Here is a 288,358-nt window from a genome sequence, read left to right as displayed (position 1 = left end):
TATGCATGGATAGTTCTTCATGTGGAGGGTGGTGGATGCCTGGAATGCATTGCTAGCGGAGGTGGGAGGGGTGGGCACCATAGTGTCATTTAAGATACATTAATGGGTAGGGAGCAGAAGAACACAGATGCTAGGAAAATAGGTAACAGGTTTAGATAGAGGATCTGGATTGGCATAGACTTAGAGGGCCAAAGGACCTGTTCCTATGCTGTAATTTTCTTTGTTCTAGGAACAGAAATCAGCCGCTCAAGCCTGCTCCCCCAGTCAATAGGACATAGGAACTTCCTCAAGGCCACTTTGCTGCCCTTTCCTTGTAATCCTTGATTCCTCTCCTACCTATCTCAGCCCTAAATAAATTAAATGTATACACACACACAAAGATTCTGCCCCTACAGCTCTCTGTGGCAAGGAATTCCAAAAAATCTCAAAACCCTCTAAGAAAAGAAATTCTTCCTCTTCTCAGGCTTCAATTGGTGGCCCTTTATTCCATGACTATGCCCTCTGGTCCTCAGATCCCCCATGAGGGAAAACCTTCTCTCAACATTTACTCTGTGAAACCAGTGAGGCTTCAGTGAGGTCATCTCTCATTCTTCTAAATTCCAATGAGTAGAGTCCCAAACTATTTAACCTTTGCTCATAAGACAAGCCCTCCTTGCCATGGATCATCTTAATGAACTTACTCGGAGCTGTATCCAATGAAAGAATATCTTTCCTTAAATAAGAGAATCAAACTGCTCACGAAACTGTACTCCAGATGTTGTCTCACAAGCATCTTGTACAGTTGCTGTAAGATTTCCCTACTCATATACTCCAACTCCCTTGAAATAAAGGCCGATGTTATATTGGCCTTCCTGAGTACCTGCTGCTAGCTTTTTGCGTTTCGACACAATTATGCCCAAGGCCCTTTGTGTTGCAGTTTTCCCACATTATATTCCATTTGCTAACTTTTTGCCCAATTGTCCCTATCAAGGTCTCTCATTAAACTGTTTGGAACCTTCTCACAGCCTGCCTTTCCATCTGCTTTATATCATCTGCATATTTGACTACAGGACATTTACTTCCTTTCAAAGTATCTTGGTCAATGATATTTGTTGCTCAGTAAAGTGGAAATTAATCCTGTGTCTGTTCTGTGAATTCTGGGCTTCATATTGTCAACCTTTTGCTGTTTACCTTTGTGTGAGAAAGTTTTGTACTGTATTTAACCTATTATGTAAAGTGTCAATGGAATTTTAGTCAGTATTTGATACCAAGCTGTGCCTCTCCTTTGAGTGAAAAGGAGAACGGTATGGAGAAAACATTACTCTCAATCTAACACTTGTCCTGCTCTGGGGAATGTATAATGGAACAATGTAAGGAGCTTTTTTGAATCTGTTGCCCAAGCTGTCATTAGAGAGTTTGATGTGAATAAAATGAAAGGAGGTCTATCTCACTGAAGAATGCTTCAAAAGCAGACACTGGTTGCGTCATCTGCCCCATTTCCAGCACTCGCATCAATCACCTCATTGAGAATAATATTAATACAGAGAGTAAAGAAATCATCAGTTTCTGTCCAGGGTAGTATTCTGGAGGAACAGAAAATGTCCTAAACATTTCTCTACTGCATTCTCAATGTTTCACACTCTGTCTTAGTCTTTTGATGATGATTCAAATTTGATGTTATTTAGTTGCTCACTGATGAAAATAGTTTATCCTCATTTATCTGAAATTTGAAGCCCTTCTCTCAGATCTCAGCTGAGATTTTTGCTTTGATGAAAAAATCCACAATTTCCCTAATCGCCGTCGGTAACTGAAGCCTTTCTTCACCGGGATCCTCTCAGTGAATCTCTGCTGCATCTCTCCATGGCCTTAATATCCTTCCAGTGAAAGATCACCACAACCTGGCCCAGGATTCCAACTGCAGCCTAACTGATGGTGAGGAGGCTTACTTAACCTCTGTCCTTTTGTAGTCTATACCGTGAATTATGAAACCTCAGATTACATTGCTTTTGTAATCATTTTATCAACTTTTTCCCCCTCCTATTAAAAGTTTTCGTGTGTGAGCTTCTTGTAGGTTTTGGAGATATTAACAGAATATGACTGAGAGATGTTGAGGTAAAATGTCTAATCTACTATGTATTATGGGAAAAAGAAGTTTAATCTGATTTAGAAGCTCAAACAGGTACTTCAGTGCAGACATGTTGACATGGCAACACTGAGAGGCCATTCCATTGTACAGAATTGTCTCCTTGGAAACTCAAATCAGATCAGAAAAAAGGATAATGTTTACATGTTATTGAACACAATGTAAACTTAAACACAAGTCAGTGAAAGAATAAATTCTACTTTTGTGATATTTTTTAAGTTTAATTGAGAGACTGTCAGAAATAACAGAATTAACAGGAGAGTTTTTGGGTTAATGAAGCAAGTGACTGAAGAAAGTAACTGCTGGAAACCAAGAAATATGTTGTTGTAGTCACAGATGAGATAAATTCCAGCTGTCTTTTCCTTAATTCTTAACAACACCCAGCAGACAAGATAAGGAAAGGCTAGGGTTAGAGTTGGATCACTCTGAGGGGACACTGAAGTAAGGGGTCAGTTGGAGATCAAACTCATGTTGCCCGAATTTGCATCCAGCAGCGTACCTTGTGTGAGTAAATGTGTATACATGGGACTTATATATTTACTCTGATTCAGTAAAAGATACATTAGGCGAGGGCTATTTTGAATGGAGCATTAGAGGATGTGGGGTGACCCATCGAGGTTTACAAAATCATAAGGGACGTGGCTGGGTGGATACCCAAGATCTTTCTTTTTCCCCAGAGTGGGGAGTTCAAAATTAGAGGGTATGTGTTGAAGATGAGAGGGAAAAGTTTAAAAGGGGCCTGGGGGTAACACTTTCACACAGAGGGTGGCGCATATATGGAATGTGCTGTCAGAGGAAGTAGTGTAGACTGATACAATTACAACATTGAAGAGGCATCTTGATGGATGTGTTTAGAGGGAATAAGGGCTAAATGCTGGCAAATGGGACCAAATTAATTTAGAGTACCTGGTTGGCATGGACGTGTTGGATTGAAGGATCTGTTTTCGTGCTGTGTAACTCTATGACTACACCCCTGGTCAAAGGCTTCGAGTTACAAGACACTTCATTACCTTTTCCTACAGAATAGACTGACCTTCTCATCCAAAATCCACACTGATTTAAAATGCTTGCGTTTCCAGATTTGATTCCATTAAATATCCGGTCCAAAATGACATTGGAGTAGGCCTCCTGTGCCAGAGCTCACCTGCTCTGACCACTTTTCTTTCCCTCATGTACCTTGTCCTGAGCTTGGATGGCATTAGCAGGAGCTTGGGTGAACCCAGGAACCTCAAGCCAGGCCCAGGGTACAGACCTTGGCGAGTAGGCCCAGGATGTGGGGATCCAGTGCGGAAGAGAGTGGGCTCTGCAGTCTGAATGAGCCCCTACTTCCTTTCCCAGAGCAAGCACAGGACTTGTTACATTAGCAGAGGTGATGTCGGCCCAGCGGCAAACAATGGTGCCTGAGGATCAGCAACTTCACTTTTGGTTGGGTCTGGTGCTGCCAATGGTGAAGCAATGGCAGAAGGGGGGTTCAACAGCATTGATATGGTGGACCCAGCAAGAGAGATAAGACTGGTTGGTCTGGCACAGGTATTTGGGGAGGCAGTGGCAGAGTCATGTCAGCTCAGTGGCAAAAGTGGAACCTGAGAATTGATGACTTTGATGTTGGTTGGGTATGGTGTAGTTGGCAGCGAAACAATGGCAGCGCTCACAGCACTCGTGCTGATGAGCTGGCTCAGGACTGATGGACTCTTTTCAAACTATATAACTTTTTGGCTTATTCTTAAATTATTCAAAACGGAGCCTTATCATGGTGACAAATGAAAGCTGTTCGCTGTATTTTATTGTATTCTTCCTGTAAAATACACCTGACAATAAAATCAAAATCAAACAAACTTGAAGGCAAAACTTGTCAGAGGCAGGATCTGAAATGAAGCAGTAAACAAAAACTGGAAATATTCAATACATTAATGGAATGAGGAATGCATCAGACTGCAAGAAAACATTCAGCAACAGGTGCTGAATAATACAAAGAAAATTTACAGACAAGGAACAGTCCCTTCGGCCCTCCAAGCCTGAGTTGATCCAAATATACTGTCTAAACCTGTTGGTCAATTCCTAAGCATCTGTATCCCTCTGTTCCCCACCTACTAACGCATTTATCTAGATGCATCTTAAATGAATCTGCCGTGCCTGCCTCTACCACCTCTGCTGGCAACACCTTCCAAACACCCACCACCCTCTGTGTGAAGAACTTGCCACATGTAACTCCCTTAAACTTTCCACCTTTCACCTTGAAAGCGTGACCTTTTATTATTGAAACCTTCACCCTGGGAAAAAGCTTGTCTCAATCCACCCTGTCTATACCCTTCATGATTTTATAAACCTCAATCAGGTTTATAACCCTCAACCTCCTTTTTTTCTAATGAAAATAAACCTAACCTTCTCAACCTTTCTTCATAGCTAGCACCTTCCACACCACGCAACATCCTCGTAAACCTTCACTGCTCCCTCTCCAAAGCGTCCACATCCTTTGGGTAATAGAACATAGAACATAGAAAAATACAGAGCAGTACAGGCCCTTCGGCCCTCGATGTTGCGCTGACCAAAGCCTACCTAACCTACACTAGCCCAATAACCTCCATATGCTTATCCAATGCCCGCTTAAATGACCATAAAGAGGGAGAGTCCACCACTGCTACTGGCAGGGCATTCCATGAACTCATAACCCGCTGAGTAAAGAATCTACCCCTAACATCTGTCCTATACCTACCACCCCTTAATTTAAAGCTGTGTCCCGTAGTAACAGCTGACTCCATTAGCGGAAAAAGGTTCTCACTGTCAACCCTATCTAAACCCCTAATCATCTTGTATATGTGGCGACCAGAACTGTACACCGTATTCTAAATGCGGCCGAACCAATGACTTACCAGCTCTTATACTCAATACTCCGTCCAATGAAGATAAGCATACCATATGCCTTCTTGACCACTATCCACCTTCAGGGTACAATGGACCTGCACTCCCAATTCTCTCTGCCCACCAACTTTTCCCAAGGCTCTTCTGTTCATTGTATAATTCGCTCTAGAATGAGTCTTACCTAAATGCATCACCTCACATTTGTCTGGACTGAAAACCAACTGCCACTTTTCCACCCAACTCTCCAGTCTATCTATATCCTTTTGTATTCTCTGACAGTCCCTTATGCTTTCTGCTACTCCATCAATCTTCATGTCATCTGCAAACTTGCTGATCATACCAACAGTGCCCTCTTCCAGATCATTTATGTATATTACAAACAGCAGTGGCCCCAATACTGACCCCTGTGGAACACCACTGGTCACCTTTCTCCATCTTGAGAAACTCCCTTCAACTCCTACTCTCTGCCTCCTGTTGCTTAATCAATTCTTTATCCACCGAGCTAGAACACCCTGCACACCATGTGACTTCACTTTTTCCATTAGTTTACCATAGGGAACCTTATCAAACACCTTACTAAAGTCCATGTATATGACATCAACCTTCATCTATCAATTTGGTCACTTCCTCAAAGAACTCTATAAAGTTGGTAAGGCACGATCTCCCCCACACAAAACCATGTTGCCTATCACTGATATCTTTTCTAAATATAAATAGATCCTATCCCTCAGTACCTTCTCCAGCAACTTTCCCACCATTACATCAGGCTCACTGGTCTGTAGTTACCCGGAATATCCCTACTACCCTTCTTGTATAGGGGGACAACATGAGCAACCCTCCAGTTCTCCGACACCTCACCTGTGTTTAAGGATGCCACAAAGATATCTGTCAGGGCCCCAGCTATTTCCTCTCTCTCCTCCCTCAGCAACCTGGGATAGATCCCATCCAGTCCTGGGGATTTGTCCACCATAATAACCTCTAGCCTACCCAAAATATCTTTCCTACTTACGTCAACGTGATCCAGATGAATCAAACTTCTATCTCTCATCTCAAGATTCATCATGTGTAACACTGATGCAAAGTAATCATTCAGAATCTCACCTATTCTCTCAGGTTCGACACACAGCCTTCCTTCGTTATTCTTTAGTGGACCAATCCTTTCTCTAGTTACCTGCTTGCTTTTTATATAAGAATAAAATGTTTTGGGATTCTCCTTAATTCTGCTCGCTAAAGCTATTTCATGACCTCTTTTAGCCCACTTGATTTCTTGTTTAAGACTTATCCTACTCTTCCGATATTCTTCCAGGGCCCGTTTTGTTCTTAGCTGCCTAGACTTTATGTATGCTTTCCTTTTCCTCTTGGCTAATCATAGAATTTCTCCTGTCATCTATGGTTCACGAATCTTGCCCTTCCTATCCTTTGCCTTCAACGGGACATGCCTATCCTGCACTATATTTAACCTATCTTTGAAAGCCTCCCACATCTCAAATGTGGACTTCCCTTCAAATAGCTTTGTCCAATCCACATTTCCCAGCTCCTGCCTAATTTTGATATAATTGGCCTTGGCCCAGTTTAGTACTCTTCCCTTAGGACCACTCTCTTCTTTATCTGTGAGTATTCTAAAACTTACAGAATTGTGGTTACTGTTGCCAAAGAAATCCCCCACCACAACTTCTAGTTGGAGGACATAATTTGTCCAGTTCTGTATGCCCCAGCAACTGTTCAAGTTTTTATCATCAGGTCGCTCGTTACAGAAGTTACTACAGTGGAAGTGTAGAAGGAGGTCGCTTGGCCTATCATGGCTGCACCATTCCTCCGAGTCTTTGAATTTAGTGTCAATATCGCGCCTTTTCCCACTTTACCTCTGTAGGTTGCTTTCAGTTAAATAAGGTTTAGAGGAATATGGACCAAATGCTGGCAAGTGGGACTAGATTAATTTAGGATATCTGGTCGGCATGGACGGGTTGGACTGAAGGGTCTGTTTCCATGCTGTATAGCTCTATGACTCTCTGACTCTTGAATGCTTCCATTCAAACTGCCTCCATCATACTGCCATTCCACAAGAATTCATTGAGTGAAAAGCTTTTCTCACCTCACATTTTCCTTTTTATAAACTTAAGACTCTGTACAGTGGTTCTCAATCTGTTTCTGAGAGAGAACAATTACCCTCTCTCCACTCTTCCTAGCCCATCATGATTTTAAAAACTGCTGTCAAACCTCCGTTTCACCTTTTCCAATCTTTCCTCAAACTGAAGTAAATTTGAAGGTTGATAGTAATAATTTGCAGATGACATCAATTGGGTGGATACTGCTAAAAATGTTGAGAACTGCAGCAAATTACAGGTACAAACAGTTTAACCCAGAAAAATGTGGGTGATGCATTTTGGAAGGTCAAGAGCAGTTAGAAATTATACAGTGAATGGCAGAACCGTTAGGAGTATTGCTATGCAAAAGGATCTGGATGTACAGGTCTAAAGATCCCTGATAGTGAAAACACAAGTAGGTTAGGAAGCAAAAAAGACTTATAGCATGCTTGCCTTCATTGGAAGAGGCACTGAGTATAAGGATAGACAAGTTATTCTGCAACTTTATAGAAGTTTAGTTTGGCCACACTTGGAATATTGCGTACAGTTCTGGTCAACGCACTACCAGAAGGATGTAGATGCTTTGGAGCAGGTACAGAAAAGGTTTACCGAAATGTGGCTTGGTATGGGGGATTGTGGCTATGAAGAAAGGTTAAATTGACTGGGTTTGTTTTCACTGGAATGCAGGAGGTCGAGGGGCAACCTGATAGAGGTTTATAAGATTGTGAATAGCAAGGGTAGAATTGGAAGTATGAGGCTTTTTTCCCAGAGTGGAAGGGTCAATTACTAGGGGACACAGGTTCAAGGTGCAAGGGGGGAATGTTTGAAAGAGATGTGTGAAGCAAGTTTCTCACATAAAGGGTGGTGAGTGCTTGGATCACTGCTGCCAGAGGAGATGGTGGAAACAAACATAATTAACATACAAGAAGCACTTGGTCAAATACATGAATAGGAAAACGTTTTATTTATTTACATTTTTGCCTTTATACTCTCCGCTTTGATTTATTTTTAAGATGGTGCCAGAGAGGGGTGATACATATTTCACTCCATTTTGTAACAAAACACACAAGACTCAGTTTCTCTCACCAGATGCTACCAGACCTGCTGAGTTTTGCAGCCCATTCTGTAGTTCTCCAGCTGTGTTCTAACTGGGGCTTGTGGTTCCCTGTGCTTTTTCAGTCCCCCTCATAAGTGAATTAGATTAGATTAGACTTACAGTGTGGAAACAGGCCCTTCGGCCCAACAAGTCCACACTGACCCGCCGAAGCGCAACCCACCCATACCCCTACATTTACCCCTTACCTAACACTACGGGCAATTTAGCATGGCAAATTCACCTGACCCGCACATCTTTGGACAGTGGGAGGAAACCGGAGCACCCGGAGGAAACCCACGCAGACACGGGGAGAACGTGCAAACTCCACACAGTCAGTCGCCTGAGTCGAGAATTGAACCCGGGTCTCAGGCGCTGTGAGGCAGCAGTGCTAACCACTGTGCCACCGTGCCGCCCACTGAAAATGTGTTGCTGTTATGAAGACGAAGGCATGTCCTGTGCTTTAAGAGAGGGCTTACAAGCAGCTGTCGCATGACAGTCTCAGAGTGTACTGGAAAGTTGAAAAAATGTAAGATTTGGCTGTGAAAAAGACACTTTGAGTTTTGTTTGCTATTTTGACAACAATTCAAATTTAACCAATCTGTTTAAATTATGCCCCAGGATATTAAACTCCAATTGATTTTGAATTTATTGTTTTGCCAACGTTGAACCAATGAGATGGTCTGATGTTTGGGGAATAAAAGAGGCAGACAGTTTGAAATTTAGAGAGTAAACTGCCATTGAGAGACTGCCATTCAAAACACTCTCTATCAAAGGTACATTTTTCAAATGAAACACCTTTTCTTAGCCAAAGGTAGACAAGCACCTTCAACGATAGCCGCTGTGTGGTTTTGAAATTAATTGATGTAATTTTAATTTGGGCTTTTATTGGAACAGCATGTTGTTGTAGGGTTGGAGGTAGATATCAAGCACTGAAGAAAAAGGAGGCTTAGAGTTATAAATAGCTGTTGTTTAATGTTCATTTTTTAAAATAGCGGAATTTAGGAGTTCTCTGTCACTCATATTTTAACAGATTATGAAGAAAGATAAGATTTTCTGGGTGTTTGGTTTAATTAACAGAAGGGTTCACCGCCGTGTCATAACATTTGTCCACTAACAGAATAACTCTCAATCCTTCCACACTCAGATGTTACTGACATTCAGATCCTGACAGATTATGTCATTTTGCTAGATCGTGAAGTTTGGTTTGAATTTTTCATCTGTCTATCTTCCTTGTGCAGAACCCTATAAATACAAAATCCACCACTGTCAGACTAGGATATTAATTCAGGAAAGACCAAGTTTTCTCTCGGTTCGTGTGTAAATCTGCCCCTTTTAACACCCTCTGAAAGAGTTTTTAAAATTCCTCACTGCCAGTCAACGATAGAATTTGATAACATTCAATGCTGCTGGTTCAGGATGACCGTGCATGCACCCAGATCCTGGTTGCTCCTGCAAAGCTGGCACTGAAAATAAAATGAAGAAATTAGGATTCTGGAAATGCAAAGTAAAAACATAAATAGCTGGAGAATCTCAGCAGATCTGGCATCATCTATCAAGAGAAAACAGCGTTAATGTTTCGAGTTCAGCAACCATTCTTCAAAACAGACCCGTTGAGTTTCTCTTCTCATTGCTGACACCGGACCTGTGAGGCGAATGCTTCTGTGCATGAGAATCAGACTTGACTGTGTGAAGACTGGGAATTGGACAGTTCTGTTAATGGGCTAAATAGTCTCCCACAGGCAGTCAATCCTTATAACACTTTGTAAATTTCTACTTTGCAAATAGAACAAATCTGACTCAAGATTGGGATACAGACAGACTTTAACGTCACACCTTTAATGCATTGTCTGAGCTGAGATGTCACCTTTTCTTTCATAAAACCTTAAATTATCTCGAGAGTGTGACTTAAAAGAAATTCTGGGATTGAGATATTAATGAACTGAAACCTGCAACCTATTCTAAAATATGAAAGGCTTAACAGCAATCTGGGTTTGTTCAATATATAATTTTAATAACATGACATGATGATCTTTTGCTGTAAATTCTGTATCTTATCATCCTGCCCCACTAGTTACCTGTTGAAGGAGCAGCGCTCTGAAAGCTAGTGCTTCCACATAAACCTGTTGGACTATAACCTGGTGTTGCGTGATTTTTTTTAACCTTGCAGAAGAAAGGTTGTTAAGGATGATGACACAATGCCCAGTGGGAAGGTCTATCTCCATCAACGGGAAACCACCCCACTCATTTCACTGTTCTTCAGTTTCATTCTTAATCTCACTGTGCTGTGGGCCAGACTGTTTGAACAAAGAACAAAGAACAATACAGCACAGAAACAGGCCCTTCATCCCTCCAAGCCTGCGTCTACCAATTTTTCCCTTCAATATTAAAATTGCCTTCACTTACAAGATTTGTGGCCCTCCTACTGGATTGAAACTCACTTCCACCGCTGCCTCCTTGATTCTATGCTGTACACAGACACTGCCAGGAAGCCAAACTCAGCTCCACCACAGCAGCCATGAGTCAGTGCCTGGACTATCTCATCTTTGCAGAAGCCACTTGGGACCCAAGCCTGCCTCCAATGCTGCCATTAGTCCACACTGAGCCCACTCAAGTCCGTGCCAGGCCAACTCAAGTATGTGCTGGACTGAGACACAGACAGACTCAAAACAAGGCCTAATACCTAAAATGCATTGTTTGACCTGAGATGTCACTTTTAGACTGATAAAACCTTAAGTTATCTTGGGGCAGTGACTTGAAAGAAATTCTGAGATTTACATATTAATCAATTGAAACCTACACTTGCACTCTAACTGATTAATAGCCATCTAAGTTTGTTCAATACATTTGTATCAGTGTTTGACCCTTAGATCTTTTATTTGTAAATTCTATGTCCGAAGAAGGTGAGAGACTCCGGAAGCTTGAAGTTTCAAATAAACCTGTTGAAATATAACCCAGTGTCATATGATTTTTGACTGTTTACTCTGTCATAAATCTAATAGCCCAGCATCTCCCCTCAAGCTCCCTTACTGGAATCAACTGGTAAATGACAATCGCATCACTTCTGAAGTGACCAGAAGTGGACACAGTACTCAAGTTGTGACTGATCCAGAGCTTTATAAATGTTCATTAAAACTTTCCTTTCGTACTTAAGAACAGTTATTCATGAAGTGCAAGATCCAATTTGCTTTGTGAACTGCTCACTTAACATATACTGACACCCTTAAAATTCTTTGCATAAGAAGGTGGGGTCCCTCTGTCCCTGCACAATCACTTGCTTTTATCATTAATTATATATTGCCTCTTCTTGTCCTTCAACTAAGATAAATCCACTCACTGTGAGATCTGGGTGTTCAGGAACAATGAAGGTGGCAATGCAGGTCAGTAGAGCGGTCAAGAAGGCATACGGCATGCTTTCTTTCATTGGATGGCATATTGAGTACAAGAGTTGGCAGATCATGTTACAGTTGTATAGGACTTTGTTTCGGCCACGTGTAATATTGTGTACAGTTATGGTTGTCACATCACTAAAAGGATGTGGATGCTTTGGAGAGGGTGCAGAGGAGGTTCGCTCACCATGCTGAATATCTTTCATTAGTCTGTTCCATGAATTCTTCCCTATCACTGATATTAGACTCACAGGCCTGTAGGTTTCTGGTTTATGCTTTTTGACTAATGGTACCATATTTGCTCTCCTTGAGTCATCTGCTGCCCCTCCTCTGACCATGGAGATTAGAAAATTAATGTCAGAGCATCTGGAATCTCCTTCCGCACCTCCCCTAGCAGTCTAGGTACCTCTTATCTGGATCTGGAGATTTGGCCAATTTTAACCCAGTAAGGTAAATTGCTCTACCTCCTCCATCTGAACTGTAATTTGTTCCAGTATGTTTCAGTCCACTTTCCTGATTCCTGACATTATTCTTATCCATCATGAATACAGATGTAAACGACTCATTTAAAGCCTTTGCCTATGTCTAGACTCCATCCTCAAATTGTCGCTGAGGTTCCTAATGAACCTCAATCTTTTCCTTGTTGTCTTTTTGTCTCTAATGGGCTTATAAATTACCTTTGGATTTACCCACCAGCTTTTTTTAAAATGACCTTTGTTTGCTTTTTCCTATTTTTTTTAAAGAAACCTCCTGCACTTTCTACACTTATCTAGGGTTTATGGTGTTCATAGATCTAAAGGTCTGTATCCCTTTGCTCCTTGCCTATTCGTCTATCTGTCTAGATACATCCTGAATGACACTATCGTGCCCGCCTCTATCATCTCCGCTGGTAACTCATTCCAGGCACCCACCACCCTCTGAATAAAGAACTTTGCATGCATATCTCCCTTAAGCTTTTCCTCTCTCATGACCCCTAGTAACTGAGTCTCCCAAAGTTTCTTGCTATCCACTCTGTCTATACCTCTCATGAGTTTGTAGACCTCAATCAGGTCCCACCTCAACCTCCATCTTTCTAATGAAAATAATTCTAATCTACTCAATCTCTCTTCATAGCTAGCACCCTCCATACCAGGCAACATAGAACAATACAGCACAGAACAGGCCCTTCGGCCCTTGATGTTGCGCCAACCTGTGAACTATTCTCAGCTCGTTCCCCTCCACTATCCCAAAATCATCCACATGTTTATGTAAGGATTGTTTAAATCTCCCTAATGTGGCTGAGCAGGTATGGCATTCCATGCCCTTACCACTCTCTGCATAAAGAACCTGCCTCTGACATCTGACTTAAATCTATCACCCAGCCAGGGAATTCCTAGAGGCATGGCACTCATCCACAGATTCTATCAACAAACACATTGACCTGGACCCAATATATCGGCCACTGCAGCGGACAGCTGGAACTGAAAACTAGAAGTGGCAGAGACAAACCACTACAAATGCCGGAGGAAAGATCACAGAAGCGCTTCACAGGAGGCTCCCAAGCACTGAGGATGTCACCTTGACAGGGGACGAAATGTCTGCAACACAAATTCCCAGCTCGGCGAACAGAACCACAACAACGAGCACCCGAGCTACAAATCTTCTCACAAACTTTGAAATTCAAACTCAATTGGGCATAATTTAAAATAATTGATTAAATTTGAATTGTTGTCAAAACAGCAATCAAAGCTGAAGGTCCCCATTTCTCAGCCAGTTTGGAACAGTCCGTCTCTTCGCTGTTCTGTGCTGCTGTGGCTGCACTTTAAACTTATTTTAAAAATTAAGAAAACACTTTCTACCTTAAAGTGAACATACACTCTTTCGACTTCGTAACACTTCTCCCCTGAAGAAAAAATGAGCCATCATAATGAAAAGATGGCTTCATTTTTTTCCTCCAATTCTTACTATTAAATACATGTCGTTGATGTAAGTTATGCCTTTCATATTAATTCTGTACACATATATAACATTGGAATCAATACAGTCCAGCCTTATCTATAACTTTTCTTTTAAATCCACAATATCTGCAATCATATTTTTATGACCCAAAGCATATACAATTTGTAAATTAACAGTCTGTAACATAAGACTCCAATGAACTAGTCCTTAAATCTTTCCAAAAAGTGAGAGGGCTGTGGTCCATGTACACAATTGTCTCCAATACATTGCTCGTCATATCAACATTAAAATGTTGGAAGGCCAAGACCAAACTCAATCATTCTTTTTCGATAGTGGAGTATTTTCGTTGGTGGGTATTGAATTTCTTTGAAAACTAACCAATTGGCCATTCACTTCTGTCATAATCTTCCTGCATCAATACAGCTCCAGTCCCTATACCATTAGCATCAATTGCAACTTTGAAGGGTTTCAGAAAGATTTGGTGTAGCTAAAAACTTGTGCAATGGTTAATACAGCTTTTAAATTCTCAAATGCCTCCTGGCATTGTTCTGTCCACCGTAATTTCATGTTCTTCTTTGGTAACCAATCGAAGCACCTCTTTCTTCAAGGATGGTCGTGGAAATTCCTCGATGACCTTTGTTCCTTGAGGTCATCATTTCATGTCCAATGTACTGTCCCAAAAACATCCCCTCTGCCTTCACGAATTCTGTTTTCTTTAAGTTTATCAACCAATTTTGCTTTTCGCAATTGTTCAAAGATCTGTGCCAACTACACCATGTGCTGTTTCCATGAATAGCTAAAGACCAGTCCATCATCTGGATAAACTTCATAATTTGTTAATCCAGCCACAACTTTGTTCATGTGTCTTTGGAATGTGGTTGGTGCATTCTTCATTCCAAATAGCATCACTTTGAATTGATATAGCCCATTTGGGGTTACAAATGCAGAAATTTGTTTCACTTTCTCTGATAAAGGTACCTGCCAATAACCACATGCAAGTTCAACTTTGTGATGTAAATGGCTTGTCCAACTTTCCTTATTCAGTCCTTCAACCTTGGTACTGGATATGAATCTGATTTTGTTGTGATAGTCCAATAGACCACACTATCATTGAGTCACGTCTACTCACTCTGACTTGGTTCAATGATGTCTTGTTGAGCATCGCATCTATCTCCTCCTGGACCTGAGTGGTTTTTGAGAGGATTAAGCTTGTAGGGGTGTTTTTTTTTTACCAGAATTGCATTCCCTACTTAATGCACAATAGTTTTGGTCCTCCCCATTCTATTCCTGCCTATGTCCTCATACTGCTGCAACAAACTTCAGGAAGGTGTTTGATAAGGTTATACACGGTAGGCTTTTGGAGAAAATGAGGTAACCAGGGGTCCAATGTGTACTAACTCGATGGATAGAGAACTGGTTGGGCAGCAGAAGACAGGGAGTAATAGTGGAAGGGAGTCTCTCAAAATAGACAACTGTGACCAGTGATGTTCCACAGGGATCCGTGCTGGGACCAGTGTTATTTGTGATATACATAAATGATCTTGAGGAAGGTATGGGTAGTCTGATCAGCAAGTTAGCAGATGACACTAAGATTGATGGAGTAGATAGTGAAGGGGACTGTCAGAGAATGCAGCAGAATACATACATTGGAGAACTGGGCAGAGAAATGGCAGATGCAAGGTGATACATTTTGGAAGATTCAATTCAAGAGTGATCTATACAGTAAATGGAAAAGCCCTGGGGAAAATGGATGTACAGAGAGTTCTGAGTGTTCAGGTCCATTGTACCCTGAGGTGGCAACACAGGTCAGTAGAGTGGTCAAGAAGGCATATGGCATGCTTTCCTTCATCGGGCAGGGTATTGAGTTCAAGGGTTGGCAGGTCACGTTACAGTTGTATAGGACTTTGATTTGGTCACATTTGGAATACTGCGAATAATTCTGGTTGCCACATGATTCCTGAAGAAAGGCTTAAGCCCAAAACGTCGATTCTCCTGCTCCTTGGATGCTGCCTGACCGGCTATGCTTTTCCAGCACCACACTCTCAACTCTGATCTCTAGCATCTGCAGTCTAACTTTCCCCTGGTTGCCACATTATCAAAAGGATGTGGATGCTTTGGAAAGGGGGGCAAAGGAGGTTCACCACAATGTTGCCTGGTATGGAGAGTGCTAGCTATGATTTTCATTAGAAAGTTGGAGGTTGACAAGGGACCTGATTGAGAGATATAGACTGGGTGGATAGCAAGAAGCTTTTTCACCAGAGTAGGGGACTCAATTATTAGGGGTCACGAGTTAAAAGTGAGAGGAGAAAAGTTTAAGGGAGAGATGCATGGAAAGTAGGAACTGGCAATTCATGTGCTACCCATAATACTTCCTGCCTGTACGCCACAAGCAACACTATCTGAAGCACTTCTGCCCATTTTTCCTCTGCACTAACCTGCTGTGGTTCCCATTTTCATCTTCAGATTCCATCCTTAAGATAATAACCCATGGGAATACATTGATTCCTTTTCTGGGTATGCACCATAATATGTATATTTTATTGCCTCAGCTTTCTATTGTAAGTCCATTAGCCTTTCAGGATTAAACACCCCTGTCTGACCCTCTATCGGTTCAGGTTTCTTCTGTACCATTACATCAAACATGGAGAGAGTGAGGACTGCAGATGCTGGACATCAGAGTCGAAAAGTGGAGCGCTGGAAAAGCACAGCAGCTCAGGCAGCATCTGAGGAGCAGGAGAGTCAACGTTTTGGACATAAGCCCTTCACCAGGAATTGTTTCATTACATCAAACAAGTTGTCAGCTAACTGAAGCTCAACTCTTTCATCTTTCTCTTTAGTTTTTGCTTCTTACCTCTGCTACCCTTTCAGCCAGTGATTTCAAGATACTCACTTAAATCCACACTCATCCTCTTGCCTCTTACTGTCAAAATATTGTTTTGGTTATTGACCCCTCTATTAACAGAGCAAGTTTCAAAGCTACCAATTGTGGAGAAATTTAAATCAAAGAGACTGAACAGGTCAGAATAAGAGGAGTGCAGGTGTCTGAGGTTGTTCGACAAGCAGATACAGAGACAAGGAAAGACCAGGCCACTGATTAATTTGAAACAATAATGCAAATTTTAAAACTGAGGCATTGTTTAAAGAGGAAGCAATATAAGCTGGTGAGATGGGATGCTAGGTAAATAAGACTTGATGAGAAAGCACTTGAGCAGCAGTTATGGATGGTCCCATGTTTCCAGAGGGATGTGGAGTGAGTGAGAGAGGAATGTATCAGAATCATCAAGCCTGAGGGTTTCAGCAGCAAATAAAGTGTGGCAGTGTTTCAGGCAGGTGAGTTCTGGAGATTACAACATTTGCTACTGGGGATGGTGTGGAACATAACATTGGGGTCAAATATGACCCTAAGATTGTGTGAAGTTTGATTTAGCCTCAGACCGTTAGAATCATAGAATCCTTACAGTGGGGGATGGATGGACTCAATAGCGAGGGAACATAATTTATAGTTGCAACATAAAATAATAGATTTGGTCTTCTTATTTTATTTGTAGGAAATTTTCATTCATCCAGTACTGAATGTGGGATAGGCAGTTTGATAATGTCTTAATAATGAAGGAATGCAGATAGATGGTAGTGAGGCAGAGCTGGGCATTGTCAATGTTCAAATGCTTTTGAATTCAGTCACTGAGTAGCAGCATGCAGATGAGAAATAGATCCCACCTTATGTTACTACCAAATAAAACAAAGAAAAATCACACAACATCAGTTTCTAGTCCAACAGGCTTATTTAGAAGTAACTGGTGTTGTGCAATTTTTTTTTTACTTTGTCCACTCCAGTCCAACACCAGCACCTCCTCATCATGATTACCAAAAAAGTCATACTGCAGATTGAAGTCTGACTTGACGCATCATATTTTGCTTTTCTTGGGTTTAACAAGCTGGTCCACAATGTAACACAATCAGTGTGGAGTTTGTCTAACAATAAAACAGACCGTGCAAAAGAAATGAAGATAAAATAAAATAAACCAAATTGTTTATTTATAACACACATTTAAAGGTTATTGAACTTAAACTCCACACAAGCCCAAATTTTCCTAGTTTCAAATAACATCTTCAGAGTTTTAACTAAAAATATCTGGTCTGGAACTTTAAAAAAATTGCATTCACAAAGGTAACCTACAATTCTAATTTTGAACAATTCTAAACTATCTTCTTCCTTTCTCAAGAGCAACGGATTTACACCTCCATCTTCAGACAAAAACCCTGCAGCTAAGGCTCAGGCTCCCGACTCAGGCGACTGACTGTGTGGAGTTTGCACGTTCTCCCCGTGTCTGTGTGGGTTTTCTCCGGGTGCTCCGGTTTCCTCCCACAGTCACAAAGATGTGCAGGTCAGGTGAATTGGCCATGCTAAATTGCCCGTAGTGTTAGGTAAGAGGTAAATGCAGGGGTATGGGTGGGTTGCACTTCGGCGGGTCGGTGTGGACTTGTTTCCACACTGTAAGTAATAGAACATAGAACAATACAGCACAGAACAGGCCCTACGGCCCACGATGTTGTGCCGAACATCTATCCTAGATTAAGCACCCATCCATGTACCTATCCAATTGCCGCTTAAAGGTCGCCAATGATTCTGACTCTACCACTCCCACGGGCAGCGCATTCCATGCCCCCACCACTCTCTGGGTAAAGAACCCACCCCTGACATCTCCCCTATACCTTCCACCCGTCACCTTAAATTTATGTCCCCTTGTAACACTCTGTTGTACCCGGGGAAAAAGTTTCTGACTGTCTACTCTATCTATTCCTCTGATCATCTTATAAACCTCTATGGAGTCACCCCTCATCCTTCGCCGTTCCAACGAGAAAAGGCCGAGAACTCTCAACCTATCCTCGTACGACCTATTCTCCATTCCAGGCAACATCCTGGTAAATCTTCTCTGCACCCACTCCAAAGCTTCCATATCTTTCCTAAAGTGAGGCGACCAGAACTGCATACAGTACTCCAAATGTGGCCTAACCAAAGTCCTGTACAGCTGCAACATCACTTCATGACTCTTGTATTCAATCCCTCTGCTAATGAACGCTAATACACCATAGGCCTTCTTACAAGCTCTATCCACCTGAGTGGCAACTTTCAAAGATCTATGTACATAGACCCCAAGATCCCTCTGTTCCTCCACCTGACTAAGAACCCTACCGTTAACCCTGTATTCCGCATTCTTATTTGTTCTTCCAAAATGGACAACCTCACACTTGGCAGGGTTGAACTCCATCTGCCACTCCTCAGCCCAGCTCTGCGTCATATCTAAGTCCCTTTGCAGCCGACAACAGCCCTCCTCACTGTCCACAACTCCACCAATCTTCGTATCATCTGCAAATTTACTGACCCACCCTTCGACTCCCTCATCCAAGTCATTAATAAAAATTACAAACAGCAGAGGACCCAGAACTGATCCCTGCGGAACTCCACTTGTAACTGGGCTCCAGGCTGAATATTTACCATCTACCACCACTCTCTGACTTCGACCGGTTAGCCAGTTTTCTATCCAATTGGCCAAATTTCCCTCTATCCCATGCCTCCTGACTTTCCGCATAAGCCTACCATGGGGAACCTTATCAAATGCCTTACTAAAATCCATGTACACTACATCCACTGCTCTACACTCATCCACATGCTTGGTCACCTCCTCAAAGAATTCAATAAGACTTGTAAGGCAAGACCTACCCCCCCCACAAATCCGTGCTGGCTGTCCCTAATCAAGCAGTGTCTTTCCAGATACTCATAAATCCTATCCTTCAGTACCCTTTCCATTACTTTGCCTACCACAGAAGTAAGACTAACTGGCCTGGAATTCCCGGGGTTATCCCTATTCCCTTTTTGAACAGGGGCACAACATTCGCTACTCTCCAGTCCCCTGTACCTGTGACAGTGAAGACGAAAAGATCATTGCCAACGGTACTGCAATTTCCTCTCTTGCTTCCCACATAATCCTAGGATATATCCCGTCAGGCCCGGGGGACTTGTCTATCCTCAAGTTGTTCAAAATGTCCAATACATCTTCCTTCCTAACAAGTATCTCTTCTAGCTTACCAGTCCGTTTCACACTCTCCTCTTCAACAATACGGTCCCTCTCGTTCATAAATACTGAAGAAAAGTACTCATTCAAGACCTCTCCTATCTCTTCCGACTCAATACACAATCTCCCACTACTGTCCTTGATCGGACCTACCCTCGTTCTCGTCATTCTCATGTTTCTCACATACGCATAAAATGCCTTGGGGTTATCCTTGATCCTATCCGCCAAGGATTTTTCCTGCCCTCTCTTAGCTCTCCTAATCCCTTTCTTCAGGTCCCTTCTGGCTATCCTGTATCCCTCCACTGCTCTGTGTGAACCCTGTTTCCTCAACCTTATGTCAGCCTCCTTCTTCCTCTTTACTAGACATTCAACCTCCCTCGTCAACCAAGGCTCCCTCTCACGACCATTTCTTCCTGCCTGATAGGTACATACATATCAAGGACACGTCGTATCTGCTCCTTGAAAAAGTTCCACATTTCCACCACATCCTTCCCTGACAGCCTATGCTCCCAACTTATTCTCCTCAAATCCTGTCTTACAGCATCGTAATTTCCCTTCGCCCAATTGTAAAATCTACCCTGTTGTACGCACCTATCTCTCTCCATAACCAAGGTGAAAGTCACAGAATTGTGGTCACCATCACCAAAATGTTCACCCACTAACAAGCCCATCACTTGTCCCGGTTCATTACCGAGTACCAAATCCAATATGGCCTCCCCTCTGGTTGGACAATCTACAGACTGAGTTAGAAAAGCTTCCTGGACACACTGCACAAACACCGCCCCATCCAATCTACTTGATCTAAAGAGCTTCCAATCAATATTTGGGAAGTTGAAGTCGCCCATGACTACGACCCTGTGGCTTCTGCACCTTTCCAAAATCTGTTTCCCAATCTGTTTCTCCACATCTCTGCTGCTATTGGGGGGCCTATAGTAAACACCCAACAAGGTGACTGCACATTTCCTATTTCTGACTTCAGCCCATACTACCTCCAAAGGCAGATCCCCCTCAAACTTCCTTTCTGCAGCCGTTATACCATTTCTAATTAGCAATGCCACCCCCCTCCTTTTTTACCACCCTTAATCTAATCTAATCTAATCTAACTGTAATTAAACAAAAACCACAAGAAATGGGTGTTTTCCCGAATCGAAAGAAGAAGTAAACCATGGACTTTCCACACTTCCCAAGCTGAATATACCCTTGTTTAGTTTGTTTGCTTGTAAGCAAAAACAATATTCTCCGAAATCTTTCACAAAAACAGAAATTGCAGGTCACCACCTGCAATACGTCACTCTTGCAAAGACAGTTTCTATTTTGGCTAGCATGGGAAACTCTCCTGAAGAGTCAACAGACTTGAATTGTTAACTTCACCTTCTCCACGTAAATGCTGCCAAATCTACTGAGTTTCACCAGCAATTTCTGTTTTAGTTTCAGATCTCAAATATTTGAAGTTCTTTATTTTATTTTTGACTTTCTCTTACAATCTGTTTTAAAAGAAATCACAATGGCTCAGATAAATAAATGAAATATTTCAGATAACAAAACTATATTCAAATTCAAAAGTCAAAACTCAAAAATAAATGACATTTTGATATGTATAAATCACACATCTTACATTACATAAGAGATCTTTGAGGACTTGGAGAGGAAAGGGAGTTTAGAGAGAGGATGGTAATTTGTAAAGACTTGAATCAGGATTTTTTTAGGATGGGTGATGACAGTGAGAAAATGAAGAGATTAGTTCTTAAACTAATCATAACTTTAAGGATATCAGTAAATAGAGATAAAATACTGGAAAAAATCAGCAGGTCTGAAAAAAAGAGAACCAAGTCCAATTCGACTTCAGAACAGTCATACTGAACTCAAAATGATAACATTGATTCTTTCCCCACAATGCTGCCAAACCTTTTGTGTTTCTCCATCATTTTTAGTTTTTTATTTCAGATTTCCACATCTTCATTACTATGTTTTTGCAAAGACAGCTTTAGTCACTGTGGCTGGACAGTGATAAATTTATGATGAATTTGAAAAAGTGGACAAGGACTAAAGCATGCTGGGAAATGAAGCTAGCCTTAACTAAAGTGATTGTGTCAACCAACATGCTGCAGAATCCAGACAGGCTGCAGCTCCCCACAGAGAATTTGCAAGGAAACTGGTAGCTGCAGACCCTATAATCCACACCTGAATTTGGCTTTGAATGGGACAATGGAATGTCGTCTTGGGGACAATCGGAAACATTAAGGTGTGTATCAGATTCGGAGGCACCTCGCACCCTGATTTGGAGGGGGCTACATGCACCTAGCACTGCCAGGAATGGATACTTAAGGACCACCCTGCCATCAGTGTGCCAATACATGAGTGATTGAACCTGATCGATCCATTGGAAGATAGTCAAGACTCTCCCAAAAGGCCATGAAAACTGGAGTAAAGGAATCACTGCAAAATCACCCTCAGTAGCAGGAACTCGAGCAGTAACTGGAGAATGGTAACTTGAGAATAACCACCGAAAGAAAAGACACCTCCAAGACCATCGCAAGAAGAAATCACCATGTGGAGCCTGGCCAAGCTCTCGCAGGACAGGATATGATTTAATTTCTTCTTTTTTATACTATATTGTTCTAATATTAGTTATGTTCAATAAACAAATAATATTGTCTATAAGAGTCAACGCACGGTTCTTTTGCTGAATATGAGAATTTAAATACACTGTGTGGCAGGTACAAATCTGGCATGAGAAATTTAGATAGTCAGCAGTTAATTGTGAATAGTCGACACATGACTGGAAACAGAAGAGATACTGGAGAAAGATGAGAGCTTAGGGCTTAGGAAAGGAGGAATTTCAGAGTTTGGCCTGTTGGGCAAGAGAAGGAGAAACAGCAAAGGCAACTAATCAGATCATTTCAATCTTGGTGACAAAGGAGCTTCATGAGCTTCTCATATTCAACACTGCCTACACAGACTTACAAGGGTTCACATGGTAGACTGCTTAGTAAAGATAGTTTCAAGAAGAGCTTGCCAATTGGATACAAAATTACATTGGCAGTAAGATACAGAAGGTGGTAGTAGTAGATTGTTTTTCAGACTGGAGGCCTGTGAGCAGGGTGTTCCACAGGCATCCATGCTGGGTCCACTGTTGTTTGTAATTTATATGAATGATTTGCAGGAGATTTAGGATGACATGGTGGCTCAGTGGTTACCACTGCTGCCTCACAGCACTATGAACCTGGGTTCGATTCCAGCCTCGGGTAACTGTGTAGAGTTTGTACATTCTTCCTGTGTCTGCGTGGGTTTTCTCCAGGTGTTCTGATTTCCTCCAACAATCCAAAAATGTGCAGGTTAGGTGAATGGCCATGCTAAATTGCCCATGGTGTTCAGGGATGTGTAGATTGGGTGCGTTAGTCAGGGGTAAATATAGAATATTAGGGTAGGGGAGTTGTTCTGGGTTACTCTTCAGTGGGTTGGTGTGGACTTGTTGGGTTGAAGGACCGGTTTTCACACTGTTGGGATTCTATGATTTCACAGAATATAGGAAACATGGTTAGTAAGTTTGCAGATGACACCAAAACTGATGGTATAATAGAGTGAGGAAGGCTACCTAAGATTACAAATCAAATTACACCTAGTTATAGTCCAAAAGGTTGTGGAAAAGCCGATGAAATGGCAGCGCTCCGCAAACTAGTGCTTCCAAGTAACCATGTCGGATTATAACCTGGCATTGTGTGACTTTTAATTCTGTACACCCCAGTCCAATACCGGTGTCTCCAAATTGAGATTACAAAGCAATCTTGATCAATTGGGCCAAGAAGTGGCAGAGAGTTTAATTTAGGCAAAAATAAGATGTTCCATTTTTGTAACACCGACAAGGGCAGGATTTATACAGTTAATGGGAGGACCTTTGTTGAACTTAGGAGTTCATGTATGTAGTTCATTAAAAGTTGCATCATACATAGACAAGGGTGGTTTGGAAGGTGTTTGGCACACTTGCCTTCATTGCTCAGACCATTGCATATAGGAGTTGGGATGTCATGTTGAGGTTCTACAGGATGTTGGTGAGGCCACTTTTGGAGTACTATGCACAGTTCTGGTCACTCTGCCTTGGAATGATATTATTAAATTGGAAAGGATACAAAAAAAACATTTAGAATGATGTTACAGAGACTGGTGTGTTTGAGTTATACAGAGAGGCTGCACAAGCTGGGACTTTTTTTCACTGTTGTGTAGGAATTGAGGTGTTACCTTATAGAGCTTTATGAAATTCACGATTTTTGAGAAATCATGAGCAGCAGACGTAAGGTGAGTAGCAAAGTTCATTTTCCTATAGTAGGCGAGTGCAGAATTGGAGGGCATAATTTTAATAGAGAAGAAAGATTTAAAAGGGATTGGAGTGGCAAAGTCTTCATGCAGAGGGTGGTTCGAATGTGGAATGAACTGCCAGTGGAAGTGGTAAATGCAGGATTAGTTACAATATTTAAAAGACATTTGGACAGGTACATGAATAGAAACGATTTAGATGGATATGGTCAAATGCAGGCAAATGGGATTAGTTTGGTTTGGGAAACTTAGTCGGCATGTACAAGTTGGACCAAAGAGCTTGTTTCCTTGTTGTTGTTGTAGCTGTGGATGATGGAGGCTAGGGAGCGAGAGACCCTTAAGAATGAAACTAATAAAGATTCCAACCAGCCTTGATACCTTACTTAATGCTAATTTCTTTCACTAAAGTCTTCCTCTAACTGTCTGCTCTTTATTAATTTCAGCAGAAACAGGTAACAATGAATATTCTGACACATGTAAGAATGGAATGACAGTCTTGAAGAGTAGTTCATCGAACTCATCCATGATAACGTTCTTGAACAGCATGTTACCAAACATACAAGGGAGCGTGCAATCTTAGAGCTGGTTGTAGGTGTGATCTATGTGGACTTCAGTAAAGCATTCGACAAGGTTCCCCATGGGAGACTGATTAGCAAGTTTAGATCTCATGGAATACAGGGAGAACTAGTCATTTGGATACAGAACTGGCTCAAAGGTAGAAGACAGAGGATGATGGTGGAGTCTTTCAGACTAGAGGTCTGTGACCAGTGGAGTGCCACAAGGGTCGGTGCTGAGCCCTTTACTTTTTGTAATTTACATAAATAATTTGGATGCGAGCATAAGAGGTACAGTTAGTAAGTTTGCAGATGATTCCAAAATTGGAGGTGTAGTGGACAGCAAAGAGGGTTACCTCAGATTAAAACAAGATCTGGACCAGATGGGCAAATGGGCTGAGAAGTGGCAGATGGAGTTTAATTCATCTGAATGTCACGTGCTGCATTTTGGGAAAGCAAATCTTAGCAGGACTTATACGCTTAATGGGAGTGTTGCTGAACAAAGAGACCTTGGAGTGCAGGTTCATAGCTCCTTGAAAGTGGAGTCGCAGCAAGATAGGATAGTGAAGGTAATTGGTATGCTTTCCTTTATTGTTCAGAGTATTGAGTACAGGTGTTGGGAGGTCATGTTGCGGCTGTACAGGACATTGGTTAGGCCAATGTTGGAATATTGTGTGAATTCTGGTCTCCTTCCTATCGGAAAGATGTTGTGAAACTAGAAAGGGCTCAGAAAAGATTTACAAGGATGTTGCCAGGGTTGGAGGATTTCAGCTATAGGGAGAGGCTGAACAGGCTGGGGCTGTTTTCCCTGGAGCATCGGAGACTGAGGGGTGACCTTATAGAAGTTTACAAAATTATGAGGGGCCTGGATAGGGTAAATAGGCAAAGTCTTTTCCGTGGGGTCGTGAAGTCCAGAAATAGAGGGCATAGGTTTAGAGTGAAAGGGGAAAGATATAAAAGAGACCCAAGGGGCAACTTTTTCACACAGAGGGTGGTACGGGTATGGAATGAGCTGCCAGAGGACGTGGTACAATTTAAGAGGCATTTGGATGGGTATATGAATAGGAAGGGTTTGAAGGGACATGGGCCGGATGCTGGCAGGTGGGACTAGATTGGGTTGGGATAACCAGTTGGCATGGATGGGTTGGACTGAAGGGTCTGTTTTCATGCTGTACATCTCTATGACTCTATGGTCCTGTGTAATGAGACAGGTAAAATTAATGATCTCATAGTTAAGGATCATTTCAGAAACAGTGATTAAACTTTGATACAAATGGAGAGTGAAATAGTATCATCCAAATGCAAGGTTTGTGAAGGTTTGTAGCTCAGGTTGAGGTTTGATCGCTGAGCTGTAGGTTTCATTACCTGGCTAGGTAACATCATCAGTGGCGACCTCTAAGTGAAGCGAAGTTATTGTCTCCTGCTTTCTATTTATATGTTTGTCCTGGATGGGGTTACTGGGGTTTGTGGTGATGTCATTTCCTGTTCGTTTTCTGAGGGGTTGATAGATGGCATCTAGATCTATGTGTTTGTTTATGGCATTGTGGTTCGAGTGCCAGACCACTAGGAATTCTCTGGCATATCTTTGCTTAGCCTGTCCCAGGATAGATGTGCTGTCCCAGTCAAAATGGTGGTTTCTTTCCTCCATGTGTAGGACTACGAGGGAGAGAGGGTCGTGTCTTTTTGTGGCTAGCTGGTGTTCGTGTATCCTGGTGGCTAACTTTCTTCCTGTTTGTCCTATGTAGTGTTTGTGGCAGTCCTTTCATGGAATTTTGTAGGTGATGTTGGTTTTGTCCATGGGTTGGACTGGGTCTTTTAAGTTTGTTAGTTTTGTTTGAGAGTGTTGGTGGGTTTGTGAGCTACTCGGATTCCGAGGGGTCTTAGTAGTCTGGCTGTCATTTCTGAAACCTCTTTGATGTATGGTAAGGTGGTTAGGGTTTCTGGCTGTGTTTGGTCTGCTTGTTGTGGTTTGTTCTTGAGGAATCTGCAGACTGTATTTTTTGAGTATCTGTTCTTCTTGAATACTTTGTATAGTTGGTTCTCCTCTACTTTCCGAAGTTCGTCTGTGCTGCAGTGTGAGGTAGCTCATTGGAATAGTGTTCTGATACAGCTTTGTTAGTGTGTGTTGGGATGGTTGCTGTTGTAGTTAAGTATTTGGTCAGTGTTTGTCGGTTTTCTGTATACGCAGGTTTGTTGTTCTCCGTTGTCCGTTCTTTTGACTGTGACGTCCAGGAATGCGAGTTTGTTGCCGGTTTCTTCCTCCTTGGTGAACTTTATGCCTGTGAGGGTGTCGTTGATGATGTTAAATGTCTCTTCTATCTTGTTTCATTTTGTGATGACAAAGGTGTCATCCACATTGCGGACCCAGATTTTTGGTTTGATGGTTGGTAGGACTGTTTGTTCTAGTCTTTGCATTACCGCTTCTGCTATGAATCCTGAGAGCGATCCCATCGGTGTGCGGTTGGTTAGTTTGTAGATTATGTTGTTGAAGGTAAAGTGGGTGGTGAGGCACAGGTCCACTAGCTTCATGATGTTTTCGTTGGTAATGTGATTAATGGTGGTTGGGGTGTGTGTAAAAGTGTGGTAAGCATTTTCTTTGCCAGGTCGATGTTGATGGAGGTGAACAGTGCTGTTATGTTGAATGAGATCATTGTTTTGTCTTCCTCTATTTTGGTGTTTTTGACGATTTTTAGGAATCCCTGGGTGGAGTGGATGGAGTGCTGTGACTCTTCTACTAGGTATTTCAGTCTTGCACGTAGTTGTTTGGCCAGTCTGTAAGTTGGTGTCCCCGGTAGTGAGACTATGGGTCTGAGGGGGGGCTCCTGGTTTATGAATTTTTGGTGATCCGTAGAATCGTGGGGTGTTGGTCCCGGCTGGTTTCATTTTTTGGAATTCCGTTTTGTTTAATTGTCCGGAATTGTGTAATTTTCTTAGGAGATATGTAATTTTGTTTCCTAGTTGTGGGGTCTGGTCTAACGCCACCTGTTGGTAGGAGTTGGTGTCTGCGAGTAGTGCATTGGCTTTCTCGATGTAGTCCCTTCTGTTCAGGATGACTCTTTGTTTCCTTCCCTGTTTCGGCTCAGAGTAGGTGCAACTGTCTGTCTGATCATTTGTTGTGTTTCCTCTGTGAGTTTGTTGCCCTTCAATGTGGTTTCTAATACCACTAGGAAATCCTTCTTGTCAACGTCTCGGGAATTGAAATTTAGTCCTTTTACTAGTACCACTTTTTCTGTGTTTGATAGGGTTCGGTCTGATAAGTTCTTTATCCATGCCCCTGCGTTATCGGTCTTTCTTAGTTTGTGAGTTTGTCAAGTTTTTTCTTCAGGTCCCGATTTTTCTTTTTTTGTGTTTGTCGTTGTTTGGCGTTTATAGCTCATTCTACCGCGTCTGTCCATTCTTGATTTGTTGCTTGATGAATAACAGCTTTTGGTGCACAATTTCCCGGTTGTATTTTCAGAGCCTGTGGTGGGCGTCATTGATTAGTTCTCGGAGCGTTCTGCGGCTGTTTCATTCTGTTAAACTTCTGGCTTGAGGTGTTTTTATTGGCGGTTTGTATTGAAGACATTTTGGCAGTATCTGTTTTCTCAAATATTCATGCAGGAAGTACAGTTGTTTGCGGGTGTAACCCTCTCGGATGGCATTCCTTTCCCATCTTCGGGCAAGTTGTAGCGCGTTGCACCATAGGTTTTTGCAAGGTTTGTAGCTCAGGTTGAGGTTTAGGATACTCAAAAGATACAGTCCGCAGATTCCTCAAGAACAAACCACGACAAGCAGGCCAAATACAGCCAGAAACCCTAACCACCTTACCATACATCAAAGAGGTTTCAGAAATGACAGCCAGACTACTAAGACCCCTCAGAATCCTAGTAGCACACAAACCCACCCACACTCTCAAACAAAACTAACAAACTTAAAAGACCCAGTCCAACCCATGGACAAAACCAACGTCGTCTACAAAATTCCATGCAAGGACTGCCACAAACACTACGTAGGACAAACAGGAAGAAAGTTAGCCACCAGGATACACGAACACCAGCTAGCCACAAAAAGGCATGACCCTCTCTCCCTCATAGCCCTACACAAGGAGGAAAAAGAACACCATTTCGACTGGGACAACACATCTATCCTGGGACAGGCTAAGCAAAGACATGCCAGAGAATTCCTAGAGGCTTGGCACTCCAACCATAGCACCATAAACAAACACATAGATCTAGATGCCATCTATCAACCCCTCAGAAAACGAACAGGAAATGACATCACCACAAACCCCAGTAACCCCATCCAGGACAAACATATAAATAGAAAGCAGGAGACAACAACTTCGCTTCACTTAGAGGTCGCCACTGATGATGTTACCTAGCCAGGTAATGAAACATCTGGATATCAAACCTACAGCTCAGCGAGCAAACCTTCACACTATCATCCAAATCCAGCGTGTTATGCTTAAACAATGGAGACTAAAATGGAATGAGGAAGGAGTTGGCTAAATTAAGACTGGCAACACAAGTTATATGTTGGAACAGTTGAGGAACAGTGGAAGACTTTCAGAGATTTTTCACAGTGTTCAATGAAAGTATATTCTGGTCAAAAACAAGGTTAGCAAGGGTAGGAACAGCCAGCCTTGGATAACCAAGGAAATAAAGAAAGGCATCCAATTAAAAGCTCAGGTTTACAAAGTAGTGAAGAGAAATGGGAAACAGGAAGATTGGAAAAACTTTAAAAAGCAACAAAGAACCTCGAAGCGCGGAATGAAGAAAGGAAAGGTAGGTGATGAATACAAACCAGCACAGAATATAAAAACAGGGAGGAAAAGGTTTTAAAAATGTATAAAACAGAAAAGGGTGGCTCAACTGAACATAGGACCCTTGCAAGATGTCAAAGGGGAATCAATACTGGATAATGCTGTAACAGCCAAAGGCTTGAGTCTTCACAGTGGCAAATGTGCCAAACATGCCAAAGAATGATGTTAAGAATACGATGGGAAGTGATAACCAAAATTCAATTGTTATCTTTAAAAGGGAAGTGATGAGCAAACTTGAGAGTTGAAAAGTGGATAAGTCGCTAGGTCCTGGTGGAATGCATCCCAGGTTGCTGAAAGAAATGGCGATGGTTATAGTTGATGCGCTAGTGGTAATTTACCAAAATTCACAGGACTCCAGGCAGATCCTGTGAGACTGAAAAACAATAAATGTCACGTCGGTATTTAAAAAGGGATGTAGGCAAAGGGCAAGTGACTAAAGGCCAGTTTAGTTTAACATCTGTAGTTGGGAAATGCTGGAGGCAATCATTAAAGAAGAAATAGTGAGACATCTGGATGGAAAGGGTTCCATTAGGCAAACACAACATGGATTCAGGAAGTGAAGGTCATGTTTCACAAACTTACTAGAGTTCTTTGAAGATGTAACAAGGATCGTGGATGGGGGTGGGGGGGGGAAACAGGTGATGTTGTATACTTGGATTTCCAGAAGACATTCGATAAGGTGCTGCATAAAAGGTTAGCCTATAAGATAAGAATGCATTGAGTTGCAGGGAATGCACTAGCATGGATAGGGGACTAGTTAACTAATAGAAAGTGGAGGGTTGGGATAAATTGGTGTTTCCCTGGTTGGACAACAGTGGTGAGTGGGGTAATGCAGAGGTCAGTGTTGGGCCCACAACTGTTCATGATATGCATCAATGATTTTGAAGAGGAAATCGAGTGTAACATATCCAAGTTTGCTGTTAATTCTAAATTTAGTGGAAACACAAACTGTGCAGAGGATGTGCAGGGTCTGCAGAGATATTTAGATAAGTTAAGTGAGTGGCAAGGGTCTGGCAGATGGAGTACAGTGTTGGCATACATGAGGTTATGGCTGAAAATGTGTTGCTGGAAAAGTTCAGCAGGTCAGGCAGCATCCAAGGAACAGGAGATTCAACATTGCGGGCATAAGCCCTTCTTCAGGAATTTCCTGAAGAAGGGCTTATGCCCAAAACGTCGAATCTCCTGTTCCTTGGATGCTGCCTGACCTGCTGCGCTTTTCCAGCAACACATTTTCAGCTCTGATCTCCAGCATCTGCAGACCTCACTTTCTCCTCAAACATGAGGTTATCCACTTTGGAAGTAAAAATAGTAGGTCACAGTATTATTTAAATGGTGAAAGATTGCAGCATGCTGTTATGCAGAGGGACTTAGTACGCATACATGAATCACTAAAAATTGTTTTGCAGGTGCAACAGGTAATCAGGAAAGCAAATAGCATATTGGCTTTCATTGCTGGAGGGATTGCATTTACATGCAGAGAGATTCTGCTGAAATTCTACAAGGTGTTGCTGAGGCTGCACCTGAGTATTGTGTGCACTTCTGGTCTTCTTACTTGAGGAAGGATATACTGGCTTTGGAGATGGTGCAAAGGAGGTTAACAAGGTTGATCCGTGAGATGAGGGGGTCATGCTACGAGGAGAGTTTGAGACATCTGAACTATACTCGCTAGAATTTAGGAGAATGAGAAGGGGATCTTTAGAAACATATAAAATTATGAAAGGGATAGATAAGATAGAAGCAGACAAGTTGTTTCCACTGATGGGTGAGACTAGGACTAAGGCGACATGGCCTCAAGATTAGGGGGAGTAGACTTAGGACAGAGATGAAAAGGAACTGCTTTTCCCAGAGAGTAGTGAACTGCTTTTCCCAGAGAGTAGTGAATCTATGGAACTCTATGCCCAAGGAAGCAGTTGAGATAGCTTCATCAAATAGAAAAAGGCACAGTTCGATGGGTTTTTGCATGGAAGGAGAATTAAGGGTTTGGGGTAATGCAGGTAGGAGGAGCTGAGACAATAGATAGATCAACCATGATCCTCATGAATGGCAGAGCAGGCCCAATGGGCCAAATGGCCTACTCCTGCTTCTATTACTATGATTTAGTCCCAAATGTAATTCGCAATAAAACCCCATCAATGTCATTATTTGTGAACTCGCTGGTGCCTCAACAGGTGCGATGATCGAATGAATCCCTTCCCACAGGTGCAGCAAGTGAATGGCCTCTCCCCAGTGTGAACGTGCTGATGTATCAACAGATTAGATGAATTAATGAATCCCTTCCCACAGACTGAACAGATGAACGGTCTCTCCCCAGTGTGAACTCGCTGGTGACTCTGCAAGTTGGATACCTGAATGAATCCTTTCCCACACTCAGAGCAGGTGAATGGCCTCTCTCCAGTGTGAATGCGCTGGTGTACAGTGAGTTGAGATGATCGTCTGAACCCAGTTCCACAGTGAGAACACCTGAATGATTTCTTGTCAGTATGAATGCCTTGATGGGACATCAATTCCTTGAAACTTTTATAATGTTTCCCACAGTCAGAGCATTTAAAAGGTCTCTCATCAGTATGAACCCGTTGATGTGTAAGCAGGTGAGATGACTGAATGAATCCCTTCCCACATTTAGAGCAGATAAATGGTCTCTCCCCAGTGTGACTTCGTCGATGAGCTTCCAGCTCAGATGGGTAACTGAATCCCTTCCCACAGTCCTGACATTTCCATAGTTTTGCCTCAATGTGAGAGACTTTGTGTCTTGACAGGCCAGATGATCGGATGAATCTTCGACCACACACAGAACATGTGTATGTTTTCTCCTCACTGTGAACAGTGCTCTTGCTTTCCATAATCTAAATCCAATGACATTCCGGTCCTGACGTATTGGGCGCTTCAGTCTGAACTTCTAACATGAAAATCTTCCCTATTCAATTCCCTGTAAAACAAATTTAACAAAAGGAAAATAACCTTGAAAACAGCTGGATTATCATAAAAACTCAACTAGTTCATTCATGTCCATCATGCTACCATCCAGTCTGGAATTGCAACGGACTTGGACCTTCATGGAGAGAAAGTATGAGCAAGAGATGAGGAGAAAAGATGACAGATTTTTCCAATTGCAACTCCATCAAGTATTGGTCAGGACCACCTAAACCGTCCACATAGAAAGTCAAGAGCAGCAAGTGCCTGGAGAACCCATCACATCCAAGACACAGGACAAATGCCAAAATACTGTGGATGCTGTAAATCTGAAACAAACACAGAATGCTGGAGAAACTCAACAGGTCTGTTAGCATCTGACTCTGACTCTATCTCTATCTGTGGATGGAGAAACAGCTATTCCTGGGATAAAGGACAGAGTCTGATATGACATTTCTTTAGAAGCCCAGGAATAGCTGTTTCTGTCTCCATAGATTCTGGTAGATCTGCTGAGTTTCTCCAACATTGTGCATGTATTACAGCCAAGACACAGCACACTGGAGACAGACCAATCACAGTTCAAGAGTGCTCAAAAGTATTTATTCAAACATCCAACCTTAGTGGACAGCAACAAATTTATCATTGAGGATTGAAGTTGGATTTTGCCGTAACTGACATCCAGGAATAAATTGTGCTGACTCAAATGGTTGCAGTTTATTTCTGCTGATATTTTTAAAAAGTCAGCAACTGGGGCAGAATTGCATATCCTAGTAATTTATCTTACATTGTTAGCATTTATTTTTTATATAATATAGGCTTTTTCAGATTGTTCAAGATTTGGAAAGTTGAAATTGAAGTGATTTATTTGTATTTTGTGCAGTCCAGTTACATTTTCAATGGTCACAAAGTGGATTTCTCTATATTGTGAGCAGCAATCACAGATTAAATGGTCATTTAATTGAAAAACCATGGCTCAGATTGAAAATCCTGAGATACCAGTCACTTGTCATTTTAATTCTCTGCTCCAGTCCAACTCTGACCTCTCTATCCTTAGGCTCCTAAACTGTTTGAGTGAATGGGAGCCCAAGGAACAGCAGCTCACCTTTCAGTTTATAAACTTCCAGATTCAATGTGGAGCTCGCTAACTTCTTTAGCAACAGAGAGTTGAGAGGATCTGGGACGTTTGACCAGAAAAAGGTGCAGAAAACAATCTATAACTAATTTTGAAAAAAAAGAGTTGACAGGTATTTAAGAATGAGGAATGTATACGGTTAAAAAAAGAAAATGGGCGTGTGGGGCTAAACATTGCTGTCTTCCAAAGACAGCACAACATAAAAGGGTTGAATTCTTCTCTCCATCTTGTAAGTTTCTAAGATTCTGGGAGTTAGCCAGTTAGCTACTTGAACCTCTCCCACCAGAGCTGATGTGTGACACTTGCCTCTTGACCCTTTCTGTTGAAAAAATCTATCAATGTTAAATTTAAACTTAACACTGGCCCCATATGAACTCCCATTTCATGAATAGAGTTTCAAACTTGTACTGGCTTAACGTAGACAAATTGTTTCCTCTTTTGCTTCTTAAATGCTCGGCTCTTATTTTCAGACCATGGCCTTCTCCAAACAATGGAAATAGTTTCTCTCTGTTGATCCTACCAGCTTAAATTAATAGCAAGCAAACATTGATCAAATTGCCTCTCAATCTTTTAAATTTCAGAAATATATTCCTCACATGAAATTAAAACACTAAGTGCTTGAAAAAATCTCACTGAAGTTTGACAGAATCTGTGGAAAGAGAAACACAGATTTGTTTGATTATAACTCTTATTTGGAATACACAGATGTGCATTTTTGAAAGGCACAATAGGGGAGAGTGAATAAATACCAAATGGCACAGATTGAAAGAGCATGAAAGGTCAGAGATACTTGGGGGCTAATGTGCACAAATCTTTAAGGGTGCCAGGTCATACTAAGAAAGCAATGCGCAAATGTTATGGGATCATGAGATTCAGAAATAGAAGTAATGAGACAAACTCAGGGAAAAGATAGATACCCTTCATAAAGCTCTAATTAGGACACAACCCAAATATTACATCCAGTTCCAGTCACTACACTTCAGGAAGATGTGAGGGTTCACGAGAGGATATTTACCAGAGTTGTTTCTGGAAAAGGGGAACAATTCCAAGGATGGTTTGGCAAACTGGCTTGGTTCTGCTTGAAGGAAAGGAGTTTAGGAGATATCTGATAGAGATTACAAGATATCAACAATGTTAGGGAAGGTAGACAAAGAAAAATCTGTTTCTAATAGATGGTAACACGAAGATTAGAGGATGCACATTTAGTGTTTTGGGAAAAAGATATAGTGGCATGATTTCTTTTTTACAGCGACACAACAGACAAACCTTTTTTCCGTCCAAATAAGCCAATGATGTAAGTCAGATGCTAATAAATCAAGTGACCGTCAGATCTTGACGCGCTGTTTGGTTTGAATTTCCTGTCTGCAAATCCTTCACATTCAATGTCCTAGGAGATCATTTTACAAGAAAGAATCCTTCACTATATTCCAGGAAAGATAAAGAATTCACCGGTTCTCTCCTCCCTGTTAGCCCCACACAAATGAGGGCTGCCGCTGCCGCCTACCCCCTGCCCACTACTCCCCTGCCCGCTGCCCCCTACCCTCTGCCCACTACTCCGCTGCCCCCTGCCCCCTATAAAGATGGCGAGCTCGGATACATCCAGCGCAACATTGCTCCCAATAAAAATGGTGGCTGTTCCAGGGCTGAAGCCCACGGCCGCTTTCCTGTTTGCTGCGAAGGCAGGACCGGAATATTCTAGTTCGGGCCTGGAGGCCTATACTGGATCCCTATGAAACCTCCCACATGACGCGGCCGCCATTTACATCCCACTCTTCATTCTCAAGCAACTCCCTCTCTCTCACTCACACTCAAACGCACACCGCTGCGCCTGCGCAGACGCTCGTCGGAATGGCTACGTCACCAAATAGCCCCGCCCCTCTTCACCTCGATTGGTTGGAGAAGCAGCTGACGGCACGTTCATGTGGCCCCTCCCACATTCCTGGTATTGAGCCTGGAGTAGCTGTCAATCAGCTGGGTCTGTTTGGGACTTGGCGAGTGACTCAATCACCGCAGATGCTGCAATGCAAGTGAGAGACAAAAGCAAAACTGCAGTGTCCTGAAACGTTGATTTCTCCACCTCCTGATGCTGCCTGACTTGCTGTGTTCTACCAGCCCCTGCTTATCTATCTCCGTTGGAATTTGTAGGTTTCGCAGTGCCTCTCCTGGTTTCATGAATGTGAATTCAGTGAAGGGACTGAAAAAATACAGGTCCCCTAAAAGATTGATTCTTCGTTAATGGGTGTTTGAATCTATGGAAGGCAAGAAGATTCTGTAAACTGATAGTGCAGAATGAATAAGAACAAAGTCTACGTCGCAGCAATTCTATTCTGCGCTGTTGGAGCCGCAAACCAATCTTGCCAATGAATCTGTTTGAAGTAGTTTGTTTATTTAGTAGTTGTAAGATCCACATACATTATCGAGACATAAAAATCTTAATGTCTACAAAAGTGAATGTTATCTTATATTGCAGGTTCAGCTAGGCAAAGACAACTGATAAGGGCTTAAAGAACAATACATAATCTGTGAAGCAGAGCTGTGTCTAAGGGGCCAAAGGAGCAGAGTCAGCCTGCAGCTGCAAGGTCATGTTATCAAAACAAGATTCCTCAGCCAGGGCACAAACAGCAATTTGCAGACTACGTTTACTGCAAAGATTCTTTATGAAATGTGTCAATTCTGGTCAAATTTTCTTCCACAATCCTTCCTTTTTTTTTCAAAAGAACAGATTGGAGGTGTCAGCAAAAGGCTGGAATATACCCAGAGCCAGGGGATTGTCAGAGGTGAGGGTGGGAGATTGGACAGATAGTCCAAAAGGGGCAGAAGGCTCCAGGGACTGGGAATCTCCATCAGGGGTTTCATCAGGAAAGGGAATCTACGCATCTGTGAGATCGCTGGAGAGGAGGGCCACAACAATGAACTGAACCAAGTACAGGATTGTCTGCAGGGTTACTTAATTTCTAGTTGGGCAGTTCCAAAGGCAGGGGAAAAGAAAGCTGCAAGTCACTCAAATTCTGTAAAGGCTCATTTGATGTGAGTTTGGGACAGATGTAGATATGGACACATACCCAGCAGCTACAGTGGTTGACCTTCTGTGCATAAAGAAAAGTATTAAAATGTAATTCCTATTTACTGGAAGTTATCAAGCTATCTATAGTGCCCCAAGCAAACATTATGAAAGAAAGATAAGAAAGAGAGTAGTGAAAAGGCAGAACGATCAGGCTGAGCCATTGATGGACAGATGCTGAACAGGTGTCTCTGACAGGGTCTTCTGGTGTTCCTCCGGGGGTGGACCTCTTTTCATCACATCCCGTGCATCCATGCAGCCTCCCCTTGACCTTGACTGCTGAACAGGTGACCAGCAGGACTAGGAATAGGCCTTTCCACCTAGACTTCAATTTGCCCCGGTCCTAATTCTTAGGCTTGGTATACCTGTGAATGTAAACTTTAAAGAGTTTTGATTAACTGATATAGATATTTTCCACTTGTCCACCACTGTTATGGCAGCAGTATCAGTTGTTGGGATGGTTTCAGTTCATCTACTAAATTCTATTATTAGATAATATTCATAACAATGTATTCAAAGTAATTCAATAAAAGTAAGTTGTAGACAAGTAAACGTATCATCCACCGTCATTTCCGCCTACAGCATATCATCCGCCGTCATTTCCACCACCTCCAAACGGACCCCAACACCATGGATATATTTCCCTCCCCTCCCCTATCAGCATTCCGCAAAGACCATTCCCTTCATGACTCCCTCGTCAGGTCCACACCCCCCACCAACCCAACCTCCACTTCCGGCACCTTCCCCTGCAACCGCAGGAAATGTAAAACTTGCGCCCACACCTCTGATTCTGATGGTCGGAAGCAGAGAGTAATAGTGGAAGGATGCTTGTTGGACTGGAGTCGTGTGATGAGTAGAGTGCCTCAGGGGGTTGGTGCTGGGCACATTACTGTTTGTTATCTATATCAATAATTTGGATAAGAATGCAGAAGGCATTAGAGAGTTTTGAGAAGATTCGTAGCTCAGGTTGAGGTTCTGGTTGGAGGTTTGCTCATTGAGTTGGAAAGTTAGGCATGATTAGTAAGTTTGTTGATGACACTGAAGTAGGCAGTATCATGGAGAGTATGGAAGGTTATCAGAAATTGAAGCAGGACCTTGGGGGAGTGGGCCAAGAAATGGCAAATGGAGTTTAGTACAGATAACTGTGAGATTTTGCATTTTGGATAGTCATGGTTGGAGTTTCTTGGTGAATGGTAGGGCTTTAAGGTGTGTAGTGGAACAGTTCTCTGAAAGTGGAGTCACAGGTACACTGGGCGGTGAAGAAGGCTTTTGGCACACTGGCCTTCATTGGTCAAGGCAGTGAGTATAGAAGTTGTTAAGTTGCAGTTGTACAGGATGTTAGTGAGGCCAAACTTGGAGTATTGTGTTTGGTTTTGGTCAATTTTTTGTAGAAGAATGGTATTAAACTGGAAATGTGTTGAAGAAATTTACTAGAATTCAAAGGTCTGAGTTAGAAGAATTTGGACAAAATTGGACATTTTTCTTTAGAGCATAGGAGACTGAGGGGGGGAAACAGTACAGAGGTGTACAAGATCATGAGAGGCATGGATAGGTTGACTGCATTCAGTCTTTTTCCCAGGATTGGGGAATCAAGGATTGGACAGCATCAGTTTAAAGCTAGAGGGGAAAGAATAAAAGGGAACCTGAGGGGCAACGTTTTTACACAGAGAGTGGTATGCATATGGAATGAGCTGCCAGCAGAAGTGATTGAGGCGGGTACATGAACAACACTTAAAAGACATTTGGACAAATACATGGAAAGGAAAGATTTGTAAGATTATGGGCCAGGTGCAGGAAAATAGAGTTAGAGGGTACGCACATTTTGGCTGGCATGGACCAAACGGGGTAAAGGCCTGTCTCTGTTCTGTAGGACTCTATGATTTTCAGTTTAAAATAATTGAGGGTTATTTTATTTTAAAGGAGAAAGATTTACTCGGTGTCTAATCCCGTGCTGTACCTGTACTCGGAGTATTTGATTTGGAGAAAGTGGATGGAGCATTAGTTCAGTTTAAAAGATAAGAGGGAACTTCACTCTTGATCTCATCCTGTGCTGCACCAGTCCTGGGCATGTTTGATGAGGACAATTTAGAGGAGCTACATTCAACACCAACCCAGTGCTGTTCAACTTCTTGGGTGTGTTTGATTGTGACAGCATCCAGCAAGCTTTACTTTCAGTTTAAAAGAGAAGGTGGAAGTTTTATCGGTGTCTAACTTCAAGCTGTCTCTGTTTAATGGGTACATTCTGGAGAGCAACTTTGATTTCAATGTAAAAAATAGAGGCAGCTTTACTCTGTAAATCTACCCCCTTGCTGTCGGTGGAGTGTTTGATGACGTCAGTGTCGAGGGGCCTTTATTTTCAGCTTAAGAAAAGTGGGTCTCTCACATTCAGTTTAAAAGGAGTTTTACATCAAATCTGCACTGGAGTTGATCTGGAAGTGGAAGATAGCTTCATTATCAGTTTAATAGAGCAAGCCTTACTCTGTATCTAATCTCCTGATGTCCCTGTCCTAGGAGTTTTTGATAGGGTCAGTTTAAAGGAGCTTTCCTTTCACTTTAATACAGTAAAGTTTACTCTGTATCTAACCGTGTGCTGTCTGTGTCTTCGGAGTGTTTGATGTGACACTATCAAGGTAGCTTTAATTTCAGTATTAAAAAATAGAAGCTGCTTCACTTTATCTCTAATCCCATTCTGTCCCTGTCATGGGAGTAATCACTGGCATAATATAATCTTCAGGAATTGCCTGAGAAATCGAAGATGCTGCCTAACCTGCTGTGCTTTGACCAGCAACACATTTGCAGCTGTGATCTCCAGCATCTGCAGACCTCATTTTTTAAATCGAAGATTCAAAAGGACAGCTCCTCTCCTCAGGAACCCTGTTAAATGAGATGGAGAATTACACTGGGCAGAGTCAGTCTGCTGGCTGAGAGCAGATGGAATCCCAGCGACCAGCTTTCACAAAGAGTCTAACTAGTCAGTTAGACTCGAAACGTCAGCTCTTTTCTGATGCTGACAGACCTGCTGAGATTTTCCAGCATTTTCTCTTTAGGACCAGGCGAATACACCACATTTATCACAATCACAACTCACACAGCGACAGCTTCCCGGTGAGGCGCATGCTCAGTCCGGAGTCTCCCGGAGAAGCGCATGCTCAGTCCGGAGTCTCCCGGAGGGGCGCATGCTCGGTCCGTCAGCCTCCGGGTGGAGCGCGTGTTCGGTCCGGAGTCTCCCGGTGGGGCGCATGCTCGGTCGCCGGCAGCCTCCCGGTGGGGCGCATGCTCGGTCCGCCAGCCTCCCGGTGGAGCGCGTGCTCGGTCCGGCAGCCTCCCGATGGAGCGCATGCTCGGTCGCGTCCTTTGCGGGGGCGGTGGTAAGATGGATCCTTTACTACAGCGGTATGTTGCTGCGATGGTGTTGAGCGGCGTTGGAGATGCACTGGGCTTCCGGAATGAGAGCTGGGAATTCTGTGCAAGCGGTCAGCAGATTCACAAAGAGTTGCAGGAGCTGGGTGGTTTGGACAACATCAATGTGTCTGGCTGGAGGGTTAGTGATGACACGGTCATGCACTTGGCCACAGCCCAGGCTCTGACGGCCAGCTCACTGTCGGAGCAAAACCGACAGGAGCTTTACAGCAGACTGGCTGTGGAATACCAAGAAAGCATGAAGGACATGACCGGGAGAGCAGCAGGTAAAATAACACCGACTATCGGGGAGAGCGGGCACTAACTGTGTGGATTCTGGATCAGTGGTGCTGGAAGAGCACAGCAGTTCAGGCAGCATCCAACGAGCAGCAAAATCAACGTTTCGGGCAAAAGCCCTTCATCAGGAATAAAGGCAGAGAGCCTGAAGCGTGGAGAGATAAGCTAGCGGAGGGTGGGGTGGGGAGACAGTAGCATAGAGTACAATGGGTGAGTGGGGGAGGAGATGAAGGTGATAGGTCAGGGAGGAGAGGGTGGAGTGGATAGGTGGAAAAGGAGATAGGCAGGTAGGACAAGTCCGGACAAGTCACGGGGACAGTGCTGAGCTGGAAGTTTGGAACTAGGGTGAGGTGGGGGAAGGGGAAATGAGGAAACTGTTGAAGTCCACATTGATGCCCTGGGGTTGAAGTGTTCCGAGGCGGAAGATGAGGCGTTCTTCCTCCAGGCGTCTGGTGGTGAGGGAGCGGCGGTGAAGGAGGCCCAGGACCTCCATGTCCTCGGCAGAGTGGGAGGGGGAGTTAAAATGTTGGACCATGGGGCGGTGTGGTTGATTGGTGCGGGTATCTCGGAGATGTTCCCTAAAGCGCTCTGCTAGGAGGCGCCCAGTCTCCCCAATGTAGAGGAGTTTCTCCAGCAATTTCTGTTTCACATCTTCAGCATCTGCTCTTTCTTTTATTTCCGCGAAACATTCAATGTGCTCTGCACCCTCCTGGCCCACACAGTTAGTTACGGAGGCAACGGATACAATAAATGATATTAGTGGATGTGCAGGTAAAACTTTGATGGATGTGGCCCTAAAGGAGCCTTCCACATCCATCAAAGTTTTACCTGCACATCCACTAATATCATTTATTGCATCCGTTGTCTCCGTAACTAACTGTGTGGGCCAGGAGGGTGCAGAGCACATTGAATGTTTCACTGAAATAAAAGAGCAGCAGATGCTGAAGATGTGAAACAGAAATTGCAGGAGAAACTCAACATCTGTGGAGAGAAAAAGTTTCAAGCCGAGTGAAGTGACAGAAGTGTTAATGGGGGAGAACTTCAGGACCCATGTTCACAATTTTATTAGTTTTAAAATAGGCCTTGTATAAAAGTTCTAAATCAGAGTAAAGCCAATTTTGATGGTATGAGACTGGAACTTTCAAATGCTGATTGGGATAGAGTGCAGTTTAAGGGGTGACTGGAAATGGGAGGCTTTCAAAAATGAGATAACGAGATATCAGAGACAGTATGTTCCTGTTAGTTTCTCCAACAATTTCTGTTTTTGTTCTCTATATCTGACAATGGTGAGAAATGATACTCACTGATTGTGAGCCAGTATATAGAAATTTAGAATAAAGCAACAGAAATAGGCCATGAGACCTTTTGAGCCTGATAACAACTAGGCTTAAAACAAAAACTGCCTGAGGAGAGTAAAGCTTGCTAATGTAAAATTATTGTCTGTTTATAACCATTGAAAAAAGACTGTTTTTCAAGAGATATATAAAGAAAATTTTAATTAAAAATAAATTTATCAAGGTTACTTCACCGCAAGGAGTATCAGAAATAAGTTGGGTGAACTTAAGGCGTGGATCGGTACCTGGGACTACGATGTTGTGGCCATCATGGAAACGTGGATAGATGAGGGACAGGAATGGTTGTTGGAGGTTCCTGGTTACAAATGTTTCAGTAAGATTAGGGAGGGTGGTAAAAAAGGAGGGGGGTGGCATTGCTAATTAGAAATGGTATAACGGCTGCAGAAAGGAAGTTTGAGGGGGATCTGCCTTTGGAGGTAGTATGGGCTGAAGTCAGAAGTAGGAAAGGAGCAGTTACCTTGTTGGGTGTTTACTATAGGCCCCCAATAGCAGCAGAGATGTGGAGAAACAGATTGGGAAACAGATATTGGAAAGGTGCAGAAGCCACAGGGTCGTAGTCATGGGCGACTTCAACTTCCCAAATATTGATTGGAAGCTCTTTAGATCAAGTAGATTGGATGGGATGGTGTTTATGCAGTGTGTCCAGGAAGCTTTTCTAACTCAGTCTGTAGATTGTCCAACCAGAGGGGAGGCCATATTGGATTTGGTACTCGGTAATGAACCGGGACAAGTGATGGGCTTGTTAGTGGGTGAACATTTTGGTGATGGTGACCACAATTCTGTGACTTTCACCTTGGTTATGGAGAGAGATAGGTGCGCACAACAGGGTAGATTTTATAATTGGGGAAAGGGAAATTACGATGCTGTAAGACAGGATTTGAGGAGCATAAGTTGGGAGCATAGGCTGTCAGGGAAGGATGTGGTGGAAATGTGGAACTTTTTCAAGGAGCAGATACGACGTGTCCTTGATATGTATGTACCTATCAGGCAGGAAAGAAATGGTCGTGTGAGGGAGCCTTGGTTGACGAGGGAGGTTGAATGTCTAGTAAAGAGGAAGAAGGAGACTTACATAAGGTTGAGGAAACAGGGTTCAGACAGAGTAGTGGAGGGATACAGGATAGCCAGAAGGGACCTGAAGAAAGGGATTAGGAGTGCTAAGAGAGGGCATGAAAAATCCTTGGCGGATAGGATCAATGATAACCCCAAGGCATTTTATGCGTATGTGAGAAACATGAGAATGACGAGAACGAGGGTAGGTCCGATCAAGGACAGTAGTGGGAGATTGTGTATTGAGTCGGAAGAGATAGGAGAGGTCTTGAATGAGTACTTTTCTTCAGTATTTACGAACGAGAGGGACCGTATTGTTGAAGAGGAGAGTGTGAAACGGACTGGTAAGCTAGAAGAGATACTTGTTAGGAAGGAAGATGTGTTGGACATTTTGAACAACTTGAGGATAGACAAGTTCCCCGGGCCTGACGGGATATATCCTAAGATTATGTGGGAAGCAAGAGAGGAAATTGCCGTACCGTTGGCAATGATCTTTTCGTCTTCACTGTCAACGGGGGTGGTACCAGGGGACTGGAGAGTAGCGAATGTTGTGCCCCTGTTCAAAAAAGGGAATAGGGATAACCCCGGGAATTCCAGGCTAGTTAGTCTTACTTTGGTGGTAGGCAAAGTAATGGAAAGGGTACTGAAGGATAGGATTTATGAGTATCTGGAAAGACACTGCTTGATTAGGGACAGCCAGCACGGATTTGTGGGGGGGGGGGGGGGGGGGGCGGTAGGGGGGGGGGCGGTAGGGGGGGGGGCGGTAGGGGGGGGGGCGGGTAGGGGGGGGGGGGGGGGGGGGGGGGGGTAGGGGGGGGGGGGGCGGTAGGGGGGGGGGGGGGGGGGGGGGGGGGGGGGGGGGGGGGGGGGGGGGTAGGTCTTGCCTTACAAGTCTTATTGAATTCTTTGAGGAGGTGACCAAGCATGTGGATGAGGGTAGAGCAGTGGATGTAGTGTACATGGATTTTAGTAAGGCAGTTGATAAGGTTCCCCATGGTAGGCTTATGCGGAAAGTCAGGAGGCATGGGATAGAGGGAAATTTGGCCAATTGGATAGAAAACTGGCTAACCGGTCGAAGTCAGAGAGTGGTGGTAGATGGTAAATATTCAGCCTGGAGCCCAGTTACAAGTGGAGTTCCGCAGGGATCAGTTCTGGGTCCTCTGCTGTTTGTAATTTTTATTAATGACTTGGATGAGGGAGTCGAAGGGTGGGTCAGTAAATTTGCAGATGATACGAAGATTGGTGGAGTTGTGGACAGTGAGGAGGGCTGTTGTCGGCTGCAAAGGGACTTAGATATGACGCAGAGCTGGGCTGAGGAGTGGCAGATGGAGTTCAACCCTGCCAAGTGTGAGGTTGTCCATTTTGGAAGAACAAATAAGAATGCGGAATACAGGGTTAACGGTAGGGTTCTTAGTCAGGTGGAGGAACAGAGGGATCTTGGGGTCTATGTACATAGATCTTTGAAAGTTGCCACTCAGGTGGATAGAGCTTGTAAGAAGGCCTATGGTGTATTAGCGTTCATTAGCAGAGGGATTGAATTCAAGAGTCGTGAGGTGATGTTGCAGCTGTACAGGACTTTGGTTAGGCCACATTTGGAGTACTATGTGCAGTTCTAGTCGCCTCACTTTAGGAAAGATGTGGAAGCTTTGGAGAGGGTGCAGAGAAGATTTACCAGGATGTTGCCTGGAATGGAGAATAGGTCGTACGAGGATAGGTTGAGAGTTCTCGGCCTTTTCTTGTTGGAACGGCGAAGGATGAGGGGTGACTTGATAGAGGTTTATAAGATGATCAGAGGAATAGATAGAGTAGACAGTCAGAAACTTTTTCCCCGGCTACAAAAGAGTGTTGCAAGGGGACATAAATTTAAGGTGATGGGTGGAAGGCATAGGGGAGATGTCAGGGATGGGTTCTTTACCCAGAGAGTGGTGGGGGCATGGAATGCGCTGCCCGTGGGAGTGGTAGAGTCAGAATCATTGGCGACCTTTAAGCGGCAATTGGATCGGTACATGGATGGGTGCTTAATCTAGGATAGATGTTCGGCACAACATCGTGGGCCGAAGGGCCTGTTCTGTGCTGTATTGTTCTATGTTCTATGTTCTATGTTACCCCCACCCCACATATTTTCAGTAATTTTCTTCCCACCTGGGTGTTGCAACAGCCAATGCTGCTGTATCTGCCTTTACATTTTAGGGCATGTTACACAGCTGCAGGAACAGTTTTGCAAGTACAGGCAATGAGTTTGGCCTGTTGTGGCAGGCAGAACGTTCCAAAAACCATACGGAAAAAATCACATCTTCAGGTTGTTCTCTATACTTTGGAAGCATTGTTACTTATTCACTGCACAGCAGTCTCTGTGGCCATCAAACATGTACTGCAAAGGACCTCAAAGAGTCCATTCTAATTATAAAAACATAGTTATATTTAAACGAAGAGAAAGAACAATTGGTATCACCAGACGTCGATCTCACTTTTGCGCTCAGTCCGTTCTATAGGTCAAGTGTTCAACACCGGGCCGCAATACACTAATCTCAGTTACGTCGGGGAGGGAGCTTATGGTTTGGTGAGTGTGATATTTCAGAGTGGTGGTGACGGGAGAGTATCCGAGTTTGCAGAGGGAGGGGGTGGGAGAGGAAGCAGAGATTTAGGGGTCAGAGGGATAACGGGGAGAAGGGAGTAACAGGAAAAGCGGCTGGGGATCCTCAGGGAAAAGGAGGGCATGCTTGTTTATTTTACATACAATTTTCTTTATTTATCTCTTGAAAAACTGAGGCATTTTTTCAAATGGTATAGACAGACAATAGTTTTACATTAGCAATGCTTTATTCTCCTCAGGTAGTTTTTGTTTTAAGCCGAGTTGTCATTCCATAGCATCTGAGGAGCAGGAAAATCGACGTTTCTGTCAAAAGCCCTTCATCATTTGCCAGAGTGGTCATTTTTCATGCGAGTCTAGACATTGAGTATTTTCATTCTGTTTGACTGTTGTGACCAATTCAGCCTGGCCCAAACAGTTGCCCAGTATCAGTTGTGTGTTTTGCAATAAGGCTTGCTGGGTGAAAATCAGGAGAAAATTTCCTTCTTCAGTTCTACAGATATTGAAATCAACTGTATCCAAGCTAAAACTGGCTGATTTCTTAATTTAACAGGCTAATGCCTCAGTAACAAGTCCCACCTACGCTGGAGGTGTGTAATCATATTTTTTGAACAAGTGGTTAGAAGACATCTACAAGCACTTCTGCAATTTGCAGAAATACTCATACAAAGCATTCTATTTACTTTTCCTTCCATTGAAGAAATCTCTTCTTATTAAAAAAAAAGTGTCATTTAATATGGATGGTGTAAAGTGTGCATCTCTTATCTCAACAAAACATTCCCACAAAATCTTAAATGCTGGTCGTGGCGAGCTTTTAAATCCCAGAAATTGCATCTCATTTCCTGTAGTAATCATGCTACTAATAATGGCTAGATGTTAGCCTAAGTGAATATTACATCAACTAGGTAAAAACACGGACTGCAGATGCTAGAAACCAGTGTCTAGATTAGAGTGGTGCTGGAAAAGCATGGCAGGTCAGGCAGCATCTGAGGAGCAGGAAAATCGACGTTTCTGTCAAAAGCCCTTCATCATTTCCTGATAGAGGGTTTTTGCCCAAAATGTCGATTTTCCTGCTCCTCAGATGGTGCCTGACCTGCTGTGCTTTTCCAGCACCACTCGAATCTAGACCCTGAACATTACATTAGTTCTGTTTTAAAAATTCACACAAGTAATAGTTTTCGTTTCACCCATCATTGTTCAAATTGCTTTCCAATTCTGCTGATGTGTATTTTTCTGTTGTCATACCAAGTAAATATAGTTTTCTAATGAGAATTTTGAATAAAGATTAACAGGAAAGACCCTCAACTGAAGTGCCTCCGCCAAGACAAAAGTGTTTTGTAGAAAAATTTCCAGTTTATTTTGTTAAACCAGTACATAGTCCGCTAGAAGTATTAATAATACCATATTTTTGTGTAAAATTGCTTCCTTGTTATGGCTTGTTGCTCTTTGAGGACCTGACTACTTGGGCAATTAGACTACTAATTCCCTAAGAATTAATCTAATAACCTAAGAAGCATTAAGTCATTGTGTGGTTAAGTAAAATATGCGACAGAAGCCGATTCAAAACAATACTGTGTCCCACCAGTGTTCTTGGAAAGTACTGTTTGGAAAAGCACTGTAGTTTTTATCCACTAACTGGCAAGATATGCCTCAATACAGTTAAACCTCCTGACTGTGGCTTTTTGGTTGTAAATTAAGGTGAAGATATAAAAGCATAAATGTTACTTATGCAATAGTGAAGTCTATGTAAAAAATATACTTTATGACCCACCAAATGATACAGAGCTGGGATGTGCTTGTGGATAGTAAGTACTGGAGTGTAGTTTATTCAAAAATTAATAGTTTCCTTTTCTATTGAAGTACAGTATTTTGAATTGGTATCACAGGTTCATACATTTCGGTATCTGTGGAATCACCTTGCATTTGTAAGGAAACAGCTAGCAGTTTAGAAGTTAGGTTTCAGCACTTGCTGTCACCCTGAAGAGTGTTTATAAAAATATCAAATGCAGGGCATTCCTTGTCCTGTGGGGCACAACCTTCTCCCACATAGTGCCTTTTAACTTAGTGGATGCTATAGATTATTTGTACGGTTTTAGGCAGGGAAGGGTTTTGATATCTGGTGAAATATGTACAAACACATCCTCTAATTCCACGATGTTTGAATGTGCTTGTTATCTTTTGATGCTTGCTTCTGAAACATGTAAAAAAATTCTCTGTAACAGCATGGTTTAGTTTTCTTCGGACTCCATGTGCTTCCTCCTATTGTAGAACCCAGATCCTATTCCACAGCTCTTTCTACTTAAATGTGAAGGAGTCCAATCAATTTGTCATGTTTGTACAGCTTTTTGTTTTAGAAGCATAGTTCATCCTATATGTTGCTTTTTGTCTATACTCCAGTAAGTTTCTTATGCTGAGGTACTTCTGGATCTGGCTTTTAAAATGTCCAAGTAGTTAGATTTTACTTTTTTTCAGATAGTGTTGCAGATCGTGACAACTGAGAATAAAATTTCTTATCTCCACAGTTGCTGCTCCACCAGTGATTTTTAAATCTATCGCCAGAGGGAATAGTGTTTCTCTTTCTACTCAATCAAAGCCTCTCATCATCATGAAAATCTTTATTGATCACCTCTTACTAATATCCTGTCCAAAGGGAATTGTCCTCACGTTTCTAAAATTTTAAAATTGCTGGAGCCCCTTGTTTCCATAAACTACTTTTGACTTTCTTTTATGTGGCTTTTGATGCATTCCTGAAATGTTGTGCTTAGAATTTTCCACAATACTCCAGCTGTGGTGATCATGATTAAATTATTGTAGCATGGTGTCCACCCTTTTCCATTCTATTTCTCTATTTATAAATGAGGTACCCATGCACTTTCATAACTGGCTTGTCAACTTGTCCTGCTATTGTGAAATTATCTTAGGATGATCTTGTTGCAACAGGCAAGAGAGAAGTTGTCGCTAATTTATTTCTTCAGAATTTTTTCTGAATTGGCATGCATTGTGGTTGAAACTAATGTCTAATACAAGTTAACTCTCTGATGAAGGGCTTTTGCCTGAAACGTTGATTTTACTGCTCCTCGGATGCTGCCTGAACTGCTGTGCTTTTCTAGCACCACTAATCCAGGACGTGGTTTCCAGCATTTACAGTCATTGTTTTTACCCCTGTTGTCCACTCAGGCAACATTGCTGAGTTAATAATGTTGCAATATTTCACTGATATGGAATATCATACTGTTTACATAAATTTCACTGATCCCTGTTTTAATTTCCTGCTTGTTGCTCTGGTACCTATTGTCTTGACGTTTCATTATTTCTGTTAATCTGTGCAATTGGGTTTATTTTGGTTTGCTAACAACAATCTGTTTTCATTTATGCCACACAGTTTTCTCACAAGAATGCAAATAGAATTGTTCTTTTGAACATTTTTATTTTGCTTTTGGCACAGTTGGCTCTTGAGCTTCATCCACTGGAAACACAGTGCAGTATCACTGCAACCTTGCTAGTTTGTTTTTCTGACTTCATCTTATGATTTGTGATGGAATGAATTTCTGACTATTGCTCATTCTGAATTAATAATTTGGAGATGCCGATATTGGACTGGCGTGTACAAAGTTTAAAAATCACACAACGCCAGATTATAGTTTAACAGGCTTATTTGGAACCACTAGCTAATGCTTCCAAATAAACCTGTTGGACTGTAACCTGGTGTTGTGGTTTTTAGTTCTCAAATAGCTTACAATACCCAAAACCTTTCAACTTGATAAAGTCCAGTGATAATATTTTCCATTGAATTATTTGTACAGAACAATAGGGATCCATTCAGCTCATCATGCGGTTGTAGGCTCTTTAAGGTGTTGTTAGTCCCACTTCCTTGCTCCTCTCCCATTGTGCTCACTTTTTTTTTCTTGTGCAGTGTATGTCTAATTCACTTTTGAAAATTATCAGAGTCTACTTCCACTGACCTTTCAGGCAGTATTTTACTGATAATCGTAACTTCAGAAAAATTTGTATTTGTCTTCTTTGGCTTTGTGTTAGTTATCTTAAATCTCTATAATCTGGTAACCAATCCTCCAATCAGTGAAGATGGAGTAAATATGGAGAAACTCAGATCAGTATCCTTCATAATTAAGTCTATTCAATAAGGCTAGCACAGATGATAAAATTTATCTTGTTTTGAACTTGACCAATGTGATTGATTAACTCATCTTCCATATTATTAGTTTTGCATTTTGTGAAGTGGTTGTTTCTGATAATTGGGGTTGAGGAGAGGACGAGGGCATAGAATTGGAATCAAATGCATTGCCTTTGCTGTTAGAATGTAAAATGTCTCCAATGCTGTGGTATGGAATGTGCATTCTCTTCCCTGTATGTCATTGGGCAGGAGCTTATTGTTAACGACTTTTTGCTTGTTAGAGCAAATACAGTGGTTGTTCAAAATATTTTTGTAGTTTTTTTCTAAGCTCCCTGAAGAATAAAATCTCTTGAACCAACAATCATTTTCAGAGATTGTTATTCTAGATTTCTTAGTTGTAAAATATACCTCCTCTCAAAACTTAATTTCTAGATAACCTTAGTGGTTTATCTAAACTGTGTTGCTGTTGTTTACATATGCCAGGTATTGCAAGCTGTTGTAATTAAAATATCGTGGGATATGGGCTGGGTGCTGGCAAGTGGGACCAGATTAGGTTGGGATGTTTCATCGGCATGGACAAGTTGGACCGAAGGGTCTGTTTCTGTGCTGTACATCTCTATGACTCTATCTGCCTTCCAGCAAGATCGTGACTGATCATCTGATTCAGTAAAATACTACAAAGAACTGTGGATGCTGGACACCTGAAACAGAAACGGAAAAACATAGGTGAAGATACAAAATGCAGACTGGGTACTGCTTTGCAGAAAACTTAAGTTCTGTCCAAAAAATAACTCTGAGCTTCCAGTTGCCTGACATTTCAATGCATCACAGTGTTCTCTGGCCAATCTTTCTGTCACAGGCATGCTGCAGTGTTCCAGTGAGCCTCAATGCAAGCTTGAAGAACAACATCTTATTTTCCACTTGAGGACCCTACAACCTCTTGGACTCAACATTGAATCAAATAACTTTTGAACCTGATTCCATTCTTCCATGTTTTCTACTGGCCCCGCATCTGGTCCTGTTATGACGGGTTACATTGAGCATGGTCATACTCCTTAGGAGTATTATCATGTTATATAGTTTGCAATCAATACAGCTCACTCATTTCTGTTAACTCTTATTAAGTTATTCAGCCTTTTGTCTGTCCTGGTCTGCTTTCAATAATCTAGTTTGTATACCCCATTCATATCGCTGTCTTTCTGGATTCCACCTTCATTTATTCAACCACTTCTCTCCCCAGCCTCACACTCAACTGCACTTTCAGTATAAACAGTGTTTTCCTAGCTGTTAACTGTTCTGATAAAGAGCCAATGGACTCAATATTTACTCTGCTTTCTTCCCACAGATGCTGCCAGACCTGCTGAATTTCCCCAGGAATTTCTGTTCTGATCCAACTCAGTATCTTGTACCTGCTTTTTACTGTTAAATCTCGACTGAGGTTGACCCTTAACGCACATGTAAAGGATACGTGACTGTGAGATTGCTTTTATTTTGATTAGGTTAGATTACTTTAGATTCCCTACAGTACAGTGTGAAAACAGGCTCTTTGGCCCAACAAGTCCACACTGACCCTCCAAAGAGTAAACCACCCTGAACCATTTCCCTCTGACTAATACTCGTAACACTGTGGGCAATTCAGTATGGCCAATTCACCTGACCTGCACATCTTTGGACTGTGGGAGGAAACTGGAGCATCCGGAGGAAACCCATGCAGACGCTGGGAGAATGTGCAAACTCCCCCCAAGCCACCCAAGTCTGAAATCGAGTGTGCTAGCCACTGAGCCACCATGCTGCCCTTTTTTGCTTGTATTCAAGAGGAGAGTGCCCAGTCAAAAGCTAGGCTAGCATTTCCAATGATCATCAGTTACAGCAGGGTTTTTATACACTCTCATAAACAAGTTCCATGTGACCATATGTAATGGTTCTTTCTTAGTATGATTAAAATGGCTTGCATCATAGAATAGAGTTCATCACTTTTCAACTGCCTCCTCAATACTGTTAGTATTATCTGGTCAATAAGAAGAATAATATTATACAATTAACATTCATTTTTGAGTAATGTTGTCTTATCAGGATTAACTATAGGAACTAACCTTTCATTGTCTCCTTTGCTATAATTCAGTATCTGGTGTCACCCTCATTGTGGTTACACTTGAAGCTAGGAATGGAGGTGGCCTTTGCAATAGTTACAACTGCTGACAGCTTAATTGATATTAGTTGTTGAACTAAGCTTTAATTCTAAGTTGATGAAATATAATGCCCCAGCAAGCCTAGCAATCTATAATGGTCCTTTTTCAGTATTCCCACAGGGACCTGGGTTCGATTCCAGCATGGGTGACTGTGTGGATTTTGCACATTCTCTTCGTGTCTCTGTGGGTTTCCTCCGGGTGCTCCGGTTTCCTCCCACAGTCCAAAGATGTGGAAGTTAGGTAAATCGGCCATATATATTGCCCATAGTGTTCAGGGATGTGTAGGTTGGATGCATTAGTCTGGGGTAAATATGGAATAATAGGATTGGGGAGTTGTTCTGGGTGGGATATTCTTTAGTGGGTCGGTGTGGACTTGTTGGGTCAAATTACCTGATTCTATGATTTCTACAATTCTAACCAATCAGTCACTCCCCATACATCAGTCCCATTATCCCAGGAATCAGTCTGGTAAACGTTCTTTGCTCAATAGCCAGAACATCTGTTTTCAGATGAGGAGACCAAGCGCTACTACTCCAGGTGTGGTCTTACCAATGCCCTTGTACAGTCTTGCTATAAAGGTCAACATATCAGATCTGAAGATGGGTCCCTAGACTCAACGTCAACTCTGTTTTCTCTCTGCGGATCCTGCTAGACCTGTTGAGTTTCTCAAGCGATTTCTGTTTTTGTTTATTTCAAATCTCCAGAATCTGAGGTTTTATTAAAATTCTGTACCATTTACCTTTTTCACTTTCTGCATCAGTATGCTTACTTTCAGCAGCTGATGTAAGAGGATACCCAAGTTTCATTGCAACTCCCCATTTTGAGACAAGGTGGGGGGGAGGGGAAATGAGAAAACTGGAAAAATCTGAGTTCATCCCTTGTAGTTGGACACACTTTCCTCATTCCTGAAGAAGGGCTTATGCCCGAAACGTCGAATCTCCAGTTCCTTGGATGCTGTCTGACCTGCTGCGCTTTTCCAGCAACACATTTTCACCATTGGCTCATCTTACCAATGTCCCCTTGTACTATAAGGTAACCTCCTTCGATGTTCACTGCACCTCCAATTTTGGTGTCATCTGCAAACTTACTAACTATACCTTCTACGTTCACATCCAGACTATTTATATAAATGATGAAAAACTGTGGACCCAGCACAGATCCTTGTGGCACACCACTGGTCAGAGACTTCCAGTCTGAAAGGCAACCCTCCAACATCCCTGTTTGAGCCAGTTCTGTATCTAAATAGCTAGTCCTCCCTGCATTTCACGTGATCTAACCTTGTTGACCGGTTATCACTAGGAACCTTGTCGAACACCACCCTGAATTCCACACAGATCACGTCTAAAAATGAGGTGTCAACCAGGTGAACCTATGAAGCCGGACTACTTACATGCCAAACAACATAAACAGTAAGTGATAGACAGAGCTAAGCAATCCTATCCCACAGCCAACAGATCTAAGCTCTGCAGTCCTGCCTTATCCAGTTAAAAATGATGATTAAACAATTCACTGGAGTAGGAGGCTCCACAAATCTCCTCCTCCCCAATAATGGAAGAGCCCAGCACATAACTACATAATATAAAGCTGAATCATTCGCAGCAATCTTCAACCAGAAGTACTGAGTTGCTGATCAATCTCAGCCTCAGAACATTAGAATATTACAGTGTGATACAGGCCATTTGGCCCTCGGTGGTTTCACAAGTTGGTGCAACAATCTGAAGCCCATCTAACCTACACTACTCCATTTTCATCCATGTCTATCCAATGACCATTTAAACACACTTAAAGTAAGCGAGTATACTGCCTTTGCAGTCAGTCCATTCCACGCCCCTACTACTCTCTGACTAAAGAAACTACCTCTGACATCTGTCCTATATCTATCACCCCTCAACTTAAAACTACATTCCCTTGTGCTAATCATCACCATCTGAGGAAAAAGGTTCTCGCTGTACACCCTGTCTAACCCTCTGATTATCTTTATATGCCTCCTCTAGTGGTCATCAGCATTACTGATACCAGTCTTCAGCCAATTTGATTCAATATGTGTGATATCAAGAAACAATTGGAGCCATTGGATACTGCAAAGGCTATTGATCCTGATAATATTCCAGCAAGACTTGCGCTTCAGAACTTGTCGCTGTCATAGCCAAACTGTTCCAGGACAGTTATAACACTGGAATCCATCCAACAATGTAAAAACTTGCCCAATTATGCCCAGTACATAAAAGGCAGGACCAATTCAATTTGGCAAATTACCACCACATCAGTCTATTCTCAATCATCAGTAAAGCGATGGAAATTGTCATCAAAGGTGCTATCAGGCAGCGCCTGCTCAGTGACATCTAGTTTAAGTTCCACCAAGGCTATTCAGCACTTGATCTCATTAGTACCTTGGTCCAAACATGGACAAAAGAGTTGAGTTCCAGAGGTGAAGTGAGAGTGACAGTCCTTAACATCAAGGCTACATTCAACCAAGTGTGGCATCAAGAAGCCCTAGCAAAGCTGGTATCGGAGGCATGCTCTCCACTCGTGGCATATAAAAAGAGCTTATGCTCAATGTCGACTTTCGTGCTCCTGACTGGCTGTGCTTTTCCAGCACCACACCTTTTGACTCTGATCTCCAGCATCTGCAGTCCTCACTTTCTCCTGATATAAGAAGATGGCTGATCTTCAACAATCATGACCATCTCAGCTCAAGGACATCTCTGCAGGAATTCCTCCGTAGTATCCTTAGCCCAACTACCTTCAGTTGCTTCATCAATGACCTTCCCTCCATGATAAGCTCAGCATATTTGCTGACAATTGCACGTGTTCAGCAGTATTTGCGATTCCTCAGATACTGAAGCAGTCCATGTTCAAATACAGCAAGATCTGGAAATATTCTGACTCGGACTGACAAGTAGCAAGTAAAATTCATGTTCCATGTATAGCAGCTATGACTATCACCAATAAGAGACAATATAATCACTGCTTCTTAATATTCAATGGTGTTGCTGTCATGGAATCCCCTACTATCAACATCCTGGTTGTAAAACGATACAATGGGTTATAGATCAGCTGCAGATATGAGTGGAGCAGATGGAGTAAGTGAGTTGCTGCACTTTGGGAGATCAAATGTTAAGGAAAAGTGTACAATTAATGCCAGGACCCTGAAACGCATTGATATTTAGAGGGATCTTGGGGTTTAAGTCCATCGTTATCTGAAAGTGGCCACTCAAGTAGATAGAGTAATAAAGAAGGTGTACAGCACACTTGTCTTTATTGGTCTGGGAATTGAGTACAAGAGTTAGGATGTCACGTTGCAGCTTTATAAGACTTTGTTTAGGCCACATTTAAGAGTATTGCATTCAGTTCTGGTCGCAACATTACAGGAAAATGTGGAGGCATTGGAGAGAATGCAGAAAAAGTTTACCAGGATGCTGCCTGCATTATAGATGATCTATTATCTAGTGAACCTTAGATTTTTTTGCCCCTGGAGTGGCAGAGGCTGAGGGAAGACCTGATAGAAGTCTATAAAATGATGTGAGGGGTATATTTATTAATACAGTGTGTAGTAGGAGTCTGGAACGCACAGCCAGGGTGGTGATGGAGTGAGATATGATGGGAGTGTTTACGGGACTTTTAGATAAATACACGAATATGCAAGGAAAGGAGGGATATGGACCAAGGGCAGACAAAAGGATTAGTTTAATTTGCTGCCAGGTTTGGTTGGCACAATGGCTCAGTGGTGAGCATTGCTGCCTCACAACGTCAGGGACCTGGGTTCGATTCCAGCCCCTGGCGACTTTGTGCAGTTTGCATATTCTCCCCGTGTCTGCGTGGGTTTCCTCCGGCTGCTCTGGTTTCCTCTCTCAATCCAAAAATGTGTATGTTAGGTGAATTGGCCAAGCTAAATTGCCCACTGTGTTCAGGAATGTGTAGGTTAGGTGCATTAGTCAGGGGTAAATTTAGAATATATAGGTAGGGGAGTGGGTCTGGGTAGGTTATTCTTCGGAGGGTCAGTGTAGATTTGGTTAGGCCAAATGGCCTGTTTCCACATTGTAGGGAGTCTATGATTCTAATCATTCGTGGGCTGAAGGGCCTGTTCCTGTGCTAGATGGTTCTGCATTTTATCCTGGGGATTGCCATTAGTCAGAAACTCAGCTAGACCCACCACATAAACATATGGCTAGAAAAGCAGGTCAAAGGCCAAGAATGCTGTGGTGAGTAACTCATTTCCTGAGCTTCCCGCCTCATCAACAAAAGCCTGTCCACCATCTTCAAGGCACAAGTCAGGCCTGGATGGGTGCAGCTCCAAAAATACTCAAGAAGTTTGATATCATTCAGGACCAAACAGCCCGCTTGATTGGCAGCACATGCACAAACCACACTCCCTCTACCACTAATATGCAATACTCAGTATTGTGGATTATTTACAAGATGCACTGTAGAAATTCACCAAAGATCTTCCAATAGCACCTTCTAAACCCACAACCACTTCCATCTAGAAGGACAAAGGTAGCAGATACATGGGAACACCACCATCTACAAATTCCCCTCCAAGCCACTTACCATCCTGATTTTGGAAGTTTCTTCACTGTTGCTGGGTCAAAATCCTGGAATTTGTTCCCTTACTGCATTGTGGGTCAACCCATAGCAGATGGTTCAAGACGGCAGCTCACCATCACTTTCTCAAGGGCGATAAATGCTGGCCAGCGAGCAATACATACATTCCAAAGATGAATAGGAAAATAACAAAGTTGGAATAATTTTCAATGTTTGATTTTCGATCTGGGGGCATAGTCTAAGAATTTGAGCTACACCATTTAGGAGATATGTCAGAAAGCACTTCAACATGCAAAGCGTAGTGGAGGTTTGGAACTGTCTTCCTTAAATGGCAGTTGATTCTAATTCAATTGTTAAATTTAAATCAGGATATCAAGGGATATGAGCCTGGGGCAGGCATATGGCGTTGGCCCACAGATCAAACATGATCTTATTCAATGGTGGAGCAGGCTTGAGCGGCTGAATAGCTGCTCCTCCTATGCCACCACTTGGGCACTTGACATACCAATACATGGATCAATAATGATTTTTCTTAGAGCCATAGACCTGTACAGCATGGAAACAGCCTTCAGTCCAACGCGTCCATGCTGACCAGATATCCCAACCCAATCTAGTTCCACCTGCCAGCACCCAGCCCATATCCCTCCAAACCCTTCCTATTTATATACCCATCCAAATGCCTCTTAAATGTTGCAATTGTACCAGCCTCCACCACATCCTCTGGCAGCTCATTCCATACATGTACCAACCTCTGCGTGAAAAAGTTGTCCCTTAGGTCTCTTTTATATCTTTCTCCTCTCACCCTAAACCCATGCCCTCTAGTTCTGGACTCTCCAACCCCAGGGAAAAGACTGTTGTAATCTGAGGTAACCCTGTTCGCTGTCCACTACACCTCCAAGTTTGGTGTCATCTGCAAACTTATTAACTGCACCTCTTATGCTCGCATCCAAATCATTTATGTAAATGACAAAAAGTAGAGGACGCAGCACCGATCCTTGTGGCATTCCACTGGTCACAGGCCTCCAGTGTGAAATCCAACCTCCACCACCACCTTCTGTCATCTACCTTTGAGCTAGTTCTGTATCCAAATGGCTAGTTCTCCCTGTATTCCATGAGATCTAATCTTGCTAATCAGTCTCCCATGGGGAACCTTGTCGAATGCCATATTGAAGTTCATATAGATCACATCTACCGCTCTGCCCTCATCAATCTTCTTTGTTACTTCATCAAAAAACTCAATCAAGTTTGTGAGACATCATTTCCCATGCACAACACCATGTTGACTATCCCTAATCAGTCCTTGCCCTTCCAAATACATATATATATCCTGTCCCTCAGGATTCCCTCCAACAACTTGCCCACCATCAAGGTCAGGCTCACTAGTCTGTAGTTCCCTGTCTTGTCTTTACTGCCCTTTTGCCAACCTCCAGTCTTCTGGCACCTCACCTGTGACTATCGATGATACAAATATCTCAGCAAGAGGCCCAGCAATCACTTCTCTACCTTCCCACAGAGTTCTCGGGTACACCTGATCAGGTCCTGGGGATTTATCCACCTTTAACCGTTTCAAGACATCCAGCACTTCCTCCTCTGTAATCTGGACATTTTGCAAGATGTCACCATCTATTTCCCTACAGTCTATATCTTCCATATCCTTTTCCACATTAAATACTGATGCTAAATATTCATTTTAGTATCTCCCCCATTTTCTGCGGCTCCACACAAAGGCCGCCTTACTGATCTTTGAGGAGCCCTCTTCTCTCCCTCGTTACCCTTGTCCTTAATATTTTTGTAAAAACCCTTTGGATTCTCCTTAATTCTATTTGCCAAAGCTATCTCATGTCCCCTTTTTGCCCTCCTAATTTCCCTCTGAAGTATACTCCTACTTCCTTTATACTCTTCTAAGGATTCACTTGATCTATCCTGTGTGTACCTGACAGATGTTTCCTTCTTTTTCTTAACCAAACTCTCAATTTCTTTAGTCATCCAGCATTCCCTATACCTACCAGCCTTTCCTTTCACCCTGACAGGAATATACTTTCTCTGGATTCTTGTTATCCCATTTCTGAAGTCTTCCCATTTTCCAGCTGTCCCTTTACTTGCGAACATCTGCCCCCAATCAGCTTTTGAAAGTTCTTCAAGTAAAAAGTAAGGTCTGCAGATGCTGGAGATCAGAGCTGAAAATGTGTTGCTGGTTAAAGCACAGCAGGTTAGGCAGCATCCAAGGAACAGGAAATTCGACGTTTCGGGCTAGAGCCCTTCATCACTCTCCTCATTCCTGATGAAGGGCTCTGGCCCGAAACGTCGAATTTCCTGTTCCTTGGATGCTGCCTAACCTGCTGTGCTTTAACCAGCAACACATTTTCAGCTTTGAAAGTTCTTGCCTAATACTGTCAAAATTGGCCTTTCTCCAATTTAGAACTTCAACTTTTCGATCTGGTCTATCCTTTTCCACCACTATTTTAAAACTCATAGAATTATGGTCGCTGGCCCCAAAGTGGTCTCCCACTGACACCTCAGTCACCTGCCCTGCCTTATTTCCCAAGAGTAGGTCAAGTTTTGCACTTTTTCTAGTAGGTACATCCACATACTGAATCAGAAAATTGTACTGTAAGCACTTAACAAATTCCTCTCCATCTAAACCTTTCATACTATGGCAGTCCCAGTCTATGTTTGGAAAGTTAAAATCCCTACCATAACCACCCTATTATTCTTACAGATAGCTGAGATCTCCTTACAAATTTGTTTCTCAATTTCCCTCTGACTATGAGGGGATCTATAATACAATCCTAATAAGGTGATCATCCCTTTCTTATTTCTCAATTCCACTCATAACATCCCAGGATGTATTTCCGGGAATATCCTCCCTTAGCACAGCTGTAATGCTATCCCTTATCAAAAATGCCACTCCCTCTCCTCTCTCGCCTCCTTTTCTATCCTTCCTGTAGCATTTGTATCCTGGAACATTAACCTGCCCATCCCTGAGCTATGTTTCTGTAATTGTTAAGATATCCCAGTCCCATGTTCCTAACCATGCCCTGAGTTCATCTGCCTTCGCTATTAGGCCCCTTGCATTGAAATATCTGCAGTTTAATTGATTGGCCCTACCTTGTCCCTGCCTACCCTGAGTGTTTGACTCACTTCTCAACCGTACCAGTCTCAGATTGATCTCTTTCCTCACTATCTCCCTGGGTGTCCCCGTTTTCCCCCCCCCCCGCCCCACCTTACTAGTTTAATTCCTCCCAAGCAGTTCTAGTAAATTCCCCTTCCAATTTAGGTGCAATCCATCCTCCTTGTACAAGTCACTTCTACCCCAAAGAGATTCCAATGATCCAAAAATGTGAATCCTTCTCCCATACATCAGCTCCTCAGCCATACATTCATCTGCTCTATCCTCCTATTCCTGCCCTCATTAGCTCGCAGCACTGGGAGTAATCCAGATATTATTACCCTTGAGGGCCTCCTTTTTAAATATCTGCCTAACTCTCTGTAATCTCCCTTCAGAATTTCAACCTTTTCCCTTCCAATGTCGTTGCTTCCAATGTGGACAATGACCTCTTGCTGGCCCCTCTCTCCTGTGAGAACATTCTGTCCCCTCTCTGAGACATCCTTGATCCTGGCACCAGGGAAGCAACACACCATTCTGCTTTTTCTCTGCTGACCACAGAAACATCTGTCTGTACCTTGGACTATAGAATCCCCTGACACAATTGGAAGCTGACATACCCCTTGTTGCATTAGAGCCAGTGTCCATACCAAAAACTTAGCTATTAGTGCATCACCCTCTACATTTTCCAAAACAGTTTGAAATGGGTATATCCCCAAAAGACTCCTGCCCTAGGTGCGGACCTCTCTTACCCTTCCTGGAGTTAACCCATCTATGTATCTATATCTGAGCTCACCCCCCCCCCCCCCCCCCACACTGTTGCTGTTGCAAATTCCTCATTGCTTCTAACTGTGTGTCTCCAACTGATCCATTCCATCTGATAAGATTCGCATCCAACAGCATTTATTGCAGATATAATCCGCAGTAACCCATAAGCTCTCTTTTAAACTCCCACATCTGACAAGTACATATTATTGTAAAGACAATTTTTGCTCCTTCACAATCTACAGACCCAGAAAATAACACCGTCTTATTCCTCTACAAAACACTGCCCCAGGTTAAATTAATAGTTATGGCTTATATCTTAAGTTTAATCAAGAGACTTATCTCCAAAAACATACAATCAAGAAAAAACCCACTCTTCTCACTGCTGCAGCCTTTCTGTTGGACAGACTTAAAACAATGATTAACTTTTCTGATTTTGTGTTGTGAACTTCGCCCAAACAGGTTCCTCTAAGATTAGTTACGAAATTCACTTTTTGCTAATTTTCCCAGATGCATTCCGATGTCCAGCAATACATGAATTCAAACAGCAAAGGCAGTAACTGTGCAGGTTCATTGCTCTGTCAGTTTCTTTCTTTCTCTCTCTCTCTCTCTCTGTCTCTCTCTCTCTCTCTCTCTCTCTCTCTCTCTCTCTCCCCCTCCCCCCCCCCCCCCCCCACATTGACCTCACCATGTGCTTCCTTTGTCTGTCCTTCTCCCTTTTAAAACTGCTGTTGTTTTAACTTTTTTTTCCCCAAACTTCCAAAACAATGCAACAGCATATAAAACAGTAATTGCTGCTCTTGGAATTAGAGGAAATCACCCCCAGCACCTAAAATACCTCAAAGAAAGGTGCAGCTGTTACAGCCATTCATTTTTCCCACCCTCCATCTTGTTCAAAAAGACAAAAAAGATAAAGTTCCTAGAGTTCTAAAGGACTACTGGGCTGCTTTTTCAGAGACAGAAAGAGAAAGATAGATGACTGATGGTGACCTGAGGATCACCATGCCTCAGGTGAGCAGATTCGACCTTCATTGTGACCTCAGCCAGTGTGGGAATTGAGCCCACATGATTGGGGTCAACATCACAAATCAGCTAAGTAAAAAATGAGGTCTGCAGATGCTGGAGATCACAGCTGCAAATGTGTTGCTGGTCAAAGCACAGCAGGTTAGGCAGCATCTCAGGAATAGAGAATTCGACGTTTCGAGCATAAGCCCTTCATCAGGAATAAGAGAGAGAGAGCCAAGCAGGCTGAGATAAAAGGTAGGGAGGAGGGACTAGGGGGAGGGGCGATGGAGGTGGGATAGGTGGAAGGAGGTCAAGGTGAGGGTGATAGGCCGGAGTGGGGTGGGGGCGGAGAGGTCAGGAAGAGGATTGCAGGTTAGGAGGGCGGTGCTGAGTTGACGGGGACCGACTGAGACAAGGTGGGGGGAGGGGAAATGAGGAAGCTGGAGAAATCTGAATTCATACCTTGTGGTTGGAGGGTTCCCAGGCGGAAGATGAGGCGCTCCTCCTCCAGCCGTCGTGTAGTTGTGTTCTGCCGGTGGAGGAGTCCAAGGACTTGCATGTCCTCGGTGGAGTGGGAGGGGGAGTTAAAGTGTTGAGCCACGGGGTGATTGGGTTGGTTGGTTCGGGCGGCCCAGAGGTGTTCTCTGAAGCGTTCCGCAAGTAAGCGGCCTGTCTCACCAATATAGAGGAGGCCACATCGGGTGCAGCGGATGCAATAGATGATGTGTGTGGAGGTACAGGTGAACTTGTGGCGGATATGGAAGGATCCCTTGGGGCCTTGGAGGGAAGTGAGTGTGGAGGTGTGGGTGCAAGTTTTACATTTCCTGCGGTTGCAGGGGAAGGTGCCGGGGGTGGAGGTTGGGTTGGTGGGGGGTGTGGATCTGACAAGGGAGTCACGAAGGGAGTGGTCCTTGCGGAACACTGATAGGGGAGGGGAGGGAAATATATCCTTGGTGGTGGGGTCCGTTTGGAGGTGGCGGAAATGACGGCGGATGATACGTTGTATGTGCAGGTTGGTGGGGTGGTAGGTGAGAACCAGTGGGGTTCTGTCTTGGTGGCGGTTGGAGGAGCGGGGCTCAAGGGCGGAGGAGCGGGAAGTGGAGGAGATGCGGTGGAGGGCATCGTCGATCACGTCTGGGGGGAATCTGCGGTCCTTGAAGAAGGAGGCCATCTGGGCTGTGCGGTGTTGGAATTGGTCCTCCTGGGAGCAGATGCGGCGGAGACGAAGGAATTGGGAATATGGGATGGCGTTTTTACAGGGGGCAGGGTGGGAGGAGGTGTAGTCCAGGTAGCTGTGGGAGTCAGTCGGTTTATAATAGATGTCTGTGTTGAGTCGGTCGCCCGAGATAGAAATGGAAAGGTCTAGGACCCAAGAACTCCCCACCTACGTTCGGGACACCACCCACGCCCTCCACCTCCTCCAGGATTTTCGCTTCCCCGGTCCCCAACGCCTTATTTTCACTATGGACATCCAGTCCCTGTACACCTCCATCCCCCATCATGAAGGACTCAAAGCCCTCCGCTTCTTCCTTTCCCGCCGCACCAACCAGTACCCTTCCACTGACACCCTCCTTCGACTGACTGAACTGGTCCTCACCCTGAATAACATCTCTTTTCAATCCTCCCACTTCCTCCAAACTAAAGGAGTTGCCATGGGCACCCGCATGGGCCCCAGCTATGCCTGCCTCTTCGTAGGATATGTGGAACAGTCCATCTTCCGCAACTACACTGGCACCACCCCCCACCTTTTCCTCCGCTCCATCGATGACTGTATCGGCGCTGCCTCGTGCTCCCACGAGGAGGTTGAACAGTTCATCAACTTTACTAACACCTTCCATCCCGACCTGAAATTCACCTGGACTGTCTCAGACTCCTCCCTCCCCTTCCTAGACCTTTCCATTTCTATCTCGGGCGACCGACTCAACACAGACATCTATTATAAACCGACTGACTCCCACAGCTACCTGGACTACACCTCCTCCCACCCTGCCCCCTGTAAAAACGCCATCCCATATTCCCAATTCCTTCGTCTCCGCCGCATCTGCTCCCAGGAGGACCAATTCCAACACCGCACAGCCCAGATGGCCTCCTTCTTCAAGGACCGCAGATTCCCCCCAGACGTGATCGACGATGCCCTCCACCGCATCTCCTCCACTTCCCGCTCCTCCGCCCTTGAGCCCCGCTCCTCCAACCGCCACCAAGACAGAACCCCACTGGTTCTCACCTACCACCCCACCAACCTGCACATACAACGTATCATCCGCCGTCATTTCCGCCACCTCCAAACGGACCCCACCACCAAGGATATATTTCCCTCCCCTCCCCTATCAGGGTTCTGCAAGGACCACTCCCTTCGTGACTCCCTTGTCAGATCCACACCCCCCACCAACCCAACCTCCACCCCCGGCACCTTCCCCTGCAACCGCAGGAAATGTAAAACTTGCACCCACACCTCCACACTCACTTCCCTCCAAGGCCCCAAGGGATCCTTCCATATCCGCCACAAGTTCACCTGTACCTCCACACACATCATCTATTGCATCCGCTGCACCCGATGTGGCCTCCTCTATATTGGTGAGACAGGCCGCTTACTTGCGGAACGCTTCAGAGAACACCTCTGGGCCGCCCGAACCAACCAACCCAATCACCCCGTGGCTCAACACTTTAACTCCCCCTCCCACTCCACCGAGGACTTGCATGTCCTTGGACTCCTCCACCGGCAGAACACAACTACACGACGGCTGGAGGAGGAGCGCCTCATCTTCCGCCTGGGAACCCTCCAACCACAAGGTATGAATTCAGATTTCTCCAGCTTCCTCATTTCCCCTCCCCCCACCTTGTCTCAGTCGGTTCCCTCAACTCAGCACCGCCCTCCTAACCTGCAATCTTCTTCCTGACCTCTCCGCCCCCACCCCACTCCGGCCTATCACCCTCACCTTGACCTCCTTCCACCTATCCCACCTCCATCGCCCCTCCCCCTAGTCCCTCCTCCCTACTTTTTATCTCAGCCTGCTTGGCTCTCTCTCTCTTATTCCTGATGAAGGGCTTATGCTCGAAACGTCGAATTCTCTATTCCTGAGATGCTGCCTAACCTGCTGTGCTTTGACCAGCAACACATTTGCATCACAAATCAGCTGTTCAGCCAACTGACTCCCATTAAAAATAGAAATTCCTTTTAAAAAAATGTATATCTCATTGATACTATCTTCATGTTCTGAAATCATTTTTTGAATTTGGTTTCCATTGGGTCACTTTGAACAAGTTGCTCAGTTTGGTTAAGGTAAATAACTGGAAAATGACAGGTTACTTTTTTATCTATATATTGGGGTTTCTGTCATTAGTAATAAGAATTAACTATTCACAACTGGAGTTAATGTTCTGCACTATGTCTATTATGTTTTGCCAGGTTTGACTTGCATGAATGCAGTCGGGTCACTGAGGCCAGGTTGTTCAGATGGCTGGAAAATCCCATTCAATCCTAAAGGAGGCGGATGTGGTGCAGCAATGAGGGCTATGTGTATTGGACTGCGATTTCCTCATCCCAATGAGTTACAGATGCTGATTGAAATAGCTGTCGAGAGTGGCCGAATGACTCACCATCATCCAACTGGCTACCTGGGCTCAGTAGTTGCAGCTTTGTTCACAGCTTATGCAGTGAATGATAAACCCATAGAAAGTTGGGGAGCAGGCCTGATGGAAGTGTTGGAGAAAACAAAGAGTTACGTAGAAAATGCTGGGCACTATGTTTCTGAAAATCTGGCTGAATGGTATGTGTAGTATTCATTCTTTGTTTTGTAAGTGCTCTGTGAGAGGCTTGAGGCTGATATTTGCATGGACTCATGGTGTTAACATGCTTCTTAATAATCTGCTTCCTAATGCTTTCTTCATCTCTCTGGAATTACTGGATTTGCCAGACAGATGAAATTGAAATGCAAAAATGTGCCTTTCCTTCGTGTGAACGACAACTCCTCAGAGGTCTGTACTGTAACATCTAGATCATTGCGGTAATGGATGCCAGCTAGCAATCTAAGCTGAATTGTAAAGATGTAGTTTTTTCACAGGCAGTGTTCTTTGGATAAACATTTTAGCAAAGGTCCTGTCAGGCAGACATGAACACACAAATCAAATTGATTCCTGATGAAGGGTTTTTGCCCGAAACATCGATTTTCCTGCTCCCTGGATGCTGCATGACCTGCTGTGCTTTTCCAGCGCCTCTGTAATCTTGACTCTAATCTCCAGCGTCTGCAGTACCCACCTCCGCCACACAAATCAAAACTGGCATATCAATTCAGTGTTAGAATCACAGAGTTACTACTGCATGGCAGGAGGCCATTTCTCTCCACCATAATTTTAGGCAGTGCATTCCATATCCTGTTGTATTCTTCTGTGGTGGGGTTTGGGGAGGTTTGAGTGGTGGTTGATATGCTGCTAAGGGTTGACATTTTTGCATGAGACACTGAAATGAGGTTCTAGTTACCTTTTCTTGAATGGTCATAAGTGAACCAATACTGCAATTCAGTTCAGGCTCCAGGCATTATCCTTCATTCAACTAGCCACAAATTGGCTGTCACGTCTCCTGTGTGACAAAGGACTTTTATTTTTTTTTCATTGGAAATGGGCACCCCTAATTGATCTGAAGCAAGTGGGCAATTAAGAATCAAACATCTGCAGTCACATGTAGACCAAACCAGGTAAGGACAGTAGATTTCCTTCCTGAAAGAATGTATGATAGGTCATCCCTTCACTTGTTATTCAGTTGTTGACACTTTACTCACACCAACACTCTTGATCATCTGCAAAGATCTATTATCCTACCTGTCAACACTCCACTCACACTATTTGTGAGATCTTTTGATGTCTCCGATTATAAAGTCTATGCCTAGATGCTCTCTTCACTTCGAAAGCTTGTTCAAATAAATCCATTTGACTGTAACCTAAACTTTTTGACCTAAAGGATGTAGGTGAATAATAATTGATGATTATTGTCATAGTCACCATTACCAGGACTAGCTTTCCATTCCAAATTTATATTTGAAGTTAAATTCTACCAGCAGCCATGGTAAAATTAAAACCTGTCCCTAGATTACTGGTCCAGTAATAATGCCGCCTCATCACTGTTTCCCCATTCACCTCTTACAATCAATGAGATATTTTTGATGTTTTGTGCTGTCCAGAATTTGTGAAAATTGTGGTCTTTCTTGATATACATCATTAGGGAGAATAAAATCTTTTGAATATTGAATATCTTATCACATTTGTTTTCCTTTCAGGTCATACTTTGAAAACCATTGGAAGAAATACCTTCAGGATCGAGGCATTCTGGATGGGGTATCCAAGCCAATTTTCCCAGTTCCGTACGATGTGATGGAACGTGACAAATTCTATACCTCTGTTAGCTATTCGGGCTGGGGTGGGGCAAGCGGGCATGATGCTCCCATGATTGCTTATGATGCCATCTTGGGCTCAGGCAATTCCTGGAGAGAGCTTTGTAATCGAGCGGTTTTCCACGGAGGTGATAGTGATTCTACTGGCACTATAGCTGCGGCTTGGTGGGGAGCAATGTATGGATTTGATGGAGTTCCTAAGTCCAACCATAAGCATTTAGAATATAGGAGCAGGTTGAAGTTGCTAGCAGAAAAATTGTTTGATTTAAGCCATCCAGGTTCTTGCTCATTGCAAAAGGATAAGATGAAATGCTGTTTGGATTAGCTCCACTAATTTGAATTATAAGCCCTGTTTTTTCTGATTTCTGTTATTGAAATGCAGCCCTCTGTATCTGAACTGTGACCTCTTTAAAGATCATTGTTGTTATGGATTTTTCTTTGGTTCCATTTTACCCTGGCTATTATTCCCTCTCATCTGATGGAGAATAGTACTTCTCAAATTTACAAGTTATACTTTTCTATTACTAACTGAAACCAACTGGGCTAAACTTTATTTGGGTTGACCTGTTCATCAAACCACCCTTGGAAGAAAAGTGTGTTTCAAATGAATTGATATTAAAAAGCCTACCCTACAGCAGTGACATATTGAGGGGGGGGAGGAAAATTAAACTGTTGAGCATTGGACCTTTTGTGAACAGTAAATCCTGACTGCAAGGACTGCTGGCCAATCTTAGTTAATTCAGCAATTCTAGTAGTCTCAACAGACCACTGCTGAGGCTGCAACCATCTCAGTGAAAACAACAGTCGTGATTGGGGTGAGGTATGTCTCGAATTTTTCAGGTGGGAAGGCAACAAATGTGTGTGTATTAGTATGGGTGGTGGGAGTGGGGCACAAAGGACATTGACATTTTGGGGTAGAGGTGCCCTTTTTGAAATAAAAAGTTTTAAAGTTCTCTAATCCTTGCTGATTTGTGACTTCAATACAGATTATTCTCTTTCTGTTTTGAGATTAAGACATTTGTTAGTAGTGTCAATTGCCCCCTTTTTGCTTCTCAATTCCAAACAGAATTTTTGACTCCAATGTGTTCTTTAATCAGACTGTCACACTCATCCCCTCTTTTACTTTGGTTTTGCTGAACACTGTATTGCAATCTTATTGTATCCCCACATAACTAGTTGAGCTTACAGGTAACCTTAATTTCTGTTTACATATCTTCATAAAATTAAGAGCAGACTGAAAAGGTTAAAATAGTACAAATTCTCTTGTAATATTCCACACAGACTCGATACACCTTACTTGTGTTTTATATGTTGTTAGAAACAAGTTAAGAGGATGAACAACTTCTCACTTTGTCCTAATCCTCAGTTACTCACAGCAGAGTTTGAATTGTGTGGTGTGCCAATTCAAGTGATATTGCAGAATCCACAAGGATGGTTATGTGAATCTGGGAATCATTTTGTAAGATTCTTTGTGCCCTTTTGAAAACATTAACTTTAAATGTGGGCGGCACAGTGGCTCAGTGGTTAGCACTGCTGCCTCATAGCACCAAGATCCCAGGTTTGATTCCAGCCTCAGGCCACAGTCTGCATGGAGTTTTCACTTTCTCCCTGTGTCTGCGTGGGTTTTCTCTGGGTGCTCCGGTTTCCTCCCACAATCCAAAGACGTGCAAGTCAGGTGAATTGGCCATGCTAAATTGTCCAAAGTGTTAGGTGCGTTAGTCGGGGGGGGGGGGTGGGTTACTCTTCGGAGGGTCGGTGTGGACTTGTTGGGCCTGTTTCCACACTGTAGGGAATCTAATCTAAAAACCTGATAATCATGGCAAAATAGATCATTGAAAGTGTCGAGGCAGGTTCAAAGTGCAGTTAATAAAACATGCTATATCCTAGGATTCATTAATAGGTGCACAACATATAAAACAAGGAAGTTTACCTTCTAAAATTAACCTCTTACATTATCTGGTATAAAACACTGATTAGATTAGACCAGATTAGATTACGTACAGTGTGGAAACAGGCCCTTTGGCCCAACAAGTCCACACCGACCCGCCGAAGCGCAACTCACCCATTCCCCTACATTTACCCCTTTACCTAACACTACAGGCAATTTAGCATGGCCAATTCACCTGACCTGCACATCTTTGGACTGTGGGAGGAAACCGGAACACCCGGAGGAAACCCATGCAGACATGGGAATAGTCTCAACTGGAGTACTGCAACCAGTTCTGGGTACTGTTGAGACGGAAACCGAATGGTCTCGTCTCCACGTGTTCGTTGGAAGGAGAGATCAAACCGGCTAGAGTTTGGAGCAAAAACACCGTTTATTACAGAATCAAGACTGGCAAACTATACAACGAATTCAAAAGCATGCAAATTTGTTGGAGAAGGCGTTCTCTCCTTCTCTTCGGATCTGGTGCAGTTATACTTCGCGCTTCCTCGAGTTCCCGGTCAGGTTCCCCTCGTTCGGTTCTCTCATTGGTCGGTTCACCTGTCTGTGAAGGGATTAGTGTCTCTATTGGCTGCCCCGAGATACCTGTCCAGCTCCTGCTGTGCTGAACAATGGGTAGACATCCTGGGTTCAACAGTTTCCGATCTTGTGATTTAAAAGTTTATTGTTGGGAAGGGTCTCCTCATTGCCATGCGTCTGGCTGTCTGGGCGTTCACAATAGTTCTCCATAGTTGAATATACAGGTATTATCATTTAACATAGGACCCGAAGGAGTTTGACGTCAGCGGAGGCATTAGCAAGTACTTTATCAATCAAGTGTAGTATCGGTGCGATTTACACTATCCGATAGTTACCGGTTTCCTTTATTAACAATGAGAGTGTAACAGGATGATCTGAAACTGACGGACATGTTCTAATCCCCCAGGAATGTGGCCCCAGGCAGACAGTCCTGCAGTGGCTGGATTTACTTTACATGGCTGTGTTTTAGCTGGTATCTGACAGTGTCTGCTTTAATAATGGTGCTCCCCTCCCTAGCCCCAATGTAGGTACCCCGATAGCAGATTATCCCCAACATTCCCTCTCTTGGCCTCGAAAGAGGCCACACCCCCTTATCCCGTAAGGAACGCAACCCCACGAGGCGACCGGTGACCGGTGTTGTATCGACCAGACTCACCGGTTCTAAGGAGACAGTCATATGGGGATGAAGGGTGCCCTGAAAAACGCGCCGCTACACAATTAAGCAATAGATAGTCACAGCTGCATGCTAAGCTAAACTAATAGTTGAAGTAATTGAGGCAGTGTCTGCAGAAATAACGAAAAGCACAGGATTAGACAAGCATTGCAATAAGTCATTCAGAGCTGGCGAAATGTACGCGAGTGCGTTAGAGTGAGTAAGTCATTTAGTAAACGCAAGTCTGTAGTCCAAAGAGCCGGCAAATGTAAATAGGCGTTGTAAGTTTGGAAAGGGAGTAGGAACAGCCTGGTACCAGCAGGTAGGTACCCGCTAGAGATGTGAAGCCCAGTGTGAAACTGTACTGTGCCCCGGTGGTCCCGTAGATCAGTATGTTCCAGAGAGCAGCAGTGCTGTCCAACCGTCCGACACGGATGCAAGCAGGCAGAAATCTCATCAAAGGGAGACGAACGGAGGCCACCCGTTCCGATGTCAATGCGCGACTGTGCCTGTCTTAGGTTGTCCCTCGCCCGAGGGATCTTACCCGTCATTGGCTAACCAGTCGTGCTGCATTGAGTAATCGATGCCGACATCCGTTTCACCACCCCAAGGACAGGCATGGGCAGCTCAGTAGCATGGTCAGTGGCCTCCGAGGGTGGCTGAGGCCAGTCAGGAATACTGGACAGTCCGCAAAGGCCGCTTGCGAGAACAGCAGTGTCTCAATTGCCAAGGCACACAGTACATTTCACCCACCCGCTGTTATGGAAGGATGAATTGACATACCCCAATTTAGACGGGCAAAATAAATGAGTAGGGGCTCTTTGGACAACCAGGCTTCATTCATGTGGATGAAGATGAAAAGTCAGTCATGGGTACAACAGGATCAGATGAATTCGGAAGAAAACCATTGAGAGAGCTGACATGCACCGGAGAGATAGCATGTACAACGCCCAAATCGCGAGCTCACGCAAAGGCGGTAGTAGACCAGTGGAGAGACTAACTGGCAGGTCCCCCATCACCCGCCCTTAATGCAACCGGCCGCAAGCAAAAAACCCGGTACCATGGCTCACGAGCGGAAGTCGCATTACAGCATGTGTTGGATGTGTCCCTGTCCGTTTGTAGGAGGTCACACACAGGCTGTCGTGTTGTCGGAGTTGGTGGCAGCGGCGTCTCCTGGTGGAGCTCAACGTATGGGGGTCTGGTTGAAAAGTAATGATACCTCATCACCTTTAAATCAGTGAGATGGGGCTGTGGGAATGCAGTAAAAAGGAGTCCCCGCATCACCAGGGTGATATATGGCAGGGTCAGTCAGGAACTATGTGACTACAATGGGAAATAAAGTGTTGTGTTGTATAGGGTCTTTGGGGTGGCATGTTTGGGAGACCGGAATGGACGGGAGGCAGTCCCCAAATTCTCCAGTCAGTACTCCTGAACATAAGGTCTGTGCTCATGTGGACTGTCAAATGCAACCAGGAAGAGTGTACTCAACCATTTGTGTAAGAGGAATGGGGGCAGATATAAAAAGACAATGGTGAAAATAATGAAGGTAGTCTGAAAGCCTTAACCATTCTTATGAGTTGCGGACCTGTACGTGGCAGTATTTCAATGAAAAATATCCACCAAAAGGAGTCACATAAAATAGAGAGAACTCTGTGTGAGGTAGAAGGAGTGGTTTCACGTAAGGGAAGGGGTACAACTTTACACAAAGGAAGTCAGAGGGATTCGTGATCTCAAATCAGAGAAAAAAAGCTCCCCAGCACGGGCTGCCACAAAAAGGCAGTCGAGGCAGGGGTAGCCAGATTATACTATAGGTGTTTTAATGTTCGTCGAATTACGAAGAGGCAGAGGAAAAATGTAAAAAGCGTAATCATGACACTGGTCCAGTGTCGGTGAGGTAATTGCGGGGAGCAGTCACGCAAAAGGTGTCAAGTCGCAATATTCTGACAAAGTTAAAATCAAGTGTGCGCGGACTGTGGAAGACAATTAATAGGATAATCGGTGTCAATTTGAGCAGCAGCACTACACGGGGTAGATGAAAGTCGGGACACTGATACAAATGCAAGATAGTACGAGTGGCAGTTATGACTCGGTGGGAATGTGTGCTAGCAGCTGCAGGAGCACAGGCGCCTGTATGTTTTAAAACGCAATGTGTGAAGAGCAAAAACATTCGTCCAGGAGTTGTGTCGAAAAAAAATGGAGTAAGTCCCTCGAGAGGGAAGTGGGATTGGTAATAGTGAGAAGGGAACCACAATAGACTGCATAGGGGAAGGCAAACGGTACGCTTTGATAATGCACAGTAAGGGACACAAGTAGTTTCGATTAGCACACCGGGGAACTGCCGGTGCTCGGGGGGCACAACCAATGGTGTTGTCGTAGGACAATCGTTCGATGAGGCGCCCATGGAGACCGTTTAGTATAAAGGTGGAAATGATGAGGATCCCCATCAACTCTGTGGTAATAGGACAATAGAGCAGGTGAAATTCCAGTGTGTGGTTAGGGAAGACAAAGCGCAGGAGATGCCCCTAGCCTCACAGGGCGCGCAGAATAAGCGGCAAGGTAGCCGGGAACCCCCTTTAGCAAGCAGGGCGGGATTGTCGCCCCCAGACACTTGGGTAGAATATTGGAGCGATCCGCGACTGTGAGGCAGAAAGTATTGGTAACATCAGGAAAGGCGCCTATACAATGGAGAAAGACCAATGTAGACAAAAAGGGGTTGAGCCACCAGCTAAAGGGCACAAACTTATCCTGGCGGCTATTTGCCCGCTCGAAGCGGAGTCTATGATAAACAAGGTGGACCTCCCAAGAGAAGGCCCAATGAAGAGTTTAGACAGCAGAATAAAGTACAAGAAGAGCAAAGATATCAGTGAAACAGACCCATGTCGGTGTAGAAGGGCAGCAACCCAAACCCTACGTAGAAACCGTGCCAAGGTGGGGTTGCATGATCCCCTCTCTTTCTGCACCTCCCCGTCAGGTCCCGTCTCATCGAGTGACTTTAGGGATATATTAGGTTGTGCTGACCTGGAGCAATGAGAGAAGTGGTGCGTGCGGTGGCCTATGTGTTTCCAGCCAGCTCAGTATAAGATATGATGATGATGATTATGGAGAGGGGGACAATGTAAAACTCTGGGCAATTAGGAGATTTGCGGTGGGACGAAATTGGACTGTTTGCCTGAGGGGACTTGTCCCCCCAAACGAGATACAGAACGAGAGGTGCAAGTATAATCCTTGTGTATGCAAGAATCTGTGTGTGTGAAGGGCCGTGTGTCATAGCCAAAAGAGAATGCGCAGGTGCTGCGGGCATATCGGACTTCATCCCTGTGTAGAGGAGAGGGAGAGAGAGAGAATCATAAAAGGATGGTCAGACAGGTCAGGACAGAAATTGTCTGTGTAGCACTTTCCTCCGTTTGACACTTGAGGATTTGATCAGTTTGAGGGAAGTGACAGCCTTTAAAAGATACCCCGGGAAAAGAATCATAAAGGAACCTGGTGACCCTGCTGTTGTCAGCGCGAACCAGCGCCTTGCAAAAGATACGAACGGATGAGTTGGAGAGGAGTACTCGCAGTTGAAGAGACTGAAGGATTTGGGCAGGAGCTGAGTATTGATCCCTGTGGGAGGCGATTGTATGTATAATGCCTTCAAGCAAAAGGCGACGGCAAAGTGCTGCCGATACTGTAGGTGCGGTGGAGGACAAAAGAGAGCGTTGGCCAGGAGTGTAACAGAGAAAAATGAAAGGCAGGCGTGAGCGCCCACAGTGCAACAGAGGGGTCGGGAACCTTTAAGTTTGCAGTGGCGGTGGCACCATTTATTATTTGGGGATGACGTGATGAATCCTGGTAGCAAACCTCAGGGAGCATGAGAGTGGGGAAAGTCCTGGTAGCAAACCTCAGGGAGCATGAGATTGGGGAAAGAAGCCATTTAGTTTTTGGAGACGACGTGCCGAACCCTGGTAGGAAACCTCAGGGAGCATAAGACTTTGGAAAGAAGATGGGGCGCAGAGCACGGCAGTGGAAGCGTAGTGAGTGAAATGCCCTAATGGAGAGATGAGGCCAGAAGATGAGTTACTGTGTCTTGGTAGAAAACCTCAGGGAGCTGAAAACCTTAAAAGAGATGGAGCGTAAGGATCCGCGGATCTTCTATTCAGCAAGACCCAGTTGAATTCCTGCAAGCTGAATGAAAGACAGAACTAAGACGACCTCAGATCCGGCGGTGAACATAAAGTGTGTGGGTTTGGGACAAAACGATGAAGGGGCGTGACTATGGCGTGGGGAATGGGGAGCGGGGGTGTAGGATAGGGCAGTACAATCGGCAAGAGGAGTCTGTACGAGATTTCAATGGGAAGGTTTGGTACTGACTGGCAGTTACAGGTTGCATGTTCAAAGCATTGGAGAGTGTAGCCTCAGACAGGTAGACTGGCTGGCATCTTCACCCCGCATGGTTGCCAATACCCGCTTTAGGGACTGGAAATGGCAGTGTCTGTGGCAGCAGTAGCTCAACCCTCCCTAGCCGCAAACTTGAGGAGGGGGGCGGACAAGTAGCAGGAGGAAATTGCTTTAAAATGAGCGTCCATAATGCTTTAGCGAAAGAAAAAATCTGTGGACTTGGGAGAAAAGATAAAAATGGGTGCGTGAGAAGGGGCATTAAAATTTGGAGGGCATAGACGGAAGAAGGAGTAGGTGGGCCCCCCCTCGTTCTTGGCACTTTGTGAACAGAAGGGGAAAAGGGATGGCCTAAACACCCATGTCGGCGGACAAAAAGATGAGTGAGCGGCCGCGAGGAAAAGAGATGGGCCAAGCACCCTGCTGTGTGCTGAGTAGCACGTCCTAGTTGGAGGCCTGAGGCCTGTGACCAGCGGGGGAAAAAGAGAGAGAGACAAAAATAAGTGGGTTGGGGGATATTTGGGCAGTGGGACGGCCAAACACTGGACATACAAAACATTGTAAATGAAAACGCACAGTATGGCGAGACGGCAATGCGCATGTTGTTGGTCGGGACGTTATAGTTAAAAGTAAAAGGTACAACCTGTCAACCAAGATGTGGTTAGAGGCATGATTCATATCGAGATCCCAGTAACTGAAGAGGACCTGTTCATCGAGTAATCCCATGGAGTAGGGCAATGACGCTTGAGAGACCCATCGGTGTAGTGGTGGCGCGGTAGTTGAGCTAATAGGGTCGCGGAACGTCCGCAGGCGAGCAGCCCCTTGTAGACTGTGCAATCCTGCCAAGAGTGAGCATTCGCGCCAAAAGCGAACGGGCGCCGCCCCAACTGAGCGTTCGCGCCAAAAGTCAGCTGGCCCCGCCCAACCTGAGCCTTCGCGCCAAAAGCAAGAAAGCCCGCCAAGAACTAAGGTGACCCGCCCAGAGAAGGGTGACCCGCCAAAACTAGGGTGAGCACGGGACACCCCGGGATTTACCGTCGTAGGATTCCACAACCGTAGTGTTCTTAAAATAAAGAGCTCCACCATCCCTTCCTGCGCCCCCTCCCTACATCCAGGTATTCCTTTCCAAGTATAAGAGTAATTAAAAGTGATAGTGGGGGAACAAGCGGTATTTAATCCTAAAAATCAAGACGAGACTATGGAGAAAAATCCCAGACCATTAAGTGATCAATCCCAAACCGCTAAGTGTAGAGAACAACACTCACGTACTCCGACAGCAGTAAAACTGTTTTCGGCTGCCGGGCGGCTTCCCACGGTCCCTCTCCGTCACTCAGGCTGTCGGCGCCGGTCCACTGTACACCGAGACCTGGGATGAAACATTTGCTGCGTCATCTCCGTTCGCCACGTCTGTTAAAAATCACTGCACTCACTCACTCACTCCCTCTCTCACTGGGCCGGCCCCACACTGGTTTTCATCCACATACATGCCAATCCACGCATACTGTCGGTGTGTCCGTACTCTCGTCTCAGCCTGTCGCAGTCCCTTGTCCCTAGTTTTAGTGACATGTTTCGAGGCATTATATCCTCGCAGAAACTGACAATCTGTGTGAAATCGTAGCAAATCTCGGTCGGGGGCGTCCGAAATGGCTGGGGCTGTGGTGGAGGTACAGTGGCCCCCTTGCCACTGCGGGTTGAATGTGACTAACAGTTTCGTCTTCCACCCCGGGGATTTATCGGCGGTCGGTGGTGCCCAATCAGTAGGGGGTTTCCCTAGGGCTATTGTTTGCTGCACTGAATATTGCGGCGAGAGTAAGAGACCGTTTAAAATCTTGGTCATTAGCGCCGTATCTGTGAAGGTCTCTTTTAGTCTCGTCAATATCAGGTCTTTTTGGGCGGGCGCTTGGTTAAACACTTGATCCAGTGCTGTCTTGTGCACTGCTACACTGTCCAGTAATAAATGGGCATGCCAAGTTACGTCTGTGCCAACCGTGAGGTGTCACCAGGGCACTCCGGGGCGTGATGGTCGAAATTGGGTCATTTTTGGTGGTCCAAAGTTCAAGTCCCCCATGACGGATCTCACCTGGTGGGTACCGCTTTAAAAACAGAGCGTTTTTCAAAAGCCTGACCTTCGCGTGGCAGATCTCTGCTCTTAACAACCGGTCTAAGGCAAACGCCTGTGCAGGTAAACCCTAACCAGGAGATGAGATCCGCCCTCTGTCCCCTTAGGATGCTAGCAGCGAGTGTGTCTATCGATAGTTGTCAGAGTTAAAGTGCTTATTAAAAAGAGAAAGGATCTAATCAGTCAAGTGCGGTCAGCGCTGTATTAATTAATTTCAAAAAGCGTCCAGGCTCCGTAAGCCACGCTGTACCTTAACTCAGACCCAGAGTTTTTTTTCCCCACTAGCGCGTCGGGCCCGACAAAATCCCCCATTCAGAAGAAAATTACTGCAGTACTGGACGTCTCGCGTGTCAGAGCCTTCGTTACCTCTGAAGACAGTCCATCAGGGCACCTTGTTACCTTCGAAAATTGGCCGTCAGAGCACTTTGTCACCTCTGAAAATTGCCCGTCAGAGCACTTTGTCACCTCTGAAAATTGGGCTGCCGGAACCACTTGTGACCTCCGGGAAAAACACACTTTAAAAACTCAGAAACCGCGTCCAGGATCCGAAATCCACGCATTAACTTAACTCAGAAACCTCGTCCAGGATCCAAAATTCACGTATTAACTCAACTCAAAAACTGCGTCCAGGATCCAAAATTCACGTATTAACTCAACTCAAAAACTTCATCCAGGATCCGAAATCCACGCATTAACTCAACTCAACAACCTCGTGCAGGATCCAAAATTCACGTATTAACTCAACTCAAAAACTGCGTCCAGGATCCAAAATTCACGTATTAACTTAACTCAAAAACCTCATCCAGGATCCAAAATTCACGTATTAACTCAACTCAAAAACTTCATCCAGGATCCAAAATTCACGTATTAACTCAACTCAAAAACTGCGTCCAGGATCCAAAATTCACGTATTAACTCAACTCAAAAACTGCGCATTAACTTAAGGCTAGCCATGGATCAATTAGTCACTTCAGTACCGCGAAAACAGGCAGGTATTAGTGAAGAAGTGAGAAAATAGCTTACCAGTATGGACTCTGCAACGTTGCTGCCAAACTGATTTAAAAGTACTGTTTGTGTTGGTGAGGATCAGGGAGCAGACAAAGACTGACTAACTAAAAAATTTACCTACTGGAAGTCTTTGCTTTAACAGGCGCTTCCTGACCTTTTAAAAGTTCGGCCGAAAGTTTGTCTGCCCTCTGGTCCGCCAACGTGGCCAACTTGCGGTCGTCTCTTTCCCTTCCCACGTTCAGGCTCACCATCTGTTGAGACGGAAACCGAATGGTCTCGTCTCCACGTGTTCGTTGGAAGGAGAGATCAAACCGGCTAGAGTTTGGAGCAAAAACACCGTTTATTACAGAATCAAGACTGGCAAACTATACAACGAATTCAAAAGCATGCAAATTCGTTGGAGAAGGCGTTCTCTCCTTCTCTTCGGATCTGGTGCAGTTACACTTCGCGCTTCCTCGAGTTCCCGGTCAGGTTCCCCTCGTTCGGTTCTCTCATTGGTCGGTTCACCTGTCTGTGAAGGGATTAGTGTCTCTATTGGCTGCCCCGAGATACCTGTCCAGCTCCTGCTGTGCTGAACAATGGGTAGACATCCTGGGTTCAACAGTTTCCGATCTTGTGATTTAAAAGTTTATTGTTGGGAAGGGTCTCCTCATTGCCATGCGTCTGGCTGTCTGGGCGTTCACAATAGTTCTCCATAGTTGAATATACAGGTATTATCATTTAACACAGGACCCGAAGGAGTTTGACGTCAGCGGAGGCATTAGCAAGTACTTTATCAATCAAGTGTAGTATCGGTGCGATTTACACTATCCGATAGTTACCGGTTTCCTTTATTAACAATGAGAGTGTAACAGGATGATCTGAAACTGACGGACATGTTCTAATCCCCCAGGAATGTGGCCCCAGGCAGACAGTCCTGCAGTGGCTGGATTTACTTTACATGGCTGTGTTTTAGCTGGTATCTGACAGTGTCTGCTTTAATAATGGTGCTCCCCTCCCTAGCCCCAATGTAGGTACCCCGATAACAGATTATCCCCAACAGTACCACACTTTAGGAAAGATGTGTCGACATTAGAGAGGTGCAGAAGATATTCACAAATGTTCCCAGATATTACCAAGTTCGGTTTATGGATCATCTGCTCGTGGAATGTGGGTGTTGCTGACTGACCAGTATTTATTGACCTTGAGAAGGTCATGGTAAGGTGCCTTCTTGAACCGCTGCTGCCCATGTGGACTCATGTTACCCATAATAAAGCCCAAATAGTACAAAACTGAGTTAGATGTATTGCTGTCTTTGGCTAGGTAAATGATGGTGATCCAGGTCAAATTTCAGGAAAAGTAACAAGGAATCCACAGTTATACCTGTGATACAACACAACATGAAAGTCATTTAGCCGATTTTGTAACTTTATTTTTCCATTGACTGTGTTTGTCTTTTATGTGAATGGGGATGGAAAACAAAAGCTTTGGATTTCAAGCACGGATGTTAATCAGATGACTATTGTTTAATTTTAATAAATAATTAAGTTGTTTATCTTAGGTTTTAAAAAAACTCTGGGATTTATTATTCAAAAGTCTGGTTAGGATCCAGTAGAGTGACGAGAACATAGAACAGTACAGCACAGGACTGGGCCCTTCGTCCCACTATGTTGTGCCGAACATGATGCCAAATTAAACTAATCCCTTCTGCCTGCCCTTGGTTCATATCCCTCCATTCCTTGCACATTCATGTGTTATCTAAACATTCCTTAAACACCCCTATTTTATCTGTCTCCACCACCACCACTTCCAGTGTGTTCCAAACTCCTACCACTGTGTAAAAAAAAACAATTTGCCTCTCACATCTCCTTTGAATCCTCCACTTCCCACTTTAAATGCATGCTCCTCGTACAGGTATTAGACATTTCATCTAGAAGGTAGAACATTACAGCGCAGTGCAGGCTCTTTGGCCCTCGATGTTGCACCACCCTGTGAAATCAATCTGAAGCCCACTGTCCATATGCCAATCCAGTGACCAGTTAAATGCCTGTAAAATTGGTGAGTATACAACTGTTGCAGGCAGTGCATTCCGTGCCCCTACTACTCTGATTAAGAAACTACCTCTGACATCTGTCCTATATATATATATATCACCCCTCAATATGAAGTTATACCCCCTTATGCTATCCTTATGTCCTCAGAAAAAGACTCTCACTATCCACCTGATCTAACCCTTTGGTTACCTTGTGTCTCAATTGAGACACCTCAACGTTTCCTTTTAAGACCTTCCTTCCATACCATACAACATCCAAGTAAATCTCCTCTGAACCCTTTCCAAAGCTTCCATATCCTTCCTATAATACAGTGACCAGAATTGCATGCAATGCTCCAAGTGCGGCCCACACCACAGTTATGTTCAGGTGCAACATAATGTCATGGTTCTGAAACTCAATCCCTCTACTAATAAAAGCTCACACACCATGTGCCTTCTAAAGCCCTATCAACCTGGATGGCATCTTTCAGGGATCTATGTACATGTACACCGAGATTTCTACTCATTTACACTACCAAGAATCTTGCTATTCTTCCAGTAATCTGCATTCCTGTTACTCCTTCCAAAGTGAATCACCTCACTTTTCTCCATTAAACTCCATTTGTCACCTCTCAGCCCAGCTCTGCAATTTGTGTATGTCACTCTGTAACCTGCAACATCCTTTGACCTTAGTGTCATCCGCAAATTTGCTGACACATCCTTCTGCACCCTCATCCAGGTCGTCTATAAAAATGATAAACAGCAGTGGCCCCAAACCAGATCCTTGCAGTACACCACGAGTAATCGAACTCCTGGATGAACGTTTCCCATCAACCATCATCCTCTGTTGTCTTTCTGCTAGCCAATTTCTGACCCAAACCGCCAAATCACCTGCAATCCCATATCTCCATATTTTGTGTAGTAGCTTATCTTGGGGAACCATATCAAATGCTCTACTGAATTCCATATATGCCAAATCAACGGCTTCACCTACATCCACCTGTTTAGTCACCTTCTCAAAGAACTCTAAGGTTTGTGAGGCATGACCTACCCTTCACAAAACCTTGTTGACTATCCCTAATCAATTTCTTTCTTTCTAAATGATTATAAATTCTCCCTCTTCTAACCTTTCCCAGCACTTTATCCACAACCGAAGTAAAGCTGTCTGGTCTATAGTTACCAGAGTTCTCTCTTCTCTTCATCTTGAACAAGGGGACAACATTTGCTATCCTCCACTCTTTTGGTACTATTCCTGTAGCCAGTGACAAAGGTCAAAGCCAAAGGCTCCGCAATCTCTTCCCTGGTTTCCCAGAGAATCCTAGGATAAATCCCATCCAACCCAAGGGATTTGTCTATTTTCACACTTTACAGAATTTCTAACACCACCTCATGAACCTCAATCCTGTTTAGTGGCCTTTTTCTCAGTATTCTCCTTGACAACATTGTCTTTTTCTGGTGTGAATATTGACTAAAATATTCATTTAACACTTCCCCTATCTCCTCTGACTCCATGTACAACTTCCCCCTTCCCTTCTGAGCAACAGGGACAGACTCTGTGCCAGAGACCGGGTCCCATTGCTTACTCTGGTAAGTCGCTCCTCACTGACACCCCCAAACCAGTATCCAAAACGCTGTACTTATTGTTGATGGGAATGGCCACAGGAGATCCTTGCACTGCTTGCTGATTCCCTTTCTGTTCCCTGACGGTAAGCCATCTACCTTTTTTTACCTGAGTTGTGACTCCCTCCCTGTAACTCCTCTCAATAACCCTCTCCACCTCCTGAATGATCCAAAGTTCATCTAGCTCCAGTTCCCTAATGCGGTCTTCAAGGAGCTGGATTGGGATGCATATCCCACAGATGCAGTCAGCTGCATAAAATGGCTTGTCAGTTAATAATTGCTAATTCTGCTATAGCTGTATAAGTGACTAACCACAGTCTGCTTCAATAGAGATTAGCAGATAACAGCATAGAAATAACTAGACTGGATAAGACATTTCTAGCTTTTCTAACTGACCGTCAGGTGCAGGTGCAATGGCTCGGTTAGTGAAGTAAGAGTGGCCGAAGTGTTGGAAAATAAAGTATCATTGGACCAAGTAACTGTCAAATAAAGCAGGATTGTGTATTGATTGGTAATTGTTTGAATGTACTTTGTGATCATGGCTTGTACCCTTCTTTAAGAAAAATATAAACATGTCTTTGTTTTAAGCCATGTGCTCAGCTCCTCCAAGGAACACGGAAGTGAATTACCTCTGTATTTCTGGATGCTCTGTTCCTGACCGGATGAAAAATAAAGAGTGAAGTCTTAACAGCCAGACTGATTGCAAGTGTTTATTGATCAATCGCGGAACTGAGAGACCCTGCTGGGGAGGGGGAGTGGGGGGTGGGAGGTGTCTAGATCTTCATCTGGTTCCGTGACTCAGATTCAAAGATCAAATAAAATTTACAGCTCAGGATCAGGCCCTTCTGCCCTCCAAGGCTGAGCCAATCCAAATCCACTGTCTAAACCTATCACCAGTTCTTAAGCATTTGTATCCCTCTGCTCCCCACCTACTCTTGCATCTGTCCAGACGCACTTTAAATGACTGTACCATGCCTGCCTCTGCTGGCAACACGTTTCAGGCACCTACCACCCTCTGTGTGAAGTACTTTCCATGCATATCCCCTTAAATTTTCCACCTCTCCTTATTGAATCCCTCACCCTGTGGTGGTGGGGTGGGGGGGGGGAATCTCTGTCTCTGTCTCTCTCTCTGTCTTTCCCCCTCCCCTGTCTATACCCCTCATGATTTTGTAGACCTCAATCTCCTTCTTTCTAATGCAAACAATCCTAACCTACTCAACCTTTCTTCATAGCTAGCACCTTCCATACCAGGCAACATCCTCATAAATCTTCTCTGCACCCTCTCCAAAGCATCCACAATCTTTTGGTAATGTGCCGAACCAATGTCTTGTACAATGTTAACGTGACTTGCCGATATTCAATACCCTGTCCGATGAAGGCAAGCATACCATATGCCTTCTTGTCACTCTATCCACCTGTGCAGCCAGTATGGTATGGTATAGATGGATTGTGGACAGCAGTGTAAGAGCTTTGAATCCTCCACCTATTGAGTGTAGAGGAATCGGCCGGCCAGACATGAGTATTTTCTCCGTTTGGTTTTCCACTCATTCACGTTGTGGTTTATTGTCTAGTTCCAATCCAAAAAGGATAGATTCTGGTAAGAATTCATTGTAAAAAGAAAAGGAGTCTGGGACTTGTGGTTTAGGCATCCAGAATAGAGTTGGGGACTCCACAACAGGTCGGGGATTTGAATAAAGAAGTACTTCAAATGAGTTGGGGATTCAGATTCGGTCAAATTGGTGTTGTCTAAATTGATTTCCAAATTGTTGTGTGAAAGATTAAATAAGAAAGTATTGTGATACATTATGACGAGACTGTCGGGGGTTTTGGAAAGTCAAGGAAGGTCTGTGGAACTCATTAGTTTTGTTGTTTGTTGCTGGGTTGTTGAATAGTGAAGATCTTCAGTTGGGATTATCGAAGGAAGGTTGTTTTAAGATGGGTAATAATAGAGACATGACAGAAGATCTGTCTTCAATAGTGAAACTATGTGAAAAGTATCCAGAAAAGTCTGAAAGCCTGCAAAAACTTTCTGGCGCCTTAAACACGACATTGGGTGATGAGCAGTAGCCACTAGGTGGCCCTAAAAATACTCACTTGGTTAAATCAGCCCTGGAATTGATTTGGTGACAAAACCTGGGCTCAAAATAAAAGAATTGATTGGATTATGGCAGCAATTTTGTTGTGAAAGTCACAAAGAATTGGTCTTGTGTTTATGGCAGGATACTGCCACCACATTGGGAATTGAATTGACTAATAATGGTCCCATGAAATCAATTGAGGTCCTCCAAAACGAATATGTTCGAGTCAAATGTCAACAGAAATGAAAAAACTTTACCGGTGACTAACAAAAAGGACTATGTAGTTCGATGGTTGGCCTTGGTTTGGGTGGGGAGACAACAAAAATTCAGATTTAGGTGATTGGTGTTCCTATCCGTGCCTCGCATTGCCACCACCTCGCCCACCCCCACCTAACCTGCAAGCGAATTTTAATGCAGCGCCGGCTATTTCCAGTCCCTGCTGGATCGACAAGTCAAGTGCCCCCTGCCCCAGCCTCTTCCTCATAGCTTATCAACCTTGTTGCACCTAGTTCTCAAATCCCCGTTGTTCCCCTGCCGCTGGCTCATTGTTCTCCTGACTGGATTCACCCCCACTATCGCTGCTTTTCTCCACACTCCTCAGATCTCTGTTAGTTCGGCAGCTGCAGCTCATCCTCAGATGTATGCTGATATTGTAGTCTTCCTCTGCTCCCTCCTTAGTTTACTGACCCTGTTGCTTGGAATACTCGCAGTCAACAAAAATCGAGATTTCGCCAATCGTCTTAAAAAGTCTCACCTTGCCTTGCCACAACTTGTCCAACGATCAGAAACCCCATTGAGTTTCTTTTCTGAGGACTTGGGAGATGAAATACCCGCTCCAGGCATGTTCCCCATGATAGAACTGTTGAATCCACAGGCTGGCACTGCCGATCACTATCCGTTTTTACTGTCCCTGGAAACCCCATGAAATTATGTCCATTCTCAATAATGCACCAGACCACCACAAGGCTCCCCAGCAGTTTGTTAATTTCCCTAACATCACCATTAAAGTTTATGACGGCATTACCCAAAGCCTTTGGGCCCTTATTCAACAGATCCTTATCTGCACTGAATATGCCCGTTTCACTGAACACATTGGTTGTAATGATTTTGCTGTCCTTGCCAATGCCATAGCTCAGGATCAGCAGTGACAGGATGATATCCTTGCTGTTGCATTCACCATGCTGGCAAAACCTATTGACCTAACTTCATATCCTCGAACTTCGCCCTAAAAGTAAGAAGTCTGCTGAGGACTTTCTTGAATGCTTCCAAGAAAGTTATAAGTCCTATTCTGAGGATCAGACCTTGAGTTTCCATATTGCTGTTCCTAATATAACTCCATGTTATTGAACTGTCTGCTGATTGCAGTCAAGACAAATAACCTCGTCTGGGTTGAAGCTCATCCGAATCAACTCCATCGTTCCATTAAGGCCTTGTGGAAATACCAGAGCGCAGACAAGACACCATCCGCGTAAAGTCGGAATTTGTTGTCCAAGAAGAGACTTCTCAAGAATTACTTGTGCATTGCAGTGATGGCCCTACACCCACGCGAGGACACGGTTGTGAGCGTGGCCAGGAGGTCCCTCCCAGACAACTCCCTCAGAGCTGTTTAAATTGTGGCAACCCATATCACTTGGCTCATGACTGCCCAACATGAGGCTGCTTTAGTGTGGCCATCCTTTTCATTGGGCTTCTAAAGGGGCAACAAGGGGAGCCAAGGAGGCGGATATGGAAATTACCCTCAGGACCTGCGAGAAACAAAGCTCACTCACTTCAATAATTTCAGTCCGAGACAAGATCTGAAGCAATCAGTATGTTTATTACACGCTTGCAAGCGTAGTGCCTGGAATAAGGCACCCAGAGTTTAGCAAGTACATATATAGGATTCACTACTCCAAACCATTACTATTGTTTATCTCTTGCCTTATCCGGCCTTGTGCATAAGAAAGTACAAGTTTTACTTGGCCATTTCACCACATCCTGCTGTGGCCCATTGTCAGGTATATCCTCCTTCACTATTATCTACTTCCCCCACCTGTGACATTTCCTCCCTTTCCCCAACCATTATGATCTTTTAATTAGGGTTTGTTTTTGTGTTTTTGCACAAGTGGGAAACAGATGCTTATACCTACTGTTTGTACAGGCATATCTGGCTTAACTTACATCCTCACAGCACCTTATCTATTTGTCTGTAACATCTATCATTGTTTGCAAGCATGTTTCATTCTTGTATGCACATTTTAGTTAATACAAAAACAATTATATACTTCCTCCACATAGTTTTTATTCTTGTTGACTCAGCTCTTGGTTGAAACAATTACACACTGGTGTGAGTGCATTTACCTTGCATAAGTAATTATGATTGCAGAAGTAACACTACTTTACCTATATCCCACAGGACCCTTATGACAACTGGAGGAGACTCCCGAATAATAATCACCGTCTGCCACAAGTGAGAGGCAGAGGGCAACACATTAATTTTTCGCAAAATAACCTTTTCCCAATGACTGCATAACTTTCCTTTGCAGCCTGTGTCTTACAAGCAGGAACCTACAGTCTTTCTTAAAGATGAAAACAGATGGTATGCCCTTCTGATTGACACGGGAGCCTCAGTGAAATCCGATATGAACCTTCCAATCTCTAAGAAGACCCAAAGATTATCTGGGTACCAAGGAGAAACCCACCGTTATCCAGTTTCTGATCTGGTTCCTGTCTATTTCCAAGGCTATTCCCTGCACTACCGCTTTGTGATTACTGCCACATTATCCTACAATCTAATGGGACGAGATCTGTTGTGTGCCTTTCAAATCAAACTCGTCTGTTCCCCTGATGGTGTCCAACTTGACTCTGACTCAGTTGAACGCCAGCTGTACGTGTCCACTAAACCTCAACGGTGGTCACTTGATGTTGACTCTCAAAGTTCTGGAAGTTATGTTGCCCTTGCGTATGATCGGATAGGCCAAGACCAATCCCTTGAAGGTTTTCTTAGGGATTTCATTGGCACTGAATGGACTATACAGATCCTGGCTCGGGTCACCGGGCTGGAGGGTGAAGCAGATTCTGTTCAAATACCCGCTCACCTATGCCAACAGGCAGATACCTCAGCCCCTCACATCACCTGGAAGGTCAATGTGCCTCATCATGCTAAAGACCTGGGCCCTTTGGTCCACCGTGCAATCACCAGGATCACTGCTATGACCTGCAAACACTCCAATAAGGGATGACTATCCTCTATTATCAAAATCCTACCTCATCAGGCCACACTCCTGCACCATGAAAGTCTGGATGTCCTTGATTTAGTCCACCTTGATGTATTAGCTGAAACACCCTCCCATGCTGGACTTACGGAATGTGAACCCTTTCAGACTGCTCTAAAACCAAATGTTACTCTACCATCCATTTGCCAATATCCACTGAAACAATGGGCGATACCAAACCTCGCTGCTCTAATTGATGTCTTTCTCTGCCAAGGCACCCTGGTACCTTGCCAGTCACCCTGTAACACTCCAATTATGGCTGTCACAAAACCTGGCAAGCCAGACCAGTATAGATTGGTTCAAGACTTAAAAGCTATCAGTGCTATTGTATAGCCTCTTCATGCATTGGTCCCAATGCATCCCAGCTCATATTCTAGCCTCGATACCATCAGATGCTAAATCTTTCACTGTTGTTGACCTGCAAAATGCTTTTTCTCTCTACCCCTTCATGAAGACAAGTCAGTACCTATTTGCCTTTACCTTTTAATGGACAGCAGCTGACGTGGATTCAACTAACTTTGGCTTCATACACTCTCCAACCCTGTCTCTCAAGCCTTACAGAAACAACTGTGGTCTCTCACCCTCACAGGTGGGTCTGCACTGATACAATATGTAGACCACCTCCTTGTTGCCAGTCTAGATGAAGAATCTAACTGCTCTGATGTCGTTCTCCATCTCAACTATCTGAAACGCTTGTCTTATGTTGTCTCCCAAAAATGTCTCAATTGCACAATGCCAGGTATCATTCCTAGGTTTCATCCTGTCAGCTGACTCACGCTCTCTTGAACAGAGAGCTATTGTCAACTTCCCAGTCCCGACAACAGTGAAACAGGTTTGCCAATGGCTGGGCATTGTCAACTTCTGTCAACAATGGATCCCTAATGCTGCCCTCCTCATTAAAATGTTGACCCCTTTTACTTCCTACGAAGGTACCTTCGAGCTCTCCTCAGAGGCAAAACAAGCCTTTGACAAACTTGATCAAGCCTTGTCACAAGCTCCAGCTTTGGAAATATCTCTCTATGACAGACCTTTCCAGCTTTACTGCACTATTCTGGATGATTGTGCTTCCTCAGTTCTCACTCAACTACATGAAGACCGACACTGCCCAGTTGCCTGTCTCTCTTCTAAACTTGACTCTGTTGCCTTAGGACATCCCTGTTGTACTCAGATCCTTACCGCTATTTATCTTAGTTTGCATCTGCAGAAAACCTCACACTTCAGCAGGACATCGTCGTCTACAGTTCTCATGCGCTGATCGCTCTGTTAGGACAATTGCAAACTCAACACTTGACTTTTCGCCAAAAGTGTTACGAGGTTTACCTCCTCAACAACTCCTGGCTGACTTTTAAGTACCACCATTAATCCTGCTGATATCCCTCACCACCCTTATCCACTCCAGATCATGACTGTTTTCTCCTCATCAATGAGGACATCCAAATTCATCCAGATCTTTCTAATGCCCCTATCCCAGACCCTGACATCAATATGTTCACTGATGATAGTCCTTCTACTGACCATACAGGTACTCACCTCTCAAGCTAAGCGATAGTTGATGACCATGGCTCCGGCCTGGAATCAGTTTCTTTTCAGACTCTCTTTTCTGCCGAACAAGCTGAGCTTTTTGCCCTGATCCGTGCCTGCACCCTCAGAATGAGCCTTTGTGTTAACATTTACACTGACTCCCGCTATGCTTTCATGGTTGTGTATGATTTTGGTCAGCTCTGGAAAAATAGAGGGTTTTTGATGTCTTCAGGTACTCCCATTTCTCACTGCCAGCTCATCTCGGAGCTTTTAACCACACTCATGCTCCCAAAACACGTTTCTGTTATCAAATGTGCTGCCCATATCACTGGCCAATCCCCTGTTGGCATTGGTAGCTGTGCTGATGATGAGGCCACAAAAAAAGCCTCTCGCAGCCATCTTATGATTGTGAGATGATGAGCCAGACTGAAAGTTCTGACAAGGGTGAGTCGACCTCTGACAAATTAATGCCAACCATTAAAGATGTTGTTACCTTACGGGATGATGCCTCTGACTCTGAAAAGCTGTTGTGGTCCAAGGCCTCTCTGAAGGGCCCTTCCAAACCCTTCAGCTTGACTTCATTGAGTTGCAAAGGTGTCAGCACTATAAGTATGTTTTGGACATTGTTGATGTTTTTTCTAGATGGGTTGAAGCTTATCTCACTTCCAATGCTACTGCCAAAACTGTTGTAAATATTTTACTCAAGAAGATTATTTCCCCCCTTTGGTGTTCCTTTTTGCCTATGCTCTGACAATGGCCCCTATTTAATTGGTGATATTAATGAGGAATTATGCTCTCATTTTGGGATCCTCTGCCAACTTTATGGGGGGAGTGGGGGAGTGAGGTGGGGAGTGGGGGCAGAGGGAGGGGGGAGGAATGAGGGGAGGGGGGAGGAATGAGGGGGGAGGAATGAGGAATGAGGGGAGAGGAATGAGGGGGAGGGGGAGGAATGAGGGGGAGGGGGAGGAGTGAGGGGGAGGGGGAGGAGACATGGGGAGTGGGAGAGAGGGGGTGAGGGGCGGAGGAGAGAGGGGGAGTGGGGGGAGAGGGAGGAGAGTGGGAGTTGGGAAAGGGGGGGTGGAAATAAGACAGCATCCAAGAGCCCTTCATCAGGCTCCTGCCGAAACGTCGATCCCCCTGCTCCTGTGAAGCTGCCAGACGTGCTGTGCTTTTCCAGCACCACTCTCATCTGCAGTATCCACTTTCGCCTGAGGACACGGAGGTCAGGGTGTGCGGGTGACAGGACGCGGAGGTCAGGGTGTGTGGGTGACAGGACACGGAGGTCAGGGTGTGGGGTGACAGGACACGGAGGTCAGGGTGTGTGGGTGACAGGACGCGGAGGTCAGGGTGACAGGACGCGGAGGTCAGGGTGACAGGACAGGGAGGTCAGGGTGTGTGGGTGACAGGACGCGGAGGTCAGGGTGTGTGGGTGACAGGACAGGGAGGTCAGGGTGTGTGGGTGACAGGACGCGGAGGTCAGGGTGTGGGGTGACAGGACGCGGAGGTCAGGGTGTGTGGGTGACAGGACAGGGAGGTCAGGGTGTGTGGGTGACAGGACGCGGAGGTCAGGGTGTGTGGGTGACAGGACGCGGAGGTCAGGGTGTGGGGTGACAGGACAGGGAGGTCAGGGTGTGTGGGTGACAGGACAGGGAGGTCAGGGTGACAGGACGCGGAGGTCAGGGTGTGTGGGTGACAGGACAGGGAGGTCAGGGTGACAGGACGCGGAGGTCAGGGTGTGTGGGTGACAGGACAGGGAGGTCAGGGTGTGGGGTGACAGGACACGGAGGTCAGGGTGTGTGGGTGACAGGACGCGGAGGTCAGGGTGACAGGACGCGGAGATCAGGGTGACAGGACAGAGAGGTCAGGGTGTGTGGGTGACAGGACGCGGAGGTCAGGGTGTGTGGGTGACAGGACAGGGAGGTCAGGGTGTGTGGGTGACAGGACGCGGAGGTCAGGGTGTGTGGGTGACAGGACAGGGAGGTCAGGGTGTGTGGGTGACAGGACGCGGAGGTCAGGGTGTGGGGTGACAGGACGCGGAGGTCAGGGTGTGTGGGTGATAGGACAGGGAGGTCAGGGTGTGTGGGTGACAGGACGCGGAGGTCAGAGTGTGGGGTGACAGGACGCGGAGGTCAGGGTGTGTGGGTGACAGGACAGGGAGGTCAGGGTGTGTGGGTGACAGGACGCGGAGGTCAGAGTGTGGGGTGACAGGACGCGGAGGTCAGGGTGTGTGGGTGACAGGACGCGGAGGTCAGGGTGTGGGGTGACAGGACAGGGAGGTCAGGGTGTGTGGGTGACAGGACAGGGAGGTCAGGGTGACAGGACGCGGAGGTCAGGGTGTGGGGTGACAGGACAGGGAGGTCAGGGTGTGTGGGTGACAGGACAGGGAGGTCAGGGTGACAGGACGCGGAGGTCAGGGTGTGTGGGTGACAGGACAGGGAGGTCAGGGTGTGTGGGTGACAGGACAGGGAGGTCAGGGTGACAGGACGCGGAGGTCAGGGTGTGGGGTGACAGGACAGGGAGGTCAGGGTGACAGGACGCGGAGGTCAGGGTGTGTGGGTGACAGGACAGGGAGGTCAGGGTGACAGGACGCGGAGGTCAGGGTGTGTGGGTGACAGGACAGGGAGGTCAGGGTGTGGGGTGACAGGACACGGAGGTCAGGGTGTGTGGGTGACAGGACGCGGAGGTCAGGGTGACAGGACGCGGAGATCAGGGTGACAGGACAGGGAGGTCAGGGTGTGTGGGTGACAGGACGCGGAGGTCAGGGTGTGTGGGTGACAGGACAGGGAGGTCAGGGTGTGTGGGTGACAGGACGCGGAGGTCAGGGTGTGGGGTGACAGGACGCGGAGGTCAGGGTGTGTGGGTGACAGGACAGGGAGGTCAGGGTGTGTGGGTGACAGGACGCGGAGGTCAGAGTGTGGGGTGACAGGACGCGGAGGTCAGGGTGTGTGGGTGACAGGACAGGGAGGTCAGGGTGTGTGGGTGACAGGACGCGGAGGTCAGAGTGTGGGGTGACAGGACGCGGAGGTCAGGGTGTGTGGGTGACAGGACGCGGAGGTCAGGGTGTGGGGTGACAGGACAGGGAGGTCAGGGTGTGTGGGTGACAGGACAGGGAGGTCAGGGTGACAGGACGCGGAGGTCAGGGTGTGGGGTGACAGGACAGGGAGGTCAGGGTGTGTGGGTGACAGGACAGGGAGGTCAGGGTGACAGGACGCGGAGGTCAGGGTGTGGGGTGACAGGACGCGGAGGTCAGGGTGTGTGGGGTGACAGGACAGGGAGGTCAGGGTGTGTGGGTGACAGGACGCGGAGGTCAGGGTGTGTGGGGTGACAGGACAGGGAGGTCAGGGTGTGTGGGTGACAGGACGCGGAGGTCAGGGTGTGTGGGGTGACAGGACAGGGAGGTCAGGGTGTGTGGGTGACAGGACGCGGAGGTCAGGGTGACAGGACGCGGAGGTCAGGGTGTGGGGTGACAGGACAGGGAGGTCAGGGTGACAGGACGCGGAGGTCAGGGTGTGGGGTGACAGGACGCGGAGGTCAGGGTGTGTGGGTGACAGGACGCGGAGGTCAGGGTGTGTGGGTGACAGGACAGGGAGGTCAGGGTGACAGGACGCGGAGGTCAGGGTGTGTGGGTGACAGGACAGGGAGGTCAGGGTGACAGGACGCGGAGGTCAGGGTGTGGGGTGACAGGACGCGGAGGTCAGGGTGTGTGGGTGACAGGACGAGCCTGGGGGGGGGTGTAAACAAGGAGACAAAGCGCGCGCCATATTGGGGAGAGGAGAAGGCACTGGGGCGAGCGCCCTCTAGCCGGCGGCGTGCGGTAATTGGCACGGGGCCGCGCTCTCGGGCACCCGCGGGCCGGCTGTGTGTCCGCGGGAGCGAGCCTGCGCGCGGTCCCGCTCCTGGGGAAGATGGTGGTCCGGTTGAGGCCTCGGAAAGTCGCTTGGAGATTCCGGGCGGCCGCGGCCGCTGCAGTCGCCATTCTGGTGGTGCAGAGTTTGGCAGTGTGGACCTTCAGCGGCCTGGAGAGTGAGGAGGCAGAGGTGAGGCCCCGGGGGCGGCCTGGGAGGGGGAGCGGGAGCCTGGCAAAGGGAACCGTTAGGACAGGGATGGGAGAAGGAGGAGTGTGGTGCGTTCAGGAGGATGGAGAAGGCCGGGAGGAGGGAAGGTCATGGAGGGGGTTGCGACGTGGAAAGATTGGGAATGGGGTAAGTGAAGGAAGGGCAGGGGTGTGGGCTAGGGCGGGGAGTGGAGGAGGGTGTCTGGTAAAGGTAGGGGAACAAGGAGGGCAGATGATGATCAGGGTTTGGGGTGAAGGAGTAACGGGGAATGATGGTGGGGGGACAGAGAGAGAGGAGAGGGTGACCCAGAAAGTGGGAGGGGATGGAGGGATTTGGGAGGAAGGGGAGATAACTGGAGGGAAAGAGAATCAGGACAGGGCAGAAAGTGCAAGGAGAAAGGAATAGCACTGAGGAAAGAGAAAGAAAGAGGACTTAAGAAATAATGTTGAATCAGGAACAGAGAAAGAGAGAGACTGGGCTGACATCAACTGTGAGGGGGAACTAGAGATTCTGAAAAGGGAGATAACAATCAATGAGAATGAATGAGTCTGGGAGAAATAAGATTATACGACATTAGTGGAAGTACACCATTTAGTCCATCAAACCTGTTCCACCATTCAATTAGATTGCAGCTGAACTGATAATCTTTAACTCCACTTTCCTGCCATCCACCCAATTTGCTTAAGATCTTAATTGATTAAAATTCTTTCTATCTCAGCCTTCATTTATTTTAATAATTTGGCCTCAACAGCATTCTGTGCTACCCTCTGAGAGAAGGCATTCCCCATCATCTCTGTCCTAATTGGGCAACCAGTTATTCTGAGATTATGCCCTCTAGACCTAGTCTCTTCCATAAAGTGGAAACAGCCACTCTGTACTCTATCCTGTCAAGTCCTTTAAGATGCTATTTATCCTTTGAAATTCTAATGAGCACTGGCCTAACTCGCTCAACCTTCACCTCGACTTATTATTCCTCCTTCCTCCCTGCATTAATATGGGCAAAGCATGATAAAAGGAGTTTGAAGTGGCAAAGTTGGAATGGAAATGATGAAGTAGGAGGAATTGGAGTGAAAAGACAGAGATGGGAGAAGCGCAGGAGAATTTTGAGTGGCTGTGGGATTTTTCAGAAGGATAACGTTTGTGTTCAGGAGAAAGGAAGTTGAAGAACGATGGTGGGATATCTATAAATACTTGGAGCTTTTTTATTAATAAGATGTCGAACAGATTTACCAAGCAGAAAGTGGGATTAAAGGATTAGTCACTTTGCTTTTGAAAATCGACAGAAACTGGGGGTAACTTCCAATGGAAAATGAAGGATGTGCTGGTGGAGGAAAGAAAAGCCCGAATTAGTGAGCAGAAAGTGAGAGCACAGAGCTGTAAAAGTAAAGTGGAGATAATTTTATTAATGTATTTAATGTGGCTATCTGGGTCAACATTTATTGCCTATCTTTCATTATCAAAGTGGTGAGCTATTGCAGTTGAAACTTTGGAGGTACAATCACAATACTGTTAGTGAGGGAGTCCAGGATTTAGACCCGGTGACAATGAAGGAACGGTGATGCATTTCTTTGAGTGGCTTGGAGGGGAACTTGCAAGTGGTGGTGCCCCCGTGTAATTACTACTCTTGCCATCTTGGGTGATAATGGTAGTAGATTTGAAAGGTGCTGTCTGAAGCCTTAGTGAATTTCTGCAGGGCTGTCATGCATCTTGTTGATGGTACACATTGTTGTCACTGAGCGTCAATGATTGAGGGAGTGAATGTGTTGCCAGTCAAGCAAGCTGTTTTGTCTTTGATGCTAAGTGTCTTGAGTCCTGTTAGAATTGCACTACCGAGGTAATTGTGGAATTTTCCATCATCCTCCTGACTTGTGCTTTGTGGTTGGTGGACAAGCAGTGAGACTTTTGGAGGTGAGTTACATGGTGCAAAGACAGCACTCATATGGTTTGTCCAGGCAATTTCAAGTCAATGGTAACCCCTATGAGCTGTTAGGGCCAATTTCTGTGCTGTATCATTTTCTGTTCTTTGATAGCAGGGCAATCAATTACAGTAGTTTAATTTATTGTCAGGGTTGATGGAGTGTTGTCAGGCAAGGATTGACATAAATTGATTTTTATGCTTGAGTCAAGAGATATTAAGGGAGGCTGGTGAGGACGGGGTTGGTATGGGAACTGATGGGTTAAAGATGCAACTTTCACTGGGTAAGTAACTGTGTGCAATTCGAGTGTGTTTCTAGAACTGGGGAAGAAAGATTGGAGAAGTTGGGACAGTTTTTTTTGGAAAACAGAAAGTTAAATGGAAACTTATTAGAGATGTTCAAAATCTATATGTCTGCTCAGAGTGGGCAGGGAGAAATTGTCATTGGTAGGAGGTTTGAGAACAAGAGGGTACAGATTTAAAATAATTGGCAGACATCTCTCTAAAAAAAGAAATGGGTAACACTCTCATGCCAAAGCCCCCGATTATTCAGAAGTATACAGAAGAGGATAAAGCAGAACAAATAGAGCTTATGACAATCTCATAAGAAAGTAATAGTTTAGGAAGCTTACAGGAGTACAGAAAGTACAGGGTTGAAGTGAGAAAAGAAATTAGGGAAGCAAAGGGAGGATATGACACACTATTGGATGGTGAAATTAAAGATAATGCAGAGATTTTTTTATCATAACATCCAAAGAAAAGAATTGGGCATATCAGAGATATATAGGATAATTTGCGATTTTTGAGAAGATTTGTAGTTCTGGTTGAGGTTCAGGTTGTAAGTTTGCTCGCTGAGCTGGCAGGTTTGTTTTCAGATGTTTTGTCACAATGCTAGGTAACATCATCAGTGAGTCTCCGTTGAAGTGCTGGTGTTCAGTTCCATTTTCTGTTTATGTATCTTGGTCTCTTCAGGCGGTGTTACCATTTCCAATTCTTTTCCTCAGAGGTTGGAAAATGGGGTCCAAATCGATGTGTTTATTGATGGAGTTCCGGTTTGAATGTCAGGCTTCTAGGAAGTCCCATGTGTGTCTCTGTTTAGTCTGTCCTCAGATGGATGTGTTGTTCCAGTCGAAGTGGTGTCTTTCTCCGTCTTTGTGTAAGGATACTAGAGATAGTGGAGCGTGTCTTTTGGTAGCTAGTTAGTATTTGTGTATCCTGGTGGCTATATCACAACTACATTGAAGAAACTTAATAAATCAGGCCAAATTAGAACATAGAAAAATACAGCACAGTACAGGCCCTTCGGCCCTCGATGTTGCGCTGATCCAAGTCCACCTAACCTACACTAGCCCACTTTCCTCCATAAGCCTATCCAATGCCTGTTTAAATGCCCATAAAGAGTCCACCACTGTTACTGGCAGGGCATTCCATGGACTCACGACTCGCTGAGTAAAGAATCTACCCCTAACTTCAGTCCTACACCTACCACCCCTTAATTTAAAGCTATGCCTCCTTGTAATATCTGACTTCATACGTGGAAAAAGGTTCTCATGGTCAACTCTATCTAAACCCCTAATCATCTTGTACACCTCTATCAAGTCACCTCTAAACCTTCTTTTCTCCAATGAAAACAGCCCCAAGTGCCCCAAATTAACAAGACAGAACTCCAAAAAATCAAACCTGATGGTTCAACATACCCTGCTTCTACAGATTACCTAAGGTACACAAACCACGGGCCACCCTCAGACCCATAGTCTCACTCTCTGGCACACCGACACACAGACTAGCAAAGGAACTCCACTGAAAACTGTAAAACTAGTAGAAGACTCATGTTGATCCATCCATTGCACCCAAGAATTCCTGAACATCATCAAAGACACCGAGAGAAGAGGACAAAATAATGGTCTCCTCTGACGTAACGACCCTATTCACATCAATTAACATCATCCTTGACTGCACTACTAAACAAACCCAGGACACAAATACCAGACAGCACCAACTTCATCAGGAAGGACAACATCCTCAAGCTAGTAGACCTGTGCCTCACTATCCACTTCACCTTCAGTGACAAAACCTACAAACAAATCAATGGAACACCCATGGGATCACCAATATCAAGCTTCTTAGCAGAAGCAGTAATGCAGAGACTCAAATGAACAGCCCTCCCCGTGATCCAACCCAAACTTTAGCCACTATGTGGATGACACCTTTGTCATCACAAAATGGAACAAATTAGAGGAAACCAACAACATCATCAACAACGTCCTTACTGGCACAAATTGCACAAAAAAGGAGGAGAATAACAACAGACTCCCCTTCCTAGATGTCACAGTGAAATGAATAGTTAATGGGGAAGTACAGGCCAGGGTCTACAGGAAAGCAACACACACAGACCAGATACTTGACTACAGAAGCAATCATCCCAACACCCACAAATGGAGCGGCAAGAGGACATTGTTTAAACAGACCACAACACTCTGCAGTACCTAGAAACTACAAGCAGCAGAAGAAAAGTACCTATACAGCATATTCAAGATGAACGGGTAACTGATAAACACAGTCCGCCAATTCTTAAACAACAAACCCAAACAAGTAGACACAACATGCCCAAAACTCTGGCCACACTACTATACATCAAAGATATCTCAGAGATGACTACCAGACTAGTCCGACCCCTTGGCATCATAGTAGCCCACAAACCACGTTGAAACAATTACTGATGAACCTGAAGGACCCTATATCAACAACCAGCAAAACGAATGTCATTTGCAACATACCATGCAAAGACTGTAATAAACACTACATCAGACAGACAGGCAGAAAACTAGCCACCAGGATACACGAACACCAACTAGATACCATGTCACTAGTATACTTACATACAGGCGAAGAAGGACACCACTTTGTCTGGGACAATGCATCCATCGTAGGACAGGCTAAACAGAGACACGCATGGGAATTCAGAAAGGCCGGCATTCAAACCAGAGCTCCATTAAGGAACACATTGATTTGGACCCCTTTCACCAACCTCTGAGGAAAAGGAAATTATATCACCCGCCTTAAGAGACTAAGACACACAAACAGAAAGCAGGAGAGAACACCAGCACTTCCTCGGAGGCTCACTGATGATGTTACCTAGCATGGTGACAAAGCATCTGAAAACAACTGCCAGCTCAGCGAGCAAACCTACAACCTGATATACTTGTGGGTATGTGCAGAAATGTGGGCAGGGTTCTTAATGAATATTTTACCTCTGTTTTTACAAAGGAGAGGGGGTGAAGCAGACATTTTAGTTGGAGAGGAGTGTGAAAAATTGGTTAAAATAAGCACAGTGTGAAGGCAAGAACTGGACTTCTGTTCTTAATTGAGGATGGTTTGAGGATCATTTTCCAATCCTCACTAGATACAGATGAGGATTGCAAGGTACAAGGGATTGATCTGTAATTTGGCCTATCAGGGGGGTTGAGATTTATTAAATCACAAGGGTTGTAGATGAGGTGATTGGCCAAAGGTCCTGGGCAAATTATGATAATCAATATTGAGTGATACAATTAACTGTTCTAACTGCATGGATTATTCAAGGATAGTCAGTGTAGTTTTGTAGAAGATTGTACTTTATTAGTTGAATCGTTTGATGAAGTTGCAGGGAGGATTGATGAGGGAAGTGATGGGGATGTTGTTTACATGGGTTTTAATAAGGCAATTGACATGGATGACTTTTGAATTAAAGCCCATAGGAGTGTGGTGAATTGGATCCAAAATTGGCTGTCGGGAAATAATAAGTAATGATTAAATATTTTTGCAAATGGTATTAATGTGCTGAATTGGTCTGTGACTTTGAGAGTGATTTCCAGTGGTGTTCCACAGGACTCCATTTTGGTTCAAATGATTTTTGTGGTCTATGTTAATTAATGGCAGGGCATAGGAACTTCAGCAGGGAGATGAATGATAGAAATAAACGTGGAAATGAATGATGGAAAAGTAGAAAGCAAAATTGGAAGACAAGAAAGAGGGTTAGTAGTAAAAATAGAAAACTGGCATACAGAAGGAAAGTTTAACAGTTTTCCACATTGCAGGAATTCTGAGTCTAAAGATATTATATCTGAATGCATGGAGCCTTTGCAGCAAGGTAGATAAATGAACAGTTCATTTACTTGTAAGCTGATACAAATGTGATTCTGATTATAGAGACATGGCTACAGAGTGATCAAGGCTGGGCACTGAATATCCAAGGGTATTCAATCTTTAGGAAGGACAAAAAATGTAAAAGCAGGTGAGGTGGTGATTTTGGGAAATACAGGAGTGAGAAAAGGTTATTGGTATAGGAAATCCAGGTGTGTAATCTAACTGTGTGGAACTAAGAAGCAGTAAGGGTAATAATGTCAGTGAGAGTTCTCTGTGGGCCTCTGAACAGTTGTAATACAGTTGGAGATGGCATTAAATAGGAATTTAGTGAAATATGCAACAGAAGTGCTATAGTAATCCGAAGAACATAGGAAATAGGAGCAGGTGCATGCCATTCAACTCCTTAAGTCTGTCATTGCAATTAACAAGATCATGGCTTGGAGTCACTTTCTATTTAATTATTATCTGTCTTTTGATATCACTGCCAAAGTCATGACCTCACAGTTTAAACTTGTTTGCCAAGAATTTGCCCATTCACTCAACCTATCTTATTCCTTTGTAGATGACTTATGCACTCATCAGACCATGCCCTCTCACTTATTTTCTATCATCCAAAAATTTGGATGCATGATACTCTGCTCAACCCCCATCCCAAGTTGTTGGTATAGATCGTAACTGAGGTTCTAAGACTAGTACTTATGACACTATACTAGTTTTACCTTTCCAATCTGGGGAAAAAAAATTTCCAACACTCTTGACATTTTGGATGCTAACCAATCTTCAATCCATGCTAATATATTATTCCTAATATCTTGTGCTCCTACATTATGCAAAATCTTTAATGTGACATCTGGCTTTTGGAAGTTCTGTGTCTACTGGTTCCCCTTTATCAGCTGTGCTTGTTATATCCTCAAAGAACTCTAGCAAATTTGTCAAACTTTCACAATCATGTTGAGTCATAGAGCCGTACAGCATGGAAACAGATCTCGTGGTCCAACTCATCATTCCAGCCCTATTTCCCAAATTAAACTAGGACCACTTGCCTACATTTGGCCCATATCCCTCTCAGGCTTTGCTGCTGATGTACCTGTCCAAATGTCTGCTAAATGTTGTAATTGTACTAATAACTCGGGCAGTTCATTTCACAGATGAACCACCCTCTGTGGGCAAAGTCTCAGGTCCTTTTTAAATCTTTCTCCTCTCACCTAAAAATATGCCCTCTAGTTTGGGATATAAAAACATAAGAACCAGGAGCATGAGTAGGCCATCTGGCCCTTCGAGCCCATCCTGCTGTTCAGTAAGATCATCACTGATCTTTTTGTGGCTTCACTCCACTTATCTGTCCTCTCACCACAACCCTTGATTCCATTACTGTTAAAAAAAAATTATCTATCTTAGCTTTAAAAGCATTCAACTACTTCACTAGGCAAGGATTTCCACAGATTCACAACCCTCTGAGTGAAGAAGTTCCTCCTCAACTCAGTTCTAAATTTGCTCCGCCCTATTTTGAGTCCATGCTCTCTTGTTCTAGTTTCACCCACCATTGGAAACATTCTCTCTACTTCTATCCTATCTATTCCCTTCATAATTTGTTATATTTCTATAAGATCCCTCCTCATTCTTCTACACTCCAATGAATGTAATCCCAGTTTACTCAGTTTCTCCTCATAAACCAACCCCCTCAACTCCGGAATCAACCTAGTGATCCTCATCTTCCTCTCCTGCAATGCTAGTTCATCCTTTTCTCAAGTAAGGAGACTAAGACTGCATGCAGTACTCTGGGTGTGGTCTCACCAGCACCCTATACAGCTGCAACATAACCTCCCTGCTTTTAAACTCAGCCCCTTTAGCAAAGAAGGACAAAATTCTATTTGTCGTCTTAATTACCTGCAGACTAACCTTTTGTGATTCACGCACAGGGACAGCCAGGTCTCTCTGCACAGCAACAAGCTACAATTTTTTACCATTCAAATAATAGTACTTTTTACTGTTATTCTTACCAAAATGGATGACTTCACATTTATTAACATTGTATGTCATCTGTCAGACCTTTGCCTGCTCACTTAAACTATCAATCTTGCTCTGCATACTTTACCACTCATCTTAATGTCATCCGCAAACTTTGACACACTACACGTAGTCCCCAACTCCAAATCATCCATGTAAATTGTGAATAATTGCAGTCCCAACACTGATTCCTGAGGCACAGCACAATCCACTGGTCGTCAGCCAGAAAAGCACTCATTTATCCCCACTCTTTGCTTCTTGTTATTTAACCAGTCCTCTATCCATGTTAAAACATTATCCATAATTCCATCTTTACGTATGCAGCAGCCTTTTGTGCAGCACCTTGTCTAATGCCTTTTGTAAGTCTAGATACATCCCATCTATTTTGTTGTCCACCAGGTTCGTAATGTCTTCATAGAATTCCAGTAAATTAGTTAAGGCTGACCTGCCTTTCATGAACCCATGCTGTGATGTCGAATGGGACAATTTCCATCTAGATTTTGGGTTCTTGCTATTTCTTCCTTGAGAATAGATTTTAGCATTTTCCCCACCACAGAAGTTAATCTAACTGGTCTACAATTCTCCATCTTCTGACTACCCCCCTTTTTTAAACAGTTCTAAACTGCTGGAACTGCCCCAGAATCCACTGAATTTTGGAAAATTAACACAAGGGAATTTGTTATTTCTCCGGCTATCTCTTATAGTAACCTGGGATGCATTCCATCAGAACCATGAGACTCGTCTGCCTTTAGCTCTATTAGCTTGCACAACCTCTTTTGTGATAATGATCGTTTCTAGATCCTCACCTACCTTAAACATCACCCAACAGGTTTATTTGGAAGCACAAGCTTTCAGACCACTGCTCCTTCATCAGGTGGTTGTCACCTGCCTTAGTCTCCTTGTCAGTTACTGGCATGTTATTAGTGTCCTCCACTGTGAAGATCGACCCAAATATCTGTTCAATGCCCTGTCCATTTCCTCATATCCCATTACTAAATCTTCCTTCTCATCCTCTAAAGGACCAACGTTTTTCGTAGCCATACTTTTTTGTTTTATCTATTTGTAGAAACTTTTGTTATCTGTCTTCATATTCAGAGCTAGTTTACTCACATAATCTATTTTTTCATCATACCTTTTTTGTGGCTTTTTGTTGACCTTTAAAGTTTTTCCAATCTTCTAATTTTCCACTATCTTTGCCACTTTGTATGCCTTCTCTTTCAATTTGATAGCCTATCTTATTTCTTTACATATCAATGGCAGATTACCCTTTGTCCTACAGTCCTTCCTTTTCACTGGTATATACTTTTGCTGAGCACTTTGAAAAATTACTTTGGAAGTCCTCTATTGTTTGTCAACTGTCCCACTATAAAGTCTTTGTTTCCAGTCTATTTTAGCCAACTCCTCCCCTATCTTGTTATTGTCTCCTTTTTAATGCACAGGACCCTGGTATTGGATTTTATCTTCTCGTTTTCCATCTATATTCTAGATTCAACCATACTGTGATCGCTCCTTCCAAGAGGATCCCTTACTATGAGATCATTAATTATTCCTGTCTCATTACACAGGACCCGATCTAGGATAGCTTGCTCCCTTGTCAGTTCCATTACATGCATTTCAAGAAAACTATTGCGGATACATTCAATGAACTCCTCCTCCAAGCTATCCTGACCGACCTGTTTCGACCAATTTGCATGTTGATTAAAATCCCCCTTGACAATTGCTGTACCGTTTTTGCAGGCATTAGTCATTTCTTTGTTCATTGCTTGTTCCAATGTGATGTTATTATTTGGTGGCCTATAGACTAGCCTCTCAGTGACTTGTTCTTAGAATTTCTAATTTCCACCCAAATAGATTCAACCTTCTTCTCCACAGAACCTATATCGTCTCTCACCACTGCCCTGATGTCATCCCTAAATACCAGAACTATACCACATCCCTTACACTCCTGTCCGTCCTTCTGAATAGCTGATACCCCTGGATATTTAACTCCCAGTCATGACCATCCTGCAACCAAAGTGCCTTTATGCTAATTTTTACACCCGCTTTTTGAATTCTAACGTGTCATTAATAATATCTCCTGAGTGATTCTTCCTTTTAACTTCCTTCATAGTCTGCCATGTAGTTAAACCCTCCAGCACACGTTAACCTGCTTCTTTCCTTTCTATTTACCATTATACTTCCTGCCGTTTTACCCTTTCCTTGACTATATCACTGTATGGCTAGTTTAAAGTGCTAGTGACCACCCTGTTTATCCTTTTTGTGAGAACACTGGTTCCAGATTGGTTCATTGGAGACCATTCTATCGGTACAGATCCCTCCCAATTCCAAAGCTGATGCCAATGCCCCCTTCTTTCCCATACCACTCTTTAAACCACGAGTTTACTTTCCTGATTTTCTTGTCCTGAAGCCAATTTGCATGTGGCTCAGATAGTAATCAGGAGATTAAGATCCTTGCGGACCTGTTCCTTAATTTCTTTCCTATTGCTTGATAATCCCCAAACAGTTCCTCCTTCCTAGCCTTGCATATGTTGTTTGTCGGAACAGGGACCAGAACAACTGAATTCTCACCCTCCTGCTTCAATATCTCTTACCATAGGGAAAAGATCTTATCTACGTCCCTTGTGCTTTTATAAACCTCTATAAGGTCACCCCTCAACCATCTACGTTGCAGTAAGTAAAGTCCCAGCCTCTCCTTATAACTCCAGTCCCAGCAACATCCTTGGAAATCTTTTCTGCATCCTCTCGAATTTAAGAATATTCTGCCTATAGCAGGGCAGCCAGAACTGTACACAGGACTCCAAAAGTGGCTTCACCAATATCCTGTACAACCCTTCTCAATTTGACATGCTGCCATTTTGTTCTGTTATGAGTATTTCAGACTTTTTAATTTCTATAATGTGCACCCTCACCCGAAAACCTTGCAAATCTGGGATAACTGGCTGGTCAGTGATAGGATTTTAGATAATTCCATTCAGTTGGAAGCATTTGATAGCTTCTTTCTAAGTTTCTGTAATTGCTAGAGAAATCTTGTAATTGATTCCAGCTGGCTTTTTTGTTTGGTTATTTTAAGATTTTCCAACTGTCCTGCTATTTCTTTTTCCAAATTACAGACTTTCGGCTAACTGGCCTATAGTTTACTTCTCCTTCTGTTAGAAAATACAGGGGAGCCTAGATTATCCGAATATCATTTATCCGGAAACCAGATTGTGCAAAGAAGATCACGAGGTCCCGACAGAAAGCTTGCATCAAAGACATTTCCAACACTGATCACGTCTTTTGTTTACAGTGATTAAAAGTACTGCCAAGAACTGTCCTGGAGTGATGGGAGCGTAGGCATCATCTCTAAGTGACTGACCTCTCTCCCTTTCTCTCTCTTTCCACACTTTTCCTGGAGTTCTTCACAAGTGTGTACCCTAACCCCCCCCACCCCTCCAACATTGTCCTGCAAAAAGTTGCTGTAAAACAGTGTGTGGGTATGTGCGTGTGCACGTGTGCATGCGCTCGCTATTTGGAGTCTCTTCCCCCTCCCCTCCAAAAAAAAGGCAGTAGCAGCAGCATCTCTCTTGTTGTTTGTTTCCAGTCTGGCTGCCCAGAGAGGGGCCGGGGGTGGGCAGGGGCGATGTTTGGGGGGCAGGCGGGGAGCGGTTGTTGGACAGGGTTTGGGGCTGGGTGGGGGGGCGGTGTTAGACGGGGTGTTTGGGGCAGGTGGGGAAGCAGTGTTGGGCGGGGGGAGCAGTGTTTGTTGGGGTTGGGCAGGGGATGGGGTTGGATGGGATTTGGGTGTTGGACAGTGTTTGGGGGGGGCGTGGACGGGGTTTGGGGTGCTGTGCTGCTGCCTTATTTCCTGAACGGGGAGCAGACTTAATAGAAAACTCCGAGCCTCAGAGAAAAGGCATTGAATCGGTTAACCAAACACTCAAATGCCTGAGTGAAATAGTGCCTGCCCATCTCGTTTGGATAATCGAGGTTCCACTGTATATGGCTAAGGGGAGCAGGTGTAGGTTGTTCGATCCATCAAGCCTTCTCTGTCATTCAACTTGATCACGGCTGCTCATCCAGTTCAGTAATCTATTCTCCTGATTTCAATTGACCCTTTTAGCCTTAGGATCTATATCTAACTCCTCCTTGAAAACAGTCAATGTTTTGTCCTCAACTATTTTCTATGGGAGAAATTTGCAGGTTGATAGTGTGGATGCGGAGAGGAAGTTTTATCTTCTGGAAAAGACTAAACCAAGGTGTCACCTCCTAAGAGTAATGAGTCACCCATTTAAGACAGACATAAGAATAAAGTTTCTCTCACAACAGGTGGACATCTCTCTGCTGGTGAGAGCAAGTTAGCTGTGCTGCATTTTATGCTCAGGTTTGAGACATTCCTTCTGTCTGAAGAAGAGTATGCAGTATGATGAGGTTCCAATGATTGTGGTCCACATAAGCAAAAATGACATAGGTAGTTTTAGGAAAGTGATATGTTTGATGGAGTTAACTGAGAGAAACTTGCAGTTAAATTAGAGTCCAGAACTTCAAAAATAATAATTTATGAAGTATTAACGAGCAAGATGCTGCTGTTGAAATACGACCGGATAGATAAATTCATTACTCAGATAAAGTATGGGAAATTCAATTCAAGGTTAACTGGTACTAAGGAAAATGATTGCTGTACCTATGGAATCAGTGCTGAAGATATGAAATGGCTAGAAGACATATGAAAGTGCCCTGGGAAATTCAATCAAGGGGATGACTTAGTACAGTTTTTCTCCCCCTTAAAATATGAATCTATGTATTCTTTGAAAATTATTACCAATCTGTTTCCAAAATACTTTCAGGTGGTATATCCAGCAGGTTATTCCAATAAAGCCTCTTCAAAAGAAGATTATTTCCAATATCTTCTCAAATCCTAAAGTACATCTAGTGATACAATTCTCATTTCTTTAATACACAACCAATTTGCAAAAGGAGGGAAAAAACTGTTGTGGCTATTAGAGGTCAGTCATCTTAGCTCCAGGGCATCTCTGCATGAGCTCTTTTGGGTCATGTCTGAGGATGAACCAGCTTCAGCTGCTTCATCAATGACCTTCCGTCCATTGTACACTCAGAAGTGGGGGTATTTGTCAAAGATTGCACAATGTTCAGTACTATTTACAGATCCTCAGTATCCTCAGATACTGAAGTAGTCCATGTTCAAATGCAATTAGAACTATTCGATATTCAGGCTTAAGCTTCGGCAAGTAACATTCATAGGATATAGAACAGTATAGCACAGTAAAGGCTCTTTAGCCCTCGATATTGTGCCAACCTTTTATCCGACAAATTAACCTACATACCCTACATTTTTATCATCCATGTGCCTATCCAAGAGTCACTTAAATGTCCCTAATGAATCTGACTCTACTACCACCGCTGGCAGTGCATTCCAAGCACTCACCACACTCTGTGTAAAGAACCTACCTCTGACATCTCCTCCAAACCTTCTTCCAATCACCTTAAAATCATGTCCCCCCATCATTTCCACCTTGGGAAAATGTTTCTGGCTATCCACTCTATCTACGCCTCTTATCATCTTGTATACTTCTATCAAGTCACCTTTCATCCTTCTTTGCTCCGATAAGAAAAACACTAACTCCTTCAACCTTTCTTCATATGACATGCTCTCCAGTCCAGGCAGCATCCTGGTAAATCTCTGCACCCTCTCCAAAGGTTCCATATCTTTCCTATAATGAGGTGACCAGATCTGAACACAATATTCCAAATTTGGTCTAACCAGGGCTTTATACAGCTGTAGCATAACCTTGTGGCCCTAAAACTCAATACCCCTGCTAAAGAAGGCCAATAGACCATATGCCTTTTTTTTTAGCAACTGTATCAATTTGGATGGTAACTTTGAGGAACCATGAACGCAGAACCCCAAAATCCCTCATTTCCACCACACTGCGAAGAATATTGCCTTTAACCCTGTAATTTGCATTCAAATTCGACCATCTAAAATGAATCTCACTTTTCCAGATTGAACTCCATCTGCCACTTCTCAACCCAGCTCTGCATCCTGTCAATGACTTGTTGCAACCTACAACAACCCTCCACACTATCCGCCACTCCACCAACCTTTGTGTCATTGGCAAACTTACTAAGCCACTTCCTTATCCAAATCAATTATAAAGATCACAAAAAGCAGAGGTTCCTCCGGAACACCGCTGGTTACTGAGCTCCAGGCCGAATACTTTCGACCTATTACCACCATCAGTCTTCTATGGGCCATCCAATTCTGTATCCAGACAGCCAAGTTCCGTGCCTTCTTACTATCTGAGTGAGCCTACTATAAGCAACCTTATCAAACACCTTGTTAAAATCCATGTATACTACATCCACTGCTCTAGCTTCATCAATGTGTTTTGTCACATCCCCAAAGAATTCAGTAAGGCTTGTGAGGCATAACCTGCCCCTCACAAATCCATGCTGACTACCTCTAATCAAAATAAGCTTTTCCAAATAATCATAAATCCTGTCTCTCAGAATCCTCTCCAATAATTTGCCCACCACTGACGTAAGACTGACTGTATTTTCCAAGATTATCCCTACTCCCTTTCTTGAATAAGGGATAACATTTGCCACCCACCAATCATCTGGTACTACTCTAGTGGACAGCGAGGATGCAAAGATCATTGCCAAAGGCACAGCAATTGTTTTCCCTCACTTACTGTAGTAATCCAAGGTATATCCTGTCCAGCCCAGGGGACTTGTCTATCCTCATGTTTTTCAAAATTTCCAGCACATCCTTCTTCTTAACATAAACCTGTCTGAGTGTATCAGCCAGTTTCACGCTATTCTCACAAATGACAAGGTTTCTCTCACTAGCAAACATTTAAGCAAAATATTCATTGAGGATCTCCCCATCTCCTCCGAGTCCAGGCACAAGTTACCTCCATTGTCCCTGATTGACCCTAACCTCACTCTGGTCATCCTCTTGTTCCTCATGTAAGTGTAGAATGCTTTAGGGTATTCCTTAATCCTACCAGCCAAGGCTTTTTCACGGTCCCTTCTATCTCTCCTAACTCCATTCTTCAGTTCCTTCCTGGCTACCTTGTAACCCTCCTGTCTGATCCTTGCTTCCTCAACTTTAAGTAAGCTTCCTTCTTGCTCTTGACTAGATGTTCCACATCTCTTGTCATCCAAGGTATATTCACCTTGCTATCCCTTCCTTGCCTCAGTGGGACAAACCTATCTAGCACTCCTAGCAAGTGCTCCCTAAACAGCCTCCACATTTCTGTCATGCATTTCCCTGAGAACATCTGCTCCCAGGTTATGCTCCACAGTTCCTGCTTAACAGCATTGTAATTCCCCCTCCCCCAATTGAATACTTTCCCATACCGTCTGCTCTTGTCCCTCGTGACCATAGTCAAGGTCAGAGAGTTGTGATCGCTATCACAGAAATGTACTCCCACCGAGAGACCTGACACTTGACCTGGTTCTTTGCCGAGCACCAAATCCAATATGGCCTCCCTTCTCATCGGCCTATCTACTTATTGAGCACAGCAGGCCAGGCAGCAGCTGAGGAGCAGGAGAATCGATGTTTCAGGCAAAAGCCCTTCATCAGGAATCTCCAGCATCTGCAGTCATCAGTTTCGCCCCTCTCCATATTGAGTAAGGAATCCTTCCTGGACACACCTGACGAAATCAGATATTGTGTGTCCAGACTATTTGCTTCCTGCAAATAGTCCAGAGGTTCCAAATAATATTAGGGAAGTTGAAGTCACTCATGACCACAACCCTGTTGCTTCTGCACCTTTCCAAGATCTGCCTCCCAATCTTTTTCTCCGTTGCTATTGGGGGTCCATAGAAAACTCCCAATAAAGTGACCACTCCTTTCCTGTTTCTGACATCCACTCATACTGACTCTGTAGACAAACCTCGACGACTTCCCTTTCTGCAGATGTTATACTATCCCTGATTAGCAATGACACTCCCCCACCTCTTTTACCTTCCTCCCTATTCCTTTTGAAACATCTAAACCCTGGAATATCCAAGAACCATTCCTGTCCCTGTGATATCCAAGATTCCATAATGGCCACAACACTGTAGCTCCATGTAAAATCCGTGCTGTAAGTTCGTCACCCTTATTCCTGATACTACTTGCATTAAAATAGACACTTCAAGCATCACACTGACTGCAACTTTGCCTTATCACCTGTCTATCCTTCCTCAAACTCTCTGCACGCTGTATCTGCCTGTTCACTAACTACTCACCCATAGCTCCAGTTTCCATCCCCTGCCAAACTAGTACAAACCCTCCTGAAGTGCTCTAGCAAACCTCCTGGCCCCAATATTGGTACACCTCCAGTTCAGATGCAGTCCATCCTCATTGTACAAGACTCACCTTCCCCAGAAGGTATCCCAGTGATCCACATAGCTGACGCCCTCCCTCCTACACCAGCTCTTCAGCCGTGAGTTCAGCCGCACTCACTCTCTGTTTCTCAACTCACTAGCCCGTGCACCAGTAGCAATCCTGAGATTACTACTCTGATTGTCCTGTCTAATAGCCCTGTCCTGCCAATCTGTATGATTATGCCTAATCAAACTCTTAAATGCCTTTTAACCACTCCATCTCCGTAAGGTCATTAGAAATCTATCAATTTAAACATATTCAATGACTGAGCTTCCACAGCCCTCTGGTTGAGAATTCCAAAGGTTTATGACCCTCCGAGTAGAAAAAAATCCTCATCTTGGATGTATGTGGCATACTCTTATTTTTAAATTATGCTCCCTGTTGAAGTTTTGGCACATTCATAACCTGTTGTTGGACAGATAATGATTGGTTTGGGATTGTAATCTATGAGCTCGCATTGGTTGTATTTTGCCCTCCAGTCGTGGTTGAAATGCTTTCAAAGAATGTGATCCATGATTGTACTGTGGAGCATGGCTGGGGTAACTACTAGAGCAGCTCGGAGTTTGGGCAGAAGAGATGAAAAGGTTGAGATTGAAGGACAGAGGTGTTAGAGGGTTGTGATGAGAATAAATATTATGATCACAAGTGGTAGATAGCAGTCTCATCAAATCATGTGGTTTTTGAATTTTTTTAAAAGCGTGAGATTCATTTAAAAAATATTTTTAAAACCAGTTCTCAAGTGTCAGATTGCATCTACAGATTGAGAGATTTGATGGGGGTACAAGCATCACTCTTAACAGACCTTGGTAACGCTTGTTTACCAGTGGACCTGTCGCAGTGAACAGTCAAAACAAGTAGCATCAGCTATGATGTAATGGATGTGGTAAACACCTTTTGGGATTTACTGAATGATATTTACTTTTAAAAAAAATACTGTGCTGCTTATTTTGTCCATCGGTGGCTGATGTTGGTGTGCTGTCAAGAGAACTGCCATTGTATACTGTTAGATTTTTATACTATTAGATTTTTATATTGTTAATACTTAAAAGATTGATTCAGCCCTTTTCCTGAGGTACTGCTTGATGTAAATTGGATGATGTGCTGCTGAGTTAGGCCATATTTAGATCGTGTTTGTTGGAACGTGGTAGTAATGAATTTGGCAGCTGTGTTTGAAACAATATTGCTTGTACTATGAAAGTAATTCATTCATTACTAAGTACTTTGGGAAAAGCCTTTAGTTAACTCTCCAATTGAACAGCTATAGTTCCAAGGCAGAAGATGAGTGGCTTGGAGTGGTATCTTTGTCCTTTTAGTTGGTGGAGATTGTGGGTTCAGAAGATAGAATTTTGGTGAGTTACTGTGGTGAAGTTTGGTAAGTTACTGCAGTGCATTTTGTAGATCGTATACATTGCTGCAACTGGACAGCGGCAGTGGATGGAGTAAGTGTTTAAAGTGGTGGATAACATGCCAGTCAAGTGGGTTGTTTTGTCCAGGAGTGTGTTGAGTCTGTTGAGCATTGCATTGCTCATGTAGGTAAATTGGGGAGTATTCCACTGCATTTGTAATTTCCGCTTTGTAAGGGGTGGACGGGCAGTGGAGATTCAAGAGGTGAGTTACTTGCCATAGAAATCATAGCCTCTATCTACTCTTGTACCCTGAGTAACGAGGCCTGTACAGTGTCTGGTCAATGGTAAAACTTACTATGTTTTCAGAGGGGAATGCAGGGTAATGCCGCAGAATGTCAAGCAGAGAGTGGAGGAATCTTTGAGAGTTGGCCATTGTCTGGTACTTGTGTGGCTCGAATGTAGCTCTCAACTTATCAGATCAAGCCTCAACATTAGCTAGGTCTTGCTGCATGTGGAAACAGACTGCTTCTATATTTGAGAGACACAAATGACTACAAGTTGTGCAATCATCAGCAAACATACCCAGTTCTCACATGCTTCTGTCCCCACTCTTCTCATTGATTTAGCGAGCCTAGTGGTAGTATTGCTAGACTGTTAATCCAGAAACTCGGCTTATGTTTGAGATGATGGAATTTGAATTCAATAAGAAATATCTGAAATTGAGAATCTACTGATGATTGTGAAACCATTGTCGATTGTTGGAAAAACCTGTCTGGTTCACTTATGTCCTTCAGCTAAGGAAATCTGCCATCCTCATCTGGTCTGGTTTGCATGTTACTGCAGACCCACAGTGATGTGTTTGAAACTCAACTGCTTTCTGAAATGGCCTCAACATTGACTCTGGATCCCATGATCTCTTCATGTTAAACATGGGCAAGGAAATGTTACCGTGTACTGTCTTCCCTCGGCTGAAGAACAACACCTGGAGGAAGCATTGAAGGTGGCAAGGGTGTAAAGGATACTCTGGGTGGGAGATTTCAAAGTTTACCATCAAGAGTGGCTTGGCAGCAGCATTCTTGATCAAGCTGGTCGGGTCCTAAAGGACATAGCTATGCGACTGGGTCTGCGCATGTGTTGAGAGAACCAGCAAGAGGGAAAATGTACTTGACTTCATTCTGTTGGTCGTGCATGCATCTGTCCATGGCAGCATTGGTAAGAGTGACCACCACACGGTCCTTGTGGAGACGAAGTCCTGTCTTTGCATTAAGAATGCCCTCCATCTTGTTGTACTGTACTGCCACTGTGCTTAATGCAACAGACTTTGAACAGATCCAGCAACTCAAGACTGGGCATCCATAAAGCTCTGTGGACCATCAACAGTAGCAGCAATTGTATTCCAACATAATCTTCAACCTCATGGTCAGGTATTGCCATGAAAGCCACCAAATCAACCCTGGTTCAGTGAAGTATGCTGGAGGGCATGTGAGGAACAGCACTACGAATGCCTAAAAATGAGATATCAGTCTGGTGAAGCTACTAAAGAGGATTACTTCTGTGCCAAACAGCATAAGTAGGAAGTGAAAGACAGTTAAGCAAGCCCACAATCATCAGATCAGTTCTAAGCTCTGCAGTCCTGTCATATCCAGTTGTGCATGGTGCTGGACAAGAAAACATTCACTGGAGCAGGAGGCGCCACAAATATCCTATCCCTCAATGATGGAAGAAGCTAAAATTATTCACAGCAATCTACAGCCAGAAGTGCCCATTAGATCTTCCAATTTGATCCACTTCACATGATATCAAGAAATGGCTGGAGGCACTGCAGGTACCAAGTAGATGATCCATCTCGGTCTCCATTGGTCACCAGCATAACAGATATAGTCTTCAGCTAATTCGATTCACTCTGTGATATCAAGAAAAGTTTGCAGGCACTGGACGCTGCAAAGGCTATGGGCCCCGACAACATTCTGGCAATAGTATTGAAGACTTAGGTATTGTGGGTGAACTTATAGCACATGAAATGCCACAGTTCAAGAAGGAAGCTCACTGCAACTTACTGCACAAAGAATTGGCAATAAGTGTTTGCCAGCCAGCGATGTCCACATCCTACAAGTGAATTGGAAAAAAACACTACTGAACCCACTCTCTCCCCATTCACCAAACCACTACTGAACCACTCTCCCTATTAATATCCCTACTACTGCCTGTACTCTCGCTATTAATAACCCACGATTGTCTCCACTCTTCCTATTAATGACCCTAGTAATGTCCCACTCTCCCCATTAATAACGCCACTATGAAATCACATCCCTACTGCCTCCACTCTCCTGTTAACCTCACTAATGCAACCACTTTCACTGATAATGATCCCACTACTGGCCTCACTCTCCCATTAATATCCTGCCCTGCCCTCATCCACTTTCTGTTAATGTCTCTACTGCTCCACACTCTCTTTTACTTATTGTTAGTACCCTTGCTGCTATTCTCTCTCACTATTAATATTCACGTTTCTTCCACCTATTTGCTGATCATGTCCTCAATGCTCCTCTCAATCTCCTTGTGATATTTAGTTGTTGTCCCCTTTGGTTTTAGTGTTTGTCAGTAATAGTAGAATATCTTTTGTTCTGGCAGAAAAAAGTGTCCATGATTAGTTAGTCTAACATTTTGAGATTGCAGTATCAGTTTGGACTATCCCTGGCTGTGGAGTGCACCTTAGTTAAAGCAACATACATTGTTCTTTAAAGAAAGACTCTCAATTGTGATCCCAATTCAGCTCAGCACCTTGAGCATAAGCACCAAGTTTTGATTAAATGTATGCAAGCTCACACTGCCTTTCCTCTCACTGAATAGATAGTATATTCTATATCATTATAGATTTTGAAAGCATTTGCTATTATTGTTGGAGGTTGTCTATAGGCCTCCAACAGTAGTAGGAATCAAAGAGAAGGCACTGTGCCACGCGAGCAACATGGTGGCACAGTGGTTAGCACTGCTGCCTCACAGCGCCAGAGACCTGGGTTCAATTCCCGCCTCAGGTAACTGTCTGTGTGGAGTTTGCACATTTCCCCGTGTCTGCGTAGGTTTCCTCCGAGTGCTCCAGTTTCCTCCCACAGTCCAAAAATGTGCAGGTTAGGTGAATTGGCCATGCTAAATGGCCGTACTGTTAGATGTCGGGGAATGGGTCTGGGTGGGTTGCTTTTCGGAGGGTCAGTGTGGGCTTGTTGGGCCGATAATGTGAAGAAGATTTCCTGGACTCTGCATGTGATGGTGCTTTAGGAATCAGTGAAAGAACAGGTGACTGAGAGAGGCATAGTGACCTTGTGCACGGTCCCTTGAAGAAAGAATAATCTTAATTGGATAAAATTCTTCGTCAAGATGGGGAGTGAAGTAGCTAAATACGAAATGAGATCCTGAATCTGGATCAGAGGGTATTTAATTGCAACATATACAATTTTAACAGGGTTTGCCAAACTAGATGCAAGGGGGATGTTTCCCTTGTTTGGAGGGTCTAGAACAGGGGATATTTGACTCAGGATAGACCATTTGAGACTGAGACGGTTTCTTCACTCACAAGGGTAGTGAACCTGTGGAATTCACTACTACCGAAGGTTGTGGAAGCTAGGCCATTGAATAGGTTTGAGAAAGATAGATGCGTTTTTAGATTTTAAAGACCTTGAGGAGAAAGTGAGAATATGGCATTGAGAGACGATCAGCCATGATCATACTGGTTATGTTGCAGCTGTACAGGACATTGTTTAGGCCACTTCTGGAATTTTGTGTGCAATTCTGGCATCCCTCCTATAGAAAGGATGTTGTGAAACTTGAAAGGCTTCAGAAAAGATTTTCTAGGATGTTGCCATGGTTGGAGGACTTGAGCTATAGGGAGAGGCTGAATAGGCTTGGACTGTTTTCCTTGGAGCATTGGAAGTTGAATGGTGACCTTCCAGAGGTTTATAAAATCATGAGGGCATGGATAAGGTAAATAGACAAGGTCTTTTCCCTGATGTGGGGGAGTCCAGAACTAAAGGAAATAGGTTTATAATGAGAGGGGGAAGATTTAATAGAGACCTAAGGGACAAGTTTTTCAAACGAAGGGTGGTGTGCGTATGGACTGAGCTGCCGGGGCAATGATGGAAGCTGGTACAATTACAGCATTTGAAAGACATCTGGATGGCCATATGAATAGAAGGGATTAGAGGAATATGGGCCAAGGGCAAATGGGACTAGGTTAATTTGGGATATCTGGTAGGCATGGATAAGTTGGACTGAAGGTCTATTTCTGTGCTGTATATCTCTGTCTCTATGTTGCCTGGTGAAGCAGGCTTGAAGGACCCAATGACCTGTCTTGCATTTGGTTTCAATGTTCAAAATTTCTATTCTGTGGCATGTAATTAACATCAAATTATGTCACTGGCTATGCTGACACAATCATCCTCCCACCTCTCTTATTTTAGCCCTATTCACATACCCTTTTTCCCCTGTGTTTAGCCAAGTTTCATTTCAGTGCTTTTCATCTCAGCAATTCATTTGTGCTCGAGAGTTCCACATATTTACTACTCTCTGGGTAAAAAAGCTTCTACTGAATAAAACTTCAGGTCCCTCTCTCCCTGTATATCATCTACAGCTGTGCCATTTAATTTAAATTGCCTCTCTGTCTCCTTTTGGCCAAAACACATCACTTCACATATTCACTCCATTCGATTCCATTTGCAACCTGTCAATCCACTCAAACAATCCATCTGTATCCTTTTGTAGCCGATTGGTGTCATCCTCGCGACTGCATCTTCAAGTTGGAATCGTTATCAAATTTTTAAATTTTGTTCTGTATTCTAAATTATTTATTAACATCAAATAAGCAGCGGCTTCTCGGGGAATACCATTGTCTGCCTTACTCCCGTCAGAAAAACCAGCCAAGTACCACAAGCCACTGTGCTGACTAAGTTTTTGAAAATCCAAGCTGACACAGTCTTCTGCTTTATGGGCTTCCGTTTTGTTAACCAACCTTTGTGTTACTTTGTCAAAGTCTTTCTTAAAATCCATATAAATAACAACCTTCTCTGATTTTTAAAAAATTAGTGACATCAGTCCTTTATGATCTTTCTATATTTTGCATATCCGTGCTGGCTATCCTTAATTTTCAACGTTTGTGTGAAGATTTGTAGCTTGGGTGCTAGTTGTTGTGGTTCTGTTCGCCGAGCTGGAAGTTTTTGTTGCAAACGTTTCGTCCCCTGGCTAGGCGACATCATCAGTGCTTTGGAGCCTCCTGCGAAGCGCTTCTTTGACGTTTCTTCCGGTATTTATAGTGGTCTGTCCTTGCCGCTTCTGGGTATCAGTTTCAGCTGTCCGCTGTAGTGGTTGGTATATTGGGTCCAGGTCGATGTGTTTGTTGATGGAGTTTGTGGATGAATGCCATGCCTCTAGGAATTCCCTGGCTGTTTTCTGTCTGGCTTGTTCTATGATAGTGGTGTTGTCCCAGTCAAATTCATGTTGTTTGATGTCTGCGTGTGTGGCTACTAGGGATAGCTGGTCGTGTTGTTTCGTGGCTAGTTGATGTTCATGTATGCGGATTGTTAGCTGTCTTCCTGTTTGTCCTATATAGTGTTTTGTGCAGTCCTTGCATGGTATTTTGTAAACTACATTAGTTTTTCTCATGTTGGGTATCGGGTCCTTCGTTCTAGTGAGTTGTTGTCTGAGCGTGGCTGTTGGTTTGCGTGCCGTTATGAGTCCTAAGGGTCGCAGTAGTCTGGCTGTCAGTTCTGAAACGCTCCTGATGTATGGTAGTGTGGCTAGTCCTTTTGGTTGTGGCATGTCCTCGTTCCGTGGTCTTTCTCTTAGGCATCTGTTGATGAAGTTGCGCGGGTATCCGTTTTTGGCGAATACCTTGTATAGGTGTTCCTCCTCTTCTTTTTGCAGTTCTGATGTACTGCAGTGTGTTGTGGCCCTTTTGAATAGTGTCCTGATGCAGCTTCGTTTGTGTGTGTTGGGGTGGTTACTTTCATAGTTTAGGACTTGGTCTGTGTGTGTTGCTTTCCTGTATATCCTTGTGGTGAATTCTCCGTTCGGTGTTCTCTGTACTATCACGTCTAGGAATGGGAGTTGGCTGTCCTTTTCTTCTTCTCTCGTCAGAATTATCCTTAATTAAATGACTACTTTTCAAGTCCGTGTTGATTATTTTTTCCTGATTATAAATCCTCAATTTTTACCCACCTCCAAAGTTAAACTGACTGAGCTCTAGTTGAAAAATTTTCCTCACAGAATTTCTTCCATGCGACTGTCACATTTTCCAATCTCGAATCTGCTTACACCTCCCTGTATCTAGAGAAGATTGAATTATTATTTCAAACCTTTCTGCTATTGCTAGCCCCATTTCTTTAGCAATCTTGGTTGAAAGCCATCTGGACCAAATGGCTTATCCATTCTAAACATTGTCAGCTTTTCCAGTACGTCTTATTTATCAATTTGCACCTCGTCTATTGCCTGCTCCATCTGTGCAATGCAGATTTTTGTGAGTATCCTCTTTCACAGTGACTGAAGTGAAGTATTTGTAAAATGTTGGAGCAAATTAGCAGGTCTGGCTGCATCTGTGGAAAGAGAAACAAAGTTCACCATTCTAGCCCAATATGACTTATCTTTTGAACTGAAAGGGCTGGGAAGATTATGGCTTTTATGCTGTTGTCAGGAGAAGCAAGTGGAACAGGTGGTGAAGGTGTCCAAAAGCAAAAGATAAAGGGAGTGCTAAAAGTAGTAAAGGAGAGATTGTGATTTTAAAAAAACAGAGATATAAAAATGAAAAGGAGAAAATTGGTTCATTTAGCTAAGAACAAAGCAACAAAACACAAACAAGGGGCAGGAACTTGGAAGTTTTTACATTAAGACCAAATGCAGACTGGGTGACCACCTCCGCTATATCCATGAGAATAGTCCTGACTCTTTTGTTGCTTGTTATTTCAATAAGCCATCTTGCTTACACACCTTGTATTCTGGTCCTGCTGCAGTGTTCCATCGAAACTCAACACCAGCTGAAGGAACAACACCTGATTTTCCACTTAGGTCCTTTACAGGCTTTCGGACTCAGTATTGATTTCAACAACTTTAAGACATGATCTCTGAGCCCCATTTTGATTGCAGTCCCACCCTGATGTCTTGTTTATACCTTGTTGGTTTTGTTCTTAGCATAGCTGACCCGTATTCCCTTTTTGCACCATTTATGCCTATTTTACATCTCAGTTTCTCCTTTGCTACCATCAAAGTCATAGAGCACGGAAACAGACCCTTTGGTCTAACTCATCCGTGCAGATCAGACATCCCAATCTGACCTAGTCCCATTTGGCTCATATCCTTCTAAACCTTTCCTATCAGTATATCCATCCAGATTAGCAGTCCCTTTGTCTTTTGTTCTGGGTCTCCTCACCATCTGTTCCACTTGGTCTTCGTCTTCCTCTGTCTCTGTCAACAGGGTATACATTATCATTTTCAGTTCTGAAGAATTCATATTTGACTCAAACATTAACTCTGTTTCTCTTTTCACCAATGGTATCAGATGTGCTGAGTTTCTCTTGCATTTTCTGCTTCATCATTTCAGATTTCCAGCATCTGTTCTGCTACAACGCACGTTTTGTTATTGCAAATTTGCTACAACGCTGTTGACAAATTGGGGACGTTGTTTCTAAAGTGCGAACTTTTAAAGCTTATTTGGTTATAACACGATTCCGTCCCTGTTAAGTGGTGCACCTATTATGCAATTTTCTTAAACATAGCACTGCATGAGAATTGAACTTCCGCGTTATGGCCGAATTGACTGTATTTTGCTTTTATAAAGTATTTGTCGAGTATTTTAGCCTTGCCTGTGCATCTAACTGTATCTTACCCCTTTGTCCATGATCGGATCCTTCCCACCTCTTACTACTGTTACAACTCCAATTGGGGATGAACAATCCTCAAATTAAGAAATTATTGGAATTGACACTTTTCGTAACTTTTACTATGTCGTGAGTCTGAATTGATATAATGTAACAGGAGATTATGATTAGTCGTAGCTATAAATTACGTATGCAATAGTAGATACAACAATGACTCATTGAATATTTTAGGTGGTTCATTCTTATAAGCAGAATATCACTTCCTCCCCTTCAAGGACATAGCTAGTTCTTTTCAGGCAGCCTGTGTATTTTTTTCTGGAACCACTCTCAGCTCCCATTGGTCAAAGTAGAATGGATCTACCAAAATTGTCTATAGCTCAGTTCTGTCAGTAAGGTCAGTTCTGATCACTGAATCACTTGAAGTGAAAGACAAAGCAACAACATACTTAAACTTTTTGACATCAGAATCCCACTGTTCTCTTTCCTCTTTATGTCTGCTGTATTCCCTCTTTGTTTGCCACATATCCTCCATAAGTTACCTTCCACTCATAGAATGTGGACATCACTGTCTGAACCGGCATTTATGGCCTATCTCTAGTTGCCCTTGAGGCGGTGGTGATGAACTCTGTTCTTGAATCACTATAACTCGTTTGGTAGAGCTACGCAAACATTGTTTTCGGGAAGGGGTTCCAGGACTTTGATCCAGTGACTATGAAGGAATGGTAATTATTTCTAAGTCAGTATGGTGATTCAGAGGGGAATTTTCAATTGGAGGTGTTCCAATATATTTGTTGCCTTTTTTTTAGTGGTGGTGGTTGTTGGTTTGAAGGTTGCTGTCTAAGGAACTTTAAAGTCAGTTATTGCAGTGTGTGTTGCTGTTGCTGAACACTGATGGTGGTGCATGTGAATATTTGTGGACGTGATGCCACTCACCCTGGCTGTTTTGTCTTGGATGGTGCCATGTTTCTCATGTGTTGAAGGAGCTGCATTCATCTAGGGCAGGTGCAAAGTGTTTCATCATATTTCTGACTTGGGATATTGGGCAGGGAGTTAGGTGGTGAGTTACACACTGCAGGATTTGTAGCCTTAGTGCTGCTGTTGCAACCTCAGTATTGATATAGCTAGTTTAATTCAGTTTCTGGTTAAAGGAAACTCCAGAATGTTTGATAGTGAGTGATTCAGTGATGGTAATGCCATTGAACGTCAAGAAATGATGGTTAGATTCTCCCTTGTTGGACATGGTCATTATACTTGTGTGGCATGATTATCACTTGCTACCTCTCAACACAAAACTGGATATTTTCCAGGTTGTGCTGCATTTGGGCTTGGACTGATTCAGTATCTGAAGAGTTGTGAATAGTGCTGAACTTTATGAAATCATCAGCAAACATTTTCCACTTTGACCTTATGATAGAGAGAAGGTCATCGATGAAACAGCTGAAGATCGGCCAAGGATATCCTGGAGAAATTCCTGTTGAGAGATGACTGACCAGCAACTACAACCATCTTCCTTTGTGCCAAGTATGACTCTATCCACCAGAGGGATTTCCCCAATTCCCATTGAGTCTTCCGAGGACTCTTTGATGCCATGCATGGTTAAATGTGGACTTGAAGTCGAAGCCTCTGAAATTCCATTGTTCTGTCCATGTTTGAATTAACTGTAATTAAGTTAGGAGCAGAGTGGCCCTGGAAAATGTGAACTGAGTGTTAATGAGCAGTTATTGTTAAGCAAGAGCTGCTGATAGAACTGTTGACGACACCTTCCATCGCTTTTTACCGATGATTGAGAGTGGGGCGATAATTGGTTTGTTCCAATTTATCCAGCTTTTTGTATACAGTACATAACTAGTTAATTTTCCAAATTGATGTGATGCCAGCATAAAGACCGATAAGTCTCCTGGACCTGATGGGATGCATTCTGGAATATTAAAAGAAGATTTTACAGAGCACAGGAGTAATTGTCCAGGGATCCTTAGATTCTGGAAAATTCCCAGAGGATTGGAAATGTAACATCCTTATTTACAAAGGAAAGTAGACAAATAAAACTGCAGTCCTGTTAGTTTAGTATCTGTTATTGGGAAAATGCCAGAGTCTATTATAAAGGATGCAATAGCTGAACATTTAGGATTATGTAATATGATTTATCAGAGCCAGAGTGGCTTCACAAAGGGGAAATCATGCCTGACAAATTTATTAAAACTGTAAGGAAGGAACAAGCAGGATATCTGAAGTGAAAGTAGTTGGTGCGGCATATTTGGACTTTCAGAAGGCATTTGATAAGGTACCATACATTAGGCTGTTTAATACGCTAACATTGCATGGTTATGGGGTATTATGGTACCACGGCTAGAAGATTAGCTGATAAAGTCAGAGAATGGAGAAAGGGTGGGCATTTTCAGGATGGTAACCTGTAAATAGTAGTATGACTTAGGGATCAGTGCTGACACCACAGTTATTTGCATTGTATATGAATGACTTTGAGGAAAGTGAATGTTCTGTAGCCAGGTTTGTGGATAACACAAAAGTTGGTGGGAAGGAAAGTGGTGTGGATGACACCAAAAATATAACCTGGACATTGACAGGTTAAGCAACTGGGTGAACCTTGGCAGATAGAATATAATGGGGGGAACTGTGAGGTAAGTACTTTTGCAGGATGATGGAAGGAGCTGACTATTATTAAAATGGAGAAAGACTGTAGATAACTACAATACATTTTGCGATCGTCATTCATGAATCACAAAATGCTCACATCTAAGTTCAGTGATAACTTGGAAAGCAAATATGGAGTGACTCGGTGGTTAGCACTGCTGTCTTACAATGCAGGGACCCGTGCTTGATTCCAGTCTTGGGTGACTATCTGTGTGGAGTCTGCATGTTTTCCCCATGCCTAGGTGTTCCAATTTCCATCCACCGTCTAAAGATGTACAAGTTAAGTAGATTGGCCATGGGATGTTTAGATTAGGTGTGTTAGCCATGGGAAATGCAGGGTTACAGGAATAGGATAGATCTGGATGGAATATTCTTCGGAGCATTGGCGTGGATGTTTTGGGCCAAATGGCCATTTCCACACTGTGGAGGCTGTATATAAAAAAACGATTAGAACCGCAGAAATGACACAGCACAGAAGGGAGCCATTCCAAAGACACCCAAAAACTAATTCTGTTTTCCTGAACAAGGCCCGTAGTTCTACAGGTTACAGCACCAATGGTACCTTTTAAAAGAGTTTAGGGCATCTGTCTCCATCACTAACAAATTCCAACAGCCATCATACTCTGTGTAAAAATATTTTTCCCTCTACCCTTGCGACTCAGCTTGAAACTGTGATCACTGGTTTTGAACTGTCTGCTAAGGGAAACAGGTTCCACTTGTCTACTGTACCTCTACTCACAATTTTGAACACCTCAATCATGTCACCCTTCAGCCTTCTCTGTTCCAAGAAAAACAGACTTAACCTCTCCAATTTCTCCTTGTAGCTACAATTCTCTCACACTGGTAACATCCTAGTAAATTTTCTCTGTACTGTCTCCAGGGAAGTAATGTCCTCCTTGTAATTTGGTGACCAGAACTGCACATAATATTCCAGATATGGCCTCACTAGTGTTGTGAAAAGTTTCATCATTATATTTCTACTTCTGTATTCTATACCTCTACCAATGAAGCTGAGTGTTCCACATGCCTTCTTTACAACCTTATTTACCAGTACTGCTACCTTTAGGGACTTGAGCACTTACACCTCCCGATCTCTCACTTTAAGACAGAGATGAGGAGAAATTTCTTTTGAGGTAGTCAGTGGATAGAATTCTTTACCATAGAGGGCTTTTGGGCTGGGACCTTAATTACATTCAGGGTAGATACATTTTTAATCCGTAAGGAGCTATGGGGAAAAAGCAGCAAAGTGGTATTGAGGATTGTGAATTTAGCTATGTCCTCATTAAATGATGGTGCAGATTATTGAGTAGCCTACTTCTGTTCTTGTGTCTTATGGTCATGTAGTCTCATTAGCATTCTTTGTAGTGTGATGATGCTGTCACTTTAAAAGGGTTAATTTGTCTTTGTATTTTTATCAAGAGAGGTTGTAAAGGCAGAGGTGATGAAGTATCTAATTTAACGGTGGCAGGAGATCCCAGTTCAGGTTTTTTTTAAATTCAGTGTAGCTGCAGCAGTCAGAAGATGCTGGAGTCCAGAAAAGGTTTGCAAGCTTCAGCCATGATTCCTGATTGACTTTCTGAAATTCCTTTGGGAGTTGTTCCCTCCTGCCTGTAAGAATCTGCATTTCAGTTTGCCTGTTTGCTAAGGGTGTGTGTTTATAGGTTGTTATTGGATTGGAACAGCTCCTTAGTTAAGTTGTTGTATTGGGTCAGTTAAGTTTTCCAGTAGTGAAGTTAATCCAAATTTGTGTTTTCTTTTGTTTGTGTTTCAACTGTAATGTTTGAATAAATTCTGTTTTGCTTAATGCCAAGTGGTTTACCAGCTGCATCACACCTGTCTTTAAAATAAGAAGAAGTTAGTATCTAGGCGACCTTCTTAAAATAGTCTGAGGGTGTTTGGCCTGGTCTGTAACAGTTTCACTAGGTTGATGCTTAATTTTTAGTATACCTGGTGCTTCTCTCTCGTGCAATATTCATTGAATCAGGGCTGATCTCTTGCTTAATGGTAAAGGTAGAATCAGGATTTGCTAGTTATGAGGTTACAGATTGAGTTTGAATACAGTTCTTCATTGTCCCACAATATCTTGTGGAAGCCCAGTTTTGTGTTGCTAGACCTGTTCGAAGTCTATCCCATTTAGCTTGGTTATAATGTGATACGCTGGAGGGTATTCTCTGTGTAAACGCAAGAACTCTCAAATGGTCACTTTTACTGGTATTGTCGTGGACGGGTGCATTTGCTACAGGCAGATTGGTGAATTGAGGTCAAATATGTTTTCCTTTTTGTTGGTTACCTCACCAGTTGCTGCTGACCCAGAGTCTACTGGCAGTGTCCTTTAGGTAGAAGATTATACTCTCATATTCTTATTAACAAGCATGTTTCTCTCTTCATTTTTGCAGTCTATGGAATTAGGCCTGGTTTTCTCGTGGCTGATCTACATTGGCCATTGAGCCAACTGTGCTACCTGATTCCCCAAGGTGTTAATGTGGCTGTGGCAGCTTGCACTTTGTAGCCTAGATATATATATAGATAGAATATTCAATTTCTTCTCATTACCTTTAAGAATAGAAATCTCTCCCATTCTTATTGCCTGCCACTTATGTATGTTGCACGAGTTTCCAAGATGATACTCCATGGTATCTTTGGTCATTGCATCTTGAAGTTGAATTTTTTTCGGTGCATTCACAGTACATGAGCATTGCTGGCTAGTCAAGAATTTAATGTCCATCCCTTATTTCCCTGGAGAAGGTAGTAATAAGCTGCTTTCTGGAACCACTGCAGTCTTTAGTATGTAGGGGCACCCACAGTGCTGATGGGATTTTGACCCTGAAACAGTAAAGGAACTAGTGACATTGGTTGAGTGGGTGGATAAGTGGCAGATGAAATTCGATGCAGAGAAATGTGGAATAATGTACCATTAGCAGTCATAAAATTGAAAGACAAAATAAGAAGTACAATTATAAGGGGCAGAAGGATCTGGGTTTTCTGTGCTGGTGGCAGGAAAGGTGAAAAGAGCAGCTCATAAAGCATAGTGTAAAGAGCAAAGGGGTGATGTTGGACTTGTACAAGACACTTGTTAGTCCTCGCTTGGAGTATTGTGTACAGTTGTGGGTGCTGCACTATAGGGAAGTTTTGTCTATATTGAAGAGATTGCAGAATAATTTACAAGAGTGGTTCCAAAAATGAGAGACATCAGATGTGATAGAAGTTGGGACTGTTCTCCTTGGAGAGAAGAAGGCCGAGAGGAGATTTGATGAAGGTTTTTGAGATTGGGTGGGCTGGATAGAGTAGGTGAGAAGCTATTCCTGATCATAAGAGGAACAGGAACAATAGATTTCAAGTGATGTACAAAAGAAACTAGCGTGATGTGATGAAAAGCATTCATAGTAGAAAATAGTTAGGGTTGCAATTGCAATGCCTGGTAGAGGCAAGCTTAATTGATGCACTCAGAAGGGTTTTGGATAATTATTTGCAAAGTCAGTGGTATGGGGAAAAATGTAGGAGATTGGCATGAATCAATAACCTTTTTAAGAGCCAGTGCTTGCACGATGGGCTAAATTGTGTCCTTTTACACAACAGCAATCCTGTGATATTCCAGGGAGAGAAGCTGTGTGATTTTCATGTTTCCATGCAACTGATGCCCTTGTTGTTCCAGATGGCAGAGGTTGCGAGATTGAAAAGTGCTGGCAAAAGAGGCTTGTTGAGTTACTGCTCTGCATCTTGAATCATAGAATCTCTACAGCATGGAAACAGGCTGAACAAGTCCACACCGACCCTCTGAAGAGTAATGTACCCAGACCCATTCTTTAATCCTAATTCTCTACAGTTACCCCTGACTAATGCACCTAACTTACATATTCCTGAACGCTACGGGCAATTTAGCGCAGCCAATTCATCTAACCTTTGGATTGTGGGAGGAAACAGGAGCACCTGGAGGAATCCCAAGCAGATACTGGGAGTATGTGCAAACTCCACACATAGTCACAGAGGCTAGAATTGAACCTGGGTCCCTGGCCCTGTGAGGAAGCAGTGCTACCCACTGAGCCAGTGGTTGGCTCAGAGATAGGGATGCCACATGACCTACATGCATCATCCTTGTTCTTTTATTAGCTTAGATAGTCTGATGGCTCGATAATTGTTGGAGCAGCTTCAACTGGAATTGCTGGTCTCTGAAAGTGGAGTCATAGCTAGACAGAGCAGTGAAGAAGGCTTTTGGCACAAGCTCTCGTCAGTCAGGGCATTGAGTATGGAAATTGGGAAGTTATGTTGCAGTTGTATCATATGTTGGTGAGGCCACGCTTGGAGTATTGTGTTCAGTTTTGGTCACCATGCTATTAAACTGGAAAGAATGCAGAAGAAATTTACAAGGATGTTGCCAGGACTTAAGTGTCTGAGTTATAGGGAGAAGTTGGACAAGCAAGAATTTTTCGTTTGAGCATAGGGACTGAGAAGTGTATAAGATCATGAGAGGCATGGACAAGGTGAATGCACTCAGTCTTTTTCCCAGGATTAGGGAATCGAGGACTAGAGGACATCAATTTAAGGTTACAGGGGGGAAAAGTAAAAGGTAGCCTGAGGGGCAACTTTTTTCACTGGGTGGTACGTACATGGAATGAGCTGCCAGTGAGAGTGATTGAGGCAGGTACATTAACAACATTTAAAAGGCATTGGATAAATACATGGACAGAAAGTTTTAGAAGGATATGGGCCAAATGCAGGGACATAGGGTTAGCATGGATAGACATTTTGGTTGGTGCAGAGCAGTTTGGGTCAAAGGGCCTGTATGTATGCTGTAGGTCTCTCTGAATCCCCAAAAGAGCTAAATCCGTAGAAATTGCCTGACGGTAGAAAATTAGCAATGGTAATGTTTCCATATATCCCTCCACTTTTAGTTTAACCAAATGTCTCTTGAAAATCATGACTGAAACCATATCCCCACTCATAAAAAGATGTCAGACTAAGCAGCCTAGAACTCCCATTTTCTCTCTCCATCCTTTCAAAAAGCAGGGTGACATTAGCTATCTTCCAGTCCATTAGAATTCTTCCAGAATTTATAAAATGCTGCAAAATGATCACCAATCACTAAGGCCTCAACAGGTCTAGTAGATCTGTGAGAAGAAACCAGATCCGGTTCTGAGGAAGGGTCACTAGACCCAAAATGTTAACTCTGATTTCTCTTCACAGATATTGTTAGACGTGCTGGGCTTTTCCAGCAACTTCTGTTTTTTGTTTCTGATTTGTAGCATCCGAAGTTCTTTCGATTTTTACTCTGACATGACTTACTGTGGATAGTAATTCTTCACCGCCATGACAGTGGTTTTAGAAACTCTAAAGCAGACACAAGCCTGATAGAAAAGACATCGGCAAAAATCACCCGGCACCACTGGAAAGGGACAACATTCTGGGTGTTATTTGTGACAAAGTTTGCCCTTCTAGGATCAGTTTATTCAGCCAATGTAGTTGTTGATCTCACTTGATTTGCCCTCAGTTTTTTGCAGAAGGAAGGATGCTGGTCATATTTCATGACTCAAATGCAGTAGCTTTAATCTGATCTGTTAGTTGTGGGATTGCTTAGTTTCATGCATAATATGTTGCTTCTACAGTTTAGGATACATGGTTTTATGTTTGGGTTAATCAAATTGGCATCCTACTTTTATGTATATCCTTGAAGCTGTTCCTGCATGCTCCAGTTGTTTAACTTTTGGGGAGTCCAGAACTAGAGGGCGTAGGTTTAGGGTGAGAGGGGAACGATATAAAAGAGACCTAAGGGCAACTTTTTCACACAGAGAGTTGTATGTGTATGGAATGAGCTGCCAGAGGAAGTGGTGGAGGCGAATACAATTGCAACATTTAAAAGGCATCTGGATGGGTCCATGAGTTGGAAGGAAGGGTTTGGAGGGATATGGGCCGGGTGCTAGCAGGTGGGACTAGATTGGTTTGGGATATCTGGTTGACATGGACAAGTTGGACCAAAGAGTCTGTTTCCGTGCAGTACATCTCTCTGACTCTTTGACTCGAGTGTACCTTGCTTGATGGTAAGAGTAGAATGATATGCTAAATTATGAAATTATTGAATACACTGTTGCTGTTCCAGGACACCTTGAATGTCTTATTTTAATCTGCTCTAAGTCTAACCTATTTAGCGTAATGGTAGTACCCTACAACATGATTGTGGTTGTGCTCACTTGAAACTGGGAATTTGTTTCCAAAGGCATCTGTACAGTGATCACTTCTTCAGTGCTGTTAGAGATAGATGTATCTTTGGCAGGTAGGTGGTGAGGTTGAGGTCAAGTAAGTATTTCCCTCATTGTTTTTCATCACCAAGTGTCTAGCCAGGCTGGCAATATGCTGTTTTGGACTTGGCCAGAAGTGGTGCGACTGAACTGCCATGAATGGATCTTGTGTCTTTACTACTTTGTGTTCCTTCTAATGTCACAGATGCTTGTAGTTGAACTTCTAAAAGGGATTTGAGGAAATTCCTCATAATAGTTTGTTAAAAAAATCATGGTATGATCAGACATCAATCCATGAGCTTCAATTTTAACAAAGTGAATTATGAATTCTTCCTTTATTAAGAGATTTCAGCAGTTTCCTGACAGCGTGTATCACCCCAATTGGCTTGTAGTTCCCTCTTCCCACTTTTTTTTTTGAATAGTAGAGTTAGATTAGATTAGATTACTTACAGTGTGGAAACAGGCACTTCAGCCCAACAAGTGACCCTTCGAAGAACAATCCACCCAGACCCATTCCCCTATGTTTACCCCTTCATCTACCAGGGGCAACTTAGCATGGCCAATTCACCTAACTGTGGGAGGAAACCAGAGCACCTGGAGGAAACCCACGCAGACACAGGGAGAATGTGAAAACTCCACACAGGCAGTTGCCTGAGGCGGGAATTGAACCCGGATCTTTGACGCTGAGGCAGCAATGCTAACCACTGTGCTGCCCACGGTTTGTTAGCTTTGAATTTAGATTTGTTAACTCTGAATTTACTGGGATGGTTTGAGAAGTCAAGAGATCTGGGAAAATCATAACCAGTACAACTACTAGCTTTTTATCTCACCTTTATTTTAGAATCCCAAAGTTATTATGTCCTGGGGATTCATTGGAACTTATTTTCTTAAATTTCTTCAATACCTGTTCTTTAGTAATGAATTCTTTATTACCTGAAGTTACTTGCTTTTTTAGCCAATTGATGACCCTTTTGTAATTTGTGTCTCTGCTGTTTTCTTATGCCCCATGAGCGTTTCTCCTGTCTTTGTCTCAGAAGGACTAATACTAACCTTAGCTGCTTTCTTCTTTTTGATAAACTCGTAAAAGCTTCTCCAGTTTATTTTCATAATCCTGGCTAATATATTCTCAATCTATTTTTCCCCTTTTTATCAGCTTTTTGATGACATTTTGCTGATTTCGACACACATGGACAGTCTACACCTGAATTAGACTGGAACCAATGTCCTTGGGGGAGTTTTAAACTAATGTGGCAGAACCAGAAGAGAAAACAAGTAGACAGGGAGGTGGAGGCTGTAAGAATTATGAAGACAGTATTAATAAGGGAAAGCGTAGGCAGAGAGCAGGTGAGCGCAAAAAAACTGGTGGCCTGAAATGCATCTACTTTAATGCAAGGAGTGTAGTGGTAAGGTAGATTAACTTAGAGCTTGGATTGGTGCCCGGGAGTAGGGCGTTATTGCAACCACAGAGACTTGGTTGAAAGAAGGGCGTGATTGGCAACTAAATGTTTCAGGATATAGATGCTTCAAACAGGACAGGGAGAGAAGTAAAAGTGGGGGTGGAGTTGCATTACTAGTCTTGGCTCTGCTAAAGGAGGACACGATGGAGGGCTTGGGTAGTGAGGCATTATGGGTGGAGGTGAGAAATAAGAAGGGTGCAGTTACATTGTTGGGGCTGTATTACAGGCCTCCTAACAGTGAGCGTGAAATAGAAAGACAAATAGATAAACAGATTATGGAAAAATGTAGAGGCAATAGGGGTAGTGGTGATGGGAGATTTTAAGTTACCCAACATTGCCGGGGTATACTTAGCATCAGAGGTCTGGATAGGGCAGAATTAGTAAGAAACAACTAGAAGAGTTTTCTAGAGCAGTATGTCAATAGTCCGACGAGAAGGGGCCATGGTGTTGGGGAATGAACGAGGCCAGGTGGTAGAAGTTGTGGTGGGGGATTTGTTTGGGAACAGTGATCATAATTCTGTAAGTTTTAGAATACTTGTAGATAAAGATGAGAGTGGTCCTAAGGGAAGAGTACTAAACTGGGCCCAGGGCAATTATATCAAAATTAGGCAGGAACTGGGAAGTGTGGATTGAACAGAGCTATTTGAAGGGAAGTCTACATTTGATAGGTGGGAGGCTTTCAAAGATAGTGCAGGATAGGCATGTCCCGTTGAAGGCAAAGATAAGAAGGGCAAGATTAGTGAACAGTGGATGACAGGAGAAATAGTATGACTAGCCAAGAGGAAAAAGGAAGCATACATAAGGTATGCTAAGAACAGAATGGGCCCTGGAGGAATATTGGAAAAGTAGGACCATTCTTAAATGAGGAATCGAGTGGGCTAAAAGGGGTCATGAAATAGCTTTAGCAAGCAGAATTCCAAAGTATTTTATTCTTATATAAGAAGCAAGCGGGTAACTAGAGAAAGGATTGGTCCACTAAAAGATAATGAAGAAAGGTTGTGTGTTGAACCTGAGAGAATGGGTGAGATTCTGAATGATTACTTTGCATCAGTGTTCACAGAGGAGAAGAACAAGATGAATGTTGAGATTAAAGATAGAAGTTTGATTAGTCTGGATCAAGTTGGCATAAGTAGGGAAAATGTATTGGGTAGCCTAGAGATTATTAAGGTGGATAAATCCCCAGGACCAGATGGTTTTCCACCCCAGGTTGCTGAGGGAGGTAAAAGAGCCAATACCTGGGGACCTGGCAGATATCCTTGTGGCATCCTTAAACACAGGTGAGTTGCCGGAGGACTGGAAGGTTGCTCATGTTGTCCCCCTGTACAAGAAGGGGTAGTAGGGATATTCTGGGGAAATACAGACTAGTGAGTCTGACGTCAGTGGTGGGAAAGTTGCTGGAGAAGGTACTGAGGGATAGGTTCTATTTATATTTAGAAAAGAGTAGGCTTATCAGTGATAGCACAGTTTTGTGCGGGGCAGATCATGCCTTACCAACTTAATGGAGTTCTTTGAGGAAGTGACCAGGTTGTTAGATGAAGGAAGGGCTGTTGATGTCATATACATGGACTTTAGTAATCCATTCGATAAGATTCCCCATGGGTAAACTAATGGAGAAAGTGAAGTCACATGGTGTGCAGGGTGTTCTAGCCCGGTGGTTAAAGAACTGATTGAGCAACAGGAGACAGAGAGTAGTAGTTGAAGGGAGTTTCTCGAAATGGAGAAAGGTGACCAGTAGTGTTCCACAGGGGTCAGTATTGGGGCCAATGTTGTTTGTAATATACATAAATGATCTGGAAAAGGGCACTGTTGGTATGATCAGCAAGTTTGCAGATGAAAATTGGTGAAGTAGCAGAAAGCATAAGGGACTGTCAAAGAATACAGGAGGATATAGATAGACTGGAGAGTTGGGTGGAAAAGTGGCAGATGGAGTTCAAGCCAGACAAATGTGAGGTGATGCATTTAGGCAAGACTAATTCTAGAGTGAATTATACAATGAACGGAAGAGCCTTTGGGAAAAGTTGATGGGCAGAGAGATCTGGGAGTGCAGGTCCATTGTACTCTATGCACAGGTGGATAGAGTGGTCAAGAAAGCATATGGTATGCTTACCTTCATTGGACAGGGTATTGAGTATAAGAGCTGGCAAGTCATGTTAAAATTGTAAGCAGGGAATGGGCCAAGTGGTAGAAATTGGGATTAGCGTAATTAGGTGGTTGTTTTGACTGGCAGGGACAGGATGGGCTGAAGCACTGGGTACAGTTCTGGTATGCAGAGGTGTGTGACCATAACACTCTGTTAAAATGCTGGTAGGGACATGTCTGTAATCATATAACACTGGGGCAGAGCACTGGGGAGACAAGTTTGTCCCTATAGTGCTGGGTCACAGTACGAATGGAATAGATCTGTCACTGTATAACATGATGTGGAGGTGCCAGTGTTGAACTGAGGTAGACAAGGTCAGAAGTTACATGACACCAGATTATAGTCCAACAGGTTTATTTGAAATCATGCACTTTTGGAGCGCTGCTCCTTCATCAGGTGGAAGATCTAAAGAAGCACATCTGTCCATATAATATTGGTATAAAATACTGATGGATACAGGTCTATTTTGTGTAACATGGTTAAAAATCTCACAACACCAGGTTATAGTCTAACAGGTTTATTTGGAAGCATTAGCTTTCAGAGTGCTGCTCCTTCATCAGGTGGTTGAAGAGTAGAAGATCGTAAGGCAAAGAATTTAAAACAAAGGTTTCCAGTGTGGTGCAGCTGAAATGATATACAGGTACTGAAAAAGTACTGGATTGTTTAAAGTCTCGCATCTTTTAGAATGACCATATTGGTCTTAGTTCTTTTAGATTAGATTAGATTCCCTACATTGTGGAAACAGGCCCTTCAGCCCAACCAGTCCAAGACCGACCCTCCCAAGAGTAACCCACCCAGACCCATTTTCCTCTGACTAATGCATCTAAATGCTATGGGCAATTTAGAATGGCCAATTCACTTGACCTGCACATTTTTGGACTGTGGGAGGAAACCCAATCAGACACTGGGAGAATGTGCAAACTCCACACAGTCGCCCGAGGCTGGAATTGAACCTGGGACCCTGGTGTTGTGAGGCAGCCGTGCTAACCACTGTGCCACCACTTTTTAAAAAAAAGTTACATTCTCAAGTGAACTTTAACAAGAGGTGCCATGACTGTCCAGATAATGCATTGAAGGTGTGAGCTGCCCCAATGTTCAGACAGATACTATTTCTAAAATAATTTACGGAATCTGACATGGATTCATGCAGATTTTGAGCAAAATAAAATGTATTTCTGCAAGCTCACTTTTCACATACAAAGTTACGTGTGTGTGTGTGCATGTAAGGTGTATGTGCATGTTTGGGGGGTGGGGTATGAGTGTCGTGTATGTGTGAGGGTGTAAAGGGGTATAAGTCAGAGGGTGCATTGTGGTATGATTGTGGGTGTGTATATGTGAACATATGAGAGAGAGGGTATGCATGAGTGCATGGGTCTGTAGCACTGTGTGTGTGTATGCACTAGGGTCACCTGTAGTGTGACATGAACCCAAGGTCCCGGTTGGGTACTGAACTTGGCTATCAGCCTCTGCTTTGCCACTTTGCATTGTTGCCTGTCCCAAAGTCAGACCTTGGCGGATGGTCACCCGAAAGTCTGAGGTTGCATGTCCCAGACTGCTGGAGTGTCCTCCGAGTGGGAGGGAATACTTCTGTCTGTTGATTGTTGGTGCAGTGTACATTCATCTGTTGCCGTAGCCTCTGCTTGGTCTCACCAATGTACTATGCCTTGGGGCATTCTTGCCTGAAGTTTATGAGATAAGCAACGTTGGCTGAGTCACATGAGTATCTGCCGCGTACATGGTGGGAGGTGTCCCAATGGTGGTATCCATATCGACACTCTGACACGTCTTGCAGCATCCGCCATGATCGTGTTGTATGGTGTTGTCCTGAAAGCCGGGCAGTTTGCTGAGAATAATGATCTGTTTGAGGGTTGGTGGCTGTTTAAAGGCGAGAAGTGGAGGTGTGGGGAAGGTCTTGATGAGGTACTCATCCTCATTAATAATGTGTTGCAGGCTGCGAAGAACATGGCATAGTTTTTCGACTCTTGGGAAGTACTGGACAGTAAAGGGTACCCTGCTGCAGTTCGTACCTGTCTCCTGAGGAGGTCATTATGGTTTCTCACTATGGCACATCGGAACTGGTGGTCAACGAATTGAGCATTGTACCCTGTTCTTAGGACATACTTGAGTGCTTCCAAGTCCTGTCACGTTCCTGCTCATCTGAACAAATCCTGTGTAGGCATATGGCTTGTTGGTAGGTGATTGCTGTTTTAATATGTTTTGGGTGATTGCTGGAGAAGTGTAGCATCATGAGGTTATTTGTGCGTTTGCAGTGAGATGCTGAGGTACCCATCCTTGGTGAAGGTGCATGTGTCCAAGAATGAGATAGACATTAAAGAGTAGTCCATGGGGATATCGATAGTGGGATGGAACTCATCGATATCACTGTAGTTGTTTCAGTGACTCCATTCTATGGGTCCAGAGGAAGAAACTGTCGTCAGTGTACCTGGTGTATAGTGTTGGTTGGAGGCCCTGTGTAGAGAAGAAATCTTGTTGGAACCTGTGCATGAAAATGTTGGTATATTGGGGTGCAAGTTTGGTCCCTGTGGCTGTTCTGTGTGTCTGGATGAAGAACTGGTAAAAATGTAGTGGTCGAGGATAAAGCGGATGAGCTGTAGGACGGTGCTCAGACTGGCAGTTGTTGATGTTGAGTACTGAGGCTGTTGCTGCAATGCCATCATTGTGGGGGATGCTGGTGTCGAGTGCTGAAATGTCCATTGTGACGAGGAATGTTCCTGGTACGACTGGTCTGTGGGTGACCCTAGTGCATACACACACACAGAGCTACAGACCCATGCACTCATGCATACCCATACACACCCACAATCATACCCACAATGCACCCTCTGACTTATACCCCTTTACACCCTCATTTCTATGAGAAATGTGCTGTATCATGACAGAAGCTGGGGATCCCCTGTCCAGTGAGTTTCAAGATGCCTTCAACATAGCCAGAGGTTCTCACACAGGGTCCCATTGCCTGATACGATGGGACGTCCTGGTGTGTTGGCTTTGTGTACCTTCGGAAGGCGGTAGAAGTTGCTTACGCGAGAAGTATGTGGATGAGTGCGTGTAGGGAACTCTGGAGAACTGGGTCCAAAGTCCTGATCAATGTGTTTAGTTCATGGTTGTGCACTTTGGTCGGATCGGCTAGTAGTTAGCTGTAGTGTTCCTGGTAGTTCAGTTGTTGGTACACTTCCTTGCAGTAATCTGTTCTATTCTGAATGACGATGGCTCCTTTTTATCTGCTGGTTTGATAACATGTTGTGATTGGTTTTGAGAGCAAGGATGGCATTGCATTTTGCTCTATCTTGTGAGTATGGCTGATGAATTTGGCATTTATGTATTTCCTGACGGTTTGAGCATACATGTCAAGCCCAGGGCAGCAGCGCTCCAGTGGGGTCCAAGTTGACTCCTTTGGTCATCCCTCTACAGATCCCTGTGATGACTGTTCCAATTTGTTGTTGGGATCACTGCTGGCATCTGGATAGAATTCTTGGCTTCTCCTTCGTCTGATGAATTCCTCCGCGTTTGCTGCAGGACCCATGGGGCCCATTTTGGTGGTGGGGCAGAAATTGAAACCCCTGCTAAGAACTTCAGTCTCTTCCAGTTGAAGGGTGTAGCCTGATAAGTTAACGATCGACTTCCCGGCGATAATAACATTTTCCACTGTGTGCCCAGGTGGGCTTGGCTACTAGTGGTGATACCAAGTTTCTCCAGCTTCTTGTTTGTGGTGTATATGTACGTGGTGTAGTTTTGCCACCTTGCCTGTTTAGCAATGTCCTGTAACTGTACTACTGTATCCTGGGTGCAGGCTGAGTGTGTAGACTCCATCTTAATTTCAAGGTTGTGGCATCTGCTGCAAATTGGTGCACAAGATGATTGAGGCAAAGTCTCTCCGTGTAGTCTGTGTTGTAAATAGACTTGAGTGGGTTTGTAATCCGTAATCCTTTTGGGATCATTCCTGCTTTCTTGCATTTCTGCAGAAACTTGATGTCTGTTTCGATACGTGTGATCTTCTTGGAGATTCTCTCCACTTTGAGCTGGCTGTTAATGGTGTCGATGGTAGTCATGATTTGGAGATGTCGGTGTTGGACTGGGGTGTACAACACCACTTTAAAGTTAAAAATCACAGCACCATGTTATAGTATAACAGGTTTATTTGGAAGCTCCAGCTTTCGGAACACTTTGCTTCATCAGGTGCTTGTGAGGTATAAGATGGTAAGGCACAGAATGTGTAGCAAAAGTTTACAGTGTGATATAACTGAAATTATATATTGAAAAAGACCTGGATTGGATTCTGGGTAATCCAAGATTTCTGGCTGTAACAGGCTGCTCCTTTTTTTGAGGTGTTTTAGGTGTTGCAGGTGATTTCCTTGAATTCTAGAGCAGCAATTACGTGCTATTTTATATGCTGTTGTATTGTTTTGGTACTTTGGAGAAAATAAAGTCAAAACAATGGCACTTTTAAAAGGGAAAAGGACAGACAAAGGCAACACATGGTCAGTGCAGGAGAGAGAGAGAAAGAAACCCACACTGCTAACTGACACAGCAGTGAATCTGTGCAGTTATTGCACTTGCTGTTTGAATTCATGCATCGCTGGACATCGGAGTGCATCTAGGAAAACTTAACAAATTGATCTTGGAGGAACCAGTTTGGGAAACATCACAGCACTGAAACAGGTAAGTAAATAGTTTTAAGTATAGCCTTGCTGTAAATGTACAATAGTGAGTAGAGTGGGTTCTTTATAGATTATATGTTATGTTGAGATATGTCTCTGAAGTCGTAAGTATTATATTAGCCTGAAAAAGTGTTTTGTAGAGGAATAAGACGGTGTAATTTTCTGGGTCTGTAGGGTGGAAGAAGCAAAAGTGGCCTTTACTAAAGCGTTAAGCTCTTGTTGGATGTGGGAGTTTAGGGAGAGTTTACAGGTTACAGTGGATCTGCAACAAATGCTGTTGGTTGCGAATCCTGTCAGACCAAATGGGTCAGTTGGAGGCAGTGAGGAATTTACAAGAGCAAAGGGTGTGATGCAGGTCAGTTATAGGAAGGGAGGAAAGCTGCAGATACAGTCACATTGATGGGTTAACTCCAGGAAAGGGAAGAGAGGTAGTTAGGTAGTGCAGGAATCTTCTTTGGCAATCCCTATTTCAAACAAGTATGCTGTTTTGAAATATGTAGCAGGTGATGGATTCTCAGGGGAATGTAGCATTAACAGCCAAGTTTCTAATATTGAGACTGGCTCTAATGCAATGAGGGGTACATCAGGTTCCAAGCGATCGATTGTGTTAGGGGACTCTCTAGTCAGAGGTACAGATAAACGTTTCTGTGGCCAGCAGCAAAAAATCAGAATGGTGTGTTGCCTCCCTGATGTCAGGATCAAGGATGCTTTAGAGAGGATGCAGAGTGTTCTCAAGGGAGAGGGGGACGAGCAGGAGTCATTGTATATGTTGGAACCTACGACGTAGGAAGGGAATAAGGATGCGATTCTGAGGTAGAATATAGAAGGTTAGGCAAGAATTTAAAAAGGAGGTCCTCAAGGGTTGTAATATCTGGATTACTCTCGGTGCTACGAGCTAGTGAGGGCAGGAATAGGAGGATAGAGCAGATGAATGTGTGGCTGCGGAGCTGGTGTATGGGAGCAGGATTCACATTCACATTGGAATCAGTTCTGGGATAGAAGTGACCTGTACAAGAAGGATGGATTGCAACTGAATTGGTAGGGGACTAGCATACTGGCAGGGAGATTTGCTAGAACTGCTCTGGAGGATTTAAAGTAGTAAGGTGGGAGTGTGGGACTCAGGTAGATAGTGAAGAAAGGGATCAATCTGAGACTGGTACATTTGAGAAAAGAAGCGAGTCAAATAGTTAGGGCAGGCAAGGACAAAGCAGAGAATGAGGTAGGACTGATCAATTAAACTGCATTTATTTCAATGCAAGAGGCCTAACAAGGAAGGCAGCTGAACTCAGGAACATGGGACTGGGATATCATAGCAATGACTGAAACATGGCTCAGGGGTGGACAGGACTGGCAGCTTAATGTTCCAGGAAACAATGCTACAGGAAGGACAGAAAGGGAGGCAAGAGACGAGCGGGAGTGGTGTTTATGATACAGATGTGCTGAGGGAGGATATTCCGGAAATATGTCCAGGGAAGTTATTTGGGTGGAACTGAGAAATAAGAAAGGGATGATCACCTTATTGTGATTGTATTATACACCCCCTAATAGTCAGAGGGAAATTCAGAAACAAATTTGTAAGGAGCTCTCAGTTATCTGTAAGAATAATAGGGTAGTTATGGTAGGGGATTTTAACTTTCCAAACATAGACGGGGAGCGCAATAATGTAAGGGTTTAGATGGAGAGGAATTTAAGTGTGTACAAGAAAATTTTCTGATTCAGTATGTGGATGTACCTACTAGAGAAAGTGCAAAACATGACCTACTCTTGGGAAATAAGGCAGGGCAGGTGACTGAGGTGTCAGTGGGAGAGCACTTTGCGGCCAGCGACCATAATTCTATTAGTTTAAAATAGTGTTAGAAAAGGATAAACCAGATCTAAAGGTTGAAATTCTAAATTGGAGGAAGGCTAATTTTGATGGTATTTGGCAAGAACTTGGGGGCAGATATTCGCAAATAAAGGGATGGCTGGAAAATGGGAAGCCTTTAGAAATGAGATAATGAGAGTCCAGAGAAAGTATATTCCTGTTAGGGTGAAAGGAAAGGCCAGTAGGGGTAGGGAATGTGAGATAACTAGAGAAATTTAAGGTTTGGTTAAGGAAAAGAAGGAAGCTTATGTCAGACAGGATAGATTGACTGAATCCTGAGAAGAATATAACGGCAGTAGGAGTATACTTAAGAAGGAAATCAGGAAGGCAAAAAGGGGACATGAGATAACTTTGGCAAATAGAGTTAAGGAGAATCCAAAAGATTTTTACAAATATATTAAAGACAAAAGGGTAACTAGGGCCCTGCAAAGATCAGCAAGGTGGCCTTTGTGTGGAGCCGCAGGAGACAAGGGAGATACTAAATGAGTATTTTGCATCAGTTTTTACTGTGGAAAAGGATATGGAAAATATAGAATGTAGGGAAATAGATGGTGACATCTTGAAAAATGTACATTTTACAGAGGAGGAAGTTCTGAGTGTCTGAAATGCATAAAGGTGGATAAATCCGGTGTACCATCGAACTCTGGGAAGCTAGGGAAGGGATTAATAGTCGCAGGTGAGGTGCTGGAAGACTGGAGGTTGGCTAACATGGTACCACTATTTACGAAAGGTGGTAAGGACAAGCCAGGGAACTTAGACCAGTGCGCTTGTCATTGGTGGTGGGCAAGTTATTGGAGGGATTCTTGAGGGACAGAATGTACATGTATTGGGAAAAGCAAGGACTGATTAGGGATAGTCAACATTGCTTTGTGCATGGGAAATCATGTCTCACGAACTTGACTGATTTTTTTTGAATAAGTAACAAAGAGGATTAATGAGGACAGAGCGGTGGATGTGATCTATATGGACTTCAGCAAGGTGTTCAACAAGGTTCCCCATGGGAGACTGGTTAGCAAGGTTAGAGCTCAGGGAATACAGGGAGAACTAGCCATTTGGATACAGAACTGGCTCAAAGGTAGAAGACAGAAGGTGGTGGTGGAGGGTTGTTTTTCAGAATGGAAGCCGATGACCAGTGGAGTGCCACAAGGATCGGTGCTGGGTCCACTACTTGTTGTCATTTATATAAACGATTTGGATGTGAACATAGGAGGTATAGTTAGTACGTTTACAGCTGTCACCAAAATTGGAGGTGGAGTGGACAGCAAAGAAGCTTACCCCAGATTGCAACGGGATCTTGATCAGATGGGCCAGTGTGCTGAGGAGTGGCAGATGGAGTTTAATTTAGATAAATGCGAGGTGCTGCATTTTGGGAAAGCAAATCTTAGCAAGACTTATATATTTAATGATAAGGTCCTCTAGAGTGTGTTGCTGAACAAAGAGACCTTGGAGTGCAGTTCAAAACTCCTTGAAAGTGGAGTCGCAGATAGACAGGATAGTGAAGAAGGCATTTGGTGAACTTTCCTTTATTGGTCAGAGTATTGAGTTTTGGAGTTCGGAGGTCATGTTGCGGCTGCACAGGAAGTTGGTTAGGCCACTTTTAGAAGTGGGGTTCTGGTCTCCTTCCTATTGGAAGAATGTTGTGAAACTTGAAAGGTTTCAGAAAAGATTTACAAGGATGTTGCCAGGTTTGGAGGTTTTGAGCTATAGGGAGAGGTTGAATAAGCTGGGGCTGTTTTCCCTGGAGCATTGGAGGCTGAAGGGTGATTTCATAGGGGATTATGAAATCATGAAGGGTATGAATAGGATAAATAGACAAAGTCTTTTCCCTAGAGTGTGGGGGTGGGGGAGAGGAGGTGTGCAGGTGCAGACTAGAGGGCATGGGTGAGAGGGGAATGACACAAAAGAGACCTAAGGGGCAACTTTTTCACACAGAGGGTGGTACATTTATGGAACGAACTGCCAGAGGAAGTGGTGGAGGCTGGTACAATTGCAGTATTTAAAAGGCATCTGGATGGGTATATAATGGGAAGGGTTTGGAGGGATATTGGCTGCGTGCTGTTAAGTGGGACTAGATTAGATGACATCCTGATCATGTTGTGGCATAATTTCCTATGGTGATGCCATTTCCCGTTCTTTTTCTCAGAAGGTGGTAAATGGGATCCAAGTCAATAGACAATAGATGCAGGAGTAGGCCATTCTGCCCTTCCAGCCTGCACCACCATTCAATATGATCATGGCTGATCATCCTTAATCAGTATCCTATTCCTGCCTTATCTCCATAATCCTTGATTCTACTATCCTTGAGAGCTCTATCCAACTTTTTCTTAAATGAATCCAGAGACTGGGCCTCCACTGCCCTCTGGGACAGAGCATTCCACACAGCCACCACTCTCTGGGTGAAGAAGTTTCTCCTCATCTCTATCCTAAATGGTCTACCTCGTATTTTTAAGCTGTGTCCTATGGTTCAGCACTCGCCCATCAGCGGAAACATGTTTCCTGCCTCCAGAGTGTCCAATCCTTTAATAATCTTATGTCTCAATCAGATCCCCTCTCAGTTTTCTAAACTCAAGGGTATACAAACCCAGTCGCTTCAGTCTTTCAGCGTAAGGTAGTCCTGCCATTCCAGGAACTGACCTCGTGAACCTACACTGCACTCCCTCAATAGCCAGAATGTCTTTCCTCAAATTTGGAGACCAGAACTGCACACAATACTCCAGGTGTGGTCTCACCTGTACAGCTGCAGAAGAACCTCTTTGCTTCTATACTCAATCCCTCTTGTTATGAAGGCCAGCATGCTATTAGCCTTCTTCACAATCTGCTGTACCTGCATGCTTACCTTCATTGACTGGTGTACAAGAACACCCAGATCTCTTTGTACTGCCCCTTTACCTAAATTGATTCCATTTAGGTAGTAATCTGCCTTCCTGTTCTTGCCACCAAAGTGGATAACCATACATTTATCCACATTAAACTGCATGTGCCATGCATCTGACCACTCACCTCACCTGTCCAGGTCACCCTATAATCTCCTAACATCCTCCTCACATTTCATCCTGCCACCCAGCTTAGTATCATCAGCACATTTGCTAATGTTATTACTAATACCATCTTCTATATCATTAATATGTATTGTAAAAAGCTGCGGTCCCAGCACTGATCCCTGCGGTACCCCACTGGTCACTGCCTGCCATTCCGAAATGGAGCCGTTTATCACTACTCTTTGATTCCTGTCAGCCAACCAACGTTCAATCCAAGTTAGTACTCTGCCCCCAATACCATGCGCCCTAATTTTGCTCACTAACCTCCTATGTGGGTGTTTATCAAAAGCTTTCTGAAAGTCCAGGTACACTACATCTACTGGATCTCCCTCGTCTATCTTCAGAGTTACATCCTCAAAAAAATTCCAGAAGATTACTCAAGCATGGTTTCCCCTTCATAAGTCCATGCTGACTCTGACCTATCCTTTACTACTATCCAGGTGTGTTGTAATTTCATCCTTTATAATAGACTCCAGCATCTTTCCCATCCCTGAAGTCAGACTAACTGGTCTATAATTTCCTGCTTTCTCTCTCCCACCTTTCTTAAAAGGTGGTACAACATTAGCGACCCTTCAATCCGCAGGAACTGATCCTGAATCTATTGAGCTCTGGAAAATAATCACCAACGCATCCACAATTTCTCGATACACCCCCTTCAGTACCTTGGGATGTAGACCATCAGGCCCCGGGGACGTATCAACCTTCAGACCTAACAGTCTCTCCAACACCAATTCCTGGCAAATATAAATTCCCTTAAGTTCAGGTCCTTCAGCCACTTGTTACCTCAGGGAGATTGCTTGTGTCTTCCCCAATGAACACAGATCTGAAATACCAATTCAATTCTTCTGCCATTTCTTTGTTCCCTTTTTTGCCTTTCACATACCTAAAAAAGCTTTTACTATCCTCCTTTATATTTTTGGCCAGTTTACCTTCGTACCTCATTTTTTCTCTGAGTATTTCCTTCTTAGTAATCCTCCATTGTTCTTCAAAAGCTTGCCAGTCCTCCGTTTTCCCACTTAACTTTGCTATGTTATACTTTTTCTTTTAACTTTATATGTTTCTTAACTTCCCTCATCAGCCAAGGTCACCCATGCCTCCTCCTAGGATCTTTCTTCCTTTTTGGAATGAACTGATCCTGCATCTTCTGCATTATACACAGAAATATCTGCCATTGTTCCTACACTGTCATCCCAGCTAAGGTATTGCATCATTGAACTTTGGTCAGCTCCTCCCTCATAGCTCCATAGTTCCCTTTATTCAACAGAAATATTGTCACTTCCGATTGTACCCTCTCCCCCTCAAATTGCAGATTGAAGCTTATTGTACTTTGGTCACTACTTCCCAATGGCTCCTTCACTTCGAGGTCCCTGATCAATTCTGGTTCGTTGCACAACACGAGATCCAGAATTGCCTTCTCCCTGGTAGGCTGCAGCACCAGCTGTTCTAAGAATCCATCTCGGAGGCACTCCACAAACTCTCTTTCTTGAGGTCCAATACCATTCTGATTCTCCCAGTCTACCTGCATGTTGAAATTCCTCATAACAACTGTAGTAACATCTTTGCGACAGGCCAATTTCAGCTCCTGATTCAACTTACATCCGACATCCAGACTGCTGTTTGGGGGCCTGTAGATAACTCCCAAGAGGGTCCTTTTACCCTTAGAATTTCTCAGCTCTATCCATACTGACTCTAATCCCCTGATTCTAGGTCCTCCCGTGCAAGGGATTGAATATCATCCCTTACCAACATGGTCACCCCATCCCCTCTGCCTGTCAGTCTATTGATTGAGTTTGGAATGCTATGCTTCTAGGAATTCTTGTGCGTGTCTCTGTTTGGCTTGTCCTAGGATAGATGTGTTGTCCCAGTCGAAGTGGTGTCTTTCCTTCTCCTTGTGTAAGGATAGTAGTGAGAGTGGGTCGTTTAGTTTTGTGCTGAAAATGTGTTGCTGGAAAAACGCAGCAGGTCAGACAGTATCCAAGGAGCAGGAGAATCGACGTTTCGGGCATGAGCCCTTCTTCAGGGCTCATTTCCTGAAGAAGGGCTCATGCCCGAAACGTCGATTCTCCTGGTCCTTGGATGCTGCCTGACCTGCTGCGCTTTTCCAGCAACACATTTTCAGCTCTGATCTCCAGCATCTGCAGTCCTCACTTTCTCCGTTTAGTTTTGTGGTTAGTTGATGTGCACGTATCCTAGTGGCAAGTTTTCTGCTTGTTTGTCCAATGTAGTGTTTGTTCCAGTTCTTGCAAGGTATTTTCTAACTGACATTAGTTTTGCATGTTGTCTGTATAGGGTCGGAAATGACTGCCAGACTACTCGGACCCGTTGGCATCATGGTAGCCTACAAACTCACCAACACACTAAAACAGCAGCTAATCAACTTGAAAGACCCTACCGTATTTTCCTTGGACAAGAGGATGATGAGCTGCCTTCTTGAGCCCACTGTTGTTGGTGAGGGTTAGATGCTATCACAGTGATATTAGTGCTAGAGCTCCAGGATTTTCCAATATAGGAACAATGAAAATTTCCAAGCTGAAATGGTGTAGGTCATGGAAGGAAACTTGCCGATGTTGGCGCTATCGCTCCACCTCCTTTGCACTATTCCAGAGTATTAGCATTCTTCCTTAAATAAGTTGTAAGAGCCCATAGTATTGGAGGTTGCATATGACATGAATAAAGAATTTGTTAATGGGCAGAAAACAACAAGTGGGGATAAAGGGTTTTTTTCAGGCTGGTGATTTGTAATCAGTGGTTTTCCACAGAGATCAGTGTAGGAGCTGCAATATATATTAATAAGTTGGAGGAAGGAAGCAAAAGAATTATAGCCAAATTTGCAGATGACAAAAATATATAGAAAGATTGAGGCAGCTATGTAAACAATTTACAGAGCTACGGATACATTAAGTAAATCTACAAAAAAGGGTGGGACGAGGTGTACAATAGGTGAAAATATGAAGTTGATCATTTTGGACAGAAGAACAAAATAAGTATTATTTAAAGGGAGAAAAAACTGCAAAAGGCTGCAACACAAAGAATGTGCAAGAAGCACACACTACTTGTGCATAGGTGCAGCAGGTAATCATGAAAGTTAATGGAATGTTGGCCGTAATTCAAGTGTGTTGGACTTAAAGTCATGTATGACTCTAACCATCAGAGGGTTTGCCCTCACCCCAGTCAAAGCAAAACGCTCAGAGACACAGTATAGTTTTACCTTCTTCATCTTTATTCTGGGCCCTGGTAGGAGAGACAATGATCAACCATGTGCACAGAGACATGAGTTCTCGGTCTTCTCTCTCGAAGAGCAGTTTCTTAATGAATTATGTAGTCATTTTACAGGGAGCAGCATCCAGATATGGCAACATACATGCTCATTGTAATGGTCATCCAATTAATGAGTGTCAATAGTAGAGGTTAAGCCATCTACTGTTACACAATAATGTTCTTAACCTTAACTGACCTCACATACTGAATACTTTCAATATTGTTAAATGGCTCTCCATAATTAATGTTTTTCCACCTTATTAACCCATTACCTTTGCTTCCAGCACCCCATTGTTAACTGCAAGTTCTTATCTGATCTGAGTCATGCTCAGCTAAACCTCTTATTTCACAAAATTCAAAACTGAACTCTTTCCCCACTTGCTCATACCCTCGACATATTTTCATCTGGATTCCCACTTTTTTTTTAAAGTTTTTCCAGGGCTCCTTGGTGCCACACTTGGATGAATGCAGCCTTGATGTCAAGCGTTGTCACTCTCACCTCACCTCTGGAATTCAGTTCTTCTATCCATGACCAAGGCTCTAATGAGGTCAGGAGCTGACTGGCCTTGGCAGAATCCAAACTGGGTGTCACTGAGCAGGTTATTGCTGAGTAGCTACTGCTTGATGGCATGTTTGATTACACCTTCTATCACTTTACTGATGATTGAGAGTAGACTAATGGGTGGTAATTGGCTGGGCTTGATTTATCCTGCTTTTTATGTACAGGACAAATTTGGACAATTTTCTACATTGTTGGATAGAAGCAGCTTGGCTAGGAGAGTGGCATGTTCTGAAGTACAGATCTTCAGTACTATTTCAAAAGTGTTGTCAGGGCCCATAGCCTTTGTATTATCCAGTGTCTCCAACCATTTCTTGATATCGCATGGAGCTAAAAACTGGTATCAATAATGCTGGGAACCACTGGAAGAGGCCGAGATGGATCATCCACTTGGCACTTGTGGCTAAAGATTGCTGCAAAAGCTTCAGCCTTATGTTTTGCACTGATGTTTTGGGGTCTTCCACCATTTGAGTATGAGGATATTTTTATTGAGTAGCCTCTTCCAGTGAGTTGTTTAATTATCCACCACCATTCATGTCAGGATGTGGCAGAGCTATGATCCAGTCTGTTGATTGTGGGATCGTTTAGCTCTGTCTACTACTTGCTGCTTATGCTGTTTGGAATGCAACTAGTCCTTTTTTTGTGGCTTCACCAAGTTGACACCTCATCTTCAGGTAGGCCTGGTGCTGCTGCTGGCATGCTCTTCTGCTCACACTATTGAACCAGGGTTGATCCCCTTGCTCAATGGTATTGGTTGAGTAGGGGATATCTGGGCCAAGAGGATACTGATTGTGTTGGAGTACAATTCTGCTGCAGTTGATTGCCCAGACCACCTCATGGATGCCCAGACTTGTGTTGCTAGATCTGTTCAAAGTCTGTCCCATTTAACACGGTGTTAGGGACACACAATATGGAGGTTATTCTCAATGTGCAGGTAGGACTTTGTCTCCACAAGGAACTGTGCTTGAAGATACTGTCATGGGCATACGCATTTGTTCAATGGAGAAAAACTGCAGAGCAGAGGGATTTTGTCCAGGAACCACAGTAAGCTCACATACAGGTTCAGAAGATAATAGGGAAGGCAAATGGAATGTTGGCCTTTCTTTCAAAGGGAATGGAGTATAAACATAGGAAGGTTTTGCTGAAGCCATATGAGGCACTTGTCAGACCACAGCTGGGATACTGTGAACAGGTTTGGACCCTTTATCTGACGTAAGATATACCGGATTTGGAGACAGTCCAGCAAAGATACGCTAGGCTGTGACAGGGTTGGAGCGATTGTCTTACAAAATGAGTTCAAGTAGATTGGAACATTGAAGAATGTGAGGCAACCTTGTTGAAACGTACAAGATTTTCAGAGGACTTGACAGAGTAGATACAGAAAGGATTTTTCCCCTTGTGGGTGAAGCTAGGGTCAGAGATCTTAATCTCAGAATAACAGGTTGTGCATAGATGAGAAGAATTTCTTGTTTATGAATCTGTAGAATTCTTTACTACAGAGATCTGATGAGGCTGTATCATTAAATATATACAAGACTGAGATAGACAGATTTTTAATCAGTAATGGTCTTGAAGATTGTTGGGAAGAACGCAGGGAAGTGATGTTGAGAATCATCAGCTTAGCCGTGTTCTTATTAAATGATGGAGCAAATTCGATGGACTGAATAACCTGCTTCTGCCTCTGCTTTACGGTTGATCTGACACATTGATTAAGGATCTTTGGTATAGGTGCCATTTATTTTAATTTTATATATTTCATTATGGACTATCATAATTTTCAATTACACGTTATACTAATCAAGATGTAGTTCTGTGCTTTTTCTGTTACGTTCCTTAAGTAGCAGAGGGACATGCACAATTTCAAATTTAAAAGAATAACTCTTGATTTGAGAGAATATTGTTAAGATTACAATGAGGGCATCTACAATGTTCATATCACGTTTCAAAACCTGATTTGCTAGCCTCTGGTGCCCAGTGGTTGTCACTGTTTGGCATCATTGTTTTCTTCTTTCTCTCATTTTGTCAAAATTAGTTTCAGTGAGCGTTTGTTGCTCATTCAGTGTTTTATTTCCATGTGATGTCTGGCAGGACTTCAGTCTCTACTGCGATTACTGGTACCAAGTCATTATTGTAACAGTTTGTTATTTCTTTATATTTATTGTAAGTCTTAGCAATATCTGTTTCAGTGGTCTACATTGTTCCTGATCACTTTTTTCAAGTGCAGCTGTAAAACTTTATTTGTGTTCATTTCCAAAAAATGCTATTCGCAAGTGAGAATGTTTTCTCATAACTTGTACTGAGAAAATACTAAAGCTCTTGCGTTTGTTAAGCATCTTATTGAGTCATTCTTGTGTATTCCTGAGAAGGAATATTTGTTATAGGATTGGCTATATAATTTTATTGCAGCCTGCAATTTTTCAGCCTTAACTTTCAAACATTTTAGGGGTCAGTCACACATTGACAGGCACCTATGTGCTTGTACAATCGATTCTGCTATAACGCGAATTGGCTATAATGCAGTTGAAGAATTTAAACCATTATTTGCAGGATGCAAACTTTCCTTACCTGTATTGGCTATAATGTAATTCTGGTTCCATTGGTTTAAATGGTGCTGTTATTATGTGATTTTCTTGTAACGCAGTTTTCTTATAACGTGGGATCACACGGGAATGGAACTATCAAAGGATGTCACAAGACAGGTATCACAGTCAGAGATATTGATTGTTTACATTAAGCCTCTTTAAGGCCTCTGTAATTTAGTTTTGAAGAATTGTCTTTGAATTAAGAAACTGTGAATGGACAAAGCTCACCACAGTAAAATTCCGAACATGAAAAGTTGATTGAGAGGAGGAAGCATGTCAGAATGTTGGCTTAGTTAGCACTAACTTTGAAGATTAAGGTGAGAAGGGTAGACTGAGAGAAATGAGTTTCACAGTTCTGGGGCTTGTGTGTGAAACGGAAAGTGTGAAATGTTTGCATTTCAATATTGCTAAGATGAAGAATAGGTTTGCAATGGTTGTGTGGTGATCATTCTGAAAAAAATGAATGGAGCATTCTGGGTGAGCAATTGACAGATTTATGGAAGTCTCTTAAAGATCAAAAGCAACAATGATAACCTTTTAATTATTGCTGGATTTTTGACTGGATTTATAATGGGCATGGTTTTTTCTTTGTTCACAGAAGGGGAGGGAGAAGAGAACCAAATTGCCAGACAGCAATGAAGTGGACAGTTCTGATGGAAGGCATCTGGGATCCAGCCGACGGTTGAGCCCATGGAGAGCAAGTAGGGAGCAGCCGGGTAGCACTGCTAGCGTACTGAGGACTAGTTTAGTGAGACGCAAACCTTCAGCACGGCACAGAATCCCTCCAAAAGTCCACTACAGTGATACCATCCAAAATGATCCATTCAGCAGCAGAAACACCAGTGAAGTGAAAGTGGAATTGAAGAATGGGGACATCGGCAGTGTGGGAGGAGCTCCTCAATCCACCAGCAATGGCTTCTCACCCAACTGTGACATCATGGGGAAGGATGCCTTGTCTGCATTAGCCAGGGCGAGCACTCAGCAGTGCCAGCAAGAAATTGCAAATGTTGTCTGTTTACACCAGGTTGGGAGACTGATGCCACACACTATACCTCGCTCTTGTCATCTCTCAGGTATAATGCAACAATAATGTTCAACTTCCTTCTACAAAATTGTATAAGCTCTTTCCATCCAAATCTTTACTGTTAAATTTTGAGTTCATTGAGATGATGAATTTTACTGGTGTGGAATGGGAACACGTTCTATTTTATGAATGTATTGACATGCAGCCCCTGATGTGGCTTTGTATCCAAAGTGACCAGGTGAAATATTTCCAGTTTCGGCTGCAAGACTCATTTAATTAAAAATTGAGGTTGTTAAGTAATTTAAACATTATAATTATCTTGAAATTAAATTATCTTGGATTTATCACAATTCTAGTAGTTACAGTTACTAACTCCATTGAAAGTAAGCTGTATTCTTCCTGGTATCATTCAAAACTCAATTCCACATCAAAGTTCTTATTGGTCTTGGCCATTTTCAACTTACTTGCCTGTGACTAGTTCATAGAATCCCTGTAGTGAAGAAGCAGGCCATTTGGCCCATTGAGTTCTACACCGACTGTGCAAAGAGCATCCCACCCAGATCTACCCCCTTCCCATAACCCCTTAATCTTGCATTTCCTAACTTATACATCTCTGGATACTATGGGCAATTTAGCATGGTCAATCCACCTAACCTGCACATCTTTAGACTGACTTAGATGTTTGTCAGGTTGTAAATTTGCTCACTGATCTGGTAGATATGTTCTCAGACATTTTGTTACTACGCTAGGTAATATCATCAGTGAGCTTCCAGTGAAGCACTGGCGTTTTGTCCCACTTGCTATTTATGTGTCTTTGTTGTTGGGGGTGATATCACTTCCGGTTCTTTTTCCGAGAGGTTGGTAAATGGGGTCCAAATCGATATGTTTGTTAACGTCAGAAAAAGGACTGGAAGTATATCACCCACACACAGACCAAGACCCATAAATAGCAAGTGGGACCGAATACCAGCGCATCATCAGAGGCTCACTGATGTGACCTAGCCTGGTGACGAAACGTCTAAGAACAAATCTGTCAGCTCAGCGAGGAAACTTGCAACCTGATCCACAACCCGAGCTACAAATCTCTAAAATCACGTTAGTTGTTTGTTTCTGACCAGTGTGGATGTGATAGGTCAAAGGGCCTTTTTCCATGCTCAGGATCTCTGTGACTAGGAATGATGCTTGGACCTCAGCTATTTGCAATACTTATTAACTATTTAGATGAGGGAACTAAATGCAATGTATTTAAGTTTGCAAATAACACAAAATTTGGTGAGATGGTGAACTGTGAGGAGGCTACAAAGGTGCTATTGTTCTGATTTAGACAAGTTGAGAGTAGGCAGATGCATGAAGTATAATGTGAATAAATGTGAGATTATCCACTTTGGTGGCAGAAACTGGCAGGGGACCTATTATTTGAATGGTGATAGATTGGGAAAGGGAAAGGTGCAACACTAGTTGCTATAGTAAGCATGCACGTGTGGTGGGTGGTAAAGAAACCAAATGGTATGTTGGTCTTTGTAGTGAGAGGTTTTGAGAATAGGAGCAGGGATGTCTTGCAATTTTACAGGTCTTTGGTGAGACCACACTTGCAATATTTTGTGCAGTTTTGACCTCTTTATCTGAGGCAGGATGTTCTGGCTATGGAGGGAATGCAACGAAAGTTTACCAGATAGATTCCTGTGATGACAGGATTGATGTATGAAAAGAGACTGGATTAGTTTGGGCTATATTCACTGGAGGTTAGAAGAATAAAGGTTGCTCATATAAGCATATAAAACTCAAAAAGGACCATACAGTTGAATTTCACAGCCCCTTGACATTCAACGGTATTGCCATCATTGAATCCCCCACTGTCAATATCCTTGGGGTTAGCATTGACCAGAAACTCAACTGGACTCACCACAAAAACATAGTGGCTACAGGAACAGGTCAGAGACTAGGGATACTGCGGCAAGCAACTCCCCTCCTGACACCCCAAAATCTACCCACCATCTACAAGTCAGGATTGTGATGGACTACTACCCACTTGCATGGTTGGGTGCAGCTCCAACAACACTCAAGAAGCTTGACACTATCCAGGACAAAACAACCTGTTGATTGGCACCACATCTACAAATATTCAATCCTGCCACCATTGGTGCTCAGTAGCAACAGTGTGTATTATCTATAAGATGCATGGCAGAAATTCACCAAAGATCCTTAGCAGCTTCTAAATCCACGACCACTTCAATCTAGAAGAACAAGGAACACCACCACCTGCAAGTTCACCTCCAAGTCACTCACCACCCTGACTTGGAGATATGCTGCCATTTGTTCACAGTCGTTGAGCCAAAATCCTGGAATTCCCTCCCTATCAGCATTGTGGGTTAACCCACAAGTGGACTGCAACAATTCAAGAAGGCAACTCACCACCACCTTCTCATGGACGAATAGGGATGGGCTATCAATGCTGGCCAGCCAACCAAGTCCAAGTCCCACAAATGAATTTTAAAAAAATGAATTTAGGAAGGATATTCTTGATGACCAGGGAATCTAGAATTTGGTGTCACAGTCTAAGAATGTGGGGTAGACCATTTAGGACTTAGCTAAGGAGAAATTTCTTCACCCAGAGACTCGTGAGCCAGTAGAATTGTTTGCCATTGAAGGCAGATGAGGCCAAAACATTTCATGTTTTTAAGAAGTAATTAGATATAATTTTAGGTCTAATAGAATCAAAGGGTTTAGAAAAAAAGTAGGAGCAGGGTACTGAGTTTAATGATCAACTATGATCATATTGAAGAGTATTTAGGGTGAAAGGGGAATGATATAAAAGAGACCTAAGGGGCAACTTTTTCACACAGAGAGTGGTACGTGTATGGAATGAGCTGCCAGAGGAAATGGTGGGGTCTAGTACAATTGCAACATTTAAAAGGTATCTGGATGGGTATATGAATAGGAAGGGTTTGGAGGGATATGGTCCGGGTGCTGGCAAGTGGGACCAGATTTGGGTTGGGATATCTGGTTGGCATGGTCTGTTTCTGTGCTGTACTTTTCTATGACTCTATGCCTCAAAGTCCACACTGATCCTCCAAAGAGCAGCCCTCCCAGACCTATCTCATGACCTATCACTGTAACCCTGCATTTCCATGGATAACCCATCCAACCTACACAATCTTGGACACTATGGGCAATTTAGTATGGCCATCCACCTAAACTGCGCATCTTTTGTAACAGCACGGTGGACGTCTTCACCGAAAAGCTACAGGTATTAAACAAAGTAGCTCACTGCCACCAGCTTCTCAAAGGCAATTATGATGGACAGTAAATGTAAGCCTAAGCACCCTATGAAAAAATGAGAAAACCAGAACACCCAGAGGAAACCCATGCGGACATGGGGAGAATGTGCAAACTCGAATTTGGAAGTTCCTGTTAGAGGAGCTTTGGCGAATTATTGCAATGCATCTCTCCAATGGAACACATTGTCCCCATTAGTGCAAGTTTCAAAATGGTGGATGTAGTGACAATGAAGCAGACTTCTTTGTTCTGGGTGGTGTCAAGCTTCTTAAGCAAAGTTGAAGCTGCCCGTAACCAGGCAAGTAGCGAATATTACAACACAGTCCCAACTTGTTTCTAGTAGATGGCCATGGTTACTGGTACTGCTGCAGAATTCTGAGCCTCCGACCTGCTCTTGTAGTCACAGTATTTATATGGCTGACCCAGATCTGTTCAATAGTAATTCCCCAGGATACTAACAGTGGTGGATTTAGTGATGGTAATGCCATTGAATGTAAACAGCTTCTTTCTTAATGGAGATGGTGATTGTCTGGCACTTGTGAGGTGTGAATGTTGCTTATTACTTGTCAGCAACTCAAGCTTAGATGCTGTCCAAATGTTGTAGCATATGGGGACAGGCTGCTTCATGAATGGTTGTAAACATTGTTCAATCATCAGTGAATATCCCCACTTCTGACCTTATGAGAGAGGGAAAGTCAGTGATGAAGCATCTGAAGATGGTTGGGCTCGGAAGTTACATTGAGTCACTCCTGAGATGGTCCAATTCCAACAAATGCATCCAGCCTCCTTTCTTCTAAGTATGACTCCAACCACCAAAGACTTACCCCTGATACCCATCGACTTCAGTTTTGCTGGCGCTCCTCAATGTTAATCTCATTCAAATGTTGTCTTGAAATTCAGGACAGCCTCTTGAGTTCATCTGTCTTGTCTAGAGGTTTGGAGTTGAGTGCTCCTGGCTTTCCACCCTAGTGAAACTTTGCTGAGCTGCCTCCAATGAAATATCTTTCCTTAAATAAGGGGACCAGAACTTTCCTCAACAGTACAGATGTGGTCTCACCAGCACCTTGTACTCTTGCAGTAAGACTTTTTGACTCTTACAGTTCAACCCCATTGAAATAGCTGCCAGCATTCTATTAAGCTTTTGAACCTGCATGGTAGCTTTCTGTATTTCATGCACAAGCAAGTCTTTCTGTATTTTAACTTTCTGCAGTTTTTTTCCATTTCAATTAGGTTTAGATTTTTAACAGTCCCGTCTGTTCTGTCCCTTTCCTTTCGAACAGACACTGAACTCTGCCTAGCACCATTTTTGGTTGTTAAAACAGTGCTTTGTTTCTCACAGCAGTAACTGTTTTGTTCCTCTTAATAACAGTACTTGTTTTTGTTTGTGTTTCAAAATCAACTTTTTTCTAGGACTGTTTTCACTGGAAAGACAGTTGCTGAGAGGAGACATGACAGAGGGCTACAAAGTTATGAGAGGCGTAGATAGTGTGGATAGTTGGAAAACTCTGCTTTTCTGCAGAGTTGAAGTTTCAATTACAAGGGGACACAGGTTCAAGGTGAGAGGGGGAAACTTGAAGGCAGATGTGCGAGGGAGGCTTTTCATGCATAGTGATAGGAACCTGGAATGCACTGCTAGAAGAGGTGGTGAAAGCGGCATTGTGGTGGTATTTAAGAGACACCTGCATGGTTACATGAATAGGGAGATATGGACCGAATAAGGACAGGAGGTTTGTGTTTTAGTTTAGTTAGTGTATGATTGGCACAGGCTTGGAGGGCCAAAGGGATTCACTTCTCTTTTTGTCTCTATATATACATGCATTCATAGTCTGATTAGTAAGTTTGCAGATGACATGGAGTTGTGGATATCAAAGGATGCAGCAGGGTATAAAACAGTTGGAAAATTGGACAGAGAAATGGCAGATGATGTTTTGATCTGTACAAATATGGACAAGTCAGAAGTCACATGACACCAAGTTATCATCAAACTGGTGTTCGGAGCTCTGCTCCTTCGTCAAATGAAGTGGAGGGAAGGCACAGAATTTATTTGCAGAGAGATAATGGCAAGATCATTACAGGTAATTAAGAATAGTGTGAGTGGAGTATCGACAGGTTGAATAACAAGTCTTTGCAGGTGGTCAGAACTGTGTATTGGTGTGAGTAAAGTGTCAACAACTGAACAGCAAGTGAAGGGATGACCTGTGATCCAATTATTACTAACTAAAAATCAAAAATAGAATAGTGCTCGAGACAAACCAAATGGCTGGAATAACGTATTAGGTATAATGAGTTGCATGGTGAGGGTCTAACCAAAATAACAAGTAATCCAAAACTGTGCAAACTAATTAAGATAGAGAGATAGTAACAAGAAATCAAGGTGATGGTGTCAAAACAGAACACCAAAGAAGATTTTATACAGAACAGTATGATGGGGTTACATGTAACACGACATCAACCCAAGATTATGGTTGAGGACATCTGCATGGGACCGGAACTTGGCTATCAGTTTCTGCTCAGTCTGTGTTGTTGTGTATCTTGAAGACCGACTTGGAGGACGGGATATCATATACATGGACTTAAGTACGGCATTTGATAAGGTTCCCATGGCAGACTGATGGAGAAAGTGAAGTTTCATGGGGTCCAGGGTGTTCGAGCTAGATGGATAAAGAACTGGCTGGGCAATAGGAGACAGAGTAGTAGTGGAAGAGAGTTTCTTAAATGAAGAACTGTGACCAGTGGTGTTCCATAGGGATCCATGCTGTTTGTTTGTGGCATACTTAAATGATCTGGAGGATGGTATGGGTGGTCTGATTAGCAAGTTTTCAGATGATACGAAGTTTGGTGGAATAGCAGATGATGAAGGGGATTGTCAGGGAATGCAGAGGAATATAGATAGATTGGAGAGTTGGGCAGAGAAATGGCAGATGGAGTTCAATCTGGGCAAATGCGAGGTGATGCATTTTGGAAGGTCCAATTTAAGAGTGAACTATATGGTGAATGGAAAAACACTGGGAAAAACTGATGTACAGAGAGATCTGGGTGTTCAGGTCCATTGTATCCTGAAGGTGGCAACACCGGTTAATAGAGTGGTCGAGAAGGCGTACGGCATGCTTTCTTTCATTGGACGTGGTATTGAGTACAAGAATTTGCAGGTCATATTACAGTTGTATAGGACTTTGATTTGGTCATATTTGGAATACTGCATACAGTTCTGGTCGCCACATTATCAGAAGGATGTGGATGCTTTGGAGGGGGTGGAGAGGAGGTTCACTGGGACGTTGCCTGATCTAGAGGGTGCGAGCTATGAAGAGAGGTTGAGTCGATTAGGATTATTTTCATTAGAAAGACCACTATTTTCATAAGAGGTTGAGGAGGGGACCTGATTGAGGTCTACCTGATTGAGAGGTATAGACAGGATGGATAGCAAGAAGCTTTTTTCAGACCGGGGGACTCGATTACTAGGGGTCACGAAACACGCATGGAAAGTTCTTTACGCAGAGAGTGCTGGGTTCCTGGAATGTGTGCCAGTGAAGGTGGTAGAGGTGGGCAGAACAGCATCATTTAAGATGTGTCTAGATAGATACATGAATGGCCAGTGAGCAGAGGGGAACAAATCATTAGAAAATAGCTGACGGATATGGATACAGGATTTGGATCAGCGCAGGCTTGGAGGGCTGAAGGGCCCGTTTGTGTGATGTAATTTTCGTTGTTCTTTAGTGATGGGGCAGCACGCTGAAAGCTTGTGATTTCAAATAAACCTTTTGGACTATAACCTGGTGTTGTATAATGGGCATGAACTATAAGGAGAGGCTCAGAAAAAAAAACTGGGGTGTTTTCTCTGGGGCAGCGAATGCTGAGGGGAAACTTGATAAAAGTCAACAAAATTATGAGATGCATAGATAGGGTTGACAGTCAGAATCTTTTTTCCCAGAATTGACGTGTTGAATGCTAGGGGGCATGCATTTGAGGTGGGATGGAGAAAGCTCAAAGGAAATGTGAGGGGCAAGTGTTTTTTTTTACAAAAAGTGGTAGGTATCTGGATAACGCTGCCAGGGATGATGGTGGAGACAGATAAAATAAGGGAGTCACAGAGATGCACAGCACAGAAACAGACCCCTCGGTCTAACTCAGGCATGTTGACCAGATATCCTATATTAATCTAGTCCCATTTGCCAGCACTTGGCTAATATCCCTCTTAAACCCTTCCTATTCATATAACCATCCAGATGCCTTTTAAATGTTGTAATTGTACCACTCCCTGGCAGCTCATTCCATACATGCACCACCTTCTGAGTGAAAAAGTTGTCCTTTAGGTCCCTTTTAAATCTCTCCCCTCTCACCTAAACCTATGCCATCTAGCTCTGAACTCTCCCACCCCAGGGAAAAGACCTTGTCTGTTTACCTTGTCCATGCCCCTCATGATTTTATAAACCTTTAATTAGGTCACCCCTCAGCCTCTGACGCTCCGTGGAAAACATCCCCAGCCTATTCAGCCTCTCCCTGTAGCTTAAATCCTCCAACGCTGGCAACATCCTTGTAAATCTTTTCTGAACCCTTTCAAGTTTCACAACATCCACTGTTGCCTCATAACGCCAGAGACCCGGGTTCAATTCCCGCCTCAGGCGACTGACTGTGTGGAGTTTGCACATTCTTCCCGTGTCTGCATGGGTTTCCTCCGGGTGCTCCGGTTTCCTCCCACAATCCAAAAATGTGTGGGTAAGGTGAATTGGCCATGCTAAATTGCCCGTAGTGTTAGGTGAAGGGGTAAATGTAGGGGAATGGGTCTGGATGGATTACGCTTCGGCGGGTCGGTGTGGACTTGTTGGGCCGAAGGGCCTGTTCCCACCCTGTAAGTAATCTAATCTAATCTAATCTAATCTTTCCTATGGGAAGAAGATCAGAATTGCATACGATATTCCAAAAGTGGATCTGGACCAAGGGAAGGCAGAAGAGATTAGTTTAATTAGATGCAACATTGTGGGATGAAGGGTGTGTTCCTGTGCTGCATTGTTCTATGTTCCAATCCCTCTGTGTATCAATATTCCTTTGGGTCTAGCCATTTACAACATATGTTTCTCTCACAGTTGACCTCCTAAAATGCATTACCTCAGACTTCTACAGATTAAACTCCAACTGCCATTTTTCTGTCCAATAATCAAACTGTACTATATCCTGCTGCATTCTTTGATATCCTTTCTTATTATCCACAACTCCCTAATTCAGATACACCACCATTTGCAAGTTTATCTTCGAGTGGTACACCATTCCTGCCCAATAATTTTATTGCTGTCCCTTCATTGTCACTGGGTGAACATGCTGCAGTTCCTTCCCTAACTGTGTTGAGTATGCATACACCACGTGGAGATAGTGAGAACTACAGATGCTAGAAAGTCAGAGTCGATAAAGTTTGGAGCTGTAAAAAGCACAGTAGGTCAAGCAGCATCAGAGGAGCAGATGAATCAACCTTCCTGATGAAAGGTCCCCACCTGAAACGTCAACTCCCCTGTTCCCCTGATGCTACTTTCTTCAGCTCCACACTTTATTGACTGCATCCACTACATGGACTGCTGCAGTTCAAGAGGGCACCGTCTTCTCAAGGGCAGTTATGGATAGACAATAAATATGATGCCAACCATGCCCATCTGCATTTGAAATAATTTTTCAAATTCAATTAGTCTGAACACGGCTGCTGTTTTCTCATTGCCTTACACATGGCAGACTGGAACTGAAGGTAAAGTTGCATGGTATCAGGGGTGAGCTGGCAAGTTCTGGCATAGGAGACAGAGGGTAGTGGTGGAAGGATGCTTTTCGGAATGGAGGGTTGTGACTGGTGGTGTTCTACAGGGATCAGTGCTAGGACTTCTGCTGTCCATGGGCTACAAAGATGATTTGGAAGAAAATGTGACTGGTCGAATTAGTAAGTTTTCAGACGATACATAGGTTAGTGGAGTTGTGTATAGTGAGGAGAATTGTTAGAGGACACAGCAGGTTATAGATCAGTTGGAGTCATGGACAGAAAAATGGCAAATGGAGTGTAATCCAGACAAATGTGAGGGGATGCATTTTGGAAGGTCAAGTGCAGGTAGAAATTATACAGTGTATGGCAGAACCCTTGGGAGTATTGATTTGCAGAGGGATCTGGATGTTCAGATCTACAGGTCATTGAAGATGGCAGAGCAGGTAGGTAAGGTAGTTTAAAAAAAAGGCAATGGCTGGCTTGCCTTCATTGGAAAAGGCATTGAGTATAAGGATAGACAAGTTATGCTGCACTTAATAACTTTGGTTAGGCCACACTTGGAATATTATGTACAGTTCTGGTCACCACAGTACCAGAAGGAAGTGGCTACTCTGGAGAGGGTACAGCCAGGGTTTACCAAGATATTGCCTGGTATGTGGGATTTTAGCTATGAAGAAAGGGTGGATAGACTGGGTTTATTTTCACTGGAACTCAGGCGGCAGAGGGGCAACTTGATAGACGTTTATAAGATTGTGAATGGCATGAGTAGAGTGGAAAATGTGAGGCATGGAATGGTCAATTACTAGGGGATAGACGTTCATGGTGCAATAGAGATGGGGTCGGGGGAGGTGAGTTTAAAAGAGATGTTTAAGGCTACTTTTTCCACACAAACGGTAGCGAGTGCCTGGAATGTGCTGCCAGAGATGGTGGTGGAAGCAGAAGCAATTAGCAACATTCAAGAAGCGCTTGACTGAATACATATATGAGAAGAGGGTAGAGGGATACAGATCCTGTAAGTGAAGACAGTAAGGAAGTGCAAAATATGTCCGAGCAGGCTTAGATAGCCAAAGGACCCGTTCCTCTGCTGTGTTGTTCTTGGTTTATTTTGATGTATCTATCCAGTTCCCTTGATTGTCACTATTGAAATCAATGGTCACCACACCTTCAGGCATCACATTCTAGCTCACAACTCACTGTATTACTCTTATTCAATTGAAAGATAAAAATTATTATTTTATTTGCTTGAATCCTCTATGACCTATGTTAGCTGAACGAAACTGCCTTATAATTTTGAATGCTTTTATCAAATCTTCCTTTAGCATTCTGTGCTCTAAGAACATTTCCAGCTTCTGCAATTTGCCTGAGTAACTGAAGCTTTTTGTTCGTTTTCTCCCCCCCATTACTGCAGTAAATTCTCTCCCCAGTTTCACCGAGGCCTTCATGTCTTTCCTAAAACAGTGCCCAGAATTGGGGACTGTTCCTCGCCTGAGACCTAATTTTTCATAACTTCCTTGCTTTTCAACTCAATCATCATTATTGATTCAACCTCACTGTGGGCGAAGTGAATTGAAAGGAACCTATGAAGGATTTCTTTAGACTCAGTTCCATCTGTCATTATTGTACTAATTTAAGTATTTTTTTGTAGGGAAACCTAACAACAACATCCAGTGGGACGACAGCAGTGTGGATGTGGCATCAATCCAAACCCCAGTAAGAATTGTATATATGCTCGTCGTTCATGGTAGAGCCTTCAGGCAGCTCAAGCGGCTGATCAAAGCCATCTATCATCAGTACCACTTTTATTACATCCATGTGGACAAGGTTGGTGCTCCTGCATTACTAATATTCACAAATGCCCTGATCACTGGTTGTTTTCAAACTGAAAAGACCATTCACCTATTGCATAGTTTGGACAAATGTTAAACAGTACTGACGTGGTTACAAATCTGGATACAAGTTAGAAAGGACGAGCATAATGCAAGGCGAAATTGGTGCAAAGGGGCATCAAGCCCAAGGAATAATGAACTAGGAAGGGAGTTACTACTGGTTTACTAAAATGAAAACAGACTAGGCTCGACATTTTCTGAATTTAGATGGTTGAACTCATAACAGTGTTTAAAATACCAAAGAAATTGGGAGAAAAAGTCTCCAGAGTGGCGTGACACACAAACTTGAAATTAGAGCTAGATCAATCAGGAATGAATTCAGGAAGTATTTTCGAACATAGAACATGAAACAGTATAGCACAGTACAGGCCCTTTGGCCCTTCATATTGTGCTGACCTTTTATCCTACTCTAAAATCAAACTAACCTACATACCCTTCACAATGGTGATGATCTGGAATTCTCCTTGAAAAAACTGGGCCCGTTCTTGTGTCATACTGTTCTGTGTTCTATGTTGGATGATATGACCCTGGGAGGCACTGGTGATCAGATGTGATCAGAGGGACCTTAGTGGGCATGTCCCTTAAAGTGTCAGGACAGGTGGATAAAAGTGGTTAAGAAACCATACGGTATACTTGCCCTTTATTCTCCGAGGCATAGAGTTTAAGAGCAGGGAGGTTATGCTAGGCCACAGCTGGAGTGTTGAAATTCTGAAATCAATATTATCAGAAGGATATAATACCACTGGGGAGAGTGCAGAGGAGATTTGCCAGTCTATTATCTGGGTTAGAGATTTTCAGTTATGAAGAGAAATTGGGCAGTGTGAGGATGTTTTCCTTAGAGCCCAGGAGATTGAGAGGGGACATGATTTTGAGATGTATAAAATTATGGTGGGCATAGATACGGTAGATAGGAAGACACTTTTCTCCTTGATGGAGGGATCAATGACTAGGGGGCATAGATTTCAGATAAGGGCAGAAGGTTTAGAGGAGATGTGCTGAAAAATCTTGTCAACCAGAGGGTAGTAGGAATTTGGAACTCACTGTCTTGGAGGGTAGTAGAGGCAGAAGCACTCATATCATTGAAGAAGTATTTAGATGTACACATGATGCCAGGGCACACAAGGCCATGTGCTAGAAAATGGGATTAGAATGGTTAATTGGTGTTTTTTGACCAGCACGGACATGGTAGGTGGCAGGATGTTTTTCTGTGCTGTCGATGTGTGACATTTTGATTCTGTCAGACTCACAACTATCTAATCGACTCTGAACTGCTCTCTGAAGCAGCTGACTATGCCAGTCAGTTGTGTCAACCACTCCGGATTCTAACCAATTGAATAAAACTGGGCAGACCACCTGGCATTTACCTAGGCACTAGAAAAAAGGACAGTAAATCCAACCCTGTCAACCCTGCAAAATCCTCCTTCCCAACATCTAGGGATGTGTTAAAATGGAGAGAGCTGTCCCAGAGACCAGTCAAACAATGGCCTGTCTCAGTCACACTCATGGAACTGTACTTTATTGGCATTATTGCAAACAAGATGGTCACTAGATAACATAGGAAGTTGTTGTCTTGGGAGTCTTCAATATTTCTTCAGGATCTTATAAAGTCTCATGTCATTAAGTCAACCATATGCAAGGAAACTGCCATGAGATTGCCAAATATGTCTGCCATCGCGCGCGTGCGCACAAAATCCAGTAATGAGCGCTTCTCCACGTGTAGGGGACACCACTCGGAGGGAGCACTGAGGGTGACAAAGGCTCGTGTGTGCTCTGGACTTGAATGTCCATCATCGAGAATAGCTTATTGGATGTATTGCTGACCAAGCTAGCTGAGTCCTAAAGAGATAGGGCCTGTGGTGGGTGATGAGAGAACTGAGAAACAGGAAAACAACATTAAAAATCACACAACACCAGGTTATAGTCCAACAGGTTTAATTGGAAGCACGCTAGCTTTCGGAGCGACGCTCCTTCATAGAACATAGAACATAGAAGGATACAGCGCAGTACAGGCCCTTCGGCCCTCGATGTTGCGCCGACCGAATCCTACCTAACCTATACTAGCCCAATAACTTCCAAATGCCTATCCAATGCCCGCTTAAATGACCATAAAGAAGGAGAGTTCACCACTGATACGGGCAGGGCATTCCATGAACTCACAACCCGCTGTGTGAAGAATCTACCCCTAACATCTGTCCTATACCTACCACCCCTTAATTTAAAGCTATGTCCCCTAGTAACACCTGACTCCATTAGCGGTAAAAGGTTCTTAGTATCTACCCTATCTAAACCCCTAATCATCTTATACACTTCTATCAGATCTCCCCTAAACCTTCTCTTCTCCAATGAGAACAGCCCCAAGTGCCTCAGCCTTTCCTCATAAGATTTTCCTACCATTCCAGGCAACATCCTGGTAAACCTCCTCTGCACTCGTTCTAAAGCTTCCACATGTGATAGTGGAGTACTCGATCGTAACACAGAATTTATAGCAAAAATTTGCAGTGTGATGTAACTGAAATTATACATTGAAAAATTGATTGACTGTTAAGCCTTTCATCTGTTAATGAATATGTTGTCTAGCTATCACCATTGTTAGCAGCTAACCCGAGAATGCAACTTTAAAAAGAAGGGTTTTATGATTTACATATGAAAGAAGTGAAACTATCACTGTATTCTAACAGATGAAAGGTTTAACAGACAATCAATTTTTCAATGTATAATTTTAGTTACATCACACTGCAAATTTTTGCTATAAATTCTGTGTTACGATCGAGCCCTCCACAGTCACCTGATGAAGGAGCGTCGCTCTGAAAGCTAGCGTGCTTCCAATTAAACCTGTTGGATTATAGCCTGGTGTTGTGTGATTTTTAACTTTGTACACCCCAGTCCAACACCGGCATCTCCAAATCATGAAAACAGAATTGACCTTGTACTCACCAAAGCATCAGTAGAAGTGACCTCTACATAGCCTTTGTGGGGATAAAGTTCTGATTTCACATTGAATAGATCTCTGATCATATTGTGAGTACTTCCACCATGGTAAGTGTGATGTGGAGGAGCCAGTGTTGGACTGGGGTGGACAAAGTTAAAAATCACACAACACCACGTTATAGTGCAACAGGTTTATTTGGAAGCAATAGCTTTTAGAGTGCTGCTCCTTGTGGAGCTTAAGATAATGCTCACAGAATTTATAGCCACTGTCAAAGAGATGTGATAGAGTAAACAATCTTAGATTAAAACTTTCATTTTTTATAATGGGATATGCTGGTTTCTGTTCTTTGATATGTAAATCCCAGAACTACTTTAAATTATGTTCTGAAGATAGCTCAGCTTTTTAAACAATAGGTGTGAAGTCTGTGTGTCTCTCTGCTATGTCAGGCTGTCAAACTCTCTGAAAAATTTTAGAGTTTTACATGGATTTCTGCAGTTTTTGAGCAAAATAAAATGTAATTGTGCAAAAACAAATTCACCCTATAAGGTTATATGTGTGCGCATGTAGGAGCGACAAATTGAGTGTGCATGTGAGTGTGAGTGTGTGGGTATGAGTGTATGTGATAGTGTGTATGTATATATTCTGGATTAGTGGTGCTGGAAGGGCACAGCAGTTCAGGCAGCATCTGAGGAGCAGTAAAATCGACGTTTTGGGCAAAAGCCCTTCATCAGGAATAAAGACAGTGTGCCTGAAACATGGAGAGATAAGCTAGAGGGTGGGGGTGGGGAGAAAGTAGTGTAAGTAGGTGAGTGGGGGAGGGGATGAAGGTGATAGGTCAGGGAGGAGGGTGGACTGGATAGGTGGAAAAGAAGATAGGCAGGTAGGATAAGTCATGGGGACAGTGCTGAGCTGGAAGTTTAGAATTAGGGTGAGGTGGGGGAAGGGGAAATGAGGAAACTGTTGAAGTCCGCATTGATGCCCTGGGGTTGAAGTGTTGCGAGGCGGGAGGTGAGACGTTCTTCTTGCAGGCATCTGGTGGTGAGGGAGCGGCGGTGAAGGAGGCCCAGGACCTCCATGTCCTCGGCAGAGTGGGAGGGGGAGTTGAAATGTGAAATGTTGGGCCACGGAACGGTGTGGTTGATTGGTGCGGGTGTCCCGAAGATGTTCCCTAAACCGCACTGCTAGGAGGCGTCCAGTCTCCCCAATGTAGAGGTGACCACATCGGGAGCAACGGATACAATAAATGATATTAGTGGGTGTGCAGGTAAAACTTTGATGATGTGGAAGGCTCCTTTAGGGCCTTAGATGGAGGTGAGGGAGGAGGTGTGGACACAGGTTTTACAGTACCTGCGGTGGCAGGGGAAGGTGCCAGGATGGGAGGGTGGATTGTAGGGGGGAGTGGACCTGACCAGGTAGTCACGGAGGGAACTATCTTTGCGGAAGGCGGGAAAGGGTGGGGAGGGAAATATATCCCCGGTGGTGGGGTCTTTTTGGAGGTGGCGGAAATGTCGGCAGATGATTTGGTTTATACGAAGGTTGGTAGGGTGGAAGGTGAGCACCAGGGGCATTCTGTCCTTGTTACGGTTGGAGGGGCGGGGTCTGAGGGCAGAGGTGCGGGATGTGGACGAGATGCGTTGGAGGGCATCTTTAACCACATGGCAAGGGAAATTGTGGTCTCGAAAGAAAGAGGCCATCTGGTGTGTTCTGTGGTGGAACTGGTCCTCCTGGGAGCAGATACGGTGGAGGCGGAGGAATTGGAAATACGGGATGGCATTTTTGCAAGAGGTAGGGTGGGAAAAGGTGTAATCCAGGTAGCTGTGGGAGTCGGTGGGTTTGTAAAAAATGTCAGTGTCAAGTCGGTCATCATTAATGGATTTGGAGAGATTAGATTAGATTAGATTTACAGTGTGGAAACAGGCCCTTCGGCCCAACAAGTCCACACCGACCCGCCGAAGCGAAACCCACCCATTCCCCTACATTTACCCCTTACCTAACACTATGGGCAATTTAGCATAGCCAATTCACCTGACCCGCACATCTTTGGACTGTGGGAGGAAACCGGAGCACCCGGAGGAAACCCACGCAGACACGGGGAGAACGTGCAAACTCCACACAGTCAGTCGCCTGAGTCGGGAATTGAACCCGGGTCTCAGGCGCTGTGAGGCAGCAGTGCTAACCACTGTGCCACCGTGCCGCCGGGGTGGGAGGTGTCAGAGATGGTCCAGGTAAATCTAAGGTCAGGGTGGAATGTGTTGGTGAAGTTGATGAATTGCTCAACCTCCTCACGGGAGTACAAGGTGGCACCAATGCAGTCATCAGTGTTGCAATGGAAGAGGTGGGGAGTGGTGCCAGTGTAATTACGGAAGATCAACTGTTCTACGTAGCCAACAAAGAGACAGGCATAGCTGGGGCCCACACGTGTGCCCATGGCTACCTCTTTGGTCTGGACGAATGGGAGGATTCGAAGGAGAAATTGTTAAGGGGGAGGACCAGTTCGGCCAAACAAATGAGTGTGTCGGTGGAAGGGTACAGTTGGGGATGTCGGGAGAGGAAAAAACGGAGGGCTTGGAGGCCCTGGTCATGTCGGATGGAGGTGTAGAGGGATTGGATATCCATGGTGAAAATGAGGCATTGTGGGCTGGGGAAACGGAAGTCTTGGAGGAGGTAGAAGGCGTGGGTGGTGCCTTGAACATATGTGGGGAGTTCCTGGACTAGGGGGGATAGGACAGTGTCGAGGTAGGAAGGAATGAGTTCAGTGGGGCAGGAGCATGCTGAGACAATGGGTCGGCCAGGGTGGTCAGACTTGTGGATTTTGGGAAGGAGGTAGAACCGGGCAGTGCGGGGTTCATGGAGTATGAGATTGGAAGCTGTGGATGGGAGATCTCCTGAGGTGATGAGTTTCTGAATGGTCTGGGAGATGATGGTTTGGTGATGGGGGGTGGGGTCATGCTTGAGGGGGCGGAAGGAAGAGGTGTCCTCGAGTTGGCGTTTGGGCTTCAGCGGTGTAGAAGTCAGTGTGCCAGACTACCACTGCGCCCCCTTTATCTGCTGGCTTGATGGTGAGGTTGGGATTGGAGCAGAGGGATTGGAGGGCTGCGCGTTGTGAGGGTGAGAGGTTGGAGTAGGGGAAGGGGGTAGACAGGTTGAGGCGGTTAATGTCCTGGCGGCAGTTGGAAATGAAGAGGTCGAGGACATGTAATAGGGCAGCGCGGGGTGTCCAGGTCGATGTAGTGTGTTGGAGGTGGGCAAAGGGGTCCTCAGAAGGTGGGCGGGAGTCCTGATTGTGAAAATAAGCTCAGGTGGAGGTGACGGAAGAATTGTTCGACGTCACGGCGTGTTGTAAATTCATTGATGCGTGGACGGAGGGGGATGAAGGTGAGTCCTTTGCTGAGGATTGATCGTTCATCCTCAGTGAGGGGGAGGTCTGGAGGGATGGCGAAAACTTGGCAGGGCTGGGAGCTGGAATCTGGTATGGGTGTGGAGCTGGGAGTGGGGTTGGAGCCAGTAACTGGAGTGGGTGTGATGGTGGTGGGAATGGGGGTAGAGTCATGAGCAGGGGTGGTGTTCCCTTCAGGGTTCTGGGGGCCGGGAATGGTGACAGTGGGATATGTGGGGGACGTGTCGTATATATGTGTGATTCTGTGAACATGATTTTAACCTCCAAAACCACCTGATGAAGGAGCGGTGCTCCGAAAGCTAGTACTTCCAAATAAACCTGTTGGACTATAACTTGGTGATGTGTGATTTTTAACCATGTTAAATATGTCAGACTTTGGACAGATCATAGCACCTCTAGACTGGACATCCATGAAGCACTATGGGCCATCAGCAGCAGATATGTATTCAAACACAATCTGCACCCTCATGGCCTAGCCTACCCACATGCTATCATTGTCATGTCAGGTGATGCACCAGGCATGCCACACGTTAGATGTTAACCTGATGAAGCTGCAGCGCAGTACTAATCACGTGCCAACTCCAGGAAAATGGAGTAGACACGGCTGAGTAACTTTGCAACTGTGGATCAGATCTAAGCTCTGCAGTGCTGCCATATCCAGTCATAAATAGTGGTGCACACGTGATGAGACTGCACAAGTACCTCAGTCTCCAGTGAAGGGGGAGCCCAGGACATGGCAATGTCCTTTTTAAGAATGAATGTAACCATCTCCTCTTGATGTGCAATTGCAGAATCCTCCAGTATTGACTAGAAGCAATAATTTTTTGGCAGCAAGAGCAGGTCAGAGACAAGGTATTCTATCGTGAGCAATTGGGTTCCTGTCATCCTAATGCCTGTCCATGATGTGCACAGCAAAAGTTAGAAGTGTGCTAGAATATTCTCTTCTAACCTCCAACCACATTCAAGAAGTTTGAAACCATGCAGGATGAAGCAGTATCCTATTTGTCTATCATCTTCAACATTCACTCCCTTCATCAATGCAGTTATTACTCTTCAAAAGTAATTAATTGGCTGTAAAATACTGAGACTTACAGTAATCATGTAAGTGCTGTATATAAATGCAGCTGTTCCTTTTCAGTCTCTTTTTCATCAACCGTGCACACAGTGTCAGTCGTATATACGATTGTAAGAGATGCACTGTCGTCACTCACCATGGATCTTTTGACAACACCTTCCAAACCCAATAACCTCCATCACCATTACATCATTACATGCAGGTTCCCCTCCAAGCCAGAAACCATCCTGTCTTGGAACTATATTACAGTGTCTTCACTGTCACTAATTAAAGATCACACAACACCAGGGCATAGTTCAACAGGTTTATTTGGAAGTACTAGCTTTCAGAGCGCTGCTCCTTCATCAGTTAACTATATACCTGATGAAGGAGCAGTGCTCTGAAAGCTAGTACTTTCAAATAAACCTGTTGGACTATAACCTGGTGTTGCATGATTTTTAATTTTGTCCACCCCAGTCCAACACTGCCACCTCCACATTTTCACTGTCAGTGTGTTAGAATCCTGAAATGTCCTCTGTAATAACATTGTGAGTGCCCCTACAACCCGCGAACTGCAGATGCTTGAAAAGCAGCTCACCACTACTTTTCCAGGGTTGTTAGCGATGGATAATAAATGCAGGCCTAGCTAGAAAAGCATGGGCAAGTAGAAAAATAATGATGCTTTCGTGTCAGCTCAGATGAATTTGGAAGATTTCATGATTCTATTTTAAATAGAACGGGCAGTTCTTCCCAGTATCCTGGCCAGTACTTGTCCCTCACTTGACATATCAAAAAATACTCTTTATCTGGCTGTTATTGCCTTGCTGTTTGTGGGAATTTGTTGATTGCAAATGGCTACAACAGCAACTACAGTTCAAAAGTAATTAATTGACTGCAGAGTGCTTTGAGGCATCTGATAATCATGAAAATACTCCATATAAATGTAGGTATTTCTTCTTCAATTTGCTTTTCATTATCATTTCACCAGTAGGGCTCTCCTAAATTTGCTACATTCTTGTTCACTGTAAATTTGCTACATTCTGATATACGTCCACAAGTTTGGAACATAAATTCTTATCCTGAAGTCGATGCTCTACGTTTGTATATGTAAATGAACCAAAGCACACATACTCCATAGGATTCCACTTTGCAATCACTACAACATTTGTTCATTCATGCTTTTTGGATTCCAAGCCTCCAGAAAATTTGTATCCAAGTTATCAATGTCTCTTAAATACATGTGCGTCCATTTTCCAAATGAGTCTTTTACATGGTACTTCGTCCATGCCTTTAGAATATAGAACATTACAGCACAGTGAAGGCCCTTCAGCCCTCGATGTTGCGTCGCCCTGTCATACCAATCTGAAGCCCATCCCACCTACGTTATTCCATGTATGTCCATATGCCTGTCCAATGACGACTTAAATGCACTTAAACTTGACAAATCTACTACTGTTTGAGTAAAGAAACTATCTCTGACACCTGTCTTATACCTATCTTCCCTCACTTTAAAGTTGTGTCCCTTCGTGTTTGTCGTCCCCATACTTGGAAAAAGGCTCGCCCTGTCCACCCTATCTAACCCTCTGATTATCTTATATGTCTCTATTAAGTCGCCTCTTAACGTTCTCTCTAACGAGAACAGTCTCAAGGCTCTCAGCCTCTCCTCGTAAGACATTCCTTACACACCAGGCAGCATCCTAGTAAATCTCCTTTGCACCCTTCCAAAGCTTCCACATCCTCCTTATAATGCTGTGACCAGAACTGTACACAATATTCCAAGTGTGGCTGTACCAGAGCTTTGTACAGCTGCAGCATAACCTCCTGGTTCCAGAACTCAATTCCTCTATTAATAAAGGCCAAAACACTGTATGCCTTCTTCACAACCCTGTCGATCTGGGTGGCAACTTTCAGGGATCTGTGTACATGGACACCAAGATTTCTTTGTTCATCTACACTCCCAAGAATCTTACCATTAGCCTTTGCATTTCGATTACTCTATCCAAAGTGTATCACCTCACACTTGTCCACATTAAACTCCATTTGCCACCTCTCAACCCAGCTCTGTATCCTATCTATGTCTTTCTGCAACCTACTACATCTTTCGTCACTATCTACAACTCCACCGACCTTAGTGTTGTCCGCAAATTTACCAGGTAAAAACAATGACTGCAGATGCTGGAAACCAGATTCTGGATTCTGCCGGAAGAACACAGCAGTTCAGGCAGCATCCAAGGAGCAGCGAAATCGACGTTTCGGTCAAAAGCCCTTCGTCAGGTATAAAGGCTGAGAGCCTGAAGCGTGGAGAGATAAGCTAGAGGGGGGTGGGGGTGGGGAGAAAGTAGCATAGAGTACAATAGGTGAGTGGGGGAGGGGATGAAGGTGATAGGTCAGGGAGGAGAGGGTGGAGTGGATAGGTGGAAAAGGAGATAGGCAGGTAGGATAAGTCATGGGGACAGTGCTGAGCTGGAAGTTTGGAACGAGGGTGAGGTGGGGGAAGGGGAAATGAGGAAACTGTTGAAGTCCACATTGAAGCCCTGGGCTTGAAGTGTTCCGAGGTGGAAGATAGGCGTTCTTCCTCCAGGCGTACGGCTGTGAAGGAGGCCCAGGACCTCCATGTCCTCTGTAGAATGGGATGGGGAGTTGAAATGTTGGGCCAGGGGGCGGTGTGGTTGATTGGTGCAGGTGTCCCGAAGATGTTCCCTAAAGTGCTCTGCTAGGAGGTGCCCAGTCTCCCCAATGTAGAGGAGACCGCATCGGGAGCAACGGATACAATAAATGCTATTAGTGGTTGTGCAGGTAAAACTTTGATGAATGTGGGGCCTTGGATAGAGGTGAGGGAGGAGGTGTGGGCGCAGGTTTTGCAGTTCCTGCGGTGGCAGGGGAAGGTACAAGGATGGGAGGGTGGGTTGTGGGGGGGTGCGTGGACCTGACCAGGTAGTCACGGAGGGAACTGTCTTAGCGGAAGGTGGAAAGGGGTGGTGAGGGAAATATATCCTTGGTGGTGGGGACTTTTTGGAGGTGGCGGAAATGTCGGCGGATGATTTGGTTTATCCAAAGGTTGGTAGGGTGGAAGGTGAGCACCAGGGGCGTTCTGTCCTTGTTACGGTTGCAGGGGTGGGGTCTGAGGGCGGAGGTGCGGGATGTGGACGAGATGTGTTGGAGGGCATCTTTAACTACGTGGGAAGGAAAATTGTGGTCTCTAAAGAAGGAGGCCATCTGGTGTGTTCTTTGGTGGAACTGGTCCTCCTGGGAGCAGATACGGCGGAGACGGAGGAATTGGGAATACAGGATGACATTTTTGTAAGAGAGAGGGTGGGAAGAGGTGTAATCCAGGTAGCTGTGGGAGTCAGTGGGTTTGTAAAAAATGTCGGTGTCAAGTCGGTCGTCATTAATGGATTTGGAGAGGTCCAGGAGGGGGTGGGAGGTGTCAGAGATGGTCCAGGTAAATTTAAGGTCAGGGTGGAATGTGTTGGTGAAGTTGATGAATTGCTCAACCTCCTCACAGGAGCATGATGTGGCGCCAATGCAGTCATCAATGTAGCGGTGGAAGAGGTGGGGAGTGGTGCCGGTGTAATTACAGAAGATCAATTGTTCTCTGCCTCTATTCCTGATGAAGGGCTTTTGCCCGAAACGTCGATTTTGCAGATTTACTAACCCACCCTTCTAAGCCCTCATCCAGGTCATTTATAAAAATGGCGAACAACAGTGACCCAACACGGACCCTTGTGGTATGCCACTAGTAACTGCACACCAAGTTGAACATGTTCCATCAACTACAACCCTCTGTTATATTTCAGCAAACCAATTACTGATCCAAACTGCTATGTCTCCCACAACCCCATTCCTCTGCATTTTGTATAAAAGCCTACTGTAGGGAACCTTATCGAACGCCTTGCTGAAATCCATATACACCACATCAACCTGTTTACTCTCATCTACCTGTTTGGTCACTTTGTCAAAAAACTAAATAAGATTCGTTAGGCACGACCTACCCTTCACATAACCGTGCTGACTGTCCCTGATCAGATTATTCTTTCTGGATGGTTATAAATCCTATCTCTTACAACCTTTTCTAACACTTTACCAACAACTGAAGTGAGGCTCACTGGTCTGTAATTACCAGGGTTGTCTCTCCTAACCTTTTTGAACAAGAGAATCACATTTGCTATCCTCACTCCTCAGGCACTATTCCTATAGACAATGATAATTTGAAGATCAATGCCTAAGGCTCGGCAATTTCTTCCCTTGCTTCCGAGAGGATCCTAGGATAGATCCCATCTGGCCCAGGGGACTTGTCTGTTTTCACACTCTGCAGTATTTCTAATACCTCTTCCTTGTGAATCTCAATCTCTTCTAGCCTAGATGCAAGTATCTCTGTATCTTCCTCGCCAACACTTTCATTTTCTATAGTGAACACTGTCAAAAAATATTTATTTAGTGCTTCCCTTATCTCCCCTGACTCCACACACATTTTCCCACTATTATCTTGATTGGCGCTAATTTAACTCTCGTCATTCTTTTATTCCTGACATACCTATGGAAAGCCTTAGGGTTAACCCTGATCCTATCTGTCAACAACTTCTCATGTTACCTCCTGGCTCTTCTGAGCTCTCCTTTTAGGTCTTTCCTGAATTCCTTGTAACCCTCAAGCGCCCTAACTGAGTTTTCACATTTTGTCCTAACATAAGCCTCCTCCTTCTTCTTGACCAGGGATTCCACTTCCTTAGTAAACCACAGCTCACGCGTTCTATATCTTCCTCCCTGCCTGACAAGTACATACTTATCTAGAACACACAGGAGCTTTTCCTTGAACAAGCTCCACATTTTTAATGTGCTCATTCCCTGCAGTTTCCTTCCCCATTCTACGCTTCCTCAATCTTTCCTAATTGCATCATAATTTCCCTTCCTCCAGCTGTAACTCTTGCTCAGTGGAGTACACCTATCCCTTTCCATCACTAAAGTAAACTGACAGAATTGTAATCGCTGTCTCCAAAGTACTCACCTACTTCCAAATCTAACACCTGGCCAGGCTCGTTACCCAGTACTAAATCTAAAGTGGCTTCGCCCCTTGTAGGCCTGTCTACCTACTGTATCAGAAAGCCCTCCTGCACACACTGGACAAAAACTGATCCATCTATAGTCCTCGTACTGTAGTGATCCCAGTCAGTATTTGGATAGTTGAAGTTCCCCATGACAACTACCCTGCCTCGCTCACTCTTATAGAGAATCATCTTTGCTATCCTTTCCTCTACATCTCTGGGACTATTCGGAGGCCTATAGAAAACTCCCAGCATTGTGACTTCTCCTTTCCTGTTTCTAACCTCAGCCCATACTACCTCCGTTAACAAGTCCCCAAACATCCTTTTGGCAACTGTAATATTGTCCCTGATCAACAATGCCACACCTCCCCCTCTTTTACCATCTTCTCTGTTCTTACTGAAACATTTGAATCCTGGAACCTGCAATAGCCATTCCTGCTCTATCCATGTCTCCGTATGGCCACAACATCAAAGTCCCAGGTACCAACCCACGCTGCCAGTTCACCAGTTTATTTCGGATGCTTCTTACATTGAAGTACACAACTTCAAACCGGGTTCTCGCTTGCCAGTATCAGATATTTGATTTAGGAACTGCCTACTCTCATCCTCTTCTGTATCTGTCGTACAATTTTGGTTCCCTTCCCCCTGCTGTATTAGTTTAAATCCACCTTAATAGCTTTAGTGAATTTCCCACCCAGGATATTGGTACCCCTCTGGTTTAGATGAAGGCCATCTTGCTTGTTAGGGGTCCCACCTACCCCAGAAAGAGCTCCAATTATCCAAAAACCCGAAACCCTCCCTCCTGCACCATCCCTGTAGCAACGTGTTCAACTCCTTTCCTATTCCTCACCTCACTAGCATGTGGCACAGGCAGCAAACCAGAGAAAACAACTCTGTTTGTACTAACTCTAAGCTTCTATCCTAGCTACCTGAATTTTTGCCTCAAGTCCCCATCTCTCTTCCGACCTATGTCATTGGTGCCAATGCCAGTGTGGACTACGACTTGGGGTCGCTCTCCCTTCCCCCGAAGGAACCCAAAAACATGATCAGAGACCCTGGCACCCGGGAGGCAACACACCAACCGTGAGTCTCTCTTGTACCCATAGAACCTCCTATCTGTCCCTCTAACTATCGAGTCCCCAGTGACTACTGCTCTGCTCCTCTTCCCCCTTCCCTTCTGAACAGCAGGTGCCCCACTGCTTTCCCCTGGTAAGACATTCCCCCCTAATAACATCCAAAATTGAAAGGACATATTTACAAAATTTACATATTACCTATATATACCCTCTGTGTTGTTCAACAGTGAACTACTGGGGCTGTTTACTTATTCAGACAGCTCCTTAGCCCACCTTTCATTAAACCATGTACCCACTTTGATATATGTTGATCTAAAGATTTCATTTACCAGGTTGTACCCCAGCAGGTTTATTTGAAATTACTAACTTTCGAACCACTGCTCCTTCATCAGGTAGCGACACAGAATTTATAACAAAAGATCTCAGTGTAGTGTAACTGAAACGGTATATTGAACAAACTTAGATAGCTGTTAAGTCTTTCATCTTTTAGAATGGGTGGCAGGTTTTGGTTCATTGATATGTAAATCTCAGAACGTCTTTCCAATCACATTCTTGAGATAACTTAAGTTTTGATAATAACCTATCCAATGTCTGCACCTCCACATAAAGATTTCATGGCACTCTTGGAGAGAACAGGGAAGTTTACTGCGGTACACGTCTACTTTCTTATACGTTTCAGATCTAATTATCACCGCCATTGATGGCTGTGCCTTCAGCTGTCTAGGTTTTATGTTTGGAATTCTCTCTCCAAATCCTTCTCACCTCCTTTAGGACACTGAACCACTCAACACTTGACTTAAGTTTGGATCATCTGTTCCAAAGTTACTTCATAATTTTGCCCAATAATAATCATGACGAGAAAATGATGTCTGAGTGTGCTGAAAAATTTAATGAATTCAGAAGGACACGCAATAATACTTTGTCCACTATAGAGATCGAGTGGAGGAGTAAGACTGTCTGGGTTACTCCAAGGGGAGCTACCACAGATTCAATGAATTATGTGGTCTCCTTTTGTGCCAAAAATGGTTCTGTGACTCTATTCATGCTGATCCTGTTTGGCACTTTGGAACATTTCACCATTTTAAAGATGTCACAGAAGGGATGGTTGTTCTCTTCGCAGTATTTATCCATCAAGCAGATTGTCTTGTTCGTTATCTTGCTACTGAGTGGCACAGTGCCAGGGACCTGAGTTCAATTCCACCCTTGGGCAACTATCTGCATGGAGTTTGCACATTCTCTCTGTGTCTGTGTGGGTTTTGTCTAGGTGCTCTGGTTTCCTCCCCATTCCAGAGATGTGCAGATTATTTGGATTGGCCATGCTGAATTGCCATAGTGTCCAGGGATGTGCTGCGTGGTTAACCATGGGGAATGCAGGGATAGGGTATGGGGGTGGGCCTGGGTGGGAGAATAGGTAAGGGCTGAATGGCCTGCTTCCATATTGTAGGGAGTCTTTGGATTCTACACTGTTAGAGGAAGCATACTGTGTGTAAATTGGCTTTTTTTTCCAATCTTTGAAGCCTTTACATATCATTTTGCTATTCTGAACTTGCAGCGTTCCAATTACCTGCACAGAGAGACGCTGAAGCTGTCACAACAATACCCAAACATCCGGATAACCCCATGGCGAATGGTTACAATCTGGGGAGGGGCAAGTCTGCTGAAGATGTACCTGCACTGCATGAAAGATCTACTGGAAATGACAGATTGGGACTGGGACTATTTTATCAACCTGAGTGCCACTGACTACCCCACCAGGTCAGTGTCTTTGAATGATGGGAAAGTGAAATTAATGATCTCCTATTTGGTATCCTTTTGTTTGGTGCATTGTTCTTTCATTCGTGTCATTTTTCTCAGCAATTACTGAAGGTTCCTTAAGGCTAATGAGATAAAGTTAATGTTTAAAAAAAATTAGAGATGAGTGTTAAGGTAGATGAGAAAAAAGAATGCTTGTAGAAAAAATACATCTTTATGATATGGTGTCAGGGTCTGTTGTTGAATTCTTTGTTACTGAAGCAAATAGTCAACACCTGAAGTTAGACCTGACAAATGTGATGAGTCGGTGGTGTTTTTCTTGTACAGATTTCTCAGAATAGCAATTTTGGGAAGGTGAAAGAAGGTCCCTTATTCCACGAGTTATGTGGTTTTAGTGCATACTATCTGACTTCCTTTCAACAGAACAACATTTCTTCTTTTTATAACTTTCCCCTTGGTCAAAACTTGCTTTGGAGGGTGTCTTCTGCTTCATGGAGTTTCACTGCCGAAGATGTCTGTGCAGTTAGTTTCACAAATGAAGCTTTAAGCCCATCAACTCTACACTGAGTCTCCTAAGAGCATCCCATCCAGACCCACCCCTTACCCTATCCCTGTAACCCTGCATTTCCTATGGCTAATCCATGTGGTCTGCACATCCCTGAACATAATGGACAATTTAGTATGACGAATCCACCTAGGCTGGCCATCTTTGAAGTATGGGAGGAAACTGGAGCATCTGGTGGAAACCCACACAGATGCAGTCATCCCAGTATGGAATTGAACCCGGATCCCTGGCATTTTGAGGCAACAGTGCTAACCACTGAGCCAATGTACCATTCTGTTCTAGACTGATGAATAAGCTTTCCAACTGTAAGGTTTGATTGGTCCATAGCTTAGACAATAAGATATAGGAGCAGAAGAAGGCCATTCAACTCATTGACCATGGCTGATCTGATAATCTTCAATTCCTGTTTTCTGTCTTTTCCCTTTTAATCCCTGGTTTCCTTACTGATTAGAAAATCTGGCAGGTCATGCAGCATTCGAGGAGCAGGAGAATCATAAGGGCATTATCCATTCATCAGGAGTGAGGCTTATGGGCCAGGAGGGCTCAGAGATAAATGAGAGGAGGGTGGAGTTGTGGGGGGGGAGGTAGCTGGGAATGTGATCGGTAGGGGGGAACTGCTCAATTTCTCTTAAGAGCGTTATGAAGTTGAAGGTGTGTACTGTGCCTTTACGAGGGAGTTAATGCTGTTCTGCATTGAGAGCTTATAAGTACCTGTGATATGACTAGATAGCAATCTCAGAATGTACTGGAAAATTGAGAAATATTTAGCATTTGGCCATGAAATGGATACCTGAGTTGGTTGCTGTTTTGACAACAATTTGAATTTAATCAATCATTTTTAATTTTGCTCCAGGATAGTAAAATCCAATCAGGTTTGAATTTATTGATTTGCCAACATTGATCCAATGAGACGATATGATGTTGGGGAGATAAAAAAGGCAGGCATATTGAAAATCAGAGAGAGGAACTGCCATCAACACAGATCCAAGAAATTAGGAAACACTCTCTATCAACGGTACCTGTTCAAATGAAACATTCACAGTAAAAAAGAAAGAAGACTCAGGGAGATCTTCAGCTAGAAGAAGACAGACATCAAAGACATCAGCTGCTTTATGGTGTTGAAATTAAGTTGATGTAATTTTAATGTACTTTATTGGAACATTTATTTTGTTATAGAGTTGGAGGCAGGTAATAAGCAGTTAAGAGAAAGGCGGCTTAGAGTTGTGAATGGTTGTTATTTACGTTCAGTTTTAGCATTAAAAATAAATTGATGTCATTTTCTTCAAATAGAATTTGGGAGCTCTCTGTCACTCATTATAACAAATTATGAGGCAAGGTGAGCTTTTCTGAGTGTTTGGTTTAATCACTGCTGTGTTGTAACAAGAGTCATAGAGTCATACAGCATGGAAGCAGGCCCTTCGGGCCAAGTTGTCCGCACTGACCAGACATCTCACTCAGATCTAGTCCCATTTGCCAGCATTTGGCCCGTATCCCTCTAAATCCTTCCTAATCGTGTACCTGCCTAGATACTTTTAAATGTTGTAATTGTACTCATCTCCACTACTTCCTCTGTCAGCTTGTTCCCCATGTGCACTACCATGAAAAGAAGTACCCTTCAGGTCTATTATAAATCTTTACACCTCACGGCACGGTGGCACAGTGGTTAGCACTGCTGCCTCACAGCACCTGAGACCCGGGTTCAATTCCCGACTCAGGTGACTGACTGTGTGGAGTTTGCACGTTCTCCCCGTGTCTGCGTGGGTTTCCTCCGGGTGCTCCGGTTTCCTCCCACAGTCCAAAGATGTGCGGGTCAGGTGAATTGGCCATGCTAAATTGCCCGTAGTGTTAGGTAAGGGGTAAATGTAGGGGTATGTGTGGGTTTCGCTTCGGCGGGTCGGTGTGGACTTGTTGGGCCGAAGGGCCTGTTTCCACACTGTAAGTCTAATCTAATCTAATCTTAATCCTCTGCCCTTGGGTTTTGAACTCCCTCACCATGGGAAAAACTCTTGCTATCCATGACCCTCATGATTTTATAAATCTCTCTAAGGTTACCCCTCAGCCTCCAAAGCTCAAAGGAAAAAGCCTGTATTTAGCTGCTCCCTAGAGCTCAAATACTTGAATCCCAGTAGCATCCTTGTAAGTTAGGACTGCACCCTTTCAGGTTTCGCAGCACCTTTCCTACTGCAGGACCAGAATTGTACACCATATTCTAAAAGTGGCCTCACCAATGTCCTGTACAACCAAATGTAACGCTCCAGCTCTTATACTCAATGCATTGGCCAATGAAGGCAAGTATGCCAAATACCACTTTCATTATCCTGTCTACCTATGGCTCTTTCTTAAAAGGAACAGTACACATCTTCAACTTCATAACACTTGCCTTGCCTTACTTCCCAAGGGAAGGTCAAGTTTTGCTCATTCTCTAATATGAACATTTACGTATTGATAAAGAAAATCTTCCAGAGCACATTTAACAAATTTTTCACCATCTAAACCTTTAAAACTACTGCAGTTTCAGTCACTGTTTGGTAAATTCAAATCCTCTACTATTACAACCTTATTATTCTTGAAGATAATTTGAGATCTGTCTACATATTTGCTTCTTAATTTCCCTCTGACTATTTGGCAGTTGTACATTACAATCCCATCAAGATAATTTCAAATCATATCATTTTACTGAATGACCCCTCAGAAATATCTTCTCTATTTACAGTAGTAATGCTTGTCTTAATCAAAAATGCCGCTGGCTCTCCTCTCGCCTCTCTTTCTCTTCATCTAATACCACCAAAAACCTGAAACATTGTGCTGCCAGTCTTGTCCGTCCCTCAGCCAAGTTTCTGTAAAGCTATGATATCCCAGTCCCATATCCTTGCCACCAAAGTTGATGGGTTGTTAAGAAGGCGTATAACATTGTGGGTTTCATTGACAGGGGGATTGAGTTTAAGAGCCGTGAGGTTTTGCTGCAGCTCTATAAAACCCTGGTTAGACCACACTTGGAATATTGTGTCCAGTTCTGATTGTTTCACTTTAGGAATGATGTGGATGCTTTTTAAGAGGGTGCAGAGAAGATTTACCAGGATGCTACCTGGATTGGAGTGCTTGTCTTATGAAGAGAAGTTGAGTGAGTAGGGCTTCTACACTGGAGAGAAGAAGGAAAAGAGGTGACTTGATAGAGGTGTACAAGGTAATGAGAGACATAGCTAGAGTAGATAGCCAGAGACTTTTCCTCCGGGCAGAAATGACTGTCACGCTGGGTCATAATTTTAAAGTAATTGGAGGTAACTCTAGGGGAGATGTCAGAGGTAGGTTCTTTTGCAGAGAGTGGTGGGTGTGTGGAATGCACTGCCAGCAATGGTGGTAGAATCAGAGACATTATGGACATTTAGACTGCTGGACAAGCACATGGATGGCAGTAAATTGAGGGGTGTGTAGGTTAGGTTGATTTTAGATTAAGATAAATGCTCGGCGCAACACAGTGGGCAGAAGGGCCTGTACTGTGCTGCACTGTTCTATGTTCATCATATTTACCTGCAAGATGTCTTGCAGTGAAATAAATGCAGTTTAATTCTTCAGAGTTACTTCATTCTGTGACTTGCCTTTGTCTGTCTTTTCTAATTAAATTGCTCTTTTCTGATTTAAACCTATCCTCTTCATTCAATTTTCACTGTTACTTAGGAAGCCCCCATTCACCCCTCTCTAAAAGTTTAAAAGGTCTTGAAATAGAACTAACAAATCTCCCCACCAGAATAATTGGTCTCTTTCCAGATTAGCTGAAGTCTATCCTTTGACCAGGTGTCTTCTGTCCCAGAAAAGATCCCAATAATCCAAGAAACCGAATCCCTGCATATTGCATCACCTCTTCGGCCATTGATTTACCTGTGCTTTTTTATTCCTTGCCTCATTAGAATTTGGCACCAGAAGTAAACGAGAGATTATTACTTTTGTGTACTGTTTTTTAACCTTCTACCTAACCTCTTATATTCAATCTGCAAAACCTTAACCGTATCCCTGAATATGTAATTCCCGCAAAACAACAACTTCGGGCTTCCCCATCTCCCCTTTGACAATATGCTTCAATGTTTTGAGATGTTCTTAACCCTTAATCCTGTCGGTGCCTCTGACAGAAGAGTTCCCTATAACAATTACTCTTTTAAATCTTGACAAATCCCTTTTAACATAAGATTCATTCTTTATATCGAACTTTATTTTTATAAGACAAATCCCTCATCTCTGGAATCAATTTACTGAACCTCCTCTGAACTACCTCTAATAAAATGACATTTCTCCCCAAGTAAGGGCACCAAAATTATACGTAATACTACAGCCGTAGTGTCATGAGTGTTTTGTGCAGTTGCAACAACACTTTCCCACTTTTGTGCTCTATTCCTTTATTTGGTGTTAAATGCTAAAATTTCATTTGCCATCCTTGTTACCTCCAGTATGTGCATGTTAGTTTTCTGTAATTCATGTATGAGGACTCCTAAATCCTTCTGCACTGAAGCACTCTGAAGTTTATCTCAATTTCGATAATTAATTTGTCTATTCCTCCAAACAGAATGGATGACCTCATTCTTATCCATGTTAAACTTATTTCACCAAATTTTGGTATTCATCTAACCTATCCATATCCATATCCATTTATAGATTTATTATTTCGTTTTTGCAGCTGACATTCCCACCTATTTTAGTGTCTTCCATTTGGCTAGAGTACATTTATGTACATCTTTCCTGATGAATGGCTTATGCCCGAAACGTCGAATTTCCTGTTCCTTGGATGCTGCCTGACCTGCTGCGCTTTAACCAGCTACACATTTTCAGTAGAGTACATCTATCCCTGCATCCAAGTCATTAATATATGTTATAAATAGTCGGAGTCTGTGGCCCAAACCCGATATCTTGCCAATCAGAAAAAGACCCAGTTATCCCGAAGCTCTGATTTCTGTTGATTTGCCAATATTCTATCCAAGCTAATAAATTACCCTGAACCCCATTACCTTTTGTTAACCTTTTTTTTGCAGGAACTTATTAAACGCTTAGTGGAAGTGCAGGCATACTATATCTACATGCTCCCCATCATCTACCTTGCTTGCTACACAGAAAATTTGTTAAACATTATTTACCCTCCATAAAACCAATGCTGGCTCTGATGGATTGAGTTTTGACTTTTGAAATGTTGTGTTATTAGTTCCTTAAAAATGAATTCTAACAATTTCCCACCACGCACGCTAAATTAACTGATCTCTAGTTTCCTAATTTCCACATCTCCCTTTTTAGAATAAGGGGTAATACAAAAATGTAATAATTATATTAGCATTTTTCCAATCAGCTGGAGCCTTTCCCACATCAAGGGAATTTTGGAATATTGTAACCAGTGGATTCAATATCTTTACTGCCTGTTCTTTTAAGACCCATCAAGCCCTGGGGACTTGTCTGCCTTCAATCCCAGTAGATTTACCGTAATGATTGTCTTAAACTCCTCCCTTTTCTATAATCTCTTCATTACCTGTTACTATTGAGTAGATAGTAGAGTCGTGGACTACAGAAACAGACCTTTCAGTCCAACCAATCTATGCCAACCATGATCCCAAACTAAGTTAGTCCCGTCTGCCTATGCTTGGACCATATCTCTTCAAACATTTCTTATTCATTTATTTATCTAAATATCTTTAAAAACGTTACAACTGTACCTACATCCACCATTTTCTCTAGAAGTTCACACACAAACCACTCTGTGTGCAAATAAATTGCCTATCATGTCTTTTTACACCTTTCTCTTCTCACCTTAAAAATATGCCCCCAATCTTGAAATTCCCCACCCTAGGGAAAAGGCACATACCATTCAACTTACCTGTACCTCTCATGATTTTATAAACCTCCACATGGTCACTTCTCAACCTCCTGTGCTCCAGTGGAAAAAATCCCTGCCTATGCAGTCTCTCCTTTTAATTCAAACCCTCCATTCCTGATAACATCCTGGTGAATCTCTTCTGAAGCCTCTCCAACTTAATAACATTAATGTGGCACAATCTGCTGTGAAAACTGGAGCAAAATATTGATCTAGTGAAAGTCTCTCATATCGTGTATCAATCTAGTGAGCATTTTCTAGGCGGTCTTCACTGCCATTTTGCCTTTGCTCAAATAAGGGGACCAAAACTGCTCTCAGTATTATAGTTGTGGTCTAACTAATACCTGGTTTAGTTTTAGCAAAATGAACCATTTTATACTCCATTCACTTTGAAGTAAAAGCCAATAGACCATGCCTTTCCTCTTACCCGATGAATGTGGATGATTGTTTTTAATGATTCTGCCTTCCTACCTGCTTTCCACTGATTCCACTGCTACTCGTTCCACTTTATCTACCTTATTTGTTGACTCCTCAAAGAGTTGTGGTAAATATGTCTGATTTCCCTTTCATGAAGCCATGCTGTCTCTACTTCATTGTGTTATGTTTTTCTAAATGTTTTGCTCTTACATACTTAGACTATAACATTTTCCCAGTGGCAGCTGTTAAGTTAATTGGCCTATCATCTATATTTTGTTTCCCTTTTTGAACAAGGGAGTTTGTCAAGACCATTTTTTTCCCCTTGTACTTCTGATTACTTACTAAATTGGGAAAAAAACTTGTTGAATACCAAGTTGCTTGACACTCATTGTAAATGCTAAGTTGTTTTTGTCAACCCAGGTTTAGAAGACTGGTAAATTGGGGAAATTGGAGAACTTCTAAACATTTTAAACTTTTGTTATGGCTCTGGGAATGGTGGGAATTGATTTCCTGTATGCTAACCCTGTATGGGGTGTGGGGGGGCGTTGGTCCACGTTTGATTTCAGGCACAGGGATTGAGGATTTGGGATGTGGTGTTTGTAATTAGCGCAAGTGAAAGAAAACTACAGGTTCTGTACTGCATTTAAGACATGACACTGGAAATGGTAAAGGGTTTCCATCATGTGGCAACTTTATCCCTGGCAGTTAAAACTCAGGCTGATTGACTTTGCAAAGAAAGTGAAGGTAGCATTGCCTGACAGAGCTAAGGAAGACAGAAGCAATTGAGGTACCAGCATAGCTGCTTAGAGGAAGTACAGGAGCAATCAAGAATTTGGGTCGTGAAGTCAAGTGATATTCAGTTCTGGTCAGAGCAACTTGAGCATGAGGAGAAAATGAAGAAACTCAAATGGTATAAGAAGACAAGGAAAAAGCAGAAAAAAAGTGAGGAAATAGGATTGACAAGAATGGAAATGAGAAAATTAGAATTAAAACCTGCAAGAAAGAAATGAAGCAAAGAGAATATAAATATTAGCTTGAAAAGATGCACTTGAAATAGGAGCTGATGCAGATTGCAGTGGAGAGAATTTGAGTCATAATTTCAAGTCCAGTAAGAAAATGTTTAAGTTTGCACAAGCTATACCAAATTTGAGGAAATGGATGTGGAGGCATTCCTCATGTCATTTGAAAAATAACCAGAAATTAATTAGGAAATGAAGACTGGACAATATCTGTGCAGAGTAAGTTCACAAAAAAGCACAGGAAATTTATACTTCACTGTCAGAGAGCTTTGTTGGGATTGTGGCACAGTAAAGAAAACTACATTGGCTGCGTACGAGTTCGAGCCTGAGGCTGAAAGGCCAAGATTCTAGTATTTAAGGAAGAAGCCTCAGCAAATCCGTACTGAATTTGTAAGCTTAAGCAAAGTAATTTTGACAGATTGAAATGACCATTAGAAGCTGAAAACAGTCATGAAGCTCTTGATTATTCTCCTTGAAGAATTTAAAATCTCACTGCCTTTCACAATAAGAATCCATGTTGAGGAGCAAAGCATTGCAAAACTGTGAGACGAGCAATCATAATAGCTGACGATAATGAGCTGAATCATTAAAAAGGAAAGTTTTTTTTCCCCATTATCCCAATAAGTTTGCAATGAATAGAAAGTGGAAGAGTGAAAGAAAGCCAAGTAGCCAAGGTAAGACATGGTGTTACAGCATGGTGGTGAACTCACCTGCTAATTAAACCAAACACACGGAAAAGATCACCTCACCTTGCATCTGTTAAAGTATGAATGACAGAGAACTACCTAAATTCCACTACTTAAAGAAAAAAATTGCAATTTTATTTCTTCACTCCAATGCAACAATTATTTACAACTCTAAGCCTCCTTTGTGTTAGTGATTTATCCACCTCCCATTCTATAATAATATACTGATCCAATAAAGCCCCTATTAAATTTACAGCGAATCAGTTTTAAAAGCCAGATGGCAGCTGTTGTCTTTGAGTGTCAATTCTCCTCTGTTTGTAAATGTCCCTGGGTTGTCTTTGGTCTTCTGCTGCACAGATATTTTTTATGCAAAAGACGCCATTTCGACAGTGTTTTGAATAGCAGTCTGTCGATTGTAGAAGGTGCTCTTTCTCTGGCTAACTGTCCAAATTGCCTGCTTTTTATACCCCAAAACATCAGATCGTCTCATTGGTTCGATATTGCCAAAACAGTAAAATTCGAACTCGATTGAACTTTAGTGTCTTGGGGCTTAATTTATACTGGTTAAATTTGAGCTGCTGTGAAAACAAGGAGAGATATCTAGGTTATCACAATACGTTACATGTTTCAATTTTCCAGCACCCTCTGTTACTGCTACCAGTCACATGACAGGTGAAGCATTCACTCTCTTAAAGGTGCAGTACCACGCCTTCAACTTCGTAACAATGGATAGTTGGGAATGTATCAATGTCTCCCCCTCAGGTCTGAAGGCCTGAGGGTAGAGGTCAGAATTGAAAGCCGATGTGTTTCCATTGTAGCAAGTGGGGCTCATTCATTCAAAATGCTGGCAGTTGCTAGGGAAGCCATTGGATTTATTTGAGATTGTGGAGTCCAAAACTAAACTAAACCCATCACATTTAATTATAACTAAAGGAGTTAAAAATTCTGTGTATAGAAGTAGTGCATAGCGTAAGTCAGAGATTAGATTAGATTAGATTAGATTAGACTTACAGTGTGGAAACAGGCCCTTCGGCCCAACAAGTCCACACCGACCCGCCGAAGCGCAACCTACCCATACCCCTACATTTACCCCTTACCTAACACTACGGGCAATTTAGCATGGCCAATTCACCTGACCTGCATATCTTTGGACTGTGGGAGGAAACCCATGCAGAACGTGCAAACTCCACACAGTCAGTCGCCTGAGTCGGAAATTGAACCCGGGTCTCAGGCGCTGTGAGGCACCGTGCCACCCAAAAGCCTACTGCACCTGGTATTCCCAGGCGGTCTCCCATCCAAGTACTAACCAGGCCTGAGTCTGCTTAGCCGACGAGATCGGGCGTTTTCAGACTAGTATGGCCGTAGTAGACTAGTATGGCCGTATGTAAGGTTGTTATCTGAAGGAACTAATCCTTTCTCTTCAAATGAAGCATCCAAGCCTATAATTATTCTCAGGGATAAAAGCAAATTACTGCAGATGCTGGAATCTGAAACCAAAAGAGAAAATGCTGGAAAATCTCAGCAGGTCTGGCAACATCTGTAAGGAGAGCAAAGAGCTGATGTTTCGAGTCTAACTGACCCTTTGTCAAAGCTTTGACAAAGGGTCAGTTAGACTCGAAACGTCAGCTCTTTTCTCTCCTCTCCTTACAGATGCTGCCAGACCTGCTGAGATTATTCTCGGGGATATTAGTGCTCCTCAAACTCTCTTGCTGGGAGTTAAATGAAAACTGAAATGTTGGCAAATGGGTTGGGTGGAGAGCATAGCCAAAGTCAAAGTCAAAGTCTTATCGGAGTGTGACTTGTTGTCTGGACTAGTGGTGGTTGAGGTAGTGAAGAAATTACCCGTGTATGGAGTTGATTTGCCTCAAGGGGGTGATTTAGCGAGAGTGAGAGTTATTGCTTTGTCTTTAATCTCAAAAAACCTAGATGAGACAAAAGAGATGAAATGCAACTCTCTGCCATCTATTAGTTAGCCAATCTTCTATCCATGCCAGTATACTATCTTCAATACCATGGGCTCTTATTCAGTAGCCGAATGTATTGTAGCTTATCAAACATTTTCTGAAAATCCAAATGTATTACCTCCACTGCTTCCCTTTTATCTTGCTTCTTACCATCTCAGAGAATTCTATAGATTTGTCAGATATAATTTCCACTTCATGTTGGTATGCTGATTCTACTTTGATCTTTCTGCTCTGCTATAACATCCTTTATAATAGATGCTAACATTTTCCCAATGATAGTTTTAAGTTCTGGCCAATTGTTACTACTTCTGCTCTACTGAGGGATTGGTATGAGATTATTGTTATAGAATGGGCGGCACGGTGGCACAGTGGTTAGCACTGCTGCCTCACAGCGCCTGTAGACCCGGGTTCAATTCCCGACTCAGGCGACTGACTGTGTGGAGTTTGCACGTTCTCCCCGTGTCTGCGTGGGTTTCCTCCGGGTGCTCCGGTTTCCTCCCACAGTCACAAAGACGTGCGGGTCAGGTGAATTGGCTAAGCTAAATTGCCCGTAGTGTTAGGTAAGGGGTAAATGTAGGGGTATGGGTGGGTTGCGCTTCAGCGGGTCGGTGTGGACTTGTTGGGCCGAAGGGCCTGTTTCCACGCTGTAAGTCTAATCTAATGATAAATGCATAGAAGTTAGGAGCAGGAGTTAGACAGATAGTCCTTGGAGCCGCCTCCTGGCTGATTTGATTGTATCCTCAAGTCTGTATTTTTGCCTGACCTGACCCTGTTTCACCCCTTTGCTTGAAAAGAATCTGTATACCCGTGAGTTAAAATATTTAAGGGCACTGCTAATATTGGCTTTCCAGGAAGAGGAAAGATGGAGAACACAGGGGCTAACACCTTCAACATGTTGTCTAGCTATCACCATTGTTAACAGCTAACCCGAGAATGCAACTTTTTAAAAAAATGGGTTTTGTGATTTACAATGAAAGAAGTGAAACTATCACTGTATTCTAACAGATGAAAGGCTTAACAGACATTCAATTTTTCAATGTATAATTTCAGTTACACCACACTGCAAATTTTTGCTATAAATTCTGTGTTATGATCGAGCCCTCCACAATCACCTGATGAAGGAACGTCGCTCCGAAAGCTAGTGTGCTTCCAATTAAACCTGTTGGACTATAACCTGGTGTTGTGTGATTTTTAACTCTCTACAGCTAGCCAGTGAAAGGTCCCTCAGGATCTTCTAGGTTTCAAACAAGTTACCTCTTACTCCTCTAAACTACAAACCTATCCTGTTCAATCTTTCCTCATAAGACAGCCCTCACCATTCCAAGGATTGGTTGAGTGGGTTCATAGAACCTTAGAATCCCAGTCACAGTGTGGAAGCAGGCCACTTGGCCCATCGAGTCCACATCAACCCTCCAAAAAGCATCCCACCGAAACCACTCTTCCCTATCCTGTAGCCCTTCATTTTCCATGGCTAATCCACCTAGCCAGTATATCCCTGGACATTATGAATAATTTAGCATGGCCAGTCCACCTAACCTAATCTTTGGACTGTGGGAGGAAACCAGGGCACCCAGAGACATGAAGAGAATGTGCAAACTCCACCCAGACAGTTGCCTGAGGGTGAAATTGAACCAGGACCCCTAGCTCTATGAGGCAGCAGTGCCTAACCACTGTGTTGTCCAGCGCTCCTGGGGTTCAGTTCTTCTAAAATCCTTTTCTCAGTATTTTACATTGTCCTGTATTTGGTTTCTTCAGTATAGTTAGAAAAGTTACTGGATTTTGTGAAGTCCTAGGGAAATAATCAGGCCAATTTAAAATAGGTTCTGTCCAAATGTGTTAATTCATTGTTACGTTAATGATTCAGTTAAGATGATTGGTGTTAAAAATCATATACCTGAAAAGTGCACTTCTAGTATTGGCGCTGAATTTAATTATTGGGACAGAATAGAGGGAGGTTTACTTTGATATCTAACTGTGATGGCGTTAGTGTATTTCTCCATATTTGACCCTGTGGTGTATCTGTCCTATGAGTGTTTCATGGGGACTGTCTAGAGGTAACTTTACTCTGTACCTAACTTGATGGTGTATTTACCCTGGGAATGTTTGATGGGGACTGTTTAGAGGGTACTTTAATCTGTATTCCACCCAACTGGGAGAGATTGATGGTAACCAAGTTGTAAAAAGATCATTCCCTGAACTTTCCTTTCAAAGCAAAATACTAATGAAGCTGGAAATTTGAAAAAGGTCACAATCCTTTTGTGGGCGGCACGGTGGCACATGGTTAGCATGCTGCCCTCACAGCGCCAGAGACCCGAGTTCAATTCCCGCCTCAGGTGACTGTCTGCATGGGTTTCCTCTGGGTGCTCCGGTTTCCTCCCACAGTCCAAAAATGTGCAGGTTAGGTGAAAAGACCATGCTAAATTGCCCGTAGTGTTAGGTGCAGGGGTAAATATAGGGGAATGGGTCTGGATGGATTACGCTTCAGCGGGTCGGAGTGGACTTGTTGGGCCGAAGGGCCTGTTTCCACACTATGTAATCCAGCAGATTAAATAGTAACTAGATCCTGCATTTTGACTAGTATTAATAGTGGAGTTTAGATGTAAAAGATTATAACTCTTTTCTTATATTGCTGACTGTTTTAACTCTTCTATTTCACAGGACAAATGATGAGCTGGTGGGATTCCTGTCCAGGTATAGAGAGAAAAATTTTCTGAAATCGCATGGCCGGGATAATGCCAGGTACGAGCCAAAACTGGCTGAACCACTGCAGGTTATGGCAAATCTTGGGGCTGTGTTGAGTGAACTGGTTTCAATCAATCAATCAGGCAAAAGTGGGTACTGCAAATGCTGGTATTAGAGATTAGATCAAGATTAGAGTAATGCTGGAAAAGTACAGCATCCAAGAAGCAGGAAAATCGACATTTCGGGAAAAAGCCCTTCATCAGGACTGAGGCTGGGTACCTCGGGGGTAGGGAGATAAATGGGAGAGGTGTGGGGCTGGGGGGAAGGAAGCTGAGAGTGCAAAAGGTGGATGGTTGTGGGGTAAAGGTGATAGGTCAGAGAGGAGGGTGGAATCAGGAATGCAATGGGAGGATTTCAGCTGGGCCAGCAATATCGGTCTTGCACTGTCAAGGTTAAACCAAATGAAAGTCTAAGGCCCTGAGTACGAACTGTGATTGCTGTGGTGCTTAGGAAGACTAAACTGTGTGCATGAAGTCCAAGTTGTTGCCACGCATAGAAGTTATCAGTAGATCTCAAAACCAATTCATTGCGGAGCAATATTATCTGAACAAGTTTAGTGCTGAAACAAAAACAGAAATTACGGGAGAAACCCAGAAAATCTGGCAGTCTCTGTGGCGAGAAAGCAGAGTTAACATTTCGAGATCAGTGATTCTTCTGCAGAATCATTTGCTGAGCCGTCCTGCTGGTTAAATTGGAAGGCAAACTAAAATTAAAGTTACACTGAACTTTGAGTGCTGCTTTTAGCTCTGGTTACTGCACTATAGTCCACGAAGTGACACAGGGAGGGTCTTGAAACTAACTTATAGTATGAGACACTTTATGGTGGAGTATAAGTTAGTCAAGTGGAAAGGGGATGACCTGAGGAATGCATTGCAATATAGTAAAGGTGAGAAGCTGAAATCAGTAATGATCAAATTTTAGCCTGATGTCAGAGAGATCAGCAATTCCAGTGGGTTATGGATTGGACATTGAGAGCATTTCGAGGCCTCCTGGATCTAGTAATGGGTGAACAAAAGTGGATTTTCCTCACCTATGTTTAATTTGTGACTGCATGTAAGGCCAAAGTGTGAGTGAAATTTAGCAACTTTAAGATCTGTTCTGCATAATATGAAATGGAAAAATTAGTTAATGTTGCATATCAAAAATGAGTGTGTTTATGGAAGCAAAAACTAGGATAATGTAGTCTGGAATTTCTTGATTTGGGATTTCCTGATCAGCATACCAGTTAATTTTACTTATTTAGCCACTGGGTTACAATGGTGGGCACACTGTTACTGGTTTCAACATACCTAGGTTAGCAAGAGGGTGAATCAATAAGGATACCAATTTAATTTGTGGGTACATTGCAGGATATGAGCATTGTGAAGAAATTTTGGGCCACTAAATAATCTGCAGCACCTATCTTGAATGGTGAATTTGGGGAAGCTTGCTGGTATTTGTACATAGCAGCATGTGAAATTAAACTCACTATATTTGGCATGGCTGATTTCTTGTAAAGATCCAACTGGTTTAGTAAGTTCTTTCGGAGAGGAAGACTCCTGTCAATACCTAATGTGTTTCTCCAATCCCACTGTATGGCCCACATCTTCCACTCTCTGATTAATCAAAGACTGGATCTACCCCCAGTCATATACATTGGGAAAACTAGGAAATGCACTGATAATGTGGTTTTGCCCAGGAAACCTACCCTTCAAATGGAGAATTCCCCAGCTTGTAAGGACGTTCCACGAATGTCTCCAACTCAGACTGAAGTAACTTCATAGAGGCCAGTATCCTGTTACCAAAACATACTTTATTTATACGTAAAGAGTCTTTGACAATGACCCAGCTTCTTCAGAGCCAACTCTGAGTGAACAGAGTTCTGACATTCCTGTTTATATCTGTCAGCCAGAGCTCCCTGATTGGACCAGATTAACAGCCCCCATCAGAGAACTCACATTCTTTGAGGTCCACTTGGCTGACCTTGTTATAATTACTACACTGACCACCCCTAAACCACTTCTGACTCCTCATGATATGATTGAAATATCCTACCTACCCTGCCAACATATTAGCTAGCGTTTTCCCCACTTGCCATCTGTTTTCCTCACTGTCTCACACATTTATTAGCACATGTAGGAATGTGGGGGCATGACCATTCAGCTGCTTAAATTTGATCTGTCATTCTTTATCATAGAATTCCTGCAGTGTGGAAGCAGGCCATTCGGCTGACACTGACCCACCAAAGAGCATCCCCCTCAGACCCTATCCTTATAAACTTGCATTTCCTGCACATCCCTGGACACTATTTAGCATGGCGAGTCCACCTAACCTGCACATCTTTGGACCATGACAGGAAACTGGAGGACCTGGAGGCAACTCCTGCAGACATGGGGGAATGTGCACACAGGCAGTCGCCCAAGACTGGAATTGAACCTTGCCCTGGTGCTGTGAGACAGCAGTGCTAACCACTGAACATCCACCACAACGTCATTTTTCTGCACCATCTCCATATTTCTTGAGCTCATTAATGACAATTAGTCTATTATCTTGAACACACTCACCTTACACAGTCCTATGGGTTAGGAAATTGCAGAATTCACAACCTTCTGAGTGGAGACATTCTTCCTCTCTTTGTCTAGAACAGCTTTCCTCTCTGAGATTATGTCCCCAGCATGTGGATCCTTTCTGCACTTCCGTATTCAAGCCCTTTAAGGATTTTTATAAGTTGTAATGAAATCAGCTCTCATTCTTCTCCATTCAACAGAATAAAGGCGTAAACTGCTGAATCTCTCCTTTTAATGTAATCCCATCATGTCCCGTAATGAAAACCTGTTTCAGTGCCTGAAGGTTTTCAGTATTTAGTGAACGAAGACTTACTAGTAAATGGCAACTATTGCTGTCAAAATGGGGCTTGCTCCGTATAGCAAGCAGCACGGTGGCACAGTGGTTAGCACTGCTGCCTCACAGCGTCAGGGACCCGGGTTCAATTCCCGCCTCAGGCGACTGACTGTTTGCACGTTCTCCACGTGTCTGCGTGGGTTTCCTCCGGGTGCTCCGGTTTCCTCCCACAGTCCAAAGATGTGCGGGTAAGGTGAATTGGCCATGTTAAATTGGTAAGGGGTAAATGCAGGGGTATGGGTGGGTTGCGCTTTGGCTGGTCGGTGTGGGCTTGTTGGATTACTTACACTGTTGTTGTGCCAAACATGACCCCAAATGAGACTAATCTCTTGTGCCTATGCATGGTCCATGTCCTTCCATTCCTTGCATACTCATGTGCTTACCTAAAAGACCCGTAAGTGTCCTTAATGAATCTGCATCACCACTACCCCTGCAAGTGCTTTCCAGAATCCTACAACACTCTGTGTAAAAAGAAAACTTGCCCCCTCACGGGGCAAGTTAAATAAATTAAACTGCAGTTATTTCAATGCAAGGGGCCTAACAGGGAAGGCAGATGAACTCAGGACATGGGACTGGGATATCATAGGAATTACGGAAACATGGCTCAGGGATGGGCAGGACTGCCAGCTGAATGTTCCAGGATACAAATGCTACAAGAAGGATAGAAAGGGAAGCAAAAGAGGAGGGGGAGTGGCATTTTTGATACGGGATAGCATTACAGCTGTGCTAACGTAGGATATTCCCGGAAATACATCCAGGGAAGTTATTTGGGTGGAACTGAGAAATAAGAAAAGGATGATCACCTTATTGGGATTATATTATAGACCCCCCAGTAGTCAGAGGGAAATTGAGAAACAAACTTGTAAGGAGATCTCAGCTATCTGTAAGAATAATAGGGTGGTTATGGTAGGGGATTTTAACTTTCCAAACATCAACTGGGACTGCCATAGTGTTAAAGGTTTAGATGGAGAGGAATTTCTTAAGTGTGATCAAGACAATTTTCTGATTCAGTATGTGGATGTACCCCTAGAGAAGGTGCAAGGCTTGACCTACTCTTGGGAAATAAAGCAGGGCAGGTGACTGAGGTGTCAGTGGGGGAGCACTTTGGGGCCAGCGACCATAATTCTATTTGTTTTAAAATAGTGATGGAAAAGCATAGACCAGATCTAAAAGTTGAAGTTCTAAATTGGAGAAAGGCCAATTTTGATGGTATTAGGCAACTTTTGAAAGCTGATTGGAGGCAGATGTTCGCAGGTAAAGGGACGGCTGGAAAATGGGAAATGAGAAAACAAGAATCCAGAGAAAGTATATTCCTGTCAGGGTGAAAGGGAAGGCTGATAGGTATAGGGAATGCTGGATGACTAAAGAAATTGAGGGTTTGGTTCAGAAAAAGAAGAAAGCATATGTCAGGTGTAGACAGGATAGATCGAGTGAATCCTTAGAAGAGTATAAAGAAAGTAGGAGTATACTTAAGAGGGAAATCAGGAGGGCAAAACGGGGACATGAGATAGCTTTGGCAAATAGAATTAAGGAGAATCCAAAGGGTTTTTACAAATGTATTAAGGACAAAAGGGTAACTAGGGAGAGAATAGGGCCCCTCAAAGATCAGCAAGGTGGCCTTTGTGTGGAGCCACAGTAAATGGGGGAGATACTAAATGAATATTTTGCATCAGTATTTACTGTGGAAAAGGATATGGAAGATATAGACTGTAGGGAAATAGATGGTGACACCTTGCAAAATGTCCAGATTACAGAGGAGGAAGTTCTGGATGTCTTGAAATGATTAAAGGTGGCTAAATCCCCAGGACCTGGTCAGGTGTACCCGAGAACTCTGTGGGAAGCTAGAAAAGTGATTGCTGGGCCTCTTGCTGAGATATTTGTATCATCGATAGTCACAGGTGAGGTGCCGGAAGACTGGAGGTTGGCAAACGTGGTGTCACTGTTTAAGAAGGGTGGTAAGGGCAAGCCAGGGAACTATAGACCAGTGAGCCTGACCTCGGTGGTTGGAGGGAATCCTGAGGGACAGGATGCACATGTATTTGGAAAGGCAAAGACTGATTCGGGATAATCAACATGGCTTTGTGCGTGGAAAATCATGTCTCACAAACATGATTGAGTTTTTTGAAGAAGTAACAAAGAAGATTGATGAGGGCAGAGCAGTAGATGTGATCTATATGTACTTCAGTAAAGCGTTTGACAAGGTTCCCCATGGGAGACTGATTAGCAAGGTTAGATCTCATGGAATACATAGAGAACTAACCATTTGGATACAGAACAGGCTCAAAGGTAGAAGACAGAGGGTGGTGGTGGAGGGTTGTTTTTCAGACTGGAGGCCTGTGACCAGTGGAGTGCCACAAGGATTGGTGTTGGGCCCTCTACTTTTTGTCGTTTACATAAATGATTTGGATGCGAGCATAAGAGGTACAGTTAGCAAGTTTGCAGATGACACCAAAATTAGAGGTGTAGTGGACAGCAAAGAGCGTTACCTCAGATTACAACAGGATCTTGACCAGATGGGTCAATGGGCTGAGAAGTGACAGATGGAGTTTAATTCAGATAAATGCGAGGTGCTGCATCTTGGGAAAGCAAATCTTAGCAGGACTTGTACACTTAATGGTAAGGTCCTAGGGAATGTTGCTGAACAAAGAGACCTTGGAGTACAGGTTCATAGCTCCTTGAAAGTAGAATTGCAGGTAGATAGGATAGTGAAGAAGGCGTTTGGTATGCTTTCCTTTATTGGTCAGAGTATTGGGTACAGGAGTTGGGAAGTAATGTTGCGGCTGTACAGGACATTGGTTAGGCCACTGTTGGAATATTGTGTGCAGTTCTGGTCTCCTTCCTATTGGAAAGATATTGTGAAACTTGAAAGGATTCAGAAAAGATTTACAAGGATGTTGCCAGGGTTGGAGGATCTGAGCTACAGGAAGAGGCTGAACAGGCTGGGGCTGTTTTCCCTGGAGCGTCAGAGTTACTGGATCCGGTCAGCTTCTTAGTTAAGTTGCTGTATCGGTTTGGTTAAGTTTTTCAATAGTAAAGTTATTCTAAGTTGTGATTTGTTTGTGTTCCAACTGTAGTGTTTAAGTAAAGTTGGTTTTGCTTAAAACAGAGTGGTTTGACCAGCTGCATCACAACTGCCTTTAAATAAGAAAAGGTTAGGGTCTAGGTTACCTTGGTAAAATATTTCTAGGGGTCGGGCCTGGTCTATAACAATATACTTTTTTCCTTTTGACTAAATTCAGAACCTCTGTCATTATCCAAGGGTTCATGACCTTGCTATCCTCGCCCTTCCTCCTTCCTGGAACTTGCCATTCTTGAACTCTCATCAGCAGGTCTTTAAACAATTCCCACATGACAAATGTGGACTTGCCTGATAACAGCTCCTCCCAGTTAAGATTCTCTAGCTCCTGTCTAATACTGATGTAATTTGCTCTCCCCCATTTTATTGCATTCCCACAATTTCTACCTATGTTGTTTGCACTCATGTGCACAACAGCCTGTAGCTGCTCACCATCCCCCTTAAGATTTTCAAGCCACTGCTCAGAGACGTCCTTGATCCTGGCGCCAGGAGGCAACATACCATCCTGGAATCTTCAGTGCGGCACAGAAACACTTGTCTATGCCCCTAAGTAGTGAGTCTCTGACCATTATCACTCAGTTGGTCTTGCCTTACCCTGCTATGCAGCAGAGCCAGTTGTCATGCCACATGCCTGGCTGCTGCTGTTATACAGCCCCAACACTATCCAAAATAGTACACGTGTCAGAGAGAGGAACAGCCACAGGAGACTCCCATACTATCTGCCTGCCTGTCATGGCAATCACCCTTTGACCCGACTGAATCTATGGTGTGACCAACTACCTGTAACTCATGTCTATCACACTGTCTGTCCCCTGTATGTTCCACTTTTGTCTTATCATCTCTCCCTCAATGGTCCTGCATTACCAAGAAGGATTCCAATGGAAGACTACTCCACATTTTTGGGGACCTGCTTAAGTCATCTCAGCCAGAAATGCACTGCTCCACAATTGGGCATGAAAGCACAATCAGAGTCAAAATCTCATAGTAATTGCCATTTCTTGGAAGACTCAGCTCTATGTGTTTGAGTCTTAATACATTGAAGCAATCAGTACTTATGCATGTCCCAAGAAGAAATTATTAAAAATGTTGGTGAGGCCACTTTTGGAGTACTGTGTACCATTCACTCTGCTTTAGCAAGGGTATTATTAAATTGGAAAGGGTATAGAAGAGATTTACCAGGATATTACTGGGACTAGAGGGTTTGAGTTACAAGGAGATGCTGGATAATTTGGGACATCTTTCACTGGAGCATAGGAGGTTGAGGGGTGACCTTGTGAGATGTTAATAAAATCATGAAGGGTATAGATAAGGTGAATAGCAAAGTTCTTTTCCCTAGGGTAGGGGTGTTCAAAACCAGTGGGCATAATTTTAATGTGAGAGGAGAAAGATTTAAAAGGGACTTGGGCAACTTTTCACAGAGGTAGTTCGTGTGTGGAATGAACTGCCACAGGAAGTGGTAGATGCAGGTTCAGTTACAACATTTATAAGAAATTTGGACAGGTACATGAACAGGAAAGGTTTCAAGGGACATGGGCCAACACAAACAAACTAGTTTAGTTTGGGAAACTTTGTCAGCATAGACAAGTTGGACTGAAGGGTCTGTTTCCATGCTGTATGACTCAGACTCTAGTGAACCAAATAACCCTATGAGAGGGACATGATGAATATTGAGGTTAGAGATAGAAGTTTGGTAGCTCTGGATCAAGTTGACATAAGTAGGGAAGATGTGTTTGGTAGGCTTGAAGTTATTAAGGTGGACAAATCCCCAGGACTGGATGGGATCGATCCCAGATTGCTGAGGGAGACGAGAGAGGAAGTAGCTGGGGCCCTAACAGATATCTTTGTAGCATCCTTAAATACAGGTGAGGTGCTGGAGGATTGGAGGGTTGCTCATGTTGTCCCCATATACAAGAAGGGTGGTAGGAATATTCCGGGTAACTATAGACTAGTGAGCCTGATGTCAGTGGTGGGAAAGTTGCTGGAGAAGGGAGGGATAGGATCTATTTATATTTAGAAAAGAATGGGCTTATCAGTGATAGGCAGCACAGTTTTCTGTGGAGGAGATCGTGCCATACTAACTGAATAGAGTTCTTTGAGGAAGTGACCAAGTTGATAGATGAAAGAAGGGCTGTAGATGTCATGTACATGGACTTTAGTAAGGCATTCGATAAGGTTCCTCATGGTAGACTAAAGGAGCAAGTGAAGTCACATGGTGTGCAGGGTGTTCTAGCTAGATGGATAAAGAACTGGTTGAGCAACAGGAGACAGAGAGTAGTAGTTTAAGGGGTTTCTCAAAATGGAAAAAGGTGATCAGTGGTGTTCCACAGGGGTCAGTGTTCGGGCCTCTGTTGTTTGTAATATACATAAATGATCTGGAAGAGGGCACTGTTGGTATGATCAGCAAGTTTGCAAATGACATAAAGATTAGTGGAGTGGCAGAAAGCATAGGAGACTGTCAAAGAATACAAGAGGATATAGATAGACTGGAGAGTTGGGCGGAAAAGTGGCAAATGGAGTTCAATCCAGACAAATGAGGTGATGCATTTTGGGAAGTCTAATTCTAGAGCGAATGGAAGAGCCTTGGGAAAAGTTGATGAGCAGAGAGACCTGGGAGTTCAGGTCCTGAAGGTTGCTGCACAGGTGGATAGAGTGGTCAAGAAGGCTTGCCTTCATCGAACGGGGTATTGAGTATAAGAGCTGGCAGGTCATGTTAAAATTGTACATGAAGTTGGTTTGGCTGTATTTAGAATACTGTGTACAGTTCTGGTTGCCACATTACCAAAAGCATATGGACACTTTGGAGAGGGTGCAGAGAAGGTTTACGAGGATGTTGCCTGGTATGGAAGGTGCTTGCTATGAAGAAAAATTGAGTAGGTTAGGATTGTTGACATTAGAAAAAAGGAGACTTGGGGGACCTGATTAAGGTCTACAAAATCATGAAGGGTATAGACAGGGTAGATAGTGATAAGCTTTTTGTCAGGATGAAGGATTCAATAATGAGAGGTCACGCTTTCAAGGTGAGAGGTGAAAAGTTTAAGAGGATATACGCGGCAAATACTTTACACAGGGTGGTGGGGCCTAGAATGTATTGCCAGCAGAGGTGGTAGAGGCGGGCATGGTGGATTCATTGTGTCTAGAGGCAGGCATGGTAAGATGCGTCTAGACAGATGCATGAGTAAGTAGGGAGCAGAGGGATACAGATGCTTAGGAATTGAACGACAGGTTCAGACAGTGGATTTGAATTGGCTCAGGCTTGGAATGCTGAAGGGCCTGTTTCTGGGTTGTAAAGTTTCTTTGTTCTATATTCAGGAGAGGGATGTTAGAGTGAAAAATGAAAACATACAGGAAGAGCAGAAGGCAAGGATCAAGCAGAAGTTAGATGTACTTTTTCTTTCAAATTCACCATCAGGGGGTTTTGAGAGAGCTTTCTGCTTTTAAATTGTCTTTTGAAAACTGCAAACTGACAGTACTCATTGTTTAGGAGCAGCAGTGCCCCTGTGGAGTGCTCTCAATTTACAGGGACTAATGTTTGTCACATCGCATTCAGAAATTGGAGCATATGCTGGAAATTGCGAGAAGGATTAATATATCACTGTCACCATACTGGTTAATCTGTGCTGTTTTCTGATGCTGCACAAAGGAACACAGTTATGACAGTTATGAAATGCATTTAATTGACCAGTATGTTCCACTGGAAAGAAACCAGTTGTTCCAAATCCGGGCATATTGATGATTTTTTTTGCTCTCCCGAGACTGCAAACTCTTGTTGCGATACAATTCAGCACATAGATGCGGATCGTAGTAATGAATGTTCACAAGGGAATCTGGACAATGAATGTGGGCATGCTATGCATCTGAAAGCCATGACACCTGAACCCATGTCCAACTGAAATATTACAATTGCGTTTAGCGGGTTTATCACCATTTAATCATCCAACTGTGTGCAGAGATTGATACAGGCCTAATCTAATTCATAGAACATAGAAAAATACAGCGCAGTACAGGCCCTTTGGCCCACGATGTTGTGCTGAGGTTTAATCCTAACGTAAAATATAATAACTTAACCTGTGCACCCCTCAACTCACTGCCCTCCATATGCGTGTCCAGCAGTCGCTTAAATATCCCTAATGACTCTGCTTCCACCGCCACCGCTGGCAACACATTCCTTGCATTCACAACTCTGAGTAAGTAACCTACCTCTGACGTCTCCTCTATACTTTTCCCCCAATATCTTAAAACTGTGGCCCCTCATACCTGTCAGTCTTGCCCTGGGGAAAAGTCTCTGGCTATTGACTCTGTCTACTCCTCTCATTATCTTGTATAACTCAATCAGTTCTCCTATCTTCCTCCTCCTCTCCAGAGAGAAAAGTCTGAGCTTATTCAACCTTTCTTCATAAGGCAAGCCCTCCAGTCCAGGCAGCATCCTGGTAAACCTCCTTTGCACCCTCTCCAAATCCTCTGTATCTTTCCTACAGTAGGGAGACCAGAACTGGACACAATATTCCAAATATCATGGGGATAAGTCCTATCATGGGGAACTTTATCAAATGCTTTGCTGAAGTCCACTGCTTGACCTTCGTCGACCTGTCTTGTCACCTACTCAAAGAACTCAATAAGATTTGTGAGGCATGACCTGCCCCTCACAAAGCCATGATGACTGCTTTTAATCACGCTATGCTTTGCCAAATAGTCATAAATCCTATGCCTCAGAATTCTTTGCTGACCACGGACGTAAGACTGACCGGTCTGTAATTGCCAGGGATTTCCCTATTACCCTTTGTGAAAAGAGGAACAACATTCGCCTCTTTCCAATCCTCTGGTACGACTCCCGTGGAGAGTGAGGATGCAAAGATCCTTATCAGCGGCTTCGCAACCTCCTTTCTCGCTTCCCGGAGCAGCCTAGGATAACCCAGGGACTTATCAATCTTAATGTTTGCCAAAATGTCCAGCACATCAACTTCATCAATCTTAATCTGGTCAAGCCTGTATCCCAGCTCCTCAAAGTTTTCATTTACAACAAGGTCCCTTTCCTTAGTGAAAGCCGTAGCAAAAAACTCATTCAGGACTTGCCCTATCTGCTCAGATTCCACGCACAAGTTCCCTCCACTATCCCTGATTGGCCCTACCTTGTCCCTGATCATTCTCTTATTCCTCACGTATGAGCAAAATGCCTTTGGGTTCTCCCTAATGCTTCATGCCAAGCTGTTTTTGTGCCCCCTCCTGGCTCTCCTCAGTCCATTTCTGAGCTCCTTCTAGCAAGCCTGTAATCCTCTAAAGCTGTGCTAGATCCTTGCTTCCTTCACCTTACATAAGTTGTCTTCTTCCTTTTGATGAGAAGCTCCTCCATTCTCGTCATCCAAGGTTCCTTAATCTTACTCCTTCTTACCTGTCTCAGAAGAACAAATTCATGCATCACTCGCAACAACTGCTTCTTAAATAGTCTGCACATGTCTGCTGTGCCCTTTCTGTGAAACAGTTGTTCCTAGTCTGTACCTCGCAACTCCTGCCTGATTGTGTCATAATTTCCTTTTCCCTAATTAAATATCTTCCCTTGGTAACTGTTCCTTTCCCTCTCCAAGACTATGGTAAATGTGAGGCAGTTGTGATCACTGTCACCAAAGTGTTCGCCCACTGTGAGATCTGATACCTGTCCCGACTCATTGCCAATCACCAAATCCAAAATGGCCTCTCCCCTCTTCGGTCTGTCTACATACTGAGTAAGGAAACCCTCCTGAACACACCTGACAAAACGGCTCCATCCAAACCATCTGCACTTAGGAGGTTCCAGTTAACATTGGGAAAGTTGAAATCACCCATAACACCAATCCTGCTATATCTGTATTTTTCCAGAACTGCCTGCCTATGAGTTCTTCAATCTCTCTACTGCTTTAGGTGGCTGTTCCCTAACTGTTCCTAATTTCCACCCATGTTGACTCAGTAGACAAACCTTCCTCAACAACCTTCGTTTCTGTAGCTGTGATGCACTCTCTGATTCTTTTTAAACGTTCTAAACCCTGGAACACTAAGCAACCATTCCTGCCCCTGTGAAACCCACGTCTCCGTATGGCAACAACATCGTAGCCCCAAGTACTGATCCATGCTCAAAGTTCGTCAATCTTATTTCTGACACTCCTTGCATTAAAGCAGACACATTTTAACCGATCCCTTTGTATCATCATGTGAGAAACCTTTCAGCTAGATTCAGTAATAGGGTGCTGTACTTGAGCTACTGAGAGTAAAATCAAGCATGGCTAACAGCTATTTGCAAAAACTTGTTTGTGCATAGATATTGGGTAAGAATAAGTTGAGAGCTAGTTGATATGCCACTGCCACCAGTCAAATAACTTTCTGACTCATCCTACTTAGGTTTACATGTAAAGAACAATAAAGTAGTGAGGAATCTAACATTAGAATCACAGAGATCTACAGAACAGAAAAGGGCCCTTCAGCCCATTGCATCTGTGCTGGTCAAGCACAACCACCAAACTATTCTAATCCCATTTACAGCACTTATCTTGTATTTCTTGGCATTGCAAGTGCATTTCTAGATAGTTCTTAAACCTTATGAGGGTTTCTGCCTGTACTACCCTTGTAGGCCGTGAGTTTTTGATCCTCACCTCCCTCTGGGGGAAAAAGCTTTTCTTAATATCTCATCTGAACTTTCTGAAGATTAATAGAACTGCCCCAGCAAGGTGGTGAGATATCAACGGAGAACTGAAGAGAAAACTGGAGATAAATTAGAATTTATTTTAGAATGTTTCCACACTGTAAGTAATCTAATCTAATCAGTTTACTTGAAAAGCAGATGAAAGCCAAACAGTCAGTTCTGCTATAATGTATTTCTTCAACTTCTTCAGTGGTCAGTACTGCTGCCTCACAGTGCCAGAGACCCGGGTTCAATTCCCGCCTCGGGCAACTGTCTGTGCACATTCTCCCTGTGTCTGCGTGGGTTTCCTCCGGGTGCTCCGGTTTCCTCCCATGGTCCAAAAATATGCAGGTTAGGTGAATTGGCTATGCTAAATTGCCCTAATGTTAGGGGCAGGGGTAAGTGTAGGGGAATGGGTCTGGGTGGGTTGCTCTTCGAAGGGTCAGTGTGAACTTGTTGGGCCGAAGGGCCTGTTTCCACACTCTAAGTGTAATCTAATCTAATCTAATCTAATTAGTTTAAATGTGTGGCTATTGCATGATTTTCTTATAACACAAGGGTGGAATTGTTACATTATATCAGAACCAAATGTACATAAATAAATCTGTGATAATGTCACGTTTCTACAATGAAACTGATATGGTGCCTCTGGTACTATTAAATGCTTCAAAACCAGTTTTGAATCTGAGTATTGCTGAAAAATAGATGCTGTTGAAATATTTCATCTTGCACAAATAAGAAGGAAGTATAAATTCTTGTTCCCTTTGAGATTTGGAAGTTTGCAATTCCGTCCTGATAAGTATAAGATGAAAATCTTTGAAAGAAAGATATGGTGTCAGCAAACGTTCTGCTGCTGAGTCAAGATTCAGAATGAATCTGCTCAATTGTCTATATGGACATTGTCAAATCAGGTTAGTCATGAAGGTTAGGTCACATGGGATCCAGGGAGAGCTAACTAATTGGATTCAAAATTGACTCGATGGTAGGAAGCAGAGGGTAATGGATGTTTCTCGGACTGGAGGCCTGTGACTAGTGGTGTTCCATAGGGGTTGGTGCTGAGACTTTGTCATTTGTTGTTTACATAAATGATCTGGATGTGCATGTACAAGACATGAATAGCAAGATCGTAATTGCCAACGGAAGTATCCAATAATGTGCTGAGATATCAGCAGAGGACTGAAGAGAAAACTGAAGAGATAAATTATAATTTAGGTCTGCCAGTTTATCTGGAAAGCAGACGAAAGCAAAACCGTCAGTTCTGCTATAGTGTGTATTTCTTCAACTGGAATTAGCTTTCACACAATTGAAGAATTCAGACCATTTTTGTAGAACCTAAACTTTCCTTACCTGTACATGATTCTGGAATCGTTGATAACGAGGAAGGTTATCAAAAATTACAGAGGGATCTTGGTTATTTGGGCAAGAAGGCTAAGGATTGGCAGATACAATGCAATACAGATTAGTGTACTTGGGGAAGTCAAACCAAGGTAAGACTTGTACAGTAAGTGGTAAGATCCTGAGGAGTGTTAAGGAACAGAGGGACCAAGAAGTAAAGTACATAGTTTTTTTCAAAGTGGCATCACGGGTAGACAGGGTAATGAAGAAGGCATTTAGCATGTTGGCCTTCATCGGTCGAGGCATTGAGTATCGGAGTTGGGATGTTATGTTACAATTATATAAGTTGTTGGTGAGGCAACGTTTGGAATATTGTGTACAGTTTTGGTCACCCTGTTATTGGAATGACATAGTTAAAGTGGACAGAATGCGAAGAAGATTTACGAGGATGTTGCCAGGGCTGGGTGGCCAGGATAGGAGTTTATTCCTTGGAATCGTAGGAGACTCGGGGGGACCTTATTGAAGTATGTAAGATCATGAGGGGCATAGATAGAATGAATGCACATAGTCTTTTGCACATAAAATTGAAAATTGGAGGGCACAGGTTTAAGGGAAAGATTGAAGAAGGATCTGAGGGGCGGCTTCATCACGCAGAGTGTATGTGGAATGGGCTGCCAGAGAAGGTGGTTGAGGCAAGTACAAGAACATTTAATAAACATTTGGATAGGTAGATGGATGGGAAGAGTTCAGAGAAATATGCACTAAATGTCGACAATTGGAATTAGTTGAGTGGGTACCGTGGTTGGCATGGTCCAGTTTGGGCCGAAGGGCCTGATTCCGTGCTGTATTACTCTGAGTCTATAACTTGTTTATGTTTTGGCTTCATCAACCCTATTATTCCCAGTCTTTAGAGAACTGCTGATCTCCACATTTCGCCGTCTTGAAAGGGAGGTAGCTTCTTTCAGATAATGGATCATTTCATTGTCAATCAGGAGACAGTCACTGACTGGGAGCTTCTCTGGTGAATAGTATTCGTTTAACAGACTGCTCTGGCACACAGCACTTCATGTTTTGAGCAGTTAGACATTTCCCTTGCTATTTCACTTCAGAACACTGTGCAACATAATTTGCTGAAAATACAAGCTAATAATAGTGCAACAACAACAGCAGAGTGATAAGACCATAGAATACAGGTGAGGCCTTTTGACCCAACAAGTTTGTACTGCCAAAACTACACTAAATGTATAGTGGTCTAACCTTATAGCAGTAGGCAATAGCCATGAAAGTTAAGAGATTTCAGATGTTCACTTTTTAATTTAGTTTCCTCTTGCAACTACCATTTCAAGCAATGTATTCTAGTTTCAACAAAAGGAAACATCTGCTTTCTATTCACCCTATCCACTCCCCTCGTAATCTTATATGTTTCTATAACCTCAACTTTCTCTGCTTAAAAAAAAAGTTTAATCAGTATTTTCAATCAACCTCTTTAGACACACCTCTGGAGCAGGTGGGATTTGAACCTAGGCCTTCTGGCCCAGAAGTAGGGACACTGCAATGCAGCAGAAGAACCTTATCCAGCCTCTCTTCATAGCTAAAGTTCTCCATCTCAGGCAATATCCTAGTGAATCCCCTCTGAATCCTGTTCAGTGCAAACACATCTTTCATATAGTCAAAAAATGTGACGCTGGGAAAGCCTAGCAGGCCAGGTATTCTCTGGGGAGCAGGAGAGTTGGTGTTCCAGGCAAAATCCCTTCATCAGGGCTCATTCCTGATGAAGTTGTTATGCTGAAACGTTGATGCTCCAGCTCCTCGAATGCTGCCTGACCTGCTGTGCTTTTCCAGCATCATACTTTTTGATTCTGATCTCCAGCATCTGCAGCCCTCACTTTCTCGACATCTTTCCTATTGTGCAGAGACTGAAAGAACAGAACCAATAATGCATCACCATTAGACCAGATCTAAAAGTTGAAGTTCTAAATTGGAGGAAGGCCAATTTTGATGGTATTAGGCAAGAATTTTCTAAAGCTGATTGGGGGCAGATATTCGCAGGTAAAAAGGGATGGCTGGAAAATGGGAAGCCTTCAGAAATGAGATAACGAGAGTCCAGAGAAAGTATATTCCTGTCAGGGTGAAAGGGAAGGCTGGTAGGTATAGGGAATGCTGGATGACTAAAAGAATTGAGGGTTTGGTTAAGAAAAAGAAGAAAGCATCTGTCAGGTACAGACAGGATAGATTGAGAGATTCCTTAGAAGAATATAAAGGCAGTAGGAGTATACTTGAGAGAAATCAGGAGGGCAAAAAGGGAACATGAGATAGCTTTGGCAAATAGAGTTAAGGAGAATCCAAAGGGTTTTTATAAATACGTTAAGGACAAAAGGGTAACTTGGGAAAGATTGGGCCCTCAAAGATCAGCAATGCGGCCGTTATATGGAGCCGCAGGAGATGGAGAAGATAGTAAACGAGTATTTTGCATCAGTATTTACTGTGGAAAAGGGCAAGGAAGATTTAGAATGGACGGAAATAGATGGTGACATCTTGAAAAATGTCCATATTACAGAGGAGCCAATGCTGGATATATTGAAATGCATAAAAGTAGATAAATCCCCAGGACCTGATCAGGTGTACCCTCGAACTCTGTGGGAACTATAGACCAGTGAGCCTGACCTCAGTGGTGGGGAAGTTGTTGGAGAGAATCCTGAGGAACAGGGTGTACATGTGTTTGGAAAGGCAAGGACTGATTAGGGATGGTCAACATGTCTTTGTGCGTGGGAAATCATGTCTTAGAAACCTGATTGAGTTTTTTGAAGAAGTAACAAAGAGGATTGATGAGGGCAGAGCGGTAGATGTGATCTGTATGGACTTCAGTAAGGGCACCTCATGGGAGACTGGTTGGCAAGGTTAGATCTCATTGAATACAGGGAGAACTAGCCATTTGGATACAGAACTAGCTCAAAGGTAGAAGACAGAGGGTGGTGGTGGGTTAGTTTTCAGACTGGAGGTCTGTGACCAGTGGAATGCCACCAAGGTGGGTGCTGGATCCACTACTTTTCATCATTTCGATAAATGATTCGGATGTGAGCATAAGAGGTATAGTTAGTAAGTTTGCAGATGACACCAAAATTGGACCTGTGGTGGACAACAAAGAAGGTTACCTCAGATTACGACGTGATCTTGATCAGATGGGCCAATGGGCTGAGAAGTGGCAGATGGAGTTTAATTTAGATAAATGTGAGGTGCTGCATTTTGGGAAAGCAAGTCTTAGCAGGACTTATGCACTTAATGTAAGGTCCTAGGGAGTGTTACTGAACAAAGAGATGTTGGAGTGCAAGTTCATAGCTCCTTGAAAGTGGAGTCACAGGTAGAAAGGATAGTGAAAAAGGCGTTTGGTATTCTTTCCTTTATTGGTCAGAGTATTGAGTACAGGAGTTGAGAGGTTATGTTGCAGGACATTGGTTAGGCCACTGTTGGAATATTGTGTGCAATTCTGGTCTCCTTCCTATTGGAAAGATGTTGTGAAACTTGAAAGGGTTCAGAAAAGATTGACAAGGATGTTGTCAGGGTTGGAGGATTTGAGCTAGAGGGAGAGATTGAATGGGATGTAAGTTTGCTTGCTGAGCTGGAAGGTTCATTTTCAGACGTTTCATCACTATACTATGTAACATCTTCAGTGAGTCTCCAGACGAAGCAATGCTGGTATTTCCTGTTTTCTATTCATATGAGAAATGCAATTGCTTTGCCACTTGCGAATATCTTTGCATCCTCACTCTCCACTGGAGTCATACCTGAGGACCGGAGAGAGGCAAATGTAATTCCTCTCTTGAAGAAAGGAAATAGGGAAATCCCCGGCAATTACAGACCAGTAAGTCTCATGTCTGTTGTTTGCAAGGTGTTAGAAAGGATTCTGAGGGATAGGATTTATGACCATCTGGAAAAGCACGGCTTGATCAAATGCAGTCAACACGGCTTTGTGAGGGGCAGGTCATACCTCACAAACCTTATCGAGTTCTTTGACGATGTGACTAGAAAAGTTGATGAGGGTCAAGCTGTGGATGTGGTGTATATGGACTTCAAGACATTTGATGAGGTTCCCCATGGTAGGCTCATTCAGAAGGTCAGGAGGAATGGGATTCAGGGGAACTTAGCTGTCTGGATACAGGATTGGCTGGCCAACAGAAGACAGCGAGTGGTAGTAGAAGGAAAATATTCTGCCTGGAAGTCTGTAGTGAATGGTGTTCCACAGGGCTTTGTCCTTGGATCTCTACTGTTTATAATTTTTATTAATGACTTGGATAAGGGGATTGAAGGATGGGTCAGCAAGTTTGCAGATGACACAAAGTTGGATGTGTCATTGACAGTATAGAGGGCTGTTGTAGGCTGCAGTGGGACATTGACAGGCTGCAGAGATGGGCTGAAAAGTGGCAGATGGAGTTCAACCTAGATAAATGCGAGGTGATGCATTTTGGAAGGTTGAACTTGAAAGCTAAGTATAGGATTAAGGATAGGATTCTTGGCAGTGTGGAGGAACAGAGGGATCTTGGTGTACAGGTACATAGATCCCTTAAAATGGCCACGTAAGTGTACAGGGTTGTTAAGAAAACATATGGTGTTTTTTCTTTCATCAACAGGGGGATTGAGTTTAAGAGTCGTGAGATCTTGTTGCAGCTCTATAAAATTTTGGTTAGACTGCACTTGGAATACTGCGTCCAGTTCTGGTCGCCCTATTATAGGAAAGATGTGGATGTTTTGGAGAGGCTTCAGGGAGATTTACCAGGATGCTGCCTGGACTGGAGGGCTTATCTTATGAAGAGAAGTTGACTGAGCTCGGACTTTTTTCATTGGAGGAGAGGAGGAGGAGAGGGGACCTAATTGAGGTGTACAAGATAATGAGAGGCATTGATAGAGTCGATAGCCAGAGACTATTTCCCAGGGCAGAAATGACTAACATGAGGGGTCATAGTTTTAAGTTGGTTGGAGGAAAATATAGAAGGGATGTCAGAAGCGGGTTCTTTACACAGAGGGTTGTGAGAGCATGGAATGCGTTGCCAGCAGCAGTTGTGGAGGCAGGGTCATTGGGGACATTTAAGAGACTACTGGACATGCATATGGTCACAGAAATTTGAGGGTGCATACATGAGGATCAGTGGTCGGCACAACATTGTGGGCTGAAGGGCCTGTTCTGTGCTGTACTGTTCTATGTTCTATGTTTGGGTTTTCTTGGGTTGGTGACATCATTTCCTGTGTTGATGTCATTTCTGGTGGTAATGTCGTTTCCTGTTCTTTTTCTCAGTGGTGATAAATGGGATCCAAGTCAATGTGTGTGTTGGTAGAGTTCCAACCTACATCCAGAACTTCGGCCTGAGCTAAAAATCTTCTCAAAACTGGCTAAGAGATTGAATAGTTGAAAATGTGTTGCTGGTTAAAGCACAGCAGGTTAGGCAGCATCCAAGGAATAGGAAATTCAACGTTTCGGGCATAAGAGATTGACTAGGCTGTTGCTGTTTTCCCTGGAGAATCGGAGGCTGAGGAGTGACCTTATAGAGGTTTATGAAATCTTGAGGGGCATGGATAGGATATGTAGACAAAATCTCTTCCCTGAGGTGGGCAAGTCCAAAACTAGAGGGCATAGTTTTAGGGTGAGAGGGGTATGATGTAAAATAGACCTAAGGGGCAACCTTTTCATGCAGAGGCTGGTACGTGTATGGAATCAGCTGCCAGATGAAGTGGTGGAGGCTGGTAGAGTTGCAACATTTAAAAGGCATCTGGATGGATATATGAATAGGAAAGGCTTGGAGGGATATGGGCCAGGCGCTGGAGATGGGACTAGATTGGTTTGGATATCTGGTTTGGCATGGACGGGTTGGACCGAAGGGTCTGTTTTCGTCCTGATCGTCTCTATGACTCTGTGCCTCTCAAGGTATTTGACTGATCTTTCATGCTGGTTCTCTGCAAGAACAATTCACCTAATTTCAAACCCCCCCCCCCCGGCCTCAGTTCTTGTTCCCTCCTGATTTTGAATGCCTCTACCAAATCTCTCAATATTATCTTCTTTGAGGAGAACAGCATTTTATCCATATCATGAAACTACCTCATCACTGGATCTGATCTCATGCTGTTTTCATCTCCGTTCACTCTAATATCTTCACATCTTTTCTATAATGCAATTTACAAAATTGGACAAATAACTAAATGCTAGGTTGGGAAGGATCTAGTGGCTGATAATGATTTACCAGAAACTAAATGCTTTTGTACTGTAAGATAAATAAAACTGAATCTCTCACTTGACATTTTAACAATTTTCTCAACTGCCTTGTCACCTTTAATTATTTGTGTGAATATACTGCAGGTGTTTCCTCCCACCCTTTAGAATTGCTCCATCAATTTAAAGGTTCTATTTTTTTCTTCCTAACAAAAAATATCAATTCACACTTGGTGCAGTATGCTTCATATGTGCCTGTGCATTCCAATAGCTTGTTCATATCCTCTTAATGTTTCCAATGTTTCCTGTTTACAATTTTTCCATGAGTCATGTGCAAGTTTGAAATTATGCCCTGTCCACCCAAATTTGCCATTAAAATATGTCAAGAAAAGCAGTGGTTCAAATCCTGACACCTGAGAACCCCAGTTATTCCTCCAGTTCAAAAAACAGTTGTTCACCACTGTTGTCTTGTTTCTTAGCCAACTTAATGTAAATGTCAATTTTACTCCATTGGTTTCAATTTTGCTCGCAAGGCTTTACTTTCTCAGATAACTTTTGGAAATCCACGTACACCACATCAACTGTATTATCATGATCAGCCTTCTCTGTTAACACAACAAAACAAACTCATTTAAGTTAGTTAAACACAATTCACCTTGCACAGATCTGTGCTGGTATTTCTGACTTAATCTGGCCCTCTCCACGTGACTGCTTAATTACTCTAGATTATCAATTCTAAAACCTTTTTGACCACCAGGTTATAATTGCAAGTAATATCTACAATTCATCACTCCTTTCCCATCCACTCAGAATTTAAGAAAAATTGTAAGATTAAAGTCGCTAGTGTCTTTGACTTAGAATCCTCAAATTCATCCCTTCTGAATGTGGGGACATATCATCTTTAAGTACAGCCAGCCTTTTAAATCCCTCTTCTTTATAAATCTTTAGCCCATCCAGTGTTTCAGCTACCTCCTGTTCTGTTATGACTTCTGTTATGACAGATGAAATCTATTCATTTACTACCTCCACCGTAGCCCATCTCCATTCATAGGTCTCCTTTTTGATCTTGAGTTGGCCAACTCTTCCTCTTACTATTATTCTACTTCATTGTATGGCCTCAAGGAGCTCTGACAGCACTGGAATCAATGGGTTTTGGGGCATACTCTCTGCTGATTGGAGTCATGCCTGACACGTATGAAGATGGTTGAGATTGCTGGATGTCAGTCATCTCAGCTCCAGGACATTGCTACATGAGTTCCTCAAGTTAGTGTTCTCGGCCCAACTATTTTCAGCTTCATCAATAACCTTCCCTCCATCATAAGGTCAGAAGTGGAGGGGTTCATTAGACCATAAGACATAGGAGTGGAAGTAAGGCCATTCAATCATGGCTGATGGGCATTTCAACTCCACTTACCCACATTCTCCCCGTAGCCCTTAATTCCTCGTGACATCAAGAATCTGTCAATCTCTGCCTTGAAGACATTTCGCGTCCCGGCCTCCACTGCACTCTGCGGCAATGAATTCCACAGGCCCACCACTCTCTGGCTGAAGAAATGTCTCTGCATTTCTGTTCAGAATTGACCCCCTCTAGTTCTAAGGCTGTGTCCACGCGTCCTAGTCTCCTTGCCTAACGGAAACAATTTCCTAGCGTCCACCCTTTCCAAGCCATGTATTATCTTGTAAGTTTCTGTTAAGTCTCCCCTTAATCTTCTAAACTCCAATGAAAACAATCCCAGGATCCTCAGCCGTTCCTCGTATGTTAGATCAACCATTCCAGGGATCATCCGTGTGAATCTCCGTTGGACATGCTCCAGTGCAAGTATGTCCTTCCTGAGGTATGGGGACCAAAACTGGACACAGTGCTCCAAATGGGGCCTAACCAGAGCTTTATAAAGTCTCAGTAGCACAACGGTGCTTTTATATTCCAACCCTCTTGAGATAAATGACAACATTGCATTCGCTTTCTTAATCACAGACTCAACCTGCATGTTTACCTTTAGACAATCCTCAACTAGCACTCCCAGATCCCTTTGTACTTTGGCTTTATGAATTTTCTCACCATTTAGAAAGTAGTCTATGCTTTTATTCTTCTTTCCAAAGTGCAAGACCTCGCATTTGCTCATGTTGAATTCCATCAGCCATTTCCTGGACCACTCTCCCAAACTGTCTAGATCCTTCTGCAGCCTCCCCACTTCCTCAGTACTACCTGCCTGTCCACCTAACTTTGTATCAACGGCAAACTTCGCTAGAATGCCCCCAGTCGCTTCATCCAGATCATTAATATATAATGTGAACAGCTGCGGCCCCAACTGAACTCTGCGGGACACCGCTTGTCACCGGCTGCCATTCTGAAAAAGATCCTTTTATCCTAACTCTCTGCCTTCTGTCAGACAGCCAATCCATACCAGTAGCTCACCTCGAACACCATGGGCCCTCACCTTGCTCAGCAGCCTCCCGTGTGGCACCTTATCTAAGGCCTTTTGGAAGTCTAGATAGACCACATCCACTGGGTTTCCCTAGTCTAACATACTTGTCACCTCTTCAAAGAATTCCAACAGGTTTGTTAGACACAACCTCCCCTTACTAAATCCATGTTGACTTGTTCTAATTAGACTCTGCTCTTCCAAGAATTTAGAAACCTCATGATGGATTCTAGAATTTTACCAACAACCGAGGTTAGGCTAATTGGCCTATTATTTACCATCTTTTGTCTTGATCCTTTCTTGAACAAGGGGGTTACAACAGCGATCTTCCAATCATCCGGGACTTTCCCTGACTCCAGTGACTTCTGAAAGATCTCAACCAATGCCTCCGCTATTTCCTCTCTCAGAACTCTAGGATATATCCCATCGGGGCCAGGAGATTTATCAATTTTAAGATCTTTTAGCTTTTCTAGCACTTTGTCTTTTGTAGTGGCAACCATACTCAACTCAGCCCCCGACTCCCTTTAATTGTTGGGATATTACTCATGTCTTCCACTGTGAAGACTGACGCAAAGTACTTGTTAAGTTCTCCTGCTATTTCCTCATCTCCCAGCATCAGTTTGAAGTGACCCAATGTCTACTTTTGCCTGTCGTTTGTTTCTTATGCATTGAAAGAAACTTTTACTATCATTTCTAATATTACTGGCTAGCCTACCTTCATATTTGATCCTCTCCTTCCTTATTTCTCTCTTTGTTACCCTCTGTTTGGTTTTGTAGCCTTCCCAATCTTCTGATTTCCCACTGCTCTTGGCCACTTTATAGGCTCTCTCTCTTTCTTTAATACATTTCCTGACTTACTTTGTCAGCCATGGCTGTCTAATCCCTCCCCAGATAATCTTTCTTTTCTTGGGGATGAACCTCTATACAGTGTCCTCAATTATACCCACAAACTCCTGCCATTTTTGCTCTACTGTCTTCCTTACTAGGCTCTGCTTCCAGTCGATTTTTGTCAGTTCCTCTCTCATGCCCTCATAATTACCTTTATTTAACTGTTACACCATTACATCCAATTTTGTCTTCTCTCTTTCAAACTGCAGTCTGAACTCTACCATATTATGATCGCTGCTTCCTAAGGATTCCCTTACTTTAAGATCTTTTATAAAGTCTGGTTCATTACAAAGCACTAGGTCCAGAATAGCTTGCTCCCTTGTGGGCTCCATGACAAGCTGTTCCAAAAAGCCATCCTGTAAGCCTTCCATGAATTCCCTTTCATTGGATCCACTGGCAACATTATTTACCCAGTCCACCTGCATTTTGAAGTCTCTCATGATCACCGTGACCTTGTCTTTCTGACATGCCTTCTCTATTTCCTGGTAAATGTTGCGCCCCTGGTCCTGACCACTGTTAGGAGGTCTGTACGTAACTCCCATTATGGTTTTTTTGCCTTTGTGGTTCCTCAATTCCAGGTTTGAATATATGGCACTGGAAAAGAAATACAAAATCCTTACCTTAAAAAACCAGAATACTTAAGGAGGTTAGAGGAGGAGGGTGGGTGGGAGATACCACAGTTGTAGAGTCTCGGGTTTAGCTGCCTCCCTGATTTATATACTCACTGTTTTCCTTCCCGGCTGCCCCTCTGGTCGTCGTCATTTCCCCCTACTGCTCCCACTCTTTCTGTAAAGAGAAAGAGAAAAAAAACACCGCTACCCACTACCGGTAAGTAATTTTAAAACAAACTGTCTTACCTTAGCTGTAGTCTTCCGGGTTTGTTTATACTCAGCCGCTGCTCTCACTCAAAATGCTGATGGAACAATGTTCAGCACCATTCACTTTGCCTCGGATACTGAAACAGTTCATGTTCAAATGCAACAAGATCTGGATAATATCCAACTGCTTCACAAATGGTAAGTAACACATGCACCACACAAATGCCAGGCTATGACCGTCTCCAAGAACAGGCCAAGAACAGTAATCAGTACCCATGACATTCAATGATGTTACCATTACTGAATCTTCCACTATCATCATACTTAGGGTCAATATTGATCAGAAACCCCCTGGACTCAACACATAAACACAGTGACTGCAAAAACAGAGGATAAGCATTCTGTAGCACGTAACACACCTCCTGACATTTTATTTGGCAAGTAAATTACCTCAATCCCACTATTTAGTGATGTTGCAAGCTGATTGCAAGCCTGTGTTACTTTATGTACTTGCAAATACCAATATTCAGAAGTTCGGCAAAAAACAGTTGACATAAGACGCACAAAAAAGATAGAATTAGACTTCTAAGCATGTCTTATATCTAATGACTTCCTCAGTTACATCGTCATTTTTGATAGTTTGGTGGTTTTGGCTGTGCTGTTTCCAAATGTTGGATAACATTTCTTTTCGAGGACGGACTGAAACTTGAAGAGGGAAAGATAAAACAAGGGGATTAGCCATTAGAAAAGTGCTTAATATAGTGCATTAGACAAAATCTGCTACAGACAGAGAAAGGGAATCTCTTCAAAGTTTGTGAGAAAATTTGTAGCTCGGTGCTCGTTGTTGTGGTTCTGTTCGCCGAGCTGGGAATTTGTGTTGCAGACGTTTCGTCCCCTGTCTAGGTGACATCCTCAGTGCTTGGGAGCCTCCTGTGAAGCGCTTCTGTGATGTTTCCTCCGGCATTTATAGTGATTTGTATCTGCCACTTCCAGTTGTCAGTTCCAGCTGTCCGCTGCAGTGGTCGGTATATTGGGTCCAGGTGATTGTGCTTATTGATTGAATCTGTGGATGAGTGCCATGCCTCTAGGAATTCCCGAGCTGTTGTCTGTTTGGCTTGTCCTATAATAGTAGTGTTGTCCCAGTTGAACTCATGTTGCTTGTCATCTGCGTGTGTGGCTACTAAGGGTAGCTGCTCGTGTCATTTCGTGGCTAGTTGGTGTTCATGGATGCGGACACAAGTGCGGACACATGTCTGCAACACAAATTCCCAGCTCGGTGAACAGAACCACAACAAAGGGAATCTCTCTCAAAGCCTGTCCACTTTCAACAAGGCAGAAGTCTGGAGTGTGACGGAATACAAGTCTCCACTCCCTACATCACTGATGCTCAGTTGCAGCAGTGTATACTATCTACAAGATGCACCACAGAAATTTGCCAAACATCCTGAGATAGCACCTTTTAAATTCACAACTGCTTCCATCTAGAAGGGCAAGGACAGCAGGTACATGGGAACACCACCACTAGCAAGTTTCCTCCTGGGTTGGATGTGTTAGGGGTAAATGTAGAGTAATAGGTTAGAGGAATGGGTCTGGGTGCGTCATCATTTGGAGGGTTGGTGTGGACCTGTTGGGCCAAATGATCTGTATCCAAATTGTAGATTATCCCCCACCCTATTACTCTACATTTACCTCCGGCTAATGCACCTAACCTACATATTGCTGAATACTGGGCAATTTAGCATGGCTAGTTCACCTAACCGGCATGGCTTTGGATTGTGGGAGGAAACCAGAGCACCCGAAGGAAACCCATGCAGACACTGGGAGAATATGTAAACTTCACACAGACAGTCACCTGCAGCTGGAATCGAACTCAGGTCCCTGGCACTGTGGGGCAACAGTGCTAACCACTGAGGGAAATTGAACAGGATATTGCCTGCAATGGAACGTTTCAGTTATGAAGAGAGTTGGGTTGTTTTCCTTGTAACAGAGGAGATTGAGAGGAGACATGATTAAGACGCTGAGGGGCATAAGTAGGGTAGATGAGAAGAAGCTTTTTCTCTTGTTGGAGGGATCAATGACTAGGGGGCAAAAATTTAAAGTATGGGTAGAACGTGATGGGAATCTGAAACTCGCTGCCTGTCAAGGTGTTGGAGGTAGAAATCCTCGTAACTGTTTTCATAAATATTTTGATGTGCTTTTGCAATGCCAAGGCATAAAAGGCTATTGGCCAAGTGCTGGAAAATGGTGTGAGAACCACAACCACCTGATGAAGACGCAGCACTCCAAAAGCAAGTGCTTGCAAATAAACGTGTTGCACTATAACCTGGTGTTGTGAGATTTTTAACGGTGTTAGAATTTTTGACTGGCATGGATACGATAGGATGAAGGGCCTTTTCCTCTGCTGTAGATCTGTCTGACTCAAAGCGGTTGTATGCTGTAACTTTTAACTAATAAGTCAGATGTTTTTATAAGTACATCAGTCACCAACTGGTTGGTGTCTGGTTGTGTCTCTCACCAACTAGAGGAGGAAACTGGAGAAAGGCGATTGAACCAGTAGAAAAGTCATAAAGATCATCTCTGCCACAGAACCTGGGATCAAAGATCACTGGACTGTCTTTCCAGTGGTCCCCTGTGTCAAATAACTGTTTCCCTATATGTTTGTCTGTACTAGAGTTTTAATTAGTATTATTAAAGCTGACAGTTTCTAACAGTTTATATTATTTTACCTGTAGTTAGAGTGTAATTATCTGGAATAGTCATTCTTATTCACTACGGAAAACAGATTTATGCTTTCTATCATCCTCGAGGTCTGAAGTCAGGTATATGTTTGTGTATTTTAGCAAATCATTAATTTTTGTGACAAGCCTGGAAAAGCCGCACTTGAATGAGTTGTGACAATTAAAACAGTGACTATATTTCAAAGTTATGATACAAAACAGTTTGGAATGTTCTAAGCTTGATAAAGGTACTACAGAGATGCATGTTTTTCTTTCTTCATTAATTCAGTTATAGTCTCTGTTATTTCCAGGTTCATCAAGAAACAAGGCTTAGATCGAATATTCCATGAATGTGACAACCATATGTGGCGCCTCGGAGACAGGCAGATCCCTGAAGGCATTATAGTGGATGGTGGTTCTGATTGGTTCGCTCTGACTCACAAGTTTGTGGCTTATGTGGTGAACACACAGGACGAGCTGGTCACCCAGCTAAAACGGTTCTACTGGTACACGCTACTTCCAGCTGAGGTAAGGGCTGATGGAAGCAGAGATTTTTAATTTCAACCTGGGGAGGTTAGTCTTTGGTAAAGGAGCATTTTCAATTTCAAGCACCCAGCATAAGTATTAGCAATTTTTTTCATATCATGTGGAGTGAATTGAATTGATTGAAGACTGTGATAGGGTTAGGGTTACAGTCAGCTGTATCCCTGTAATGCTGGGAGACCAACATCAATCATCCACTTGGCACTTCTGGCTGAAGATGGATGCAAGTACTTCAGCCTTGTATATTCCACTGAAATACTGGCTTCCTTTATCATTGAGGATGGAATGGGTGGCACAGTGGCTCAGTGGTTAGCACTACTGCCTCACAACACCTGTGTTTGATTCCTGCCTCAGTTGACTGTCTGTGTGGAGTTTACACATTCTCCCATGTCTGCATGGGTTTCCTCCAGGTGCTCTGGTTTCCTCCCACAATCCAAAAATATGCAGATTAGATGAATTGGCCATGCTAAATTGCCCATAGTGTCAGGTGCCTTAGTCAAATGGAAATGGGTCCGGGTGGGTTACTCTTCGGAGGGTCGGTGTGGATTTGTTGAGCCAAATGGCCTGTTTCCACACTGTAGATCATCTAATGTAATCTAATGCTTGTGAAACTTCCTTTTGTTAGTTGTTTAATTGCTCACCACCATTCACAACTGGCTGTGGCAGGACTTGAGAGCTAAGAATTGATACATTGGGTGGGAAATTTAGCTCTGTTTATTGCAATCTATTTTCTCTATTTGGCATGGCTCTTTTCTCTCTGATTCTAGCACACCATTTGTCTCCCTCATTCTCTCTGTCTCTCTCACTTTCTCTCTATCTAGATCTGTACTTTTTCTCTCTCTCGTCCTCTCCCCCTCTCTAGCCCTCATCACTTGATCTGTCTTGCTCACTATCAGTTGCACTCTCTGTATTGACATCTGAATTTTCATCTCTCTGCATCTCTTTTGCAGCCACTCTCTTTCTCTCCTCCTCCCCCTCTATCTATCTCTCTGCTGCCCTTTCTGTTTCTCACTCTTGCTATCACTACTGTCTTCTTGTTTCTGTCTACTCCAGCGGTCTGCTCTGGCCTACCTTGTGTTGTCTGAAATTTTACAGAGCAGGGGAGTTACCAAGCAGCTTGCCGTTGGCTCTATTTAGGTCCTTTGTTGTCCCATTATTGGTCACTTAAAGTCCAATATTGTATCCACCATGAAGTGAGGTCAGTGCGATGCAGGATGCCCAGTAGCTTTAGTTGCACATTCTCACATCAAGCGTTGATAGAATTCTCCATTGTGGAGAACCCCTCAATGCCAGCCAAAATCCCTCCCTGAAAGTTTCAAGTTCGAACTTTTGAGTGCTTTGATGTGATAGAAGTGGCCACTGCTTCCATCTGGTACTGCCGGGATGACAGAACTGGCAGCCATTTGTTTGTCCTGCAGCTCTCTAAGATGGAATTTCCTACTGCCTTAGGGCCAGAAATCTTGCTTAAAGCAATTATCACTGTTCTTCGCATTAAATTGCTGTAGGACAAGTGCTGATATTGTGATAGAATCTCATAGTCTTTTAGCTGGTAGAATTTGTAATGCACTACTTTGTAAAATCCAGTTCTCCAATCCCCTCTGTTCCTATTCCTCTCTCACAGTCTCTCCCTCTTTATCTTTGCCTCGCCATCTTATGTCAACTTTCTCTGACTCCTCTCCCGCTACTTGTCTCTCATTCAAGTGTGTGTACTTCTCTATATAGCAACCCCCTTCAGATTTCTTCCTCTGTCTCCTCACAATTTCCTCAAGTACAGTGCTTATATCTACACTCACTCCCTTTTCTGCCAACACAACATGGCAGCAATGTTACCATCGACAAGATGTACTGCAGTAGCCCTCCAACACCAACTTACAAAAGTTTTGAGATCAATGACTGAGAGGTCAAAGGCGACATACAAGTGAAAACTACCAAATAGAGGTTACCTTCCCCACACACAATCCTACCTTGGAACTACATCATTGTTCTTTCACTTTAATTGAGTCAAAATCCTACAACTATTTAACAGTACTATAGAAGTACCAATACCTGATGTATCGCAGTGGTTCAAGAAAGTGATGGTTGCAATTAAGGATGGGCAACAAATGCTAACTTTGTCAGCATCGTTAACATCCAAGGAAAGAATAAAAGAAAGGTGTCACTGATCCATCAACCTTTGCACTTTTAAAATCTTCTACTACTATCCTTTAATGAAAGGTTCCTGATGTGATAAATATTATTATCCTGAAGGAGTGTAGCTATTGGGTACATCAAGACAAAAAAACCCTAAATTTTTAGTTGTTTTAAATAAAGTGAATCAAAGGGTTTTCTAGAACATAAAACATAGAACAATATAAAGCAGAACAGGCCCTTCGGCCCTCGATGTTGCTCATCCCACTACACTATCCCATCATCATCCATGTGCTTATCCAAGGGTTGTTTAAGTCTCTCTAATGTGGCTGAGTTAACTACATTGGCAGGTAGGGCGATCCACATCCTTACCACTCTGAGTGAAGAACCTGCCTCTGACATCTGTCTTAAATCTATCACCCCTCAATTTGTAGTTATGTCCCCTCGTACTAGCTGACATCATCATCCTAGGAAAAAGACTTTCACTGTCTACCCTATCTAATTCTCTGATCATCTTCTATCTTCTAGACAGCTTTGGGAATGCTGTAGTAACCTTTGTACACATTATGTCAATTACCTGTGTTGTCTTCCTGCCTTTAACTATCTTAACTGTAGAAGTTATGATAAAATAGAGTTTAACACAAATATACTGCTATACAAAACAGATTCCTTCACAAACTCTTCATCACTAATTGGATCATACTTTAAATTAGTTTCCCTATGGTGTGGAAACAGGCCATTTGGCCCAACAAGTCCACACTGACCCTCCAGAGAGTAACCCATCCTCTTACATTTACCCCTGACTAATGCACCTAACACTATGGATAATTTAATGTGGCCAATTCTCCTGACCTGCACATCTTTGGATCGTGGGAGGAAGCCGGAGCACCCGGAGGAAACCCACACAGACACTGGGAGAATGTGCAAACTCCACACAGACGGTCACCAAAGGTGGGTTTTGAACCGGGTCCCTGGTGCTGCGAGGCAGCAGTGCTGACCACTGAGCCACAGTGCTTCTTTAAACCTATGTTTCTGGGTCACTGGGCTCCCAGTATAGTCCAGTGGAAATCAGCATCTTATTTTTCTCATTCTCATTTTATATTTTTGTCTCCTTTTTAACTGCTTGAAAATATTAGTTTGAAGTTAATGATGGCACAGTTTCCCCAGTGCTCTAGAAGGTCCAAATCATTGCACAAAGTGTTGCAAGATAATCTCATGGTGATTTCCTGAACCTCAAGTTTACTGCGCATGTATTCACATTGTGTTAGTGACTTTTTGTTATCTCCTCTCTTCTACAGTCATTCTTCCACACAGTGCTGGAAAATAGCCACATGTGCGAGACACTGGTGGACAACAATCTGCGGGTCACCAATTGGAACCGAAAGCTCGGCTGCAAGTGCCAGTACAAGCACATTGTGGATTGGTGTGGCTGTTCACCAAATGACTTCAAGCCACAGGACTTCATAAGACTTCAGGTAAAGTGGGCCTCTTTTAGCTGCCCACACACACAATATGTTCCGATGGAGGAAAGATTTTAAGTGGAAGCTTTGGCTTGAACCTACAAGGCATTTATGTTATGATGCTGTAAGTGGTCCAGTAATTCGGAATGTTTGAATTACAAACCTGGTTTGATAGTTTTAATTGTCTGATCTTTCGGGGGGAAGAAATCTGATATCAGTTAATTTATGAGTAGGTATCACTGCCAAGACTGCCTGACCTTATGTTGTCTTGTGAAGTTGGTGATGAGCCACCTTTAACTGCTGTGGCCCATTGGTGAAGGTACTTTAGAGTTCTAGAAGTTAAAGTTGTCAAAAACATTTTACTAAGTTCTGAGGAAGAGTCAGTTGACCTGAAACGTCAATTCTGATTTCTCTGAATAGATGCTGTCAGACCTGCTGAGCTTTTGCAGCAACTTCTGTTTTTGTTTTGATTTAGAGCACCTGCAGTTCTTTCTGTTTTTACTTAGTTAGGAGAGTGTGTGGCTTGGAGGGGAACTTGCAAGTCATTGTATTCCTATTTTCCTGCTGTCTGTCATTCCTGCTGATATTGATCATAAGTTTGGGATGTAGTATGGAAGAACCATGGTGAACTGAACATGAAGGTGTTGGAGGGAGTTCTAACAAAAAAGCGATTTGGAGTTTTATGCAGGGGAGGAAATCTGTTACCCTTACCTGCTCGTGGCACTGCTGGAACAAGAGAGCTGCCAACAATTTGATTAGCCAACAGCTCTTGGAAGGGAAATTTCTTCCAGAAAATGATGGGGTCCTGTCTCAAGCGAGTCAATGACCCAACAACCAAAAATGTGTGCAGGGCAATTATAACTATGTAATTGCAAAATCAAAAAATTAGTATAGGATCGTGACAGTAACCAGTCACACTTGCAAAGCTATTTCCTTCATAGGGATCTGGGAGAAAAAGATGAAAGTAGAGTAGGAAATAGGAGTATTAGGTATGGTCAGAGTAAGACGGAGTGTAGTGATGTCTAAATTTGGTTGTATGCAATTACATAGTGTGGTAAGAAAGCGATATATGCACATCTGTGACTTGGAAATGACATGGTAATGTGAGAGACTTGGTTTACTAAAGAACAAGACTGGATACTAAATGTATTACAATACAAGTATTAAGGGAGGATAGGGGAGGAAAGAAATGAGATAGCAGTATTGACTAAGAAGAGGGCATTATGTACCTGGAGAGGACTTCCAGAAAGATTATGTGCAAAATCTATATGCTTGGAGTTCACAAATGATCGAAGGAGCATGACACTGCTAAATTTGATCTGTCAATTACCGACTAGTGGGAAGGATATACAGAATTTGCAAGAGATATAGGATTTATCAAGTGGAGGCACTCTCTGATAATCAGAAACTTGAATATGGCTGACTAGAGACTTATTTCATTGAAAAGGATACCAATTCAAGAAAAAAACAAAACATAATTCTTCATGAGAAGCGACTGCTGATTGGTTTGCAGGTGAACTTTGATCGGTAGAGGTATTGCCATGGTGCATCCGCCTGTTAAAGTTGTTTGCAGCGCTTTGTTAAAATTTTAAAGCAGGCAGATTGACTCTGGTTCAGAAATTAATCAGTAAATAATTATCTTTATTTTCTTGAATTGAAACAAATGCAGCGAATCTGCATGTTCATAGGATCACACAGTACAGCAGAGGCCCTTCAGCCCATCAAATCTGTACCACTATAAATATACTACTACCTGCATTAACCCTACTTTCCTGCACTGAGCCCATAGCGTTGAATGTTATGACACTTCAGTACTCATCCAAGTACTTTTTAAAGGTTGAGAGGTTGCCTCGGTTACCAGGCTCAACTTCCCTCCCAGGCAATGCATGCCAGATCCCCATGATCTTTTTCCACAAATTCACTTCAAAATTATGCCTCCTTGTTATTAACCCTTCAGCAAAGGGGAACAGCTGCTTTGTATTCACCCTCTCCATGCCCCTCATAATGTTTAGATTAGATTACTTCCAGTGTGGAAGCAGGCCCTTTGGCCCATCAATTCCACATCGATCCTCTGAAGAGCAACCCACCCAGACCCATTCCCGTACATTACCAATTCACCTAACCTGTACATTTTTGGACTGCGGGAGGAAACCGGAGCACCCGGAGGAAACTCATGCAGACATGGGGAGAATGTGCAAGCTCCACATAGACAGTTGCCTGAGGTGGGAATTGAACCCGGGTCTCTGGCGCTGTGAGGCACCAGTGCTAACCACTGTGCCGTCCCACATCGATCGGATCTGTCCTCCATCTTCTTTGATGGAAGGAGGTTAAGGTGAGGATGATAGGCTGGAGAGGGTGTGGGGGCGGAGAGGTCGGGAAGAAGATTGTCAGGTCAAGAAGGCGGTGCTGAGTCCAAGGGTTGGGACTGAGATAAGGTGGGGGGAGGGGACATGAGGAAGCTGGTGAAATCTGCATTCATCTCCTTCCACCTATTGTATTCCCAACGCCCCTCCCCTAAGTCCCTCCTCCCTCCCTTTTATCTCAGCCTGCTTGGCACACCCTCCTCATTCCTGAAGAAGGGCTTATGCCCGTAACGTCAATTCTTCTGCACCTTGGATGCTGCCTGACCTGCTGCGCTTTACCAGCAACACATTTTTCAGAAATGTCCTATCCCAGGCAACATCCTGATGAATCTCCTTTGTATCCCCTTCAGCATAACCGCATCTTTCCTATAGTGCAGTGACCAGAACTGCACACAGTACTCCAGATGGAATTTAATTCTTTTAAATAATGTGATTTAGAAGAAGGAATAAAGCAAGGGAGTGCTCAATGAATGGCAAGTGACTGGGAAGCTCAGAGGACCAGAGGGATCTTGGGGTACTTTCCCACAGGTCCCTGAAGGTGGCAGAATAAGTTAGTTGCAGTTATGAAACCAAAAGAAGTCTATCTTTATCAGTCAAGACATAGATTATAGGATCAAGGAGATCCTGCAAGGAGAATATTAATTAGGCCATAGCTGGAGTACTGGGAGAAAGCAAATGCTGGTGGGTCAGAGTAGAAAAGCGTGGCACTGGAGAAGCAAAGCAAGTCAGACAGCGTCTGAGGTGCAGGAGGTCCATGTTTTGGGCATAAGCCCTTTGTTAGAAAACATCAACTTTGCTGTGCCACACTTTCTTGTGCCACACTCTGACCCATCAGCATCTGTGGTTCTCGCTTTCTCCTGGTACTCCACCTGTGGTGGCTAATTAATATTCTGTGTAGCTCCACATGACCTCCTTGCTCCTATAATCTATGTCTTGACTAATAAAGACAGGCATCTTTTGGCTTCTTAACTGCAATTAACTTATTCTGTCACCTTCAGGGACCTGTGGGTAAGCACCCCAAGATCCCTCTGTTCCTCTGAGCTTCCCAGTCACTTGCCATTCATTGAGCACTCCCTTGCTTTGTTCCTTCTTCTAAATCACATAATTTAAAAGAGTTAAATTCCATCTGCCACTGATCTGCCTATCTGAACAATCTTTTACATCCTCCTGCAATCTACAACCTCCTTCCTCATTGTCAGCTACCCAATCAATCTTTCTGCCCTGTGCTGACTGACTTATCATCCTTCCACATTCTCATCTACATCATTTGTAAATATCACAAACAATAAGGGACCCAGCACTAATCTCTATGATATGCCACTGCACACCAGGCTCAAGACACAAAAACAGCCTTCTACCACCACCCTCTGTCTCCGATCACAATGCCAATTTTGGATCCAGCTTTGCCAAGTTACATTGGATCCTCTGAACTTTTACCCATTTTCCCCTGTGGGACCTTGTCAGAGGCCTTGCTGAAGTCCATATAAACTCCATCAAATGTGCTACAATTACTGAAGTACTTGGTCATCTCCTCAAATTTCTACCAAATTTGTTAGGCGTAACCTCCTTCTGATGAAACCAGGTTGACAGTCCCTGATCAAATCTTACCTCAGTGGTTAGCACTGCTGCTTCACAGTGCCAGAGACCCTGGGTGACTGTGGAGTTTGCACATTGGCCCTGTTTGGGTTTCCTCCTGGTGCAGCAGCTTCCTCCCACAGTCCAAAGATGTGCAGGTTAGGTAGATTGGCCGTGCTAAATTGCCCATTGTATCAAGGGATATATAGGCTAGCTGGATTAGCCATGGGAATTGCAGGGTTACAGGAATAGAATAGGGGTTGGGTCTGAGTGGGATGATCTTTGGAGGATCATTATCGACTTGATGGGCCTGCATCTGTAATGTATGGATTCTGTTATTCTCTAAACGAAATTAAATTTCTCTTTCACCATTTTCTCCAGTAGTTTCTCTACAACTGATGTGAGATTCACTGTATCCTGCTTTACCATTGTTCCCTGGTGTATCTCTCCTATTTTTCTTGTAAAATGGAATGACATTAACTGTCCTCCAGGCCTCTGGCTCCTCCCCTGTGGCTAGAGACATTTAAAAAAATTTGAGTCAGAGACCCTGTAATTTTCTCCCTCATCTCCCACAACAAAATGTTTATAATTGCACCATAGAAAGCATTCTGACCGGATGCATCACGGCCTGATATGGCAATTGCTCTGCCCAGGACTGGAAGAAACTACAGAGAGTTGTGAACGCAGCCCAGTCCATCACTCATGCCAACCTTCCATCCATTGACTCCATCTATACTTCTTGCTGCCTTGGAAAGTTAGACTTCTGAAATGACCTCTCAAATTTCAAATTTAATGTTGACCTCTCTCTTTGGAGCACATTCTCTAAAGCCATAACATTGTATTCCTTGTTCTGTTCTATTGCCCTCATACACTTTATATTGTATTATCTGCCGTATTGCACACAAAACAAAATTTTTCACTGTACCTCGGCTCTAGTGACAATAATAAATCAAATCAGATCACAGAACCAACACTTACGTCAGATGCATCAATCACCACCTTGAATGACTTTGTGTAATTAGGTGTAGCTAACACTGGGGCAGTAGTTAATGCAGTTTTCAGGCCTTGAAATGCCTTCAGACATTCCTCCATTGACTGAAATTTTCTGCACCTCTTCAACCAATCAGTCAGTGGTGCAACCATACTGCTAAAATTCGGTACAAGCTTCCTATAAAACCCACTCAGTCCCAGAAATTGTAGTACTTATCTCTTCTTCAGTGGTGTGGGAAACTCCCTAGTAATCTTTGTTTTAACATCCCATGGGGCCATATTTGCATGTCCAATGATGTGGCCCAGAAATGTAACTTGAATTTTTGTGAACTCACTCTTGCCCAGATTTATCACCAAACTTGTCTCCTGAAGTTGATCAAGCTATCCTGATACATGCTTCAAATGTTCCTTCCAAATCTGATTAAAAATTACCAGATCATCTATGTTCACCACACACATGGGTAATCCTAAAAGAACTTTATTAGTTCATCTTTGAAATGTGCAATTTTCAAATCAAATGGCATGACTTTAGAACACCAATTGGTGTTCAAAAGCCCAAATTATCTTGCGCTTTCAAATAAAAGTACCTGCCAGTATCCTCTGAGTGAGTTCAACTTAGAAATATAAGTTGCTTCTCCCACCTTCTCAATGTAGTCTTCCAAACGTGTAATAGGATCTGAATCAGAATTTGAACTACATTGGCTTTGCGATAGTCAACACATAACAGGTATTATTACCATCAACCCTATCTCCATTCTATCACCATCACCCCCCACCTCCATCCTGTCACCATCAGCCCTATCTCCATCCTATCACCATCACCCCCCACCTCCATCCTATCACCATCACCCCCCACCTCCTTCCTGTCACCATCAACCCCCCACCTCCATCCTGTCACCATCACCCCCCCCCACCTCCATCCTGTCACCATCACCCCCCCACCTCCATCCTATCACCATCACCCCCCACCTCCATCCTATCACCATCACCCCCCACCTCCGTCCTGTCACCATCAACCCCCACCTCTGTCCTGTCACCATCAACCCCCGCCTCCGTCCTGCCACCATCAGCCCCCGCCTCCGTCCTGCCACCATCAGCCCCCACCTCCGTCCTGTCACCATCACCCTCCACCTCCGTCCTGTCACCATCACCCTCCACCTCCGTCCTGTCACCATCAACCCCCGCCTCCGTCCTGTCACCATCAACCCCCGCCTCCGTCCTGTCACCATCAACCCCCGCCTCCGTCCTGTCACCAACAGCCCCCACCTCCATCCTGTCACCATCAGCCCCCACCTCCGTCCTGTCACCATCACCCTCCACCTCCGTCCTGCCACCGTCACCCCCCAGCTCCGTCCTGTCACCGTCACCCTCCACCTCCGTCTTGTCACCGTCACCCTCCACCTCCGTCTTGTCACCGTCACCCTCCACCTCCGTCTTGTCACCGTCACCCTCCACCTCCGTCCTGTCACCGTCAGCCCCCACCTCCGTCCTGCCACCATCACCCCCCACCTCCGTCCTGCCACCATCACCCCCCACCTCCGTCCTGCCACCATCACCCCCCACCTCCGTCCTGCCACCATCACCCCCCACCTCCGTCCTGCCACCGTCACCCTCCACCTCCGTCCTGTCACCATCAGCCCCCACCTCCGTCCTGTCATCATCAGCCCTACCTCCATCCTATCACCATCACCCCCCACCTCCATTCTATTATCATCAGCCCTACCTCCATCCTATCACCCATCACCTCCCACCTCCATTGACCTATCACATTCCCAGCTACCTTCCTGCAGCACCACCCACCCCCTCCCATTTATCTCTCAGCTCCCTTGGGCCACCCCTTCATTTCTGATGAAGAGCTTATGCTCGAAACATCGACTTTTCTGCTCCTCAGATGCTGCCTGACCAGCTGTGCTTTTCCAGCACCACACTTTTCAACACCATCTGGTTTTGTAACCATTCTTATGGATGAGTACCATTCACTGCAACTCACTTCAATTATGTTGTCTTTGAGCATGCGCTGATAAATTGTAGAGCTGGAAAACAGACAGCAGGTCAAGCAGCATCAGTGGAGCAGGAGAGTCGGTGTTTTGGGCAGGGCGTATCCCCCTTTGACTATGCATTCAATCTCTTTTTGAACATGTGACAACTTTAGTGGTTAATATCTATAAGGATGTTGCTTAATTGGAACAGCATTACCTATATTTACAGCACGCATAATCAATATTTCCTAGCTTATTCACACTTATCTCCCCATTTGATTGGAATAACTCAGATCATTTTGATTTTCCACTAAAAGATAACTCAATAATTTATCCCAATTTTTGAGTACTTCCTCATTGTCTAATTTAATTAGAGGAATGTCCAATTCAGAATCATCAGAACTTGTTGTAACCAATAACACATGCTCCTGTTACTTTCCTTTCCTATCAGAATACTTTTTGAGCGTATTCATATGATATATTCTGTAAGATTTCTTTGTATCTTGCATTCTTATCAAATAATACACCTCACTCAGTTTCGTTTTCATTTGATGAGGCTCACTAAACCTTGCATTTAATGGTTCACCTATCACTGGAAGTAACACTAACACTTTATCTCCACTAGCAAGATTGAGAATTTTTGATGGTTTTTGTCTGCTGTTTCATCACAGACCTTCAAATACTGTCTTGCCAACTCACCCAAGAGCATGAGAATCTTACTGAAGGGCTTATTCCTGAATCATCGATTTTCCTGCTCCTCAGATGCTGCCTGGCCTGCTGTGTTTTTCCAGCACCACATTTTTCAACTCTGGTACTCCAGATTCTGCAGTCCTCACTTTCTCCTCGCCAACTCACCCACTCTATTTAATCTTTCCCTAATATTTTACACACTGTCCACATGTGTAGTTTCTGAACTCTGACTCACCAATTTCTCCTTAATTAATTTCACTGGTCCTTTCACCTCATGCCCAAAACTAATTCAAATGGATTGAATTTAGTTGATTCAATAGGGGCATCTCTTAATTGCAAAACCATACAAATTGAATTCCAACTTTCAATCCTCTAGATATTCTTGACTGTAAGCCCTCAACAAGGTCTTTAAGTTTGGTATCACCATTTTAATACTCTGTGATTCTGGATAGTATACAGTGGGTTTGAGTTGTTTTATTCTGAAGCTATCCATAACTTCCTTGAATAATTTTAATGTAAAGTTTGACCCTTTACCCAATTGTATCTCTGTGGGTAGTCTGCATCGTATAAAAAACATTAGAGTAACTCTTCTATAGTCCTTTTCGCCATGATACTATGTAATGGAAAGGCCTTTGGAAATCTAGTGGACGCATGCATTATGGTCAACAAATACTGATTCCCACTTTTTGTTTCAGATCGGGGTCCTGCACTATCACTTAAGACTCTTGTGAAAGGGTCCTCAGATGCGGGAATAGGGACTAAGGGTGCTAGTTTTAATCACTGCCTGAGGTTTTCCAATTTAGATTAGATTAGATTCCCTACAGCATGGATACAGGCCATTTGGCCCAACAAGTCCCTCCAAAGAGTAACCCACCCAGACCCATTTCTCTCTGACTAATGCACCTAACATTATGGGCAAATTAGCATGGCCAATCTACCTGACCTGAACAGGTTTGGACTGTGGGAGGAAACCCATGCAGACACAGGGAGAATGTGCAAACTCCACACAAACAGTCGCCTGAGGCTGGAATTGAACCTGGGTCCCTGGCGCTGTGAGGCTGCAGTGCTAACCACTGAGCCATCGTGCCGCCCATTTACTTGACATGTATGATATGCCTGGCAATTCAGTCACATCCTTTGCAGTCCAGACCAATAAAAATATTTTTTGTGTTTTGGTTTGAGTCTTCCTGTACTGGAAATATATGTGAAGTTGGAAGAGCACAAAAGGTCAGACAATATCTGTGGAGCAGGAAAGTCAACATTTTGGGTCAAAATGTTGACATTCCTGCTCCTTGGATGCTGTCTGACCTGCTGTACTCTTCCAGCTTCACACCTATTGACTTTGACTTGCAGCATTTGCCGAGCTTACTGTCACCTTCTGGTAATTCACATGCTACACACAACACTTACTTTCTGTAACCCACCGTTAATACAACTTGATGATCTTCAGTCCATTTCTCAACCATCTGAATATGTGATGGTCTCCATTTGCTCATCAAGATGTAATTTTTAAGAAAATAACATTCTAGGATACATTCAGATTCCTCTTTTATATATAGTTTTTGACGCAACTGCTTTAGTTCATTTTTCTCGTTTAATTCAGCTAATTTCACTGAATTAAAAATACCCACTTTGCCCTCCACATGTTCTTGTTTTTTCTCAACCATTTGATCAGAAATGGTCTCTATAATTCTTTATCTTGATTATGACCATAACACAATAAGACATAGGAACAGCCATTCAGCTCATCGAGTCTGCTTTTCCATTTAGTCATGGCTGATAAGTTTTTTAACCCCATTCTCCTGCTTTCTCCCTGTAACCTTTGATCCCATTGATACTCAACAGGCTATCTATTTCAGTCTTAAATATACTCAATGACCTGGCCTCCACAGCTTTCTGTGGCAATGAATTCCATTGATTCACCACTCTCTGGCTGAAGAAGTTTCTCCTTATCTCCGTTCTAAAAGATCTTCCCTTTACTCTGAGGTTATGCTCTTGGGTGCTAGTCTCTCCTACCAATGAAAACATCTTCTCAACATCTACTCCGTCCAGACCATTCAGTATTCTTTATGTTTAAATTAGATTCCTCCCCCCCATCCTTCCAAACTCCGTTGAATATAAATCCAGAGTCCTGAAACGCTCCACATATGTAAAGCTTTTCATTCCTGGGATCATTCTCATGAACCACCTCTGAACACACTCCAGGGCCAGTACATCCTTCCTGACATATGGGGTCCAGATCTGCACACAGTTCTCCAAATGTGGCCTGATCAGAGCCTTATAGAGCCTCAGAAGAACATCCCTGCTTTTATATTCAAGTCCTCTCAAAATAAATGTTATCATTGAATTTGCCTTCCTAACTACCGACTCAACCTGCAAGTTTACTTTGAGACAATCCTGGACTAGAACACCCAAGTCTCTGCACTTCAGACTTCTGAATCTTCTCCCCATTTAGAAAATAGTCCATGCTGCTTTTTCCTACCAAAGTGCATGACCTCACACTTTCCCATGTTGTACTCCATCTGCTGCTTCCTTGCCCATTCTTCTAAGCTGATTTCTCCTGCAGTTTCAACCTGTGGATTTGTGACCTTGTTACCACACAGTTAGGAAAAATCCCAGTATATACTTCCTGTAATACCTCTGTTATTGATTTTCTACTGGCTTTTTGATCACGTTAGGCATCACTCCCACCTGTAATCCAGCTATATCATTACCAAGGATAAACTGTACTTTTGGTACTCAGAATCTCTCTATTTCTCTCTCCACCACTTCACCACTTTCCACCAGACTCTCCATTCTCACTTCCTATAATTGAGCACTGCTGTTGTCGCTCATGAATTCTACATTTTACAACTTTTTTGGAAATTTTCCTTTTGAATTACATATTTCTTCATCTCTCACCATCAAAGATTAGCTTGTTCCAGTGATTTTTAAAATTTTAATTTCTTTATTTGCTCCCTTCCTGGCATATATGGGTAAATTTGCAAATAATCTTCTCAACAAACCTCTAACCAGGTTATATATTCTTTTACAGCATTTTAGCTTTCAGTGTGCTTTCCTTTACCACTTCAACAAAGCTCACTGGCTTATTCTGTTTTCTTACATCCATTTTCCCAGTACTTTTTCTAAACCATCAACCCTCCAACTTCATGTGACCTACTTTATTACACTGAAAACACATGAGCGTTTTTTACTCTCTTTCCCCCTCATGAGTTTCCTTTTTCCCCTGTGGTAAACTGTCTTTACTATCTTCAATGGGATCTCATTTTTTCTTTACCACTTGAGGATTTCTCTTTTCTCCAATTTCCTGACGGATTGAAAGTGATGTCGGAATGAATTATGAGCCAACTCATAACCATTGGCCATTTCTGCTGCTAATCTTGTAGTCTTAACAGTAAAGTAGCTTTATTTGTCGTTTCTACCATATATAGCTGGTACAATAAAAACGAGACAGCATTCCTCTGGGACCAAGGTACTATATGAACACACGAGAGTGCAGTCATACACGGGACAGCATAAAGTGCATAGAAAAGTGCAAAACACACAAGACAGCATAGTATTTCCTGACAAGGCAAACATCAGGCACAGTGGTGGCCAAATTGCAATCTAACAATGAATGATCATTAATAAACATTATTTTAGCAGCAATTCAAAACGTCCTTTTGAAAATTGCAAATGTCATAGAATGTGATCGTACAGTGTTAAAGAGCCTGATTGCTCAGGGGAAAAAGTTATTGCATAGTCAGGCTGTTAGAGACCAAATGCTCTGGTATCTTCTTCCAGATGGCAGGAAAGAGAAGAATTTGAATGAAGGATGTGTGGCATCTTCCACAGTGCTCTTTGTCTTGCGGTGTAAATTTCTGTAATGGAGGGAAGAGAGACCCGGATGATCTTCTCGGCTGTTCTCACTCTCCGTTGTAGGTTCTTATGATGCTGCAACTATACAAAATGCTAGTGCAGCCACACTTGGAAGATTGTGTACAGTTCTGGTCCCCATATTTCAGAAGGATGTGGAAGCATTGGAAAAGGTGCAGAGGAGATTTACTAGGATGTCGCCTGGTCTGGAGGGAAGGTCTTATGAGGAAAGGCTGAGAGACTTGGGTCTGTTCTCATTGGAAAGAAGAAGGCTAAGGGGGGCTTTGATAGAGACATACAAGATGATCAGAGGATTAGATAGGGGAGACAGTCAAAGTATTTTTCCTTGGATGATGATGTCAGCTTGTACAAGGGGGCATAACTACATATTGAGGGGTGATAGATTTAAGACAGATGTCAGAGTCAGGTTCTTTACTCAGAGAGCGGTAAGGGCGTGGAATGCCCTACCTGCCAATGTAGTTAACTCAGCCACATTAAGGAGATTTAAACAACCCTTGGATGAGCACATGGCTGATGATGGGATAGGGTAGGGGGAACAAGCTGAGAATAGTTCACAGGTCGGCTCATCATCGAGGTCCAAAAGGCCTGTTCTGCACTGTATTGTTCTATGTTCTATGAATGTTAACTTGCCACTTGTCGGCCCAAGCCTAGATCTTGTTGCATTTGTGTATGGATTGCTTCAGTATCTGAGGGGTTGTGAATGGTGCAGGTAAATCTTTGGAGAAAATGCAGAGGAATGGGATTGAGGGTAATTTCGCAGTTTGGATTAGACACTGCCTTTCTGAAAGAAGGCAGCGAGTGGTGGTCGATGGAAAATATTCAGCCTGGAGTCCAGTTACTAGTGGTGTACCACAAGGATCTGGTTTGGGACCACTACTGTTTGTCATTTTTATAAATAACTTAGATGCAGGCGTAAGTGGATGGATTAGTAAATTTGCAGATGACACTAAAGTCGGTGGAGTAGTGGGCAGTTTGGAAGAATGTTACAGGTTACAGGGGGACTTAGATACTGCAGAATTGGGCTGAGAGGTGGCAAATGGAGTTCAATGCAGCTTAATGCCATTTGGGGAGAATAACAGGAAGGCAGAGTACTGGGTCAATGAAAGGATTCTTGGTAGTATGTTTATGCAGAAGGATGTTGGAATCCATGTACATAGATCCCTGAAAGTTGCCACCCAAGGTGATAGTGTTGTTAAGAAGGCATACAGTGTGTTAGGTTTCGCTGGTAGAGGAATTGAGTTCCGAAGCCGCAATATCATGCTGCAACTATACAAAACGCTAGTGCGGCCCCATTTGGAATATTGTGTGCAGTTCTGGTCGCCATATTTTGGGAAAGACATGGAAGCATTGGAAAAGGGTCAAAGGAGATTTACCAGGATGTTGCCTGGTCTGGAGGGAAGTCTCATGAGGAAAGGCTGAGAGACTTGGGTCTGTTCTCATTGGAAAGAAAAAGGCTAAGAGGGGATTTGATGGAGACATACAAGATGATCAGAGGATTAGATAGGGTAGACAGTGAAAGTCTTTTTCCTTGGATGATGACGTCAGCTTGTACGAGGGGGCATAACTACAAATTGAGGGGTGATAAATTTAAGACAGACATCAGAGGCAGGTTCTTTACTCAGAGCAGTAAGGGCATGGAATGCCATACCTGCTAATGTAGTCAACTCAGCCCCATTAGGGAGATTTAAACAATCCTTAGATAAGCACATGGTTGATGGGATAGTGTAGGGGGACGAGTTGAGAATAGTTCACAGGTCAGTGCAACATCGAGGGCCGAAGGGCCTGTTCTAATCTGTATTGTTCTATGTTCTGAATGATATGATTTAGTATTTGATAGTTGGCGTAGATGGAGTTGGTCAAAGAGCTTGTATGTGAGCTATATAAAATTATGATAATTCCAGGAAGAGGCTTTTGCAATTCCAGTTTAACAGCTAAAGTCACACTGACTTAAAACAACATGTTAGATATTTGTGAGAATATTCTACAAGTGATATTTTGGGGACTTTACCAGGAGTGGCGTTTTGAAATTAGCAACAGGGCCTTTTGGATGCAGTTTTGGTTGTTTTCAATTCTTTAAATTTATGTTTGGGATTTATAATTTTACTATGTGCTTTAAATCCTTGAGTTTATATTATTTATATTTAGTTTTGTCTACTTTATTTTAGTTTTTTTTCTAATGAACTTCTATTTTGTTATTGAAGCAACATTGGCAACTTGGCTTGCTTATGTTTCGGCAAGAGACCTTTTTGCTAAAACCAAAACAAATGAAGTTTTGATCTATCGAGCCATATTCCTGTCTGAGATCTGAATTACCTGGTCGTAATATCTACTAGGTTCACAACAAATGGATGCTCATCTGGAATCTTTGCATCCACTGGATTGACAAAGGATTTGTGTCTTTCTTGTTACAATAGCAGCTACAGAGTGGTTCTGGGCTTAAATCGGCTGTGTTGTGATGAAGCTTTTTGCTTGAAAATTTGAAGTCTGTTAAGACTTCTTTGAAAGTTAAAGATATGGCAATGATTTAGTTAAAATCTGAGTAAAGCTAAACTGAGTGATTGAGCTGATGTATTGAAGGTAGACGTGAAAGCAGGATCTTGTAAGGATGAGATACTTAAGACGATTGTGGCCTAGTTAGAATTGGTAGGAAGGAAACTTGAAACTGAGAATGAGATAAGGTGGAAATGAACTAAATTAGGAATGAACTAAGATATTTTAGAAATGAAAAAAATGACTTTGAGGATAAATGAAAATACTTGTAGTTGAGAAAAAGATAGAGAGTAATGCAAAGAGAGCAGAGAGAAGTACAAAGGAAGATCGTCATGTGGTTTGCTGACCTTGCTCTCAGTAGAATATATCCCTTTTTCCTTTTTGTACTTATTTTTTGCATCAGATTCATAAATCTGTCTCCAGCTCACCATAATTAGTACTCTGTCTTTTGCTCTATTCAATCTCACTGGTTCCTTATTTGCTCATCTGCAGCCTTTGCCTGCAGTATTAAAAACCACCATCTCAATTTTAACTTTTTTCACAGATACTTTTATTTCAGATTTTTGTCATCTACAGTATTTTGCTTTTATTCTCTTCTGATTTTGGATTAAGTCCAAAATTAAGGAAATACCTGCATCAAACCATTTTAATTTGGCATGTCTTTGCACTTTTGTCAGAGATATCAGGGTACAAATGTCTTATCATATTCCCCCGTCCAGTCACTACTAGTGGAAATGTATTTTGGAAGAGGCTTCTGTTTTATTTATAATTTGCTTAAGAAAAAAGTAATCATTACAACAGGGTAAATCTCTCAAAATACTGTCTAATAATGGATAGTATTTCAGGAAATAAAATGACAGTCTTCCAAAATGATGGTTGCTAGTTTTGCTTTGGTGAGATTGCTAGTGTTTAAATTTGTTTATAATGCTCTCCTGTGAAATTAGGCAGTTTTTCTGTTGTCTCCTTCCCAATTCTCAGATAATGCTATTGCTGTCACTTGTGCAAGAGTTGCAAGTCAGAAGATCTTGCATTTGCATGATTTTAAAAGAGTATGCACTCCCTGTTGCCTCCACAATGTTTACATGAAACAACATCGTGAGCCAGTGTAGAACGGGAAATTACTGTAGTGGTCGTTGTTTGATTTACAAAATAGATGTAGTGGGGTTTCCCAGGGTTGGCTTTTCTTTCCTAGACTTGATTCGGCAGGACACAATTTCAAAATTCGCAGAAGACACAAAACTTAAAAGATTTTGTGAACTGTGAAGAAGACAATGGTAAGCTTTAAAATAAAAGACAGACTTGTGGGAAAGAATGAGTGGCAGTTGAAATTTAAAACACAGAAGTGTGAAATGTTTCTGTTTAGTGGGAAGAATAAGGAGAGGCAATATAGGAGAGAGTATACTTCCAAAGGGATTCAGGAGTAGATGATGTGGAGACATATTGAAGGCTGGCAGGTCACATTGTTGAAGTGCTTCATGAAGCACATGACACCATGGGCTTTATAAATAGGAGGATAGAGTCTGAGGGCTTTTGCCTGAACATTGACTGTCCTGCACCTCTGATGCTGCCTGACTTGCTGTGCTTTTCCAGCATCACACTCTTGATACAAAATCAAGGAGAGTATTATAACAGGAGTATTGTGTCCACTTCTGTGCATCATATTTTTGGGAAGATGTGAAGACAATTCGAGGATACAGAAAAGATTCAGGAGAATGGTGCAAGGGTTGAGGACATACATGGATAGACTGCTGAAGCTGGAGAAGAATGAGATAGAGAGAAAATGTTGCCGTTGGCAGAAGATGGAAAACCAGAGGACAGCATTTAAGGTTATTGACACAAGTAGCAAAGGTGACACATTAACATTTTTTCTTGTGGATCCTGTGGTTAGGGTCTGGATTTATTGCTTGATAGTATGGTAGAAACAAGTTGATTTGAGGCTTTCAAAGGGGAATTGGTTATCAAATGAAGATATTGGGAGGGCTACAGAGGGAAAGGCAGCAAGGTGTGATCAGGTAACCACACTTGGAGAGAGCCAGCATGGATGTGGTGAACTAAATACCATCTTTTTGTACTGTAACTATTCTAAGATGCTCATTTGAAAGAAACATTTATTGTCCTACCTGATTCACAGTATTGACGAAGTTTTTTTGCATCTTTATTCACAGCAAATGACCAGGCCAACATTTTTTGCTCGGAAGTTTGAATCATCAGTTAACCAGGAGGTGATTGATATATTGGACTCCCACTTGTATGGTAGTTACCCTCCAGGGACTCCAGCTCTGAAAGCCTACTGGGAAAATGTCTTTGATCAGGTGGATGGGTTGAGCAGCCTCACTGATGTTACAATTACCAGCTACATGGCTTTCTTCAGGCTTGGCCTGAGCAAAGTGCAGGCATTGCAGCAACCAGGAACAGATGACCGCTGCAGGTATGATAGTAATCATGTCTCACTGGCCAACTGGCACTTGCACATTTAACTTGCTTCAGCTGAGTTAAAAACACTGAAACACACAAAAACAGAAATTGAAGGAGAAACTCAAGCTGGTCTGGCAGCATCTGTGGAGAGAAAAGAGAGTTACTGTTTTGGGTCCAGTTCCCCTTTTAAAAACCCTCATCAGCACCCTTCATTCATTGTTTTATTGTAAGAACACTGAAGTTGATTTTGGCGTCTCGAGACTAGAGAGCGGAGCATACGATTTGGTGGGAAGTATGTTGATACCAGGCATGGGTGTAATATTCAGTAAAATTGTGATGGCGTAATGAGAAAGTGAGGCAGAGGATCAAGAGAAGTAGATAGACTACAAGAGTATCAGTCGATGCATGTCTGACAGAGTGTCAGAAATATATTGAATTTCTTGAAAAGTAGAATAGTGATTTATTGTCACTTGTATTTTTTGCAAAAAAATACAGTGAAAAGTGTTTAAATTGCCATGCCACCGTGCCTATATTAATAACAAGGTATTGGTTAAAAAGAAAGACAAGGTCCATCTTAGTTCCACTCTATATTCAGTAAGGCAGCAGGCATTAAGTAAATCAGCAATGAATTGGATTGAGTAAATGGTCTAATGATACATAAATATTCATTTAATAAATGTTAAAGCTTCTTAACTAATAATCCCAGCATTTTTCCTGACTACGGATATCAGACGAACGCGCCCATAATTCCTTGTTTACTTTTTTCTGACAAATTGTGCTATAGAGAATAAATACTGGAAAAGTGGGTGTTAAAGATATATTGGAAGTGTAAGGAATTGAGCCGTGAATGAGTTTAAGGGGGTGAGGATCTGGGGCCCCAACGACCATATACTGGTACAATATTCTCGTGAACCAACTGGCTTTCTAACCAACCTGCTTCTATTGCCCCCTGATCGTGCATCTGTGGGCAGCGTTCCCAATTCTAGCCCAGCTCTGATTCCTGGATACCAAATTCAAGAAAGATTTTGCTGACTTAGAACTCAGAAATGTGCAGTTTGAACTGCCCAACTCGTGGTTCCGGTCTCCAAGGGGAAAATGTAGCCTTGATTTGTTCAACATTTCTGTTATTGTATCATTTCTCATGACAGTTTCTCATGTCTTTGTCTCTAATGGGCCAGTGCTAACTGCATAGTTTTCCTGCTTTTTAAATGGTTGTAAAGATTTGAGGGAATGCCTGGTGTTGCATCCCTGCCTCTTAACTAGAAGTTTGAATTTGAGTCTTATCCCAGAGCTTGATTATACACTCGTGTTGACAGACACAACAGGCAATAAGGGACCTCTACCATCGCCACACATAGCACTGGCTACACTATGCTTATAACTGAGCATGTTGTCACTGCAACATGCTGGGTAAACTACAGTGTTCCACCAAAGACACTTTGAGAAGGATGCATCATCTGTGGATGCTTATCAGTGGCACGGTGGCTCAGTGCTGCCTCACAGCACCAGGGACCCAAGTTCATTTCCAGCCTTGGGTGACTGTCAGTGTGGAGTTTGCACATTCTCCCCATTTCTGCGTGGATTTCCTCTGGGTGCTCCAGGTTCCTCCCACGTGTGCAGGTTAGGTGAATTGGTAATGCTAAATTGCCCATAATGTTCAGGGATGTGTAGTTAGGTGCACTGGGGGTAAAAATGTTGATCAGTAGGGGAATGGGTGGGTTTCTCATCTGAGAGTTGGTGTTGACTTTTTGGGTCTCATGGCCTGTTCCCCTGTAGGATTCTGTGATTCTAATGAACTAAGGAACTTAAGGATGATGTTGAGCTGAAAGATATGCATATAGATTTATGAAGGTTAGTGGTAGGCCAATTACCTGGGAAATTTATGGAAAGCATCCAAAGGTGACTTCAGCGAAAATGAAAAGGCAAGAGTTACAGAGAAAACCACATTAAATACATAACATGGCAGTAAAAGCGTCTACAAGTATGCCAAAAGGAAAAGAGTAGCTAAAATACACCTTGTGATCACAACTCCTTAGTTTTAAAATTGCTACGAATAAGGATAGGTCAGCACCTTGTGGGAATGTACTAAATTGGGGGAGAGGAAATTACTAGGGGAAAGTGAGGACCGCATTTGCTGGGGATCAGAACTTAAAAATGTGTTGCTAGAAAAGCACAGCAGGTCAGGCAGCGTCAAAGGAACAGAAGAATCGACGTTTCAGGCATATTACGTCAGTATTAGGCAGGATCTTGGGAGTGTTAACTGGAGGAGCTGTTATGAGGCAAATCTACTTTCAGGCAGAGCCCACGAGGCATACAAAGAAAGCAGGAAAGAACTCAAGCAGGGAATTAGAAGAGCAAGAAGTGGCCATGAAATGATTTTGGCAAGTATAGTTAAAGAGAATTCCAAGGCATGCATTCTTTGCATACATTTAAAAACTAAGAGGATAACTAGAGAGAAGCTAAGACCACTTAAAGATAAACTTGTGCTTGGAGGCAGAGAATGTGGGCAAGATTCTAAGTGAGTCCTTTGCGTTGGTATTCAGCCAGGAGAAGGATATAGAGGATAGTGAGATTTGTTTGGAGCACGCTAATATGCTGGGGCAATTTCAGTTCAAAAAAGAAGTGGTGTTTGGTGCCTTGAACAACATAAAGGTGGATAAGTCCCGAGGGCCCAGTGGTATCTACTCCAAATTATTGAGAGAGGCAAGCGAGATTGCTAGGGCCTTGACTAAGGTCTTTGTATCCTCGCTAACCACTAGAAAGGCCCTAGCTGACTAGCAAGTAACTAATACCGTTCTTCTGTTTAAGAAGGGAAATAGGTACAATCCAGGAAACTGTAGACCGGTAAGTCTCACGTTGGTTATTGAAAAGTTATTGGAGACAATTCTTAGCGTTTGGGTTTTTGCGCATTTGGAAAAGCATGGCTTAATTTGGGACAGTTAGCGTGGTTTTGTGAAGAGGAGGTCATGTTTAACTTGATTCAATTTTTCGAGGAGGTGACAAAGGTGATTGATGCGGGTAGAGCAGTGGATCTGGACATACAGGTCCACAGTTCCCTAAAAGTGGCAACTCAGGTGACCAAGGTGATTAAGAAGTATTACGAAGTCAAAAGCATGTATGTTCACTTTAAAATGGAGAGTGCTTTCTGATATTGAAGTAAACTTAAACTGCAGGCTCAGCTGCCCGCATGGAAAGGCTAGAGATGAGCTGTTCAAAAATAGATACATGTAACAGTTAGCTGAGTTTTGGTTGCAGTTTTGACAGCAATTCAAATTAACCAATTACTTCAAACTATGCCCAGGATACCAAAACCCAGTTGAGTTTGAATTTATTGTTTTGACAACATCAGACCAATGGGAAGGAGTGATGTTGGGGGTATAAAAATGTAGGCATTTTGAAAATTTATCCAAGCAACTGCCACCGAACAGCAGAACGACTGCTATAGTGTTGGAGAGCGAACTGCCCATCTAACAGCTTGCATTCAAAGAAATTAGAAGACACTATTTATCAAGAAGTGCAGGGTGGCACGGTGGCACAGTGGTTAGCACTGCTGCCTCACAGCGCCAGGGACCTGGGTTCAATTCCCGCCTCAGGTGACTGACTGTGTGGAGTTTGCACGTTCTCCCCGTGTCTGCGTGGGTTTCCTCCGGGTGCTCCGGTTTCCTCCCACAGTCCAAAGATGTGCGGGTCAGGTGAATTGGCCATGCTAAATTGCCCATAGTGTTAGGTAAGGGGTAAATGTAGGGGTATGGGTGGGTTGCGCTTCGGCGGGTTGGTGTGGACTTGTTGGGCCAAAGGGCCTGTTTCCACACTGTAGGTAATCTAATCTAATCTAATCTAATTTCAAAGTACCTAATCCTGTAAAAGCAGTAAAAAGTAAGAAGATGACCCAGGGAGATCAGCAGACAGAAGCTTGAAGACAGTGAAGAGGACAGAGATTGTGTCGACTTGAGATTAAGTTAATGTAATATTTAATAATTATGTTATTGGAACAGCATGTTACTAGGATTGTGTTCAGTTAAGCGAACGAGTGTTCCATTTGGAAGTAGTTTTGTTTAGTTAATTGTTATTTTTCCTTGAAAATGGAAATAAAGAGTTCTCTTTCACTCACTCTCACTTTTAAGAGATTACGAGGTGAGGTGAGCTTTTCTGGGTGTTTGGTTTGAATTAACAGAGGGGTTCGACCTCAGTGTCATAACAGAAGGCATATGGAATGCTTGCCTTCATTGGCCTGGGCATGGAACACAAGAGTTGGTAAACCATGTTGCAGCTATATAAAACCCTTGTTAGGTATTGGGAATATTGTGTGCAGTTTTGGTCGTCACACTGCGGAATCTTTGGAGTGAGTGCAGAGAAGGTTCACCAGGAAGTTGCCTGGTCTTGAGGTTATTGGCTGTGAGGAAAGGTTAAAAAGACTGGAATTATTTTCATCAGAAAGCCAGCAGCTGAGAGATCTACAAAATTATGGGAGGCATAGATGGTGTAGATAGTCAGAGGCATTTTCCCTGGGTTGACGTTTCAATTACAAGAGGGCACAGGTTCAGGGTGAGAGAAGGATGGATTAAGGGAGATGTGCGAAGGAGGTTTTTCAATAGACAATAGGTGCAGGAGTAGGCCATTCTGCACTTCGAGCCTGCACCACCATTCAATATGATCATGGCTGATCATGTGCCTGCCTGCCTTATCTCCATAACCCTTGATTCCACTATTCTTGAGAGCTCTATCCAACTCTTTCTTAAATGAATGTAGAGACTGGGCCTCCACTGTCTTCTGGGGCAGAGCATTCCACACAGCCACCACTCTCTGGGTGAAGAAATTTCTCCTCATCTCTGTCCTAAATGGTCTACCCTGTATTTTTAAGTTGTGTCCTCCCATGTTTCCTGCCTCCAGAGTGTCCAATCCTTTAATAATCTTATATGTTTCAATCAGATCCCTTGTCAGCCTTCTAAACTCAAGGGTGTACAAGCCCAGTCGCTCCAGTCTTTCAGCGTAAGGTAGTCCCGCCATTCCAGGAATTGATCTCGTGAACCTACGCTGCTCTCCCTTAATAGCCAGAATGTATTTCCTCAAATTTGGAGACCAGAACTGCACACAATACTCCAGGTGTGGTCTCACCAGGGCCCTGTATAGCTGCAGAAGATCCTCTTTGCTTCTATGCTCAATCCCTCTTGTTATAAAGGCCAGCATGCTATTATCCTTCTTCACTACCTGCTGTACCTGCATGCTCACCTTCATTGACCGGTGTACAAGAACTGCCCCTTTACCTAAATTAATTCAATTTAGGTAGTAATATGCCTTCCTGTTCTTGCCACCAAAGTGGATAATCATACATTTATCCACATTAAACTGCATCTGCCATGCATCATCACCACTCACCTAACCTGTCCAGGTCACCCTGTAATCTCCTAACATCCTCCTCACATTTCACCCTGCCACCCAGCTTAGTATCATCAGCAAATTTGCTAATGTTATTACTAATACCATCTTCTATATCATTAACATATATTGTAAAAAGCTGCGGTCCCAGCACTGATCCCTGCGGTACCCCACTGGTCACTGCCTGCCATTCTGAAATGGAGCCGTTTATCACTACTCTTTGTTTCCTGTCAGCCAACCAATTTTCAATCCAAGTTAGTACTTTGCCCCCAATACCATGCGCCCTAATTTTGCTCACTAACCTCCGATGTGGGACTTTATCAAAAGCTTTCTGAAACTCCAGGTACACTGCATCTACTGGATCTCCCTTGTCCATCTTCAGAGTTACATCCTCAAAAATTCCAGAAGATTACTCAAGCATGATTTCCCCTTCATAAGTCCATGCTGACTCTGACCTATCCTGTTACTACTATCCAGATGTGTCGTAATTTCATCCTTTATAATAGACTCCAGCATCTTTCCCACCACTGATGTCAGACTAACTGGTCTATAATTTCCTGCTTTCTCTCTCCCACCTTTCTTAAAAAGTGATATAACATTAGCCACCCTCCAATCCGCAGGAATTGATCCTGAATCTATCGAGCTCTGGAAAATAATGACCAACGCATCCACAATTTCTTGAGCCACCTCCTTCAGTACCCTGGGATGTAGACCATCAGGCCCCGGAAATTTATCAACCTTTAGACCAAATAGTCTCTTCAACACCAACTCCTGGCAAATATAAATTCTCTTCAGTTCGGGTCCCTCAGCCAATGTTACCTCAGGGAGATTGCTTATGTCTTCCTCAGTGAACACAGATCTGAAGTACCAATTCAATTCTTCTGCCATTTCTTTGTTCCCCATAATATATTCCCCTGTTTCTGTCTTCAAGGGCCCAATTTTAGTCTTAACCACTTTTTTGCCTTTCACATACCTAAAAAAGCTTTTACTATCCTTCTTTATATTTTTGGCCAGTTTACCTTGGTACCTCATTTTTTTCTCTGCATATTTCCTTCTTCGTAATCCTCTGTTGTTCTTTAAAAGCTTGCCAGTCCTCTGTTTTCCCACTTTACTATGTTATACTTTTTCTCTTTTAACTTTATATGTTTCTTAACTTCCCTTGTCAGCCACGGCCGCCTCCTAGGATCTTTCTTCCTTTTTGGATTGAACTGATCCTGCATTTTCTGCATTATACACAGAAATATCTGCCATAGTTCCTCCACTGTCATCCCAGCTAAGGTATTGCACCATTGAACTTTGGCCAGCTCCTCCCTCATAGCTCCATAGTTCCCTTTATTCAACAGAAATATTGTCACTTGCGATTGTACCCTCTCCCTTTCAAATTGCAGATTGAAGCTTATTGTATTATGGTCACTACTTCCCAATGGCTCCTTCACTTCGAGGTCCCTGATCAATTCTGGTTCGTTGCACAACACGAGATCCAGAATTGCCTTCTCCCTGGTAGGCTGCAGCACCAGTTGTTCTAAGAATCCATCTCGGAGGCACTCCACAAAGTCTCTTTCTTAAGGTCCAGTAGCATCCTGATTCTCCCAGTCTACCTGCATGTTGAAATCCCCCATAACAACTGTAGTAACATCTTTGCGACAGGCCAATTTCAGCTCCTGATTCAACTTACATCCGACATCCAGACTGCTGTTTGGGTGCCTGTAGATAACTCCCAAGAGGGTCTCTTTACCCTTAGAATTTCTCAGCTCTATCCATACTGACTCTACATCCCCTGATTCTAGGTCCCCCCACAGAGAGTAGTAGGAGCTTGGAATGCACTGCTAGAAGAGGGGGTGGAAGCAGGCACATTGGTGACATTTAGAAGGCATTTTGATGGTTGCATGACTAGGGAGGGAATGGAGGGATATGGACTGAATAAGGGCAGAACGCTTTTTTTTAGTTAGGACATGATGATCAGTACAGGCTTAGAGGGCCAAAGGACCTGTTCCTGTGCTTTACTTTTGTTATTTTCTTTTGTTCTTTGGATGTTAACTACATGGAATTTAGTAAGGCTTTTGGCGAAGTCCCTCATGATAGTCTAATCCAAAAGATTATAATGCATGGAATCCATGGTGATTTGGCTGCGTGGATTCAGAATTGGCTTATCCAATAGAAGACGGAGGGTAGTGGTGGAAGGGTGTTTTTCAGGCTGGAGGTCTGTGGGAAACTAAGGAAGTGATTGCTGGGCCCCTTGCTGAGGTATTTGTATCATCAATAGTCACAGGTGAGGGGCCGAAGACTGGAGGTTGGCTAACGTGGTGTCATTGTTTAGAAAAAGTGGTAAGGACAAGCCAGGGAACTATAGACTGGTGAGACTGACGTCAATGGTGGACAAGTTGTTGGAGGGAATCCTGAGGGACAGGACGTACATGTATTTGGAAAGGCAAGGACTAATTAGGGATCATCAACATGGCTTTGTGCATGGGAAATCATGACAGAGCAGTTGACGTGATCTATGTGGACTTCATTAAGGCATTTGACAAGGTTCCCCATGGGAGAATAGTTAGCAAGGTTAAATCTCATGGAATACAGGGAGAACTAGCCATTTGGACACATCTGACTTGAAGGTAGAAGGCAGAGAGTGATGGTGGAAGGCTGCTTTTCAGCCTGGAGGCCTTTGACCAGTAGTGCTGGGTCCACTGTTTTTCATCATTTATAAATAATTTGGATGTGAGCAGAAGAGGTATAGTTAGTAAGTTTGCAGATGACACCAAAATCGGAAGTGTAATGGACAGCGAAGAAAGTTACCTCAGATGGGTTAATGGACTGAGGAGTGGCAGGTGGAGTTTAATGTAGACAAATGTGAGGTGCTGCGTTTTGGGAGAGCAAATCTTACCTGGACTTATGAACTTAATGGTAAGGTCCTTGGGAGTGTTGCTGAACAAAGAGACCTTACAGTGCAGGTTCATAGATCCTTGAAAGTAGAGTGGTAGGTACACAGGATAGTGAAGAAGGCATTTGATATACTTTGCTTTATTGGTCCAAGTATTGCGTACAGGAGTTGGGAGGTCATGTTGCGGCTGTGCAGAATATCGGTTAGGCCACTTTTGGAATATTTCATGCAGTTCTGGTCTCCTTCGTATTGGGAGGATGTTGTGAAACTTGGAAGGGTTCAAAAAAGATTTACAGGGCTGTTGCCAGGGTTGGAGGATTTGAGCTATAGGGAGAGGCTGAACAAGTTGGGGCTGTTTTCCCTGGAGTGTCGGAGACTGAGGGGTGACCTTATAGAGGTTTGTAAATTATGAGAGGCATGGATAGGACAAATAGACAAAGTCTTTTTCCTGTAACAACTGTAATATAACACCTGTGCTTACATGCTAAATGCTTTCTTCACCACCCTGTCCATCTGTGTCACCTCTTTCAAAGAACTATGCTCTTGTATTCCTAGGTGTCTCTGTTCTCCAACACTCCTCAAGATGTTATCATTTACTGTGTAAGTCCTATCTTGTTTTGACTTTCTAAATTGCAATACCTCACACTTATTATATTAAATTGCATTTGCCAATCCTCAGCCCACTTCCCCATCTGATCAAGATCCGTCTGTAATTTTTGATAACTTCCTTGCTATCAACAATACTTTCTAATTTTATATCATCTGCAAACTTAGTAATTATGCCTTGTTCATTCACATCCAGGTTACTCATATAGATTAGATTAGATTCCCTACAGCGTGGAAACAGGCCCTTCGGCCCAACAAGTCCACGCTGACCCCTCCGAAGAGTAATCCACCCAGACCCATTTCCCTCTGACTATGGGCAATTTAGCATGGCCAATACACCTGACCTGCACATCTTTGAACTGAGAGAGGAAACTGAAGCACCTGGAGGAACCCCACACAGACACGGGGAGAATGTGGAAACTCCAGGTTCCATCACCGACTAGTCACAGGCCTCCAGTCTGAGAAACAACCCTCAATCATTACCCTCTGCATCCTACCATCGAGTGAATTTTGAATCCAGTTCGGTGGTTCTTCCTGGGTGCCTGCAACATAACCTTCCTGACAACTCTGCCATGTGGGACCTTGTCAAAGGTCTTATTAAAGTTGATATAGACAACATTCACTGCCCTACCATCATCTTATCCTCTTGGTTTGTTTTTCGAAAAACTCTAAAAACTCCAGACATGACTTCCCCCAGACAAACCCATGCTGATTATCAGGCCTTGACTATCCAAATGTTAGTTGATCTTATCTCTCAGTATCCTTTCCAACAACTTGCCTACTGCTAATGTCAGGCTCACTGGCCTGTAGTTCTCTGGCTTGTCTTTCCTACCTTTCTTAAACAATGGAACATAAGCCACTGTCAGGTCTTCCAGAGCTTTTCCAGTGGCTAATGATGAGGCAAAAATCTCTGCAAGGACCTCTGCAATTCCGTTGCCTCCCACAGCATCCCAGAATGGGCTTGATCAGCCCAGGGGATTTATCCACCTTAAAGGCTGTGAACACCACCTCTCTGGTGATATGTATGCAATCCAAACTGTCTCCACTTGCTTCCCTCATTGCCTTAGCATCCATGATTTTCTCCTCAGTTAACACCAAAGAGAATTACTTATTAAAATTCTCCCCATCTCCTGTGCATCCACACATAGATGACCATGCTAATCTTTAAGGGGACCTACTCCTTCCCTAGCCACCTATTACTCTTACTGAGTATAGCTATAGAACCTCTTGGGATTATCTTTAACCTTCCCTGCTGGATCTATTTCATACCTTTTATTTGCTCTTCTGATTTCCCTCTTAAGTCTGCTCCTACACATTTTATGGTCTTCTAGAAATTCACTTGTGCCCGATAGCTTAAACCTACTGTATGCCTTCTTCTGGGTCAACTCGGATACCAGACTTGCATAACATCTGTTGGGTTCACAACAAATAGAAGCTCATCTGGAATCTTTGAATCCCCTGGATTCACAAAGGATCTGTATCTTTCTTGTTAAAGAAAGGGTTACAGTGTAGGTCTGGGCTTAAAGTTTATTGCACAAAGTTTGACAGTAGCTTTGGACACTATTAAGAGTTTTCTGATAGTGAATCATTTAAAATCTTTAATTAAAGCTAAACTGAGGGACTGAACACATACATTATAGTAGATGTAAAAACTTTTTAGGCAGTGTCCTCATGGTATTATCGCTGAACAGTTAATCCAGAGACCCAGGCAATATTCTGGGGAGCAAGATTCGAATCCTGCCATTGCAAACAATGGAATTTGAATTAAGTCAGTATCTGGAATTAAGAGTCTAATGATGACTATGACTCCATTGTCAATTGTCAGAAAAACTCATCTGGTTCACTAATGTCCTTTAGTAAAGGAAACTGCCATCCTTACCTGGTCTAGCCTATATATAATTCCAGATCCACAGCAATGTGATTGACTCTTAACTGCCCTCTGGGCAATTAGGGATGGGCAGTAAAGGCTGGCCTAACCAGCAATGCCCCCATCCCATGAATGACTCAAAAAAGGCAGGATCTCGTATAGATAAGATACTTCAAATGAGTGTAACCTGTTTAGAATTGATAGGAAGGAAACCTGAAATTCAGACATCACAACTGAAATGAAGTAAGATGCAGTTAGAAATGAAAAAAAAATGATGAGAAAGGTAGATGAAAAGACTTGAAATTGAGGGAAAAGGAAAACAGAGTAATGAAAAAAGAGTACAGAAGTATGAAGGAGGATGGAATTAAGAAGACCTGAAGTCCAAAGGGTATAGCAACATGAGTTAGTCAAAAAAAAACTAGAATGCAGAAGAAAGTAGCAGTTTGAATAATGATTATGATGTAAATAAGGGATTTGATTTACCCAAGAATCTTCGCTTAAGTTTAATGAGGATGGAGTCAATAAGTATTTTACCTCATTTGATAAGGCAGTTGTGCAGATGGAGTGGCAAAAACAGGGCTTTAATGGTGCAGAGTGTTTTGAGAGGTACAGCTATGACAGTGTATGCCAGCTTGTCAGAAGAACAATCTTCAGTGTACAAAACTGTCAAAGAGGCAATACACAAAGCTTATGAACTTTGTTGGAAGTTTTATAGCTGAAATTTAGGGCGACAAGAAAGAAAATGAATCAGACACTTGTGGATATTTCAGTGGAAAAAGAAAAGATATGGAATCAGTGGTTAGGATCACTTAAAGTCAGAGATAATGTTTAAAGGGAAATTATGGTTATGGAAGAATTTAGAGATAGCAATTTCGCAAATTAGAACAAAACCTTATTCAGATGAGCCTTGGGTTTTCAAGATCAGAAAATTAGCAGTTTTGGCAGATACCTATAAAATTTCCTATAGACAGTTACAAGTGGGAAAGCAGACATATGAAAATCATCAAGTGGGTTGGAGGCTCAGAAAGTCTACAGATAGATGATGTATTAGTTTTAGAGAAACGTCAGAAAAATATCAAAGAAAGAAAGAAGAAAGACTGGAACCAAAACATGATGGTGATAAAATGAAGAAGCGTTAGTTGCAATAAGGTTGGATGTACCAGAGCCAATTGCTAGATATTGGGGCGGCACAGTGGTTAGCACTGTTGCCTCACAGTGCCTGAGACTGTGTGGAGTTTGCATGTTCTCCCCGTGTCTGCGTGGGTTTCCTCCGGGTGCTCCGGTTTCCTCCCACAGTCCAAAGATGTGCGGGTCAGGTGAATTGGCCATGCTAAATTGCCGTAGCGTTAGGTAAGGGGTAAATGTAGGGGTATGGGTGGGTTGCGCTTCAGCGGGTCGGTGTGGACTTGTTGGGCCGAAGGGCCTGTTTTCACACTGTAAGTAATCTAATCTAATATTAAATGGGAGACTAAATGTGAGAACAACAAAACCTAGGGGTCTTCAGAACTGAACCTGTAGCAGAGGCATAAAAATAACATTTTCTTGTAAGGGAGAGATGGGTCAGAAGAGTTATCTTTCAGAGATTGATAAGAAGAATCAAAGGGGAAGTGTTTTCTTAAAATTAAGGAGGTAAACCCAATAAGGATACTGAGAGACAGTGGACTAAGTAAGTCACTGATGTTAGCACTAATGTGATTTGTGTTCCAGATGGATTGAAAGAGGAGAAAATATTAATTGGAGATATTTCCAAAAATTATAAACCAGTCTCAATGTGCGAGTAAGATTAAAGAATGACTTGATCAATGCATAAGTGATAATTCAAGGAGTGAAACAAATTTCTATACAGGGAATTGACATTAACTTAGGAAGTGACCTAATGGGCTCAAGAATATTAGATTTACCGAGGGTGGTAGAAGAACTCATGGAGGTAAAATAAACCAACATTTTACAAAAAGACTTGTCTGAATTGTTTCTTGTGTTGTGACTAGCTCTTAGACATAAAGCTTTAATCAGGAAGAAAAGGAGTCCATGAAAGAGTGAGTTAATTTGGAAATTCAGTTATCTGATAAATATTTTGTCAGTTTGACTAAAAAGGATGAAGATAAAGAGAATGAGGCTGATATGTTTAGCCCAAATTCTTTAATCAAAATGCAACAAGGAAATTCTGAATTGAAAGAGTTACGTAAAACAGCCTACTCAGAAAAGGAATTATAACAATAATGGAATGTTATTACTTGAAAAGGAATGATGTGGAGATGCTGGTGTTGGACTGGAATGGACAAAGTCACATGACACCAGATTATAGTCCAACAGGTTTATTTGAAATCACGAGTTTTCAGAGCGCTGCTTCAACCTTGTGTTGTGTGACTTCTGACCTTGACAAGAGAAGTCTCAATGATGAAATGGTTAACACTTGGATAAAAAACAGCTGATGGGGAATGGGCAGTGATTCTTCAGGTAGTAGCTCATCTGAGTATCGTAACTAATTTTGCCAGTGGCTCATGAAATTTCAATGGCAGGTCATTTGCTATTTGAAAAGCAGAAGCTATATTATTAAATCATTTTCATTGGCTAGGGTCACGTAAGGACGTTGTCAAATTTTAATAGACATGCAAGTTTGTGGGGAAACATCAAACTTCAATTAAATCTGCACCTTCAATTCAAATACCAGCTTTTAAAGAACTTTCTCAGAAGATCTTAATGTCTAAAATCAAAATTGGAACCAATTTTTTTCAAAAAATTATCGATGCGTCCAAAGCATTTCCTGAAACTGTGTCTTTTAAGGAAAATAACCCATGTAATGCTCTCTTACTCAACGTGGGAACTCAGGGATGTGGCTGATGTCCCTGACTCCTTTGTATGCAGAATGTTCTACAGCCAATCTGAAACACTCCTGACCCGTGCAGCTGGGAGGCAACATATTATTTGGGAGTCTCATTTGCGACCATAGGACCATCTATCTCCTTCCCTTACAATTGAATCCCCTATGACTATAGCCCTTCTTCTTTTTCCCGCCCTTTTGTACAACAGAGCCAGCCATGGTGCCATGAGCCCGGTTACTGCTGCTTTCCTATCGAGTGTTGAGGAATGTAGGACCAATCTGAAACGAGGAATTAAGAGGGCTAAAAGGGGTCTTGAGATATCTTTAGCAACAGGGTTACGGAAAATCCCAAAGCCTTTTATTCATATATAAGGAGCAAGAAGGTAATTAGAGAAAGAGTTGGTCCACTCAAGGACACAGGAGAAAAGTTATGCGTGGAGTCAGAGAAAATTGGTGAGATTCTTAATGAGTACTTTGCTTCGGTATTCACTGAGGAGAGGGACATGACAGATGTTGAGATTAGATAGATATTTCATTACTCTAGGTCAAGTCGGCATAAGGGGGTAGGAAGTGTTGAATATTCTAAAAGGCATTAAGGTGGACAAGTATCTAGGTCCGGATGGGATCTATCCCACATTACTGAGGGAAGCGAGAGAGGAAATAGCTTGGGCAGTAATGGATATCTTTGTAGCATCCTTGACAATGGTTGAGATCCCAGAGGACTGGAGAATTGTTAATGTTGTCCCCTTCTTTAAGAAGGGCAGCAGGGATAATCCAGGTACTTATAGACCAGTGTGCCTGATGTCAGTGATAGGGAAGTTGCTGGAGAAGATACTGAGGGATAGGATCTATTCCCATTTCAAGGAAAATGGGCTTATCAGTGATCAGCAGCATGATTATGTCTTACCAACTTAACAGAATTCTTTGAGGAAGTGACAAAGTTCATTGGTTAGGGAAGGGTTGGAGATGCCATATGCATGGACTTCAGTCGGGTTCTCTATGGTCGGCTGATGGAGAAAGTGAAGTTGCGTGGGGATCTAGGGTGTATGAACTAGATGGATAGAGAACTGGCTGGGCAGTAAGAGACAGAGTGTAGTAGTGGAAGCGAGATTCTCAAAATGGAGAACCGTGACCAATGGTGTTCCACAGGGATCCGTGCTCGGACCACTGTTGTTTGTGATATACATAAATGATCTGAAGGAAGGTACAGGTGATCTGATTAGCAAGTTTGCAGATGGCACGAATACTGGTGGAGGAGCAGATAGTGGAGGGGACTGTCAAAGAATGCAGCAGAATATAGATTGGAGAGTTGGGCAGAGAAATGGCAGATGGAGTTCAATCCGGGCAAATGTGAAGTAATGCATTTTGGAAGATCCAATTCAAGAGCAAACTGTATGGTCAAGCCCTGGGGAAAATTGATGTACAGAGAGATCTGGGTGGTCAGGTCCATTGTACCCTGAAGGTGGCAATGCAGGTCAATAGAGTGGTCAAGAAGGCATATGGCATGCTTTCCTTCATTGGACGGGGTATTGAGTACAAGAGTTGGCAGTTCATGTTACAGTTGTAAAGGGCTTTGGTTTGGCCACATTTGGAGTGTAGAGGAGGTTCACCAGGATGTTGCCTGGTATGGATGGTACTAGCTATGAAGAAAGGTTGAGTAGATTAGGATTATTTTAATTAGAAAGACAGAGGTTGGGAGGGGACTTGATTGAGGCATACAAAATTATGAGAGGTATAGACAGAGTGGATAGCAAGAAGCTTTTTCCCAGAGTGGGGGACTTAATTGTAGGAGTCACGAGTTCAAGGTGAGGGGAAAAGTTTAAGGGAGATATACGTGGTGGGTCCCTGGAACGTGTTGCCAGTGGAGGTGGTAGAGGCAGGCATGATAGCATCTTTTAAGATATATCTAGGCAGATACATAAATGGGCAGGGAACAGAGGGATACAGATCCTTAGAAAATAGATGACAGGGTTAGATAGAGGACCAGGATTGGCACAGGCTTGGCGGGACGAAGAGCCCATTCCTGTGCTGTAATATTCTTTGTTCTTTGTGCTGCCCCTTTCAAAGGGAATGGATTACTATCTGAAAAGGAACTGTGTGCTGGGCTGTGGGCAGAAGTCAAAGGAATAGCATTCAATAACTCTATCTTTCAAAGGGCTAACACAGTGTCAATGACTTGTGCTAGCATGGTGACCCTTATCTCTCTTTAATGAGAGAGCACCCATATGGTTGGGTAGTAATATGGCAACTTTACCTTTACAGACATTATAATGATTAAGTATGGTAAGTGCACTGAATGTGCTGAAGGAAGGCTGAATGATAATCAAGCCCGGGGTTTATTACATAGCTTAGGAAAAAACAATGACTGCAGATGCTGGAAACCAGATTCTGGATTAGTGGTGCTGAAAGAGCACAGCAGTTCAGGCAGCATCCAAAGTGCAGTTTATTATATAGCTTGTTTATCTTGGAAAAGTTCTGAAAATATTTCCTTTTTTCAGGTTTGAGCCTGTGGGACATACTCTCTCTGTCCATCTTTACTTCTATGATGACCAATTCCAAGGTTACTTAGTGATGCAGCAAGTTAAGAATGCGACTACAGATCAGAAGGAGACCTTGGAGAGCTGGGTGGTACCTCGTCCCATGCTACAACTGGCAAATGTTGGCCCAGCACTCAACCGGCTCCAGAATCTTGAGGTAACCGGGCCTGTGCTGCCAATTGGGTTCAATCAGACATTGCAATATTAACTCTTCACTTAGTTTGTGTGAATTTGTGCTTTCAAGATCAGGGCAGTTGCACTTGGGAATGAAGCACTTGTTGTTCCCAACATTCTTTTAGGATGATAGAATATTTCTCATAAATTTGGGATTTGATGTTACAGGACACAAAACAGACAATCTACACTGTAAGTCAAAGGAGCTTGTGGAATCTGTTTGAAACCCTTCAACTAAAACCATGTGTAATGATCCCAGTTGATAGCATTAATGGGAACGTCAGATCTCAGTATGAAATTGAGTTTTGCAGATCATTACTTTCAAATTTTAATTAATGTGGTGGTCATTCGCTGAAATATCATCACATAAGGGTGAAGTGTTTCTTTAAAAACAGACCAGAAGTTCATTACACAAAAGACATAAAAGCAAAGATTTCAAGCTCTCAAAATATAGAACATAATTTGAAAGATCTAAAAGCACATCAAAACAGTCACCTGGCATTATCCATTTCAGAGTCAGAAGTGTGGAGAAATTATTCAAATCTTTTAAAATTTGAGTTGTCTGATTCTCCGCAGTTCTTGTAAGAGGTGAAGTCTTCTGTTAGGAATATTCACAAGGCAGGGAACTTTGGCTTTCTCAGCATTTCTTCAGGTTTCTAACGAAACACTCCTAGTCTAGAAATTTCAAAAGCCAAACTTTCTCCCCCTGAGGTAACTGTATGTTCCCTGAATTGCCCTAAATTCCATTCAAGGCGCTGAATCATGTCTGCTTCTGAGCCCAGTCAAATTTCCTCCAAATCTGCCTAAGTTTTTCACTGAGTTTTGTAAGCTGAAGACAATTCTTGGTTGTACTGGACAAAAACCATATAATTGCTTTCAATTTTTATCCCATCTGTCATAAACCATCATGGTTTAAACAGTCATCCATTAACACGTCAGAGGATCCAGCTTACTGATACACTGTTTTAGAAGAACTGACCTAGTTTTTTTTTAAAGACCCTTCACAATAGTAAACCTCTAAAATTTACAGTCATATCAAATATATAGTCATAATAACATCTCACATCATGCATGGTATGACACATACTTTATCTACAGCAAAGGTCATGTTACAGTTACACAATGATGGTGTTTCTATTCCTGGATGCTTAGCAGAGTGTGTTTTGAAGAAGAGCCGTACTTTCTGTTTTTCTCATTCCATAGGTGCTGTCAATCTGCTGAATTTCTCCGAAAGTTTTGACTTTTATGACACATCTCTATCTGCAATACTTTACATTAATTTGTTTGCTCGTCTTTACTCCATGAATACTTCTCTCAATAAGACTTCCTGCCTTAACTTATTTGAAGCATTAAGGAATTTTATTTAGTCATTTCTTTTATTGCTCAAGCATTTGTTGTAGATAATATTAATGTTATAAGCATAATATCCTGCTGATCACGAAAAGTTTGATATTCCAAGATAAAAGGAAATGCAAGGTTTGTGAAGGTTTGTAGCTCAGGTTGAGGTTTAGGTTGTAAGTTTGAACAAACCTACACCCATAAAAGCAAATTGAATAATTCAAATAAATTCTTCAGGAAGTAAAGTCCTAACAGCACTGTCAAATCAATCACTTCAGAGCAATTATGACATCAAGTTAGATTCGGAGTAAGGTTCCCTCAACGCTATCACAACAAACACTCCAAAGAAGATACATTAAAGATCAAAGATAAGGTAAATGCCTTATAATTGTCCTATTTGTGTTTCAGGCATCTGAACAAGTGACCATAACTCCATGAGATTCAAAATTGTTATCAAAAATGACAAGCCTGTGTAGAGATCGAAGTTCTCAATGGGGGGAGAGCTGATTTTTAATAAGATCAGATATGATTTGGCCAGAGTGTAATGGGAGCAAATACTTTAAGGTAAATCTCAAGTGCCAGAGGAAACTAAGGAGGAAGATTTAGGAGAGTTAAAAAGGGGACATGAGAAGACACTGGCAGGTAACATAAAGGAAAATCCTAATTTGTTTCTCAGGTACATTAAGGGTAAAAGGGGTGGCACGGTGGCACAGTGGTTAGCACTGCTGCCTCACAGTGCCTGAGACCCGGGTTCAATTCCTGACTCAGGCGACTGACTGTGTGGAGTTTGCACATTCTCCCCGTGTCTGCGTGGGTTTCCTCCGGGTGCTCCGGTTTCCTCCCACAGTCCAAAGGTGTGCGGGTCAGGTGAATTGGCCATGCTAAATTGCCCGTAGTGTTAGGTAAGGGGTAAATGTAGGGGTATGGGTGGGTTGCGCTTCGGCGGGTCGGTGTGGACTTGTTGGGCCGAAGGGCCTGTTTCCACACTGTAAGTAATCTAATCTAAAGTAAAGCCTCTAAGGAGCCAAAGGATATAAGTAGGATTCTAAATGAACACTTTGAGTCAGTATTCACTACTGAGAGGGATGATATGGGTACAGAAATCAGGGAGGAGGTCTGTGATACAATTAAAGAAATGAACTTTGACAGAGAAGAGATTCTGAGTGGTCTGACAGGCTTAAAAGTAGATGAATCTCCAGGGCCAGATGAAATGTATCCCAGGTGGTTGAGTGAGGCAAGGGTGAAAGAGTAGGGGCACTTATAATTATTTTTAAATCTTCCGTGGCCACAGAAGAAGTGCTAAAGGAGTGGAGGATGGACAGAGTGGAACCATTTAAAAAGGAAGGAATAAACAAGGAAATTACAGGCCACCCTCAGTGGTGGAGAAGCTATTGGAACCAGTTCCAAGGGACAGAAATCATCTGCATTTGGAAAGTCAGGGCTTAATTAAGGACAGTTGGTGTGATTTTGTTAAGGGGAATTTATGTCTGACCAACTCGAGGATTTTTTGCAATGGCCAGGTATGTAGATCGGGGAATGCTTTTGATGTAGTCTGCTTGGACTTCAGCAAGGCTTTTGATAAGCTCCCGATTAAGAAACTGATAGCAAACATAAGATCCCATATGTACTCAGAAAATTTGGCAGATTGGATCCAAAGTTAGCTTGGGGGGGGGGGGGGCATGGTTGAGGGTTATTTTTCTGACTGGAAGTCTCTTACCGTTGGATCCCATAGGGATTAGCACTGGGGCCCTTGCTGTTTGTGTTTTTTAAAAAATGGTTTAGACTTGAATTTAGGAGGGTTGATCAATATGTTTGCAGACAACACAAAAATTGATGAGATGGTAAATAGTAAATAGGAGGATATAGATGGACAGGTCAGATTGGCTAATCAGTGGCAAATGGAATTCAGTCCAGTTAAATGTGAAGTGATGCACTTGGGCAGGACAACTAAGGCAAGGGAAAATGTGATGAATGGTAGGACCCTGGTGAGTAGCAAGGATCAGAGGAACTGGTCTTTTAAGGTATCGGGACAGGTGGATAATGTGGATAAGAAGACAAATGGCGTACTTGCCTTTATTATTCGAGGCAAAGGAATTTAGGAACAGGGAAGTTATGCTACATTATATAACATGTTGGTATGGCCACTGTGAGAATTTGTGCAGTTCTGGAGTCCAGGTTATAGAAAGGATCTGATGGCATTGGAAAAGGTGCAAAAGAGATCTGCCTAGATGGGAGAGTTTCATTTATGAAGAAAGATTGGATAGACCGTTGTTTTCATTAGAGTAGAGGAGATTTAGAGGGGACGTGGTTGTGATGTATAAAGTTAGGAAGGCCACAGATAGACTTTTCCAAGTCAGCTTACAGACTTTTCCCCTTGATGGAGGGATCAATGATGGGGGTGCATCTATTTCAAGTTAGAGACAGAAGGTTTCGAGGAAAGAAAATACTGTTTCACCCAGAAAATGGCAGAAATCTGGAACTCAGTGTCTACAAGGATGGTAGAGGCAGAAGTATTTAGATGTGCACATGCGATGCCGAGGCATACGAGGCTCTGTGCCAAGAGCTGGAAAATGGGATTAGAATAGTTAGATAGCTGCTTTTGAATGCCATGGATGCGATGGGCTAAACCTCTTTTCTCTGTGTTGACAATCTCTATGACTCTTCATAAAAGGTCTCTACTACATCAATGTAACTCTTTTTATATTTCAGACTTTTGATTTGTCAATGACTTAACCAATTGTTCCCATTGCTTCGTTTGAAGTTGATCATAGTCATCATGGCACAATAGTTAAAACTAACTAGATTGTTTCCTTCATAGGAGGGAGAGTAGAACTTTCTTTTGGCACCTGATCCTAAAAGCTCAACTTTAGTTATAGGTCTTGTCATGGAGTCATATAATCATACAACACGGCAACTGGTCCAACTCGTCTATGCCAGCCAGGTTTCCCAAACTAAACGAGACTCACTTGCCTGTGTTTGGTCCCTCTCCCTCTAAACCTTTGCCATTCACGTGCTGTCCAAATGTCTTTTAAATGTTGGAACTATACCTGCATCTACCACTTCCTTTGGCAGTTTATTCCACATACAAACCCACTTTCTGTGTGAAGATGTTGAACCTCAGGTCCCTTTTAAATCTTTCTTGTCTCACCTTAAAAATATGCACCCTATTTTCAACTCCCCTACTATTTCTCCACTTAACCTCTTATGCTTCTGTGAAAGAAGTCCCAACCTCGTCTTATAACTCAAATCCTCTAACCCCAGTAACATCCTGGCAAATCTTTCCTGAGCCCTCTCCAATGTAATAATATCCTTCCTGTAGCATGACTACTAAAACTGTACATAGTAGTCCAGAAGTGGTCTCACACATGTCCTGTGCACCCTCAACTTGACATCCCAACTTCTATACTCAGTGTTCTGAGCAATGAAGGCAAGCATGCTAAACACCTTAACCACCCTGTCTACCTGCGATGCAACTTCCAAAGAACTATATACTGAACCCCTAGGTCTCTCTGTTTGACAACCATTAACCGTATAAGTCCTGACCTTGTTTGCTTTACCAAAATGCAATGACTCGCATTTATCCAAATTAAACTCCATCTGCCACTCCTCAGCCCATTGGCCCAACTGATCAAGATCTCTTCGTAATCTTAGATAACTGTTGACTATACCACCAATTCTGGTGTCATGTGCAAACTTCGTAATCATTCCTCCTAAATTCACTCTATGACTGTGCCCATATCCTAAAGTACTTGAATGTAGATGAACCCAGAAAAGAACAAATGCTATAGGTTCTGGAAATCTAAAATAAAACTGAAAATACTGCAAATACTTAGCAGGTCTGCCAACATCTTTAACTTGTTCTCATTCTTTTGAAAAGTCAACATGAAATATTATTATTTAATTTTCCAATACTATTGTACCATCAATGCGTACCTCAATTAACATTTTCCTTAAAAAATCAAGAGGCAAATTCATTCCAAAAATTACAGATAGCCCATGAGAAATCAATATGTGCAATACTCACGCTGCATTGACTCCACCTCCAAAAAACGGAATCTGTGAATGGGGAAATAGCATGGTCATAAGGGAGGGAACCTTGGTACCAGGTCATTTTCGACTGCACTGTCATCAATCCCTGGGATGGTGAGAGGAGTGACTGGAAACAAAGTAACAACTAAGTTTTCTCAGTTTCACATGTAGTTCCATGCGCAGTTTTCTGCTTAGAAAATTACCTCTGTTCTAGCATCTCCAATTTTAATGGAAAGCAGTCGATCTGTATTAAATTGCACACAGATCGTCAAAGCCAAGAGCAGCAGATAGATCTGGCATTTAGACATGAAGGAATCATTGAGAATGAAATTTTGTTGCCTCAGTCCTAGGGTAGGTACAGCTTGTTGAAGAAACTGGGACTGGCTGCTTCAGCTTTCAAATTTATATTTTTTTAAATGTGGAGGAATCTCTGTATTGTTGCATCACTATTCAAAAGCAGGTTGTGTTAGATAGGTTCCCTGTTCATTGCTAGTTGAATAACTCCCTCGACAAGCAGCGGCTTTGATCTTTGGAAATTGCAGAAGGATCAAATGGTCATAAAGCATGTCTTGAGCTTCTGACAAGCTATGCAGCAGACATGGTGCATGTCATCTTAGATGTTACAACAGTGGGACATGTTGGCAGAGATGTTGGTTCAATTACTTCTGAAATATCTATCTCCGTTTACAGCATTTTTCTTACTTGAACAGGCACTGAAAAGTAGTTAGAATGGAATAGAATAGTCATTCATTGCCACTTGTATTTTTTAATAAAAGTGTTTAAGTTATCGTAGCACCAGTATTAACAACAGAAGGCATTGACAAGAATAAATTTTCAAAAAGAATTAAGACAATTCCATCTTCGTTCGATTTCTGGTCCTTGGGTTTATGAAAAGACAGAACTGCCGCAAGACTGCCATGTTGTGGCTGCTGGAATACCGGTCGGAAGCTGCCGCCAAAGCCAGAGTCCTGCTGCGGATTCACCACCTGCCGCGCATCCATCCTCCATGGTGGAGGTAGACACAATTAGGGATTTTAAGGGAGTTTTAAATAAGGACATGAATATGCAAGAAATGGAGGGATATAAACCAAGGGATTAGTTTAATTTGGCATCAAGCTTGGCACAACATTGTGGGCTGAAGGGCCCATTCCTGTGCTGTACTGTTCTATGTTAACAATGCTTGAAACAAATCCTGTTTCACACAGTTATTCAGTACAAGATATTTTTGCAGGACGGTACAAAATGAAGAACACAACACATTTGGCACTGCATCAATCATTGATTCACCACAGCAAAATGCTTGCAGCACTGTGCACTCTTCACGGAAACAGGTGAGAACATAGGGGTTGGGACGTCATGTTACAGCTCTACAATTCCGCTCACCCTTTTATAGGAGAGATGTTGTTAAACTGGAGAAGGGGCAGAAAATATTGAAAGGACGTTGCCAGGATACGAGGGTTTGAGTTATAGGGAGAGGCTAAATAGGCTGGTTTTTTTTTCCTTGGAGCATTAGAAGCTAAAGTAATTTATAAAATCATGAGTGGCATGATAGGGTGAATAGCCAAGGTCTTTTTCTTTGAGTGGGGGAGTCCAAAGCTGGAGGGCATAGGTCAAGGTGAGAGTGGAAAGATTTAAGAAGGACCTGAGGGGCCATGTTTCATACAGAAAGTAGATACAGAAGTAGATTAATCAACCACTGGAGCCTTCTCTACCATTAAATAAGATAATGGCAGAAGTTTTACATCAACTCCATTTTCCCTGTCTGCACTCCTATTCCCTTCATTCCTTCAGTGTTGCATAATGCAGTGGTCATACTTAACAATTCAGCATCCACTGGTTTCTTGACTTTGCAACCAGTGAAGAAGTGAAGTGAATAAATTTTGTCATTCAAATTCCGGGTAGCATGGTGGCTTAGCACTGCTGCCTCATTGCCAGGAGGCCCAGTTTTGATTCCGGCCTTGGGCAAGTGTTTGTGTGTCTGCATGAGTTTCTGCCATATACTCCAGTTTCATCCCAAATCCAAAGATTTGGCTGTGCTATATTGCCCTGTAGTGTCTGGTGATGTGCAGAGTTATGGGGGTGGGGGTTGTGGGGGGCGAGGGCGGTTGGTTGGGTCTGGGTGGGATGCCCTTCAGAAGGTCACTGCAGACTTGCTCGGCTGAGTGGCTTCTTTCCACACTGTAGGTATTCTGTAATTCCAATTCTGTGATTCTCCTCATCTCAGATTACAGCCTCAAGCCCATCAGCCTTTCCGCAGAACACCTTGCCTCCGTACCAGGCAACATCCCAGTAAATCTCCTTTGAACCCTTTCCAAAGCTTCCATATCCTTTCTATAATGTGGTGGCCAGAACTGTACACATTACTCCAAGTGCGGCTGCACCAGAGAGTTGTACAGTTGCGGCATGACCTTGTGGCTCCAAAACTCAACCCCTCTACCAATAAAACCTAACACACCGTATGCCTCCTTAACAATCCTATATACCTGGGTGGCAACTTTCATGGATCTATGTACATGGACTCTCTTCTTATCTAAACTATAAAGAATCTTACCATTAGCCAGTACTTTTTATTCCTTTTGGTCCTTCCAAAGTGAATCTCCTCATACTTTTCCACATTAAATTCCATTTGCCACCTCTCAGCCCAGCTCTGCAGCTTATCTATATCCCTCTGTAAAGTACAAAATGCTTCAGCACTATCCACAACTCCACCGACTTTAGTATTATCCGCAAATGTACTAACCCATCCTTCTATGCCCAAATCCAGATTATTTCTAAAAATAACAAACAGCAGTGGCCCCAAAACAGATCCTTGTGGTACATCACTACTAACTGAACGCTGGGATGAACAAGTGCCATTAACCACCACCCTCTGTCTTCTTTCACTTAGCCAATTTCTGATCCAAACCGCTAATTCACCCTCAATCCCATGCCTCCATATTTTATGCAATAGCTTACTGTGGGGAGTGTTATCAAGCGACTTGCTGAATTCCATATACACCACATCAATCGCTTTACCCTCATCCACCTGTTTGGTCACCTTTTAAAGAACTCAATAAGGTTTGTGAGGCACAATCTACCCGTCACAAAACCATGTTGACTATCCCTAATCAACTTATTCCTTTCTAGATGATTAAAAATCCTATTTCTTATGTCTTTTTCCAACAACTTACCCACAACCCAGGGTTGTCTCTACTCCCCTTCTTGAACAAGGTGACAGTATTTGCTATCCTCCAGTCTTCTGGCACTATTCCTGTAGATAATGATGACGTAAAGATCAAAGCCAAAGGCTCTGCAATTTCCGCCCTGGCTTCCCAGAGAATCCCTGGATAAATTCCATCCAGCCCAGGGAACTTACCATTTTCACACCTTCCAGAATTGCTAACATCTCCTCCTTGTGAACCTCAATCCCATCTAGTCTAGTAGCCTGCATCACAGTATTCTCCTCAACAACACTGTCTTTTTCCATTGTGAATACTGATGAAAAATATTCATATAATGCTTGCCCTATTTCCTCGGACTCTACACACAACTTCCCACTACTATCCTTGATTGACCCTAATCTTGCTCTAGTTGTTCTTTCATTCCTGATATACCTACAGAAAGCCTTAGGGTTTTCCTTGATCCTAACTGTCAATGAATTTTCATGTCCCCTCCTGGCTTTTCTTAGCTCTCACTTTAGGTCTTTCCTGGCTCACTTGTAACTCTCAAGCACCCTAACTGAGCCTTTGCATCTCATCCTATCATAGGTCTTTTCTATCTCTTGACAAGAGATTGAACTTCCTTAGTAAACCATGGCTCCCCACTCGACCTCTTCCTCCCCGCCTGTCAGGTACATACTTATCAAGGACACGCAGTAGCTGCTCCTTGAATAGCTCCACATTTCAATTGTGTCCACTTCCTGCAGTTTCCTTCCTCATCCTAAATCTTGCCTAATCGCATTGTAATTGCCTTTCCCACAGCTATAACTCTTGCGCTGCAATATATACCTATCTCTTTCAATCACTAAAATAAACATAACCGAATTGTGGTCACTATCACCAAAATGCTCACCTACCTCCAAATCTCGCACCTGGCTGAGTTCAATACCCAGTACCAAATCCAATGTGGCCTTGCCCTTGTTGGTTTGTCTACATACTGTGTCAGGGACCCCTCCTGCACACATTGGACAAAAGCTGACCTATCTAATTGTCTGATTGTGGGCGGCACAGTGGTTAGCACTGCTGCCTCACAGCGCCAGAGACCTGGGTTCAATTCCCACCTCAGGCGACTGACTGTGTGGAGTTTTCACATTCTCCCTGTGTCTGTGTGGGTTTCCTCTGGGTGCTCCGGTTTCCTCCCGGAGGTTAGGTGAATTGATCATGCTAAATTGCCCGTAGTGTTAGGTGAAGGGGTAAATGTAGGGGAGTGGGTATGGGTTGGTTGCGCTTCGGCGGGTCAGTGTGGACTTATTGGGCTGAAGGGCCTGTTTCCACACTGTAAGTAATCTAATGTAATCTAATCTAAAATATTTAAACTATCGTATTTCCAGTCAATATTTGGAAAGTAAAAGTCCCCTTTAACAACTACCCTGTTACTCTTGCTCCTATTCAGAATCATCTTTACTAACCTTTCTTCTATATCTCTGGAATTATTTGGAGGTTATAGCAAATTCCCAACAGGGGGATCTCTCCTTTCCTATTTCTTACCTCAGCTCATGCTACCTCAGTAGATGAGTCCCCAAACATCCTTACTGCGACCGATGTCCTTGACTAACAATGCCACACCACCACCTTTTATCAACTTCTGTGTTCTTACTGAAACATCGAAATCCCAGAACTTGCAACAACCATTCCTGTCCCTTCTCTATCCATGTCTCTGAAATGGTCACAACATCGAAGTCCCAGGTACCAACCATGTGGCACGTTCATCCACCTTATTCCAGATGCTCCTGACATTGAAGGAGACACACTTCAAATCACCTTCCTGCTTGCAGGTGCCCTGTTGCGACCTTGAAACCTTATTTCTGGCCTCACTACTCTCAACCTCCTGGAATCACTCACTGCTGCACCATCCCTGTTTTTAATACCCCTCTCTCCCTATTCCTCATCTCGCTAGCACATGGTACGGGCAACAAACCGGCAATAACAACTCTGTTTGTTCTTGCACTAAGCTTCCACCTTAGTTCCGTGAATTTCTGTCTTAAATCCCCATCCCTTTTCCTACCTATGTCGTTAGTGCCTATGGGCACCATGACTTGGAGCTGCTCCCCCTCCCCCTCAAGGATGCCGAAAACTGGCTTCACAAACCCTGACACCTGGGAGGCAGCACACCAATCGTGAGTCTCTCTCGTTCACACAGACACTTCTGTCTGACCCCTAACTAAGGAGTCCGTAATGATTAATGCTGTACTTTATCCCTATTGCTCAGAAGGGAAGCGGTGCCCGAGACCTGTACCCCATGGCTTACCCTTGATAAGTTTCCCACCACCCCCCTTCCCCCCCAAACAGTATTCAAAACTGTATACTTGTTATTGAGGGGAACAGCCGCAGGGGATTCCTGCCAACCTCCCTATTTGCCCACCTTTCCCTGAGGTAACCCATCTACCTGATTTTCATGGTTTTTCTACTTTCCCACACATGCCATCCATCACATCCCTTAATTTCTGTAAATTGCTCATTGCCCCTAACTGTTGCTGCATCCAATCCATGCATCTGATAGATTCACACTCCAACACACTTCCTACAGTCATAATCATCATTAACCTGGAAACTCTCCCTAATCTCCCACATCCGACAGGAAGAGCCCATCACCCTACTAAAGGTCATCTTTGCACCATAACAATAGCAGTCTTACTTGCTCTAAAAACATTCCTCCTGGATAACTTAGTACCAATGTTTTATATTTTTAAAGTTTAATCAAGAGTCAGATCTCAATGAAATTATATAACCAAAAGAAACCACTATACTCACTATTGTAGATTTAGGGGGAAAACAAGGATGGTTATGCTTCAGAAAAAATGGCCACTTAGCTGCTCCCCCGTACAGGTTTAGAACATAGAACAATACAGCGCAGAACAGGCCCTTCGGCCTCGATGTTGCGCAGACCTGTGAACTATTCTCAGCTCGTCCCCCTACATTATCCCATCATCATCCATGTGCTTATTTAAGGATTGTTTAAATTTCCCTAGTGTGGCTGAGTTGACTACATTAGCAGGTAGGGCATTCCACGCCCTTTCCGCTCTCTGAGTAAAGAACCTGCCTCTGACATCTGTCTTAAATCTATCACCCCTCAATTTGTAGTTATGCCCCCTCGTATAAGCTGACGTCGTCATCCAAGGAAAACGACTTTCGCTGTCTACCCTATCTAATCCTCTGATCATCTTGTATGTCTCTATCAAATCCCCTCTTAGCCTTTTTCTTTCCAATGAGAACAGACCCAAGTCTCTCAGCCTTTCTTCATAAGACTTCCCTCCAGACCAGGCAACATCCTGGTAAATCTCCTTTGACCCTTTTCCAATGCTTCCACATCCTTCCCAAAATATGGCGACCAGAACTGCACACAATATTCCAAATGGGGCCGCACTAGCGTTTTGTATAGTTGCAGCATGATATTGCGGCTCCGGAACTCAATCCCTCTACCAATGAAACCTAACACACTGTATGCCTTCTTAACAGCACTATCGCCTTGGGTGGCAACTTTCAGGGATCTATGTACATGGATTCCAACATCCTTCTGCACATCCACACTACCAAGAATCCTTTCATTGACCCAATACTCTGCTTTTCCTGTTATTCTTCCCAAAGTAAGACACATTAAGCTGCATTGAACTCCATTTGCCACCTCTCAGCCCAATTCTGCAGTATCTAAGTCCCCGTGCAACCTGTAACATTCTTCCAAACTGCCCACTACTCCAACGACTTTAGTGTCATCTGCAAATTTACTAATCCATCCACTTACGCTTGCATCTAAGATATTTATAAAAATGACAAACAGCAGTGGTCCCAAAACAGATCCTTGTGGCACACCACTAGTAACCGGACTCCAGGCTGAATATTTTCCATTGACCACCACTCACTGCGTTCTTTCAGAAAGCCAGTTTCTAATCCAAACTACTGAATCACCCTCAATCCCATGCCTCTGTATTGTCTCGACCTTATCAAAGGCTTTACTGAAGTTCTTGTATACCACGTCAATTACCCTACCCTCATCAACATGCTTGGTCACCTCAAAAAAACTCAGACCTTTCTGAGACATGACATGCCCTTGGCGAAACCATGTTGACTATCTGAAATCAAATTGTTGCTTGCTAGATGATTATAAATCTTGCCTCTTATAATCCTTTCCAAAGCCTTTCCTACAACAGAAGTAAGCCTCACTGGTCGATAATTACCTGGGTCATCTCTACTGCTCTTCTTGAACAAGGGCACAACGTTTGCAATTTTCCAGTCCATTGGTACTAAACCTGTAGACAATGACGACTCAAATATCAAAGGCCAAAGGCTCTGCTATCTCCTCCCATTGCTTCCCAGAGAATCCTCGGATAAATCCCATCCGGCCTAGGCGACTTGTCTACTTTCATTCCTTCCAGAATTGTTAACACCTGTGCGTAACTAACCTCGATCCTTTCTAGTCTAATATCTCATACCTCATTCTTCTCTTCTACAATATTCTCCTTTTCCTGAATGAAAACCGATGAGAAATGTTCGTTTCTCCAAAGTCAGCTGTGAATTTCACTGTTTGTTTATTTTTCTTAGAACAGACTTTGATGTCCAACGAAACTAAACAGTAGAGGCAGTCAGCTGTGAAGATTCATTGACTGGTCAGCCAGCTGTGCAGGTTAATGGTGCTATTGTTTGCACCTCCCTCGCAGTTCCCGCACTCTCTCTCTTACACCTTTTTTAAAAGTGCTGTTATTTTGATTTTTTTTCTCCAAATTTCCAAGATAATGCAACATCTCATAAAACAGTAATTACTGCTCCAGGAATTCAAGGAAATCAGTTCCAACCCTGAAAATACCTCAAAAAAGGAGTATCTCCTTTCTTCCATCCTCCATCTTGGATTAAGCACACTCTCCTTGAGGTGCCTTGGGCTGAGAATTTTCTCCGTATAGCAGTATGTTCCACAGATTAACCACCCTCTGGCTGAAGAAATTCCTCCTCACTTCAGTTTTAAACTGTTATTCCTTCCCTCTGAGACTGTGCCCTCAGACTGCAGTCTCTCTTTGTAGCAGAAACATTTCCACTGCCAGGCTTCTCAGTATTCTGTAAATTTTGATCCCTCTCATCCTTTCAAACTCCATTGGGTACAGATGCAGAATCCTCAACCACTCATATGAAAGCCCTTTGTCCCTGGGATCATTTGTGTAAACCTCCTCTGAATTCCTTCCATGACCAGCACATCCTTCTGTACATGCAGGGCCCAACATTGCTCACAATAATCCAAATGCAGTCTGACCAAAGTCTTACCCAGCCTCAGCAGTATATCTTTGTTCTTGTCGTCTAGCCCTTTTGAGATGAATGCGAACGCTTCATTTGCCTTCCCAACAGCTAACTGAACCTGCATGTTAACCTGAAAAAATTCCTGAACTAGGACTCCTAAATCCTGTTGTGCTTCAGATTTCCAAAGCCTTTCCCCATGTAGAAAATAGTCAGTGCCTTTACTCTTCCCACCAAAGTGCCTAACCTTTCACTTTCCCACATTGTCTTCCGTTTGTCACTTCTTTGCCTACTCTCCTTGTCTTTCCATGCCTTTTCCAGCCTCCCCATTTCCTCAACATTACATGTCCCTTCACCTATCTTTGCATCATCTGCAGTCTTAGCAATTAAATTCTCAGTTACTTTGTCCAGATCGTTAATGTATAACATGATAGTTGCTGTCCCAACATGGACCCCTGCAGAAGTCCACTAGTCACTGGCTGCCATCCTGAGACCCCTTTTTTCTCTACTGTCTGTCTTCAGCCAGTCAACCAATCCTTTATCCATTCCAGTACCTTGTCTCTAGCACCATGGGCTGTTATCTTATTAAGCAGCCTTGTCAAACTCTTCTGGAAATTCAGAAAGATGATATCCAATACTTCTCCTTTGTCTAACTTGCTTACTACCTCTTCAAAGAATTCTAACACATCTGACAGGTATGGAACCATGTTGACTCAGCCCTATTTTACTGTGGCTCTTCCAAGTTCTCCGCAATCTCATCCATAATAACGGACTCTAAAAGCTTACCAAGAACTAGGCTCACCAGGCTATAGTTTCCTACCTTCTGCCTTCTTCCCTCCTTTTTCCAGTTTTTTGACACCCTTCTTGACTCCAGTGATTCCTGAAACCTGACAACTAATGCCTCTACAATCTCCTCAGCTTCCTCCTTCAGAACTCTGGAGTGTAGTCCACGTAGGAGAAAGTGAGGTCTGCAGATGCTGGAGATCAGAGTCAAGTGTGTAGTGCTGGAAAAGTGCAGCAGATCAAGCAGCAGCCAAGAAGCAGGAGAATCCACGTTTTAGGAGCCCAAAAGGCTTATGCCGAAACATTGATTCTCCTGCTCCTCGGATGCTATCTGACTTGCTGTGCTTTTCCAGCACCATACTCTCAACTGTGGCCCATGTAGCCTGGGTTATTTTTCCAGCTTCAGACCTTTCAGCTTCCCCAGCAGCTTTTCCTAAGTGAGGGACACTGCACTCTCCTCTGCCCCCAACTCTCTTGAAGTTCTGGTATGCTACTCATGTCTTCCGTTGTGAAATCTGATGCAAAGTACCTATTCAGTACTTCTGCCACTTCTTCGTTCCCCATCAGTACTTTTGCTTCATCTTCCCCAGCAGTCCAATGTCCACATTTGACTCTCTCTTAACTTTTAGAACAGAGAACAATGCAGCGCAAAAACAGGCCCTTTAGCCCTCCAAGCCTGCGCCAACCCATTTTGCTCTTCCGTACGAACACATTTTCACTGACAGGATCCACATACCTCTATTCCCTTACTTTTCATGTTTTCTGAATGCTGCTATTTATGTCCACTTCCATCATCTCCTCTGGCAGTGTTTTCCAGGCACTCATCACCCTTTGTGTGAAAACTTTGCCTCACACACCTCTTTTAAAGTGTTCCCCCCACCCTGCACCTTGAACCTTGGAACTGACCCTTCCACCTTGGGAAAAAGCCTTATACTTTTCACTCTATCCATGCCATTCATAATCTTACAAACATCCATCAGGTCGCCCCTCAACTTCCAGCATTCTGGTAAAAAAAAACCCAGTCTATCTAACCTTTCTTCATAGCTAAAATCCTCCATTTCAGCCAACATCTTGGTAAACCTTTTTCTGTACCCTGTTTTTACCTGGTCTGACCTAAATGTGACTCCAGACTCAGCAACGAGGTTGACTCTTAACTGCCCTCTTGGCAATTAAGGGTGGGCAATAGATGCAGGCCTAGCCAGGGATGCCCTCATCCCATGAATGAATGTAAAAAAGTCCTGCCCATCTGCCTGACCTGTCCATAAGACATGTTTCCTTGAATATTTAGTTCCCTGCCCTGATACCCACAGCATTGCACCTGCTAATTTCAATCTGTACACTACAACAAATCCCTTTACTTTTGTTTCATATACTGTACACATTTTTAAGCACAGCATCCTCAGTCAAGCGTTGAATACCCCCTTGTCATAGTTGTCCCTTATCAGCTGTGCCTGAAGTTAGATTCCTAAGCCTTTTCATACTTTCTCAGAGAAAGTGAGGACTGCAGATGCAGGAGAGAAAGTATGAAAAGAGTCAGACATGTGGTGCTGGTAAAGCACAGCAAGTCAGGCAGCATTCAAGGAGCAGGAGAGCCGACCCTACCGCCCTGTGGCCAACCAGTTCAATTCCCCCTCACACTCCCCCAAGGATATGCAAAGCCTGGGCTGCCTCCACTGCCAAATCAAAGCCCATGCCCAACTGGAGGAAGAACGCCTCATCTTCTGGCTCAGATACCATATGGCATCAACATTAACTTCACCAGTTTCCAAATCTCTCCTTCCCCCCCCAGATCCAACTCTCCAAGTTGAAATCACCCTCTTGACCTGTCCTACCTGTCCATCTACCTTCCCACCTTTCTGCTGCACCATCCCACCAACCTACCACAATTATCTCGCACCTGCATCCACCTATCGCCTTTCCACCTACCTTCCCCACCCCTCCCCACTCCACCCCACTACTTATCTCTCAGCCCCCTTCCCTCTCCACATTCCTGATGAAGGGTGTATGCCCAAAATATTGATCCTCCTGCTCCTCGGATGCTGCCTGACCTGCTGTGATTTCCAGCGCCACATGTTTTGACTCTTCATACTTTTCTCTCCTATTACTTGCTCTGGAAACTTTTAAGAACCTCTGTTGAGCCCTGCTCTCCTTTCACTCTTGCCATATTTTTCCATGTAACTGAGCCCACCTCTTCCACTTTTAATTTAAAAGATTTTGTTTTGTGATTCGCCCAGACTCTGGTGCCAGCTTGATTCAGGTGGAGCCCATTTCATCAGAGCAGCTCCCTCCTTCCCCAGTACTGATGCCAATGTCCCACAAATTCAAATCTGTTTCTCCTATACGAATATTTGAGCCATATGTTTATCTCTTTAATCTTAAAAATTGCACAACACCAGGCTATACTCCAACAGGTTTATTTGAGGGTACAAGCTCTCAGAGTGCTGCTCCTTCATCAGGTAGCTAGTGGGGCAGGTATATGGGACGCATTTTATAAGTAAAAGATCAAAGTATCATACAACTGATCGATGTATTAGACAAATGTAGATTGCTGTTAAGCCACTTATAATGGGGATGCAGGCTTTGATTGATTATATGTAAATTCCAGAATTTCTTTCAAGTCATAGCCCTGAGATAGCTTGAGGTTTTATCAATGGATAAAAAACAGTGACATTTGAGCTCAGATAATGCATTAAAGGTGTGAGGTTAAGATTGTTTGTATCCTAACCTGGAGTAAGACTGGTTCTATTTCCAAAGTAGGAATTGAAAAAAATGCCTGTGAGAGGGTGTGCACAGAAGTGTGTGAGTGAGAGAGAGAGAGAGGGCCTGTGTATGTGTGCCAGTGTTTGTGAGAGAGTATGTAGTGGGGTCACCTGTAGTGTTACATGAACCAAAGATCCCAGTTAAGACCATCCTCATGGGTACCCATCAGCGACTGTGCATTGTTATGTATCTTGAAGTCTACCTTGTAGGACATTCACCCGAAGATCTGAAGCCAAACTTGACTGTTGAAATGTTACCCTGTGCCAATTTGCTTGTGGCTCAAGTAATAATCCAGAGAATATTATCTTTTTGGTTCTGCTTTTTAATTTAATTCCAACTGTACATATTCCCTCAGCAGAAACCTCTTTCCTCCTCCTCCCTATATTGTTCGTACCTATGTGGATCTGGCAATTGAATCTTTCCCCTCCCTCTCCAAGTTCCTCTGCAGCCAAGATGAAATATCCTGACACCAGAAACACAACCTTTAGGACACTTAATCCTGCCCAGAGAGATCAGTGTCAATTCCCCTGAACATGCTATCCCTGATTAAAACTGCATTTCTATTTTCTTTTGTTCTGGGTCCATGATCCTGAACTTCATTTAATCCTCTTGAAATAAATATTACAAACCATGAGCCAAAAATAAAGCAAGCGTAAAAGCATCACTTTACCTCGACCACATTGCCACCAAAATTCTCTGAACTGTGCATTCACTTGGGCTGTGTCTCACTCTCGATGTGATCTCTCTATATTGACTGTGTGAACTTACTGATCCAAGAAGTCTCAGTTGGAAGGCAGTGTGTTAGCCAATATGGGGATTGAGCCCATGACAGTAGCATTATAAGCACCAAGCTCTAACTGTTTGAACTAAAAGCCCATAGGATGAACAGAGAATTGATAGCAGCTTTTTATTCTAAATTTTTATTTGAATTCACATTTCAGCAGTTGCTTTGGCAGAATTTGAACCCACGTCCTCAAAATATTATTCCTAATCCTCCCCCAGAGCAGAGCACAAGAAGAAAGAACTGTGTTTTTAGTTATCTTCTACTTGTATCTTAATATCTCCTGTGGCTCAAAATAGCACCAGAGCATGGTGACATACTACACTTTTCCTATTTATTTGCTAAATGCAAGAGACAATAAATAAATAATTCAATTCAATTCAACTCCTTACTGCAAAGCCATTCAGTTCCTGACAGCCTTGGTTCAAACATGGACAAAAGAGCTGAATTCCAGAGGTGAGTAGAGTGATGGACCTTGACATCAAGGCTGTATTTGACTAAGCGAAGCATCAAGGAGCCCGAACAAAACTGGAATCATTGAGTATCAGGAGGTGCACTCTTTGCTGGTTGCTGTCATACCTAACATATAGAAAGATGGTTGTGGTTGTTGGAGGTCAGTCACCTCAGCTCCAGAAAATCTTAGCAGGAATTCATCAGGGTAGTGACCTTGGCCCAACCATCTTCAGATGCTTCACTAATGACCACCTCCTGCAGAACTCCAGACCACTGTGTACAGGAAGAACACTTGTAGTGACCAGGTACTGAAATATAACAGCAACCACCCCAGCACCCAGAAATGGAGCTGCTTTAGGACACGATTTAAACGGGCAAGGACACGCTGCAGCAACCCAGAACTCTGGAAGGCAGAACAGGAACATCTATTCAAACGATTTAATGTAATGGGTACCCAAGAGCACTATCCTCCAGTACTTAATGGACAAACCCAAAGAAGAAAACACTACATGACTAGACACGATAGCAACCATACCATACATCAAAGCTATATCAGAGATAACTACCTGACTACTCAGACCCCAGGAATCTTAGTGGCTCACAAACAGTGAGCACCTTCCACTCGCTCCTCACAAAGATTAAAGACCTGACACACATCCAACGGGACAAACATTATCTACAAGATAACCTGTAAAGACTGTGAAAAACACTACGTAGGACAAAAAGGAAGAAAACTGACCATATGAGTGCATGAACATCAGCTCGCCACCACCAGACCCGACTCGCACTCTCTCATTTCCAACCACACTAACCATGAAGGACACAAATTCAACTGGAATGATGCAACCATCCTTGCACAGGCAAAACAGAGGCACGCCAGAGAATTCCTTGAAGCCTGGCACTACAACCGGAACTCACTCAATAGGCACTTTGAACTGGACCCTGTATACAAACCATTCAGATACAGAACTAGAAGTAGCAACAAACAGATACTATAAATACAAAGCGGGACAAACCACCAATACTTTATCAAAGATGCACTGATGGTGTCACCTAGCAAGGTGACGAAACGTTTGCAGAAAATTTGATTGCTCAGCGATCGAATCCACACTTTTATAATATAATTTCCTAAATGGACACTTCTTATTTCTTCTTGAATTCTGTGACCAAAGGCAAGTTTAATTCAAAGCAGCACAAGCTCTGCCATGTGTAGGGCACAGAAAGAAATCCGAAGTCCATCCCAGCTCAATGGTCTTTCAGCAGGATGTTGAGATGGAATGTTAACTTACTCCATCTCTGTACTGTATGCCTTTTGAATATTTCCAATATTTTCTATTTTCAACTTTGATTTCTGATACCTTCATTGTTTTGTTTTTGTATTATTGCATTTATCATATTCCTCTGCAATGAGAGAAATGGACAAAGGAGGAGCAAATAAGACATGACCAGGGAGTGGTAAAAAACACATACAAGAGAAAAGCGAAAAATGGAGATATGAGTGAGAGGGCAGGAGTAAGATTGAGTGACAGAACTTCCATGCTATTGGAACCACTCTGATCAACACCTGAGATCCAATCAAGTGATTCTCCCACTTGCCCCACCTTTACATGCCTGTTGAAACTTGGAGCTGCAGATGGTGATGGTAAAAGCAATTGTTATTCAAAAACACCAATTTGTTTTAATTATGCATTGATGAAACTAGTCACTGTTTTCAGTTGCAGGAACAAGGGATGAGAGTTAGATGGATAAACTGTGAAATCTGAGGTTGTTATCTTGAGAGCAGAGAAAAACTGGGAAGAAGTATTTAAAACCTGAAGGTCGAAAATTAAAGGAAACCAGGTATATTTCAACAGGTTTATTTGAAATTGCAAGCTTTCAGACCTCCACTCCTTCCATCACACCTGAGGAAGGAACAGAGCTCCAAAAGTTTGCAGTTTAAAATAAACTATAACCTGGTGTCATTTGTTTGTTCAATTTGTCCACATCTTCACATCATGGTTACAATTAAAATCTTGAAGATTTGGAAAGGGTAAATAAGAGGTGTTTTCCTTGTCTGTCTGTCTCTCTCGCTTCTTGTTTTCTCTCTCCCTCCACTGATCTCTCTCTCGATCTAGTTTCCTCTTCTCTCATTTCCCCTTCATCTCTTCTCCTCACCTCTGTCTTCCCTACTGCCTCTTTCTCTTTTTCCCTGTCTCCTCCCCCCAACTCTTTTCAGTTTATCCCTTTCTCTTATCTCTCCCCTCCCAATCTTTCTCCCCTCATTTCTGTCTCTTTCTGTCACTCACTCCATTTTTCACTTTTTCTTTGTATATGTCTCTTATCACTCCCTGGTCATGTAACACACTCTTCTCCCTTGCCCATTCTCGCTCATTGCAGAGGTATATGATCAATGCAACTGTACAAAAGCAAAACAATGTAGGCATCAGAAATCAAAGATAAAAACAGAAAATATTGGAAATATTCAAAAGGCATACAGTATGGAGATGGTCTAAATTAACATTTCATCTCAATATCTTGCTGAACGACCATTGATCTACTGTTTCCCTTCATAGTCGCTCTCTGATCTGCTGAGTATTTCTATCATGTCTTGTTTTTTGCATTGTAAAGGATATGGTGGGGTTGAAGCACATAATGGATTTTGTACAGAGATTCGAAATGGGCTACCCAAAATTATCCTATTTAGTGTATATACCAACCAAACGATAGCCCAAACTGGCAGGGAAAGTCAAATTCAGATGTAGTAATGGTTTTAAATTAATCACAGGATTTGATATGTTACCAAAGAATGGAGTATTTTATCTGGATGCGAAATCAGTGAGTGGATAAGGAGTTCCCTGTTGTCACTTGTTCTTCAGCAGGCTTGCAACCAAATGGAGCATGGAACAGGTTGTCCCAGGGAACGGTTCTGACAGAGACAATTGTATCTTTTAATGGAAATTTGGTCAATATTTAAAATCAGTTTCATATTAATTCTGGACCACGGGGAGGAGCAGGACAGTGGAATAATTTGGGATTGATATGAATGAGGAACAAAAGAAGGCTGCTCTGATCTTTGAGCGTGCACCGCTATGAGATTCTCTGAGATCGTGTCTGATTCGATCGTAATTTCAACTTTACATTTCTACACCCAATAATCTTTCATCCGCTTGGTAATAAAGAATCGAACTGTAAACCTCTCTGCTTTGTACTCTTCTCTTAAGATACTAAACTTCTAAATCAATCATTTTATTAAAGCTGTGATATCTCTGTGGTATGGTTTCAATTTTTTTTCTTTGCCTGACTGGAGATGTTAGCTTATTTTTTCTACCTTAAAATGCTATATAGATGTGGGTTGTTGTTTGATCTGTGGCCTATTGGTATAAAAGAGGAGAGGAAGTCAGCATGTTTAACTATTCGATGCTTTACCTTGATTTTTATACTCGTAGTGCAACTGCTGGAGAAACTAATCCTAACCTTTTTCTTCTGTTTTTTTCAGGTGGGAACAGAATGGGACCCCAAGGAGCGACTGTTCCGTAACTTCGGGGGTTTGATTGGGCCTTTTGATGAGCCAGTTGCCATGCAGAAATGGGCTAAAGGCAGTAACATGACTGCCACAGTTGTGTGGATTGACCCCACTTACATCGTGGCAACATCATATGACATAATGGTGGATTCAGAGGCTGAATATACTCATTACAAACCTCCATTAAACCACCCTCTGCGGCCTGGGAGCTGGACAGTGCGGGTCCTGCATCAATGGGTTCTCCTGGCAGAAACCAAGTTCCTCGTGGTTCCCCTGGCATACAATGGGAAACAACCTTTCAGAAAAGGTAAGTTAAATCCTACAAAGGTTTGAGGCTGGAAGTGCTGACTTGTCACAAGCACAGCATACTGTTTACTCAACTATGCAGTACAGTCTCAGTTAATCTCATTTTTAAAAATCCCATATTTCAGCATTCCTCAAAAATATTATAGCAGTAAATATGGCCAAAAAGGGAAAATGGTTTAAAGGCAAAATTAATGAGTCTTTATTTGAATGCACGTCGAACAAAATATATGAATAGATGGCATAAATGCAGAGTTAGTGCATCTGACCTTATAGCCACTATGGTGACATGTTTACAAGGAGATCAAAGCTTGGAACTAAATATTCAGGGGTGTATGGCTTTTCAAAAGGACAGGCAGGAAGGAAAGGGTGATGGACTGACATTGGTAGGATGAGATGGGATAAGTGTGATAGGAAGAAAAGATCTTGTGTTGGAATATATAGAATCCACATGGGTGGAGGTAAGAAATATAAAGGGGAAGAAGACATTGCTTGGAGTGTGCCTTAGCTACACTGTGGGACAAAGAATAAATGAAGAGGTAACTAGGGCATGTAGAAAAAGGTAGTAGATTAATCATGTGGATTGTGTTAGTCAGATTGGCAGAGTTAGTCACAAGGAAGAATTCAGAGAGTATGTTCAGGATAGTCTCCTAGAACAATTTGTTGTGGATCCAACCAGGATCACACTATTTTGGAACTGATAATGTGAAATAAATTAATTTTAATAAATTATATCAGAGTAAAAGGTCTCCTAGGAAATCATTAAAGCATTCAGAGGGAGCAATTTGGGTTGGAATTTGGTTAATTACATAGAAATGAAGAGCTGAAAATGTTTTGCTGGAAAAGCGCAGCAGGTCAGGCAGCATCCAAGGAACAGAAAATTCGATGTTTCTGGCATAAGCCTGATGAAGGGCTTATGCCCGAAACATCGAATTTCCTGTTCCTTGGATGCTGCCTGACCTGCTGCGCTTTTCCAGCAACACATGTTCAGCTCTGATACTCCAGCATCTGCAGACCTCACTTTCTCCTCCTACATAGAAATGAAGGCAGAGCTAGCTGGAATAGATTGGGAATGTTTATCAGCAGAGACAGTTGAGAAGTAATATTTAAAAGAATTGCGAAGATATCTCCCAGTGAGGAAGGGGGATTCTAGGAAAGGGATAATAAGACCATGAAAAATAGAAATAGGAGTAGGCTGTTCAGCCAACAGTAGGATCATGACTGAGCCAACACTCCTAATTTTCCATGTTTTTGTTCTTTCCTCATAATCCTTGATTCCTCTATTGATGAAGCACCTAGCTGTCTCAGCCTTAAATATGCAAAAGGACTCTGCCCTACACCTCTCTCTGACAAGGAGTCCCAGAGACCTCTGAGAGAAGAAATTCCTCATCTCAGTATTAAACTAACATCCCTTTGATCTCAGATTATGCTTCTGGTCCTAGACTGTCCCATGAGGAGAAACATCCTGTCAGCATTTACAGCGTGTAACACTTTAAGAATTCTTCTAAATTCCAGTGAGCCAAGTCCCAACCGGTTTAATTGTTGCTCATAAGACAATCCCTCCATACCAAGGATCATCCTAGTGAATCTTCTTTGAACTGCCTCCAATAAAATAATGTATTTCCTCAAATAAAGTGACCGACATTGCTTACAGTACTCCAGGGATAAGCTAACCAGGGAGGTTAAGGATTACTAGGAGATAGTGAGGACTGCAGATGCTGGAGTGTCAGAGACAATATAGTGTAACATTAGGAAATGCACAGCTGGTCAGGCAGCATCCAAGGAGCAGGAGAGTAGAGTCCCAGGACTTTGGGTCCTACCCGGATCGTCGCAACTGTCCTGCTTCTCAGATGCTGCCTGACCTACTGTGCATTTTTTAGTACCACAAATTAAGGATTATGTCAGGTTGAAAGAAAAAACACGCCACGTGGCAAATATTATAGCCACCAAGGCAAAGATCGATTGTGAAAACCATCTCTGATGCTGAGGTCTCAAAATGGAGAGCTGTTTACCTCAGCAATTGAAAGATTTTCTAAGAGTTTCCCTCAGTTAGGCATAATGGGAGTAAATTTAAACAACCCACCTCTCTATGTGCTGAAATGAGGGATTGGTTCATGGCAGCCATTTTATCTGGCATCCCAACCTGAGATGGTTTTGACAGAATGACACCCTAACCAGCCAATGATTTGAAGACAGGCAACTGTTAATGGGCCTCCAACAGACCAACCTCATTAGTTAAGTAAGAATGAAACTAATAGGAAAGACTAGCAGATCTGGCAGCATCTGTCAATATAAAGTAATTAACGTTTCAGATCTAGTGACCCTTCTTCAAAACTGATTTGTAGCTAGGAGAATGTTGATATTTATGCTGAAGATATTGTGAAGGGAGTGGGAAGGAGGAAAAGGTAGGTGGAGATGGAGCCCAGAGAGAGAACAATTGTTGGGGTGAAAAAGGAATAGGTAATGGTCAACCTGAGAGAATCAATAGCTGCTAATGGAGACTGTTAATGGCTGACAAGGAATTGTTGGTGGTGGTAGCAGTCCTTGTGAAAACAAGGCCTGGTGTATGGGGGTTAAGGTGCTCAGGCCCTTAAATTATTGAACTCGACATTAAGTCCAGAAGGCTGCAGGGTTCCCAAGTGAAAAATGAGATGCTGTTAGTGTGTGTTGAGCTTAGCTGGAGCACTGCAGTAAGCGTGAGGCAGAAATATTGGCTGGGTACTCGGTAGTGTGTTGAAGCGGCAAGAAACAGAAAGCTTGTGGTCATTTCTGCAGACAGAAGTTAGTTAAGTATCGGTCTTGAATTCATTACCAGATTGGTGAGGCCAATGAGGCCAGTTGCGGATCCTTTTTGACACTGCCCTGAACATTGTCCATCAAAGTCTCAATGGCTGTTACCAATGCCAGTCATTTAAAGTCATTTCCATGTTCACTTTATTTAAATATGTTGACAGGTCTTCAGCTTGTCATCAATTTTTGCATATGGTGCTTGCAATGTGATTGTGGGTATGTCTCCTGGATTTAGTTGCATTGGATGCAAATGTTTAAAACCCCTTTAACCTTTCTTGAGTCTAGGACAGGGTGGGATTGGATCTCAACTACTCTCAATCTCACAACATTCCCCAATATGAGAGAGGGCCCATTCCACGGGTGGGCCTGTTATCTCAAATAACTGCCGAGCCTTCAACATAGTTTGCCTCAACAAAGCAAATGTGATCTGCAGTAAGTGGTTAAAACTGGAGTAAGTGTTTGAAAAATGAAATGGTGAATAAAGTGGGAGCAGAGAGACAGGGAGAAACTAAGAGACAGGCGGAGAGAAAAAGGGAGAGAGAGACCCAGAGACTGGTGTCAGTGGTGGAGTTTTCTCTTTCTCTCCATTTCTAGAAACTATCCCTAGCACATTAGTCAAGATTACATCTGGGAAAGAGAGACAGAGACATAGAGAGAGAGATTAAAAATAACAAGAGACAGGGACAGACAGAGGGGAGAAAGAAACAGGGACATTGAGAGAGAGTACAAAACAGAGATGGAAACATAGAGAGTGGGGTGGGGAGGGAGAGAGAGTGTGTGCTAAACAAAGGTGGGCGTGACATTGTCTCAAACTCTCCAGCCTCTGGTTTCTAACTGCAGGATGTATTCCTATTGTAATGCAGTTTCTCCTTCATCTCAACAGTAGCCCTGTAGGATGTTCAAGTTGAGGGTAAGGGGTCAGGAGCCTGTGAGGGACCATGTGATGGACGGGGCTGCTGCATGGCAGGTGCCATGTGAATGCAGTCTGTCATCGATCTGAGACAAACAGGAGGGAGAGCAGGGCCAATCAAGTATAGTAATGGGAAGTTGTCTGTGGAGTCCAAAGAGATAGGGGAAGTGTTAAATGAATATTTTTCATCAGTATTCACACTGGAAAATGACAATGTTGTCGAGGAGAATAATGTGATACAGGCTACTAGACTAGACGGGATTGAGGTTCACAAGGAGGAGGTGTTAGCAATTCTGGAAAGTGTGAAAATAGATGGGTCCCCTGAGCAGATGAGATTTATCCTAGGACTCTTTGGGAAGCCAGGGAGAAGCTTGCCAAGCTTTTGGCTTTGATCTTTATGTCGTCATTGTCTACAGGAATAGTGCCAGAAGACTGGAGGACATCAAATGTTGTTCCATTGTTCAGGAAGGAGAGCAGGGGCAACCCTGGTAGTTATAGGTTAGTGAGCCCTACTTTGTTTGTGTGCGAAGTGTTGGTAAAGGTTATAAGAGATAGGATTTATAATCATCTAGAAATAAATATGTTGATTAGGGATAGTCAACATGGTTTTGTGAAGGGTAGGTCGTGCCTCACAAAGCTTATTGAGTTCTTTGAAAAGCTGACCAAACAGTGGATGAGGGTGAAGCAGTTGATGTGGTGTCTGTGGATTTCAGTAAGGCATTTGATAAGGTTCCCCACACTAGGCTATTGCAAAATACAAAGGGAGATTGAGGGAGATTTAGCGGTTTGGCTAGCTGAAAGAAGACAGAGGGTGGTGATTGATGGTATATGTTCATCCTGGAGTCCAGTTACAACTTCATGTTTTGGGTCCACTGCTGTATGTCATTTTCATAAATGACCTGGATGAGGGCATAGAAGGGTGGGCTAGTAAATTTGCGGATGACACTAAGGTCAGTAGAGTTGTGGATAGTGCTGAAGCATGTTGTAGATTACAGAGGGACATAGATAAGCAGCAGAGCTGGACTGAGAGGTGGCAAATGGAGTTTAATGCGGAAAAGTGTGAGGTAATTCACTTTGGAAGGAGTAACAGGAATGCAGAGTACTAGGCTATTCGTAAGATTCTTGACAGTGTAAATGAACAGAGAGATCCATGTACATAGATTCTTGAAAATTGCCACCCAGATTGATAGGGTTGTTAAGAAGGCAAAGGGTGTGTTAGCTTTTATTGGTACAGAGATTGAGTTTTGGAGCCATGAAGTCGTGCTGCAAGTGTACAAATCTCTGGTGCAGCCACACTTGGGAGTATTGCATATAGTTCTGGTCACCACATTATAGGAAGGATGTGGAAGCTATGGAAAGGGTTCAGAGGAGATTTACTAGAATGTTGCCTGGTATGGAGGGAAGGCCTTATGAGGAAAGGCTGAGGGACATACAGATACAGATTACAGATTACTAACAGTGTGGAAACAGGTCCTTCGGCCCAATAAGTCCACACTGACCCGTTGAAGCGTAACCCACCCAGACCCATTCCCTTACATTTACGTCTTCACCTAACACTACGGGCAATTTAGCGTGGCCAATTCACCTAACCTGCACATTGTTGGATTGTGGGAGGAAAGCAGAGCACCCGGAGGAAACCCACGCAGACACGGGGAGAATGTGCAAACCCCACACAGAGAGTCACCTGAGGCTGTTTTCGTTAGAGAGAAGACGGCTGAGAGGTGACTTAATTAAGACATATAAGATAATCAGGGGTTTGGGTGGACATGAGAGCCTTTTTCCTCGGATAGTGATGGCTAGCACGATGGGACATAGCTTTAAATTGAGACCAAAGTTAACATAAACCCCTTAGAGAATGAGGTTGGGAAATAATAATGGGGAACCAGGAAACTGCAGTGGAGATGAATAGATATAGGACAGATATCAGAAATAATTTCTTTAGTCAGAGAGTAGTATGGGTGTGAAATGCAATGTCTGCAACAGTAGTAGACTCGCCAACTTTAAGGGCATTTAAATGGTTTTTAGATTGAAATATGGACGAGAATGGAATAATGTAGGTTAGATGGGTTTCAGATTAGTTTCACTTGTCAGCGCAACATCAAGGGCCAAAGCGTTTGTTCTTATCTGTAATGTTCTATGTTCTAAAGGATATTGTTAAGCTGAGAGGGTTCAAAAGAGATTTATCAGGATGTTGCTGGGTATGGAACGTTTGAGTTATAAGGTAAGGTTGGACATGCAGGTTGGACCTTCTTCACTGGAGCTTAGGAGGGTGAGAGGTGACCTTATAAATGTTTATAAAATAATGAAGGGTATAGAGTTAATAGTGGTTATCTTTTCCCTACATTGGAGGATTTCAAGACTAGGGAGCACATTTTTCAGGTGAGAGGAGAGAGATTTAAAAAAGACATGAGGGACAAAATATTTACAAAGAGGGTGGTTTACATGTGGGATGAATGTCCTAAAGAAGTGATGCATGTATGTACAATTACAACATCTAAAAGATATTTTGAAATGTACATGAATAGGAAAGGTTTGGAGGGATATGGGCCAGGAGCAGGCCGGTGGGAATAAATTAGTTTGGGATTATGTTTGATATGGATTGGTTTGACCAAAGGGTCTGTTTCTAGGCTGTGTAACTCTATGACTCTATTCGTGCTAAAACAGAAGATTTGGAATGTTTTCAAAACCAACAAATGACAATCAAAAAAAAAATGTAAAATTTGAGGGTAAAGGTGTGAGTAATATCAAGATGGATGGTAAGAGCCCTAATTATGTAAAAGAGAATGAGACCAAAGTTAACATAAACCCCTTAGCGAATGAGGTTGGGAAATAATAATGGGGAACCAGGAAACTGCAGTGGAGATGAACGGATATTTTACATCAGTCTTCACAGTAGAAGCCACTCCATAATTATTAAATCATATGGGACCAAATGAGGAGAAAAAAAATAAAAAGCCTTTTCATTATGGAAAAAAATGCTAAGGGAACTAATGGGGTTAAAGACCAATAAGTTCCCGAGACCTGATAAAATGCATCCTAGAATATTAGAAGAAGAATGTTGAAGCTGGACCATTACATATTTTCAAGGCCAAAATAGATTTGAAAGCAGTGTGAGGGAATTGAGTTGTGAGGAAAGGCAGGAAAATGGAGTTAAGGATGATCAGATCAGTCAAGATTTCATTGAATGACAGATCATACTCGATTGACTGAATGGCCTACTTCTGCTCCTACTTCTTATGATTTTTCCGTCTTATATGTAAGTTGGGGACAATTGCAGGCTTTGAAGAAAAGACAAGAAGTGTGGGGCTTAATGACTGAAGAGACATATTGTACTGAATGGCCTCATTCACTGCTATATTATATGCTTGAGATGAATGTTTGGTGTATTGTGTGGTGTGTCTAACAATTTCACCTATCTCAGTCATGATGTTTCTCTAATGATGAGCATTCTGAGCACAGAATTGATAGAGACTGAAAGCTGATCTCATGCTGTACTGTTTGAGAGTACACAGGGTTGCTAGTTTCTGTTGACTAATAGCACCCTCCCTCATAAACTCTGTAACATTCTGTTGTGGTTCTGTTCGCCGAGCTGGGAATTTGTGTTGCAAACGTTTCGTCCCCTTTCTAGGTGACATCCTCAGTGCTTGGGAGCCTCCTGTGAAGTGCTTCTGTCATGTTTCCTTTGGCATTTATAGTGGCTTGTCTCTGCCGCTTCCAGTTGTCAGTTGCTGTCCGCTGCAGTGGCCAGTATATTGGGTCCAGGTCGATGTGTTTGTTGATAGAATCAGTGGATGAGTGCCATGCCTCTAGGAATTCCCTGGCTGTTCTCTGTTTGGCTTGCGAGCCAAACAGAGAACAGCCAGGGAATTCCTAGAGGCATGGCACTCATCCACTGATTCTATCAACAAACACATCGACCTGGACCCAATATACCGGCCACTGCAGCGGGCAGCAACTGACAACCGGAAGCGGCAGAGACAAGCCATTATAAATGCCAGAGGAATCAGCACAGAAGCACTTCACAGGCAGCTCCCAAGCACTGAGGATGTCACCTAGAAAGGGGACGAAACGTTTGCAACAAAAACTCCCAGCTCAGCGAAAAGAACTACAACAACGAGCACCCGAGCTACAAATCTTCTCCCAAACTTTGACCTGTAACATTCTATGTCCTATTGAAACTATCTATACGAGGAGTTCCCCAGTTAGTCTCTGGTTTGTGATGGGCCTTGTGAGAATTAGATCATTGATCTATTGGAAATCAACAAATCAATTCTCTGTCAAGAGTGAGTGGTACAAATATCTTCAACCATTATTGTGCAAGAGTAGAGAATGTGGGTGTGCGGTGTTGTAGTGGTTAAGTTCAGAGGCCCAGGATAATGGTCTAGTTCAAATCCCACCATTGCAAATGTTACTAAATTCTGAAATTGAAATCTAGTAATGTCAACTATAAAACTATCAACAATTGTCAGAAAATACAATTTTCCTTCCTTTGTCACATTTGTCCTTCCTTTTCTTTAAGGAAGAAATCTGCCATCTTTACCTGGTCTGGCCTGCATGTGACTCCAGACCCACTGCAATGTGGTTCACACTTAATTACATTCTGAAATGGCCTCACTAGCCACTCAGATTAAGTGCAATTGGGAATGGTCAACAAATGCTGCCTTACCAATGACATCTACATCCAATGAAAAAATTAGTCAAATCAAGCTGAACTGCAGTTGAATACTTCATTTGGGATCCTGTTCTATTAGCATCTAAAAAAGAATGAGTTTGTATTTATACTGTCCCCTTTGCAACAATAGATGCCTTCTCAATCAAATTAATTAATAGATTAAGAATAGATTATTATTAATATAAAATATGCATGTTTAGTCACTGTTGCATTGGAGGATGTGTGAAAGCCAAGGTGACTGGCATAAATATTGAATAAACACTGAATAAATATTGACCAGGATACCAAAAATCATCAAATAACTATGGTGTGATTTATTGCGTCCACCTGAGAAGGCAGACATTTCTTAGTCTAACAGCTCATCCAGGAGATGTAACTTTGATAATGCAGCACTACCTCAGTAGTGGAGATCTGGCCAGGATTGTTGGCTGAAGTGCCCCAGTTAAAACCTGTTCTTTCAGAAACAGCAACTATTTTTGTGGCAATCAATAAAATTAAAGTTTTCTTTGTCCTTTCTGTGATCCAGGACAAGACCAGTGGTTACACGCCGGCCCACCGAACAATGAGTATATGGATCAAAATTTCCAGCACCTCAATGGGATTCTAAACCTTCCTCCATCAGATGTTGCTATAAAGGAGGCTTTCCATAACTCACAGCTAGTTGGCAGACCTCTTGAATTGTGGATATATGAAAGTGTAGGCAAATTCTGGTCAGCTACCAACACGTGTACAGTTGAACCTTCACCATGCCCATTGTTACCACCTTGTCAAAAGACCATCTGGAGTTCTCTATCAGATGACCCAAAATCTGAACTGGGACCAATCAAAAGTGATGGGCGCCTGAGGTAGCACAGAAGGTGGACTTTGGGGGGAGTGTGGTATGCAGTAGTCAACCTAGCAGAAAGAAACTCACCTGTGAACCGGCATATCGATCTCATGTCTCACTGGTGGATGGAAGAATGACAGCAATGTATTAGGAAGACAGCATATAGAGTTAAAGAGGAAGGTGAAATAATGTGTTACAGATACCCTGCACCACAGATCATCCCAGTACAATGCAGCAATTGGGTCTTTGATGCATGTTGAATTGAGGTATCTGATCTCAGTACATGGTGGATGCAAGAGGAATCCTAAGACTGTCATCCCTGATTGAATTGGCATCAGTTGAACATGGGGGAAGCTCCAACATTCCTGGTTTCACCCAACTGCCTCTGGAATCTTTGATTTCTGCTGGGATCCAGTTTGTTTTGAGCTAACTGCCATTGTGGGTGGAAGGAAATGAAATGTTCAGTCATTTGAAAGCTATCTCCACATCACTGCAAGGAAGAAATCAAGCAACTTAAGTTGTTAAGCATTTTAACATATGGCACTAATTTCAGAACTCTTTATAAAGACATTCTTTACAAAAAAAGATTCTGTCTTCAATTTTTGGTCATCCTGTTGAAAAATATCTGTGCTAGGGAATGAAGCACTTTCCATTCAGGCATCCAATGTCAGAATCAAACACTCCCTGGGAAGATACAGCACAGAATTAGATACAGTTTAACCACCAACTATGCTGTCCCTGTCTAAGCCCCACAGCATAAGTAAGGAATAATACTCCCTCTGTGCCAACATTTAAGTTCAGCCCACAGCTGAGAAGGTGAATAATATTTTTTGACATCCTACATCAGTTATCCTGTGTGAGATTGTCAAAGTACTGATGAATTATCAAATGTAAAATAAATTTGTTTCTAATTGGCTTGGTAACCTCACAGGCTTTTGCAGACATTCCAGTCTATTACATTTGAAATCCTATCAATATTTTGATTCACTAGATAGAAATAACCAAAGGCAGAAGAATGTAAAAATCGTGAGAAAAGATTCTTAAAAGAATTGAATCATCTCAAACCAATGCCTGGCCATATAGGACAGCAGTGAGGCTTAGCACATCTGAGTTCAGGAAAAGAACATCCAGATCTCTCACTATCAATCACAAACCAATAACTTGTACAGAGAAGGGCTCCTCAGGTGAAGGCAAGATTCAATTCGTCCCAAGGTTCTGTAATTGAATAGCATGTTGAAGAATCGCCAATGATATGAGGCTCAGATTTAAGACTGTGACACAGTAATTCAGGTGTTGTGGACAATGAGCAGAATTTTTGTTTTTACCCAGTGAGTTAAGATCTAGAATATCTGGAATTTCCAGCCTGAACAAGTTGTGGAGATAGATTTGATACTAATGTCCAAATGTAAGTAGGAAAAATATTTGAAAGGAAACATTTTTGTGGCTGTCGAGAAAGAGCATAATGGGCCAAGTCAGATAGCTTCTTGAAAAAGCCATCAAGTACATGGCCTCCTAGTGGTATATCTTTATGTACTCCAGAGGGTGAAGCATGCTGCACCCCAATAAAGGAAGAAATACAATTTTTTTGCGATGGAATTATTGTTGGCATCAAGCATAGTTTTCATTTGAGAAACATACAATGTCGTAATGTTTCCTATATGAGTGCAACATTCCAGCTGATCTCATTTCCCCAATCCACTTCTATAACAAAGTGGTTCCAAGTTCAGAGTCTGACAATAGTTATTTGAATGGTATTTTGATTTCATTTTGGTCTTCATAATTACCTGAACAACTTGCTTTGATGGATTATATCATGTATAGTTCCTTCACTATGTGACTACAGTACTACATTATTACATATGACTAAACACATTTCCTTCCCTGATTCAGCTTTCACTGTATTTTGCTTCATTACCTTGCCACTCAAAATTCGCAAAGAAATGACAACTTCTTTTCCATAATAAAGTATATGCTATATAAGTATTTATAAGGTAGTTATTTTAAACACTGAATTTGGTGCAAATCTGCTTGAATGTCACACTTAGTTATCCATGGAGTCTGCCATTTCACAGTATTCCTGTATTAGAGGTTTCTATATAAATGGATCCCTGTGCCCCATACATGCATGCTGGTATTTATGCTCCACAAAAAGCCTCCCTCCACCTGTTTGTCAGTTCTACTCAGCATGTGTTTTATTTGCTTTCTCCATATCTAAATTCCCCTTAAATGCATCTGTACTTTTCACCTCTGTCAGTGAGTTCCATAATCTCTCTGCTAAAGATATCAGATTATTTGGTCGTCATCACATTTCTGTTTGGAGGAGTTTTCTGACTGTACATTGACTGCCAGGTGAGTTCACCTCAAAAAACATTTAATTGATTGTAAAGCAATTTGGAGTGTCTAGTAGACCTGCAAATTGTCATTTCAGTGCATTTCTTGTTTTTCTGCTGTTCATGTGAGAAGTTTCTCCTGAATTTCCTGTTGGATTTATTGGTGGACATTTTATTTAATAATTTAATCATTGTGGATTCTGGACCAGAATTTTATTGCCTGTCTCAAGTTGCCCTTGAGAAGGTAGTGATGAGATACCCTTAACTGCTGCAGTCTATGTGCAATAGTGACACCCACAATGCTGTTAAGAAGGATGTTCCAAGATTTTAACCCAGTGACAGTGAAGGATGATCATGTTTCAAATCAGGTTGATGTGGGCTGGAAGGGAGGTTACATGTGATGGTGTTCCCATACACCTGCTGCCTTCTAGGTAGTAATGATCACAGATTGAAAGGTGTTGTCAGATCCACAATACAGGTGCAATGAAGAATTCATTGCATTTTTTATCCTCTTTCCCTTGTTGAGTCTATTTAGAGTAGATTTCCTACAGATTAGATTCCCTATAATGTGGAAACAGGCCCTTTGGCCCAACAAGTCCACAACGGCCCTCTGAAGAATAACCCACCCAGACTCATTTCCCTGCATTTATCCCTGTATAATGCACTTAACACCTGCACATCTTTTGGAATGTGGGAGAAAACTGGACCACCCAGAGGAAACCCTACATAGACAATTCCTAATGTGGGACTTGAACCCAGATCTCTTTCGCAGTGAGGCAGCAGTGCTAACCACTGATCCATCGTGCCTCCCACATTTAGATTTCATAGAATCATAGAATTCCCACAATGTGGAAGCAGGCTCTTCAGCTCATCGAGTTTACACTGCCCCTCTAAAGAGCATCCCATCCAGACTCGTCCAAGTCATTTACGCAGTCATTTGCTGAGCACCATTAGCTATCGCTGTTTAGACGGTCGGTGACAACACCTCTGGGCTTTGCACAGGTGCAAGATTGTTGCTGACTGTCCCAATAATCACTACCTCCTCCCATCTTCCACTACTCAATAGCTCAGCTGGCAGAAAGATTTGAGTGGTCATGAGGAAAGTTGTTTTCATCCAAGGGGGTCATGGGTGTTGCCCAGTTTTGTGATTGAGGAGGAAACTGTCCACCCACTGAAAAGGAATAACAACGGAAATTGCTGAAGAAACTCAGCAGTTCTGGCAGTATCTGTGGGGAGAAAGCAGAACTAATGTTTTCAATCCAGTGACTCTTCAGAAGATGAAGAGCATTGCAAAGTTATTTAAAGTATCATCAGACTCATAACATTAACTCTGCATTCTCCCCACAGATGCTACCAGACGTGCTAAGTTTCACCAGTAATTTATGCTTTTGTTTCAGATCTCCAGCATCTGCAGTTCTTAAAAGGAGTCTGGATCTACAACTGAAGTATTGTAATCTGTGAGGCTATGAACCAGGCACTGGAAATTGAGATTAGAATGGGCTGCTAGATTATTCAGTAAATACAGGCACAATAAACCAAACCATCACTTTCTGTGCTGTAACCTTTCTATGGTCCTACTGAAATGAATTAATGATCAAGTTACCTAGCACTAGAATTTACTTGGAAGGGTGATAGAAAGGTCTCAGTGCAAATCAAATTAATTGAATGAGCTGAAATAGAACAATCTAGTAATGAACTGATGAGGCTCCTGGATGTTAATGATTGGTGGAAGGAGTTATATGATGGAAGAGGTGGATGAGGAGTTGAAGTGAGTTGATGGTGGATAGATCTGATAATAAATGAAATAGTGAATGGAGGAAATGATTGATTCAGTGATGGGTGGAGATGTATTTGGTCCTGTTGTTCAAAAGCAAAAGCAGACCAATTGGAAATTGGTTTACATTTTGAACAAATTATTCAGTGTTAGCAGCATCTAGACTTGCAACGTTAACATATCTTAAGTGTATAACTGATTGTATAAATGCTGATAATATACACCTAGGAAGAACAATATAAGATATAATTAAATGTAAAATGTTCAGAAAAATACTTGTTTTCTATTTATAGTAACAGTGCATCTTATATTTAATATTGTGACAGTTTTGAGACACAGAATTCCTTGGAACAAAGACAGGCATGGGAGACCTTTTTCTCAATATTTAATAACATCCAAACAATTTTAAGAGCTTAAATTTCAGCACTCTCCCATTCATCTCGGAAAACGAAAGAATCAGTCTGTACGCAAATAGACAAGTGAGCAATAGATTGGATTACAGATTAGGTTTTCAGACTGTGTCCTGAAGGAATTACAATAAACTAGGTAGCCAAATTATTACTTTCATTCATGCAAGCATGAATTATATTTCACTTTTAATTCATGACAAAAGGGAACTGATTCTCATGAATCTATGAAAATAAGATGAGAATACATTTGTTTAAGGTACAAAAATGAAGTATTAATATTTTCAGTGTATATGACCACTTATCACAGCACACTTGGTTTGCTACGTGTGGTATCTGTTCCAATGAAGGATTGAGTCATAACCAACTTCAATTGGCAACCACACTGAATCTTCAGATATTCTGGATGAAGCTGATTGCTGGGAGTTCAATTAGCTTGACATAGAACTTCACAGGAGAATGACCATGGAGCAGCAGGTAGGTATTGACTTCTTTAATTTGTTTGGAGGATTTGTGTTTTGCTGGCAGTGCAAACATTTTGTGCCATGTTTAATCTTGAATAGATGTATAAAATGAAGTGAAAAAATTATTATAAAAAAAAGCAGTGTTGGATTGAACTTAGAGGGTAAAATGTAATGCCTTCCTCTTAAAAAAAAAGGGGCGGCACGGTGGCTCAGTGGTTAGCGCTGCTGCCTCACTGCACCAGGGACCCAGGTTCGATTGCACCCTCGGGCGACGGTCAGTGTGGAGTTTGAACATTCTCCCCATGTCTGCGTGGGTTTCCCTCGGGTGCTCCGGTTTCCTCCCACAATCTAAAGATGTGCAGGTTAGGTGGATTGGCCATGCTAAATTGCTCATAGTGTTAGATGCATTAGTCAGAGGGAAATGGGTCTGGGTGGGTTTTTCTTTGGAGGATTGGTGTTCATTTGTTGGGCTGAAGGGCCTGTTTCCACACTGTAGAGAATCTAATCTAATATTATCTACAAAAGATCCTAAGCATCACTGGGAGGGATAATATCAATATCACCAATGAAGAAATACAATGCAGGACTGATCAGAGAGACCTACAGGACATTGTGACAAACAGATGACTGAGGCAGGCAGTATTTCACCTGCCTGCAAGTGGCATATTTACCATCACCTGCCCTGAAGACAGGCCTGGTCAAAGAAAACCTGATGGAATTATATTTAAAGAGGGCTTTCAAGACCAAGACCAGGATCTGGGCTACATTGAAAGAAATTGGTAGCAGAATCTTGCTGTCCATCGTCCCAACCAGGACTTCAAGAATGAAGTCGGTAATTAAGTAAATAAATGATGAGGGAACTGGAGGGCAGAGAAAGGACAGGCCTTGGTCTAATAAGTGTATCTTCCAGTTAGCAGGTCTAATTTATAATTTGCCATGGTGATAAAGGAGAACTAGCAGGTGTAATATATTTGGATTTCCAAAAGCCATTTGATAAAGTACTACACATGAGGCTACTTAATAAAAGCCCGTGATGTTGAGGGTTGTATATTAGCATGGGTAGAGGATTGGCTAACTCATAGAAGACACAGTCGGGTTGGCAGATTTTCAGGATGGCAGCCTGTATTTAGTGAGATGCTATAGGGATCAGTGCTGGCAGCACAAATATCTACAATATATTGATGACCTGGATGAAGGAATTGAATGCACTAGAGAGACAAGTATGCAGATGACACAAAAATAGATGGCAAGTGGTGAGGATGACAGATTGACAGAGGGTCAGTATGTGGTCTGAAATTTTGCAGATGGAATATAATGTGATGCTAAGCATATTGGCAAGGAGAATACATGAGCCGAATATTATTTATTGAAGATTACAGAACTAGGGGTTCTGAGGACCCTTGGTACATAAATTACAAAAGGCTATCATTCAAGTTCAGTGCACCAGAAGGAACACACATAGAATGTTGGCCTATAATTCAAAGGGAATGATACATCAAAATATGGAATTCTTGATAATTCTATACACTAGTCTGACACACTGAGAATACTGTAAATAATTTTTGTCCCTATATGTAAGGAAGCATTTGAGGGAACCCAGAAAAAAAATCACTGGGTTGATTCTGGGCCTGAAGAGATTTTTTTCAGGAGAAATTGAGTAGGTTGGGCCTGCACTCATTAGAATTTAAAATAATGAGGTGACTTTATTGAAACATAAGATTCTCGGGGGCATGACAGAGGGGATGCTGAGAGATTATTTCCCCTTGTGGCAGAGTTTAGGACAGAGAGCATAAGGGTTCACCCCAGTTAAGACCAAGATCAGAAATTTCTTCTGAGGTAGTGAATTTGGAACTCCTTACTGCAGAGACTTGGTCATTAAGTATATTCAAGGCTGAGGTTGACAATTTTAATCAGTAAGGGAATTGAGGATTATAGAGAAAGGCAGCAAAGTAAAGTTGAGGATTATCATATCAGCCATGATCTCATTGATGAGCAGAATAGTTACTTCTACTCTTACATCTTATCGTCTAATAGAGTTTTTAGACAGACATCACTGGTGATGTAAATACGAAGTATATTTAAAATGGCTAATGGAATGCTGTCCTTTATCTCTGGTTGACTGAAGACAAAGGTCTAGAAGTTAGAAATCTCAGGTTGGATCCCACCAAAGTAGATACTTAGGTTTGTGCATAGAATTTCAGGAAATAAACAGTCATGGAGTACAGTAGTGAGGTCAGATTACAGATCAGGTCTGTATTTCCATGACTATCAAAGATTGCAGGGAG

General features: G+C 43.1%; 3 protein-coding genes and 1 pseudogene across 4 annotated transcripts; 2 read left to right on the top strand and 2 right to left on the bottom strand.

Moving 5' to 3' along the window:
- Nucleotides 1–9,256: 9,256 nt before the first annotated feature.
- LOC132827711 (oocyte zinc finger protein XlCOF19-like) lies at nt 9,257–34,745 on the bottom strand. 2 transcript variants are annotated; one of them, XM_060844397.1, is made up of 3 exons: nt 34,534–34,745; nt 31,571–32,151; nt 9,257–9,624 (listed from the first exon to the last, which is right to left on the bottom strand). In XM_060844397.1, the coding sequence occupies exons 2-3, from the start codon at nt 32,063–32,065 to the stop codon at nt 9,559–9,561; spliced, it is 561 nt and encodes a 186-aa protein (XP_060700380.1). In that variant the 5' UTR covers nt 32,066–32,151; nt 34,534–34,745; the 3' UTR covers nt 9,257–9,558. The 2 variants fall into 2 exon arrangements, 1 of the variants encoding a protein (XP_060700380.1); XR_009646032.1 differs by lacking the exon at nt 9,257–9,624 and adding an exon at nt 21,207–23,067.
- A 4,773-nt stretch (nt 34,746–39,518) lies between these two features.
- adprh (ADP-ribosylarginine hydrolase) lies at nt 39,519–67,100 on the top strand. Its single transcript, XM_060844640.1, has 3 exons — nt 39,519–40,014; nt 64,165–64,525; nt 66,029–67,100. The coding sequence occupies exons 1-3, from the start codon at nt 39,657–39,659 to the stop codon at nt 66,465–66,467; spliced, it is 1,158 nt and encodes a 385-aa protein (XP_060700623.1). The 5' UTR covers nt 39,519–39,656; the 3' UTR covers nt 66,468–67,100.
- A 24,048-nt stretch (nt 67,101–91,148) lies between these two features.
- xylt2 (xylosyltransferase II) lies at nt 91,149–282,678 on the top strand. Its single transcript, XM_060844395.1, has 11 exons — nt 91,149–91,283; nt 145,985–146,459; nt 157,066–157,241; nt 172,354–172,556; nt 185,708–185,788; nt 213,082–213,298; nt 216,739–216,915; nt 233,029–233,291; nt 249,325–249,520; nt 271,571–271,904; nt 280,799–282,678. The coding sequence occupies exons 1-11, from the start codon at nt 91,152–91,154 to the stop codon at nt 281,119–281,121; spliced, it is 2,577 nt and encodes an 858-aa protein (XP_060700378.1). The 5' UTR covers nt 91,149–91,151; the 3' UTR covers nt 281,122–282,678.
- On the bottom strand, nt 182,344–182,452 carry LOC132828058 (5S ribosomal RNA; annotated as a pseudogene).
- Nucleotides 282,679–288,358: the final 5,680 nt, after the last annotated feature.

Source organism: Hemiscyllium ocellatum, chromosome 25 (assembly GCF_020745735.1).
Source record: "Hemiscyllium ocellatum isolate sHemOce1 chromosome 25, sHemOce1.pat.X.cur, whole genome shotgun sequence".
NCBI lineage: Eukaryota > Metazoa > Chordata > Chondrichthyes > Orectolobiformes > Hemiscylliidae > Hemiscyllium > Hemiscyllium ocellatum.
The sequence above is the reverse complement of the archived record's forward strand: the minus strand, read 5'-3'. Positions and strand labels throughout refer to the sequence as shown.

Excerpts from the sequence above, each read along its gene's own strand:
- LOC132827711 (XM_060844397.1), bottom strand. The coding sequence starts at position 32,065 with ATGGAAAGCAAGAGCACTGTTCACAGTGAGGAGAAAACATACACATGT. Across the intron at positions 9,625-31,570 it reads GTGGGAAAGGATTCATTCAG|TGCCAGCTTTGCAGGAGCAA; the intron begins GTATCCAACTTG and ends TTTTATTTTCAG.
- adprh (XM_060844640.1), top strand. The coding sequence starts at position 39,657 with ATGGAGCGCATGCTCGGTCGCGTCCTTTGCGGGGGCGGTGGTAAGATG. Across the intron at positions 40,015-64,164 it reads CATGACCGGGAGAGCAGCAG|GTTTGACTTGCATGAATGCA; the intron begins GTAAAATAACAC and ends ATGTTTTGCCAG. Across the intron at positions 64,526-66,028 it reads TCTGAAAATCTGGCTGAATG|GTCATACTTTGAAAACCATT; the intron begins GTATGTGTAGTA and ends TTTTCCTTTCAG.
- xylt2 (XM_060844395.1), top strand. The coding sequence starts at position 91,152 with ATGGTGGTCCGGTTGAGGCCTCGGAAAGTCGCTTGGAGATTCCGGGCG. Across the intron at positions 157,242-172,353 it reads ATTACATCCATGTGGACAAG|CGTTCCAATTACCTGCACAG; the intron begins GTTGGTGCTCCT and ends CTGAACTTGCAG. Across the intron at positions 185,789-213,081 it reads CATGGCCGGGATAATGCCAG|GTTCATCAAGAAACAAGGCT; the intron begins GTACGAGCCAAA and ends TGTTATTTCCAG.